Here is a 243,793-nt window from a genome sequence, read left to right on the forward strand (position 1 = left end):
TTTTTCTGGTTCAGGAACCAAATTATGTTGATGCAAACAAGCTGAACAATTCTAAATTATTTCCCCAAACTGGAACCTAAGTGTGTAGTGGCAGTGTGTGGGCTTAAACTATATACACTGAGGGAGGCTTATGTCCAAAAATGCTGAAAACCCCTGTTTTTTCTGATTTGAGGTTAGTTTTACTTGGCACTTGGGCACATAAAAATGTATGCTAACAAGCTAATATTTTCTCCAGCGCAGCTATGACCCCTGAGCTACAATAGACTACATAAAGAATGTTGTCACAAAGGCTAAGGGCAAAATAAGTTTCATGTCTGGATTTCTGTTGAACTCGTGTCAGGATGTGACAAGGTTACTGATCTTTGCCTGTGGCTTAAATAGCGATTAAATTACAGAGAACATACACACACACACACACACACGCGTACACACACACACACACACGCGTACACACACACACACACACACACACACACACGCGTACACACACACACACACACACACACATACACACACACAGTGTGCACACTCCATTTCTTGCAACATCCAGCTTCCCCAGAAGGCCTAACCAGTCAAAATAAGAACAAAAGGAAGTGCTTTTATGTCACAAAGCACATGGCCACATCCGTCCATACCCCGAGGTCACTCTACAACGGACAAGGGATGACAACTTACACTGAGTCAGAGGCTGGGTCATTGATCACTCATTATTTTCTTCATGGCTGCTAGTCACAAATGTTCTGCAAAGTCCATAATGGTACTGTAAGGCCCTGGTATATTCAGTTTAATGTTAATGGGTCATAGCTTTCTTGCTAGTTAGCATATGGCTGTCAAAAAATCACTTAAGAGCTCATTCATCAAAAGCTGTTCTTAACACAAGCCGACCCCTGAGCCCTCAAGGTTTTTCAGCCATACCTCTGTATGCAACATATGTTTTATACCCAGGACAATTATTCTAATACATGAACCCAGACTTATCTAGAAACAGAAGACATGTCCACTCTAAACTCACTTACATTAAAAGTCATTAGGCAGGTAACTGACTGTTTAAAAAAAAGGGATTACAAACTGAGAATATGAAATTGCAGATATTTAAACCCTAAATATCAGAGATTCTGTCACAGTTGTAGGGAAGATGAGAAGGCAGACATACATGCAAGGAATAACTTTTATTACAAAGAACAAAACCAACAGTGAAAACAAACACATGCAGGGAGGTGAAAACCCGGATTAGAATAAACTGAACAGAACTAGGAAGGGAACAAACAGGAAACAGCCGTGAACCAGTGTAGCCATACATAAAACACAGAAACATACATCTACACACAACACCAGACAAGGCAGCACTGAAAACAAAGGGATATGTACATGGAGCACAGAAAAGAAACACCTGGGAAGGATAACGAGAGGGCAGGACCACAAAAGAGGCACAGGTGGAAACACTAAAGAGAGGGCGGAGCTAAGGCAGAGACAAGGGACCAAAACAAACAGAGAGCCATGTGCTAAAAGAGCATATGGTGGAAAAGCAGACATCACAAAACAGAGCGGGAAAGCGCGAGACAGGGCAAGAGCGTGACAGTTTCAGAAAGATGCAGACATGAGGGTATTTACTATCAAAGAAATTCTGATCCAAGCACAGCAGCACAGTTAAAAGAAATTGACTTTGTTAAAGTATCCGTTCAGAAATGCTGAATACCTTAAATAATTTCATTTCAATTTCAGAGAATGTACTTTCAATGATTTGTGTTCTTCTACTTCATACTGATCAGGGTTGCAGTGAGTCCCCACTTACAAGCAGTGCCAGTTTTAGCTTGTGTGATACTTAGGGAACACCATACCTTATTTCCCCACTCTTCAAAAATGTTTTCAGAAGGGTCCCAGAACAGTCTTGGATCATAGAGCGAGCCATTCCAAATTGTAAACATATCCTGTTCTTTTTTTTAATTAATTGTGTTTTTATGCTTTTAAACATTACTGTTGCATTTATTTTTGTATTTTTTTAAACTACCATAATGTCATCAGCTGTGGAATTATCTTGACTATAAGCATATATATACTTATATATAAATATATCATCGCTGTTCACTTAAAAACCTTTATCTCCTAAATCAGAAACTTTACAGGAAAAGGAAAAAAAAATCCTTAATTTTAGTGGAAGTGAATGTAAAAAGATTTTATTTCAGATATTTTATTTTATTTTGGAGCATTTCTGTAGATACATTCATCATGGAATTGTGAAGGACAGCTGCTGTGTTCAACAATGTAGTAAAAAATAATAGACAAAAATAGAGATACATGATTTTAATTGGACAGTGGCAACATATTTATAACTAGTTAAGGACAAGCACTGATATGAACATCACAATTACAGTTTTTTTACACAAATTACTGTATTTTTATTTATAACAATTATTATTACTCAGTGGAATTATATCTAAATATATACCTAAATAATATTTAGAACATGTAAGATTTATTTCTTTATTTATATTTTGGGTGAAGAACTTTGGAAAAAACAAGTGCCCTCTCTGTCTGTGCATACAGAAAATATGTCGCTCCAAAACAAACTTAACTGCCATGAAGTTTTAGGGCCACTTGTTAAAGATTTCTACAATAAAATCATAACAGATTAAAGTAGTATTTAATTAGAGACTAAATTCCAGATTGGATCTTAGAATCTTATTTTTCTAAGTCCCAGACAGCGAGCTTATTTCTGTTCACCTCACGTAAAAAAGTTGGCACACCACTGACTGTAGACCACTGCTGGTCCACCACCGGACTATTCAGATTACTCTCCTGTACAGGATATAACCCATTTTTAATCTCCTCAAACGGATTTTAAATTCACATAAACTTTTATTCTGGAAAACAAACTTATACAAATATTACCAACAACAATGAGAGATATAATAATCAGTATAAGCCTGATATAAAATGTTTAGGCTTAAAATGCTGAAGGGCGACATGGTGGAGCAGCAGGTAGTGTCGCAGTCACACAGCTCCAGGGACCTGGAGGTTGTGGGTTTGAGTCCCGCTCCGGGTGACTGTCTGTGAGGAGTTTGGTATGTTCTCCCCGTGTCCGCGTGGGTTTCCTCCGGGTGCTCCTGTTTCCTCCCACGGTCCAAAAACACACATTGGCAGGTGGATTGGCGACTCAAAAATGGCCATAGGTCTGTGAGAGTGTATGTTGCCCTGACATGGTCCACCCTCTCCTTGCTATCAGTGGTGGCCATAAAATGCTGCCGTAGTAAGTGACTGAGTAGGGAACAAGGGAACAAGACAGTATTTAGGGTTGGTGTATAACGATGAAAGGCAGAGGCTCCTCCACTGCCACATAGTGGATACGACTCTTCCCATATCAGTCGCCACACAAATGACACATACATACACACAAACACCCAACAAACACAATCCCACACTCACATAACACATACCAACAACAAAAAACCATAGTGCAACATTAAAACTGCCTTTATAAAGTCACACACACATAACTTGTGAAGTGTTATGCATGTAGTTATATCAATTTATGACTTATTAGAGTCATTATAAGATATAATGTATGCCATATAATGAATTACAGATACAGGATTCATAGTAAGTGGCTGGACGGCTTAGTTACTCAGTAAAGGCTCAGAACAGTACTGGGGTCTGAGTGGGCCCTCCTCTGTTCTCTGAAGCCTCGTGGTCAGTTTTTGATGCAGAGTGAGGCCCCCTTTGATCAAGTCACACAATTTGAGTGACGGCATAAGAGCCAGGCGCACAAACAAAGTGGCTGCAACATGAAAATGGATTAAAAATTTAATTAAGCCTCGCTCGGCCTTCCGTCTTATTAATTATGCTTCAAAGTGGGGACAGGCAGCGCCGCATCAGGACGGATTCCTAGTGAAAATGTGGGTTATTGAGGCATGACAGAGAGAAAATAGACAGTAAACAAAGAAGACGCACCAAATAGCTTTAAATTAAAGCAGCGCTATGTACGCCGAAAGATGTAGGCCTTTGTGTAGAGTGTCATATCCATTTCAGGCAATTGAACCCATTCAAATTGACTGTGAAATTGTTAGTCAGTAAATAAGCCGTAATTCAGTCCCTCTTTCCGCTGTTTCTTCAGTTCTTCTTTGGCTCATTCTGTTTATTACACACATTTTTCTTTTTTCTTTTTTTTTTTAAAGATCATAATAAATCATTAAATCATACACCAGCTGCTGTTCACACTGGGTCAAATTTTCATGATGGATGGCTCAAAACTTATTACACAATGTGATGTAGCCCATAAGAGCCCATGGTGACATATGTGTCACAAACCCTTTATAAGGTCTGGAATGTGTCCCTGGTTATTTCACCATTAATTTTGTGTAGAGTTAAAGTCAAAAGCTGTGCAGATTAACTGGTCAGAGGGCTTTAACTGTCAGATTGTCCAGTGAAATCAAATGCCTTATAAATTATATTCAAACATACACAGATCAACCAAAGCAGTATGAACACCTCATTGTTTCTACACTCACTGTCCATTCTCTCAGCACCACTGACCACACAGGAGCACTTTGTAGTTCTATAACTAGAGACTGTAATCTCTCTGTTGCTCTGCATACTTTGTTTTCTCCTTAGCACTGGTATGACTGGATCAGGCATAGCAGTGCTGCTGGAGTTTTTAAACACTGTGTCCACACACTGGCCATTGGAGCAATACAGTGGCACAACAGGTTGTCACACAGCTCCAGGGCCCTGGGGTTGTGGGTTTGAGCCCGGCTCTGGCTGACTGTCTGTGACTAGTTTGGTGTGTTCTCCCTGTGTTCGCTCTGTTTCCACCCCCAGTCCAAAAAAAAGACACATTTGATGGTGGATTGGCTACTGACTATCATCAGTCCAGCAGTGATACTGAGGGGTTTAAAAACTCGTGCATCCCTGCTGTGTCTGATCCACTCATACCAGCACAATACACACTAGCACTGCACCTCATCAGTGTTACTGTAGCGCTGTGACCCAAATCATACCTGCTTTGGTCCTGGCCATTAAAGAACAGGGTGAAAGGGAGCAAACAAAGCAGAGCAAGAGTCTGTAACTGGAGAACTACAAATTGCTCCTGTGTGGTCAGTTGAGCTGATCAAATGTACAGTGAGTGCAGAAACACGTGGGTGGTAATAATGTTATTGTTGATCAGTGTATAACATTCAGATTCAGCTCCATACATCAGTCCAAAAACTGCACATGTAGCCCACCATAGAAACACAGTCCAACAAGCATTAAATATCAACAGTAGCTTTGGTGAGGGGTTGGAAATGGACAATTCAAAGGGGGTGTGTCCCAAAGGGCTTGTGGATAGTTTATCAGTTTATCTGGGGAGTGAAGTCTGTATGTGTCGTGCCTAAACCAAACCAGGGAATGTTCTTCTACTAACACTTCAGGAAGTGTGTAAATCTCACACACACTACCACAACATGCCTTAATTCCCGTTGACAGTGATCAAATTCATGTAGACTACAAAACAAGCTTCTACTGCGGGATAATGGGGCAGCACGCATCCGTTACACAGACAGTTACACAGACAAGTGCAAATAAGCGTGAAAATCTGGTCCTAGAGGTTTGACAGACGTCAGACACTCAGCTGCATCATTAAAACGTTATCGTCTCTGCTCTGACAGACAGCTGACTCCCTAGCTTCGCACACAGATTAGCGGCAGCATGCACACAAAATGAACTAAGGCTTGTCTTCGAAACTCCAAGCAACACAGACAGACAAATCTAGAGATATAGACACTTCCCCTTTTAATTTGTTGGCGCTGGGATTGTTTTGAGCATTCCGAGATTGGACTGCCAGACCGGATTTGTGGCCCCGCACAAGCCAAGTCAATTAAATGCTCCGGCATTTGGCACTGACACTGATTCCTAAATTATTAGGTGGCAGCAACAACCTACTTCAGAGCAGCTCGGACAGTCCGGGCATAGGACACTGGAAACGAAAAGTTTCAGCCACATCTATGCCATCTGTCAGTGGACGGGGTGGGCCATAAGACCACTGTTGACCAAGCATTTTGGACATGGTTGAAAGAGATTATTTTAATCAAATAATAAACTATGCTACAAAGGAGTACTTTGGAGTTCTACAATTTCAGCCTGTAGTTTGTCTGTTGCACTGCATACTTTGTTAAACTCTTTTATCCTTCTCTTCAACGGTCAGGACCCCTACAGGAGCACTACAGAGCAGGTATGATTTGGGTTGTATATCATTGTCAGTGCTGCAGTGACACTGACGTGATGGTGGTGTGTCATTGTGTGTTGTGTTGCTAAGGGCTGCTGGCGTTTTTAAAGCCCTCTGTGTCACTGAATAGAGGATGACCAACACTGTGCAGCAACCGATGAGCTACTCTCTTTGACATTCTATGGAAGTTTAGATTTTTGAAATCTTTATTTATGCATCTGATTTATATGTATATAAATTGTATAATTTATATAATTTGCTTTCTGCACCCTTATTGTTCTGTGGCTGCTACCATGAAGACTGCTGTGATCTTCTACAGAAAACATAGATTACATTATAGATTTGTGTTGTACTGTCTGTCTGTGTTGCACCATGGTCCTGGAGGAACATTTATATATATATATATATATATATATATATATATATATGTGTGTGTGTGTGTGTGTGTGTGTGTGTGTGTGTGTGTGTAAAACAGTGTACCACGCTTATATCTGCACAACCCAATTTATGGTCTCAAACGCAGTAAGAAGGCAAGCAGATCTACAAATATTAACTCTTGACGAGGGCACAGCTGTTCACTGAAAACCATTCCAGGTGATGACATCATGAAGCTAATTGAGAGAATGCCAAAAGTGTACAAAGCTGTCATCAAAGCAAAATGTCAAGTATATAACATTATGGTTTGTTTAACACTTTTTTGTTTACTACATAATTCCATAAGTTCCATAATTCCTTCGTTTTAAAGTCTTCCATATTCATTTACAATTTGGAAAAAAAAGTATGTACAGTACATGCACTCATTAATTCATCTGGGGTGTCTCCTCTTTCTCTGGACTATACCCCATAGATTCTCCATATGGTTTAGGTCAGGCGAATTTGCTGGCTAATCAAGCACATTGACACTGTGGTTATTCAACCAGATATTGGTATTTTTGGCAGTGTGGACAGGTGCCAACTCCTGCTGGAAAATGAAATCCACATCTCCATAAAGCTTGTCAGCAGAGGGAAGCTTGAAGTGCTCTAAAATTTCCTGGTAGACGGCTGCGCTGACTTTGGACTTGATATAAGACAGTGGAACAACACCAGCAGATGACTTGACTACTCAAACCATCACTGATTGTGGAAATTCACACTAGACTCAAGCAGCTTGGATTGTGTGACTCTCCACTCTTCCTCCAGACTCTGGGACCTTGATTTCCAAATCAAATGCTAAATTAACTTTCATCTGAACATCTGCACTATTTTCTACCACACTCCTTCCTTCCACTCAACTTTCCATTAATATGCTTGGATACAGCAGGAGGGTGTAAGTGACTGTCTTCAGGTCTGACTTCCCCATGATTGTGTAGCCTACTGAACCAGAGTTCAAGGCTTAGGAAACCTTCACACGTGCTTTGTGTTTATTATTCTAATTCTCTGAGATAATGACTTCATGGGCTATAACACATTATGATCAACTTTAAAAGGAAAATAAAGGCTAGAAATAAATCACTCTGTTTATAATGTATCTATATAATATGAGTTTCACTGTTTGAATTACATTACTGAAATAAATAAACTTTGTGATGATATTCTTATTTTTTGAGGTGCATCTTTATATATTTCAACAGACAAAAAAAGTATTGTTAAACTTTAAATTAATAAATTTTGAAATTAAATATATCAAATGGCATATAAATGCAATTAAAAATATACAAAGTTTAGGGTCAGATACTTATGTCAGTGATTTTACTCCATACTTATGTTACCTTGCTCTTAGCTTTGTCCCTTACATCTACAAGGTGGACCAGTGAGGCAGGTGTGTCTAACAGAGTGAACAGTGTTTAAACATTGCAGCGGCACTGCTGTGTCTGATCCCCTGCGTATCAGCGCAACACACACTAACACACCACCACCACCAGTGTCACTGCAGCATTTAGCATGATCCACAAACAAAATTGCACCTGCAAGGTGGTATATATTAAAAATATCAAATCTATTCCATATTGCACTGCTGGCTTTTACACTAAGACCTAGCTCCCTGCTGCTTGTCTTAAACAACACTTCTTTCTCATTACATCATCATGAGACCAATCCTGTGATTTACAATTAAAATCCTCAACAATAAACAGCTATTGGAGTGTTTCATTTTCCTTTACTCAGGTTGCTTGTATATAAATATATACATCCTACTGAGGTGGCAACAATGTTTTTGCATGAAATAAAATGCAAATTTACAAACAATTGAGGACAGTGTGTGAATTGCGAGAAAAAAATTTAATCAGTAATTAATATATTTTGGTTTTTAATATGAAAAGCAAGATTGCTGATGTTTGAAGTAAAAATCCAATAAATATAAGCACCTACTATTTCTTAAATCCTTGAAATTTAAGTAACCTTTAATCTAAAATGGCATTTTAATTTAAGCTCATTCTTGCTTGATACAAGATTTCAGGAGACAGATCTGGACTGCAGACAGGCCAGTCAAGCATACACACACACACACACACACACACACAGTGTGTCTACAAAAACACACAGCACATATATAATGAGGCCTGACTTTGACTTTCTGCAATAACCATGGTCTTCCTGGCCCTCTTATCTAAAGGCTGTATCATGAGTCATATTTCAAGTAATAGCGTGACTGTGTGTCCATAACATCAACCTTGCATCTTAGTGTTGGCATCGGATCTTTGTTGAAATGAGGTAATATTGAGAAAAAAAAATTTAAATACAGCAAATAGAAAAGCGTTTACATCCAGTAAACACACAATGGTATGCTAAATTTAGATGATGTCACTCAGATTTTGGAATGCTTTTTGGAAATTCTGAGTGAAAATACACATCCACATCCATTGCCTGGGGTCTTTATAAAGCCTCTAGCCAATGCTTAGCACTGAGCATGTTTGTCTTAAACTCATGTGCAGCTGCTTTGTAGCAGGCCATTGCATCCCATGCTTTCCGAAGACTGTACACAATGTGTCTGTGTGCAACTGAACAATTTTGTCCAAGATGGGTGCATTTTAAATTAGCTGAATTTATGCAGTGGGATATCTACATACTCTGACGACATATGTAAACTACAGGACTGACTGTCACGCCCTCATCCTGTCATGTCTGTTTTCCCCGCCATGTGCTCTCTCAGCACATGGCTCTGTTTGTTGTTGTCCATGTCTCCGGCCATGTCCTGCCTTTCTTCCTCCCCCTCGTTATCTGTCTCAGGTGCGTCTCGTCTGTGTTAAGTATTTAAGTCCCCTTGTATCACTTCCTCTTGTTGGTCTTTCGTTCTCGTTCCAAATCAGTCTTGTAGCTTCCTTTATCATGTTGCTCAGTCCAGTCTGTCTGTCCCTCGCTTCAGTTTGTTCTCTGTCTGTTTCCTTCCTTGTGTCTCTCGTTGTCAATACGGTTCAGTCTGTTTAGCTTTCCGTGTTTAGGTTTAGGTCTCTATTTAAGCTCTGTGTCCGGGTTTGTCTATTTAGTTCTATGTCTAGGTTGAGTTTCTCTGTCTGTTTAGCACTCAGTGTTTAGATTTAGTCTGTTTAGTACTCAGTGTTTAGGTTTCGTCTATTTTACTTTATGTCCTACTTTAGTTCGCTTAGCTCCTTTGTCTATGTCTCGGTTATCTCTCTGTTTTGTTATTCTTTCTGTTAAAGTTTCTTTGTTTTTGTCACGCCTTCGTCCTGTCAGTCTGTTGTCCCCGCCATGTGCTTTATTTGCACATGGCTCTGTTTTGTTTATGTTCTAGTCTCCGCCTTTGTCCCGCCTCCTCGTCTGTCATCTGTTAACCCGTCCTTCTCGTTATCTGTCTCAGGTGCGTCTCGTCAGTGTCTTGTATTTAAGTCCCCTTCCTACACTTCCTGTTTGTTGGTCATTGTTCTATTGTTCTCATGTTCTCTGTATCGTGTTTAGTCAGTTGTGTTATCCAGTCTGTCCATATCTCTAGTTTGTCTTCCAGTCTGTCCGTATCTCTAGTTTGTCTTTACTCCTCTTCTGTTCGTTTGGTTCCTTTGTCCATGCCTCTGTTAGCTATCTGTTAGTCATCTTGTTATGTTAAGCTCTCTGTTTGTTGTTCTTTTGTAAATTAATCGTTATCTGTGCTTTAGCGAATGCGTCCGCTCCATCAGTCCGTCCCTCGCTCCTGACAGAATGACCAACCGCCAGGACGCAGCTAGCACAGACAGTTACTCTCGGAGACTAGGAGAAGTCCAAGCGTCCATAATTCGTGCAATGGTAGCCTCTAGGACTTCAGAGGAGCCGAATTATGGACAGAAGGACTGCTACAGCGGGAGTTGCCGGCTCCAGCTCCTGCCTGGCGCTATTCCGATTCCTAAACCTGAGGAGTCGACTCGTGAATCGAGTAGTTGCGCCAGCGGGAGTCGAAGGAGCCGGCGGAAGAAGCGTGCTGGAGTTCCCCCCTCAACGGTGGATTACCCCCTTAGGTCCGGGGAAATTTTTGGGGGGGCGTTAAGGATAGGGGCTGTTAGCCTCCAACGTCGTGACGACGGAGTTGGGGCTAACAGAGGCGCACCTCTGAGGGATTTAATGGGTGCGCCTGTGAAACCCCCTAAACCCTTTACAGCTCCAGCGCGAGCCAGGCGAGCAGCACGAACTCCTGTCCTTGTAAAAGCAGCGCCAACGGCCGCGCCTGTCTTCATTAACGCGGCGCCTCCAGCCGTGCCTGTCCTCGAGAGCGCGGCGCGCGCCTCTCCTGTCTCCTTGGACGACGTCGCAGGTTCCCCTGCCCCCGTGGACGACGTCGCAGGTTCCCCTGCCCCCGTGGACGACGTCGCAGGTTCCCCTGCCCCCATGGACGACGTCGCAGGTTCCCCTGCCCCCGTGGACGTTGCTGCGGGGCTTCCTGTGTCAGTGATGGCGGCACCCGCCGCTCCAGTCCCGGTGATGGCGGCACCCGCCGCTCCAGTCCCGGTGATGGCGGCACCCGCCGCTCCAGTCCCGGTGATGGCGGCACCCGCCGCTCCAGTCCCCGTGATGGCGGCACCCGCCGCTCCAGTCCCCGTGATGGCGGCACCCGCCGCTCCAGTGCCCGTGATGGCGGCACCCGCCGCTCCAGTGCCCGTGATGGCGGCACCCGCCGCTCCAGTGTCCGTGATGGCGGCACCCGCCGCTCCTGTCCCCGTGACTATGGCGGCACCCGCCGCTCCTGTCCCCGTGACTATGGCGGCACCCGCCGCTCCTGTCCCCGTGACTATGGCGGCACCCGCCGCTCCTGTCCCCGTGACTGTGGCGGCACCCGCCGCTCCTGTCCCCGTGACTGTGGCGGCACCCGCCGCTCCTGTCCCCGTGACTGTGGCGGCACCCGCCGCTCCTGTCCCCGTGACTGTGGCTACGGCCTCTCCTGTCCATGTCCGTAGGTCGGCCCGAAGGACTTCAGGGCCGATCCCCAGAACTGTGCCCAGGCTGGTTCCTCAGACTACCCCACAGACATTAGCCAGTCCTGGGCACCCCCCTGTTATTTTGGTTCCCTTGTCTGTCCCTGTCCTGGTTCCCCTCTCTGTCCTTGTCCCTGTACACGTGTCTGCCTTTGTGTCTGTCCCGGTCCCGGTCACTGTGTTGGTGTCAGTCCCTGTAAATGTTCTTGTACCTGTTCCCCTGCCAAGTCCTGTCCAGTCCCCTATCAGCCCTGTCCAGTCTATGTTTCAACCCCCGGTTCAGTCCCCTGTTAGTCATGTCCAGTCTCCGTATCTGTCCAACGTCCAGTCACCCGTCTTGTCTCCAGTCCAGTCTCTGTTTCAAACCCCTGTCCCGTCTCCGGTCCAGTCTCTGTTTCAACCCTCTGTCTTGTCTCCTTTCCAGTCCCCTGTCAGTCCTGTCCAGTCCCTGTTTCAACCCTCTGTCTTGTCTCACGTCCAGTTCCCGTATCCGTCCAATGTCCAGTCACCTGTCTTGTCTCCGGTCCAGTTTCCCTTTCAATCCCCTGTCCAGTCTCCAGTCCCGTCTCCGTTTCAGTCTAGTGTCATGTCACCTGTCCTGCCTTCGGTCCAGTCACATACCCCTGTCCAGTCTAACGTTCCTATCCTGTCCAGTGTCTTGTCACCAGTCTCTGCTCCCGTCCAGTCCCAGCACCAAGTCCTGTCACCTGTCCCGTCTTCTGTCCAGTCCCTGTTTCCATCCAGTGTCATGTCCAATGTCAAAAACCCTGTCAAGTCCCATGTGTCCACTCCTGTCCTGTCCAGTCCGTTCTCGTCTCTTGTGGCTCCCCTTTGTCAGTCTCCTGTCATGTCCCATGTCCCGTCTCGTATATTCGGTCCTGTCGTGTCCCCAGCTCCTGTGTCTGTTCCCGTCCTGTCCTGAGTCCTGTCTCACTTGGTTCCTTGTCTTGTCTTAGTCTGTCTTGTTTTCCGTGCCCTCTCCTGTGCCAGCTCCTGGGGGGTTTAGGAGTACGCGCCCGGGAGTTGCGCGTTCTTGGGGGGGGCATCTGTCACGCCTTCGTCCTGTCAGTCTGTTGTCCCCGCCATGTGCTTTATTTGCACATGGCTCTGTTTTGTTTATGTTCTAGTCTCCGCCTTTGTCCCGCCTCCTCGTCTGTCATCTGTTAACCCGTCCTTCTCGTTATCTGTCTCAGGTGCGTCTCGTCAGTGTCTTGTATTTAAGTCCCCTTCCTACACTTCCTGTTTGTTGGTCATTGTTCTATTGTTCTCATGTTCTCTGTATCGTGTTTAGTCAGTTGTGTTATCCAGTCTGTCCGTATCTCTAGTTTGTCTTCCAGTCTGTCCGTATCTCTAGTTTGTCTTTACTCCTCTTCTGTTCGTTTGGTTCCTTTGTCCATGCCTCTGTTAGCTATCTGTTAGTCATCTTGTTATGTTAAGCTCTCTGTTTGTTGTTCTTTTGTAAATTAATCGTTATCTGTGCTTTAGCGAATGCGTCCGCTCCATCAGTCCACCCTCCGCTAATCGTGACAGAATGACCGACCACAAAAAGGATGTAGCTAGCACAGAAAATCCGTATGACAGGGCTGTGAAGTGGAGTAGCCGGCTCCGGCAGAAACACGCCAGTGTAGCTCAGCACCTACAGGAAGAGGCAACTTATGAATCGAGTGATTGCTCCAGCACGAGTCGAAGGAGCCGGCGAAAGAAGCGGGCTGGAGTCTCCCCCTTGCTGGAGGATTACCCCCTCAGGTCTGGGAAAATTTTTTTTTGGGGGGGGGGTTAAGGGTAGGGGCTGTTAGCCTCCAACCTCAGGACAACGGAGGTGAGGCTAACAGGGGCGCACCTCTGGGGGATCCATGGTTGATGAAATCCCTCATGAGTACGCCCATCAGACCCCCTAAACCCTCTACAGCTCCAGCACATGCCCTGCGAGCAGCACAAGCTCCTGCCTCCATGGACGTTGTCGCAGGTCCCCCTGCCTCTGTGGACGTTGTCGCAGGTCCCCCTGCCTCCGTGGACATTGTCGCAGGTCCCCCTGCCTCCGTGGACATTGTCGCAGGTCCCCCTGCCTCCGTGGACGTTGTCGCAGGTCCCCCTGCCTCCGTGGACATTGTCGCAGGTCCCCCTGCCTCTGTGGACGTTGTCGCAGGTCCCCCTGCCTCTGTGGACATAGTCGCAGGTCCCCCTGCCTCCGTGGACGTCGCCACAGGGTCCCCTGTTTCCTAGGATGTCGCTACAATCCCCCTAACCTTCAGGAGAAGATTGCAAGCCTCTATGCACTTCTGGATGTCTGTCTAGGGTGACACCACACAGCCGCTCCTGTCCCCATGAAAGCGGCTAACCCAGCCGCTCCTATCCCTGTGAAAGCGGTGAACCCAGCCGCACCTGTCCCCGTGATGGCGGCGAACCAAGCCGCACCTGTGGCCGTGAAGGAGGCTTCCACGGCCGCTCCTGTCCCTTTGAAGACGGCCACCCAGGCCACTCCTGCTCCAGAGAAGGCAGCTACCTCAGCCGCTCCTGCTCCAGAGAAGGTGGCATCTGCTGCTTCTGTTCCTGCGAAGGCGGTGTCCCCCGCCGCGTCTGTTCGTGCGAAGGCAGCGTCCCCTGCCACATCTCTTCCTGCGAAGGCGGCGTCTCCTGCTGTTTCTGCACTCGTGACTATGGCCCTGGCCGCGTCTGCACCCATGACTGTGGCTCCAGCCGCTTCAGCACTCATGATTGTGGCTCCGGCCACTTCTGCACCCGTGACTGTGGCCCCGGCCGCTTCTGCACCCGTGAGTGTGGCCCCGGCCGCTTCTGCGCCTGTGACTGTGGCCCCGGCCGCTTCAGGTCGTGTCCGTAGGTTGGCCCCAAGGACTTCGGGACCGATCCCCAGAACTGTGCCCAGGCTGGTTCCTCAGACTTCCCCACAGACTTTTGCCAGTCCTGGGCATCCCCCAGTTGTTTTTGTTTTTCTGTCTGTTCCTGTCTCGATCCAAGTCCCTATATCTGTGTCTGCCTTTGTCTCTGTTCCTGTCCCTGTCACTGTGTTCATTTCTGTCCCCATAAATGTCCTGGTCCATGTTCCCCTGCCAAGTCCTGTCAAGTCCCCTATTAATCCAGTCCAGTCCCCGTTTCAACCCTCTGTCCTGTCTCAAGTTCAGTCACCCGTCCACCCGTCCACCGTGGCATCTGTCATGCCCTCATCCTGTCATGTCTGTTTTCCCCGCCATGTGCTCTCTCAGCACATGGCTCTGTTTGTTGTTGTCCATGTCTCCGCCTATGTCCCGCCCTTCTTCCTCCCCCTCGTTATCTGTCTCAGGTGCATCTCGTCTGTGTTAAGTATTTAAGTCCCCTTGTATCACTTCCCTTTGTGGGGCATTCGTACTCATTCTCGTTCCAATTAAATCTTGTTGCTTTCCTTCCTTGTGTCTCTTGTTGTCAATATGGTTCAGTCTGTTTAGCTTTCCGTGTTCAGGTTTAGGTCTCTGTTTAAGCTCTGTGTCCAGGTTTGTCTATTTAGTTATATGTCTAGGTTGAGTTTCTCTGTCTGTTTAGCACTCAGTGTTTAGATTAAGTCTGTTTAGTACTCCGTGTTTAGGTTTCGTCTATTTTACTTTATGTCCTAGTTTAGTTCACTTAGCTCCTTTGTCTATGCCTCGGTTATTTCTCTGTTTTTTTTATTCTGTCTGTTAAAGTTTCTTTGTTTTGTTAATAAAGTATCGGTGTTTTAGCAAGTGCGTCCGCCTCCGTCAGTCCACCCTCCGCTAATCGTGACACTGACCTGACTTGACTTGGCTTTCAGTATGAAGAGACTGAATCTTGTTTGTTTGTTTAGCACAGGTTTAGTACATTAGTAAGTTATACTATCTATAGTAGATGTTCAGAAGTGGTTTACATAATTTAGTGAGTGTTTTGTAGAGTGTACCTATTTTAAAGAGGATTTGACAGAGCTAAATTGCTAAAACATTGGCTTAATTATTTAATATGGAAATACACACTCTAAACCCTAATGTTCAAATTAATTAACTGGATTGGGTTAATTCTAACCTAAAATAAATTGAAAAATTGGAATCAATAGAGGCCTGTTTGTGGTTTTAAGAAAAAATAGCTGTATATGATAGATTTAACTGAAGCTAAATGCAATGAGTTTATGCGGCATGATGTCTGAAGTCACAGATGTAGAACCTACACACAGCAATTTTCAGCCAAGATGGTGGTTGGTCTGGGGTTTACTGCTTTCAGTGAATTAGGACATGTTCATGTGTTTATTTCCGTGGGAGGAGCAGTGGTGCAACAGGTAGCATTGCTGTCACACAGCTCCAGAGTCCTGGGGTCATGGGTTCTAGACTTGCATTGCATCACTGCCTTGAGTATTATTAATATAATAATGATGAAATTGTGAATCTGGTTTTCTCTGAGTTGTCCTGTATGCCCTGTGAGGCCTGAGAAAGCTTATCAGCGATGCTGAAGAAGTCCAGTGTAATTCAGTAGAATTCTGTTAAACATCACATGTACGCTTTCTATTTGAACAAATGCTCTTACACAAATTTAGTCTTATTATCAAGACACCTGCTGGATTTTTACTTTTAATTATTGCTTTATTAGCAGATGGGGCCGCTGTGTGAGAGGTCCAGTTCAAGGGCAGGTCTTACTGAGGCCTGAAGCCTGTTATTGTTATTTTGTGAAACCTGGCTTGAAAATAGGGTGGCACAGTGATGCAACAGGTAGCATCGCTGTCACAGAGCTCCAGGGTCCTGGGGTTGTGGGTTCGAGGCCCACTCCGGGTGATTGTCTGTGAGGAGTTTGGTGTGTTCTCCCTGTGACCTTGTGGGTCTCCTATGGGTGATCTGGTTCCCTCCCACAATCCAAAAACACATGTTAGTAAGTGGATTGGCAACTCAAAAGTGTGAATGTGTGTCACCCTGTGAAGGACTGGCGCTCCCTCCTGAGTGTGTTCCCGCGTTGTGCCCAATGATTCTGTGTAGGCTCCAGTCCTACTGCAACCCTGAACTGGATAAGGGGTTACAGACAATGAATGAATGGCTTGAAAATAATGGAAATATTATTGATAATGTAACAGATAATTAATATTTAGCAAAATAAAAGGTGTTAATTCTTTAAATAAAACTTGAAGCCTGTTCTCTTTTAAACAGAATGGTTTCCCATGTTTGGAAAATATTTTAAAGAAATGTATTGTTTTGAATTGAGCAGGGTCACTCCGGTTTCCTCCCACAGTCCAAAAACAAACGTTGGTAGGTGGATTGGCGACTCAAAATTGTCCGTAGGTGTAAGTGAATGTGTGTGTGTCTGTGTTGCCCTGTGAAGGACTGGCGCCCCCTCCAGGGTGTATTCCCGCCTTGCGCCCAATGATTCCAGGTAGGCTCTGGACCCACCGCGACCCGGAATTGGATAAGCGGTTACAGATAATGAATGAATGAATGAATGAATGAATTGAGCAGGATAACTAAGTCAGAATTTTAGAGCAAAAGGCCTTTTATGATCTGACAGATTACTCAGTTATGGATGGATTTAGGTTACTTTTGCATGGGTTTAGTAAATGTTTACTTCTACAGAGAGAATTTTGTAGGCATGCACTTACTTTTGTTGAGGTTAGTTACGTTTGTATGTGTTTAGTATTTTTATAGTAGTGGTTTACTTATTTCATTAGGGGTTTAATAGGGTTAGTTATTTTGTATGGTTTCAGTAGTGGTTTGCTTACTTGTTTAGTATGGGGTTACTAAAGGTTTATTTGTGTTAATAGCAGGTAAATAGGGGTTTACTAAGGGTTTAGTTAATTTAGTAGTAGTTTAGCATATTTATTTGTGTTAATAGCAGGTAAATAGGGGTTTACTAAGGGTTTAGTTACTTTAGTAGTAGTTTAGCATAGGGCTAGTAAGAGTTTAGTTACTTTATACTTTATACAGAGGTGTAGTATGACTTTACCTACATCAGTTGGGGTGTAGTTAGCAGAGATTTAGTACAAACTTCAGTTGGGGATTAGTAAGGGTTTAGATACTGTAATAAAGGCTTAGTATGCATTTACTTGAGTTGGGAATTAGTAAAGTTTTAGTTACTTTAGTAGGGGCCTAGTATGCTGTTTACATACAATTAGTAAGGGCTTAGTAAGTAAGGGCTTTGTTATTTTAGCAGTTTAGTACTTATACTTATACTTATATTTGGGGTTTAGCAAGGGTTTAGTTACTTTAGCAGACGTTTGGTACAGGTTTACTTACATAACTTGTAAGGGTTTACTTTAATAGAGGAATAGTGAATTATGTGAATAGTGAAGTATGAATTTACATACATGAGATGGAATTAGTAAAGGTTTAGTTACTGCATGCTGTTTTAGAGGCTCAGCATGAGTTTACTTACATTAGTTGGGGTTTAGTAAGGATTTAATTACTTTAGTAGAGGTGTAGTATGAGTTTATTTACATCATTTAGCATGTATATAGTTACTTTAGTAGAAGTTTAGCAGGAGTTTATTTACATTAGTTGGGGTTTAGTAAGGATTTAGTAAATTTAGAGGTTTAGTATGAGTTTACTTACATTAGTTTGGGATTAGTGGGGATTTAGTGAATTTAGTAGAAGTTTAGCATGAGTTTATTTACGTTAGTTGAGGTTTAGTAAGGATGTTGTTAATTTAGTGGTAGTGTAATAGTGGTTACATTTCAAAAAATTAATTTTTAGAGCTAATAAAAATATATACATTTCTGTGTTAGAGATTAAAAATCAACTTTCAGCACTGGCCAGAAACGACTTTCGAATAATGAGTTCCAGCATGTCTTTAATTCCCTGCCCTTTTAGCACAGCTTGACTAAGCCTAGAACTGATAGCCTAAACCTCAGAGTTACCCATTACGGCTGAACGCTGGTTGAAATCCCACATGGTGGGATTAAATGTGCTCCATTGGAGAGTGTGAATGCCCATTAAGAAGTGGACTAATGAGCGCAGGAGCCCTGTTAGCAACCAGAGCCTTGTGCAAGGCAGAAGCAGTGTGAGGAGAATGAGGTCAACGTCCATCACTGATTTAAGGACAGATACGTCAATACAATCCCATGCCTATTAAGTGCTGTTCAAGTAAAGTGGCCCATGGAAGTAGGCCCGTCTTTAGGGTCATGCTACCGTTCTCACTATGAATGCTCATTTGTGAGGCAGCTGAAGAACCCTAAGAACATGTTCTGTGTGCTCACAACGGTGCAGGATGGCTTCTTGTGTCTGTGGCCACGGCCCATTGATCTCCCTTCCTGCTTTTAAATGAGTTTCAAGGGTGAGTTTTCCGAGGCGCTGTTTATTTATTTATTTATCTTTTTTTTTTTAATCTCATGTCATTTGCCAGGGGGAGCTTTTCGTCTCTCGCGGTTCTCCTACTGTACGCCTCCAGGGCCTCCAAGGAAACAGCTGATCGATAGCTTTCCTTATTGCTTCTTGGCCCCGCGTGAAATTCAGACAGGTTTTAAGAAGATAACGGTGTTGAAAAGTCACTTGAAGGTACTTGGAAACTTATTCTGTCAGGCCCTGGCAACTATTTGACAGTGAAGTTGACGGGGCCATTTTCCTTTAGTCCTCTGGGTTGTTGTTTTTTTTTTCTCCCACCCCAAGTATTTTCCTCTCCTAGAGAAGAATCAGCCCATAACTTCAGGGGTTTCAGCCTCTGGGGTCTAAACATATTTACCATTATTAAAATAGAAAGTGTAACAAAATAATGTCAGAAGGAACAAACTGTCACCTAAACCCCCATGGTGGGGGACACATTCTTTGGGATATTACAGAGTCACCTTGAACACCAAAAATGTAACCACATGGATGATGCCACAGTAGAGAGGAGACTAGAGGGAAAAACAGAGCCAGATTATTTGAAGATGGGCATGATTCAGAGAACAGAAGTGACCACAGTAGTTGATTTAACAAGACATTAGGATAATACTCCTTCACTCTTTAAGGAAATGTTCAGGGACTCCAGATTAACTTTTTACAGAACAGACTCAAAACCATGCCAAAACATTCTGTCAACCATCCCAAACTGGAAATTGCCTGTACCAAAATATTATTTATATATTAACATTACTTTAAAGAAGAAATTGTAATTTTAAAAAAATGAAAGCAGAATGAAGTTAAAATGAAGTTAAAATTTTACTGTTAAATAAATGCAAAACATATTTGAAAAGAATTTTGGATGTGGATGTGTTTTAAAAAGTAACCATTTTAAGCTATTGTTTATGAAACTTAGTTAATGCATAATATCTCTAAAATAGTGAAATCATAATGAAAAATGACTAAATTTAGGCTTTTTAAAATGTAATGGACTATAATATATATATATATATATATATATATATATATATAAATTAAATCTAACCGTAATTGATTGAATAAAAGGAAACTCTAACTAGTACACATTTAGAATAAGATTAAAACTAATTCAAAATCAGCTGCCAACACTAGGATGCACAGATACCACAGGAAAAGCACCCCCTTTTGGTTTCACCAACCCCAAGTCTGGCAGCCATTCCAAGACTTCCTTGGAGGTCTCCCGTCCAAGTATTGGCCATCTCTAAACTTGCTCATGTGCTATGGCTGCTGGCAAATAATGATGTTATTGTCAAATTTTGAGAACACCTGCATGTAAAATTACATTAATTTATTATTTTATTCATCAGGGTCAAGGTAGATCCAGATCCTTCACAGAATCACTGGGCGCAAGCAAGGAGCAGACCATGGACAGGATTTTAGTTCACCACAAGGCATCACATACTCACTCAGTCAGTCAATCACACCTGAGGACAATATCTCACAGCCAATCCGCCTACGTGTGTTTTTGGATTGTGGGAAGGAACCAGAGTGCCTGTAGGAAACCCACATATGCATGGTCAATTACTGACCTTTCTGGATATTTTTGATGTTTATCATGCCTGATGTACCTGATATACGAGAACCACAGACTCTACTGTGAAACTGCCAAATCTATGTCAATACAATTCTTGAGAAGGATCTACCACCCAAGCAATAACTGGTCAACAACAGTCCTGTGGTTTGAAACTGACCACTAATGAAGTGCCAGGTTAAAGCAGCAAAGCCAAAGTCAAGCAGAGCAGACGGAGACAAGTCATTATATGCCCCGCCACCTCCCCCCGCCCACTGCAAAGTAATGATTATTGTTGCCCTGGAGAAGGTTCTTGACCTCCAGCTTAATGCGCCACACTCCTGCGAGTCATCCTCAGATCTGTTTCCCCTTAAACGGATTAGAGATCCCGCGATGTCTCGCAGCAAGACTTCCATCATCCACTGTTGCTTTTATATGTGCCATCGTGTCTTGATCCATACAGCCCTCAGTTCCTGAAACTTTTTCCCCTCCAAAACCTCTGGTGTTGAATTTATCAGCCTAATCACAGTGGGCCATCACCTCCTGGATATGAATTTTCCGAACGGGCCTCGTCCTAAATTAGTCCTGCCTCTCTATCGAAATGACAAGAAGGCTTACATGGACATTTATCTTCTTTCAAGGGGGTGGGGGGCATGCTTTATTAAGGACTCTTCTTCAGAGAGCAATGGAAGGGTGGGGGGATAGGGTAAGAGTAAGGGTTGCTATCAAATTATGGCCGACTGCATGCCAAGAGCTTTGAGCTGGCAATTTCTATAAGATTTACATGCCTGATAAAGGTGGAATGTGTGAGAGAGAGTAAGAGTGCATTTTTAGTTGGGCTGTCTGACCACTTTGAGAGCAGTCAGTAAGGATTTATGCAAGTGTAGTCCAGAGTTAAGCAAGTAGACTTCCACTGGTCAGTGTAAAAAAGCCTAAGCTAACTTTTTTTTCCACTGAATGGTACCGTCACTGCTCAATTCTACACGACTCTACTCACTTTTTGGTCCCTGGTTTGTTTTCCACTACCACAACTTCTTCCCCAAAAAATGTAGCCAGTGAGTCAAAAAACACCTTCTCTAAAATGAACAGTGGGTTTTTTTAACCACCATGGTGGAAATAAACGTAGGTGTTATTTATTCATTCATGTGTTGTTGTTGTTGTTTGGGACTGTACACAACTCTGCATCAGTTCAGACAGATTATTCCTTGTTGCACAGTTGAGCTCTCACTGGATTTTTTCAACTGGCCCAATCCAAGGAACGTTTGAAAGTGTTCACCTTGAGATGCTGAACTGAGTCAGATAACAATAAATGTGATCGCTACAGTAGCTTTGTCTTTAGTTCGTCTTTTGTTTGTCTTAAATGTCTGAATTCTGTCACATAGTTTGATATGGTCAGTCAGCACTCTATAAGGTTTACACATTTAGTTTACACACTACTCTGAATCACGAGGCAATAGTACTAAAAAAAAGAGTAAAACGATTCAAGTACCAAATTTACCTAATGGAAAAGCAAAAAAATCTGAGTAGAGTTGAGTAGTCAAAAAGTGCCATAGACGTTTCACTCTGTATTTTCAGGAGATAAGGGCTTTGATTCAGGGCAGCACACTGGTGCAGCAGATAGTGTCACAGTCACACAGCTCCAGTGACCTGGAGGTTGTGGGTTCAAGTCCTACTCCGGGTGACTGTCTGTGAGGGGTTTGTTGTGTTCTCGCCGTGTCTGCGTGGGTTTCCTCCAGGTGCTCTGGTTTCCTCCCACAGTCCAAAAACACACATTGGTAGCTGGATTGGTGACTCAAAATTGTCTGTGTGTGTGTTGCCTTGTGAAGGACTGGTGCCCCCTCCAGGGTGTGTTCCTGCCTTGCGCCCAATGATTCCAGGTAGGCTCTGGACCTACCGTGACCATGAACTGGATAAGCACTTAAAGATAGTGAGTGAGTGACTTTGATTCACATCCCACATCGAGTCACAGGTGCAGAAGAACTGGTGTTTGCTTGGTTTTCCTCCATTTTAATGGTGGCGAGATGATCCTAAAGTCACCTATGTAAAATCACATTGACTTTATTCCATGTTTACTGACATAGGCAGCCCAGAGAAAAACTGATTGGGTTGTCTAGTTTCACAGTTTGTGGTATGGATATTATCCAGTCTTAAAATTTACTTAGTTCTGTCAGCATATATTATTTGGCTGCTGAGTGTAAAACAAATGTCCAACTTTTCAGACTTGTATACTTTCCGCATTCAGAGTAACAGGTCCGGAAGCCCAACTCTGCTGGAAAATGTCTGTATCCGTGTCCGTGTTCGGACAGCGCTCAGTCACGGTATTGCCATCACCTGCTGCTTTGCCAAGGAGTGCTAATTAAATTCGGAATCCAATTACAGCAATGGTAATGAAATTTCCAAATGGGGAAACTCTTAATCTGTTCATTGAGGTGTTTAATTACTGGCGGGTGTGCAAGTCGTAGATAGGCAGCACCGACGGATTTGAGGAAGGGGTCTGTGTGGTGGGGGGAAAAAAATAACAGAAAAATTTAAAAATGGGAAAACAAAACAAGAAGAGTGTGCCCAGGCCTGGGTTTGGACATGTCACTGCATCCAGACAATGAGCTTTAGTGGACCTTTCTGTCGCCAGGGGATCACTTTCCGACACTCGGCTAATTTGAGAGTGGGGGGGAATGAAGAAACGAATCAGCTGGTTTAGAAGAAGAAAATAAGACAGTAACACTTCCACACAATGTGTTATAAATTCAGTTATAATTGACATAATACCTTATAATACATATCACATTATAATCTAAGATGATATTATAATACCTGCTAAGTTTGCTAAGTCTATTGTTTCTAGAATAGCAAAAAGCACTGAACTAAAAATTAATTAATTGTAATAAAAGTGTCTCAAGTGGTCCACTGGTCTTCTTACACTGTTACAGATACAGCCTCCTGGACTTCAAGGAATTCCAAAACTGGAGGGAATGGGGGGTGGGGGGAGGGGCATGACTCCAACCTGGAAGAAGAGTATGGCCTTGCACCTAAGATAGGGGATAATTTACACCCTTAGGAAACTGAACCTGAAGTCTCATAAGACAACTTTATACTTTTACGTAAGTTTGCTCATAGACATAGAGGTTCAACAAAACTTGGTTCATATGCCCCTCTGACAATTTCCAAAACTCAGAATTCCTCTGAAGTCCCTGTCACACTGGGATTTGCATTTCACTTCGCCTCGCGGAATGGGCATGGCTGGGAACCATCCAGAAAATCAGTGCTGTAAACTGTCCTCCATTTTGTGTCAGCAGTTTCACATCTGCAGAGCACTGGTATTTTAGCTTTTTTGTTGTTGTTGTTTGTTTTTCTTTACTGTACTTCTTTCTTCACTGTTATGCTTATGTTGGTACAGTAGGTAAATTCTTGGTCACTAAAGTTACAAACAGTATAAATGTACCTTTAAAAGAACAGTGTTGTTAAAGTCCAGTTGTGTTCCCTACAGATACATTACATTCTCTTCTCCAGAAGTAGAGGTGAATATTGGTCATCTTTAATTATAGAACTGTGCAAAATAAAATACCATAAGTCCTGGAGATAAAATTGAGCGTATGAAATCAGCTCAATTTTAAAATCTGCAATTACAATCTGGATCTAAAGGTACTGAATATGCACCACTGAGGTACCACCACAGTGACAGTAATCCATATTTGAAACCAAAACAGTCAGGCCTGCCTCTATGTTGGCTGAGACAGGGCAGGAACATTACAGAGCTTATCAGGTCACATAGCCAGAACAGCAGAGCTATTGGTCATTCACAAACTCGATGCAAAACATTGCAGGCAAAATTCTGCACATGAATTTCACCTGTTGCAGCAAATCCTATTGAAACTTAAAATGGAATATTTCGTGAAAATAAACACATTCATTTTTTACAGAATTTCCAAGCTGTGTGGTGTTCAGTTTTAAGACAGAATTTGTCTGTAATTTTATGACAATATTCATATTTATTTTATATGGACAGTAAAATAACAGCAAATTTCCAGGTACTGAAATTGCCAGTGCATTTTCCTTTTTTATATAATTTTTTTTAGATTTCCAGTTTTAAAACCAAAACAGCAAAGCCCTGCCTACATGTTGGCTGAGACAGGGTAAAAAAAGTAAAGAGCTCATCAGGTCACACAGCCAGAGCAGTAGCACTATTGGTCACAGATGCAAATTCCTGCATCCACGTTCCCCAAAGCTGAACTAGACACAAAACATTGCAGGCAAAATGTATTTGTATGACAGTCCTGCACTTGAAATTCACATGTTGCAGAGAATCCTATTGAAATTAACGAAATTTCGGACAGAAAATTTATTTGGAAATGAACACACCTTCCGTCATTTAACAGAATTTCCAACCTGTGTGGTGTTCAGATTTAAGAAATATTAATTTTTATTTCATATGGACAAAGTGTAAAATAACAGAAACTTTAATTTTCCTGTTTTTTATGGATTATTTTTAAGTGTATATCCAGTTTTAAATTTGCCTGGAAGTCCTGCACATGAAATTCACCTCTTGCAGTGAATTCAACAGAAATTATTCAAAATTCGAATGTGAAAATTCGAGTCAGGGGCTTGTTCTGTGGTAGCGCAAGCAGACTGGTTAAAACCCCATATTTATAATTTCATTACACACTGTTTACAATATATTTACTGAAAGATATTATATTGAGTCATTCAGTCTTGCTTTATAAACTGTTATACCATATAAAATAGTATGTATATATCATCTCATTTTTTATATGGGGTTTTATAAGACATCATAAAGTGTGAAGTGAATTAAACTCCGAAAATGATTCATGGTCTGGTGGAACTGTTTTGAAGCTGCATATCTTGTTCTTATTTTCCTCAAACAACTGCAGAGCGAAAACTTGGTTTATGACTCTCAAAGAAATAAAAGCAGACATGAAAGAATTCAGAAAATGAACTGAGTTGAAGCTCAACTATCAGTAAAGTACTGTCAATATACAGTACACTACCACATTTTACAGCAGTCTTAGGTCAGAGTACAGTGACACAATTTGAAGTTTTATTCATTGATTAATTCATTTGGTCATTGAAGGGCATTGCACACTCACCCAGCTACTCACTCAAACACACCTGTGGACAATTTCACATTGTCCGGAGGGGAGGGTGTGGTTTCCTACCTTACTCCAAAAGTTACATAGTGCAGTTTCTGCAGTGCTGAGCCCAGAGTAGCAACAACAAATGTTCTGTTCGGCCTTGTAAGTGTAAGGTAAAAATAACTGTAAGTGTAAAGTGAAAATACTACCTAGATTTCCTTTAAATCGGCGTCATAAGAACCTACATTTTCATGATACTTGAAAAAAAGTGTGTGAAATCTGGTCTTATTCAATTTTTGAACTTCAGGACTTGGTACTGCAATTTGAAGAAAAATGTAACCAAAAAAGTTATGTAACAATAAGCAATATATAAACTTTAAAGCATCTGTCCTAATGTCCACACTTTAAGTTAAATATGAAGATCCCCAGGCTCACATTCTCTTCCAAGCCCATAGGGGTCAGACTGAAGCGTTTGGCAGTCTTTTTATAGTCGCTCATGAGGCTATGCAAGGCTTAGTGGTAAAGGCCTGAGGGACATAAAGGTTTAGCAGATAAAGCCGCCCTCTATCCCCCGAGTGAATCGATAGTTTTCATTGTTGCAGCTTATCCAGTAAGAGGAGAAGCAGGAGTTGGATTTCATGGGCAGAGAGCATGACATTTCTCCAAACACTGTGCCTAGCCAAGCTAAGCAACAAAAAGCACAATATTCTGGCCTTATTCACGTGAGGTGGAGTTTTTAACTGAGACCTCAACATAGAAGGACATACAGGATTCTCACATGTCCAGGAAAACCTGGGATTTTTAAAGACTATAGTTTTCCAGTAAGATAAATACCTGGAAAATGGGTGAATGGAACATGCAAGTTTTTCCTAAGTGGGCACTTATTTCCAGAGGGCAGGGAGAACCACATCAGAATTGGCTGATGGGTGTATAACATAGTTTTATAGAAGCAGATTTCATAGACTTTTAGGCAAATTCATTTTTCAGAATTTTGTAGATACAGACATTTGTTTTGGGCATTCTTAGCAATTTTATATCAATATTGCAATTATACAGTATCAACCAAGATGATGGAAAATATCACTATATAAATTTTGGCCATATCATCTTGTGCTAAACTGGCAATAGGTTGGCAATATTTTTTTGTGACCAGAATTAAAATAATAGCCAAATTAGCTGTACCCTGTGCAAGATTATATATAGAAGCATTGGCCGTAGAACGAAGCATTGGGGTACACCATATCTCCAACACTAAAGTGACTTATTAGGTTGACCGCTACAATATAATGATATATGGTGTCAAATGACTTGTTGAGATCAAGTAGCCACAAGCAAGAAGCAGTTCAGAGGCCTATAATAATTGTTTCTGTTTCACTCTGTAAAGCACTTTAAACTGCCATTGTGTACAAAAGGTGCTCTATGAATAAACTTGCCTTGCTTTGCCTTGCCTTCCCAATAATAGATCATTTACTTTGTGTTAAAGTTCTGTTCCTGAAATTCTGACTGAAATATTTAGGGTATGCACAAACAAATCACACGAAACATTAAAATCACCTTCATGTTTCTACAGCTTACTTTTTCACTGTTCATCATTAATCAGGAGCCCTAAAGTTCACCACAGAGCAGGTATGATTGGGGTGGTCATTGCTCACAGCATCCACTGATAAAGGACTAGAAGACAACCAAGACAAACTGTGCAGCAACAGATCAGAGCTACTGTCTCTGACAGGCAGTGCTGTGCCTGATCCACTTGTACCAGCACAGCACACACTAACTCACCACCATAGCATCACTGCTGACCAGGGCTGTGCAAAATTCAGAATTCAATTCAATGAATGAATTTGAATTGAATCTATCGTACAGGATGTTGAATTGAATTGGAATTGGAATAACAGGAAGTGGAATTTAATTCATTGCAATTCATTCTTATTGCATATCAATAAGAATGCTATACTTTTATCATACATTTTTCTTCCAAATGAAAGTACAGACACTAACATTAAGAATAATTAGAAATATCTTCATTTCAAAGTAATCAAATGAAACAATGTTTTGGTAAATGCAATTATCATTTATTAAAGTACTTTACAGGGTAACGTTGTTTCATCTAATGGTCAATAGTTCCTCAAATATTTTGTCATTGAGGCGGCATCGTTCTGGTCTGAGTATCCTGCAACACCAAATATCCTCTCAACAGGTGCAGAGGAAGCAGGTATGGCCAGATATTTACATGCAAGTACAGCTAGGTTGGGGAAACTGTTCTGAAGACTTGGATAAAGAAAGGTATTCTGGGAAATGAAGTGCTGTCCTATCATTTTCCACAATTTCAAAGTTATTACAATTTTAATGATCTGTTTTATAGAGGCCCCCTCCAGGGTGTATTCCCGCCTTGCGCCCACCGCGACCCTGAATTGGATAAGCGGTTACAGATGATGAATGAATGAATGAATGAATGAATGAATGTTTTATAGAGTATGTTTAATGTTAATTTGTAGTAAAAAAAATATTAGGCCTATTTACTATAAAGTATTGTGTACATAAACTCCATACAATAATATATGTATAAAAGTAGTATTGTAATCATATATAATATATAAACTTTAAAACTTCATTGTGAAATACACCTTAATTATGTATCTTGAAATTCTTTGAATTTCATGGAATTCCAATTCTACCTCCTGCAATTCAGAATTGAATTGCAATTGTCCTTTTGTACATTTGAACTGGAATTTTTGGGTCATTCTCAATTCAATTCTGAATTTTGTTCAACCCTGCTGCTGACATACAGAGTTTCTAGCCTTCTTTACATTTGAAAATTGAAAATTGTAAACAGGTTACATTATTGCTGGACTGCCTACCGAGCCAGCCTAGAAAAAGCATTTTCCCTTACTGACTGAGTGAGTGAGTGAGAGAGTGACTCTTATTGTAGAAACGTGCATGAATGAGTATGATGCTTATTTCACCTTCTGCTGTTAGTTCAGCTATGTTTCACAGAGAGAACTTAAGGTGGCGCTATTACACCCTCTGTTGTTAGTTCAGCCATATTTCACATAGCACTTTTACACCAACAAACTAAATGTTCCAGTTTGTGAACTAAATTTGGAACCCTTCAGCATGATTCCACCAACATAAACTGGGTCACAAACCAGAAAAATGTGTTCCCAACTAGTAATTGTAATTGAAATTATTAAAATAAATAAAATGTTCTTGGTTTTCTTGTTCAGTGGTGGAAGATCATCTAGTATTTATTTTTAAATAAAATGACCAAATCATTGATTGATACCAATGATATATATTATGAATACAACTTTGTGCTCCATTTTCATTTCTGTATTAGTCAGTTCTCACCTCAGTTCGTGATTTTCAGCATTTGGGGTTCTCTCAGTTGTCTAAAAAAAACTCCAGATGCCTTTGCTGAGCAGAGAGAGAGAAAGCCTTGCATATCGGACAGACACACTGTGTTTTTATTAGCCATTTACTGAGAGCTAGTAAATGGTGAGGAAAATTCTCAGAATTGTATTTGATTAAAATGAATGTGAATGTTGCCTTTAAGTTAGACAGTTGTGGATGTTGATTGGTGCCTGCACCAAGTGGCTAGACAGACTCAATGCCATCTGTTAGGGGTGGGTGATGTGGCCCTAAAATAATATCACAATATTTCAGGGTATTTTGGTGATAAATATTATCTTGACTATATGACAAAACACTGAAAAATAATTGTATTAATTTCAAGAACACACTGTTGCAACAATATTATATATTATATTAATATCAATTATACTAAATCTTAAATATATTTATATAACCTTTTTGACAAAGGTTCACTGATTGACAATGTTTTAATTTATACATATAAAATAATTTCTTTTTATTTATTAAAAAAAATACTACAAATGTAACAGTTTCAAACATTCAGACAAATAATTAAAAAAAACTAAACATTTGCTTATTTTGTAAACAACCGTAACTTGTCATGATTCAATCCATCTCCACACTACTAAAGTAGTTGAAAATTCCTTCACCTCAGAGACACTTTCCATCGTACATCTAAATGACTCACGTAATTAACCTACACCATACTACGTGTAATTGTATGACATCATTACACAAGTCAGAAAATCACTATTATCAAGATATCAAGAATGATACGATATAGCACAGCCTTAATATCTACTCCATATTCTGAGCTATGATCAACCCATCTTCATCTGGATTATTCCCCACCCATTATCACACAGACTTCATCATTTAAATCCATTAACGTCAGAAGTGAAAAGAGGCAGCTAACCGCATTAAGGTCATTTACGGCAACTGATATAATGCCCTCTGGAGTTGGAAGACATTTTCACACCTCAGTTCACAACGCATAATGTGAAAGAGACTCCAGTGAATGCTCACTCTTCATAGGACCTGACGAAAAGCTTTCATCCTTTGTTTTCTCCAATATCCAGGGCTAGAAAATGGTGGTCCAAGATCAAGGAAAACAAAACCAGGCAATTACTATATACGCAATACCAGCAGGTTAATATCAGAACGAGTTAAAGGTAATCCAGCCAGCATTTCCGATAGTCATTCACTTTTATCCTCGCTCATTCCATCTTTCTCAGCCTTTCTAACCACTTGCTTTGAAGGTTGAACCACTCGATAGAATTTGTTCCTTTTATTCTACAGCTCTTCGCTCTATTATAACATCCATCACTTGAAAATAACCCAGACAGTGTTGAAAAAAAATAGAAATATAAATGTTAATATCTACTGTATGATTCTCAACCCACATAAATGGCTTCTCTAATCATCACAAACCAGCCTCAGAGGTTTCAGAGCAGGTGAAACTAAATTCTGGACAGGACTTATAAGTTCTAGACTTAGATTTGCCAGTTCTGATATCTGCTATCACTCATTAAAGGAACACTAGGTAGTATTTGTACCTTACAATTACAGCTTTAAAAGCATTGAGATGTTTCACTGATCTGTAATAGGGAGAATAGAGCCTCTGTCATTACTACTCCAGACTCAGCACTGAAGAAACTGCGCTATGCAATGTCTGGAGAAGGGTAGGAAACCAACCCCTACCTATGCTCAGGACTAAGTGAATTACACTCTGCAACTTTATAGGGGTAGCCAAAGTACCAAATCTGACCTAGTGCTCTTTTAACAATGTGTTACTGATTATTTTGTTTAGTTATTCATTCATCTTCTGTAACTTCTTCATCCTGATTAGTGTTGTGTTTGGTCAAGAGCCTCTTTAAAAGGAACACACCCTGGACACGGAGGCAATAGATGACTGGGTATCACACGCACTCACACCCATGGACAATTCTACACATTCACCCAGTCAATTGCAGACTCACACCTGTGGACAATTTCATGTACTCACTCAGTCACTCACACCTGTGGACAATTTCTCACAGCCACTCCACCTACCAGCATATGTTGTAGGAGGAAACCGGAGCCCCTGGAAGAAACCCATGCATATACAGGGAAAATACAGCTCCTGACAGATGATGACTATGAAAAATTATTATCTTCTACATAAAGGTCGTTTTGTTTGAGTGGTGGTCTCAGATTTGCATCAGAATAATAATAGTTTGTTTCCTCACAATGGTTTACCTCATTAGCCTGGCTCCTTCACTCCAGTCTTCTCTCTTCCCGACGGAGTGGGTGCCAGCCAGAGAAGCTGTTATTTTTACTGCCATCCAGTCTACATCCTTGTGTGCTGCCTGTGAGAGGAGCTGAAAGCTGATTTGCTGAGAGAGCGGCAGGCATCTGTGTGAGCAGTGTTGCAGGCCTTAGTGGTGCTGGTGTGACAAACCTAATCTCAGCTCAAGTTGAATTAATGTGATGCTTCTACACCGGTCTGGAGAGAAAGAGAGAGAGAGAGAGAGAGAGAGTGTTGTCGAGATTAAAATTATGGCTGGTGTGAACGATGTAATACTTCCTTCATATAATGTCAAGTAAATTTGTAAAGATAAAGTACAACTAAAATTATACCAGTCCCAAACTTTAGTCATTTAAATTGTCGCATACTCCTCCTCTGATACCCTGGACAGGATGCCAGTTGATTGGAGGGAACTCATCTTTATCAAAATGTATTTATTATCCAATAATTTAGGAGTGCAGCCTTGAGCCATTAACTGTCATTATACCACCCTCTCTACAGCACTTGTAGTTTATTCCTACATGCAGTTACTCTATAAAACCATTTAAAGATACTTTTATTTACTTCCTCTGTCACTTTGGGGTTTTTTATGTTTTGTTTTTGTTGGGTTTTTTTGGACATAAGGTATTCAACATGTAGCTTGACCAAGGGTGACAAAAGTTTACCCTGGAGCATTATATTTATAAAAAAAATACTTATATAACTAAATGAGACACCTGGCCTTCTGGCTTCTCAGATGAAGTATTGTGTCCACGGGACCACCCACAACCTCAATTCATCTGCTGAGTGAGTCACGCTGATAATCAAAGGTGAAATCAGAGACCTGCTTAAATGCAATAAGAGCCCCAGGCCCCTTTTCTGGTTTCACTCACATGCCTCCAATAGTCCAAGGACTTTAGAGTGCTTCGTTCCTTGTTCTTTTAGCAAATAAACAGCTGCAGATGAAAGTGTGGAATGATGGCATGCAGCGGTTAGTTGCCCATCTGGTCGACTGTAAAACTGGAGGGATAAAGAAATTCGGTTGCACTGTGGAGCATGACCTCAAATATCATTGCAAACCAATGCATAAATGAATGAGCACTTGTTAGCGGGATGAATAACTCTTTCAGCCAGCTTTCTTAGTATGTGTGCAAATGTGTTTGAACACCCTCAAATGCACGCACACAAAGTGTACACTGCCTTCACACTCTAATACTCAACACTCATTGTCCATTTTATCGGCTCCACTGGCAGTAAATGCACTTTGTAGACCTACCATTACAAACTGTAGTTCTTCTGTTGCTTTGCATACTTTGTTAGGCCCCTCTCACACTGTATTTCAATATTCAGGACTTTCATAGGACCAACACTTAAAATATATTATTATAGAAGTGCTGTGTTAGTGTGTGTTGCACTGGTACACGTGTGGCTGTAGTTTGTAAACACTGCATCCACTCACTGTCCTCTATTTCTCATACATTCATACCTTAGTGGTCTCCCTTGTGAATGCACATTCACAGAGAGCAGCTGGATGCTACCCACTAATTTCAATCCAGCGATGTCAAAGAGTTGCATAAACACTCGAACAGCACTGCTGTGTCTGATCCACTAGTAACCAAAAAGCATACACTAACATATCACAACCGTGTCAGTGCAGTGCTGAGAATGATCTGCCACCCAAATCATACCTGCTCTGTGGTGGTCCTGATCAAGGAAAACAGGGTGAAATGGGGCTAGCAAAGTATGCAGAACAACCGACAGACTACAGTATATAATCAGGAGCAGCTAACCACGAGCCTTAGGACCATGAGCTAAATCCCGAGAGGGTTCCAGATGGTCTAAAGCCCCCCCAAGGACAAACTATTTTTGGTCATATGAGGCATATACAGTACAGCTCCTGTTAAATTGGTGTGAAAGTAAGTGCGCTACACTAATAAACTACATACTGGGACACAAATTATGGAGTGTCATCTGGTATGTGAAACAAATAAAAACAAAATGCCTGCCATTTATGTCCACTCAACAAAGCATGTCTTTTGCCTGGGGTCTCCAAACGTTCGCACACGACTGCTTCTGACTACTCAGATCCAGTTTGAGTAAATGTGGGTCAATCAATGAACCTTTGTCAACCCTGGTGCAATACTTAGAACCACAGAAACCCGAGCCCAGAAGATGTCCAGCAAGCAAGGCATGTCTGGCTCCAGGGGAACCTTAGGGACAGTCTCCAAATGCCATATCATTAAGGGCTGCTCCCATGTCCCTAAGAACCCAAACACTAGCCCCCTGAGAGGTGACAGTCTCCCTGATCCCCAGGCTAGCCCTCCTTCATTACCCCTGCTAGCAATACACTTACACTAGCAATACTTTCTTCTTATAATGAAACCTCAGGGCTACGGTTGCCATGTCAACCCCCATCCCACCCTCCGGTATTTTCCACGGGGGATTTTGCCAACCCGAGCAGGAGATAGATGTCTGAGATGTGATGAAATGATTCAGAAAACGGTGCCAGGCCATAGTCAGGAGCAAAGAAAAATGAGTATGAATTCACATAGTGACAATGATGGGGACAATAAAAAAGTGCTGCTATGTAGACTTCTGAAATATGAACAACATATATGTAAGCCCTCATTTGCTGAAATAACTTGGGAAGGCTTTCTGTGTGGATTTGGTTGCATTCCTCTACAGTGACTTTGTGAGTTCAGGTACTGATATAGGATGAAGAGCTCTGGATCATAAACACCACTCCAGCTCATCCACAACCTGCAGGATGATGCTTTATCGCTGCTCTACTGTCCAGGGCTAGGGTCTGAGCATTGTACATAATGATTTTAAACTCGTGTTTTTATTTGCAGAGCTTTTCTATGGAGACACAAATGCTGCATGGATAGTTGAATATCTGTTTGAATACTGCAAGTAACTTATAGCTGAATTTAAGAATTACATCAGGTGTGTGTTACCCCAATGTCCACTCTATTAAACACACCCTCCTTGTTGGTCTGCCTTGTAGAAGTCAGACGTCTTGTAGCCACATTAGCTCATCTGTTGCTGCACAGTTTGTGTTGATCTTCCTCTAGTCATTCATCAGTGGACACAGGAAGCTGCCCACAGGATTCTATTGGCTGGATATTTATTTGGTTGGTGGGTTTTAAGTTTTTTCAAAAACTCCTGCTGTGTCTGATCCACTAATTCCAGCACAACACACCACTACAGCGCTGAGGATGACCCACCACCAAATCATTCCTGCTCTGCAGTGGTCCTGACCATTGAAGAACAGGATGAAACTGGTAAAGAAAATATGCAAATAGGTGGACTACAATCTGTAACTGTATAACTACAAAGTGCTCTTGTACGGTCAGTGGAGCTTATTTAAGGAGTAGGTTGTTGAAGACAGAGAGCATAGTTTACATGAGATGCCAAGAACGTAGCTAATGCAAAGTGGGCACCTTTTCCCGCATGGTATCGCTTCTTGTGGAGTTATTTTTTTCCCAGAGACCTCTGTATTTTTCCATTGTTCAACATTTTATTCATCCCTGACGCCCACACCATGTCTGAGGAAATATCTCGCTATGAGTTTTCCGCTGTCTACGTGAGAGTAGGGTTGCGTTGATGCATTGCCTATTGCGTAGATATGACACAGAAGTATAAATTGGGCTTAAGACTACACGTATAAAGGTTTATAAATACAGAATGTTTTATATTCTGTAAAAACAATTTAAAAATAATAATAATCATTTAGAACACATAGAAAGGTTAACGGTAATCTGTTATTTGCCAAATTGAAAATCTACACTGTTAAAACTCAGATCACGCCAAATACTGAGCTTACTTTGTATTCTCCATCAGTGAACAATAAATCTTATGTGTTACGGGGTTTAAACATTTAGCCACAAAATTTAATCACTTAACCACTGATAGAATGTCTTTTTAAACACTGATGATAATGTGAAGTGTTCTCCCATGTCCACGTGGGTTTCCTCTGGGTGCTCTGGTTTCCTCCCACAGTCCAAAAACACACGTTGTTAGGTGGACTGGCAACCCAAAAGTGTCCGTAGGTATGAGTGTGTGAGTGAATGTGTGTGTGTGTGTTGCCCTGTGAAGGACTGACGCCCAATGATTCCAGGTAGGCTCTGGTCCCACCGCGACCCTGAACTGGATAAGCGATTACAGATAATGAATGAATGAATGAATGAGTGAAGTGTACGTTAAAGATGACGTTTATACAAATGAAACAACTTGAGTTACAAATGTGTATATAATTGGAAAATGAATAAAAACTTACAGACAAGTTAAACTTCAGTCACATACAAAAAAAAATTTTTTTGTTGCCATCAAACATACTTTTCCACATTTAAAAAATGTGATGCTTCTGAACACAAACAAAGCAGAAAGAACAATATTTTCCCACAATCACAGAGGTCCCCTCTGGTCTTAGCTTATACTTTACCTTGACATTTTCAGTTAGTCTTCTGACACATTATGTAAACGATGTCACTGTTACCCTTTCTATTTCTCTGTTAAAAATGATTAACCTTAAATTTAAACCTTAATTAAACCTTAATTAAACCTTTATAAGTGTAGTCAAATTTTAAAGTGGTACCTAATAAGCTATAAGTAAATACATATTTAAATATATATTTAGATGGAAGCCTGTGTTCTGTTCATATTAGCAAAACAAGAAAAGAAGCTCTTCTCATCATGTTCTGCTTGTTATTTTTATTTTACTTCCATTACATTTTTTAGCTAGTTAATTATACGCAAAAAAAGCCATGGACAAATTTAATGATTTGATCATATTCTGTTATACATACGCTGTGGTCATTTGAGTATTGACAAGCTTGTTTTAATTGAGGGAGTGGGCCCAAGTTCTCAAAAAGCTGGCAATGGGGGTCTCCAGATGATAAATTCAAATACCTCTGTTTCATGAATTATTAAGTATTTGGATCCCATTTTTTCAAGCTGCCAATGATGTATGATTTCTTAAAACTATTTAAATCAATGCAACCTTTCAACACCCCTCCAAACAGAAAGCTTAATTATGCACTCGATATTGACATGAGAGAATTTAGCATGGAACTTAGAATATGCATCAAAAAGGATGGTTATACCTGTCATAAGAGCAATCAGGAGGTAACCTTCTGCCTCCAGTAGGCCCCCTAAAAGTTGTATACACTGTATGTGTTAATGGCACTAGAGTGGCGAAGGACAGAAATCCGGGGAAGAGCTGTTGAAGAGAAAGCTTTTGGGAATGATACTGAGAGATGAGAAACACAGTGAAGCAGAACACGATTTCAAAAGGTGACGCTCAATAGCGGATATTATGTTACGCAAGGGAAATACTTATACTGGACCACAAGTGGGAACAGGATTTTAATTGAGTTCTGTTCTCTCGCTCCATTCATCTTTATTCTTTGAAGAGTTTCCGAGAAGAACGCACGCTTCAGTGCTCTTATATGTAGCGCATACTTTTATATAAGTCATAGTTTACAGGTTATGGCATTTACATTAATGGTACTGGGCAGACAGTCGTATTCAGGTAATTCATCATGAGACTTGATTTAGAAATTACTTTGGATTAGAACTGCTATGATGAATGGACCAACAGAAATGGGCCAAAATTTATAGGCATGAATTTACATGAAAAATGCTGGTCAAGACCCTGTTTTTGTTAGAGCAATAGGCTTGTCATTTACACTAAACATGTCTATGTATTTTATTACATGGGTTGGTAATAAATGCAGTAAAGGTAGGTAATTTAAAAACCTAAATGTATTTTAGTGATCATTAGTGATAGTGACCCAATAACAGATTTCATTATTTTATCACTGTGTTTTGAAGAAACTACATTACATTTCTCCCTCAACACACCTGTGATGACAATAAAGCTGACTGACTTTTAGAATCAAAGTAATACTTTATACAAAAAAAAAAATCACATTAGATAATTTCATTCATTTATTCATTACCTGTAACCGCTTATCCAGTTCAGGGTTACGGTGGGTCTGGAATCTACCCGGAATCACTGGGCGCAAGGAGGGGACGCCAGTCCTTCACAGGGCAACACACACTCACACATTCATAACTGTGACACTACTTGCTGCGCCACCGTGCTGCCTTAGATAATTTCATATAAGATTAAAAACAACACTAAATTAATTATATGAGCTGTTTGTGAAGACGTGGGGCACAGTGGTGCAGCAGGTAGTAATGCAGTCATACAGCTCCAGGGACCTGGAGGTTGTTGGTTTTTCCAGGTGCCCCTGTTTCCTGCCACGGTCCAAAAATACCTTGGTAGGTGGATTGGCGACTCAAAAGTGTAGACAGGTGTGTGTGTGTGTATGTGTGTCACTCTGTGAAGGGCTGGCGCCCCCTCCAGGGTATGTTCCTGCCTTGTGCCCAGTGATTCCTGGTAGGCTCCAGACCCACCGTGACCCTGAAATGGATAAGCGGTTACAGACAAGGAATGAATGAAAATTTGTGAAGACGCCACATTACTTGTTATAAAAAATTAAGCAGTAGCTTTGATGCAGGCAATTTCTGTCTTAATGCGAGATATTCAGTGTCAAGCAGATACACAGCAAATTCACCAGTGATAAATCAACACTATTAGTGTTAAATTAACACTGTCAGTGTAATACTTTAACACTCTCAGGGTTATGTTAACACTAATAGTGTTGATTTAACCCTGAAGAATTTGCTGTGTATACTTAGCTGAGTTTACTTGAAGTGTGCACAGTGTAACAGTACTATCTAGGATCATCTATGTATCAGATTGGGACTCGGTATCGGCAGATACACATTATTAAAAGGGTTGGATCAGGATTGGGGGCAAAAACTGTTTACTTTGTCTACAATTTTATGGCTGGGATGTTGTTGGTCTCACATGCTGCCAACTAACAATAATAAGACTTACAGTTGGCTAGGGCACACCTAGCAGGACAGATATTTCACAGACTGACAGGAGAATGTGGTAATCCAGGTACTGAGCTGTTTTGTTTGAGCATTTCTCCCTGTGTGTGTTTTTTTTATGCAACCATTACTGATGGATGTAGATGTATAACTGCAACATAATAGTGAGGATGATTGTCCACATATAATATAGCTAATACTGTTACTGGAGTAAAGATATAGGCAAAACTACCCAACGGTACTTTAATAGTAGACTGACAATATTTTGCAAGCCTCCTGACATTGGTACTCAATACTTGTTTGACCATATTTGCACCCCTTATCATAATTCAAATAACGTGATCATATCTAGGGGTCTCTAGGGATTCTCAGCACTATTAGATTGCAAATGAGCATCCGATTCTCACATTTACACAAAATCACACTGTAGGCGTACATGTTTTCCCTTGACAAATGAAGGGGCGAATAAAACAGATCTTTGTACAATGTATGAGAATATTCTCTCTCTCTCTCTCTCTCTCTCTCTCTCTCTCTCTCTCTCTCTCTCTCTCTCACACACACACACACACACACACACACACACACACACACACACAAAAACAGCTCTACTTTGTAAGTGATAATATGCCACTTATGAGGCCACTGCAGCCACCAGGGGGCGCCCTAAAAAGTTGATTGTCTCAATAATGGTATAAGCAGGTGTTATCTACTGACAGGTCAAACTTGCATTACCAAACAATAGAGTAAATAATTAGTTCTGTACTTTAAGAATTTTTAAGATATTTGAGTGGTGTTGAGGATACAACTACATGAACATGTCTCAGAAAATTAGCTTGTTCATGGTTGAAGTTGAACTTGTTTCTAGGTTTTTCTTCAATGTTTGAAATACCACAGAATCTTGTTTGTAACTCGAGCTGTTTAGTTTAGCACTCTCACTGTTCATTTTTTAGCTCCACTGACCACTGTTCTGGTATGAGTGGATCAGAAACAGCATTGCTGCTAGAGTTTTTAAACACTGTGTCCACTATTAGACATACTAGCTTTGTTGGTCCACCGTGTAGATACAAATCAGAGACAGTAGCTAGAATATTTTTGGGCAATGATAATGACAGTGAAGATTTTAAGAACTCTATCAGCACTAATGTGTCTGATCCACACATACCAGTGCAACACACACACTAACACACCACCAGCACCAAGTCAGTGTCACTACAGCACTGAGAATGATCCACCATCCAAATAATTCCTGCTCTGTGGTGGTCCTCTGAAGATCCTGATCACTCAAGCAACAGGTGAACAGGTGGATTTGGTATCCTACAAATTTCCAGTGTCTGAACTGAAAATGAGACTCAGGGTCGAGTAACGGTCATATAGTGTGACATAATCAAAGATTAGTCATGTGGAATCTGGGATGCCCCATGATGAAAAAAGTCTAACATGTTAGAATTTTTTGGATCATTTTGCCTAGTCTGACATATCCTACAGTTCCTTGACAATGACCAATAGGAGGACAGAGCGCTGCCTTGAGCACATATGTAAACACAGAGAAAAGAAAGATAGAGGCTGCTGCTGCAGCTGTCAGGTGGGAAAACGAAACTGAGGAAATGCCCTTGACATCTTAACACATTACCTCAAGTTCTCTTTGCAGGACAGACACTCTGTTCTCTCCTCTTCCAAACCCAAAGGAACAGGCCCACAATAGAGTTTTCTTCTCCTTCTTCTTCTTTTTGGAACTCTAAACCACCAGCAGCACACACAGTGCTTCTGTAGCCATGATTGACAGTTTCTTGACCCGCCTCCCAAGGAATCTCTGAACTCACACAATGACGTGACCAAAGAATGGTCCTTGTCAAACATGCAGTTTTGCCAGTCTCCCGCACAAATTACTTATCATTTGCCATGTGTAATACTGATTAATATGGTTCCAAAAAAGGTTAAAAGGCCCATACGTACAAAAAGACTCTCATGCATTCTATGATTCACTTCATGAAGAGGCCCTAATGCGTCCACAAATAGAATGCAGTTTTGAAAAGCTTGTTTTCCTCCTGTAGATGCAGACACGAAAATAATCCTGAGTGCATACTGTGTATATGTTATAGATGTATGTTAGGTACCATAGAGTTAGAAGAGACCTCCAACAGATCACATTCGCCAGAAGAGAAACATTGCACACAAGGCACTAAAGAGGGCAATTACTGCATCATTAGTTACTGCCCAGTGAAAAATGAGGCAGAATGGGGGTATTTTAAGCCAAAACAAAGCAGGCTTTAAGGATGCTGGCAATTTGTTACTGTGACCTTGTATGAACTGAGATGGCTTCTATAGACTGTAGTCATAGCTTTGTGTGTGTATATATACATGTACAGAGAGAATTCTGTGTGTAAGGCAGAAAGTCACTCTTGTTTATTCAATTTGCAGTCAAAATGCCATTAAACACAATTTATTGTCTTGACATTTCATCTCTGACCACTGAACTGATGACCAAGCCTTTTGTTTTTGTTCTATGATCTAACAAAATGAAATCTGAGATTTTGGACACAGGGATGTGCCTTTCATTGAGTAAAATGAGCAAGAAACGCACCTTCTCAAGAATGCTATTTTTCGAGGAACTGAAGATCAGAGCAATAGCAATTGATCATTCCAATCTCAAGGACCCTGAAATTTTAAACGCTGTATCGACTCACTGTCCAGTCTGTTGGACACGTGTACCACGTTGGTCTAATTTGTTGATGTAAAGTCAGAGACAGTAGCTCATCTGCACTTCATCAGTCATAGTCCTTCATAAGTGACTTTTTGGCAAAATCACTACTCTAAATGGTTCTGGAGCCAGTGCTGCCTAAGAGGCAGAAGAAATGGAAGTGGTTACCACTTAAAAGTGAAAGAACGTGATCAGTTTGCACATGACTTTGGAAGAAGAAATGTGCAATAAACTGTAGACAGCAGATTATGATTATGTAACTGAGCTGTGCAAAAGTGTACAAAGACAAAAAAGAAAGTAAAATTGCACAATATCCCTTTCTGGCAGACAGAGCAGGCAAACACGAGGGTTTTAACCAGTCACATAGATTGCCACCTGTTGCCCGTTAACCACTTCCATTCCTTCTGCCTCGAAGACAGCGCTGCCTGCACAACAATTTTGAGACGTGATTTTGCACACGTGTTCATCAGTGGACAAGGGACGCCACCCACAGGACACTGTTGTCTGGATATTTTTAGTTTGTGGACTGTTCTAAGTACATTGAGGGGTTAAAAACTTGAGCAGCATTGCTGTGTCTGATCCATACCAACACACACTAACACAACACCACCATGTAAATGTCACTGCAGCCCTGAAAATGATCCACTACTCTGTGGGCGTCCTGACCATTGAAAAGTAGAGTGGAATGGGGATAAAGTAGAGAAACAGGTGGACTACAGTACGTAATTGTATAACTAAAATGTGCTCAATACGAGAAATTGTATCGGAATTAAAAAAAACAAAACAACAAAAAAAAAAACCAGGAGTGACCCTGTTTGTTCTCCCATCAATTCAATCAAACTATTCGACAAACTAACCGAGACTAATATAAACCATCCAGAACCTAATTAAAGCAAGGCGTAAACTAGAGACCTGCTGTATCCAGCTGCTTTATTTTCCCACCAGTTTACCGGCTAGTGCCCCGCCCCGCAACAACTGCCGCCACGCCATCGAACCTGTGATTGGCTAGTCTCCTCCCACTTGCTGCCTTGTTATTGGATAATAGTTGGGCGGACTGTTTGTTTAGCTGTGCCTCTTCTCAGGAGGCGTGGTTTTTGGGAAAACGGTTGGTGGAAAAAAACTACCGTCGAAATATCTCGCCCCACCCTAGCAGGATTACTAACGAATCAGCGCCGCGATAGCGGCTCTCACGTCCCGCCTCCTGCGCTCACATGATCCGGAGAGCACTCGAAAACCGGGAGCTCGCGTGCAGCGCGCTATTGTGGGAGTGAACGGGACGGAGACTGTATGTGTGTGTTTATGTGTGTCTGTGTTTATATATGAATGTGTGTGAGAGAGAACGAGAGGGAGAGAAAGAGTCGGGACTGAAGACTGAGGAACGTTCACGTACATAGAAACACACGCGCGCGGCACGGAGCGGACCGGACCGTGGATGTTACGGACAACTTCAGCAGATGGAATAGTCTTTTGGGCTCGCGTGTCTTCTGATTGTTTTTATAATAGTTTTCAGAGGTGTAATTCTTCAGCTTTTTCTTCTTCTCCTTCTTTCACTTCCTTTCCTCCTCTTCGTCATTTTGTCGGTTCGGGAGGAACCGACGCCACTGTCCATGGGCCAAACATGCGCGCGGGTGGGTGTGTGAGCGCGCAGCGTGGCCCGGGGCTCACGGCACTGAGTGCGTGGATCTGAGGAGTGAGGAGTGTGAGGATGAGGATGGTGAGGATGATGCGCTGGAGCCGGGCCGCCGGAGACTGGCTCCGGTTCGCCGTCGTCTCGCTCCTCGCCGCCTTCCCGGTGCTGCAGCCGCGCGCCTTCCCGTCCTCCTCGCTCAGCGACTGCCAGACCCCCACCGGCTGGAACTGCTCCGGTAAGCGGAACGGGGTGCTGATGGTCTTTGGGGTCAGTTCGGTTCTGTACGCGACGTGTTGGTGTGCTTAATTCAGGCTTTTCTTTTGGGCGCTTGTTTTGAATCGATGTGGAATTTATTTTCTGTCTTATGGTCTTTGGCCACATCTGGATTTAGAGAAGTGGGGTTGGTTCTACAGGCAATATGTTTATATTTACTTTATTTTATCATTGATATTGTTTGGTCTGCCTGTATTTTCTTCACATTCCCCATTTGATATGGTGTGTTATCTTTTTTATTTTTGCTTCTACATGAGGATTTTTCCCCTCATCTTCTAATGTCCTCAATTTATTTGATGAACTTTTTGGACACTATGACATTCGGTATGGGTCTTAAAGCACGAATTGGGGGTTTCGTTCTTCTTATTTTTTTTCTTACGTATTATTTATTAGACACTCGGTGAGACTAAACACTATATAGTGTCCATTAATGCACTTAATACTTCACAGTCCCACAGACGACATAACATTATTGATGCTATTTATGGTACACATATAGCATTTATTCGCTTTCATACTTTTATAAAGTCTTATTAACATAATTACATTCGGTTTGACTGAAGATATAGTGTAGGTTTCAATAAACTTCGCACTCAAACGTTCGTTTCACACCAATATTAAGTGTGTGGAATTCCTGAGGAATTTTAGAAAAGGAATCTCTTAAAAGAGTGGAACCCGTCTCGAATAGTTGAGATTAAGCTCCGTGTTTAAGTCTATTTTTCCGGTATGTTCCCATCTCACGTCGACGTTTCCGATGTGGAGACTCTCGCGAAGAACCGTTAATAATGTTAGCTGCTTTCTAAAGGCTTAGAGAAAACCAGAAATTGTTTTTAAAATTCCTTTATGGCGATTATATTAACAACGAGAACAGAGCCTTTCCAAAATATGTGCAGAGCTTACATTTCATTACTGTTTCATGTTTTAACGGACACCTCAAACAGCGCTTTAAAAACGGATGTCTCATTGCCGCTGGGTGTGAGATGACACTGTCTGAGTTTCTCCGAACCGTGAAGCTAATGGAGTCTTCCCCGAATTTTAAGGAGTATTTTATCATCTCTCAGTTTTAATTCCAAAACATCTTCGTAAATAATCACATTTTCTGGCGCCTTTGGGTCACTAGGTCTGTATACCAACAAATGGATATTTGAAGGATATCCAACAGTCCCCAATTGGCAACTATCAAACATATTCACAAAAACAGATCTGGTGCGACACAAAATGTCCATACGGTAATGCTTTTTATCATTAGTGAAGTTTCTGGCAGAAACTTTTTTACTGAATGAATGCTCACCAGCAATTAGCTTAGCCTAGCTTTTGGGGCTTGTTTCACTGTTTCACTGAATTAGGTCGCTGTGGAAAAATCTTTATTGACCTTTAATTAGCCAATGACACTTATACAACAACAACAATCCTCCTTGAAGCGTTTTCTGATTTATAGAGGTATGAAGTCTGTTTTCCTCACACACTCTTTCTCCGAGGTGCTTACTACCACAGCAAATCCCCCGCAGATGAAATAACTCCTACAGTGTTGAATTTACACCATATATCCCAAAGTTTTTATTTTTGTTTTTTTTTACAAGCTGGTATGAAAGTTTTAGGGTTTGTGCACTTTTTCACCACTATATTGCTGCTTGAATTGATAACGTATATGACACTGGATACGTTAAACATTGCTTAAAAATCAGATTTACCTCTGTTTCACCATTATATATATATATAGGGTTTCTTTCATAAATAAACCCAAACATCTCATTTTACACGAAAAACACTCTATGAGTGAATTATTCAGAGATTTTGAAAAATCTCAATCTCAAAATTCTCATTTCAATTCAAATATTTTACTGTACATATTCAACATATGATTTAAGGGTTTTATTATGTTAAAAGATCCCTTTGTGTGTGAAAATAGGCCTTGCAGGGACTCAATTGCACCGTTTTTGTCATGCTGAGAACCATGGTGCCTCTAAGGGGCAGAATTTTAAAATAGTTCTCGTTTGAATATATTTTCAACAGGTTGAGATGTCTGCGACCTGAAATAGCACTTCACAGGTACCAAGCAGGTGTGAGTTGCAGGTTAGTGGGGTGTTTGGGCCTATGTGGATTTAGACTGCTGCTTTAAATGTAAACGTTGCCTTTCAACCCGTGGTGTGTTAGTGGGTGTTGTGCCGGTATGAGTAGATCAGACACTCTGCTGGAGATTTTAAACCTCTCAGTGTCACTGCTGGACTGAGAATGATCCATTACCCAATTAAGACATGCTCTGTGGTGGTCCTGACCATGGAAAAACAGGGTGAAATGGAGTTAACAAGGTATGCACAATCTGTAATTGTAATAATATAGAGTGCACTTATTTGGTCAGCGGCGTTTATTAAATGGACAGTGAGTGTAAAATCAATAGGGTCATTTAAATCTTTTGTTTGATAAATGTATATTGTATTAGTAGTTTAAGCGCTGATTTTAAAAGGATGAATTTAACTTTTTAAAAAAATAATAAAATTCAGATAATGTTTTCTGCACTGTGAAAACAGGTCTGAAGTATTTTACGAAACGTGTATAAAAAAAAAAACAGCTCTGTTCTATATGCTAGGCTTTCTCTCCATCTGCCCACGACAGAAACGGTGGAAAGAGACCTCCAAACATTTTAAAGCATGAAAAACAATGAGGTCAATGCTCTATTCCTGTTCCATAGATGGGTAATATTGACTTATTTTGTTTTTACAGTTAAATTACTTAAGGTGGAACTAACTCTAAATCGAGGACACCGCATCACAAATGAGTTTCTGTTGTAATTCAGACAGTGAATTAAAACTTACAACCAAGTTTTTTTCCTCAAATATACCCTTCCACCTTAAAAGACTTGGAGATGCTGAATGTAATCAAACCAGAGAATAGCAGTACCCCACAATTCTTGGCGTTGCCGTTAAAGGCAGGTAGTTATGCCTCACCCATGTTAAAGGATAGTTGGAAAACCATTAACCAATCTTATCAACCAAATCTTAAAAGTTACTTTTCCCTGTATTATTTAATGTATTGTTCCATCCACCATTTTATTCACGTTTGGTCTTGGGAAACTCTAAAGCTCAAAGTTGGAACCATTAGGTCAAGATTTAATGGTGAGAATAATTTCAAATTTTGAGGTGTTCCATTTACGGCAAATTTTGTAGTTGGGGTTAGTTTGAAGAGACATATCTGTGTTGTTTTATGCCAGCAATGTGAAACGAGACCTGAGCGGCTTATGAAACTGATGAGGAAGTCATGCATGTCTAGACTGTTAATTTTGCGATTCAGATTCTGGATTAGGAGAATTTCTGAGCACATTTTAGTTGGACAGATTTGAGCAAATGTTCTCTGCTTTATTTTTGGAGAAAAAAAGAGCAACGATACTGGTTTACACTAACATGTGAACAGAGATCAGGAAAAAGTCTATTATGCAACCCTTTTGAAATCATGCAAGAAGTGGTTTTGAATGGACATATTTCATGATTATATATGTGTATGTTTCTGTAGTTAAAAATAAGATATCGGGGGCAGGTGCTGTCACTCAGGGTCTTGGACTGTGGGAGGAACACAGAGCAAGCAGAAAGAAACCCACACAGACACAGGGCGAACACACCTAACTCCTCACAGAGAGTGACCTGAGGTAGGGATTGAACCCTAAAAACCCAGGACCTCTCCAGAACTCACAAACTCACCCAGTCATTCACACACTCACACCAGTGGATATTTTCAGCAGCCACAAGTGTGTCAAATTACCTACAGTTGTGAGTATGTAAAAATGTCCATGTGTAAGTGACTGGGTGATTGTATGAAATTGTCCATAGGTGTGAGTGAATGTGTGAAATCTTCCACATATGTGAATGTGTGACTTTGTAAAATTTTTCACATTTGCAAGTGACTGTGTGAGTGACTGGATGACTGTGTGAAATTGCCATTGGTGTGTGTGTGTGTGATGCCCCGAAATGGACTAGCACCTTGTTTAGTACGTGTTCCTGCTTCACCAATGACTCAAGTTGGGCTCTGGACCCACCATGACTCTGATCTGGATGAAGCGATTACAGAAAATGAATGAATGAATGAGGAGTAATGGAACTGGTTTACACTAATATGAGACCAGAGATCAGAAGGAGTGTATTATGCAACCCTTATGAAATCATGCCAGAAGAGGCTTTGAATGGACTTATTTTTGATTAATACTCTAATGTGTGTGATATAATCATACTCACAGTTATTTATAACTTTAGGCCTACTCAAATATCTGGGGCATCTCGGAAATGGCTTCCAAACAAAAACCTTTTTATATTAAATCTGGAATATAACATGATTGTCAGATTATAGGCACTTAAGCTGATTCGTTTCATAGTATGATCGTTTATTGGAAGTTCTGAGAAAACACAATGGCATTAATGATGTTTAAATGGACATGCTGAGAAGATATAGATTACAAGGAGAATAATGACTATAGGTCATGCGATGCTTTGTTATGAGCAATCTATGAGTTGCAGGTGACATCACAGTGTAGAGTAGCCTCCATATTGGGAACCTACTTACAACTCTTAAAAACTGTGATATTTTAATAGTTCTATTGTTTCTGTCAATACGTTAAGTCCTTGTCTTAAAATGAATTAAATATTTGTATGGATCCCTGAGCCATTTATCCACTTCACGTTGATAAACTATGTTAATCTGTGCCAGTCAGAGAGTAGTAGCACCATGTTCCCTATATAGTGCACATCACAGATAATAAAACTAATAATACAGCACCCAGGCAATAATTAGATGCTAATTTGACAGGGAAGTGTGAACCTCATAGCCCTCTAAAATATTTTTTAGATACAAAGCACTATGTGAGTGTAGAAATCATTATTTTATGACCAACACTGTGCCTTATGGATGGTGTAGGAGACATTTGGGATTCGGGCGCGACTTTGCTGCGACTTTGCTGCGTGTGTGTATGGAAACAATAGCCATGATAAAACATTTATCCTCCAAAAATCTGTTCCACTCTCAGAGCACATGGACAACAAGGTCAGATTATTTACCCTCTAAATTTGGGAAATGAATGAAACAAATAATATGTGGCTTGTGTTGTAAATTCTTTTTTTCTTTAGTTGGTTTAAACCACATTTCTTAACATCTAACATGTTTTTGAAGGGTCACACACTCGCTAACCCGAATATACCTCTAAACACTGTCAGACAAATAGGGTCAACTCTAAGACATCTTATGTCTTACAACAGGTAAATCTATTTCAGATTCTGTCTTTGTTTTACAACAGTGTCCATGTAAGGTCGTAAAATGAAGTATTTTAGTAGATGCCTCTTAGTTTTCAATTCAGACCTTTGAGACCTTTGAGATCTTCTAGATCTCCTAGACCCTATCCTGAAACCTAGGGGCTCAATAAAGAAATTCATTGCATCAAGACTGGTCTCCTCTCTTCATTTTGACGCCACAAGAAGGAAAAAACACTTGTCTGTTGTCATTTAAATGCTAAAACCAACATGAGTGAAATAACACCATTACTGAAGCTTGTATATGATATGTGAGTGAATAACTCACTCAGATTCAGTCACAAGAGCAGATAAGTGCATTAGATAGAGACGTGCACTAGTTTTTCCATTAGGTGAGGAAAATGCTAATGTGGCTAACAGATTTTAACAGTCTTTTTCTCCTCATTATGCAGCACTGTGGGATCCTTTATGTCCCTGAGGCAAAGAGGCAGTGGGCTTCTGAGTGCTGTAAGACTCTCTCCAGCTCAGCGAGAAGAGCTGTATATGAGATAAATGCATTCGTCTTTCCCATCTGTTTACATTAGTGCTGCACTCTGAAACCAATATGGTGCCCCCCCAAGAAAATCATGTGACTGCAACCCATGGATAAGGCTGCATGATACGCTTTTGACTTTTGTGTATATCCATAGCAGATGTTTAAGTAATGTTTATCTGATAAGGACAGTATGGTGGTCTACATGGTGTTGCATGTTTGTTAGTTGCCCCATTTTCTTTATACCATTACATAGTACTATTTGGAACTCTATTGCAGGATTATTGTTCATCTAATCTCCTCAGAAATATCTCTGCAAATTTTATTGACCTGTACTTGCAGCTGACATAGTGAACTGTGGCTTCACCATGCTTTGTTGTGAGTGTTCGTACAAGAACTTTAATGTTGACGAGCCTGAATATGGGTGAAGTGGTTGAGGGGGAGTGGGCCAGCCCTTGTTTGTGTTGGTACACAGCAGTGCTGCTCAGGTTTTAAGTCAGAGACAGTAACTCTGTTGTGTTGGTCTTCCTCTACTCCATCAGTGGATGCAGGATGCTGTCGGCTGGATGTTTTTGGTTAGTGGACTATTCTCAGTTCAGCAGTGGCACTGAGGGTTTTAAAAACTCAAGCAGCACTGCTGTGTCTGAGCCACTTTTAGCAGCAAAACAAACACTAACACCACCACCACGTCAGTGTACTGTGATGGTTTTGTGAGGGTCCTGGCCATTGAAGAATATTGTGATAGGGGGGGGCAGACAAAGTATGCAGAGCAACAGATGGAACCATTCTGTTATTGTAGAACTATGAAGTGCTTCTGTGTGGTCTGTGGAGCTGACAGAATGGACAGTAAGTGCAGAAACAAGGAGTTGGTCATAATGTTATGACTGATGGGTGTGTTTTATGTGCCAGCCAATGCCCACAAAGACTCATATAAGCGTGGTAAATATTTTTAAAGCACAATTCTTCTGCTACTGACACCACTTGACCATAGTTCCAGTGTTTATGGGGATGTCAAATGTATTCAATGAAGTCTATAGTCTCGTATTCTGCTACAAGTGACCGAAGGTCAATGTTTAAAAGGCCTTGCTAAAATGGCTCTCAAATGCCTTGTTTACACCAGCTTAAGGGCAAAAGACTAATAACACACAGGGACTGAAAAAGCTTTCATTGTTGTACACTTGACACTCAGTAATTGTTCTAATTGAGGCATTATAATTACTTAACACAGGCGCTGGTGGAAAGAGGTTAGCAGAAATTGGACAAGCATGACAGCCAGGAGGCAAGGAGGAGGGCCAGAGGCAGAGCCTGATTGCGTCAATGCATTAGTCATTATTCAGAATTCCTTGTAGCAAAAGTAGAAGCTACCCCTTTACCCCCCTTTCTGCAGCTGGGGCCTACTTTGTGTTTACTGAATAACAAAGGTTTTAGTAGTTCATATAGACCAGGGGACCAGAGGGGCCGGACTGCAGCTCAAAAAGAAAACATCATACAGAAAATCTATTTACTATGTAGATTAATATAGAATAATATCATAATAATAAACTGTTTTTTTTTTTGGTCAGTGTTTACATTTAAATTCTTTATGTTCAGTGTCACTAAACTGAACTTCTTCACTAAAGTAAAAACAAGTCCAAATAAAAAAACACAGCATTTTTCTGTTGTACAAGTTGCTTGAGTAGCTCTGTTGGTCTCTTGTGATTAGGTTCTCCTCCATGCTGCTTCCGTGTGGCAGATTGGATGGGGCAGAATCATGCAATTACATGTGCAGTAGTCTGGTTTTAAAGGGACGTTACATGAACACATATTGCAATGAGGACCCCTAATGTAGACCAAAGATAGTTTGTGTGTGTGCTCCAGGGACCTAGAGGTTGTGGGTTCTATTCCCACTCCGGGTGACTGACTGTGAGGAGTTGGTGTGTTCTCCCCGTGTCCGTGTGGGTTTCCTCTGGGTGCTCCGGTTTCCTCCCACAGTCCAAAAACACATGTTGGTAGGTGGATTGGTGACTCAAAAGTGTCCGTAGGTGTGTGTGTCTCTGTGTGTGTGTGTGTGTGTGTCTGTGTGTGTGTGTGTGTGTTGCCCTATTGATTGCTTATCCTATTTTTTTTGTTGTTGAATTGTGTGTTGCTTATCCTATCCTGAATTGGATAAGCGGTTACAGATAATGAATGAATGGATGGATAATATAATATTACATATATATGAAATATATAAAAGAAAAAGACAACAATGTGCAGTATACATTAATAAACGAAAGAACATCAGTATTATATGTGATGACAATATGCTTTTTTTTTTTTTTTTTTAGTCCTAGGTACAGTTTATACAGTATACAGAGTGTCTTGGAGAATCTGCCACAGTTCTTTTAAGAAGTTGGATTGTATAAAAGCATAAAGCAACTTCTCTTTTCATGCAAAACTCAGGAGCTTTCATTATTCATTCATTCACTATGTGTAACCGCTTATTCAGTTCAGGGTCGTGGTGAGTTTCATTATGTTTTTTTTTTTTTTTTTTTTTTTTACTGAACGTAACCTCTTTTTTAACATGTTGCTTTCTTTACAGATGTAAAATAATTTTTTTGGTAACATTATTATTGGTAAAGTAAATCTAAAATGTTTTTGTACTGACTCACTGAATCGAATTTGGACAAAAAAAAAGGGTGCAAAAAAAAAACTTTTGTTTATTATTATTATTATTATTATTATTATTATTATTTATTTATTTATTTATTTATTCATTCATTATCTGTAACCGCTTATCCAGTTCAGGGTCATGGTGGGTCCAGAGCCTACCTGGAATCATTGGGCGCAAGGCGGAAATACACCCTGGAGGCGGCGCCAGTCCTTCACAGGGCAACAGAGACAAACACACACATTCACTCACACACTCACAACTACGGACACTTTTGAGTCGCCAAACCACCTACCAACATGTGTTTTTGGACCGTGGGAGGAAACCGGAGCACCCGGAGTAAATCCACGGGAAGAACACACCAAACTCCTCACAGACAGTCACTCTGAGGAAACCCACACAGACACAGGGAGAACACACCGCACTCCTCACAGAAAGTCACCCGGAGCGGGAATCGAACCCACAACCTCCAGGCCCCTGGAGCTGTGTGACTGCGACACTACCTGCTGCATTTATTTATTTATTTATTTATTCATTCATTCGTTTGTTCACATCTTAGTCCCTGGTTCTAACTAAAACTGTGATAATGCATTCAGAATTACTCTACAGTGCCCCATTTTACATAAATATTTAGAATGGCTTATGGATAATTTAATTAGACAAATATTTTCTTTTAAATCAGGTGGGATTCCTTTATTTCAACAGGGGATTTTACTTTTACTGGAAATATAAGACAGTTGAATGGGATTTGCTTAGTGAAAGCATCTCAATGTGTTTTAATGAAGAAGACTGTAGATCTGTTTGACTTTAGGGCTATAATAGCTAACTGATTAAGATCTAATAAAATTATTTCCAGTGTATTTCAAAATAAATGATTTCGTCTATATGTTTATTCCATAAAAACGTGGATTATCATTCAATCTGTTTTTGCTCTGGGCACACAGCTGATTTGACAAAGTAGTCCAAATGCAGGAGGTATAAACAAAAAGAAGTTGGGGCAAGATGGACATCTCCGGTCCCCTCTAAATTTTGGAGTCTTCGCACTTTAAATGTGGATTGTTTAAATGTTTTAATTAACTTTTATCCACTAAAAATGGCCATGATTAGCATTATTGGCATCTCAACACTATCTGAGGACCTCTTCTCTGCAGCAGGCAATATAGCTTCAAAAATGAGAGCCAGCCTTTTTTATTTGTTTGCTTTTTTCCGGTAGAAAGAGGAAGTTTTATTCATTATTTTAAAAGGAAATTGTTCATTATATTTAAATGAAATAACTTTTATCAATTTAAAGTGAATTTTGCAATTTTTTCTTTTTTTTTCTGAAACACACACACACGCACACTGATCAGCCATAATATTATAACCACCTCCTTATTTCTACACTCACTGTCCATTCTCTTTGTAGTTCTTCAATTGTAAAATGTAGCCCATATGTTGCTCTGCATACTTTGTTTGCCCCCTTTCACCCAATTCTTCACTGGTCAGGACCCCCAGATTACCGCCACAGAGCAGGTCTGACTTTTATGGTGGGACTTTGGCTGCAGTAATTGATATGGTGGAGGTGTATTAATGTGTGTTGTGTTGGTGTGGGTGGATCAGACACAGCAGCACGGCTGGAGTTGGATATGAAATATCAATATTCTAAATACTTTTTATACAATGTCAGAATCTTGGTAAGTTGTGGTTGTTTACAAAATAAGCAAATGTTTACACATTTATTTGTTGTTTCCTTTAAATGTTTGATGTAATTAAGTATAATTTAAATAAGAAATTAAATAAATTATTAACTTATTTCCTAACAATAATGTTTTCTTGAAATTAATACAATTATTTTCAGTGTTTTTTCATATTGCCAAGAATATCGTTATTGCCAAAATACCCTGAAATATTGTGATATTATTTTAGGGCCATTTCACCCACGATACTATATTTATTTATAACCTATTAATTCATTTAAAAATTATGGAATTAATCGTTAATTGCAGCCCTGATTGACAACACTCCAATATAGCAGACTGAAGATCTGATTGACACTGGCTTCAAGTAGATTCAGTGTCTTCTTGACAGCCCAGTAAAGTAGACAAAATCAGAATGACCCCACATTGTAGTAGACTAAAGAGCTGATTTACACTTTGATATAGTAGACTGAAGATCTGATTGACACCTCAATCAAGTAGATTTAATATCTGATTGATGGCCCAGTAAAAGTAGACAGAAGATTGGCCACACAGTGTAGTAGACTTAAAATCTGATTGACACCCTAACAAAGTACATTAGATGTCTTATTAACACCCCAATGAAGTTTGATTATTGCTTTCTTATAACAGATCACAACCGGGTGGGAAGCATTGTCTGTAACGTTGATAAAGATGAAGACTTTAATATAACTCCAGAGGCAAATAACTCCAGAGCGCACAGCTGCTGCACAGCTTCAGGCCCTGAGGTCCTGGGTCTCATCCTAGCCTTGGTTTACTCTGTGTGTTGTTTGGGGCATTTGGTGTGTTCTTCCCATACTTGTCATCTGGTGGTTGTGGTGGTCAGTAAACAAGTGAGGGTCACAAATCTGTGTGGAATGGGAGGGTTGTGTCAAGGTCTGCATCTAGGTCCAAAAGCCTGCAAATTTTAGCTGGACAAGCATCATTGCCACACAACTTTATATTCTAGGTTCAATTTCCACTTCATGTCACTGTCTGTGTGTTCTCCCTGTGTCTGCATGGGTTTGCCCTGGGTGCTCTGGTTTCCTCCCACTTCAAATAAAACAAATTAAAATAATTTAAGTAAATATTTTTCTTATACATTTACTAAAAATGATGCCACAGAAAAATATCACAGAAAATGTGCATTATTGGTAGATTTCACTGATATCAATAAATCCACAAGTCACCCGTATCAGTCAGTATTATCAGCCAGCCGATATATCGGTCAAGCTTTAGTGCCATCACAGGTTTTTTTTTTTAATAAAATACATTTTGTGCTGAGATTTGCTGATTTATTTTCTGATTATTGGAGATGACATATGGGTTATTCACAGTAGCACTATAAACTATGCTTCTGGAGACTGGTCCTTAATGTAGCTTTATTTTCTTATAAAACACAAATGAGGAATCAGCAAAAAAGCATCCCATAATGGAGTTATATGATATTAGCTCATTCGTTCCAGGTCCAAAAACTGACTCGTCTGCAGCAGTGATCCCTGACTGAGACATTAAAACAGGTTTATATGCCAAATCTGCAGCTAAAATGGAGCATCAGACATATTTTTTACTACATTTCGCACCCCAAATGCCTTGGGTGACACAGTCTGTTAATCCTGATCTAGGTTTATGGAAGGGGTCTGCCAATATGTAACAGTAGTGGAGTCCTTTAGATAAAATTGATGGTATTTCCAGCAGTAGATAAATTTCTCACTGCTTTAAGCTGAAAATAATTGAAATTGTGTTTTTTTAATCACAAAATTTTCTTCAAACACATTGTTCCACCCTAAATGGTACATTCATTTAAGAAAGAAATATGTAAAAAGCATTTTTTTTTTCTCTCCTATTAATGATGTCTGTATATTGAATTTATTTCTCCTACTTTTCATGAAAACTAAATTATTTTTGGATACATTTTACATGTTAACAGCTTACCAGATTAAACAGGTAGTGTTTCTTATTGGGTGATGTTAAAGGTATTTTTAAGAACTGTTTATCTCATCGTAACATTCAAATTTTGATGACAAAAATGTGCTATTTATTGCCATAATACCAATAGTAATTTCACTTATACTGATAAATTCATGCGTCGTCAATTGTCATCAGACAACTGATATTTTGGTCAGGCCTCATTTTAGGCCTTGTACATAACGGCTGATTTTAAGCTCACACGTTCAGTGGTACATAGTTCAAGTGCTGGACTGTCCACATTGCTTCATATTCATTTATTTTCAGAAGCCATATTTTAAGGTGGAATGATGCCAAAAAATGACTTTGTACATGACTGAAGTTTAACTTGTCTGTGAGTATTTTTCACTCTTTAAATTGTTTAAACAAAAATCATGAATATCATTTTTAAATATGTCAGAATTTTTGAAAGTGTTCCATGTGAAAATTTGGTTTTAAAGTCTTTTTTTTTCTTCTTTTCTATGGACCTACTCATCTTTCTGCATTTCTGGGTAACTGGGTAAAACAAAGTCCTTGAAGGATGATGTGTCCACTGGGCAGCCATCATGATAATACCCCTGGGCAGTTATATTTGTACTCATACAACACTAGGCTCTTTTTATGAAAAATGAAAAGGGACATATGAAACCAATTCTGAAAGCTACAGTAATGTTTCAAAAACATTTCAAATGATTCACTGAGCTTTAGTAATGTAAAAAAATATATTGTTTTGCAGTTTGTTCCTTTACTTGGAAGCTGACTGGCTATTTCCATTGGAAGGCTAGGACTTTCTCTGGTGACAGACTCCATGTTCAGCATTACTGATCTTTCCATTCATTTTTCTTTCAAGCAGTGACTGGTCTCTTTCATAACAATATCTTGAAATAAAACAAATCTTTCTGAAAGCAGTGTCAGTTCATGCACAGCTGAGATGCTTTTATACGTTTTGAGCGACAGAGCACCAAGTATCTTAGATGTCTGATGAGGCGTTGATGATATTGAGGCTGAAATGTTTACTTAATATTACTTTACTTTATCATTACGCTGTCAGTTCACATGTGGGACTACCCTTTGTTTTGTCATTCTTCATTATTTTGTTATTTAGTGTCATAGCTCTGGTGCTGTTGTGTTTGCAACATGCCTTGAAACCCTGAAACAACTTTGTGCTTCTTATGTTGCACAGTACATGCTAGAATGGCTGAACAAGCATGCTAATCATATTTAAAACAAAACGGTCATTTTCAGATTCCCAAAAAAGGGGTCATATAGGGATCACCTGAAAGGATGTCCACTTTTGTTTTATGCTGTCAATGTTAAAAGGGCCATGATTTAGACCTTTGGGACCATCCACAGTTGAAAGGAATTGAAGTCTACTGCCTATTAATATATGCAATTTCACCTTAAAATGGCACAGCACTGAAATAACCAAAAACAGTTCATGAATACATTCTGTAATGTTTACATTACGCAACTGTTGCACCATGTAAGTTGGAATAGCAAATGTGAATAAAAAGCCGACTTAAGATTTGTAGTTTTAGCCCAGGAGTTTTTAAATCACTGTCCTGAAATCAAGGTGGAGGGGGGGAGAGAGGGGCAGGGTGGGTTTCTACCCTCCTGCAAACGTTACATGTAGCCCTTTCCCACCAATGCAACTCTTGTTCTTGACACAATTCCATTCAGAATACTTGAAAAATTTATGCTATCTAGAAAACTGACACGTTTCCACCAATTCTGATGTTTTCTTATTGGCTGTCTGTACATCCGCAAACACGCACTTCTGTGTATCGTTTTGTACTGGCTCTGGTATTGGTCTGGCATGAAAAACTGCCTCCACACTTCATGCCAAAATACCAGACTTGTGATTGGTCTTTTGAATGGTTCCCTTTGATCGTGATTGCTTACTGAAACATCTTTTCCTTCTGCAGTAGGTGGTTCTTGGCGAAATTAAGTTGCAATAGGTACCATACCCTCCCTAGAAAGTAAGGACAGTATAACACACTACAGATTACTCTGCTCCACTGTCCAATAACACTTTATTTGAGGCTCTGTGCTCTTTCTGGAGCTTCTTCAACTCAACATGCCCATGGATGCCGTCACTGTTTGCACTAAATGACCAACCATTCTTTGTTTCCAGCCAGGAACCAACATATTGTGGGGGAAATGCACCAAGATGTTCCAAATTAGATTCATGAACGGGAACCAAACTGGCTCCACATTGGTGGACAAGGACTAGTAGTGCAGTTTCTGTAGTGCTGAGCCCAGAATAGCAATTGCAATGAGTATTACAATCATTTAAATCTGTAATCTTAAAAAATATAGCTATCGTTACATTAGATATTGAAGAAAATTCAGTATTACTCCTATACTCTATAGCCCTAAGACCGTGGAGATCTACTCATCCAGTAATTCTGAAATCAAGGTACAACCCCACCACCCCCACACACACACTGCTACAGTAACAACTTCTACATTTGATGTTGGAATATAACGGTGAGCAATTAAATGCATTCATCCATAAGCACATTAGTAAGGAATCATACTGATGTTGGATAATTACTTCTGGATCACAAACACTACTCCAAATCATCCCAAAGATATTGGATGGAGATTCATCAATCCAGATAATACAGTTCCACTGCTCCACAGCCTGATGCTAGTGGTTTTATAACCTCTCCTCGATGCATTGCATAGGTTATGGTGATCTTATACTCATTTAAAGCTGCTTTAGAGTGTCCTGTTTGGTTCAAGTTGTAATATATGTGTTATACTGTGCAAAGTTAAATTCCAGTGGAAGAAAATATGAAAAAATTATAATTGTTTATTGTTTTATTCATATAGACACGAACATGCCATGGCTCCCAGTTTTCATGTGCTGTGAGTTGTCCTTGGTTTTAAGGTGCATTTCATTTTTAAGTGGCCAAAATAAGTGACCTAATGCTTTATTCAGCAGTGTATAAACATCACCTTTTCAATATTTGATGCTCGCCAGCTTGTTTTATTTAATTATTTACGGAGGCTGTAATCTTCTCCCAATACAGTGGCTTCAGGGACAAAGAACAGTCAGTCCTGCCCTACCCCCACCCCTTCCATACCTGCATGTTCTTTGGCATATGGGCAGACAAGGCACTTGGCTAACCCTTCACAATTTGGCATGATAAAATCGCCATGCTCCCAGTGGGAGAGAGACACAGAACGAGACAGAAGACACAGAGAAAGATGCTGATAGAAAGAGAGATAGAGGGAGAATGAAAGAGATGGAAAGAAGAGAAGAAAGACAGAGGGAGACAGTAAGGACTAGAGCAGGAGCTGTAATGAGCCTTCCTCATTTTCCTCGCTGTGACAGCGCCTTGTTGTATTCTCTATCTGAGCTTCACTTTATGGACTTTGCATCAATTCTGCTGATGTGGAAGTTATTAGCTGTTTTGTTATTGTCCTCCTGTATGTGGCAGTGTTTGTTATTTGTTTATTTATTTCTTATTTTACAGAGCAGGTTATTGCCTGTTATTCAATAACGAAGATTTACGATCATCCCTTTCACTGAATTCCTCCATCTTCATTTGGAGGTGCTATGACAATATGACCCTGATATTGGCTTTTCTTTATGATGCCATAATGACATCAATTCACAACCAAAAAGATTAACTGTAGAAATCCCTGTTGCAGAGTCACATTATAATCCTGTTTACATTCTGTAAAATATGTTATAGATACAGATCTGGTTTTAGAGGCTAGGAACTGAGGAGGCCTTTTGTTATGAGCTGTTATGACAGGAATCAAATATCAAGATTAGGAGTGTTATATTTAACAATAGCTACACTGTCAGGAAAAAAATGTACAGTAGAGGTACATTTATTTTCACTAAAGCAAATAGTGTGCCCTTAAACGGTACAGCAGTGTTTAAAAGATCAATTGTGTTGTCTGAAGGTACATTGCATATTCTACAGAAGGAAATAAGAATATTTCATTATAGAACTATGTAAAATAAAAGAATACCTTAGAAATTAAATGGGCTGTATGAAATCAACACAACCTAAAAATTTAGAATAAATACAGAATAGGGTATAATTATGTTCCCTAAATAAAAGCACTGAATATTAACCTTTGAGGTAGGGCTGGACGATATTGTTTCGATATTGATGTAAATTGTCAAGAACGCTGAGTCGGACTGACGGAGGCGGACGCACACGCTACAACACAGACTTTTATTTACAAGAAAATAACAAAACAAACACAAACGGACTCGAGGGCAAACACGCAGCGAGGAAAGAACAGACTAGGAATTCAAACAAAACAAGATGAGTAGGTATTCAAACAAAACAACATGAGTTGTAACAGGAACGAAACAAAACGAGGAACTGGAACGAGAAACATGACTAGGAACGAGAACATGAAACAACATGACTAGAGCTAGGAATTATAACAAAACAACATTACTTGGAGTAGGACACAAAATGACTGACCGATCCAAGCAAGTGACACCAGGGAACTTAAATACACAGACGAGACACACCTGAAACAGATAACGAGGATGACGGACAAGGAGGCGGAACAAAGGCGGAGACAAAGACAATACCAAACAGAGCCATGTGCTGAGAGAGCACATGGCGGGGAAAATAGACCAGACAGGAGTAGGGCGTGACATAAACAATTAAAAAGCCACAAAAATCAAGAACAAACAAGTAACATCACTGACAAACAATAACCTCTTGGCTTTGTCAATATTAATATGTTTAAACTAGAGTTAAAACTGTGCAATGAAATGGCAGAACAACCCTGTAATGGACGTCAATCAGTGACAGGTGCTGTAGATAATGTATATTGAAATATTGAAAATGTTTGTAAAATCATTGCATTGTAATAGAAATATTGAAATTGTTGTCCAATCCTACCTTTAGGGTACCACCACAGTAACAGCAAAAGATACCTCTACGGTGAGAGCGTTTATGAGAATGTACAGTACTTTAATTCACAGTGTGATTGCATAGATAAAGCAATCAAAAACACTGTGGTGTGGGATTTTTTTTTTTTTTAATCAATAATCTCCCCAATTTCTCCCACTCATTAGGTAAGACTAACCAGATCACAAGTGCTACCAAGCTGGGAGAGTGAGGACTAGAGCCTGCTTTATAGTTTGTGAACAACAATATTGCAAAATGGCTACTTACTAGGATAAATTTCCTTTCAACTCAGTATCTGCCCCTGATCTAGCTTAGCATATTAGCAGTCAAGTCTGGACACATATGTGTAAATTTTTCAGAATGGTCCACTCCTGATCAGCATCTGTCCAAATATATGAGGATTGCTGTGTTTTCTATCTGTTCTGTTGTAATAATTGCATAATTCCTCAGTAGTTTGATAAGCTTACAGCACACTTCAACTGCTTGTGCAGTTCAGGGTCATGGTCTATTTGGAGCCCACCTGGAATCATTGGACGCAAGTTTCTAAGAAAAAGAAATGCCCAAGAACTTTAAACTCAAACTCAAAAGGAACTCCTCTGATGAGTCAAACTCCAGCCTGGAGGAAGAGGGAGGCCTTGCCCTTAAGCTAACTCTGTGGAAGATGAATGCAGAATCTCAAGGGACAGATGTCCACTCGTCAGTGGTATTATGTGGACCGATTCTCTACCAACTGAGCTGAATTTTCCCTTCCAAGCTTCCGGGTTTCAGAGTTCCTTGATCTTGGGGAGGCTAGAGCTGTGGAAGCACAAGCACTAACAAATTCCATAGTGGAAAAATTAACCAGCAATTAGATTTTAAACTATGTTGGGTACATACATTCATAGTCTGTAAGCGCTTATCCAGTTCAGGGTTTCAGTGGTCTGGAGCCTACATGGAATCATTGGGCACAAGGCAGGAACACACCATGGACAGAGAGCCAGTCCATCACAGACAATGCTGAATTACTATTATTATCACTTTTCAAAATAAATGTGCTACAAAGGGTTATTTGAGTGATGCCGTAGAGCAACCTCTTCCATAAAGAACCATGTTTGCTTAAAATATATGTGAGTGTGAAGAATCTTTTAAATTTTAAAAATCCATCACTCGGTTTTCAGCTTTTTTACCCATTTAAACATATTTGCAAAAATGGTTCTTCATGGAACCAAAAGTGGTTCTTCTACAGCATCACACAAATCAAGAGTGATGTTGTTATTTTTACTGTATGCCATAAAATCACTGCTACCTAATTACCACGTGTGCCTTGTACAAAGTTACTTACTGTAGTGCTGTGTTTACTGTCAGCAGAGTGATTGACCCAGTCTGCTCTGTTTAGCTCTGCTAAGAGGTCAGTATTTCTCACTGCAGTATTCCCATTTCTGTTTTCCTGACTTTTGGCTACATTCTGATGCTCACCTATTAGACTGCAGACATTCAGTTGTGCCCACACATCTTGTATAATCTCTCAAGAAAATTGTCAGATGGAAAAGGATGCTCTGAAACAACTGCACACAAGTCTACCGTCACCATACTCAAGGACAAGTGCTTTCCAGAGGGGTGGAAACAAGTGGGCCATGGAAAAGTGGAACTGTTTACTCTGGTGTGATGAAGCATCATCCAAAATGTTGTTTCCAGATTAAGTCACGTCATAGAATGACATGTAGATGGAGGACATACACACTGTAATAATAACGTGTGGTTTTCCTTGTTTACAGTTGCTCAAAATCATTTCAACTGATAATCCTAAGGCTTTTTTTGTTGTTGAGAGAAAGATGCAGGATTTGACTGAAAAAAAAAAGGCTTACGATCCGCTTTCTGGTCATGACAAGCCTAAAGACAGCTTTCTACTCAGAATACTTATTTGAATTTATTTGCGCTTCTCATGGGTGTTGTTTCAAGGCCAGTATTTCCGCAGAGCATACACTGCAGGCTACGCAACAGCCCCATGTTTTTGAACATTTATACTCCGCCATTGGTGTTTGCGTCACTGTGCAATTGCACCGCCACACCATTATGGCTGAATTGCAAAGTATTTTCCTCTACACTACATAGTATACAATGTAGTGGTGTTGAATTAATTTTATAAATCTTTGAAGCGCACTATTTGGGGAGTAGGTTGTTGATTGGAGCAGAGCATAGTTTACATAAGGTGCCAGAAAAGAGACAAATACAAAGCTGGCACGTTTTCCTGTGTTCAACCTTATTATTATATTATTCCTCCCTGGAGTCCACACCATGTTTGAGGAAATCACTTGTCATTACTTTTTGGTGTCTGCAGTCTCTGTAATGTGGAGGAGAATAGTTCATGTTTCTGTACTTCTTTGGTTCCCTCTGTCTGACTGACCAATCACAGTCATTGTGGTCTGCATCAACACGTAATTACATTTCTGGAGAGGTGTGCGCCAGGTTACGCCATTTGTTATGGTGTAGGTTCAATGCAAAAGTATAAAATGGGCTTTGAAGTTAATCACTTGGTGGGAGAGGGGGAGGAGATGATTTTTAGCAGTAGAGGCTACAACAGTTATCACCAGCTTCCAGTGAAAATCAAGTTAGTTTCTTTAAAAATTGTGGTACAGTTTTATACAGCTGCTTACACACTTAAAAATTATGTTTCTTAAAGGGCCCCTTGATAAAGAAAATTATTCCAGAATGTTGTGCTTGTTCCTCTGCTTGATTGCCTTGGATTTTGAGCAGTGTTTAGGGTCATTGTCTTGTTGAAGTATCCAGCTCCTCACAACTTCTATTTTGTCACTGATCTTGAACATTGTTCTCCAGAATCGGCTGATAATGACTGGAGTCCATGCGACCCTCAACTTTTATTTTATATGTCCAAATAATTAAATTTTAGTTTCATCAGTCCACAGCACCTTATTCCAAAATGAAGCTGGCTTGTCCAAATGTGCTTTAGCATACCGTGTGCGCAGAAAAGGTTCTTTTGCAATATTCTCTCATACAGCCTCTCCTTGTGCAAAGTGCCCTGAATAGTTGTACAATGCACAGTGGCACCATCTGCAGCAAGATGATGTTGTAGGTCTTTGGAGCTGGTCTGTGGGTTGACTATGACTGTTCTCACTGTCCTTCGCCTCTGTTTATCTGAGATGTTTCTTGGCCTGCCACTTCGGGCCTTAACTAGAACTATGCCTGTGGTCTTCAATTTCCTCACTATGTTCTTCACAGTGGAAACTGACAGCTGAAATATCTGAGATAGCTTTTTGTATCCTTCCCCTAAACCATGATGTTGAACAATCTTTGTTTTCAGGTCATTTGAGAGTTGTTTTGAGGCTCCCATGTTGCCACTTTTCAAAGAAGATGCAAAGAGGAGAAAAACTTGCAATTGGCCACCTTAACCCTTTCTTGGATAATTGGATTCACCTGTGTATGTTGTAGGTCAAGGGTCAATGAGCTTACAAAACAAATTTGGTGTTCCAATAATTCGTTTCTATAGGTATTCAAATAAATAAAACGACAAGGGTGCCCAAATTTATGCACCTGCCTAATTTTGTTTAAATAATTATTGCACACTTTCTGTAAATCCTATAAACTTCATTTCACTTCTCAAATACCACTGTGTTCATCTGCTATATGATATATTTAACTGAAATTGCTGATCCGAACAACCAATGATTTATAAAGGAAAATCCGGATAATTATCAGGTGCCCAAACCTTTTTATACCACAGTATATAGATGAAAACATCATGTTTTATGTGTGTAGGTTTTGAGGAGAACTGTGAGTTTATATACAATACAAGAGCTTTATTTCAGTAGGAAACTGTGTTTGGGGTCAGGCAGTATATTAAAGAGCTAGCATATCGCTCACTTGTGGAAATTGTTTTGTGTTATAATAAGTTCATTTGGTTTTGGAATTTGAGCTGCAATGGTAAACGAAAGTTTATGAAAACAGCAAAAATATGTAGTCAAGTAGTTGGCAGAAGTCAAAGGTGTGTGAAATATTTGTGTAGGGATCATATACAAAAAAAGGCATTGAAGATCAGCAGACATACCCGATGCCACCAGGAATATTTATAAGTGGGCATTTTTACCAAATGCAATGGAAACTATGAATTCTTAAAGGGAATGTCTACCATTGTGGGGAAATGTAGTTCCAAGCTCTGTGTTTTTTAAGGTGGAATGGTGTGTTTGAGGGGAAAAAAAACTTTAATCTTTAACTATCTGTACATTTTTATTCACCACAGAAACTCATTTGTAACACAAGTTTTTCATTTTGTAGCACTTTCTATAATGCAGTTAGCCATCTCCCTGTGTTTGGAGACATTTGCACCTTAAGTGATCTGAAACAGCAAAAATAAGTATAAGTAATACCCACCCATGGAGCAGGATAAGAGCAATATCCTCATTTCAGTTTATGCTTTTCAACATTTGGAGTTCTCTCTGATGCCTAAAGTACTCCAGATGCTTCTGCCATGAGCAGAGAGAGAGAGAGTAAGCATCCTGGACCAAGACATTGTTTACTCATTTTACAGACACTGAGGCTTCATAAACACACTGGACTTGTTTCGAGTTTGCAAACAGACTGAGGAGCTAGCAAGTGGTGAGGAAATCAGAAAGTTTTAATTGCAGTCGTCAACTATTACTTTAATTAGTTGCCTTTAATTGCTATGTTTTCTGTTGTTTTTTGCTTGTTTGTTTAGTTTCTGTGTTTTTAATGTAGGTGTTCACACTTCGTGTTTTTAATGCCGTGATTCACCAATGATGAATATCCACATTGTGGAAAGAAAAATTATTCTATTCAATACAATACTCACTTCTCACAACTGAATGAGGGTGAAGTATGCTTAAATTTACCTGTTCCACCTTAAATGGTGCAGCAGGTACATACTGGCGCTTGCTGCACCATTTAAGGTGGAATGGAAAGCTGACTTGATTGTTCAGTCTATGAGGAGTGAGTATTGTATTTTGCTCAGTTCTATGGGTGTTGTGTGTGTTCAAGTCCAAGTGGAGCTGGACTTAAAAACTAAGGTTACGTTAAGTGAACAACTTAGGGTGACCAGATCTGAGATGGTGAAAAAGAGGACACGTCCCTATGTGTGCTTTTAGGTCCTTTACACCTTTATTTGCTACACAAAACATGGGAATTTCTTTTTTAATTCATCTGAGAACTTACATCTACATTTCGGCATAGCTGCTCGAGATGAGGGTGGGTACATGAGTTTTGACTGACGTAAACAAGGACTACTGACATGCAGACTGACCAATTAAATGTTTACGGAGAAGGTTATCGACCAATAACAGTAGCTCTACAGTCAGACCGTGCAATCCAAAGATTTTAGGCTCCTTCACCACGCCCCCTTCTCACTCAAGCGAACCAAACGGAGTAGGGGAGGGCAGGACTAGTTTGTGAACGAAACGCTTCTCAAAATTCTATGTAAGCTCTATCCCGGACGTTTGTGAAATTCCGCCCAGACATTTTTTTAAGTCTAAAAAAGAGGACATGTCTGGGTAAAAGAGAACGTCTGGTCACCCTGGAACAACTGTAAAGTTAACATAGAAAGGCGTTGCAGTGCTAAATGTTTGTTGCTCTGTTAATCAACAGGAAAACAAGAAAACCACATGACAGACATTGTGGCGCAATGAACCAAAGGGTGAACCAAATGTTTAGAACAAGTTGTATGCCTTAAAACCATTGTGAGATTTCATTGGTGTTCTTGAGTTAAAGGATATCTGGAGTAGACAGTTTTGTTACTACCTCAGTAGCAGCTAACCTTACATTTCAGTTAAAAGTCGCTCTCCATAACTTAAGCCAAACCTCCAGCATATGTTGTGATGTACCGTTTGTACATTTCTCTCGTAATATCACCAAGCTTCTCCTCAGTCTCCTCCATCCTGTTTTTCACCTCCTGCCCTCCATCTGGATTTATCGGACTGAAAAACAACCTATACCTTTGGGAAGAGTAGGAGTGGTGTTTATGACCCAGAACTAATCACCCCAAATCATTACCGGACCTCACTTACATTCTCATGGCTGAATGTCATCAGAGGCTTATAAAAATGTTCCAGGATTGAGTGTTAATGCTTTTAGAAAAGTAGAGGGGGAGGGGAAACAACTTTATAATACCCTTTATTTCAGAAGACACACTGAATGAGCAGGTCTCCAGAAATCTTAGGCAATGTAACGTATTCTAAAAGCAAAAGAATAAAGGCCTTCAGAAAAGCCTTTGCAGGTGTGTTCAAGTGTTTGAATGGCTCTGTAGCTCAGCTGTGAGTGTTTTTTTTAAAGTATGATAAGGTGATGCTGTCAGCCTCTGCTTGTACTAAGAGGAGTCACTGTGGGACTGCAAAAGGGAAGGAAATCTGAGAAGTTGGTTTGGAGTTGTGCCCAGACTTAGCTTTACACTCTAAAGGCCAAACAGCCTGTTAGGTGAATTACCCAGAGATTGGCATAGAGGTCAGGAGAAACAGGGAGGAGACTGGTGCTCATAGAGGTTTGTCATAATGGGAAAACTGAAAAGCTAAGGATTTGTGTTGGATGGGTGTGTGTTTGGGTTGATTATTCCGTGTATGGAAGGGTGAGATGATTTTCTAGTTATATTACTGTTATTATTCTGATACTAATATTGAATATCTGGAATTCAGCAGTGAAAATGGTCTTTTATTAGTTGTACAAATAAGATTTAAAGTGTGTGTTTTTTTGAGTAACAAAATTGTAATTCAAAATTAAAATAGACTTTTGTTAAAAACAAACAAATAAATAAATGAATAAACATTGCTCCTACAGCACTCCACCCATATTCAACCTTAATCATCAACATAAAAGTTTATTTCGTGTCCTCAGTGGCACAGAGCGTAGGGTGACAGTGGGGGTGGAATATGTATATTCTAAACAACGTGGGCTCTGCTCCTTTCTGAGTTATGTTAGTTTATGCACAGAAAATCAACACTGTGCTAGTACCCGCTTGTGGAGAATCTTAATCCTGATAAATGTGAGTGAGAGCACAAGTGAGTTAATTTATTAATTCATATAAATCAGAGAAAAATGAAGCAGGAAAAAATGTAGACAAAACTTGTGAGGGGACCCTATGTCAGTTTTTATGTTGTTTTAAAGATGAAAAAATGTGTCCTATCCTCAAGTACTGTAGGAGAATCTGCAAACAGTTATCATCATCACACCAACTGCTAAGCAGTCACTGACAAGTTTGAGTAATAGTCCAGCCCTAGACTGGGATTTGAACACCTCAGAACCAGCCCCCCTTCACCCAGTTCAAGGATCAACCATTACTTAACAATTATCGTTCAAGCTATACTTCTCTTAGCAAAGCCCTGCTGGGTTTATGTGCTACATGTAATTAAACAGGATCTCTGATTTGTAGGACGGTCACTACACTGACCCCAATTTCAGAGCAGTTTGGCAAAAGGCTCCATCCCATTATTGAAGGTCAGCAGTAAGTGATAAAATAGCCTGCTAATAACTGGTACTACCTCTATTCTGTCCATATCCCTGCCATGCTGTTTCCCATCAACCCTTACGTTCCTCTTGTCCAACTACGGTGAAATCTGCAATAATCACCTTCTCTTAGATCCTCTCACACAACACTGGCTTTATTATTTCAATTTGTTTCCCCAACCACAGGGAGCTGGCCAGCAATTGCCCGATTGGACATTTTCCCATCCAATTAAGCTATATTTAATGAAGCTCAGTTGGGAAAAATGACCTTGGGCGAGTTCTTTTGTTTTCACCAGGCCGGATTTGAACAGAGAAGGTGCGCTGTTAATTAGCCCGGAACGGGGCTGTGGTGTGCTGAATTGATACAGATCGGAGATTGTTTACAAAATGAGCCAAATGGTTCTGAACTGAGCAACCTGCTTTCTGAAGATACCATGAACAGCATCCTTTTATATAAAAATAAACAAAGAAACAAGTAAAAACTCAATGACTACACTAACTGTCACATGGCGCTTTCATAAACAGCTCAAACACTCCGTTCACTTTACAGAATCACTTTGAAACATCCATCAAATACATATTTTTGTTCATCTTTTGGATGGAAATTTGAAAGTCGGGGCAATGAATTAGGTTCTTTACAGCCCATATGTACTAAGAGTGCCATAATTTGTGGAGGACAGAAAGATGTAAAATAATGGAAATCCAACAAAAATCCAACCATAGGAGACACTCCTTCTAAAGAAACAAGCCCTTTCCAAGCAACAGATGTCCAATTACAGAAAAGTTAAAGCAATAAAATAAATTCGGAAACACTTTATAATAAGGATACATTCATTAACAGTTCTTAGCAATAAGACAGTAATAAGCATTACTAAACTATATATATATTTCTGAAGCACAAACAATGCAAAATGCTGAGTACATTTCTTGTAACAAATATTGAACTTAATTTCCCTGCTATTAAACAAAATTACTAGGAACAATGGTCCTAATGTAACAGCTAGCACACTTTAAAAATCTTAAATTCATTCACTTACTCACTATCTGTTACGGTTTACCCAGTTCAGGGTCGTGGTGGGTCTAGAGCCTACCCGGAATCATTGGCACAAGGCAGGAATACACCCTGGAGAGGGTGCCAGTCTTTCACAGGGCAACACACACATGCATTCAAACACTTTTAAGTAGCCATTCCACCTACCAACGTGTATTTTTCAACTGTGGGAGGAAACCAGAGCACCCGGAGGAAACCCAAAACAACACAGACAGTCACCCGGAGTGGGACTTGAACCCACAACCTCCAGGTCCATGGAGCTGTGTGACTGCGACACTACCTGCTGAGCCACCGTGCCACCAAATCTTAAACACTAAAACATATAAATAAATAAAAACAATAACCGCAACCACAGAACCTCGAATGATCTATCTTTCATAAGTAATATAATACATGTTGAGTCAAGAAATATTTTAGGATCATTGTGAGAGAAATATAAGTAACGAGGCATGATTCAGTCTGTGAATCAGAGCTTTTCAGTTCGGGAAACGGGGAAAAGAATATGTTGTCAAACCTCTGAATTAAATCATTGTCCAATCGTATCAACGCAACACGCACTAAACACACTACCACCACATCAGTGTCACTGCAGCACTGAGAACAATCCGCAACCCACATCATGCCTTGTCTGTGGTGGTCTTGACCATTGAAGAACAGGGAGCAAACAAAGTATGTAGAGCAAGAGATAGACTCCCAGTCTGTAATTGTAGAACTACAAAGTGCTCCTGTCTGGTCAGCAGAGCTGAGAGAATGGGCCGTGAGTGGGAAACAAGGAGGTGACCATAATGCTATTGTTGATTTGTGTTTATTAAATGGCACAATGAACAGTATGTGTTAAACGTAGCTAAAGCTGGAATGAATCTTAGCAACATTAAGCACAAAGGAGGTAGCTTATTCTGAGAATAACTTGTCATTTACACAATATTTAGAGCCAGGCAGTGTGTTAGCAGTATTGTCTTTGAGCTGTGAGTGTGGTCTTCCACGTAGATTAATTCAACCCTTCAAGAAGGTAATAAAAACAGCACCACAGTCCCTATCATAGCATGCATCAGGCTTTTTATATTTGCATGCATCCCTTCACAATTTATACTCCACCTAATAATTCAGATGAGTTTACTGCCACCACTGATCTCATTGCAGGTTTGTTCTAAGCATTTACGAGAGTTTTTCCTTCATTTGACAGGGCAAGCATCATTTAAGCGGTGATTTGGATTGACATGTCAGCAATAGTTTTGCAAGTGTTCAGTTGTTATCAATGTCTAACGTGATAGAAAGTTGCATAGTATGGTTACTACCAACCTTGGGGTAGCTATTGTAGTCTAAGGAAGGAACTAAATATACAATAAACCTTCATTGAATTTATTTTTGAGACTTTTGTGTTGGCTAAACTATCTGTATTATGGTTGCCACACAGCTCCAGGGTCATGGGTTCAGTCCCTGCCTTAGGTATTTGTTAAGAGTTCTCTCAGTGATTATGGGTAGACTCCAGGCCCACCAAACCCTGGATCAGGATGAACTGATCACAGAAAATGAATGTTCTTGTCTCTTTTTGCTTCCTAAATTAAGTCGTGCTTATGTTTTTCCAGCCTCTGTAGTAATGTGACATTTGGTCTATGCTTCAATATGTTTGATCACTGTTCACTAAATGTATCACCATATGTCCAATAACATGTACACACTCTTTATAATTAGTGGAGCCAGCTACTTTAAGTTGCACACACTGTGTGCATTGTTAATCTACAGCTGGAGCAGTAATGGTGCTTTTACACTGCAAGGTACCTATACTACTTGAGTCTAATCATCTCAACATGCTTTTTGGAGCCTGGGACCTGGCTCGATTTCCACTAGCACAGCTTTTTATGATATGTGAATTAGAATCTCTCAATTTGAGAAAATCACAGCATGCAGCTCACAGCTCAGAAAATAAAACATCTCCATATTTCAGCTTCAACAACTTCATAAGAGATAAACAGGTGGATTGAGCCAGGCATGAGAAAGAAAAAAAGAGTGAGAGTTATGAGATTTAATCAATATTTTAGCATAAAAATAATGGTTAACACTTTATATGAAGCCCATATTGATAAGCCTTTAAAAGTGCAGTTATAACTCTTTGTAATTTGGCAATAATGCTGTAAGCATACATATAAAATCCAATAATGCCTCCTAAGACTCTTATAATGAGGTATAATTAATTTTTTTTTAACTTATAAACATATTTTAAATGTTTAAAAGGCCATCACAGAATGCTCTACGTAATTCCTCATTTAATGCAATAAATAATAATGTAATATCAGTCACTTTACTGATGGGTTTTAAATATTTATATTGTTTACAAATGTCAAAACATATTGGCATTTTTTTAATTATGCACAGAACATTATCCATTTAAATAGGTTTATAATGAATAGTGACATGTAAAGTAAAAAAATATTTTATTATAGCTCATTATAAGTGTCTTATGAGGCATTATTAGATTTTACATGCATGCTTACAAATGATTATTACCAAATTACAAAGACATTTATGAATGTTTATATATACAGACTTCATAGGATGTGTTATTGACTAATGTAACCAGCAGTAGGAACACTGTGTTTACATCTCCTAATGAAACGGCAAAGGCTGTGAAAAATGTTAATTATTGGTGGAAGCTGTGGCCAAATTTGATAAAATTGTTAATTTGCATTTTAAAAAATTGCGTTATTGTTTCCAGAAGTATCAACGGTATTAATGTGTTAATGTTGACAGCTCTAGTATTTACATGAATTTTGTGACTGATTTATCCTCGAATCAACTCAGACAGATCAGTAGAGCATTTTCATTCCTTGTTGAACCATCCAGCTCTTGCTGGACTCTTTTGTCGACCAACAATTCAAGGAATGTGTGAACCTCTTCAAGAGGCCATGATGTAATGTTACAGACTCCCATTGAAAGTATCTTAGAAATTGTACAAATATTTAGCTAGTTTGTGCTGGAGATCCGCAATTAATTGTGATTGACAAGTCTCTCTGGCCAATCAGCGCTCTGCAAATTTACACTTCATGGTTTAGTCCCTATACTCAGCTCACTTGGGACAGTGAGCGAGAAGATACTAAGAAGTATACTGCTCCAAGTGGCAGAGATCAAATTTGCCAAATGGGAAAGCAAAAACAGAGTAGTGTAGGTACCATAACTAGCCATAAGTTTACCATGCTCATTGCTGAAGAGCTATATACATTCCATGCATTGGAACGGCATTCTCTGGAGCAATGGAGCTACATTCACTTCTTCTGGCTTGAGTAGAAGTGGTACTCTATCAGTTCCTGACCTCACTATGGTTCCAGCAGATCCTCAAAGAAATGTTCCAGTGTATCTCCTAAAGCCTTCTGACAAGAGTAGAAGCTGTTACTTCAGCAAAGGTGGTAAGATCCCTGTTGATACTCCATATTTCAAGTTTTTACAGCTTATAGAGTATGTCTTAACACTTTCACATGGTGGTGTTTTCTGTTTAGAGTGTTTCATTGTAGCACCTCAAATGAAAGAAGATTTCCCTAACTACATGTGATCATTTCTGCTTAGGCAAACAAACTGTTTCTTAATTGAGGCCAGTGGAGCTTTGTATTTTGAGACAAGAGCATAGACCTGGTGAGAAATCAGCATGTTGTTCAATCAGGGCATGATTTTCGGGATCATTTGCCAGCTCAGTGTGACACAAATACACTTAGTCAGGGCTGTTATTGGGCAGCTGTGTCCTAATGGTTAGAGAAAGGGGCTTGGGACCAAAAGACCCCAGTTCAATTCTCTCAAATGGCAAGAATATGGGGGTGGGGAAGTCTAGAAACAGCATTGTCTTCTACCTCAAAATCCATGGCTGATGTGCCCTTGAGCAAGTCATCAACCCCGACTGCTTCTCCATAAAATGGATTTGTGTGTGTGCGCACTGCCCCTAGTGCACTTTTGTGTGTGTTAACTGCCACGGATGGTTTATATGCGAATACATATTAATCCATATTAATGGTCAAAAAGTCTCTTTCATTTTGGCACCAAAGAAAAAAAATAAATACATTTCAGATAAATAAAAGCTATACCATAAATGCTGCACCATCAAATGTGAACTGGAGCCTGAATGTAACTGTTGCACCAGTTAAGGTGGAATTCATTCATTGTCTGTGCCAGACTGTAACAGCTGAATCATTCACAAAGAAGTATATGTTTCAGAATGTTATTATTATTATTATTTTATTTTATTTTTTTGTGTGTGTGTTGGGGGGACATTTTTTGGTTGAATTGTCTTCTTAATTTTGGTTCATTACATTCATTGCATCATTTCTTGGCATGGGGTCTTAGCCTTAGAACCCAAAGACGTATTTGTATTAATCTACAAACTGTGGGTGTAAATGCAACACTTGTGGGAGACTCAGAAACTTCATAAAGACAAGTTATATAATGTATATATGGTTCAATAAGTGCCTTTTATGTGATATAAGTGAATGATGCCATTGAAAGATTCATAAAGAATATGCTTAGTGCTTTGCTTATTCCATGTCATTGAAAGATGGCACTGCGTTCAAGAGCTTTCTGTTCTAATTCTGTAACATTTCAAAGAATCAATGAAAGATGATTTTTAGATTCGTTTAAAGAAGCCACAGCTGACGAGCCAAGAGCCACGTACTGTCACATCTATTAAGAAATAAAAAAAAGCACTTACACTGCTGTTTAAGGTGTTATTTTGGGATAAAATCTGTAGTTATGTAAATCAATTTCATCTCAAGTCACCTAAAGCTTGAGCATACCGTAATGTTTTGTTAGATAGCTGAATAAAATTTACATTTTATTACATTATTTACAATTTACATCATTATTACAGCTTAAATTGTTTGTTTTATTTTTAAGTCCATCTAATACTTCTGAGTCATTAAATGATTACTGTAGCTGGCTGAGATTGTGTAGATTACTGAGTTCATTAAGACTGTACTTGAATAGATTTAAAGATATATAATGGGGGTGGGCGGCACGGTGGCGCAGCCACACAGCTCCAGGGACCTGGAGGTTGTGGGTTCGATTCCCGCTCCAGGTGACTGTCTGTGAGGAGTTGGTGTGTTCTCCCCGTGTCCATGTGGGTTTCCTCCGGGTGCTCCCGTTTCCTCCCACGGTCCAAAAACACACATTGGTAGGTGGATTGGTGGCTCCAAAGTGTCAGTGAATGTGTGTGTGTGTCTGTGTTGCCCTGTGAAGGACTGGCGCCCCCTCCAGGGTGTATTCCCACCTTGCGCCCAGTGATTCCAGGTAGGCTCTGGACCCACCGTGACCCTGAATTGGATAAGCGGTTACAGATAATGAATGAATGAATGAATATAATGGGGGGGGGGGGGGTCAGTTTTTTAGTTAACTAGCAAGTTTATTTGGATATCTGGAGCAACCCCACAAACTGTGAAATAACACCACCCAGGTTTATTTGGTTTGCCTAAAGACGTTTCACACTGGGTTTTTACATTTCACTTCGCCTCGCAAAGTGTTCATGGCCAGAAATCAGCGCTGTAAACCGTCCTCCATTTTGATTCCGCAGATTCATATCTGAGGAGTGCTGGTGTTCTAGCAGCAGGGGGGAAAATGAAGAGGTTTCAGAGAAGAGTTTTGTTAACTGTACTTTTACTGATACTCTTGCTTGTGTTGTAGTTTGTAAGAAAATGTTGTATAATATCTCCAATTTGAAACCGCTGCCTCTCAGACAGAACAGAAACATTACAGAGCATGTTGTAGGTCACACAGCAGCAGGTCAGGGAAGCGGATTTGTGTGCCATAATTCACTCAATTTGAACTTGATGCAGAACTTAGCACAGAAGAATGCAATTGGCCTGTTATGCCAATTCTCACTGAAACTAATAGATTGCACACAAGCACAATACCGCAGCTTCAGTCTGTAAACATGGGATACATTTAGTGGTTCTGATTTTGCACCACTTCTTATGTAAAGTGCAGAAAGTTTAGAATTGCCCCGCCTCCTCAGGACTAAACGTTTGTTTAAGTGAGAGTGCAAAGATGAAGTTAAATGTAGCAAAACAAACAACTCTCACAGACAAATAAGAGTTTTGATTAAATATGGACAAAATGAGAACAACTTCTCCATTTCCTCTGGCGCTGAACTGAGCTGTGGTTCATTCTCATTTAAAGGAACAGGCGCTCATTCTGAACAGGGTTGATTAGACATATAATTAGAATGCAGCTGTGTTGTTTGACCCTTGTGATATTTTGACCAAAGCATTTCGCAAACATTTGATTAAGACCCCAGAACTGTGTTCACTTGAAGAAGTGCAATATAATATGCCTCCTTTAACAGAATAAACTTTACAATAACATTTAGTGTACTTGATGTTTTGAATCAGCTACCTCTTCACCTCAACTCCAGTTCAAAGAAATGAAGTGGATCGGTTAATAATTAATAATTATTGTTTCAACACCTATAAACTAATTTCTGTTTATCAAAATGATATATTTAGAAATTATTTCCAGGGGGAACACTCCCTAATGTCTTAAAAGTGGTTTAGATGTAACTTTTCAGTTTGGCCTAATCAGTACATGTGAGTCTATGAATAGACATTTAGTTCCCACCTGTATATCCACTTACACCTCAGTTGTTTACTTGCAGCTTGAAAGCCCCACCTCCTTATTTGATAGGATGAGTTCCTAAGATTTATGATGTCAGAAACCCTGGCTGTCTGAATTTGCCATTTTAAGCCAGTTTAATGTCATGGTGTTGACTGCTTTTTTCAGTTACGGTGCATCTTCTTGCAAATAAACAACTTATTTTTAACAGAAGGGAGTTACTTTAACAGAGGTAAAAGCAATCAATGAGCATTTGTCTGGTGGTCTTAATGATTTTACATGGTGTAAATTTAAAGCAGTATGTCACATTTCTATGCTCATTCTGTATGTCCTGGTGTGAAAGTAGTGAATTTTCTTCTTATTTTAATTTTCCGTTCCACCTTAAAATGAAGAGCAGTTACATTCTTAAGCCCTGAAACTGAAGCAGCATTTAAAGTGGAATGGAAAAAACAAATATGAAGACAGCATTTGCCTAACTACGTGGTGTATGCTGTGCCTGGGTACAAAATGGCTTCAGCCAGAGACTGTTGCTATGTCACGCTAGTTCTTTCCAACTCTTTTGTTAATAAATATTTTGTATTTTCTCTTTGAGTTAGATTAGAGTTGAGTTATTTTATCCCTGCTGACTGGAGTCATAAAATCAGCCAATCAGATCTCTGGTTTGGCTCAACTGCTGATCCTCTCATTTCTGCTACTTCTAATAGCATATGCTAGCTATTATGAAGCATTACGCATGGTATATGATGATTTGAAAAGGCATTAATAATGTCTCTCATGTATACAAGATTCATATGAAGTGTTCCCTAAGTCTCTTCCCTGACACTGCAGCATATTCTAATCTTGATTCCAAGTTAAATGTAGCGTTTGCATTGCTTGTGACAGCTACAAGGAATTGCCTCTATAAATGACTAGGGAAAGCATTCATGCATCAAGCGCACATTCCTCCTTTAGCAGAGACATTCTGCATCCAGTACCTTGTTACATAGGCTGTACCCTTTGCTCAAAGTAATTTAGGTCAATTTTAGATAAACTCTGCTATTTTATCTGTCACAAAGCCGTTTTCTTATGCAAGCACATCTGTAATTAGGACTCAGCCATGATAGAAGCGACTTTGTCTTCTCATTGAACACTCAGGAACTCCCACCACAGATGCTACGAAGCATTATCTATGCATGTGTTCTTCTAAAATTGTGTAACCAAGGAAACATGCTAATTCCAGGAAGAGTTATGTTTCACTCCACCGATGTGCCATTCCTGTCATTTGCTATATTTCAAAATGGGCCTCAATGTCATTAGCTCTCAGATACCAGTAGATATGAAACCTAGATGCTAAGCCCTGGCCCATGGAGGTATTAATACATCTTCGTTTAAAGAAGTATGCTTCTGAGAGAAGAGGTAATGGCTAAATTGCAAGCACACCACAACCTGTTTTCCCAAGCACAGTGTATCCAGTGTCTTGATGTTACAACTGGAGGCTAATGGACCTTGTGTGACATTAGTGAACCTGTAGCCAAGAACAAAATTTGCTGTCACAAAGCATGCTAAAAAAATTCCCTTACAAAATTGAACAAAATTAAGTAAGGCCCAAATAGCACTAAGCATACTATGAATACCACACATAAAAACTATAGCATTTATATTTTAACCAAATCTTACTTTGAAGTAGACTATATTACCCACCATAAAGTAAATTATTTACAAACTGGCAAGAGGATTTTTTTCTTGATTATAATATCTCAATGTAGATTTGATGATATTTTAAATTAAAATTTCTTAATTAACTGAGTAAATGTTTTAGGGAGCGCAGCTGTGGTTCAAACAAACATCTCCATGTTCCAGATTCAACATCTTTTTAAGAGCAAAGAGGAAATTAGAGAGGCAGAGTATGAGCTCTGTCTGTGTGTGTGTGAGAGATAGAGCGAGAAAGAGGGGTAAGAGTTATGATATTTTATACATATTTCAGCATAAATAAATAAATCATCAATCGTGACCATGCTAACTTACATAAACCTGCTAAAAAGTCACTAGGCTTTGTAAACGCAGTGAATTATGAGATGATGTCATGGCCAATTTTGCAAAATTAATAGTGTTAAAAAATAAAAATTAACACATTATCTTGTGTGTTAACTTGCGTTCATATAAGTCTATAGAGGGGTTAGATGGGATTCAAGTAACTTCAACTTTGAGTGAGGCCAGGCTCATGTTCCACTGCTAACTAAATGCCTTCAAATGTTACTTCTATCATCTAATCTAATATTTTTTTCTGCTTCCATATCAGAGTCACAGTATTATTTCCATCATGAAAGAAAACTCTTGCATACGAAAATATCTTATTCAGGATTGAAGACTAAGCAAGCTATTTTAATATTTCATACAGGTTTATGATCATTCATGGATAACAGTAATCATTCTTTTATTATTTAATGGAATCCAGGAGAATGCTGCCTACTGGAATGCACTGTGCTATGCACTATGTGGTGCATATGTGCAATGGTCAGGAGCTGTTTGTAAGGGAACCAAGAGACCTGTGAAGTGTAATATTAATGTCACATTTTACAAAGCCACATTTAGACAATGATACATGCTTCCAGCTTTGAGAATGGTCCTTTTCAGTTCTAGCAGCACTGTGCCCCTGTGCACAAAGCAAGGTAAATGAACTCAAGGTTGGAGGACAGTGTTGGAAGAAATTGTGTTGTCTGTACGGAGCTATGACTTCAATCCTGTTAATGACTACTGCGTGTGTTTAGCCTCACAAATACCCTTTATACTTGAAATCACACACCAAACATCTATGGGGATAGTCTTGCTAGATGAGTGAAGTCGTCCATATCAGTGCATGGAGTTGTCCACAAATATGACAATATCACATTGCCTAACCTTCCTCCACCTCACATTTTTCAGACCATCCCCACTAAGAGCCTTAGCCAAGTCAGGTAATCAACCAAACCCTGGAAATGGCCCACTCTGCAGTGATGTCTGGATAATGAGTTGAGGCTCAGAGTCCACAGCCTGAGATAAACCAAGCAGGACAGCTTTTCTGGAGTAATGAAATCCCCCTCGTGTTGATATGGTTTATTATGGAGAGGTGGTGTGTGCTGTAATAGGATGCTGAGTCATCTTTTCAACACAGCCACAGCTGAGCTCCTGCAAGTTAGAGATACTGATTTCCACTCTCCATGGCTAAATCAAAGTCCTAGGGGCAAATTAGGGTTTAATGATGTGATGTAGTTATGGGTTTTTTATTTTTTGGAGTCAATATTACACATTTTTTGCTATTCTAGATATGATATGTGGGATTCTGGATGGTCGCTAATGTAAACAGCCACAAATATTTTTCAGCAGGTTTGTGGCTATTGCATAATCTACAATTCTGTGCCTAGTGACACTCTATCCCCAGAGATTTTAGACACCTGCTTATGCAGGCATTCTGTTATTAACATTAATAATAACAGGGAGCTTGTCCTGACTTTGCTGCAATAATAGCTTTTACTCTTCCAGAAAGGATTTACAAATAGTGAAACCACTCCACCTAATCCCAGAGGTACTGGCTGAAGCCCTTTCTCTCCAGAGATTTCCTCTGCTCCACAGCCCAATTCTGAGAGACATTCTTGGTGTTAAGCACTGAGACTGTATACTGCATGGCCATGCATTGTTTATTTTATCTGGTCAGCTGTCCATATAGGTGCACTTTGTATTTCTACAATTACAGACTGTTGTCCATGCCCTGCATACAACCACAGGACCAACACAGAGCAGGAATTATTATTAGGATTGATCTTTTTCAGTGCTGCAGTGACTGACATGGTGGTGGTGTGTTAGTGTGTGCTGTGCTAGTACGAGTGGGTCAGACACAGCAGTACTGTTCGAGTTTTTGAACACACTGTACCTACTCACCGACAACTGTATAAGGGTATCTTCACACTAGAGCTTTTTTCCAGACCCAGGGCTACTTTAACCATTTGATCAAGTTTGAAAGATTTTTTCGAGCCAGGGTGTGGTTCAGAGCATCGATCACTGGTTCTTTTGAAATCGGGGGTCTGGGATTAATTTATAGTAGACTCTGGTGCAGTCCACTTCAGGTGTGGAATGTCTTTTTCCGAAGCCGTGTGTGGTTTTCACTCAATGCGTTATTCCCTGCCTCTCAAAGGAGGGGTCCTTGCCAGTTGAGTGTTGGTATCCACAGAATATAATGAAAATCAGTAAACAGATGAAGTTTCTTCCTGCCATTTTGTGGAACTACAAATCGAACATAAAGAAGTGCGCAATTGATCTACGGTTCATTAACTTCTTGTGTGTGAAAACAAACCAGAACCTTACCCACAAATGAGCCCAGAATCAGTCCTGTGTGCAAACACAAGTGTTTAGGACAAGTGTGAAAATGCCCTTAGCTTGATGGTCCACCTTGTAGATGTAAAGTCAAGTACTATAGCTCATGTGCTGCTGGACAGTTTGTGTTAATCATCCTCTAGACCTTCATCAGTGGTCACAGCATGCTGCACGATGGACACTATTGATTGTTTATTTCGTGATGGTTAATTGTTTGAATAGGCAGTCCATCAGAGAAATATTTAAAACTCCAGCAGCACTGCTGTGTCTGATCCACTCTGATCCATACTGGGGCAGCACAGGGTAACACAGGGTAGCACACCACCACTATGTCCGTTATGCACTGCAGTGCTGAGAACGATCCACCTCGCATATATCTGCTCTCTGCTGGTCCTGTAGGGGAGAATGCTGAATGGAGGCTAACGAAGTGTGCAGTGCAAGACATGTAAACACAAACCCCATGCATTTTTTGTATTATTTTGAGCATAGGTGTAGGTGGTAGGTGGTGGAGCAGTGGTTTAAAACTGACTATATCTGAGGACATTGTATGTGAAGTTATACTAGCAATGTAGCATTAATGAAGGCTGGAGGAGTGGAGGCAGATATTGAAGTGAGGCAGAGTTTTTACTCAATGTGGTGCCACATCAAGCACATTGAATTTGGAAACATGGTCTATAAATATACTAGCATTAAGTGCTTCATACAAATTGAATGGCTTATTTAAAGCTGAACATTTTAACGCTCTTTTCAGCTGTATTTCACTCAACTCTGCTCACATCATGAGCTTCCACTCTGGTCTTGAAAAACGTATAGTACGGATGGGTGGTATAAACTTTTTTCATATTGTCATCCTGCCTCAAAATATTAGCATGGAATACAGTGAAGCACTTTCGGACGGTTTGCACTGTGTAGCTCAACTCAGTGCAGCCCGAAAGCACCCCCTGACATACGTGCTGGTGATAACAACTGGTGTCTGAGGCAGTGAAGTCCAGCAACGAGTACTGGAGGAACAGAAAAGTTGAAAGTGAAATAAGACAGGTTCTGCACACTTTAGAAGCATAGCTGGCCAGCTAGACTTGGATAAGGGCACTAACATGTTAAACACCACAGCACAGACCCTGTTCCAGCAAACTGAGGCTCAAATCACACATATTTTAGGGGTAAATCTGCAAATCTGTCATATATCATAAATCAACTGAATGGAGTGTTTTGTCTGTTTACCACTTCCATTCCTCACTCTTTTAATCCAAAATTGGCGCTCCTACAGCACCCGCTCTTGTGGCTCTCTTAAATGTACATGGATGTCTTATATTTGCCTTGTACTTAACTTAGTCAGACTCAGAGCAAGAATTTGACACACCAGACACATCATACTTTTGAAATACCATCCTTAATTTAAAATACTCTACACATTTTTTCAAACACTGCAGTATATAGTAATATACTGCCAAAACCTATATTACCCTATATGTCCAATACTTGTAGATACCCTTATATTTCGTGCATGCATCTCCAGGTTACAGCAGAGATTATGTTTGTGTAAATCTGATTCTCAATGGCAGCTTGTAAAATGATGCTGTGGTCTTTTGAAGAGCTTAAAACGTTCCTTTGGTTGGTCTACTAAAAATTTCTAGTGAGAGCCTGATGTGCAACAAGAAGTGAAAAATTCTACTGCTCTGTATGAACCGGGGCACAGAGTCATGTTCAGTGCCCCACCCCCCTAAAAAAAAAACAAAAAACAAAAACACACACACACATTAATACATGATGAGTAAACAACACTTGCCACTGCTGCCGTGGTTTTCAAAGCCTGCCATTCCCAATAGAGATGGGGTTTTGTGAGATCACAGGCTCGCCAGAAGCTGTGCTAGTGGATATGATATAAGGGACCAGGGACTCAAAGGCATGTGGAGTCTAGCCAACTAAGCGCCATACAATGGAAAAGGGCCATATGAGACCTTTAATGACTTTAGTCGCTTAGATAATTAGCACATAGTGCTTTAAATAAAAAGATAATATGGATTAAAACACAATAAAAAAACATTTAATATAATACAGTGCATGAGCAACACCAGTCAATCTCAGCAGCCACTTAAAGGGCTCGGACACCCTGTATGATTGAATACATGTCCCTGTGTATGTTAGGGCAGTACAACCAAAGTCGTCCCTAAAATGAGGTCTTCAAATCCAGAACTTCTTATATAGCCGGATGGTATCACACTATAGCTTCGACTACTTCTGACAAGCCAGGTAAAGTATCTTTCATAAACCTTGGCTGGGTTCAAAATCTGGATTTGAAAACCTCTGCCCTGCACAATTATAACTTTTAATACCATGACTGTTAACACAAATAAACATTGATCAAAAGATGTTAGACAGGGCATGGCTGTATTTATAATTTGAAATGCAAATCTGGGCATGACAACACTCTTACACAGGATATACCTAAATGTTGGGTGTATCATTTAATAAATGCTGAGAACCAAGCCCCCTGAAAAATGTTAGAATTGACAACTTCATCAACATCATGAATCTCCAATTATTCCAGTTGTGTCTCATTTTCATTGCTCAATACACATAAACAACTGAGCTGGCACTTTCGTTTTGTGTCCCTGAGTACATTTTGAGATGTTATCACTGTACTGTACTGGCATTGGTACTGGTATCAGTTCAAATGCGACTGGTATCCAACCTTACCTCTCAGTGATTAAATGCTGCATTTTTTAAAAATCCCTGGAATTTCACATTGTGGACAATCATATTGAGGCAGGGCAAGTAAACAGAATTGAAAACAACTTTGTATACTCAAAACATTCTATCTCATGCCAGAGTCCTTAAAGGAAAGCCGGTCCACTGCCAGCTGGGTCCATTTAGACAAGACAAGGCTCTTTTTCCTTTGAGGGAGAGAGACATTTAAACCAGCAACAAATAAGCCACCATAATATTTCAAAAGCATAGTTTACAATAGGGGTGGGTGATATGGTCCTAAAATATTATCACAATATTTCAGGGGATTTTTGTAATAACGATAGTCTTGGTAATATGACAAGCAGTGAAATATATTTAGTTGCTTTTGCTTGAGGTGGTGAAACAGATGAATTGTGGTTCCCCCTTTTGTTGTTATACGCTTCTTTCATATTCTACATATTACCATGTTTTTGTACATCTTATATTTTATTAACAAAACACCTCCACACAACTAAAGTTGCTCTTCTTTTTGGAACAAACTCTTCCACCACAGGGCCACTTTCCACCATACTACTGCTGTGTTTATATGACTCACTTATGAATGTATTATGCATACCTGCATGATGTCATTACATAAACAAGTCAGAATATCTCTATTAGTTTAAATAGCTGGTAAAATAGGAAAAAATGTCCTAATTTATTTGTAGTGTTGCTTTCAAATTGCTGTGATTATTCTCCTTGCTTTTGACCTCTGTACAGCTTGGTATTCCATTGCAACCTCTGGCCAGGGAGGAATAGTAATGTGTCTCTGTCTCTCTCTCTCTCTGTCTCACATACACACAGCAGCTTCTGGGGTCTGTGGCTAATTGCTTTAATTGGCATGTAAATGAGGCATGCTTGTTACGTAAGGTGCCTTTTAGGGCCCTTAGCAGGAACCCCTTAAGAGGCATCCCCCCGTTGTGCTGAGCAATGTTCCGGCTCTTTCCAGCCTCCAAGGCGTGACTGGATAACACTGGGTAAAAGAAAAAAAAAAATACATATAATCCTCTGCCATAAACTAATGCGCTTTGACATCAAATATCCCAAGGAGGAAAAACAATTCCTCGTCGCAGTATAAACTCGTTAGGATGATGTATAGGACTGGGGATGTGAATTATATGAGAGGCATACGCCACATATCGTGAGAGATTATGCTTCCCACAATAAGTGTGTTGCACGTAAAGAAGATGCAGATAATACAAATACTGTTTTTCACATGCAATTCAAGAGAGTTGTCACAGTGTTCCAGGCTGTGTGGCTGATACTGAAGGTGCTTGAACAGGTTCACATGTTAAAACCACAGGCAGCTGATCACGTCTTTGTATTTATCCACATTCTGTTCAGACTCAGTGGTGACCTGTAATGAGAAGTGATTCCTCAACTTCGTTCCAAAACCCACACTGAGATCTAAAGGCTGTGCAAACTCTTTGTTTTTTGATGATCCCCTCAGACATCTCAGCAAAACCACTTCTCTTGCATGGCACACTCAGTATAAGCACAAAGCTGAACAAGGTATTCCAAAATAAAAGCAAATGGCAAATGTGAGGCATTTTCTATTCTGTAGTAGAGGTGTAATGGTGTATGTCAGGGTTTGACAAGATTCTTGATGCTGAGGTCCTAATTCAGTTTTTTGATTCAGTATGTGTTAAACTTGCCCTAAATGTGATGTTCAGGATTTTAATCCAATACACTTTTTATAACATTGCTCACAATTTGCTAGCTCCTTGATCTGTTTATACACTGGAAAAAGGTCCAGTGATTGTATGCAGCCCTGGCTCTGTAAATGGGAAACAAACTAAGTGTCTTTGTCCAAGATATGGGCACTGATGGAGAGATCTCTGTATGTTGAAAAGCATGTAAAATGTTTAGGGCGTTGCTATGGTAATTCAAACAATAATTATACACTTACAGACTAATTAAACTTCAACTGTTCTTTCAGTTTCTTATTCAAACATGTCATTCCACAATAAAAGAGGCAGAGTTTCTAAATGAACACAAATGTAAGGGGGGGTGGCATGTTTTTTTTCTGTGAGAGCATTAGTTCTCCAGAATTATCCACAAGTCAGCTCATTACAAAGTATTTTCTTTGATTGAATTTGCAGGGAGAAACAGAAATGTGCAAGACAGGGGGTACTCTTTGACCAGGGTTAAAAAAAACTCAGTTCAGGAAAATGCACCACCATCTCTCAGCATGACAGTATGGGTTCATTCCCTGGGAAAAATAAAAATGGCTTAAAGAATATCACAGCTGCATAGCTCCAGAATGACAAGTCATCCACTCAGGTCACTGAATGTATTATACACACAACAAACACTAAGGAAAGGACGATCTATTATTAATGCCCTCTCATGTGTCCTCCATTCTGCCCCCAATGTGAGACTGTCTGGCAGAGGGTGATTTATTTGTCTGAGGACATTAGGTTGAATAACGATTTGTGCAGAGTTAAGATATGTGGATATTGAGCATATTTAATATTTCATTTTTACTTTCATTCATTCATTCATTGTCTGTAACCACTTATCTAGTTCAGGAGCATGGTGGGTCTGGAGCCTACCCGGAATCATAGGGCGCAAGGCAGGAACTCACCGTGGAGGGGACATACATGGTGTAGCAGCACACACAATGGGTTGGATTAGCTGTTTAGGGTTTTGAGTCACAGATTGGATCATTTTTTTATAAAAAATAAAAGATTAGTTTTATTTTTTAGTTTAAAATTCTGTTACTGCTTCATTTGTATTATTGACTTTTTTTTATGTGGCCTGTTTATGAAGTAGCGGTTGAGTGGAGAGATTGCTCTTTTATTAAGTTACACACTAAAATACAAGGGTACACTGCTCTAAGGTTGATTTACTGAAAATATCACTTTTTTGCGGGCGGCACGGTGGTGCAGCAGGTAGTGTCACAGTCACACAGCTCCTGGGGCCTGGAGGTTGTGGGTTCATTTCCCGCTCCGGGTGACTGTCTGAGAGGAGTTGGTGTGTTCTCCTCGTGTCCACGTGGGTTTCCTCCGAGTGCTCCAATTTCCTCCCACAGTCCAAAAACACGTGGATTGGTGTCTCAAAAGTGTCCGTAGGTGTGAGTGCGTGAGTGAATGTTTGTGTGTGTCTGTGTTGCCCTGTGAAGGACTGGCGCCCCCTCCAGGGTGTATTCCTGCCTTGCGCCCGATGATTCCGGTAGGCTCTGGACCCACCGCGACCCTGAACTGGATAAGTGGTTACAGATAATGAATGAATCACTTTTTTGCCCTCAGTGATGTCACTGCTTAATCTGTATATGTTTTCACTGCAGGGAATTATTACTGTAAAATATACCAAACTGTACAGCCGTAAAAATGTATTGTACACTGCTATAGTAAAATGGAGTCCTACATTTATGGTTCACATGTGTCATGAACCAATGCAGGGTAATCTGTAAGAATCACAGATTATCCATGCTCTATTACCACTAGTATATGTATCAGTGTATATCTATGGATTGAAGTCACATGATTTATTATTTTGGCAAGGGTGGATTGTATGTGGATCATATTGTGGATTGATTGTCTGATTTCAAGGAAGTAAAGAATCCTATATAGTTGTATAAAGAGGAGAAAATTACCATTATTATTTGTTAGCCATATTAGCATTTTTGTCATAGGATCAAATGGAAGCATGTTAGACACCAGTGCATTTCTCTGCCCTTGTGATAGAATCTGCTTTTACCATTTTGGATATACATGTTTTTCATTAAACATATACAAACTTTGGTAACCTTGTTATTTTACTCCTGTTTTGTTGTAGTGTGTAAAACATGTTAGAATAGCCATGTATTATTTTGTATCATTCTTTTTAAAGTGTTTAAAGGGTAAATAATTAGATCTTAGTTTCCCTGCCTATATATTCTTGCAAGATATTTTTATCAAAACTGTTTGTTTAAATAATTTCTCTGTTTTGGCTTAAAGTATAATCAATACTGAAAAAGTTTGTGATCAGCGAGAGATGTTTTTACATGGCAGCAAAGGCAGTCCGAGTTCCAAATGTCTCTCTACACCTTCTGTAGAGCCCAGTGTTGTCAGAAAATTATGGGTTCTATATATAGTAGACACATGACTACTAGTCTATACTTGACTACTAAGTGACAACACCTGTAACCCGTGGATAGATAAATAAATAAAGACCATTCAATTCTGTTTCCATTCAGTTCCATTCATAGTGCGTTTACAGCGAAAGTGAAACAGCTCCACATGTTTTAGCAAGGTCATCTCTTAATGGTCGAGCCCCCACTTAATGCTGACTCATCCCTTCAGCATTTGCTAATACACACCATTATGAATGGATAGACAGTACTTAAATAAACATTACTTATTCATGATTGTTTATTACTGGACATTGGAGTGGCTTATTCAAATTAATTTTTTCTCTCTTATTCTCTTTGTCCTGCAGGTGATGATGAACGGGACACGGATCTCTTCCTTTGTGACACCAACACTTGCAAATTTGACGGTGAATGTCTCAGAATAGGGGACATTATAACCTGCATCTGTGACTTCAAGGTGGGTCTGCTCAAATTCCTGATCAATAACTGCTTATGGAACCCAAAAGTTACAGTTACTGTACAGTGCACTGATTGCTGAAATTTGCATTCACAGCTTGTATTATCTCCATAGAAAAGCATTGCCAATAGAATGGGACACTTTGAAATATGTACAAATACGCCTAAATTCAAGTGTAAGGCTGAGGGGTGTAAAGACCACCAGGTTTGGGCTGAGGAATAATGGAACCTAATGCTGTGTAGGGACGGAGCACAATTCAGTATATTTAGGATGAGCTGGCATAGAATCTGTGGTTCAACATCGTTATCTGTCAGATTCATACAACAATGTTCCAGGTTTAGGGTCTTCATCAGCTAGGTGTAAGGTACTTATCCAGGTTTAACAACTGGAAACATAGTAAGAAGTGGTAAAATGGATAGAGTGTCAAAGCAGTGCCAGAAATTCGAAGCAGCGCCGGAACCAAAGAGTGTCCCCTACAAAGAGAAGACTATTGGAGGTCTGCCCTGTGTTCCTTTGGTTCCTGTTGGGTTTACACTGAAATGTACACTTGTTGGGTGTGCACCAGAGTTCGTAAGGGAGTATTCACACTTTCTATAATACAACGCACTAATGGAACAATCGCACCAGGGTTAATTTTAATTGAACTAAAGCTGACAAGTCTGAACACACCTTTAGTGTGAAACCTTTCTAAAAGAGTAGAAGCTGCTTCTGCTGCAAAGTATGGGGGACAAATCCCATGTTAATACTGATAGCTTCACTAAGTTCAAAAACACTGCATGAGTGAATGCCTATAATCCCTAGTTAGTCTAAAAGTTTTTTCACATATGAAGTCACTTCCAGAAATTTTCCAGAGTTTCCCCTTCACACAAGTGGCATACAGCTAGTGACTTTCTATGTCAGATGCATTCACATATCTGGAAACGTTCTGAATGGCTCAGGCATGCAGCAGTACCTGTATATTGCATGAAGAAGCCACGACGGGAGTTTACACAGGGGATCATACAGACATTACACAGACCTTGTACTAGGAGGCTGTCAGAGTGAAATCCACATAATGTTCAGTACAACTGTTAATGACACTGTTCCAACATACAGCTCCTCTGGGTAAATTCTGTAAACGTTCTGGGTTACCTTGCATGTATGGAAAGGTCTTAAGGAACTGGATGGAATCAGGATGTTTGTTGCTGAACTAACAGGGCACGACATTTTATAAAAAATTATCTGTCTATAACCTTCATCACCAAGGAATATTTTGGTGTTTTAACATGGTAGAGCATGGCAATGAAAAAAAGCAGTGCAAAATATTTAAAAACTTCATATAAAGCTCAGTGGAGTGATATAAGCATTGATCTGTTCAAACCAGAGCTGGTTAATGTGGTTAAAAATGTATGTCTTAATATTTTAGGCTTTAGTACTTTGGAAAATCAACAATCTCTGTCTTAATCTTCAAACATTCTTCCTGAAAAGCCTGAAAATTTAGATTTTTATTTTAGATTTTTTTGAGTCTTGCCCATTTACCTGCATTAATGGGGCATTGAACCCATATTCAGAGCTGTGGAATTACACAATTGGCTGTCTAGCCTCAGTATATTTTGAGGTTTCCCTTTTGTTAACCACAACTTAATGAGATCAAACTCAGGGAAAAAGGAGGAGTTGCGTGACTGTGGCTGTTTTCTGGAAACTGAACCATGCATATACGATGAGCATAATGAGGTGCATTAAGATCATCACATTACCACGTCACTACATTAACTTTTTTTGTTTCTCCAAATAATAAATGGTGGTTACATTTTCAAAATAGACTGGTCAGTTTTGGCCTGGATCACATTTTAATTGATAGAGGACCATGAGAGTCAGATCCTGGCGTTTGCAGCTCACGATATAGTTAGATTAAGCCACAGAAATGACCAAATCCAATTGTTAGGGTCAGACTAAAGTTGCAGTTGCATTTGCACGTTGGCTTAGCAACAATGCAGACATGAATATAAAACATGATTTATGTGATTTGTTATTGTACAGCAGTACAAAGAAGTTTGACCTCTGCCTTTAACCCATCCGTGACAGTGAACGGACACAGACATTAGTGATTAGGGCCAGGAGTACACATGTGGAGCAGCAGGCAGCCACCTTAGTGCCTTGCTCAAGGGGAAAAGGGAGGAGAAAACATTGTTCCTTCACATACATGCCCCATTTTTCCTGCCGCAGATCTGAGACCTGTTGTTCACAAGCTAGTGTATAGGCCTATGCCTGACAATCTGATTTGTCACTTGTCAAGAGACCTGAAATGAAATATGAAATATGAAAACACTTGCAAATATCTGATTGAAAAAGCCAAATTTCATGTTGCTTTTTCAGTTCATATTCCAGCCAATCCTGCCCAAAGGAGATTTTGGCTGGCGGTCTAAACCCTGCCTAACAGTAATAGGGTGAATCCCATTTCAACCCTCTTACCTACAAATTAGCCATAACTCTTCTGTTTTGCCAAGGAGTAGGGCATCTAAATTCTTGTTTGTACAGAGAGGTAGGGCGAAGTGTTAGGGCTATACGGCCCTTCAAACTGAGATACTTTTGAAGCACACTAACTAAATTCCACCTACCTACCTATGACAGATAATGGAAGTAGAGACGTGATGGCGCTTGTCTACATTGGCCAACAGAGTCAAATCACAACAACATTTACAAAGTGTGCTTCAATTTAGAAACACCAGTGCTAGAGGTAATATTCACATTAGTCAGATCGGCTTGAGAAGGAGGATGGAGTGTGAGTTTGCCGCCTAGAGGAAACAGGAATCGGACTTAAGATTGAACTCGATAAAGTTGATACACATCAGTAAAATAATGCTGTGATCGTCCCCAAAACTGATATTTGAAATCAGATCAGGACACCCCTAATAACAAGCATAAAACATTGTTAGCAGTATGCTGATGTCTCTACTAGTAGATAGCTAGTATATTTCCAGTTCCACATTAAATATTGAAGCAATTACCTTCTAGTGCCCGATGCTTCTGTAACATCTAAAGTGGAAGTGGAAGGTTTGAACATGAATCTGCCAAATAAGAAACATTTCAGCTTCATATCACTAAAAGGTTAAGTATCAGCGCTGACTGAACACAGAGCCTATGCCGTAGCCTATACGAGTGTTTATACTTGTCTGTTGGTGTCTGCGTTCCTCTGCTGTTACACCGCCAAAACACTAGGGCTGGATCAAAATGACCTTCCTCAACCCTATGAAGTAGTTAGTATTATCTTATACATTTTTAAAGTGCTAATTAGGAGAGAGCATAATTTACATGCAGTGCCAGGAAAAAATAAATAAAAATATACAACTCCAGAACATTTTCCTGCTTGTTCCCGCTCCTAGCATTTTTTTTCTTTTCTTTTTGAAGCATATTTTTACCTTTTTCTACAGTTTCTTTTAATTTGGTCTATGACAAAGAGGAGTTCAAATTTCTGGACTTCTCTCCTCGACTTGATCTGTGTTTTTTTCCGACTGTGAACCAATTATAGTCATTGTGGTCTGCATCAATGCATAGTTACATTTCTGGGGAGGTCAGACTATGGCGTAGAGTTTGCCTCTATGCATTGCTTGTAGGGTAGGTTTGAGCAGTCAAGCAGAAATGTTGCAACACTGACGCAATTCTGATATCACTGCAGCCTGGCAGAGTTACTGAAGAGATCAGGGATGTGAAGGGTTGTCTCATTTCTTAGGGGAAGATTTTAAACACTACATTTTGTAACACAAAAGACACTCGAAGCCAAGAGGTAGGGGTCAAATGAAGAAATGGGATTGGGCCTTAAACTGTTGTTGACTCTGATACTACATCCTTATAATACATTGTATGTCTGGCCTTTTCAGGCTATTCATTGTTTTAAAGCTCGGTCCAGTGTTCCAAATTTAAAACAGTTCCAGATAATATATGTAGGGAGGAGTAATAAGGTAGGAAGGGAAAATGAATGCCAGAATCTATTAATGTTTAAGACAGGATGAGAGGCTATGAGAAAACCCCGACCAGGATATCTGAAGTTGACCCAAGTTTGAACAGTATTTGGGAATTGATGTCTGAGCTCAGGATAAGAGGAGACAGGTCTCGTCTGGTTCGGACAAATAATTCAAGCTCTAAGCCATACGCAAGCTTTCAAAGAAAGCAGTTTTCACCCCAGCATCACCGTCTAACCCGGCATGTTTACAGTATTATAAAACAGGCCATTTTTACTCTGTCGTGGGCTGGTGTATGTTTCTACAGGGATGAACGGAATACTAGAACACCTCACTCATAGCAGTGAACAATGTGATGGACAAAATGAAAAGAGGAAAAAACTCTGTAACTCTGATGGATCAGACGATGTATTCAGATCACTCTGACATACCTTATTGACTGTGTATTTTTTTGTTTGTTTGTTTCCTACGCCTGCGTAATGCTCGGCGGATTTATTTCCTTTTTGCCTCCATGCACAGCTTGATCCTGCTCTACATAAATGGTTTTATTTTGTCCAGTCAATAATATATTGATGTCCCACTGCTGATATTATATAAAAGCTGAACACTGTTTTCATAGGCTGTGGCTTCATTCCACCACTCTGCACGGTACATGTGGTACATTTATATAAATTAAGCATGACCCCTTTCAATTGTAAGCATGCATTTATTTCAAAAATCTCTGTAATTCTTAATTTATGCTAAAAATAAAATATTCAGAACATTGAATTATGAGAACTCCATTTGATGTCACAGAAACTGCAATTGCGTTAATGGAATAAATTCACAAGACACTCCTTTAGTCCGAGCGACTTAACAGCCTCGTTGTTGTCTCGACGAAGGAAGGGAGCTACCACTCCAGTTCAATTTAGCCTTGGCCTAGACTTGGCTGTGGAATGTAGATGGAGGGAGTGTGTGTGAGAGAGAGACAGAGAGGGGGGGGGAGAGAGAGAGAGAGAGAGAGAGAGAGAGAGAGAGAGCGCAAGAGAGACATCCTTAATAATCTATTTGAGTTTAGCCTAAATGAAAATGGATTACAGCACTTTCAAAGCACTGAGCAGACATACACTGGATGAGTCAGTTATTTTTATCCCAGCTCGCAAAGCACCATTAGTCTCCTTCGTGAAATAAATAACGTTACCAGTTCCGTTTTTCTCCACACCCGTCCTCCTTCTTGGGATTTTGTATGTTTTTGGTCTTTTTTTGTCTCATGCAACCGGTTGCCATTTCGGGACAGAGGCCGTGGTGTTTCCGGGCACACTGGATCACATTGTTTTCATTTTCAAGCCCGTTACCTCCGGCAAGGCCCTCGTCAAATGCTGCCTTCCCCCCGATTAGCATTGGGCCGCCGAGCGCCTGACGTCAGAAGGCTTAAACGTAATCACGGCCTATGTCTTTATTCCATTAAGTGGAGTAATTCATCAAAGGAGGATCCTCTTAAGAGCTATGTCAGAGCCGCAGCCCTGGAGGGGTGGGGTAGGAGAGCGAGGGGAGCTGGGAGAGGCTTTCTGAAAGCTCCAGCTAGCTGGGAAGAAGGGAAGTGGGTTTGATCTCTGGGGATGAATAGAGGTCATTCAGCTCTTGGTGTCCGTTCGGCGATGTTTATTCACCTCACACTAGGCCCTTTAGACTCAATGCCTGCTTGGGATTCACTCTTTTATGGCTCGTTGTGTTTTTGGGCTAAGTGAAGGTGATACTAAGACTACTGACACACACATTCTATTTAATCTAAATGGATGGGGAAGAACTGTGTTGTGTTGTTGGATCCTTGTGGTGTTATGACAAAAAACAGGTCATGGACCTTTTTTATTAAGAGCCGAGAACTGTGTGCACTGGTGGAAAAGGGGTTAGAATATGTCCCTTTAAAGTTATGTTCAGTAGTTTGGATAGGAAAAGAACAGCTCTGTATCAGTATGGACTACACATGAAATGTCACCTAGTTTCATGGTAAAATTACAGCGATTAGCATGGTTTGAAAACTTAAAAAGTAACTTGAAAAAGTTAGGAACCAGTCTCCCACTGGCCGCTGCACAATGCCACATCTAACATGGGTTAGTTTTGTGTCTGAGGGAAACATGGCACATAGTGCCCTATCTCACCTCCCTGTCCTGATTTCACTCACCAATAGTCCTCGAAACCAGAGTTGTGAGGTGAAATCAGGACATGAGTGCAGAGCTCCTGAAGACTGCAATACAAGCAAATAGACTAAATGATGATGATTCTCTTGTACACACATGCATGACTGTAGAACTGCTGGTTTAGTTATTCTGATTCATTTTGATTCATGAAAAACAAGAGAATGCATTCTAGCCAGAATTACAAACTCGCCGTCTCTTCCACATACCATGGTGCAATGCTCTTTCCACTTTAAATGGCACTATAATCATATTCAAATGCCCCCCCCCTCCCCCACATTAAATTGTGTAGAAGAGTCTGAGAGTCCTTTTACCTTAAACAGAGCTTGGTATCATTCTGCCACCAACTTTAACATTAGGTTCCACCTTAAATGGTTTAAAGTTATTGTCAAAAATATTATCCTTTGTGCTCTAGAAACTATTTTCCTCTTATGAAACATCTGTTTTTTTTCTGTGCAGCAAATATTTCCATGTAAAATAAAACCTAATACAATCGTTTGCTATCACAGCAGGTAGTGTCAACGTCACACAGCTCCAGGGACCCGGAGGTCATGGGTTCAAGTCCCGCTCCTAGTGACTGTCTGTGAGGAGTTTGGTGTGTTCTCCCTGTGTTTGCATGGGTTTCCTCTGGGTGCTCCGATTTCCTCCCACGGTCATGTAGGCTCTGGACCCACCATGACCCTGAACTGGATAAGCATTTACAGACAATGAATTAATGTCTAGTATGGATAGAATGTTTCCATATCAGCAAAGAAAATGAGCAATATGTCAGCTGTGAAACCTTGTAATTGTGTTAAATATATTTTTGTACTTTTGTATATGTTTTCAGACTGGAAAAAACACTGGAAATGGATATGTAATTTAGCACTGATGTCCCATTGGACAGATGGTTAACATGCCAAATCAAGATCACAGTTTTCCAGGTTGCCTTGACTGCTGGAAGGTGTATAATATTAATTGCTCTCAATTTGCGCGATTCAATTAGAACCTAGCTTTGGCATCATCAAGCAAGAGTGCTTTGCAACCTGCGGGCAAGAGAAGCTTGCCAAATATAGCACGGCAAATACACCCCTTTAATCACTATTAATCGAGCAGTATCGCGCAGTTATGCTTTCAATGCTAAGGCCATATATTTTAGAGTATGTTCTGCTTGCAGCATAATATTTCCTCTAGGGCTTGTAATGTTTGCCTTGTAATTGACTCTCACACAGTGGCACAGTGCAATAGCGAAGTCCATATTTTTATGTGTGCTATATAAAAATATTCAATGATCTTGACCTAAGATGAAAGGGAAGCAGATGACAGGCCAGTTAGGCAGCATAGTGGGGCAACAGGTAGTGTCGCTGTCACATAGCTCCAGGGTCCTGTAGTTGTGGGTTCAGGGGTCACTGTCAGTGAGGGGTGTCGTTTATTCTCCCTGTGTCTGCATGGGTTTACTCCCATAATCCAAAACCGTGTACTAGTAGGTGGATTGGACGCGTGAGGTTTGTCCAGAGTGACTGGGTGAGTGTGAGACCCACTATTCAGGGTATGTTCCTGCCTCGCACCAGATCATTAAAGCTAGGATGAATCAGTTACAGAAAATTAATTACTGACATAATTACAGTTGGCTTATTGTAGATATTGTAGGTTCAGGTGGTGTCTAATTTTACAAACCTGCAGACATCTGACAGTGGCAGAATAGCCACTGGACTCTGGAAATCACCAGCAAGTCTCAATTAATTCAGAAGAAGCCACAGGGTGTTCTGTCTTTTTAATGTCTCTGTGGTCCAGGATTGCGGGAGTTTGCCATTTATCGGTTTGGCTTGTTCTCCATGTGTCTTCGTAAGGCATTTTGTCATGCCTTGTTACAGCCTGCTGGGTTACCACATGTACTGCTGTGCCCTGTGTTTTCTATTGTCGATGAGTCACTTTGTTGTGACTCCTCTCATCTCAGGGCTTTGACGTCCTCCATCAGTCATCTCCCTCGCTTTCATTTCTTCTTGATTCAGTGTATCATATGGACATTGCTCCATCTGCTGTGCATTGTTTGGGGTTTGTACTGCCTCTCTGTGCTTTTATCTAACATTTGCAGTATGTCAAACTCTTGTAACGGGTGGTCCTGGCCCTCTCTCTAGCACGACTGATCAATTTTTGCGCCTGCTCTTACTCTCCGTATCTCACACTCTCTGTCTCTAAGTTCGGCAGGCGCTCACATTCCTTTTTCCCCGCTTGATGCAGCGCTCGGCCTTCCGCCCTTCCTGCTGACTTAGTGTAGGTGCCATTTTCGATGGATGCGTTTACTGCTGTAACAAACACTGTTGGGATTGAGCTTTATCACAATAGCTGAGTCCAGATGACTGCGCTTGTATTCAACTCCCTCATCGCAGTTACAACAGACAGATACCTTCCTATGGCATGCTGCTGCGCAGGAAAGAGGGGCTGAAACATACGGTGGAGGCATTCCCCTTGGACTTCAAAACTGGCCCATCATCACAGCCATGCTCAAGCAGCCCTCATTACATATTTTTGCATGCATATTTGATCCTTTTATCCGGCATCAGTATGGCCTCCTGCTGAACACCAGTAGATTTAATGCCAGGGCTTTTTTTTTCTCTCTGTGTCATGTAGGATAGGGACAACTTAGGTCACTGCCTAGATTGTCGGGGATGCTCTGGTATTAATTGGTTTACAGTGTTGCATTAGCTGCCCTCTTAGAGTCTAACCTTCGGGTCGATTAAAGAAATATATATATATAAAAAAGGAATAACATTAAAGAGTCCTGTAATACTGTAATTATTAAAATCCCCTGCTGTTCTAGCTCACCTTCAACATTTTCCTGTCTGTTTCACATGCTACTAATTTCCCTCCTCAGCTTGTTTTTTAACAACTTTGCTTTTTTGTCCAGACTCTCACTTTCTTTCTGTGGGTGTCTTTCACCCCTCAGCGCCCCTCCTAATAGCTTTAGTCGAAGATGAACAGCCTCAGTTCCTCCGAGAGGTCCCGCAGGATACCACTGCATAGTGCATGAAAGGTTAACTCCCACCGATGCATTACAAATGCAGCAATTAAAATGAGGAAGGCAGTTCTTGCAGAGGGGAAAGAGGACTGGTTTCCTGGTGCAGGTCTCTGTGTGACTTGAATGAGAATCCAGGCATAGCACTGCCACCTGTTGATCTTATCCCACCCCGCTGCGTAAGAACTCTGATGTGTTAGAGGATAATGCTGTCTCGGACCTTACAGAGACCTGCAGTGCGACTGGAAGATCAGCGCCTTGCGAAACGCTGGTTTCTGCGGAGATGCAAAAGGCAGCAGGGGGAGGGGGAGTTTGCTGGAGTGCTAACTCCAGCGAGAGCCTCTCCCTTGGATAGTAGCATCTGTGTCAGTCCTTGTGCAGCTCTCCTCAGCCTGTCAGACACTATTACCAAAGAGACGTCTCTCCTGACAGGGCCCGGGAGCTCCTCGCAGAGTAGAGGAGAGGCTCTAATCAAGAGCAGACTGCCAAGCGGTTAAAGAGGGAGGCAGAAGCCAAACGCACCCCCCGACACACACACATACACACACCAGCCACCCCCACCCCCACCAACCACTGTCAGAGACAGGCAGCACACACTACTCTGGCGAGGGCATTCTGGCAATGGGGAATGTCACTCAGTCAGACAACGGCAGGCACGTCTCTGTCTGAGGGGCGGAAAGAATACATCATCTGGAGAGACACGCAGCAGATTCTTTTTTTCTGTCCCTCTCTCAGGGATATCGTGGCTGATCTGTTTCTTTTTTCTCTCCATGACCCTCTTTCACCCACCCTCCCTCAGAGCTGTCATAGATAATGTGCATCTTTGAGGAGGCTGGGACTGAATTCAAATGTACCAAGACAGAGTCGCACTCTTGCTCTCTCCGATAAGACTGAAGTTGAATTTATCACTCTGGAAGGGTACCTTAATCCCTTTTTTTTTTTTTTTTCCAAAATTGCTCAAGACTGCCTTATGTCTGACCCTTGGGGCAGGTTCTAAGGGATGGCAGCTTAAGCGAAAAGCATTTTGGAAGGAAATCATGTGCGGAAGAATATGTTACCCACGTGTCCTTGCGCAAGACTCTTCCACCTCTGCTCTTCCCACTGGTCTGAGGTAAATCACTCCCTTTGGTACTGAGCTAATTATCTGACAAAAGGCCCGAATTTTCACGCGCTAGCCCCAAGAGGCTTTTAAATTGTCAGGAACACCGCACGAGACATCCATCACTGTAGCTTGCCTGACAGGAGAGTGAAGTTCTCAACTACAGAATCTCAGACAAAGCTGGTCTTTTGTCAGAAGCCCCAGGTGGAGCTGCCTGGTGATGAGTGCATTCAGTCACCTTTGTCCTCACCATCCACACTGGCAAAATGAAGCTGTGTGGAGCTGACCTTCAGCTTCCTGCCAAAAAGGCCACTCGACAGGGGGTGTTGTGAAATCCACAAACGAAGCAGCACAGATACCGAATGGCAACATTCTGGATTCCAAAGAGCCCATGTCCTGGCATGCCCTCCCTCTCCTTGGGGCTCAGTCTCTGACGGATTTGTTCTTCTGATAAGGATCATATGCTGTTAACTGATATGCAAGAGATAGCACAACTGCAAACTTATGGAGAGGTGGTGTTGGTGGAGGAGGGGGGGGCAAGAAAAAAGGTCTAAGGCAGACGGCTTGTCTGCGACTGTGTCTCTGCTCATGTCAGGTTAAATTGAGTGAGTATGTGCGTGCGTGTCCACAACCGCGGCTCACGTCTCTCCCCTGGCTGTTTGCAATCATGGCCTCTCACTCACGGTGCACTTTCCTCATCACCGCGTGCTCTCATGTTTCTCGGCTTGTGCTGCCTCAGCCGTCTTAATTCGCCTGGGGGTCGGTTCTCACAAAGGCATTTTGGGTGAAAGAAGGGGTACATAATGTCTAATGATGCAAATGGATTGGATCATGTTGCGCAATGCATAATTAACTCGGTATACCCATTTCCTATCAAGCTGTTGAATATCCAGGGAGGAGTCGAGTACATGAGTATGCTTTTCTTATTCCCTTTACTCCACTCAAGGGCTGCATTAGTGGGTTGCACGCGGGAGGTGGGGGGAGGACCATATGGAAGCCTGGCATTAGCCCTCCAGACATCTTGCCATTTTAAATGTAACACACTAAGATTTCACACTCACTTGCAGACTTGCTTGTGAAGAGGTGTTTTATACATGGAGTGACTGTACACTGTAAACAAACATGCACACATTATAAATTAATCATTTGCAGTGACCGCATACTGTGCCGGCCCCTTTCGCATACAGCAGGCACATTGGGGCTTAGACACAGGTACGCACATACACATCCTTCTCAGTATCCATCTCACCTTGTTCAGGTTGCCCTCGCCCAGCTGTTCCCGAATAAGGGTCTTCTATCTTAGCAGTTTGGCAACTGTCTCCATGGCTCTCAGGCACCTCAGGCTGACCCGATATCCGTGCAACCAATTGCTGTTCCTGCTGTCTTACAGGGGGCTTACACCGTCTTACACAGCTTTGGGTCTGTTTTATCACTGCACTGATCTCCAGCTTCTCTGCACTATCCCCTGTGTCCGACTCTAATTGCTTGTCTCAGTACAGTCTGTTCCCACTGCCTTCCGAGGCAGGTCTAGTCCTGCAAGCTTTTTTGGACTAGCCATGCTTAGCATGGATGGATTGACTTGTCTTCCAACGAAGGGACTATTCTGTTCCACTGGGCGGATGAAGCGGGCGGCTTAATGGATGGATTGATTAATGCTTAAGCAGGAGGCAGGGTTGCATTAATTGATGGATGGAGTGAAAAATGAAATCGGGGATGGGTAGTTGCATGCTCCTGAGGGAGTTCTCGCACCAAGGCACACTATCACGCCTCTTACATCATCTACCACCTACACGTTTAGTCTCCTACACTTACCCTTATTAAGAAACCATGCCAAATGGCATAGGTGGTGAAAGTCGTGTAAAGGAGTGGCAGTGGCATCAGTGGTGGGTCAGTAATGTGTTTAAAAAGCTGACCTCTCTGCTGGGCAGTGTAGGGCTATATTGGGGCAGGGATAACAAGCCCTAATACATTACAGACTGAGGAAAATGGGAGTCGGCGTAAGGGAATGGCTCATCCCCTGTAAGCAAGAGCCACAGCAGCCCCTGCAGGGCATACGTGGAATTGCTTTATGCCAATCCAGGTGTTATGCAAAATTGTGCTGTTTATTATTCACTTAAATTATTCAAGAGATCTCACTGACATGTACCTTGCAAAGAATATGATAAAATAAGTGTTGTACAGTTCAACAGCTTTTCTCTCTCTCAAGCTGTCAGTCCATTTCTCTACTCTCTGTTTGTGTCTCTCTATCGCTTAATATATCATGTCCCATGTGCCCTGATCAATACAAATATTAATGGGTTTTGTTCGATAAGCTATATTAGTTTAATATATTTTATATTTATGTACATATGTGTTACATAAATTTAAAATACATTATTTTTTGTCAGAATATCTCTCTGTCCATTATTTGCCCCTATATTCACACACATCTGCATTGATATATGCTAAGACCAGATTGGTCATTAAATTTTGTTATTTTCACATTATATATACAATGAGTAAATGTTGTAGGTATGAATTAATGACAGATATAATTTAGATCTAAATTGAGGGTGGAGGTAATCTTAGGTTCTTCATGTAATTGGTTTCTGTTTATTGCCTATTAATTTTCTTACTTTGCATTAGTGGTCTGCATTAATAAATAAAATATTTTTTTTAGTCTGATAGTTGTAATGTAACTTGCACTGTATTTTTCCAGATATGAACACTATTACAACCCCAGATTGTTTGAACTGATTGTGTTCATATGTGGTATTACAATACATAAAACCTATTGTTTACCTTTTCCTATAGGAATGTTTAGAACACAAATATGAACTTTTCTTATGTCATATATAGCAGTAACATTCAACCTAACTTTATGGGGTACAACAATCACCTTACACAATAGCAACAGCAATAACGTGCAATATATTTACAACTACCGGAAATGCCATGGTAACTGTCCTGTCAACCACCTTTTATATGAGGGCAACACCAAGAAACACCTTGGCAACACTATAGCAACATAAGCAACCACCTGGAAACACATTAGTAGCACAATAACACACAACCTGAAATACCAGAACAGCCTCCAGGAAATACCTTAGCAACACCATAACACCTATGTAGCAGAACTTACGTAGCGGTGTAACATGAGACACCGTAGAAATCAATAATAGCATCCCCAGTACACCTCCTGAAATGCTATAGAAAGTGCCATAGCAACCACATGGAACTATTTATCAGTGACCTGAAATACCAAAAGCAACCACCGTAGCACCATCTCTAACTGGAATACCACAGCAGCCACTAAAAACCCCTTAGCATTAACATAACACCAACTTAGCAGCAACAACCAGAAATTCCATAAAAGGTGCCAAAGCAACCACATGGGAACCACAATACAGCAACTATTTCCAACATTTTAGCAACCATTTGAGACACTTTAACGACCACCTAGAAACACCTTAGCAACACCATAGCATCCACTTAGCAACCACTTGTAATATGATAGCTACCAATCTTGACTCTATGGCAGCCACATGAAATACCACTGCAACTGCAAGAGCAACCACCTGGAACACCTTAGCAACCACCTTAAATACCAGCAAACCACTTAGCACTCTATTGACCAAGTAGGTGCAGTCTAGCAGTTGCCCAGAGTGCTGCAGGTACAGAATATAATCAGTATATTTGTAGTGGCATAATTAGGTGTAGTAATAGGTTTTGTCTTTTTATTGTAGTTTTATTTTAAAAAGGAAATAAAAATAGGCATAAATATGCCACATTAAGAATCACCAACTTCGAAATCACCATCTTTACATCATCTATATTAGTACTGGGTGACATGAGTACAAATCAATATCACATTTGTACATGTTACTACAAATACAATTAATGAACCATTATTTTGTTGTTATATTTTTGACCCTCATAGTTCAGTGACAAGGCATGTACTGTAAATATGCTCCAGTATTAAAACTGGGATACTTTTTCTAATGTTGCTGGGAGTTTGTTCCTTTCTTGTTTTCTGAGCATGGCTTATATTTGATGTGTGATTGTGCTTTGGTCACTTAGGTTGTGCTTTTATTCTCAGTGTTTACAGTTGACTTCTTTTTGTTCAGTGTCTTCTTAATAATTGTCAAAACACAGCACATCTAAACCAAAGGTAAAAAGAAAATGTATATAATCCATATAGACAAGATTATGTCGATTAAATGTTCTGAATGTTGATTTAGATGAATTTTTGATTAATTGCCCAGCCCTAATCTATATCAAAACTCACACTTATATTTGGATACAATATTATTCCCAAGAACAGAGCAAACTGATGTTCTTTGATGGAACTCAATAACAAATGAAAAATGCAGCGATGAGTAAATATTTGCCATTTTAAAGACTACTTCATTTTTAGTTTATATTTTCTTAAATTTGCCCCGTAAAGGACTGGCGCCCCCTCCAAGGGCTCCAGACCCACCGCAAACCTGAACTGGATAAGCGGTAGCAGACAATGAATGAATGAATTAATGTTTTGTTAAAAATAATGACGTGTCATTTTTATTACTTCACAACAGTTACCATAAAATGACAAAAGACCAATACAATTTTTAAATTTGAATTACAATTATACATTACAAAAACCGCTTATAAACTAATTCGTACACTAACATGCATTTTACAGTTTTTATTTATTTATTTTTTTACCTCTGCAGCCAAAGAGATAAATGTTGTCATATGGCACAACATTACAGTATTACATAATTTCAGACTTACATCCCTTCCAGCAAACATGGCTAGACACCAAGCCCATGTACTTTCTGTTACCTCCATGTGATTCTAGATGCACTCGGAATAACCCATACAGTCATTTCATACAGACACTATTTATGAAGTGAAAGCCGTTCAGTAACTGCACAGCAACTGCATTGGCTTCGAGGACAAGAATTCCCATCGTTTTCCTCATCAGCAGCTACGCTTCCTAAAGGATGGAGGTTTTAATACCCTCCCTCCCCTCAGGGGGCTGAGCATAAAAAGACCGATTCGCAGGGGCTTGGCAAAACAGGCGCCTCTCAAGACACCCTGGGGTCCTGCAGGGCATTTTTCACACTGTTGCATCATGTCTGGCTAAAAGCGAAGGTTTGATTGAAAACTCTGAGCTGTAGAGATGCAGACAGGGAAGAAGGGTTTGAAAGCTGGGTGTAGGCACGCTCCCAAATTTCTGTCTTCACTTCCACTTCCCCTTCCCCTCTTTCTCTCCCTCCCTTGCATGTTTTGAAACTCACCCACCACTTTTCAATACTCATCCTTCTCTCATGAGATTTCTCCATTTCTGTTTCCCTCAACGTTTGCTGAGTTGCTAGGAGCACTGCTGCCAATTTTTTTTTTTTTTACTTTGGTCCACTCTCTCTTATCATGTAGTACACTTATCCCATGTTTATTTCAAGTATGATTTGGTTGAGAAAGACCCATATCCACAATCTATGAACAAGTCTCTATTTTTAGGCAGTTTCTATGTAATCCCTCAGGTACGTCTACCTGATCAACCTCCATTAGTCCATGCAAAGCAAACCGATTCACTGGCATATCCACCCACTCTTTCTCTATTTCATTATTTGCACCTCTTTCTGCCTCCGTCTTGATCTCCCACTCAACCGGATCTCTTGCACCACTGCCAACCTTGGCTCAGACCTGTCCCCTACTGCGTGATACTGCCTCTTGCCTGATAAAACAGCAGGCACACAGAGTGCTCCAGGATCGATGGGCACAATTCTTTCTCTGACCCCTTACTGACTGGCTATCCGCCATGCTGGCCAGTCAGCCAGCCTGCCCTACACCAGGCCTGCCTCTCTCTGGGGGTTCCAGACTCTGCCATGGACAGGGCACTGGTCATAGACGGCCAGGTGCACTCGCGTGTGGCTTTGCTTCGTCCCTGAAAAATACCTGCATGAAATATGGCCCTTGCAAGATTTGTGGGAGCTGTGTTGTAGCTGAAATGACAGATGCATATCTGGGGGTTTGGATGTTTTGGAACGTCTACCTTTTAAATGACTGGATTTACACAAACAGTAAGTGCCACAGACATCATCCCAGAGATCTCAGCACAACTAGTGCATCAGTGTCGATTTTGCCTTTCGTTTTACAAGGCTTTGCTTGCACTGACACTCATTTGCTCAGTCTGCTGAGCTTTAAAAAACCCATCTTTGCTCTACCTTTTTGAACTCTTCCTCACTTGTAAAGCAGATGCTAATAAGCCAGATGTGTCTACACGTTAGCGTTAACAACTTGCAAGCGCACCTCGCATGTCCCGAAAATCTTGCTTTCCTGATTTTGTCATCTTCAAGTCAAGAGCGCTCTCTCTCTCTTGCCATTTGAGAAGCTGAACTGCAAAGCTGCCAGGGTGCATTTCAGCTTTCCTTACTGTGTCCTCATTTACATTCCACACACACATACACAAACACACACACACACACACACACACACACACACACTCCATATTCTCTTCTGCTAGCTGTTTACCCAAACTCCTTCCCTGTATTAAAAAAAAAAGCCAGAATTGCTAAAATAGCTGAGTTCAGCTTGAGGATATGCAGGCCAGCTTTATGTTCATTTGCTTTAAACATCAAAACTACGTCCTGCCCGAGACTTTGTTTCATCATGAAGCGGATTGCTGAGTAACGCAAAGCTTGTATCAAAGTAAGCCTAAAGGGGGAGAAGACGCCTAGGTTTAAGGAAGGTTTTTCAAGGTTTTCATGGTATGTCTCGGACTAAAGCAGAGATTTCCAGCTGGTATGACTCTTTGATCTGCACTGAGGCCCAGTTTCTAAAGAAGTGGTTCTCAATCACTGTTCTCAGTTCAGAAGTGGGAACCCCTAGGCTTCATGGTACTTTACATTTTAATTTCATACTCCAGTAGTTTTTAAACAGAGCTTTACTGACTGATTAGATTCAGAGAAACCAGTGGTCAATATTTAAAAAAAAAACTAGGTAGTATTTTACCTTAAAATTCATTAATTCATTCATTTTCTGTAACAGCTTATCTAGTTCTGAGTCGTGATGGGTCTGAAGCTTCCCCGGCACCAGGGTGTCCCAGGGCGACACAGGAAGCAGAGAGCATTATTTTCACTAAAGGTACAAACTCTAAATGTGCCTTTAATGATACAGCAGTTGCTGTATAATGTATAAAGTATTAAGCTGTATAATGATAGATCAGTAGTGTTAAAGTCCAGGTGTGCTTCCTAAAGGTACACTGCATTATCGTCTGTGAAAATTTGGTAGACTTAACTACAGAACTGTGTAAAATAAAATAAGTCCTGGAGATGGTGGCGGAGCAGATAGTGTCGCAGTCACACAGCTCCAAGTCTGTGAGGAGTGTGGTGTGTTCTCCCTGTGTCTGCATGGGTTTCCTCTGGGTGCTCCAGTTTCCTCCCATGGTCCAAAAACCCAGTAGGCGACTCAAAAGTGTCCGTATGTGTGTGTGTGCATATCACTCTGTGAAAGACTGGTGCCCACCTCCAGGGTGTGTTCCTGCCATGTGCCAAGAGATTCTGGGTAGGCTCCACACCCACCACGACCCTGAACTGGACATGTGGTTACATACAATGAATGAAGTCCAGGAGATGAAATGGGGCGTAAGAAATCAACACAACTTAAAATATACAATTATAATAAAATAAGGTACAATTATGTTCACTAATTAAATGTACAGAAATGTACCCTTGAAGGTACCACCACAGTTTTTCTGACAGTGAAGAATGCAAAGACACTTGAGACAGCTTTCACCTTGCTGAATAGTGATTCTGTCATTGCTACTTTTAGAGAAGGACAGTTCTCTACCTATTTATTTCAAACATATTATTCCCATTTGGATACATGTTATATGAGGGTTTTCTTTCTATTCAATTCCCCCTCATTTGCACAGTTTTTGCCCCATTATTAGAAGATTATGAGTTTTTACCTTGTAAAGCGACCTCAGAAAAAGTAATAAATAAAACCCAAATATGAGCCAATATTATCAGGCAATAAATATAGTGGTCAAATCCTACTGCCCATGTTTTGGAATCAACCAATTAAATTTTTTATTTTCTTTAGGGCACTGCTTGACCTTGTAGAATGAGTGCCGGCCATATTAATGTACTATTTAAATTTCCTTTCATATGTACAATAAAAAGGTGATTTCATGTGCTGTGACTTACTTTTTTCACACAAGGCACATATATCTAGGTTTGCTGAAAGGGTAGTTAGGTGTGTTTGAGAGAGGTAGCTGGCCAGCTTCTCTGCTCATTTCCTATTAGATACATTCTATTGAGGCCAGTCTGAAGTGAATTTCTATTTCATTCTTGTTACCGAGTCAGTACGGCCTGTTTAATCAGGTGTGTTTCAATAGGCGCAACAGTTAAATGTGTAAAAAATGTTTATGGAACATTTGATCATGTGACTTTGGAGTTTTCAGACTGTGAAAACCCTCAATAACCTCTGGACTGAACAGAACATTCATTGCCGAGGCCTCTTTGACCAACATGTAAACTGTCAGAAAAACTGTTAATGTGGTGGTACCTTTGCTGTGACTGTGGTGTTACCCTTACTGAAGATATTCAGTACCTTTACTTAGAGAATATAACTGTAACATATTCTATTATGATAGTAAATCATAATTTTAAAACAGCATTGGTTTCATAGGCTCTATTTTATCTCCAGGGCTTATTATATTATTTTATTTTACACAGTCATATAATGAAATATTTCTGAAGAAGAGAATGTAACGTACCAATAGGGAGCACCACTTGACTTTAACACCACTATTGTACCTTAAAAAGGTACGTTTAGGTACACTAATATATCTCTACTGTAACCTTTGTAGGAGAGTGTATGTTTTAACAACAAAATTTAATATTTTTGAAAATGTGATTGGGCGGCACGGTGGCGCAGCAGGTAGTGTCGCGGTCACACAGCTCCAGGGACCTGGAGGTTGTGGGTTCGATTCCCGCTCCGGGTGACTGTCTGTGAGGAGTTGGTGTGTTCTCCCCGTGTCCATGTGGGTTTCCTCCGGGTGCTCCGGTTTCCTCCCACGGTCCAAAAACACACATTGGTAGGTGGATTGGTGACTCCAAAGTGTCCGTGTGTGTGAGTGAATGTGTATGTCTGTGTTGCCCTGTGAAGGACTGGCGCCCCCTCCAGGGTGTATTCCCCGCCTTGCGCCCAATGATTCCAGGTAGGCTCTGGACCCACCGCGACCCTGAATTGGATAAGCGGTTACAGATAATGAATGAATGAATTATCTTGTATTCTTTAATAGCCTAACATTACATTTAATGGCATTTCATCCACAAACATTTTTGAGGTCAAGTACAGATGATGTTTGATTAGTTTGTGTAGATCACAAACATCATTCCAGCTCATCTCAAAGGTAATAAATGGATGTCTACCCCTCCATTAGGCTCTACAGCCTAATGTCCCTCTAGCTGATGGTTTACATGTGACATTAGGCTCATGTGCTGCTGCTCTAGAGTGTCCCTTTTTTCCATGCTTTTCTATGGTTATTATACACACTGTGTACTTACTGAACATTTGAATTGCAAGGTAAGTAATGGAGTGGCCTTTACTCAGTAGAAGTGCTCCACAGAGACGTACGGTTGTTGCAGTTGTTGCAGGAGTGTCTGTCTATAATGTCCTGGTGTTCTGACACTGTCATTTCCCTTTGCTCACTCAGTGCAACAACGACTATGCCCCAGTGTGCGGCTCCAATAACGAAAACTATGAGAATGAGTGTCTTCTTCGGAGGGACGCTTGTAAACAGCAGACTGAAATCCTGGTGGTCTCTGAGGGATCGTGTCCTGCTGGTAAGCTTCTTCTCTCTCTTTTTCTGTGTGTGTGTGTGTGTTTTGTAACTTAATTTCCCTAGAGTTGTGTTAGAGCTCAGGGGCAGCAATGATTCAAATAATAAAACACAATAAGAAATATAGAGCTCTGTGCAAAAGTTTGTATACTGCTCTCCCACAAAATATTTACTGAATGTCTCAGTCAAAATAAAGCAACATAATCAAATATAGCACACTTTCTAATAATATGCAGGTTTGCTGCACTGGAAATGCATTAAAGACTACAAGTAACAGGAATTTGCATTAAATATGCATCACAAATAAAAGTTTTGCGCAAATCTAAACCACATATTATGGGGAAAAAAAATTATCCCTATTTTAGAACACATGCATATTACCAACCCATAAACTGCACAACAAGACAGTCCAGTCCATGTTTTATGGACTGCCTATGAAAACACTGGCTAAAATGAGCCATTCCATTTTAATACCGCTTCCTATTTTTAGGGTGGGCACATCAGAATTATACTACCATCCCCAACTAAGTCTCTCTAATCTCAGCGGTAGACACACATTCATGTGAGCAACGGACATGATCAGAACAGAGACATGAGAAAACGGAGCCAAAAAAGTAGTGGAGAAATGAGAGAATAGAACAAATCCAGCAAAATGACAGCAAAATTTTGTGGAGGCATAAGAGAACCATACTAAACTGGTTGAAACAATCGTTGAGAAGGAAGATAAAATGTAGATTCTGTGGAGTTTGTTTAGGGTTAAGGTTATCAAACATGAATAGACATTTTCTCAATCATGTGTGCTGACTTCATATTTCACCTATTGTGTGTACTGGCATGTTGTTGTTTTTTTAACATAAGAATGAACGTAACTGATATTTTCTCTGGTCTCTATCCTGGGGCCGTTATGTTAAATTGTTTGAAAACTGTGTTGTTCTTTCATTTATTTAGGATAGTTAAACATTTTTACATTCCACTTCTAATGTCTGAATAAACTTTATAATCACAATAATATCATTTATCGCAATCATTTTTGGGACAATCAAGATAGGCCTATGACTCTCATTGCTTCATAGTGAGGGTGTGAGCTGTGTGTGGCTCATTCTAATTTAAAGGAAAAGGCATTGAAATGGGCCGCTCTGAACAAGTGTAAATATAAAAAAAATCACCTTTTTAGAAGCACTGGAGCTGTGAACTGTAAAACAAGACAACTCCAATTGTTATTTTAAGGGCAGCCTAAGAAAACATTGGCTAAAATGTGCCATTCAATTTTATACTACTTCCAACTTTTAGTGCAGGCACATTAGAATTATATCACATCCCTGCCCCTCAAATCTGAACCCTTCTAATCAAAGCTCTGGTTATTTTAACCACATGTCACCAACATTTTATATGGTGCCACCTTTACAACTATACATGAACATGCAGTGTCCAAAAAAGTACTACATCCCTATGGACCATTCAGCTATTTTAAGGTTCACCCAGTCATTCCTGTATACACACAGCTCCTCTGGGAACTGGCAGCTGCCACTCCTGGGCCTTATTTTATCCATTCCCAATCCCAGACCTTGACTAGAGAGGTGTAAAGCTCCCAGGTGTGGAGCCCACCAGCTAATTATGGCCCTCATGGCTGATGTCAGAGAATGTCGAAAAAGGAGGTGTCCACATACTTTTAGCCATGGAACCTCACAGGAGTCTCTAATGTAAGGAGCTTTTGCAAAAAATTAAATATTTAAGCCGGAACAGTAGGAAAAGTGTAGCAGCTGGCGAACAGAACTGAATAAATTAAGAAAATGGTATATTGGGCTGACATCCAGTCATCTACAGCTTACTGTGCAGTTCAAGCAGTTACTGTACAGTAGGTGCTGTTGCTTGCAGACTGTTTGTCTTTTTTATGATCCTTGCAGTGTTCTCGAAGTACTGATTGTACTCATGATATACTATGATCTAACTTTTCTGGATACAGAATGCATATTGTCGTATTTACAAATTACAGAAAGAGCTGGAAAACAATGAAGCATGGGGAGAGAAACCTTAAAATGAAACATTGTGCATCATTCTCAGCACTGCTGTGGTAGTAGGATCAGACACAGCAGTGCTGCTGGGGTTTTTCAACAGCCCACGTACGGTCAATCATTTTAGAAAAACAGACTTTGTTGGTCCATCTTGTAGATGTAAACACAGAGACTTCTGCTCATCTTTTGCTGCACAGTTTGTGTTGGTCATCCCCTAGCCCATCATTGGTCATAGGACACTGCCCACAGGACACTATTGGACTATTCTCAGTCCAACTGTGGCACTGAGGGGTTAAAACTTCGAGCCGCACTGCTGTGTCTGATCCAGAGTGCCAGGACAACACACACTAACACACCATAACCACATCAGAGTCACTGTAGAGCTGAATGAATGATCCACTACCCAAATCATACCTGCTTTCTGGTGGTCCTGTGGGCGGCAGGGGGATTCACGACCATTGGAGAACAGGTTGAATGTGAGCTAGCAAAATATACAGAGTAAAAGCTGGAATAAGGTCTGTAATTGAACTACAAAGTGCACCTCTATGTAGGGTGGCCATGCGTCATCTCTTTGGGCCGGCTGGAATTTCTGCATTATCTAAACTATACAGGATTCAACCTTTGATGCCTTCAGTCTTTCCACTTTCCCCTGTGTACACTTTGATGCATTTCAGTGACGTTGTTGAAGACGTTGTTGTCCCATTTTAAACACCATTCTCTGCTGTGTTCAGTCGAGCTGGACTCAACATTGATGCTTTACTGGATGCCCCAACAAAATATCATTGAAGATTATTAAGATAATTTATCATAAGCTCTTATTTTTGTGTGGGGTTTTTTGTATGGAGTATGTATTACTTCTGGATGATAACACGTAAAGGTGCTAGCTTTTAGAAATGTAAAAAACATGACTGATAAAAAGTAATCTCTTTGCTTCCTGTCATGATTATGAGTCATTTCAGTTTTGTTGTTTGGTATGTACAGAAAATAACAGGCTTTCCTTGATCAAAAAATGAAAGCAACTCACAAGCTACAAACTGTTCTTTGTAGTTTATTAGTTAGGGCAAATCTTTGAATGGAATTTGTCTTCCTGGAAAAAAGAGGAGTTTCTAAACTGTGTGAACAATAGAAAATGACTGATGTGTGATTTATTTCCCTTTCAAGAGTGTATATGCCAAAAACATCAACTAAAAACTGTATTTCAGGCTTTGTTATAATTACACAACAGAACCCACTGAGAAATCACATTATTTAGAGGAGGAGAAGAGCAGATGAAATGGCAGAAATAGACACATTTTTGGCATCCACTGTGGTATCCATACAGGCAAAGTACCCTGGCTTAACAGCTAATTATTTAAGGTCAGTAAAAGCCTTAACCCTCTTCATCTTCTTATCTTAATGGAAAACTTTCTGCATTGTATCAGTGCCAAAATTCCAAGAGCTTAATGAAATAAAGTCTTTTTCTGAAGTCTTACCTTTTCTGATCAGAAAGCACTTTGAGCATATGGCACCACAACATCTAAGAAATTTTGCTGCCAGGCATGTAGGTTCCCTGCAATTTGCTTAGCAACCTAATTTGGAGGTAGGAGATGCACTGATGTATGGGCTTCATAACAGTTATGAACTCCTAGAGAGGCAGAAAGGCTTAATTATTTTTTTTTTTTTTTGCCGGTGTGATTGTGATTTTATGTGGTCCAGAAAGTGCTAGCAATGAATGCTAATAAAAGTGGTGGTAGAATATGCATAAAATGAGTCATAAGCAACTGGCTTGAAATATGATATCTGATATTTATGTATGTAATCCAGCACACAGGATTTATGAACCCAGCTAGTATATAACACCACTGGTGCTCATTAACAAAGTTACATGACATATTCAGAAGTTTTCCATAACAACAGATATAATAATAATAATAATAATAATAATACATGGTATTTGTCATAAAGCACAATGCTGATAGCAATAGGAATGAATGTATTAAAAATAATCTGCCAAATCCAACAGAATAGAAGAACATATAAGTTTTCTCAGAACACAATTTTTGGCTTGGATCTGATGTCATAGATAAGGCTGCTTCTCTTGGCAACCAGCATTCTAGTTTTCCTACTGTTACAAGCTTTCTATTTTAAGAGCAATACATTTACACTTCAGTACTTTTTATTGAGAGAATTTGTTATTTTCAATCTTATTAATTTATCTTGTTACGCTTTTTACTTTTATTACGTGAAATATTTTCCATACTATGCGCATGAATATAATGATAATTGTGTCTAATTGTGGACATTGTGTCTTGTTTGATTTTCTTTTAGAAGGTTGTTTTTTAAAAACTAACAGTTAAAAAATGTTAATATGATAAATATTGTGATCAATATTGAAAAATTTTGGCCATAATCGCCCAATACAATAAGTTTCAGGAAAGGTTGTATGCAAGAGAAAAATCATATAAAATTAGCATTTTAATGCTAGATTTGAATAGAAAGAGTTTCTTGGATTTATGGTGGTAGAGCGTTCCAGAGACCAGAGGAGGGCTTGGTCATCAAGACTGTGCAAGTTGGAAAAGGAAATGGCAAATAGTCGAACAGAAGGTGATCTTAGAGAGACACACTTGGGTGTGTAAAACTGAAGGTAGTAGACAGATAGTAAGGCTCTAGATTCTTCAGAGCTTTGTAAGTGAGCAGTGCCTTGGCAGTAATCAAGATGGCTATGGATGAATGCATGGATGAGAGTTTCAGCAGTGGACTGGGAGTCAGATTTTACAATATTGTGAAGGTGAGATCAAGGACAACACCCATACTTTGGACCACAGGAAAGGGAGGAATCAGCTGAAAGTGTGAGGGAACTGGTTTTATTAAGAGTAGAACAATGAGAGTAAGTTCAGCGCTAGTGAATTGGGTGTCATCCAATTTCTTATATTTGAGGGATTCCACTGAGGTTAATTACAGACAGAATTGGTCCAAAGCTAAATCAGTTGGTCATATGTATAACAAAGAAAATCAAGTTTAAAATTTTGAATTATCTGGCCAAGGGAGAGTATGTAAATAATAAATAATAATGATCCAAGTACTGAGCCTTGAGGGACCCTTTGCATGATGATGGAAATGGCAGAACTGTGTTCAGATAGTGAGACAAATTGTTTGCGATCAATTAGGAAGGAAGTGAACGAGTCAAGATACGCCCAAGTGTCAGTCAAAACACTTTCTAGGTTGAAACTGACTGAAGTAGCTGTAAATGATTCCTGACCATTGCTAGAATTAACATTTATGGATGTTTATGTGGGCTTATATCAGTTGTCAAGATTTATGTAGATGTCTTGTAACCATAAGCATTAACACTTACAGTCAGTGGTTATCAAATATTTGGGGATTAGTCCATTAGGTATTATTTATGGAATCTTTAGGCTTGGACAAAATGCAGTTTTGAGGAAAGTCCTAGGCCTTTCTAAGGGAGAATAGCTCAAGGCCCAAAGCTTTGCCAAAAATGCATCAGTGTATAATCCAGCACTTTAATTACAAAGAGTGGTTGCAGGAATTTGAGGTATGTCACTCTCTACAGGACATAATAACAACTGTAGATTGAGGCAGTCTGAAGAGAATTTCTTTGCATTTTTTGAAATGTTTCACAGGCATCAGATCTGGAATTGTGTACACTGCGTCATTGGCAACAAACAGCATAACTCATATGTGGAATGCTCTTTACATGAACAGGCAATTCACAGTTGCCTATAAAAGACAGAAGAGCCCCCATCCCTGCTCCCCCAGACACACAATAACACAAGGAGGACAACAATAAGAGAAAACAGATGATCATAGTGTATCAGCACTCTGATTTTTATTTATGGCAAATATGTGTCCACAAATACATGGACAACCATTCTCTGTATCCAACTGCTGCACACACAGCATGTATAATATTGTAAGTACATTTTCAACCACCAGAAGGGGAGGGCTCTGCACATGAGCCTAAAGCCACCATGCTAAATGCCAGTCATCAAATAGAGAGTTATAAGACCCCCCACATTGGGCCGTTTAGCTGTCCTGTGGTGTGATATAGCATCATGTAAATCTTGGGGTGTTTATGACCCAGAGTGTGTACCTAACCTCATGAATGCAATAATTTTTTTAAGGAATATATTTTTGGAGGTGTTTAAATGTGTAAGCTGATGTTTTACTTACAGAAGAATTGATGTGTGCCTTTTTTATTGTATAAATATTTAACTTATTTTTTAAGAAATGGTTTGCATTGGTGTTTTGAGGAGGACCTTAATTTTTAAGGTTTTAAGGAGTTATTTTTAGGTTGTGTATGAGTATATATATATATATATATATCTTCAGCGATGTTTATTGATTAATAACAGTATAGCATTGCTGTTCTCTTTGCCATTCTCCAATATCAGTCAACTAACCTAATACATCTCTTCAGGGATCAGTAAAACAGAACCTCAGCCATACACATTCAACTATAGCCTTTATCCTGTCAAAAACACTTCTGAGAAGCTGTCAGGCTTCCACTTTAAAGCACAAAACAACAACTGATTTCTATTCAGTTCCTTTGTTTCAATCTGAAAACCTTAGTCTGGCTATTTGCAATGTAGCCTTTATATCTCAGGGTGACTGATTGTGAGGAGTTTGGTGTGTTCTCCCTGTGTCCATGTGGGTTTCCTCCGGGTGCTCCGGTTTCCTTCCACAATCCAGAAGCACATGTTGGTAGGTGGATTGGCGACTCAAAAGTGTCTATAGCTGTGAGTGTGTGTCACCCTGTGAAGTTCTGGCGCCCCCTTCAGGGTGTTTTCCCGCCTTTGTGCCCAATGGTTCCTGGTAGGCACTCAACCCAAGTGGTTACAGGCAGTGAATGAATGTTGTTTTTCGAATATTGATTCTTATAAAATTGCAACTGTTTTTTTATTTGTTTTGCTTTAATCAGTTTTAATAGTAGTAATGTTTTTTGTTTTAATAATATTTTTTAAAGTTTTTCTTTCTATTCTCCTTCAACTGTTATGTTTGTATTTTTTTCATTCGTAAAGCACTTTGAATGACTTCAGTGTATGAAAGCTACTTTATTTATATAGGACCTTGCATAACAGCTGCAGGAGAATTAGTGACCAAATGACCTGATTTGAGAAGAACTGTTGCATGAGATGGAGTCTGTACACCCAAGGCAAATATGATTCAAATTAGCCTAGGGTCTATTGGGTTGGAGATAGTCATAGAGGAGAAAAACATTCAATGTTAAGGTGCTCAACATGCAATGTAAGTGTCATGCTTTCATCCAGCCAACCATTTAAAAGCTAGTTGCTAATTGTGATTTTTCTGGGCCCTTGACATCGCAGTTAGCCACTTCACTCAAGTGTTTGCATTATTTTCCCTCCCACTGAAACGGCAATACTCGACTCTGAGTGGGTCTTGCATTGGGAAAAAGAATATTTCGAGCCTCAGAGAATAGGACTCTTCATCTGGTATCAGATTCCCCTATTTATAGCCATCGTACTCATATAAACGGAACCAGGGTTGGCCTTCGCAACTCCAAGGCACTTCACAGACACCAAGCCTGGGGCTATTCGAGATGGCTTTGAGGCGGAAAGATCTCTGCTTCCCTTTCTTCCGAGCTGTAAATAAAACGTAGGCTCCTGTGGTCTGGAAGCTTGGCTTTCGGAGAGAGGTTGAACGTTAGCCTTTTTTTGATGGAGAAAGGAAGTGTTTATTTCTAAACTGTCCACTAGCCTTGGCCTGAAAGGCCAGCGCCTTGATGTCCTATTGAGTCGAGCAAGTTTCTTAGTCCAGCGCGGATAGGAGACAGATGTTTGGAGCTTGGAGCTTGCTGAGTCAGTCTCCATTAAAGAGCAGCTAAATGCTCCAGACTTGTTCAGATATACTCAAGGGATGGAGGCAGTGAGGGAGGAATGGTGAGAGTGTTTGAAGGAGGGATGATGAGAGAGAGGGAGAGAGATCAATTCCGTTCAATAGAAGCTGCTTTATCAGCCTGCCTCATAATGGTATATCTATCATATATGTATTGCATAGGCCCGAGCTGACAATATTAATACAGAATATATGATCAATAGGAACATGTAAATATGGCTTTGTACACTTCAAAACTATTCATTCCACCTTCATTCTGAAAATCAAGGATACCACTAGGAGTCACAGCCTCTAATCTTCAGAGAATGCTGTACACTAGACATTGCAGTGTTTATTTCATTAACGAAAACTAAAAATATATGTTTTGACCAGTGGCGGCTGCTGGTCTTTCAAAGAGGGGAAGCTCATTGTTGGCTTACAAAATAAAATGTACACAATGGACAATGGAAATGGTCAATTAATTTCACCAAGCAAATACCAAGAAATGGGTTGCAGGTTGTCTTTTGACTTCACTCACAAAATCTGCAAAGGGACTGAAGCTCCCAGTGAATAAGTGATGATGTAGATGTCAGTCAAAAAGGTATTCAGCCTTTCGACTGATCATCTTGCAGAAGCTCCGCATCCAGCTCAGTTCACCACCAGAGATGCTCAGCGTCTGGAGGCTGGACAAAATCATGGCATTTATCCATTAACTGGCGTTTCATGCCATCCTGTTGAAGTGAATACAGGTCCTGTACAGGCAAATGCATTGACCCAAGGGGAATGTATGAGACGTACATTATTCTTGTACATTATTTTGTACATTAGGAAGTGTTTGTGTTTAAGTATATGTTCATCATTAATAAAGAGTTAAATTATAATTTAAATGACTTCTTATTGGAAAAACTAAATATTGTAAGAAATATAAACAAGAAAATGCTCTGTTTATTTTAGTCAGGACAAGGCATGTTTACTTTCTCTTTAACGCTCCTCTCTGCTCAGACAGAGCTGCTGGTCAGACTAATCTGAACCACATTCTGAAACCATTTTGACAAATAAATACACATGATAACATTTGGGAGTCAAATTCCAAAGATGGCTTTGGCCCATGACTCAGAGTTGAATCACTTGGAGTCATGTCACAGTCTGCACACTTTAAACATTAAATGTATGTAAAGAAAAAGGCTGGCTATATTCCTTTCATATTTTGGATGTTAACATATTTTTAAATGTAACATAACTTTAAGCTTTTATTTATAAAAGTATTTATATAATACATCTTCCATGGTCACCGTGACCCTGAAATGGACAAGCGGAAAAGAAGATGAGATGATCTAACATAGTAAAACCTTTAAACTACATGACTATAATTACATTTATTTTATTTAATGGACTGAAAGTAGGCAAAAATATCTTTAGTTTTTGTTAGACTATATCTAACAATAATTAAATGGGAGCAGATCTGATCCATATTGCACCTCTGGCTATGTGGTGGTTGTCTCACAATGTTGTGCAGTCAGGTTATGCAGGGTGTGTGGGACTCCCTAGCTTAAGTGCAAGGCCACCCAGTCCCACCTGAAAGGAGTTTTCCCTTGGAAATCAGTATATCAGCATGTAGAGCATTAATAAGAAACAATGGATAATGTCACTTGGTGTGGCTGTCAAATGCCTTGTGGGGTTTAGGAAATGATAAAAGGTCGCAGAAAATGCTGTGAGTAGTGAGACTGTTTGTATATAATAGCTGCAAAGTGCTTGAATACTTAATTGAAGGAAGGTGCAATCTATGATAATTAATCTTGCAGAGTTGAATATTAAAGATTCTTCCACGTGTTAACGTGTCATTCCATGGGTGTTGTTGAGTCTTGCTCTCAGTATCTGATTGTTTTTCAGTAACAGAAGCAACCTCTGCTTGGGTCACTGTCTGTGAGGAGTTTGGTGTGTTCTCCTTATGTCTGCATGGGTCTCCAGTGTTCTCCCACAGTCCAAAAACTTGGGCGAGTGTGTGTGTTTGTGTTGGCCTGTGATGTTCTGGTGCCCAGGGTATGTTCCTGCCTTGAATTTCATGCAACCTGTAACCTCACACTGCAATCTTGATCAGGATACAGAAGCTACAGAAGATGAATGAATTAATGGATGAATATAGGATCTCAGAATGAAGGAGTCCAAGAAATGGCTTATTTGGTCAGTCTATTCCTTACTTTCTCCCTTTCACAAGATCAGATCAACTTGAGTTGGGTAGTGCATGTACGTACAGTGAAGAAGAGTTTGAGCGCAGGTGTTTTTTTTTGTGAGGGATGGTATAATATGGTATTTATGGTAGACTTTTTTTCTGACTTAAAAATTGTAAGTTATCAGGAGGAATTACCTCCCCAACACAAATAAAAGATCTAAGAAATCTCTTTCTTGCAAGGCTACATTATTGTTGGAGAGAGACAGAAAGAAAGTGTGAGAGAAAGAGAGAGAGGAGAATAGGGGGAGTAAACTAAGATGGGGTCAGCGCATCTCTGTCCTTCTACTGCTCTCATCCACTTTCCTGCTATCAATTCCTTTGGTGAGAAAAAGATTACAACACAAAGGAGTCCTGCTGTTTGTGTCTTTCTGCTGCTGCTGCCCAATACTTCAGTGCTTCTGTGGCTGCTCATAGATGTGGATGATAGGGAGACATGCTATTATCACAATAAATAAATAAATGTCACAGTGTGATTTGCTGTGATATCTTCACTATTTCCAAGACCACTGGCCAATTGCATGCGTAACAGACCACTGTTCTGCTGCCTCTTCCATATTTCTAATAGAGCATCTGTGCTTTATTTCTTTATGAAGTCATTTTCTAAAATCGCAGCTGTCATCCTGTGGTAAACATTTTCAAAAATAGATGTCATAAGTTCATTAAGGAGTCAACACCATCCGAATGAAAATCTCATCAAAATACTCCCTCACAAACCAGCAAGCTTTGACAGCATGGCAGGTAAGTTGCTTTGGAGATAGTAGAGTTCAATCTGAGCAGCTGGTGTTGTTAATATAAAAACCTGTCATTCTTAGGTAATAGTATTAGGTGTACAAATAAGATATGAAGTGTTTTTTGTATTACATAAAATTATAATTCAAAATATCTCGTATTCTGTTGTCATTTACAGTTGCAAAATGTAGTATTAAAAATGACAATTGTCATGTTATTCAACAAAACATAACCTAAAAAATAGTTTGTAAGCAGCAACTGAGAATACTTTATTTGTCACTGCGTTCGTTATGAGTTCCATGAAAGAAAAAGCGTGAGTTTCAATTGAATTTTAAAGATGGTGATTTCAGTGTTAGTGTTTGTGAATGTAGCATATTAATACTCAACGGGAAGATTGAAGATTCTGGGGGACTACACACACACTCTCACAGCCAAACAAACCTGTTTTTTGTTAGGTTTTTTTGTAGAGTAGCTCTGCTTCTTTTAAGGTGGAACAGAAGTATTAGTATAAAACCACATACGAGGCTTAAGTTTAACTTATCTGTAAGGTTTCAGTTACCACAGATACTCATTTGTAATTCAATCTGTTTTTAGTTTTGTAGTACATTCGGTCTCTGTTTACTTTCCTGCTTTTAGCACTCTCCCGAATTTGACTCTTCACTGTCCAAATGCCTCTAGATGTCATTTGTCAGCCTTGGCTCAGCCATCAATGCAGAAAGAGAAAGCCTGAGCCATGTTGGGCCAAGATCTTTAGAATATATTTCCCCACAATTAACAGAGCTAGGCTTGTGTATAGATACATTAGTTTTTTCCAGTGCACAACATAGACTAGGCAGCTATTACATAGTGGGGAGAAAATCTTACAAAAGGTGTTGTTTAAATTTAAAAAAAGAAACATCCCCTTTTATTTTTAGGAGTTTTTTTTTATTATTATTTTAAATGAAATAATAGTTGTCATTCTTATTACTCCATAGCTGTTACCATAGATTGACAAATAAGCAGGAGAATGTTTGAACTTAGATTGACATTTATACATTACACAAAAAATGCTTATAAATGTAATTTGTACATCTAATACATTTACTTTCATCTAGTGCCGATTAAATGCATAAATGGTAGCTTTCTTGTAGAATGTATTATTTATATTTTGATTGATAAAGGAACTTGTAATGCAGTGGGAAAATGTGGGAGTGTGGGAAAGTGTGGTTGCACTTTACACAGTAATAAGAGAGTAATAATATGCATTTACCCATAAATTAAATGTCAGTTTTCTAGTTGTTAGTAAATAATGATTCATTAACTGTAGCTGTAAGTAGCTGTCTAATATCCCAAACAGTGCATTCTACTGAAACGATGTGTTTTGACTACTGTAAAATACTTATTCTATTCACTTGGTTTTTAATGACTGAAATCACAGTGAAACGTTTTAGGGCTGTAAAATTAAATCTCACTTCTTAATTCTAAGTTAGTGCATCGCACCTCAGTCAGTAATAGCTTTGTGATGGACTGGTATAGTGTGTCTTTTGGTGTAGTGGGTAAAGACTTCAGAAGGACACAAAGGGTGGTGGTTTCATAAGATGGCTTCCGGATGGATGGACAAAAACTGCTGAACACCTGTATGCTTATTATTTAAGTAGACTGTGTTTGTGTTCTTTGCGAATTATTCCCACTATTGTTGCGCCTTACTTATGTTGCTTTTCTACCACATGGTTCCGGACACCGGCTCTAATCAACTCGACTCTACACGGCTCGGCACGCTTAAAGCTTGTCGCTTTTCCGCTGGCAGGACTCCCCCACGAAATGGACCTGGTGACGTTGCAAAACCCTGTCTCTAAAAGGAATCGCTGGCTTTTCAAAAACCACAACAATGGCAGCGGGAAAGTTAGGAGCTGTTTACTCATCGTTTACTCATGTTTTTTCATGTTGTTTTTGTTATTTGGACTGAACACAGCTCCGTGCTCCAGTTCTTACAGATTAGTTTTAAATGTTGCACATTCAGCTTTCACTGGAAATTTTTGTCGGCCACCAACCAAAGGAGCGTATTCAAAACACCTTGAGGTAAAGTTACGAGATGCTGTTGTGAGTCCGATAAAAATAAATGTGAAAAAAAACACAACTTCAAGACTACACTTTCGTTTCATATTTATTTTTCATTTAAAGAAAGTCTGAATACAGTTTTACAAACTGAATGGTGAATTAAGTGGGTCTTCAGGCGCCAATTTAAGGGACCATAATCAAAGTGCACGTCCTTAAGTCCTCTGCTGCACTTAAAAATCTCAATAGTTACTGTAGTACGCAAACTTTAAAACCAATTGCAAATCATGTTACTGCTCTTTGCTTTTACAATTTTTTGTCCTATATTAAAAATGTGTTAATATTTTAACTGGTCTACTCCAATATGGCTTACTGTAGGCTGTATTTACTTCTGATAATAAGGCAGGCTTTAATGCAATTGGTTTTAAATTTTTGGTCCTACAGTGATGATATATTTTGAAAGTCAAAACTAAGGATGTGCACTTTGACGACGGTCCCTTCAATTGGTGCCTGAAGACACATAATTATTATTAGGGTGACCCGATCTGAGAAGGGGGTACATTAGCTTTCCCTACATAAACAAGGACTACTGACGTGCAGACTGACCAATAACGGTAGCTCTACAGTCAGACCGTGCAATCCGAATATTTTAGGCTACTTCACCACTCCCCCTTCTCACTCAAGCGAACCAATCGGAGTAGGGGAGGGCGGGACTAGTTTGTGAACGAAAGACTTCTCGAAGTTATACGTAAGCTCTAGAAAAACAAAACCCCGGATGTTTGTGAAGTTCCACCTGGACATTTTTTTTAGTCTAAAAAAAGAGGACATGTCCGGGTAAAAGAGGACGTCTGGTCACCCTATTATTATACCATTCCGTTCGGAAAACTGTTAAGACTTTCTTTAAACAAACAATAAAAATAAAACGAAAGTGTAGTCTTGAACTTGTGTTCTCTGGAGAAGGAATAGAAGTGGAAATCTTGTCATGAGCTCCCTTTTAACAACATTGACATTGGATATGCTAATGTGTTACCAATATTTAATATGTCTGAAGGCATTTAGGCTCAAGGTTTTTTTTTTCTCTGAGGGAGTTTGGTCTGAAGCCTTTTGTTCCAAGGGAGTTTCGTCTGAGGCCGTTTGCTCTGAAACCTGATGTTTATTATGCGAAGTCTGAAACATGACGATGGTTTTCCCGAGACTTGAAGTTGTTTCGTACGAGGAATGATGCTTTTCTGTTCAGTGCCTGAGTACTAATGCTGAGGTCTGAGGATGTCCTAAAGTGTACACCGTACTTTTGCTTTTCTGTTTAATCTCTTATTTTTTTTTACAATCCTGTTTTCTTGTTTACCTTTAGGATTGGTAATTTTGATTTAAACTTGGATTCAGATTCTTAAACTCATACTTGTCTGTGTTTATTGTGCTAAGACTTAATATACTTAAATGGCTGTTTTGTCAAAAAATGTAATTAATTAAGGGTGACTTTTCAGTTCTGTGTTTACGGCATGAGGAACTGTTACACAGAGTAGTTTCATTATCAAGATTATAGTTTATATAGTTGGAAGTCCAAATTGCTTGAGTTAAAAAAAATAAAAATAAAAAAGACAAAGCACTTTGCAGGGTGTTGTCAGTTTATTATTACTTACAGACCTGAAGACAGCAATGTCTCCTTTCAGCCATTTTACACATCCTCCTGCCATAATTTACAGTACTTTGTGAGTTTATGGGAGAGGGTGTGTGCAAGAGTATGTTACCTAGTGACCTTGAGACTTTCCCTCGTTCCACTGCGTATAAGCACATTGACGCTCTTTTATAGCATGGGTTTGGCATACTCATGAGCTTGCTTTGTTTGTATTGACATCTATAAATGTTTAAATTGCTGTATGGAGGGCTTTTGGGTCTTTGTGTGAAACAGCAAGGCAAAGGGACATATGGGGCCTGTCTGTCAATCCTGAATACAAAGAGAATCTGCTGCAGTGAATTCAAACCCACACAGAACTATACAATAGCTCCACACACTTTGTTATTGACTCCGTTTTCAGACAAATTTTGCCTATAGCACCGACAGCCTCGCTTTCTTACTAGAAATTAATATTTGAGTCCTTGTAGTCTCATCTAAGTCGAAGGCAAATGCCATGCAGTGCTGCATGACATTTACCTTTTTCCATGATTTCACCACTCCAGGCTAAAGAAAACATTAGCATCGGATTGAGAAGTTGGTGTACCATAGTGGGTAGCACTGCTGCTAATCATATGCGAGATTGTGGATCTATGCCCACCGGGGGAATCCTCTGTACTCATAGGGTGAATCTCGTTTTTTTTATTTATTTTATTTTACCCCTACACCTTGTTTTCCAGTGTTAACTTTCCCCTTAGAACCAAGCCAGAGTGTTTAAAATCTTCTACAAAAATGGGAGGGCCCTTTAAGAGCCTGATGCATTATCAGAACACTAAATAAACATCGCTTCAGTGACACTTTCCTGCTGGTTTGCAGCGATATCAGAGCTTCTGGAATTTAATGCAGTTAATTTCATGGCATCATGCCTTCAAAAGCATTCCACAATCATATATTATCACCCATTCCTAAATCTCTGTGATATGAAGCTTATTGTACGAGATTTTCAGTTCCACCTTAAATTTATCAGTAGCCACAGGGGCTAAAACATTGCTTCGCCATTTAAGGTGAAACTTAAAAAGCAAGAAATCTTTAAAGTACTAGCGATGTTTTATGCTTGTTATGATGTAAAGGGACATAATGCACTGCAACTACATTAAACTATTATAATACAATAGCTAGCATAGTTTATTAAAGGAGAAAATATTGATGCTACCAGTAGATTAACCAGAGGAGGATAGGTCCCACTTTGTGAGCCTTGGTTCCTCCCAACGTTTCTTCCTCAGCTCGGAGGAAGCTTTTCCTTGCCACTGTCTCCTCTGGCTTGATCTCCTGGGGGATTTTTACATTCTTTACATTTTTACATTTCATGTTAAAACTTTATCTTTACTGGAATTCTGTGAAGCTGTTAATAAATTTGATTTGACTTGATTTGATATTTGTGGCTTTTTTCGGTTGCTTGCACTGCCATCATATTCACAGGCATTCATCTGGAGTGTGCCCCTGAAAAATCTCATTTTCAAGTGGTATATAGCCCTCCCCCTCAGCCTACCCCTAGGCAAAACAGAGGGGTAGGGCTTAGGGGTGAAATGGGATTCACCGTAAAGCCCAATTTATGCTTCTGCATCAAATCTATGCCATGGGCAATGCATCAACGATAACCCTATGCCATAGCCTACAGCATAGCTTGACATACAACTCTCCAGAAATTTAACTACATGTTGCATCAGCACAGACCACAATGACTGTGATTGGTCAGTAGTTGGATGGACATTGTTTTTGAAGCGAAGGAGTACAGAAACATGAACTCCCCATTCATGGTGAGAGATTGTCTCAGACATGGTTTTGATGTCAGAGATGAATAAAAAGGTTGAACAAAGGAATAATACAAAATGTCTCTGAGGAAAAAAAAACAACTCACAACACTAACTCCCTTAATAGTACACTTTAAAGATTTCTAACACTAATACTACTAGACCATTACACAGTGTAGAGGAAGATGTTTGACATTCAGACCTAGTGCTGTGGCGGTATAATTGCAGAGCCGCACAGTCATCAACTCGAACCAATGCAATTACGAATGCTAACATTGGCATAGGGCTCTTGCGTAACCAATGGCGTAGGCTCTGCGTCAATTCTATGCAGAAGCATTAATCAGCTTTACAGCTCCTGACATTAGGTTCACCAACATCTGTAACATTATTACACTATATGGAGTATCTACCAAGTGCCCTAAATGTTGATGTTAATGCAAATGTAAGCATCAGTATGCGCTAGTTCAGAACTAGTAGACGTGAGACTAACACAAGCTTCAACAATTCGCAACAATTTCTGCAACTTGAAAGCATTTTCACACCTGTTAATGAAGTATGTATTTAAGGGTATGTTCACACTTGGCAGGTTTGGTTCAATTAAAAGTATCCCCTTGTGAAATTCATGTTAACGTACTTGTTTTGAACAAGTTTGAATGCCATTCAGACCCTTAAGCACAGAAGCAAGACCCAGGAGGAAAGTCTTCTCAGTCTGCTTTCGAGTAAAGTGGAGTCAAGTGGTCTTTGCTGTCATCCCTCGGTATGTAATGTGCTCATTGGAACAAAACGTCCTATGCTACAACATGCAATAGTAGCACTATATATATAGTAGTTGGTGTCCTGGTGGCACTACAGATCGCTCAGCACAGTTGCAGGGTCCATGGGTTTGGGGTTTAATATTTGTTTCTTTCTTGCAGGCTATGGACGCACTTTGTCCCTTTTTAACATTACCCCAGACCCTCCCACTCCCTGAAATGTAGCCCTTGATGTCACAAAACATTACCTCTAACAGCAACTGCAGCTTTGGTAAGCACAAGAGAAGTGGCAGTAACTTAAAAAAAATTACTCAGAGCTCATCAATGTTTACATGTCACAGTTAAGTCCCTTCTCGGCTAGCTTCCAACCATGAGTGAACAGGTTCTAAAAAACGATATGGTTCCAGGTACCAGGTACAAAATTTGCCTAATGGAAAAGCAAACAAAGCAGAGCAGAGACAAGTAGAGTAGTGCAAGCAGTGGAAAAGTGCCGTTACTGCCATAGATGTGCTTACCTGGGCAGGGAATGGAACTCTTTATAAAGACACAGTGGTATAAAACACTATGCTACACCAACAAACTCATGTTTACAATGATGATCCAGTTGATTCTTAGCCCATTCTTTTTAAGCATTAATTGAAGTATCAACCACAAGCATCTTTGTGGTAATTGAAGAGAAAGTTAGTTTTATATCTACAATATGGTGATGTGATAATCTGCTTTTCTTCCTGTTACTGGGTCCTTTTACTTTGCATTATTATAAATATAATAGCATTACATAATAATAATAATAATAATAATAAGAAGAAGAACGGATATTATTAATTTACATATAATAATAGGAGTAATTAAGCTTTAACACGCTATGTCCATGTCCACTTCGGAATCACCAACTTTCAATCATCTAAACAAAAACTCACATGTATTTTTGGATACATATTATCCCCAAAATGCAAATTCAATTGATGCACATTCTTTTGCAGCAATTATTTCCAAAACGAATAAAGTGATGGATAAATTCATCTCACTTGCCTTTTCAAACTACTTAATTTTTAGTTTATTTGCTGTTGAATGAATAAGACTACGCAATAATTACCGTAAAATGATAAAAATCTGGGAGACTGAATTTTGAATTACAATTATATGTCACACAAAAATGGCGTTAAAACTTTTGTACACCTATAATTATAAATCTTTTACATATATAAGCCATTAGCCTCATTGTTAGCTGCTAAATAACTTTTCATAAACATATAATACATTTCCATGGAGCTGATGAACATTCATCTGGTAAATATAAAAATGTCAGCATGCAATTTATGAAGGGATCTCTTTTGACAGATAAGTAATGGGCCCAAGTAAAATTATTTGTCACAAATTGCCTTTCGAATACACCCCTCATTTGTATTTCAAATACAGTCTGCATTCCCATTTCCGCCTCAGATTTTCACAGCAAACCGTAGCTGGGTTTCCCTTCATATAAGTGCACTTTCAAATAAACCATCGGCACGTCCTCTCAGTAGCGCCAGCTCTAGCTCTTAGAATCAGAGCCGAAAAGCTCTAGCCAGCTGAGTAGCTCATATCCCTCTCTCTATTTTCCCATCTGCCGTTGATATGTAAGCTATTTACTCTGCTAGCGTTAGCGTTAGTGCGCCACCGCAGCCACTCTGCGATCACGATGAATAATGCTCTGATTAAAGAAACGGGCCGACTCTTATTGAGTATTTTTTTTCTCCTGGACGGCACAGGGCAGTTAACCATTAGCTCAGTGGTGCATAGCCACAGAGAAGAGGGGGCAGTTCATTTTCACCATTGGAAATCGAGGTTAAGATAAAAGTGCTGCACTAAACACACTCCACCTCTCGCTAAAGCACTTCTACCCAACATGGGGGCCTGGGAATGACTTTCAAATGCTGTTAAGGGCTTTTTCTTTGGGCAGAGGCCTTCGAATAAGACAATTTGATGTCAGTAAATATGTACCTACCAGCCATAATATTATGATCCCTTCCTTGCCTCTACACTCACTGTCCATTCTCTCAGCTCCACTGACCATATAGGTGCACTCTGTAGTTCTACAAATACAGACAGTAGTCTCATTTGTTGCTCTGCATACTTTGTTTGCCCCCTTTTACCTTGTTCTTCAATGGTCAGGACCTCAGAAGCATCAGAGAGCAGGTATGATGACATGGTGGTGGTATGTTAATGTGTGTTGAGCTGGTATGAGTGGATCAAGCACAGTAGTGCTGCTAGATTTTTCAAATGCCCCAGTGTCACTGCTGGACTGAGAATAGAACACCAACCAAAAATATCCAGTCAACAACGTCCTGTGTCCACTGATGAAGAACTAGAAGATGACAAATACAAAGGTGCTACTGTCTCTGAATTTATATCTACAAGGTGGACCAATGCGTGGACACAGTGTTTAAAAACTCCAGCAGCACTGCTGTGTCTGATCCACGCCATCAGTGTACACATCAGTAGCACTGCAGCACTGAGAATGATCCACCACCCAAAACACCAAAGTGGTCCTGATCATTGAAGAAGAGGGTGAAAAGAGGCAATCAAAGTATGCAGAAAAATAGGTGGACAATGGGGGCAGAAACAAGATGGTGTTCATAATATTACGATACAAGACTGAAAATCAATTTTAAGCAGCTAGCGATAAAAGGAACTTCAATTTCAGTTGGAATTGTAGTTGTTAGAAAATCTGAAATCAACAAAAAACAGTAGTAAACGTGTCCATTCCTTTGGCATTTGTCCTGGTCCTGTATGTTGTCCATTAGTTAATAGGAACTGTAGTAGAATTAGCTGCAGTATATTATTACTGACCAATTACTTTATTCTCAGCAGAATGATGCGATCACAAACCTCAGCATGGTCGAAATATTGTGTGATCAGAACAAACCACACAGTAATCACAAAGCATCACTAAGGCCTTCAAAAGAGGAGATATGTTGCACTGTTTCAGATGCTGGACGTTTAATTACAGCTGGTCCGGCTGTGTGCCGCATGCTGACCGTGGCCAGCTGCTTCGGAGCCTTCAGCTCTCAAGCTTTGATGTCAGGGGAAAGGAAGGGGAAAGTGCAGAGTCACCTCATCCTCTCTTTTATTTTTTGTTCTCAGCGCAAACGGCAGAGATATGGGAGCTGGTGGAGGTCTCGGAAGGCTCTCCGACTTAATCAGCCTCTTGTCATTGTCCTGTTCCAACCGAGCAAAAATCTGCAGAGCTGTCTCTCACTGGCCACGTCCCACAGTGGAGCACTCTTTGATAGCTTCCACTTCATGTTCATTTTAAAAAGTCTCTTTTTTCTGTTAAGCCCAGGGAATAGAAACTCTTTGGCTTCAACTTGCTTACCCCTGACATTGTGTGTCTTTTTTGAGGTATACTTGTTGGTGTTGTTGTTGTCCTTTAGGTAACAAGGTAAAGGCTTTCTAATTCCTAATATACGTATAAAAGCAAGGACTATAGAACCAGGCATGTCACAATAATTATATTATCAGCTTATCATACAATATATGAACATTCCTTTAATATTTTTTGCTGACCTCAATATCGGCCATTGTCTTTACTGCCATGTTTGTTTTCATATATATGAATATCACCGGTTTTTTAGCCGCTCACTCTGTTGTTTTCTCTGGTCTCTGTATTCTGTAGCCGTTATGTCACTTTGTTTAAAAGCAGTGATTTTATAAACAGTTTATTTATGATATTTAGCATTTGTTATATTCCGATTCCAGTGTCTGAATATTCTAACTAACTAAAGGGGTATAAAGGCAATATTTTTCACTTATATCAATTATATCAATGACATAAAACCTAACAGCAACATCCAGGAAGTTAGAAATGCAGTGTTTTCATGTTTGTGTAATGCTAACTCTAATAGAGTATTTTTTCTTTGGGTACATAACAGAAACTTTGAGTGTATGCCGAGAAAGAGCACCACCAATGGATGGGAGCTCCATTAGTGAGAGTTCTTTTTGGCAGCTGATTTTGATTTACTTTTAGTCTTAGAATGGGCATTAGATTTTAGTCTTATTATATCTGACAAAAACTGAAATCATTTTAGTGTAGTTTTTGTCCATTAAATAAAAAAAAGGTCTAGCCTTTAGTCAAGTATTCTTAAAGGTTTTACTAATTTAGAGGTAATATTTATTACAAATTTTCATAAACCGCAGTTTAAATGTATGTTACATTTAAAAACGCATTGTCATCCAAAATTATGAAAGGAATATGACGACATTATTGTTCAATATGTTGTGCATTTATTTAATATTTACAAAGCAAAACCGAAACTGAGTCGACTACAAGAGTTTCATCTTTATGAATCATGGCCAACTGTTGATATGAGTGACTCACAGATGTTCGGGTGGGACAGTATTTGGGAGTTGGCTCCTCTCTTACAATGTAGTGAAGAGGAGTCGACTCCCAAAGAATCATTTCTTCAAGCGTCATTGTCAAATTACAAACAAACTGAGCATTTTCCTGTTTTTATTTCCTTGTGATTTTCTTTTTTTTTTTTTTTAATCCAGAATCTGAATCTGTCATTCATCAGTATTTCACTTCATTGTTTAGGTTACATTCTTTGACAAAAAATGTCACAGTCCTTGCCTTCAAATTAATATTTTTATTCATACTTTACCTAGTTTTCACTGCTTAATTGATTCTGAATAACAATGCTTAGTGAACATACAAAAAGTCACATTTGACAACATTTTTGTAGGTATGATGTTTAGTTGTATATTTACATTTTAGACATGAGGTGAAGGTGTTGCTGAATGATTCATTTTTGATCACGAGCCATTCCAACTCATCCCATAGAAGTTATATTTGGTTCCATCACTCCAGTGCACTGATTGGTGGCTTTATACTTATGTCTGCTTTTGAGCATGTTGCTCACTGTTGAACATCCTATTCCATTTCTTTGCTTTTCTAAAGACATAGCACTACTAGGATGTCTTTTTCCACAATGGGTAGCTGAATTCACTATTTATTGTGTGTATATAGTGATGGTTTTAACAAACAGTGAGGGACCAACTTTGAAAAACAGTGAGAAGAATGTATTCTCTATGATAAGGTGCGTGAATATTGGAGAAAGCGTGGAAAATTCCCACTGCAAGGCTTGTCGTGTTTCTTTCCTTCTGTGAAATAAATAACCAAGCAAGCCTCAGGTGTTTGCTGCAGAGGGAGGTTAATAACTTCCTCCCCTGCCTCTCCTTCTTTTTGCCTCTTTCTTTATCCATTTCTACCCTTCTCTCCCTCACCCTGAGCTATCTTTATACCAGGTCAGAAGGCATCCTTTAGCAGTAGAACCTGAGGAATCCTTTGATTGATTCTCTTGGCACATTCCCACCTGTGAAACAGCAGCAGGTCTCGCCAAACAGATGTTTGAGGAATAGCATGTGTGAAATGGAGGTAGCATGTAAAGCAAGAGATGCCAGAAACTTCATGTCCTTGGGGCCAAAGGGTACAGTTTGTGGTGGGCTGAAAGCCAGCTATGGTAATTTGTTAGGCTTTATCCTACATTGTATATATTTTTTCATGTTTTTATATAGGGAGTACACATAGTACATGTCCAAACATTTATTGACAATGAGTAATTTCAATGTCCAATGTGCACCCAGTGTACCCATGAGTTGCAGTTATTTTTGCATAGGTGCCATAATGGGTTTCAGAGCACAGAAATAATATAAACAGGTAGGAATGATGCTTATGTTTATCTCACATACAGCTCCTCTACTTGCATCGGAGAGACATTCACAGTACTCAGAATCACATAAGCCCAGTGCCTCTTTGCGTCAGGGACTTAAGGGATTGCACTTTGTTGCATAATAAAGAGAATATACCATTATATTCTGTTAGCCACATTAGCATTATTCTTAGGATCTTATGGAAAGCTTTGCAGTCCAATGCATTTCTCCACATACAAGATCCAGTAATACAAGCTGTTGAAAAAATCTTTGGTCATTTGGTATTTTCAGGCTCTTGGGAATAGCTGTGTCCTTTAATGTTCATGAAATGTTACATGAAAGGTATATGTCTCATTTTTGGGAATACAGTATATTAACGAGGGTTCTAAATTACTCTTAAGCGCTGAGAAGGAGGATCTACATCTGCAACTACATAAATGATTGTGTTCCTACTAGTGAAATATCAGTGACATTTTGTGACAAGTGCTTTGCAGCTGTTTGTGTGTTTGGTAAAATCAGTCACACCTGGTCTTGGTTCTTTTTCCAGTGCTAGTTGATCAAAAAAATGCATGTGAGGGGATGGGTTGTGTTTTATCATTCATCTGGGCTGTTTCTTTATATTCAATGCATGGATGTGCTCACATACACATACAGCCTCAATTGCACAGACTCACACATGCACAGACACACACATTATCTGTTGATTAGTGAATTAATGCTTTCAAACCCTAACAAACCATATGCACTGTTAATTTAATGTTTTCATACACATTTATAGTCTCATATTTCACACAGAGATGCACACATAGGTACACCATATGTATGTCAAATTTATAAAATACAGTATATGCTTTCAAACATACATGTGATGAGTGAGTCATGGGACATAACACACGGAATGGCACATCCAGAGACTCTTCCAGTGGTTGAACGCTTTAACCCAAGACGCATTTACATGCTGCAATTGAAAAAGGGTCACCTCATGCCACAAAGCTAAATAGGTGAAAGCTGAACACCACAAGCTTGATAGCATCATGCTCTGTAATGATGATAGCTTTACAGCTTGTGAGTCATAATCTAAAAAAGGTTAGATGGTGGTTAGGTGGTTAGAAAACAAGTGTGGGTTGATTTCCGATGTCTCAGAAAAAACCCTGTGCTCCCTTCTTTTTATTCTAGGTAACACAGTGTGATCAGGGTGTCAGAGCAACTAGATGGAATTAGCATTAAATAAATTGGTGTGAATATTAAAATGAGAAATCCTGTGATTATACATGTATTTAAATTCATATTTACATTGTCTTTTGTTTGAAATTAAATGTAAATGTAATGTAAATGTAAATTGTTGAATTAAATGTAAATATTTACTGAGCGGCACAGTGGCGCAGCAGGTAGTGTCGCAGTCACACAGCTCCAGGGACCTGGAGATTGTGGGTTCGAGTTACGCGCCGGGTGACTGTCAGTGAGGACTTTGGTGTGTTCTCCCCGTGTCCGCATGTGTTTCCTCCGGGTGCTCCGGTTTCCTCCCACAGTCCAAAAACACACTTTGGTAGATGGATTGGCAACCCAAAACTGTCCATAGGTTGGAGTGTGTGAGTGTTTGTCACCCTGCAAAGGACTGGCTCCCCCTCCAGAGTGTGTTCCCACCTTGCGCCCAATGATTCTGTGTAGGCTCTAAACAAATGTCACAAAGCCTTACAATAGTAGCAGCATGCAAAATTATGATAAAATAAAAGAAACTCTAAAATTTTAAACGTATGCGGACCCAATCAAGAGTCATGTCATGGTTATGTTCACAATAAATTCCCTTTCCATTGAAGGAACGATAAAGAATATAAGGAACACTGGAATTTAAATGAACCTATGTGGTGAAACAATACTATTAATACCTGACCTGAGTAAATACAGGTTATTTTAATTTATCTTACTAATAGTGTGTAATTTTGTAATTATATTTTAATTGAAAATCCCAATGAGAGTGAAGGTTCAAGCCCTGATATTGATCTTTTCTTTTAAGGCTCTCCATGATAATGGAGCATTGTAATGAATTCAGCCCTTGGCTGTCCACACTCTGTGTATGTTTATGATATTCCACAGTGTTTGTGTGATTCTTATTCAGAATGTAATGTTCCTGTAAGTCGTCATTTCTGTCCTTTCTCTTCACATCTCCCGCTGTTATTCAGCAGATTATTCAGCAGCCTGAAGTCAGTGTTATATGGAATCACGCCTGTGAAACTCAGCACTCACAACTACAAATTACTGACTGATAACTGGGCAGCACGGTGGCGCAGCAGGTAGTGTCTGGATCCTGGGGTTGTGGGTTCAAGCCCTACTCCAGGTGACTGTCTATGAGGAGTTTGGTTTGTTCTCCCCGCGTCCGTATGGGTTTCTTCCGGGTGCTCCAGGTCCTCCCGCGGTCCAAAAACACATGTTGATGAGTGTATCGGCAACTCTGAATATTGTCCATAGGTGTGAGTGTGTGTACCTAGCTACTGGCATGCATCGCGTTGCAGTGCTGGTCCCAAAGCCTGGATAAAAAGAGAGGATTGCATCAGGAAAGGCATCCGGTGTAAAAACTGTGCCAGATCGATGGTGCGGATCACATTAGCTTTTCATTGGTCATTTTGATATTAGTTGCTATGAACAGGCAGAGATTAATGCTGACATTTAACACGTAAAAAAGTGAAAATATACATGATTTTAATCGGATAGCAATGGAATCTTAAAAGTATGCTTTAAAAAATCCCAAAATTGGAAAGCCTCTACAAATACAGCAAAAAGTTTTTTCTACCTGAACAAGGTGTAAAATTATAATACATCTAAAGATAAAATGCAAGAAAAACAACAATAGAAAAGGGTTTTCCATTCAAACAATGTTGTTTCAAGATGTAAGACCTTGATGTAAGATGTTTCATACCTTCTGCATTTGCAACACACAGTGTGCCACAGCGAAATGCTGAATCTAAAGCTGGTCTGACTATAGCGATTGTGAGTTCTTTCTATCTTGCTTGTATTGATGCCAACCCTGACCATGAGAGCCTACCTTATCTAAAGCATTTTGCATAAATGTAGTTGAGAGAGACAATTTTTTTTCTTTTTTTAGATGACATCCTGGCTCTTTTAGATAGCAACTGTCAGCTATCAACAACCTGGAACTAACATAACTCACAGCCATACGCTAAACCAAAGTAACCACTTTAACTCCCTGGGAGACCATAGCTGCAGCCTAGCATTTCTGCTGTGATGATATCCCAATCACCACACAACCACTACGCAACACCCTAGCAATACTGGGGAACTGCTTACACTTTGCATTCACTCATTGTTTTCAAGGAATACATTTTGCTTCTTATTTTTAGCAAATGATGAGGACTTATTTTTCCGCAGTCACTAATGATCCCTTTTTCTGTTTCAGAGCCTGGCTCGGGATCTGGGGATGAAGGTACAGATGATGAGAGACACACACACACACACACACAAACTATCACCCAGCTATTGTGTGTTAAATATATGCTTTCACCTGCATAGGGTCTTTGTCTTTAATTTTCTGCTTCCCTTTATTTCTCCATCTCACTTTTTCTATTATTGATCACCCCAAAACATATTCAAATCACTCACTCACTCACACACACACACAGTTCTGCTTTATAAGAGCATGTATTGCGTCTCTAAGGAGAGTGGGCACTAATGAGCAGATTTGAATGCACCCTTCCTGAAAAACACAATTTGTAAGAGGCTCAATATAAACAGTATTTAAAGGACATTTAAAAGAATACAATGCTATATTTCCCTTACAATTACAGCTTCAAAGTCATTGTGATGCTTCGCTGAGCTGTAATAAGGAGAACATATGCACTGTAAGACCATTTCAAACCACCTACCCCAATCCTAACCCTTCCCTTTAAACCCTCTCTCACTTTTAACATGTCCACAATGAAATGATTTGTGGGCACCCCAGGAAGAAGAGACATCCCCGAAATGTGAGGGTGTAAACAGGTCTTGGTCCCCACAATGTAATATATTGCTACATACATATGTACACCCCAATGTGCACATATGTATACACACACACACAAGTACAGTGAATCCTATCACTTTCTTTGGAAACCCTCCCACCCCGAATGAATTTCAATTATATCCTGCTCATTCATTGTTGAGAAAAAAGGGATTATCTCAAACACACACACACACATGCACCATGTATGACGAGTTAGTGACAGAATATCTAACATCACTCCACATGGATATGAGGTTCATCTGAAATATGTCACTGTCAGCCTCTCTCTCTCTCTCTCTCTCTCTCTCTCTCTCTCTCTCAAGCTTCAGCAACAAGACGCAAGAAAATATTAACATTCATTTTTTTTCTCTACATGAATAATATTTTGCGTGCTTTATTCTCATTTTCATTCATTTATCAATCAAAAGAGAGTCTTGTCTTCTGTTTATTTCTGAGAATGGCTAAACCCTTTGATATAAAAGAAAAGAGGGAGTTTGTTTGAGGATTTGAAGGTGGTAAACAAACACAAGTGACCTCTCGGTAACATTGGCACTGATCAAATGAATAGATCTGGACTATGGTGGTATAATGATATTCCTAGTTTCTATTTGATATTGTAGCACGTTAAATTGAGCTGTGTCACTTTACTAGCTAAAACTGCAGTGGAGAAGTCGAGCCATTCACTTACAACAGAACTAACTAAGACAGGAGTTAGTTTTCAGTATTTTTACACAAAGAGCTGAAACATGAAGGGATGAGGATAATGAAGGGTGGATGAATATGCAGAGAGGAGGAATACAGACAGACAATGAACAGGAGGAGTGATAAGACTGAAAGAGTTCAACGTCAAAAAAAGTGGAGATTAGAACGAGCAAGCAGTGCAAAGGAATAGAATAAATTAGAAGGAATGAGAAAAAGAGAAATGACAAGAGAGGTAGGAGAAAGAGAGAAAACAAGGAATCGGAGAGAATGAGAGAGAGAGAGAGAGAGCAGGGTGGACTGAGTACAAAAGAAGGAAAGATGGAGGAAGACATAATGAGAAAACAGAGAATGAATGAGTGAGAATGAAATATAAAAGAATAAAAAAGAAATAATAAGAAAGAAAGGAGGAAAAAATGGAAAAGAAAAAGAATGAACAGGGTATTAGAGAGAGAGAGAGAGAAACAAGGAACATTATATAAGAAGAAACTGTAAGAGAAAGGGAAAATAGAGAGATAAAAGAAAGAGAGCAAATAAGAACAATTAAGAGAGAAAAACAATGAAAGAGAAGGGATGAATGAAAGAAAGAGGGAATCTCCTCAAGATGGAGGAAGATAGAATCAGATAAAATAGAGTAAACATGAGTGAGAGATGCCCAGTGAGTGAGAGAAAAAGGATAAACAAAGAAGCAAAAATCACAGACAAAAGAGAAAACAAATGAGAAAGCTGAGAGGTAACTAAAGAGATGGAATTAGGGAAAAAAATAAGTGAAGGAAAGAATGAGAGAGAGAGAGAGAGAGAGAGAGAGAGAGAGAGAGAAAGGAAGAGAGCAAGAGAGAGCAATGAAGACAGAATGAGAAAAAATGAGAGTGAAATAATATATGAGATAAATGAATGAGAAAACTGGAGAAAATTGAGAGAGGTGAAGAAAGAAAGAATGAATGAAGAGATGGTGACAAGGAGGGAGATGGACGAGAGAGATATAGAAAGATAAGAGAAAGAGAATGAGGTGACAAGAGAAGGGACTGGTCAGGCATGTAGAGAGAGAGGCGGGTTAGGTAAAGCACAGCAGCTTCGTGGTGTGATAAAAATCAAATGTATTTTAATGGTGGGAGATAAATCATAAGGGACCATTCACAGCCACAGAAGCCTTAAAACTCTCTGTCTCTCTCTCCCTCTCTCTCTTTTACACACACGCATTTAAGGGCTGTCTCTATGGATAACAAGTTTACAATTATTTTGGCAAAGAAAGGACAAAAATAGATCAAACAAAAAATAGATGATTACAAAGCATGTGTATTCTCTCTAAGAAACGAGAAACAATAGATAAAATAGATAAACAACAAATATTTTCAGACACCTCTTCTTATGCAACATCATCATTCAATCACCATAAAAAGCATTTCCAATAGAAAGAACTAGAAAGCAATTAGACTCAAGTCTGTAGGTCACCATACCCAAAGCCAAGGGTTGCCTAGGTGATTATAAATTAGGGGTGAAAAGATAAAACAATGGGAATCAGTAAATCAGTTCAGTGTTCTAAGATACAACTGCATAATAGGACTCTTAATGAGCCTAGATTAAATTGAAATCAAAAATGAAAATTTAAATTACACATCCAGCCGTGATAAATAGATTCATTCATCAATCTCTTAATATTCACTCATATTCAGACCTGTACATAATAAAACACAGCCAATCCAGCTACCAAAATGTGTTTTTGGATTCTGGGAGGAAACCCATGCAGACACCAGGAGAACACTGCATACTCATCACAGATGTTGACATGAGGTCTTAATTCAATTTAAAATAAATGCACATTCAAAATTACGTCAACAGGAATTGAAGGGTATTCTTTTTTTTTTTTTAATCCTAATGAATTTGTTTACCAAAATTGACCACAACCAATTAATACCTTAATACCTCGATTAGAGCTTAATTAGAGCTTAATACCTCTATGTTTAAGGGAGGAGCTGCTTTGTAGTGTTAATTTTCTATTTTAATTATTTTTTTAATTTTCTATTGTTAATTTTCTATTGTTAATTTTTTTTAACTTTAGTGTCCAATCGAAAACGTGCCTTAAATGTTTACTGGGCAAATTAGGAGTTTGAAATTCAAAAACCACCAAAACTATTCAGGTATAATAATAATAACAATAGGTTTCCTCTCACCAGTTTGAAATGCTGGCATTTTAAGTTTTTTGTTGTGCTTATATTTTTTAAGCCATAGACATTATTAATAAATGTAATTCCATTGAGCTGATCTTTTTGATTACATTGATTTATTTTACATTTAAATATTCATCATTTATAGCTTCAGTCTTAAGAAGGAACAATGCATTTAATCGTGATTAATTTCATAAAATTGTGTGATTAATTAATTAATAATAATAAAATAAATAATAATGTGTCTATCCAAAAAGCCATTGGTTACAACAGTAAAATATTTTATTTCAGAAGAAAAAAAGCAAAGACACCTTGAACATACATGGGTTTCCTTATGGTGAACTTGGAGAATTTTAACATTTTAACATAACATGAGGTAAGATAAGATAACACTTTATTGATCTCAAAGGAAATGGCTGGCCAGTACTGTACATAGTGCACAAGATAATGTAGGCATTATAAAATCAAAGGTTTAATGCCAAATAATCATCTTGATTCTCTGAGAAGGAACAGTTTAATCAAGTAATCAAGAGAAATGGAGCAATGGTCTCTATCCAAACACAATCATGCCCCCACATGCAGTCATTCTGTGGACGTCTGCGCCCTTATGACAAAGCCTGACAATTGCAGTCTTTAGAAACATGCAATTTTAGCGGCTAATCATTGCTCTCAATGTTGTATAAGTGTTAAAGGTGCATTCCGATCACTTTGACATGGAAAAAGCTGTATATTTATACTTTTTCATAGCATTTTAAATAGGAATTATGTCGAAAACAATATAATCAATTGAATCAAAATGGAACATGGTACAATTACAATTAAGGAACTTTGTTCTTCAAAGTAATGGAGCACTATTCACTTCCTTTGTGCTGAGTTGGAATGCTGTTTGTGATCCAGAACTAATCTTCCATCATCGGTAATGTTCTCGTGGCTATATGCCATCAAATCAAAAGTGTTCCAATAATAACTATAAAAAGCCTTCCCAGAAGAGTAGAAGTTTTTTAATTTCAGGAGAATGTGAATATTTGGGATTTTTATGCTCACAAATATTTATGTGAGCTTATTAAGCAAATTTAAAATAAAAATTAATTATAAAAGCGTGGCTGGTATGGTCAACAATGACCTCTAATGAAGGTCTAGAACACAAACTCTGCTTCAACAGATGGGAATGTCCTCATGACTATTTTTCTACACAGGTGAGGATATTTAATATTTCGTTTCACAGTTTGTGGAGAAAAAAATAAAAACTAAAAACATCCAACTCTTGACATTTCTAAAAGTTCAAGATAAGGTCAGAATCCACATTTCTCTGTTGTTTGGAAATAGAAGATTATATTTGCCAAGAACTTTAGCATTCAAATAGCTGTGGGCAAAACAGCAGACATGAAATGCAAAGCTTTAGATATTTATATGTTTATTTATATGCAACCTCTATTCCAGCACTGGTTTTACTGTCCTTTGTTCGAATAGCCTGACCACAGACAGCACGGCAGGAACCTGAGTGTTGTGCTATCTTGCCGCGGTAGATATACGGCACTCTACACAAGCATTAAAGATGTTTAAACACTCACAGTTAGGGGAGAGGTAGATTTATTTTACTGTTGTGACCAATGGCTTGTTGGATAGACCATAAACCAAATGTAATCAACATTAGAATGGCACAATATATTTTAAACCAGTGCCACAAACTGTTCAAAGGAACTGCTTGGACCAATATGACCAGGTTTCCCACTTTATATTTGGTGTCACAAAATCTTTTTTCTTGCATTGGAGCAATGAAAGACACAGGTAGTGAAAGGTGATGGACAACAAAGGGACAATTACCTATATCTGATTTTTCACCAGAACCTGTAAACCTCATCTGCACTTGTGCTGAACCTCATTTAAACAAAGCAGGTCATTCTGAACAGGGCTGAATAGACAGGGCGAACAGTGCTGTTTTTTTATCCTTGTGGTATTTTGGGCAAATATTTTTGTTGTTGTTGTTGTTTTGTTTTTATTTATTACACATATTCCAAACCTAAAGCTAAATTTTGGTCATATATTACACTGCACCTTTAAGGCGACAGTAATTATGCTGTGTCTTCTAGACATACACATTCTCCCTTCTACCTTAAATAGGATCCTTATTATACTGTCCATTCAGAACTATATGGTATTCTTTGGAATGGCAAGTGTATGAGGGTGAAGTATAGGTTCATATTCAAAATGTCTGTTCCACCTTAAACGGTGTAGCATGTGTGCTCATTCATATGGAAGCTTCATTCCATAAACCTTTTAAGCGTAGCGAGAACTCGGACATCCTTGATCAAGAACCGGCCTTGGTGTGGAGGACCGAAACTATGAAAGTGAACAATTTCTAATGAGTTTCTTCATTATACTGAGTGCTATCTCTCTCTCCGTCTCCGTCTGTCTCTCTTTCTCATTAAACCACTGTTTGCTGGGTTTTAATTACCATCCAGAACTTTAAAGATGCCGTACCTGAAGAACCTCAAGAGGTGCGGTAACCTCATTATCTCAGGGTAGAAAGCAGCCGTTTGGATTTCTGCCTTCTGCTTTTTTCACTCCTCATTACTCCTTCCTTTCCCCTCTTTCCTGGCTCTCCTCCTCCATGCGCATGTCCATTAAATAATAGACCAACAAGTATTATTTGTTGCATTATTGTAAACAGTGACATGGTCTAATTGCAGTGATTAATCGTGGTAGCCCCCAGGACTGGCCCACTATAGATTCAATAAAGTCACTTCATTAATCCTAATTACCACACTGCGCACTGCATTTACTGTACAGCCAGGGATCCATATCGCACACCAATTATGTATTTAATGTTGTTAGATTTTCTATAATCGATACAGGGTAGAGGAGCCTACCACTGAGGGAGAGACTCCTGGAAAGCCATTTGTTTTGGGGGGCTTTGCTATATTTAGACAATATTGTGGTCCCTTTTTTTCCCTCTTCCCTTTTTGTTTAGCTGGACTTCAGTTAAAGTAACAGTAGGTAGTATCTTTAAATTAAAAAATCCAGCTACAAAAGCATCGTGATGCTTCACCAACCTGTAATAATTGAAAAAAATTAAAAGAAATGAGGATGTTGCTCTATTTCTGCTCCATAGGTGGGTAATATTGACTTAATTTTGCTCTTTTAGATGTATTACTTAAGATGGAACTGAATCTGAATGCTTACTTTCCATGAAAGTAAACACTGAAAGTGCCACAAAACTAAACTGCTAACAGAGTTTCTCTGTTAATTTAAAAATAATCAGAGCCTCTGTCGTCTCTACTCCAGGCTTTACTATGTATTGTGTAACTTTTGGCGGAGGGTAGGAAAAAAGGAGGTGACTCTGCAGCCACACCCAAATTCATGCCTGTACAGTGAGTTTTTTCTATTATGTAAAAACAGGGCAGAGCTCGTTCAAATGTAAACACACCCTTCAGGTGCCTTGTTAGAGTGGCAGAACTCTCTGTATGGGGACCCTGTTTCTGGCTGCAGACAGTGGAAGGAAATAGTGGTGAAGAGCATGATTTGCCTCACTACAATCTCCACCTGCTGCTCCTTTGGCCTCTACCTGGTGTCTACAGCCAGAGCCAGGGTCCTAGGCTCCCAGTGGTCCATCGGTTTCCCTGCATCCAGCACTGAAGGAGGAGAAACAAGATATGGGCTTACACCACACCAGACATTCTCAAAACAGCTCCCCAGTCCTAGTTGCGTCTCGCTCAGCCTTCAATATTTTCAAGCATGAAGTAATAAGCGTAATGCCAATTATAGGGGCTCTTATGTACTTTCTACTTTTTTTCTCATTAACATGTAAAGGGGCACAAGATGGGGATGAACTCTCATGTCTAACACCACCAGACCTTAAAAGGTACTCTAAAAGTAGACAGATCTGGTGAAGCTTAGCGAGGTGCCTAGTAAAAACAAGAAAAAATGAAAGGTAAAAGGACCTGCAACACTTTTTGTCAATGTTTCTTTGAGCGATACCATAAAAGAACCACTTTTAGTTCCATAAAGAACCATTTTTGCTAATACCTGAGAATGGGTAAAAAAAAAAACCTAATATCTAGTGGTGGGTTTTTAAACCTTCTTCTCATTTTCTTCACACTTACACACGTTGCTTAAACAAGCATGGTTCTTAATGGAACCAAAAGTGGTTCTTCTATTGCATCACTCAATGAACCCTTTGTAGCACCTTTATTTTAAGAGTGTGGGGTAAATTTTTTTTTAAATACTAGTAGTGGTAAAACTAAAATCCACCTTTCAGCTTTTTTTTAAATGTTTTGGAGATTATTTATAGTCATTTTTGCATTTTGATGGGGACTTTTAGTTTGAAGTGGTGAGCCACTCCATTTATGTGTAAACAAAACTTAGTATTATATATCTTAATATTCTCATTAGTTGTTTTCCTGCTCCAGCACCCCAATGAAGGCCTAGATGCTGAAACGCATTGGTGTTTAATAAAATCAACCCTCTTTAGTAAACTGTTGATTGGTTCTTCCTAGTAGGAGTAGACCATTTTTATTCCGTTCTCAGTGTTCATAAACTCAGCAGCACTGCTCCAAACTCATTATTATTTACAGCGGGTTCTGTTACATATCTAATCGTTTATTTATGGCTCTGGTGCTGAATTTAACTACAGTACGCTGGACCCTAGCAAAACTGCAACTCGCCCTGCTGATGATGTATCCTTGGTTCCAGCAAAATTGGTGGAAACACATGTTGGTTCCAAGGTTCTTGAATGGAACCAGTTCTAGAATCAGAGTTCTTTTGGTGGAAAATGGCTAAGAGAGTGCTGAAACGTACTCAATCAAGAGTTTATACACAGTGTAACATGGCCGCATTCCTATCACAGACATTCAGTAGTGCACATGTTATACCATTACCATTGAAAAGCATTATCCAATAGTTTGGAGCAGTTACATATGAGTAAACGGCCATTTTTAGAATTGGCCAGACAGGTAAACAGGCCTGAATATTAGGCTCTGGAGAAATGGCACTATGTTCTCTGGAATAATGGAGCACCATGCAGTTCTTTTGCGATGGCCTCTGTGATCAAATCCTCACAGAAATGTTCCATCTAGTGTAAAACATACCTCAGTGAGCCTGTTACTGCAGAAATGGGGGCAAACACCTACAAAACCATTCAAACATTCTTCCCAGAAAATACTAAAAACAAGAACAATCTAAAATAAGGACCCATGAGGCATTTACAATACAGGGCCCTCAAATCAGATTGACTGTTCATTTGTTTCCGGCCAGTCAGCTGCAGTTGACCGTGCTTGGTCTTTCGCATAAAACTGCCCGTCATGTCTGGCCTCGGACCTTTACAGAAAAACATTCAGGCACCGCTGTTACTGGGGAAAATGAATGACCTCACCTTCCTGAGGCAACGACAGCCAGCTTTGCAAGTCTCTCCCTGGGGGCAGACCTTCCCTCGGTCGCTGCTGTGTCGCCATGGTAACAAGGTTAGGGGGCTTGGAGGGAGTAAGTAATCTAATCTGAACCATTCCAGCCGCTGGTCTAGAGTGGTCAAGCAGGAGCACGGACTCAAGCAAAGCGGCGGGGTCAGACGTCCAACTTAACAGCATGTATGGTGCGATATATAGCTGGTGCTGCTTTTACCTCATTATCTCACAGAGTGTGTCTGGCTGAGAGAGGAGTGTGTGTTTCACTTCTTTATGTTATCAGTAGCAGGAGTCTAGACACCTTAGTCACAGAGGGGTTGTCTTTAGGCCTGTCATATCTGTTGTGTAAGTTTCATACTGCGATTATTCTCAGTAGTTAATAGCTTACACAATCGCATGTGTACATTGTAGCAAGTAATTAAGTCATTAAGGAGGATATAAGCATGCCAAGGCGATGTTTGTGAATGTAGTCATAAAATATTTTTTATGTTTCAGAGAATGCTTTCTCAACATTTGCTAGCTCTCTGGTCTGTTTTCACGCTGGAAAAGCTCTGGTGTTTGTACACAGACTTAGCTCAGTAATTGAGGAAAAAATAAGGGTCTTGTTCTGAAATAGTTCGTTTTCTCTTAGTGTCTCACTGGCTAAGCCATGGCTGAGAAATCTGAAGGCGTTTGGACAGCAGAGGCATCTCAGAACATTGAAAAAAATTAAAAGAAATGAGGATGTTGCTCTATTTCTGCTCCATAGGTGGGTAATATTGACTTAATTTTGCTCTTTTAGATGTATTACTTAAGATGGAACTGAATCTGAATGCTTACTTTCCATGAAAGTAAACACTGAAAGTGCCACAAAACTAAACTGCTAACAGAGTTTCTCTGTTAATTCAAAAAATTACGTGATTTCCATACACCATGAAAATACACAAAAAAAGAATTTGAATGGAAACGGCCTAAAATTCTCAAAAAACACCCAAATAATCGCAAAAAGAGTTTTACGCTTTTTGCATTTTTAAGGTGGAAAAGTTTGACTATTGCTAAAACGCAAAAATGTGGTTCATAACTACTCAATCATAACATTTATTTATAACATTTTCTTTGTGAAGGACTGGCGCCCCCTCCAGGGTGTGTTCCTGCCTTGTGGCCAATTATTCCGGGAAGGCTCCAGTCCCACTACGACCCTGAACTGGATAAGCGGTTACAGACAATGAATGAATGAATTTATAACATATAATTATAACATTTATTTACACTCAAGTATTAACATTAAACTAAAACTAAATATAAATTAAAGAAAAATTAATCAGAACATGTCAGATATTACTGTAAGACAAAATGTGGAAAGAACAATTGCACTGTCTGAGCATCACAGTTATGAAGGAAACTAGGTATTTTTATAATTTCTGAACATTTTCTGAAAAACAACAAAACAACAGTATTTTTTTAAATTGATATTTCAAGAATAAGGCCATAATACTGAGATTAAAGGAGTAATATTTTAAGAATACAGGTCTAATATTTTGAAAATAAAGTCATAATATTAAGAGAATAACGTCATTGTGCTACCAGAATCGAGAACATTTTTTTTAAAGTTTTAGAATCCCATTCTCTTGGAGATTCAATACCTGAGCCTTTCAGCGAGAAGTGCCTCTCACACACACACACTACCGTAAGCCTACCGTAATGTCATTGGGAAATCCACTATACATTCTCAAAATATTACACATAATGTCTCAATTATTATATAATTTTTAAACAAGTGGCCCTAAAACACTGTTGTAGTTAGCAGGTGAGTGGTGCAGTTTTCCCCACTTACTGTTGCCATGGGAATCAAGGACAGCATAGCATTGAGCAAGTTGTCCACTGACTGACATGGAGATCCACCACCACAAAAGCGTCCCAAAAGAACTTTTGTCTTGTCCCGTGTGCTATTATTTAATCAGCCTCAGGACGATGGTACGGTGTTAGTCTTGAGCTCTGGCCCAGGCTTCCACTTTGGACATGGAGAGAGTGAACATGTGTAGAAGTGGCTACTGAGTTTTACTTATAAATCGCCTGTTCATCACTGGTGTATGTTTGAGGCAACATGTTTTTCAACAAGTATGTGACTTACTGGAAATAGCAAGTAAAAAATCACATTCAAAATACAGAAGCGGTGCATTCTGCTCTGAAACGTAAACTTGAAAGAACTCAATCCTGAGTGAACACTACTTTGGAGCTAATTAAATCCTAGTACAAGTGCTTGAGGAATGCATCCAAATGGTTGAGGACAGCTTAAACGACCAAAGCATGGCTGGTGAACACAGAGGCCACCATTAACTCCAGAGCAAAAAATGCTTTGCTAAAAGCAAAGCTGGATTACCTCGTAAATTGGTCACGGAGATTCAACCTAAGAGAGATCTGCATTCCTGAAAATTCAACATACTGACCAAATTGTTCTAAGACCTAAGTTGTTCCCTGGACCATTGCTGCTTTTGCACACCCACCAATTCGGACCCAAGCTAGCTCCTTCCGTGAAAGTCTACCACGTGAGACAGAAAGTGTTACTGTTACTCTTTCACTGCCTTCAATACAGACTTTACATTATGAGCAGAAGCAAGAGCTGTTCTTTCATGAGCACCTGATGTTCATTCATTATGATTTCAGCACGGAGCTAAACATGTTGCATTTAAGGAGTTTAAAACCCTGTTCTATAAGAAAAGAGTCTTGCCTGGCTCTAGGTCACCCATGAAGGTAAAATGCATTATTTTTGATAGCCCAGAAGCGGCCAGAGAGTTTTATTTTCATGCTGAGGTGAAGAAAAGTGAGAGACTCAGTAAAGTTCATGTGGCTGAATGCTATCAAATCACAACAAGGTTCATTGAGTTAAGTTTTCACAGAAGATTAGGGGATGATGCTACAGCCTACCCTCCCTATCTGTATCCTTAACTGTATATGATCATATATATACACATGACATATAATGCAATGTTGTTCAACCATTTGGGACATGCCTCCACCAATGTGCCTTTAAGCCTGTGCCCCCTCGTCAATATGACCATCCCCCACACAACCCATATGTGTTATGTGTTCCATTAATTGGTCTACCTTGTATTTTAAAAAAAAAAATAATAATAATATATATATATATATATATATATATATATATAATTTTCACTTTCTATCTCTTTTGAAGTAAAACGAAACCCATTCAAAGTATTAAAATATAATTTTTTAAGTAAATGTCTTAAAAAAAAAACTGGAAAATCAAGCTGAGTTTCTATTCCATTTACACAATGTGAACCAGAGAAGTTCATTCCAAGCTGGAACCAAAGAAAAGTAGAATCTTCAGTGTGAACCATGGCGTCATGAGCACAGAGAGCCCCAAAAAGCACAGAGCCTGGACAGAGCACACAGTGGGGCTGGATGGGTCATCTACAGCATGTTATATTGTCCATTATGTTGTGCTGGGGAAAAGCGACTGAAGCAACACAAGTGACTGCGACACTACCTGCTGCGCCACCGTGCCGCCCTTAACCTAAAAATCGCTCACCTTTATTGAATCTATGTTGTGGACATTATAAAATTAAGGGGCAGATCAGTTAGCACTGAGATAAAATAACAAAGTGAGTCAGAAAATAGTTATATATTTATTTATGCTATGTTCTAAATGCATATTATTAGTGATTTGATTACGAAATACATGGAATTATGCAATCCAGACAGGGAAGGAAGAACAAAGGTATTTATTTTAACCAAACCAGCTCGATGGAGAGGGCACCTTCACAAAAACACTCAGTCGATCCACGCATGTATAATTCATCAGCGCCTCACAGAATGGAGCTGAAACAAAGAGGGTTTCGCCTTTGGTCTCGATGTTAAAAATAGTAAATGCTTTTAAATAAATGGAAATTATTTCTTATTTCCTTTTCCTAGTTATCACAGATGAGGCATAGGTCTGGCCTTTGCAGCAATTCAAGGGGCCCAGCTCTAATCACAATGGTTTCTTTTCCTGGCTTCATCAAAAGCCTTTGGAGTTATTAATGTAGTCAGGGCTGGAGTTGATGAAATGTAAATCTCTGTCAAACTTGAAGGTATTTGAATGAAATGAAACAGGAGAGAGAGGGAGGGGGGTGGAGAGACTGGGGCTTGCATGAGGCTTCTGTCACTAGGGGGGAAAAAGGGAAAAGGACATGCCATATTAATGCAGGTCACCCATGGGGCAGAAGAGGATTTCTAATAGAATATTTTGGGAAATATAAAATAATGACCCCGGCAGGTGGGCAGGGAAAGGGGGGGTCGAGTATGGACTTCTCTAGAACTGCACTCGGCACATCACCATGAGCCATCCGCCATAATGGCAGGATTATACCTAGATTACCGGAGAAGAGAGCTGGGCGCCTTTTTTCATCAGCGAGGCAGAATGAGGCGAAATGGCCTCAAGGTCGAGAGGGAGAGGGAGAAAGTGGGAGGCAGAGAGGGAGAGGGCATCCAAAGTGATGGAGGATAGTTACAGTCAGAAGGGAACGCTATCAATAGCCTCAGAGCAGTTGTCACTAGCCAATGTATGTTAGCATAGGTGACTTTGTGCTTGGAATTAGGGGGCAGTTAGTATTAGTATTGTATTATCATGGACTCTACACATTCTCTTGAGGCCTACGTTAATAACATCACCAAAAGACCCTTTTTCACCTTTAAAATATCGCTAGACTGCGTCCTTCCCTCTTTGACTCTGTGGCTAAAATTCTAATTCAAACCTTTATTATATCTAGGCTGGATTACTGTGACGCAGTATTGGTTGGGCTCCCTGCTAGTCCTCTTAAAAGCTCCAATATGTTCAGAATTGAGCGGCAAGTGTTCTCACCCACACCAGATCATGAAAACACATAACCCTCAGGTTAAAAGACATTCACTGGCTACCAAGTCCATTATCACATACAATATGAAATCCTACTCTTCGTTTTTAAATCTTTACGTGAGGCTCCTGATTACCTCTCTGCTTTGTCATTCGGACACAATCCTTCATGTTCACTCCGGTCTGCTGATGCTCATTTGCTCTTGGTTCCTCCTGCCAAATTACGCAGGTATGGTGACAGAGCTTTTAGTGTCACAGGCACAAAGTTATGGAACTCTATCCCTCTGCATCTTCATTCCTTCTTGTCAGTATTCACCTTCAAGACGCATTTAAAAACCTCTTTTTCAGACAGCTTTTGCTAATTTTTATTTGTACTGCCTTACTGCTTTGTTGTTTACTGATAGTTGTAGTTGTCCTCTGTTTTCTCATTGTATTCTTACTATGTTTAAATCTGTAGATATATTTATTTTATTTACTCACTGCGTTTCTTATATATATTCCTTAGAAATCAATTTTTTTATCATTATTATGAGTAGTAACATTTATTTGGTGATAGAGATAGAGATATCACAATACTTGATACACAGTGTATATTAGTTGTTCAAAGATCTGAATCTGAAAAATGTTGTATAGCATTATTCTAATGTTTCAAAATTCCAAAATAATTTTGTCTTTTTATGGTAAACATTGTGTTGTATTAAAAATGACAATCATCATTTAATTAGACCAAAAAAAAAACTTTTAACTTGCCAAAAATTGGCAAGCGAGTATTTATTCATCATTGCGTTTGTGGAGCTTTGCGTTATTGCGTTATTCATCATTGAGTTCCATTAAGAAAAAAACACATGCAAAAGTGTGCATTGATTTGTTCTGTTCTTGGTTCATAAAAATTGGGTAGGGATGGTAGGGACATGGCTACCATCTGTTAAGGTTATTTATTTATATATTCCTCCTTAGTCAGTGATTTCCCATTAGACCTTCAGTATATTCCTTCCTTTTTTCTTTTTTTTACTTTTATTTTTGTCATAGAGATGTGTTTTATGTGTCCCTACCAATATGGAAAACAAATTTACGCCCTTGGGCATAGGCGACAGGCAACCGCCCAGGGCGGCACGTCACGTTACATCAATAAGCGAACACAATAGAGTATCTTTTGGAGTAGGGCTCTCTGTCATGTTCTCATGTAGCTTCCCCCGTTGTCTGTTTTCCTGTCAAATACTCCATATACTCCTGTTTACATTATAACCCCACCTTGGTTTGTTTTGAGTATGAATTATGCCTTTCACAAGTGATCAAGATTTGTGTTGTAAGTGTGATGAAACACTTAAGACTCAAGATTAAATAGAGATAAGAATGAAGAATTCGGTCTGTACTCTGCATTTCATTACATCATATTATTTCATTATATATTATGTTTACATTATTAGCGCCTCGTCCAGTGTCGCCATGTTGCTTTTTGTTACCAGAAACTTTTAACGCTGAACTACCCTCTACTGGATGTGCTGATTAAGACAGCCAAAGTACAGGACACATAGAAGTATGTGGGCAGTGACGGTTACTAAGTTTGAAACAGACATTTTCATTTACATAAATAAAGAGAGTATAAATGAGCCGTGATATGTTCACAAGACAAATCTTGTCTCTCTTTTTTTTTTTTTTACACACACTGAGAAATACGAGATAGGGTGAGGGTGGGGATATCTCTACTAAGCCCAGTGTAGGGGGCATAGGAGGATCTGTCACCTAGCACACGTCTAACTGTAAAGTATTAAAACTATTCTTAAAAAAAAAAAAAACAGGCATTGACACTATGAACTGATACCAAATAAAGCACAACTCACTTATAATACACAAATATTGTTACATTATTCCAGTCTATGTGTGAAACTGGGGGTGGGGGCTAAATGTGGGTTTTCCCAGGGCATCACACCAGCAAGAACTGCCACTGGTTTAGACAATTTAAAGATGGTAATTTTGATGTTAGCTATAGTGAACTTGTAATTGAAATTGTCATTTGTAATACTAGGACTGGTGCCCCCTCCAGGATGTGTTCCTACCTTGCATCAAGTGATTCTGGGTGGGCTCTGGACCCACCATGAACTGGATAAGCAGTTACAGACAATGAATGCATGAATTAATGTTTTGTAAAACTACATGGCAGTTACCATGGTTACCATAAAATTACAAAAGGGCAAGAGAATATTTTAGTTTTAATTACAATTATTTTAGACATAAATGCTTTCTTTTTTTTCCTCAATTTCCAGGTTTAATATCAAGTAGAAAGACACAAAATATCAAAGAATAGAACCGCATGGGACTGGGTGATCATTTTTGTATCCCGACATCTGATGTTATTTTAGATAGCATTAATAAGGTATATGAACCTATGCTAAAAGCTCTGTGCTAAAATAAATTGTACAAACCTCACATGGCTTGCTGTGATGAAACTTATATTATTATTCTCTTAAAATTACATCAAATGGAACCTAGTTTTAGTTCAGTGTAAACTTGGCTTTTCACCACATGCCTTGAGCTGTCACTGTGAGTGGACAACAAGAGAAAGCTACTCCATGCTTCACTTTGTGAAATCAACTAAAACAAAACCCTGAGGATCATAAGCATTAGTATGTGGGGGTGTTGTAAAGCATGTGGGTGAACATCTCAGCATGTAGTCGGGTGACTCCAACATAGCGAAGCATCAAACCACATCTATAAAAATCTCTGTATTGGCATAGCCAGCGTACTCAAGCCTCCAGCCTCCAAATTACTGTAACCTAGCTGGGGCTGGCCTCCCTGGAGATGGAGCTGCAGTGTTTTGAAATGTAAACATCTGAGGAGCTTGTTTGTTTATCTACGGAGCTTTCTATCCTGAAAGGCTCATTTATCCTGGGATACGCCTGCGAACTCCGCAGAGGTTGCGGGTTTGTTTGTTAGCTGGAAAAAGTGCATGCACAGGAGCAAAGAGGAGCTCCACTGGGCTGTAGTTGAATGCCTGTCTTTGACGTTTCTCAAGCGAGAAAAAGGCAGCCGACTTCTCACAGGCCACTCTCTCTCCCTCTCCCTCTGTGGTCGGAGAAGCTATGCTACTGAAGCTAGTGACATGCTGAGTTTGTTTGTGAGCAAAAAGGCCTCCACTGTGGAGAGTGATTGGACTTGGGACTTCCAAGCTGGTCGGTTGTTTGGGACTGCCTCAGGCACTTGTTTGCTACTGAGTTGTACATGTCTGGGCAGCTTGATTAAAACTAATTACTAATCATAATCCAATTCCCTTCCAGTTTCCCAACTTGGTTACTCTTCATATTCATGTTCTCCTATAGTGTATACAAATGCTTGATTTGTTAAGACACTAAGTAATATGGTCGTTAGCTGGGGGGAAAGCAAGCTTGGCAGCAAAGTAGAGACCCTCTGGGCTGCAATGGACATTCAGTCAAACATTCCTCACAGGCCATTTGCTCTCTGTAGTTGAAGAAGCTGAACTACAAAGCCCAGTGACATGCTGAGTTTTTTTGGGTGCAGAAGGCTTGCAAGAGCACAAGTGATTGGACTTATGACTGCCTTGGCGGACAGTTGCTTGGAACTGCCTTAGACCCTTACTTCTACTTTCTTTTGTTGCTGACTTGTGCAAGTTTGTTTGACTGGATAACGTAAGCAGTAGCATCACCACAACTTGACCAGTCCACTTCCAGTTTTGAAACATGCCTACGTTTTAGTTGCTTGCTCCCTGTATGCTTATACCAGGGCTCAAGTTATGTTTCCAGCAGCAAGGGAAAGCTCCACTGTATTTCACATTTCTGAGGCGAGATAAAGCGGCTGTTTTTTTTGCCACTCTCTCTCTGCTACTGACACTGGTGACATTCTGAGTTTGTTTGGGAGCAAAAGACTTGAGCAGTTGGAGTGGAGGGGGTGTAATTGGACTTGGGACACCTAAGCTGGTCAATTGTTTGGAAATGCCTCAGGCCCTTAAGGACAAGGTTCAGGATTTTAATCAAAATACACATTTTATAAAATTCAGAGGATGTTTCCTTTCCATTTGCCGAAAGAAGTTTGGATGCAGACATGCACTCCCTGCCAGATGCACTCCCTGCACACTCTGCCTACGTGACATCATGTGCACATGCACTCATTGACAGAAGCAGCACAGTGGAACAGTTCTGATTGGCTGGTTCTGCTTGACGAGTCAAGAAAGATCTGAAAAAGGGTATCATCTGTATAGAGTTCTGGTGCTATATACGATGACCATATCATTAGTGTAGTGATTTCTGTTGCTATATATGATGACAGCTAGAGAAATCTCATTATGTGCGTTTCGTGCAGCAAAGCAGTAGCTTTTCTGTTAGTAAAACAGACCCAGTAACATTATCATCGTGGATGGGTTATAGTTGTCGTTTTATTTTAGAATATCATAATCACTGTTTCACCACAACCCTGAAATAGATCAAGTGGCAAAGAAGATGAATGAATGAATAATCACTATTTCATTCCATTATTATCAGTATGACAAAGCTAAGGTCCATTCTGTGTCAGTCGTAGTCATGATATTCTATATTTCTGTATTATTACTGAATTTCATACATATCCTTGTGTCAAATAGTGGTTACATTCAATTTATTTAATTTTGTACGAATATGGAGTACTTAAACGGGACTAAATCTTGGGCCCATATAGGTATTTATGTAGCCTGCACACTGTTCTCCACATTCCTGTATATATTGCAAACTATTATATAATACATGCACACAACATAGAAGCAGTTCAAATGTTTTTAATATATTAAACCACAATTCTGTAGGCGCCAGTCCTTCACAGGGCAACAGACACACACACTCACATGTTCTCGCAGACCTATTGACACTTTTGAGTCGCCAATCCACCTACCAACATGTGTTTTTGGAAAAATTGAAATTAAAAACACAAATTCATATATACAGTTAAAAGCTAATGCAAATGTAACTTACCTTAAAAATATATAGTGTGCCTAAAACAAAATTTTGAAGATTACAAACATGTTAGACCAATGGCTGGCGGTGCATATTAAAATGGAAGCAAAATAATCGCAGTTGTAAACTGATTTGATTGGCTTTCTCTTTCCAAACCTTTATTTTATGCCCTGATAAATACAACATAAATCATGTTCAATATCATTCAATTCAGTGCAAAAAGAATAAAAACAAAATGAATTATAAAACTTAAAGTAGTATAATGCAATTGCTTGACTGGTTCAACAGTGCTGCTTAAATATGGAGACATTCTGTCATTTTTCACATAAACAGGTCAACCATCACATTAAAATGACTTTATATTTTACATGAATTGTTCATTATATCAGCTCCAATTACAATGTGTAATTTATACTTCTACCATTATAGCCTGTAGTCCATCTGTTGCTCTGCATGAGTGGAAGTTGTTACTGCAGCAAAGAGGGACAAAAGACATAATAAAAACACTTAATTTCAGCATGTATCTACAAAGTGATATCTTTAATTTTACGCAATAACCTGCAAGGACTTCTAATCTTCCCTGTTTGCAATATTGTGTAAGTAGTCTGTATTCTTGGAAAAATTATTTCACATTAATATATTAGATAAAGGGGCATGTATGTATTGCCCTGGATAGGACTGGCGCCCCCTCCAGGGTGTATTCCCACCTTGTGCCCAATGATTCCAGGTAGGCTCTGGACCCATCGCGACCCTGAACTGAATAAGCGGTTACAGATAATGAATGAATGAATGAATGAATGAATGAATATTAGATAAAAACCCAAAGTAAATTGTAGGAAATTAATGGTGCAGGGTAAAAAATAATGGAAAATAACATTCTATTCATTCGCTAACTGTTTCATCCTGATCAGGATCTCACACAGAATCACGGGGCACAAGATAGGAATACACCATAAACAAGATGCCAGTCCATCACATGGCAAAACAGACCAGCAGACTCTCACAGTCCTTCACACAGTCACACCTGTGGACAATTTTCCACACTCACCCAGTCACACACACACAGACACCTGTGGACATTTTCACACACTCACCAAGTCACTCAAGCACAGGGCCAGACTGGGACTGTAGATTTGGCCAGGGATCATGATATTACACAGGCCACAGACATACTCACAGCTTGAATATGACTATTGTGTTATTGTATGTATATATTAAAGCCAAAACAATATATGTTTTATAATAACCCACTATTTAATTACCAGCTCATTCATCAATTAATTGTCATGAATTTAATATTAAATGTATATTTACATACAGGTGGCAACAGGTGGTTTCTAAAGTTCACACTTTAGAAACACACAGCACTGCACAAAATTCAGAGAGCACACAAATAAATATTGAATCAAACTTTTTGATTTAAAGTTAGTTTTTGACTTATCAGTCAAACCTCTCTCAAATCTCATCTCCCAGGTTCGATGCCGCCCCTGTTCACAGAGCTGTCATTTGATGTTTATTCATAAAAGCAAAGTGGATGGAAACACAATTTATTTTGCATATTTTTCTGCTCATATTTCTTTATTGTACATCATATTTGCAAAATATTTGGATGGAAACCCTTGTGCTTTCACAAGTGGTACTGTGCTCTTGACCTCATGATAAGTGTCCAGACCAGGTGACAGGCCAGGCCACTGGGAAATCTCACCATTCTCCCAATGGCCAATCCAGGCCAGCAGACATCTGTGACAAATTTCACACACTCACCCAATCACTCACGCACTCACAACTGTAGACAATTTCACACACTCACATGGTCATTCTCATATTCACATTGGACAATTCAGTCCTTCACAAAACCATTTTAAACAAACTAGTTAGAATGTATTGTGCTGACAAGAAGCCTTTTAGCTAGTGGTGCAGTAACGTTGACTATTTGCGGTCCTTCTAAACTCAGCCCCTCTAATGAGAGACATTAACAATTTTATTTCGTGAGTAGACTATATAAACCTTACACAAAATGACAAGTACTTTAACTACTGCTTATTTTGGACACATTTTGAGGTTTCTGCCACTGTTGTAACATGACACAAATGCCATTGTGGTGAAATGACCAACAATTGAAAACATTTGGATAAATGTATTAACTTTATATCATATGGTTATTTCAATTCATTTAAACCCCATAAAGTAATTAACTAAGTGCACTTTTGGACTCATTGCTTGTAATAACCACAGATGGCTAACTCTGTTCCAAGGTCGTTCAAACCTCCCATTAAAACAAGTTGAAAAGAAAAGGGCATTTTTTTTTTGTATTTGAGAAGATATGGCTTTTATTATTTCTTTGCATAGCTGGCAGCAGCTTTCAGTCCCTGGCATTGCTAGCATCAGCCGAGAGGATTAGCTTTTAGCACCCAGCTCTGGTGTTCCCAGCAGCTAACTCTACACTGCTGACTTGGACCTCTGCTAAAGCTCAGCCAGCAGGGCTGGGGCGGAAGCAGGAGTGTGTGAAGCCAGAAGGATTATCAGAGTTTGGTACCAGAGTGCTGGAACGACTCCCTTCCTCCCCACGCCCAGGACTTTAGCTGGAAAAACCAAGGTGTTTTGATCTTATCACCGCAGGTTACTGCTAAATGAGGCAGTTTAATAAATCTAGTCTAAGGTTACAGTATGCAGCCTAGCATTTTACATTATACAGGTAGTAATGCTAAAGTCTAAGGTCAGTTTTGTGCTGTTTTTGAAGTTCTAAGTAGCCAGTAGATCTCTCCAATGTATGTTTATGAGAATTAGCATTTGCCAACATGTAGAGATTTTACCAAATAAGAATTATCCTTTGAATGCAAAAATGTTTAATTGTTTTACTATTTTAGAGGTATTATTTATTGCTAACATTAATTTTGAACATTTAAAACAATAATTTTGTAATTATTGTTTTAGTTGTGTAGTTGCAGGTGCACATGTTGCATTTATTTTATATTAAAATTTGAAGTTCAAAGTGCACTGCAAAAAGAGCTTGCAAATTGAGATTGAAATATGAATCATGGGAAAACAGTTGAGAGTTTATTTTCAGAGTCTATTCCTCTTCACTATTCCACCCGGCCACTATCATCTCCCTGACAACAGCAAACAGACAGAGCATTTTCCTGATTTTATTTCTGTTTGCAAATCAGAAAAACCACATCACTTATCTCTCATATACACAGATGTGTATAGATTGAATACCCCTTGAGTCTGCGAGAGCAGGGGTGGAAGATGACTCACAGGAGGATTACATGGCTACGGACAATGGATCGGCTTTGACAACGAAAAAGAAGATAAACATAGTGGCAACTGGTGTGGTAGGAGAAGGAAAGAGGTTGCAGGTCTGTGTGCGAATGGGAAAAAGTGGCAACAGTAAGAGGACTGAGGATATTTCAAAGAAATAGTAAGTGCTTGGATGAGGGAGTACAGGGGCCCCGCATTGAATGATACTTGTTACAGGTTGTTCATATCAGTCAGTTGAAGTCCAGCGACAGGTTACTCACCACAGTTCACAGGATATCAACACCTCTGCTACTACTGAAGAGAACACCAGCACAAGTGTACAGGAGGGTGAATCTAATGTTAACCAGAGGGATGGTGGAGAGCATGAGAGGGTGAAACAAGGAGTGAAAGAGAAAGGAATTGGGAAGAGAATAAAAGTAAAATGGCCAGCTTCAGTAGATAGTAAATTATGATTTGAAAGGTATATTGGCTGGAGATAAACTAATACAGGAGTTAAGGGCTCTTAGAAAGCATTGGAAGCGTGTAGGGGAAGAGGAAAGAGAGGGCATTAAGGTACTACAAAAAGAAATTAAGGGTAGATTGGCAGTGTTGAGAAGAGCAGAGAACTTTAGGAAAAGGAGGGAAAAGAAGGAACATGCTAGGGCAGCGTTTTTTAGGAATTATTTTAATTTTGTGAAGACCTTATTTGGTAAGGAGAAATCTGGGCATTTAAAAGCTGAAAAGAGGGAATTAGAGGAGCATTTCAATGACGTGTACACTGATAAAGCAAAGGAGCTAGAGTTGCCACGAGATATTCTAGGTGAAATAGAGTGGCAAATGAAGGTTAGCCCACCAAAATGGAGTGAGGTTCAAGATGTGGTGCATCATGCAAAGGCAGGTTCTGCCCCAGGAGAAATGATTCCTACAGTACTGGCGAGACAAGTGAAGAGTTTAGGTAGGAATAAAGGCTGAATTGGTGAAGGCTATTAATAGCATTGATAGATTGTATTTGCCAGGAAAGTTGAAATTGTGGTGTCTGCAGTTTGGCTTACTGCCTCGTATTAGATGGCTGTTGACAGTTTATGACGTTTCAATCACAGAAGTAGAGAGGGCTGAAACGGTTAGGAACAAGGCAATAAGAAAGTGGCTATGGGTGCCACTGGGTTTAAGTAGTGTGGCATGGTATGTGAGAGGGGTACTGGAGCTACCACTCACAAGCGTAGTTGAGGAATGAGAGTGAGTGGAGATGGGTGTTAGGGGATTTGTAGCCAAGTCTTCCACATCCCTGTTTGTGCATTTAGGCATCAGGGGCTGGAAACTAAGGGCAGTTGTGAAGGAGTTATCAGAAACAGCTGAAAATTCAAGTCAGTGGTTGTGAATAAGGAGAACATAGACTCGTTGAGGAAGTGCATTGTAGAGGTGCTGTTGTAGTGGTTGGTGACATAGCACATAAAGATCACATGGAACTGGTGGCGCTGAGCATGCATTAATGGTGCCAGTGGGGCTAGGTACAGGCCAGTGTGTATTTACAACTGTTGTTGCTTAAGCGTAAGGTAGGACTGTAAAGCTAACTTGGAGGGGGTGGGTCTGGGACGCCATAGATGTTAAGGGTAGCTAGTTGCTGACCAGATTATAAACAGCCACAGCAACCGGCCACAGCAGGAAGAGAGTGGGGCCCTATGTGAAGCTATAATGGATTGGCATAGGATATTTTACATCTTATCTTGTGTATGATTATAATCATATTATCATATTTAGTTTTTGCTATTGTGGACAAGCAGTGCAAAACCTTTTATCATGATTCTCACTTTCAAGTCTAGTGTTCTATGTGGAAAAAAGGTTGTTAATATTTCATAGTTTTCATTAATGAAATTAACACTGATCTACAGATGTTGGAGGAAAAATATATACAGTCAAATATATTATATCTGGTGCAATTGGACAAGAGCACTAACTCATCCCATGGATATTGGATGGTGATGCCTCACAGTTCTCATGCTCTACCGGACCTTATACCTCTTTAGCAGACATTTGGCAATAAACATTGTGACCATAAGCTAATGTGCAGATCTGTATGATTTTTTTTTTTCACGCTTTTTTATGGAGAAATTGCAAGCTGTAGGTCCACAGTTAAACATCTGTGTCCACGGTAACTGGCTGAATTTGCAAATTATAAGGCCTTATTTTTGCTTAAGTAGTAGGTGTGCCTGATAGCAGTATAGCTGATACATAACGCAGTATATTAGCTCAGCTAATATCATGACCTGAATTTACTTATTATAGACTCTATTACAGTAGAGCAGCTCCTGACCATTAACAGGTCCCAACATCTAAAGGGATTTGATAAGTAATTGCAGTTGGCTAAACTGTGGAACTATGAAACCTATTCCAAAAAGGTGACTCTCCAGAGGTTCTCATCATGTATTATTTATTTCGTTATGTTTGTTAAGCTTTTTATTGGCCTTTGTGTTTATGTCCATAAAACCCAGTATAAAGCAAAGATCAGTGATAGTCCAGAGCACTGTTGGCGAATGTGAGAACTGCGGAGAGAGCAGGGCGTCAAGAGGGCGAGACGCCAAGCTCTGCAGCCGCTAATGCACCGTGCTTTCGTGCTTTTGGTACAGCCCACAGGCCTCTCTCCCAGCCTCCATCAAGCCCTGCTCTCCATTCTTAGCCTGCAGAAAGTGACACTTTATTGACCGTCCATCGACCGCTTAGGTGCTGGATATGGTGTTTCTTTGCTTCTATCTCTCTTTCTCTCTCTCAAAGTCTTCCATCTTTCTCGTCACCCCATCCCTAAGGTATTCTTCTTTGGTCAAGTTTTTCAAGTTTATTTCATTTCACTACATATCCCTTTGCCTTACCTTGCTCTCTTTGCCTTGTCCTTTAAATATCCCCCAGTACACTCTCTCATTCCTCATCTCCCAACTATTTTTCTCTCTCCTCCCACAGTCCTCCACTCCTAAGACCTGAATAAGCCTCTCAGTGAGGAGTTGCATTATGAACGCTGGCTCATTATATCCAGGCATCAGCCACTTATCTCAGTTGAAGCTGCAGATAAGTCATGTGTGAAGTGGGTATGAGTACTTTAGGGATATATTTTATGTGACTGCTAGATTCTGTACATTAGCTAACACCTAATTGGAAAGCTACAGTACATTCTTAGACGTATTCCCAGTCAAAATTACAGCCATTAAGCACAAGGTATTCAAGCAGAAAACATCAATTTGAGCATGTATGTTTCAGCAATTAGTGTGCCCATCCTTTCATTTTAGTACAGCTACAACTCAGGCTTAAAAATAAATACATTTGCAGTAACATTTTCCAAACCTCCAAAGTTCAGTTTTAGAAGTTGGTTGTATTTTCTGCTTCTTAAATTCCAAACAATCTCAAATACATACAAATACACTGTGGCTGAGATCAGAAATCTCAGGACAACTGCTCTTATATTTGGAGAATGTCAGCAAGTTATTTGTATGATATCTCTTATATCTCTTTGACTTTCACCATCCTTATGCAAAGGTTTTATCTCTAATCTCTGCATGCATATCACCTGAAAATAGAATAACTTAATGGCCATTCTGAATGGGAATGCTGGTGGCACGGTGTTGCAGCAGGTAGTGTTGCAGTCACACAGTTCCAGGGACCAACAAAAACGCTCACATCTAAGTATCCTAGGTTAATAAGGATCCTCAAAACATTGATACAGGGATTGCATATTTAGGGTGAATCAACAATGGGACAACCTTTTATGAGCCTGATACACCATCCATAAAGGAAAAACACACTTCAGCTGAGCTCTGCTGCTAGTCTGCAGTGATATCAGTAAAGTGCTGCTGGACCTTAATGTAAATCTGGTGCATCAAATGCCTTCAAAAGTGTTTGACAGTCCTATATTATCTCCCACTCCTAACTCTCTGTGATATGAAGCTGAATTCAGCTGTTTATTCAGCAGCTTTTTCTTTTATTCAGTGCCACCTTAAATGCTGCAGCAGCCACAGGCACAATAATGTCATTTCAAATTCAGAGACATCCCTATACTACTATTGATATTTGTGCTTTTTATGAAATAAAGAGGCAAAATTCAACTGTTATGATACTGACATTTGTGGGTTTCTTTGGTCACCATCTTGACAGTGATTCACAAGGATTTCATAGCCCTCCATTTAGAGTGTGCCCCTGAAAAAACCCAGTTTCAAGGTGTATATTGGCCGACCCCTTGGTATCGCAATAAGAATTGAGACACCCCACCCCTAGACAACATGGATGGGTATGGCTAAGTGGTAGGGCTAAGGGGTGAAATTAGACACTTGGATTTCAGAATTGCGAAAGCCAAAAATCCAAGAGAATTGTTCTCATTCTCTCTTTGTGTAGATAGTAATACTGAATGAGATGCTAGGCAGTGCAGGTGTCTGTTAGCTTACATAGCAGAGTTGTTCAGTTCAGTTCAATATTTCTTAGTGCCTCTCAAGGAGAACATTGATTTGCAGCAGTCATTCTTACATCCACAATTCAAAACACAGTAAAAGACATCCATTGACATTACATTCACTTGTCCCACTTATTCAACAGCATAATTGCACTAGGATAAAAGAGTTTTTAAATCTATTATAAATCTTTTGAAGTCTGTGGCTTTGCATACAAAAGGTGAGCTTCAAATCTTCTGACAATTATTTCAGACTTGATGAATGTGGGCTTTTGAAATAGGTATAATAAAGTCATTGCTGGCATCTCATAATCTGACTGCTAGCTTTAAAAATAATGCTGAGAAGATTTACATTCGTAATGCTCAAGTTTCCAACCAAATTATAAATGCAGATGTCAAATCTGACTCAACGCAAGAGTTCTAACATAGAGTCATAAGCTCAGAGCATACCTAGAACTTGCTGGGTTTCCTTAAAAATCAATCTCTACTGATATTTCTTGAAACTCTTGTTTGTATATTTTGACTGAAATACAACAATTAGTAATCACGATACTTGTAGCTATTAACTCTTTCATTGTCATCCCAATAATTTTTGTAGAGTTGATATCAATCACCATCTCTTTAGTTTTTATCAGTATTAAGATTTAAAAATGAATCCTCACACTACAGCATGAGCTCACTCGCTATTCAAAGATGGATGTGCTGATTATCTCAAAGCTGCATAATTTAAAATATAACTATCCTCATACAGGCTCCCAAAGTCATTAGACATGAACTAAACAGAAATGGTGATAAAATGCATCCTTGTGGAGATCAAGTTAGAGACTATACTCTGAGAGAACTAGATCTGGGGAATTAATACTCACTTCCAAGCCTGTCAACCTTTCCACTGGTGTTGCAGTAACGGCATTTCCTGCTAGTTTTCATCCTCCTAGCTCGGGGGCATATTGTGATGAGGAAGTTAAGCTAGGTGGTGAAATTGGCAATGATTAAAAATGATTGAGAGAAATGGATAAAAATTCAGAAAAGAGAAAGAAGAAAAAGGACAATATTTCAATACCTGCTAAACGATGATTTATCATGTAGACATACTAGCCAAGCATGAGAAAGAAACATAATCCGTTTCAAGCTGGACTGAAGAAAGGTTTTAAACCCTAATTTCCCCCTAATCCTCCCTCCTGTAAGTCATTCAAGAAGGGCATCCCACTTTGGACCCTCTCTCTTGGCTCTGCCTCTTCCTGCCTGTTTTCATCCCCCGCTTTGCCATTTTTGGAGCACTCCACAAAAGCCTTCAGCCACAGAGAAAAGGGACCTTGGGAGCACTTCACGAAATGAGGCAACCTCACTCAGCGCCACTCTCGTCAGCCGATTGGCGTAATTACACGTGCAAATGGATCATTGGTGAGGTCCTCCTGCTCCGTCAGGTGTGGATGGGAGATGGAGGAAAAGTGCCATAAAATAAGGTTTTCTAACACACCATTTCCAATGGGATTGGGCCACTTGTGAAGCCCCCTGTCTGAGTAAAGTAAGAGTTTTAATGGTCCTGCTGGGAGCATTAGTCACAAGTGCATGATTGGAGCACACCGTAGATTGGCGTCACCCTTGCAGGAAATGCTTCAGACTTAAATATTGCTTTGAAACAGCCTTGCAGAGGATTATATTTTAAATAATGATACATGTGTACCCTGAAAGGTTGAAGGTAAACATCTTGGATTCCTTTTAGGGCTTGTCTAGGTACTTACCAACCAAGTTATCCTTGCTTAAATTTAGTTGGCTGAATTAAGGGGCTTAAGAATAATCATTTTTAATTATGAATTAGCGTTAAATATTTAATCATTAATGTAATAGATTATATATTTGTATTGTATAGTTGTCATTACTTAAACACAGGCTTACTGCATGTTTCATTACAAGGAGAGCATAATTAGGCTTGGGTAAAGAGATATAATGCAACACAATGTGAAAACATATACTATAACACTATAGCTCATGAGTCATAATTTGTTAATTTGTCAGTACTAAGAATTTCTATGTTATATAATTCATGTTGTGTAAAAATGCTACATAGCTAGTTATTACCTAGATAAAAGTAGTGTGCCTTGACTGTGTCCCACTGGGTTTTATACAGCTTATGGCAGCTGTAAGCACTGAACAGGACATATAGTCTTGTTAGCTTATTGAGTACCGAGTCTGCAAACAGGATGATTAGAACTGGTGTTCAGTTGCTAAACTGTTGACAGCACCAAAGTAGAGAAATGTCCACATATACAGTCTTCCAGTACTTGCTGCAAATCCAGGTCCATAAAGTGAAGTAACTTCCCAGAATATTATCTCAATTGTGAGTGGTGGTTTGAGATTATTAGGGAAGCCACACAGATGAAATTAAATCCTAGTGAGGGTGAGAAATAAGTTTTATTTATGACACCCCTGTGAGCCTAACAGCAAATCAGTTGTTTAACCAATGCCTGATATACAACCATTACAACATGAAAACCATCAAAGAATACAGAACCCATGCCCATACATATTTGTAAGAGAAAGGATCCTTGGTAACTTAACCCCGTGATCAGTTATCTGTGTTAAAATGACCTTTCACATGAAGGGGAGTTCAGGAAGGTCTAGGACCATTATAACAGGGATGCCATCAATGAATGAAGCATAACCTGCAAGCATGCTATCCTCTTACCATTGTCAGCATCATGCTTTCTCCCCTGTCTATTGATCGTCCAAGCTAGCTTACCCCCTCAACCCACTGAGAAGACGTTGACCTGTTTGTCCCCCAAGTGTCCACTGAATGCATACTGGAGGTTAATAGCTGTGGACATATTTCTTGTCCACCCTTATACACTACATCATCTTATGTGTTTAGAAACATGTGATTGTATGTGGGTACTACTTGTGAGAAATTCCAGTCCACAATCAATCAATATCAGCTGTGCCATCTGTACTCGTTTCACCAATGTCTTCTTTTTTCTTGATGTCTCTGTCACTCAAATTTAAGACGTTATATGTGAATAGGATAAGTTGGGACAGCAGTTGCAGCCACAGATCTAGGGTTCAGGACCCAACTATCTTTGGGTAGTTTGTTGCATTCTTCCCATGTCAGCTTGGGTTCCCTCCCACAGACTAAAAATACACTTTGCTAGATCAACTGGCGAGGTAAATGTGTACACAGATGTAAGTGTGTGAGTGACTGGGTAAGTGTGTGCTGCCCTGTGATGGTCTGGCACTCTGTACAAAGTGTTACAGCCTTGGAGCACTGCTATGGAAAATAATATGGCACCCAGTCACTGAAACTGTACTAAGGTCAGGTACTGATGTTGGATGATTAGTTTTGACACTACAGCTCATCGCAAGGGTACTGAACATCGCTGGGGTTCATATGCCTCTATCCCACACTTGGCATTTTGAGGTCATGTGCAGCTGCTCTGGCATGCTTTTCTATGGAGATTGCACAAGACATGAATATTAGGACGTAGCATATTAAACATCTCAGGCTGAGATTTTCCTAGTGTCTCAGACATTTCTGAACACACATGTTGTTTCCACAGACCTTTATTGGAACACTACATGCATTTTTCCAGCCTGTAACGAAGGTCGTCCTCCATATGCTGTGTGTGGGGGACATGGACAACTCCCATTCATCATCTCTGTGACAGGCTTGCCCTATATCTCCACTCCTTTTTACTCTCTCACTCTCCCTCTCTCTCTTCTGACACCATATATACAATATTTAGGTCTGTTCCATCAAAGGACAAATGCAGTACTTCAGCATTTATTACCAGCTGGAGGCTCTGAGTGTGTGGCTTCTACCTGCCTCCTTTTAACCCTATCTTACCTAACATAACATCACAGAATAGTAAAAAGTTGTCATTGTTCCTTTTAAAATAAAATTATATCTTCAGAACCACGTATACCACGTTATATATATTACAATGCTTTAAAATATAAAATTGTAAATATAAGGCTTAAAAAATTGATTGACAATAGGAATAAAAATTTTTAGCAATATAGCACACTGTGGTCAAACAGATTTATTTTAATTCACATTTAATTAATTAATTTACATGTATTCTGAAATGAAGGGTTTAAATAGATATCCCCCTTTGCTGCATAATCTTCTGGGAATATTTCACGCTACACTTTGGAACGTGTCAGTGAGGACCTCATGGATTCCAGCAATGGAAACATTAGTGAAGGCAGGTACTGATGTTAAATTATTACTTCTGAATCACAAACACCACTCCAGTTCATCCCAAAGGTATTAGAGGGAGCTCTCTCAGTCCAGAGAAAGCAGTTCCACTGCTTCGCAGCCCAATGTTGGGGAGCTTTATACTCACTCCTCTAAGCCATGCTTGGCATTGGGCATGGCCAATCTTGGCACATGTGCCGTTGCTCCTGCTTATCTCATTTAATGTCATGGTTCTCTGTGGAGATTATGCAAGCTCTGTGCACTTGAATTCAGTACATCTAAGGGACATAGCACGTACAATTCAAATTCTATCCACTTACAGTTTCCTGCAGATTAAGCAAAGATACTGATGTTTGGCAGCATTTCTTAGAGCAGTAGCAGGTCCAAAGTACATGTTATTCAACGACACGGACTATCCATCCATCCATCCATTATCTGTAACCGCTTATCCAATTTAGGGTCGCGGGGGGTCCAGAGCCTACCTGGAATCATCGGGCGCAAGGCGGGAATACACCCTGGAAGGGACGCCAGTCCTTCACAGGGCAACACAGACACACACACATTCACTCACACCTACGGACACTTTCGAGTCGCCAATCCACCTACAACGTGTGTTTTTGGACTGTGGGAGGAAACCGGAGCACCCGGAGGAAACCCACGCGGACACGGGGAGAACACACCAACTCCTCACAGACAGTCACCCGGAGCGGGAGACACGGACTATAGATTGGCAAAATCTCAGGTGTCACTCTCTAACTGCTTCCTATTTCACTTTTATGTGATCTATTTGGAATAAAGCCTAATGCATATCTTAGTAAGCTTTTAGCCAACATCTTGTCACAACTCAGCTGTCTCAACTCTCATGTTGCACAGCAAGTAGCACTGCCAAAGCAACAGTGGATTAGAACAGAGACAGAATCGCCCAGGTCCTAGTTGCCTAATATTTTATATGGCTGTTAATTCTATAGCATCTCTGATGGTCTTTTTGAAATGGCTTGCCAAGCTAGATGTCTGATCGTATATCCATGATCAACAGAATAAAGAGGCATAGAGTAGAAGGGATAGATCTGAAGCAAGGCTAATGATTATCCATTGGTGAATAGCGATGCCATCGAGTCACAACAGGCCAAACGGCCACCACTACCAAATGGCTTTTAAACACTTAATACTTGAGGGAACAAGGGGGAAAGGATGCAGTGTCATTGGTGAATAGCACTGAACAGCTCTCCCTTGTGGAACATGTGGATACAAGTGTGAGAATATGCATGTGAGTCAGTTACAAGCCAGTTCAATGAGGTGCCTCTCATTTTAAAAACCCACTTTTCCTACATACCCTCATTTCTGCCTAAGTGTGAATACCCTAATGCAGACAGAGTCACTGTGGTTATTTAGAATCAAATGCATTATGAATCATTAAAGCTCAAAGCGAAAAGGCAGAACAGATATTTCATTAAAAACTCCAGTCGTGAACATTTAATGGGCATGTTGGCGGCTAAATATAGACAGTGGAAGCAATTATCTGCGAGAAAGGTTTTAATCTCTAATGAGCTTCAAGGAGCATTGGCCTAAATGCTAAATGCAGCTTAGTGTAGCCTCGAATCATCAAACAGGCTTGCGTCACTGTTCCAACAGGACCCCTCTGCCCACCCCACAGCTCTTAAACGCACCGGTCAGGGATGAAAGCCATGGGGGTGGGGGATCGACCCTGCTTCTGGTTAGCACAGATCAATACCAGGAGAGCGGCCATCTAGTCGAGAGGAAATGAGGATAATTGTTACGGCCTCTCCCCTTCGCTAGCATCACTCTCTCACATTCTCTCTCATATCCACGGGATTAGCCACACCCAGAGGGGGTGGGGGTTACAAAAAAGCAACGTGGTGCTTAAATAAGCTCAGTTTCAGAGGCTGGCAACTAGATTAAATTCTAAGCACTACCAAGCCCATGGCTAATCGGTCCAAGCTGGATAGCATAGTGGGCAAGACTGGGATTTAGCTCTGAAACAAATTTATTTGGCCTAGCCCATCCATTAGGATGTCCAATATCCAATTATCCACATAGGATTCCTATTGATTAGAGACACACTGCCATCAGTGACATGACACACAAAACACAGGGCAGTATACTTATAAGAATTATCAATAATAATAATATCATATCTATCTTTTTTTGTGTTTTTTTTTCTTGCACCCAATGATTCTGGGTAGGCTCTGGACCCACTGCAACCCTGAACTGGATAGGCAGTTACAGACAATGAATGAATCAATATGTACTTTGAATTCACTAATAGTTTTTCGTATAGCGTAGTGTGTAACATCACTGCCCACCACACATCAGACTACGGTTCAACTCCCAGCTTACACAGGAACAGTAAGCCTTTGGGCAGAATTTCTAAAACTACAGTCACCCACTCCTCTAACCCGATTAAAACCAGAATCATGCTAGATCTGAGAATCTGGCACATGCTCAAAATGTGAATGTAATTGCCACTTAATTCTTTCATAAAAGGGTACACAGGTATGCAGTTCTATGTTTAGTTGTGGACAACCATGGTCAAATGCTTTTCATTTTTTTATTTAACAAGATACATCGTGTCTTTGATGTCGAGAAGGTACTAAACATGAGTGAGTACGTATGAGTATGTGAATTATTTGCAAGCCAGTTTCATTGCTTGTCATGTAACTAAATATTTGTTGAATTTAAATATTGGTGAAAATTTTCTATTTTGTGTTTATTTTTTTTTAAATGGTACATAACAATTTTCAAAATTTCTATGTTGTTTACAAATCATGCTTAATTATCAAAAATCAGGTGTCAGTCAAAAGTTAGTCAACTGCCTCACGTGCTTTACATTCAAAATAACATTGCTGTAACAGTAATGGTCAATTTTAAGGGTACAAAAACACACTACCTCTTTTTTTCCACAAGTGTAGACAGGTCCCTAGGGGTCCAGCCCGTAACAGTTGACCCATGTCTGACCCATGCAACACTTGGCATTGCCATAACTGAGCCATAAGTGCCAAATGTGAGACAGATCTGAGCATAGTGTGCCTGCTACCTAACGCCAAATGACCTACATATTAGCTCTGGGTCTAGTTGTTTTTGCTTGGTTTTCTTCTTTCTTCACTGTACTTATTTGCCATTTTTGCTCTGTGTGCTGACTTCATGGTTCTCATTTTAGCTTGGTTCTCTCATTTCTCCACGCATTATATAATTGTTACACAGTTTAACCCTGCTTGTGCACTATCACAAGCAAAGATGTGGTGCAGAGGTTGGAGATAATCAAATGACGGGACCTTAAATGTCTCAACACTTGACGTCAGAAGTGGAAAAGATCAAAAGGGCTCATTTTATTTGATGTTTTATGACTTGGGCAGCCCACAATGAGCTCACTGAGTAGTCTTATTTCACAGTTTTTGGGTTGGTAGGCACTGCAGATCAGTAACATACTCTTCCATGAATTTATGGAAATGTTTGATTTAAAACCATGCTATTAGGAAAAAAAAGGTTTCTAATAGTGATTGTTAAGACTGTAGCACATAAGAATCAAAAGCAGACTCAAGTAGTATATTAATCACGGAACTCTAATATTTAAATGTATATAGGCTGTCATTTTTTTGTATTAAATTACGTATTCTTGTATTACTGTTACTTGCATCTGAGGTTTCACTTTGCAATGGTGGATCCAGCCATGTATTCAGTTTCTGGGGTTTTATTGATCCCAAAAGCGACTGCCATTTTAGCCATGACACTTGACAAGCAGAAGCGTCAGCTGAGAGAGGTACAAATAAGTCTTATCAAATTATATCCAATGGTAATATCAAATTTAGCAGAAATTCAACTACCTGCTGCTTACAAAGAGAAAAAAATACCTCATATAGAATTGAGACAGTGTCCCAGCTCTGTGACCCTTGTAAGAACCTCCCTACTGTCATTCCACTGAGATTTTCAATATAACAACACGTCTGTGGTTATTTGATTTGCCCCAAGAAATTGTCCACTGTTATTTGAAACATGCTTCCCCTTCCTTGAGATGGACGTCTGGATCTTAGAGCAATGATATATCACAGCTATACACTAGTATCAGCTAACAATCAAGAGACTGTATTACTACATGAATCCATTAACCATTGAAAATTGATATTAGTAAATTTTTAGTAAATGCATAACAGAGAATTGTCTTGGAACTGACTTAACTCACTCACACAAACAACTTTCACTCACATTGAACAGGTTGCATTATCTGTTCTACCTACAAACATGAATGTGGCATTAATTATATTGTTTCAATGAGGTATTCAAGTTTAAGGTTAAACACTTCTCTGCATATTACTTGCAAGCTCAGTGCCCATATCCATGGATTTCTTTTTTTTTTTTTTGGGTGGGGGCATTGTTATATTATGATCTTGTTGAGTGATTGGAAAAAAAATGGAAAGGACATCCTGCCCACCAACAGAAAGGCTAATCAAGCTGAAATAACCCACATTCTAGCTTAGCAATAATACTTTAGTTACAATAAATTATATAATAAATACTGTAGCGTTAGACTCAATGGATTGTTCCTACTTAAAATCCATCTAGAGCAACTCATTTAACATGGAAATACACATTCTGTAATCAAGACACTCTTCTGTGATTGGTCACCAGACCCTCCTCTGTGATCGGCTGGTCTGCTCAACAGGTGTCCACACAACAAAGATTGCCTCATTAAAAAGATTTAGTTACGTTTATTTTCAAAGAGATATTAAGAGTTTGAAAAGAGTTATTATGCAGTTAACACAGGGACCTAATCCTGAGAAAGGTTTTGTTAATAGCAGGGGTTTTTTTAGACTTAGTTAAGAGGTTTAAACTGAAATCTGATTTTGATGGGACTGTTTTTGTAGCAGGCATCAAATTTTCCATGCTTTAATTATGAGGGTACAATACTGTCACCTGTAAAACAGGCCGTACAAAGAAATGCATGGCACTGGTACCTGCTGCCTTCGACACTTTTTTGGGTTTCAATTTTGGCAAATCTGATACACGGAAAGGTGGCACGGTGGCGCAGCAGGTAGTGTCACAGTCACACAGCTCCAGGGACCTGGAGGTTGTGGGTTTTAGTCCCGCACCCTGTGACTGTCTGTGAGGAGTTTGGTGTGTTCTCCCAGTGTTCACATGGGTTTCCTCCAGGTGCTCTAGTTCCTCCCAAAAACATACATTGGTAGGTGGATTGGTTACTCAAAAGTGTCCATAGGTGCGAGTGTGTGAGTGAATGTGTGAGTGTGTCATCCTTTGAAGGACAGGCACCCCCTCCAGGGTGTGTTCCCATCTTGGCCCAGTGATTCCGGGTAGCCTCCGGACCCACCGTGACCCTGAACTGGATAAGTGGTTACAGACAATGAGTGAATGATTGATACATGGAACCAGGCACTTTTTTGAGTCAAGTAGTGCAGAGGTGAGTTGGTACCATACAGTGGAAAACTTCAATACACATACACAAACACTCTTCACTACAGCCTTCTGCACAATCCCAATAGATCAATAATGTTACAAATAACAAAAATAGGATGAAAAGGGATTGATCTTGAAACCACTATGTTTAAGAACCACAATTCAAGAAATCTATCATAAAAAAAACAGCTGTAATAGAATCAAAACAAGCTTTACTCCAGACCAAACAACCATCTGCGAGTTACATGCTTGAAAATAAAGGAGCTAAAAGTATTCTTTAGAGAGACGCCAGAGTTCTTTAAAGGAATGCTGCAGTGTATTTCAGTCCAATATTTCTGCTGCATCTGGAGCATATGGCACTTTGTAAAAGAACAGAGAACCTGCATTAGATTTGCATTTATGGCTCTTATTCAGAACAAGTTGAAAATAAAAAGATGTTACGGGGATAGTTAATGTCATATTAGTAATCTTGCCCAAGGACTCTCAATCAACCATGATTCTTCTTGCATATAACCATTATACTACCACTTCTAGCATTTTGTTAATGCTAGGTCTGGGAACCTGTACAAATACAACAAATTTCATTGTATAATATAAAGTATAATTTATCTACTTTTTTTGTTGTTGTACTAATTTGTACGCATAATGTAGAACATTGTCCACCAATCTAATTTCCCAAAATATAGCCCTGGCTTTAATTAATTTACAGAAGCAGCAGTGAGCTGAGGCAACATTATACTTCATTTTTAATGTTAATTTAATGTTTTCTCATCAAGTCTTTTCCTGCCTCAGGATACCTTTAGTCTTTATTAGGATGACCAAAAAAAGTGTTGGCAATTTTAACCACCACTTTTAATTCACAAATCTGTGAAAGAAAAAAAAAATCATCACCAAAGTTTGAGAATCTGCTTCAGAATTAAATCAGAATTTTATGGAGCAAAAAAAAAAAAAACACAAGCAGCTATCAGCTCTGATATGAAGCATGGCTTTTTGTTAACGTGATTGTATTTCTGAACTTGCCTTAGCTTAACATATTAAAATAAATATAAAAATATTGAAAATATAATTTAGCAAACACCCCAGGCATACTTTTGAATGTGATTTGACCTAACAAGTGCCCTGTTCTTTTACTAAGTGCAGGGAGTAGCATTATTTTCATGCCTCTGATGATTAGGTTACTTAATATAAGATTAAGCTGAAAAATCCCTGGCAAATGCATTTATATCATTTGAAGTTTTGAAGAATGTAGCATCTGCAAAGGCACACAGCACTGTCCAAATGTCTGCAAGGAGCTTGGTAAAAATAAACAGGAACATTGGTATTTTTAAAAGAGATAACTTACAGTAATAAGTTTAGTGAGAAAGAACCAAAGGGTTTAAATGAAATGTCTGCTGCAAATAGTGTAGAACTATGGAACGTCCTGCAGATTCCAGATGCTCCTGGAGGCTTCAGGAATTGAATCACAGATGAAGCTAGCATTTGATGATATATCAAGTATTTATTTTTCCTCTTTATTTCAAGTTTGTTTACAGTTGCTTAATGATGTTTGTGTAGACAAAATGGTGACTCTATATAGGGAACCAGAAGTCATTACGTTTAGGGCGTGCTGGTTCTTGGTTACATTTAATGGTAAAATATAAGTGAAACTGGTGACTTCCATACTTTCGGCTTGTACAGTAATTTAGTTCATATTTGTGAGCATGGAGCAAGGAAGAGATGAAAGATGCAGTAGTAGTGGGTGTAGAAATGGAGTTAAAAGTATTTATAACTAAATAAATAAATGGTCTTTCTTCTGTCTATTTGGACGGTATTAGATTTACATAGGTAGCCATGATAATGTAATTATATCAAACCATGTCAGGAATGTTTCAGGAAGTTTTGCACTACATAAACAATCTTAGTAAAGATAACAGAGATGGGAGCAGCTACTAGATTCATGCATTGCTGTCACACAGCAGAGTTACTAGAGTATTTGAATTGTCACTACTGTTCTGTCAACAACCAAAAATATTCATCTCTCAACCAATTTCTAGTCTTCCAAAATAGATAATGGCAACTTAATGTGTAGGAAACACATTCATAACACATATGTAAGCTGCTATTGTGCACAAAATCTACCTAAATCAACCAGAAATCTATCTCCATTGAATGATCCTTTAGCTTGTCTTGTGGATTTGAGTGTGGTGTGTCGTGCAGCAGCTGAGATTTTCCTTTTAGTTGAACCTTTTTGATATTTCATCACGGAACACATCCTCCAGCTCCTCCATTCTCAAGAATTCCCGCAAAAAAACTCCTTTACCCCATAATATAATATTCCCCCCATATGTCAATTTGGCCAGGATTAATATAACCTGGGGTTATTTTTACAGCTCACTTTACAGTAGCGAAATAAATCTGTATTCTTTCCTGGAACAGGAGTGTGCACTCCAGAAACATGCCTAACATTATCTATTCAAACAGGACTAAAAGTACTCAGATAATCTTGTATTAATTATTTTACCCCGTGTCACAAGTAAAACTATTCCCACCTGAACAGGGCTTTTCTCTTACATTAAATTTAAGGGGGGTGGGTGAAAATTAGTCCCTCATAATGCAGGGTGGGGATCTGCAGGGGTGCAGGCTTTGTGGAGACAGAAACATAATTTAAATTCCACAGGACTGCTTCTCTCAGACTGCTGTACCTTAAGCTCCAGTTGCTCCCCGGAGGCCTCAGTCGCCACGGCTCCCGGAGAGGCCAATCAGAGCTCATCAGGACAAAGCGAGGGAAGAGAGGCTGGGAAAAGATCAGTGAGAGATTTGAACTGTTTCTGAGACAACTGGAGAATAAGAATGGTGTCCTTTACCTGGTCTCCCTTCAAACACACATTTTCTATCCATTTCTCACTCATGACCAACATCGGGTACTCACAGATACAATATGTCCTGACGTTTGAGGCTCCATCCAGTATTTCTTCTGCAATCACGGGTGTTTTTAAGTGGTTTATTCATTTGTGCTGCTGTAACACTGTCTACTCTTCTGGGTAGTTTTACATTAGATTGCATTCATTTTTGGATAGATCAACATCTCATCATCTCCTCCAGAGCACAGTTCTGGGCAGCTTTATATGCTACTAACCTATGCATCCCATTGGGGACTGTAATCATTCTATTGGTGGTGATTTTCTGTATAAACTGTGTACAACTGAACATCTGTGTCAGAAATGGGCGTAGCTGGATTCACGCACTAGAAGAGATATCCACACACATTGCACAGAAAGTCTACAGTCATCCAGATACAAAGAATAGAGCAAAAACAGAGCTTTGTTCAAAGGAGTAAGCATGATGCCTGGCTCTTGCCCCATAGCTGTAGACAGAAGAACTAAGCTAAAGCTCACTTTGGTTGAAATCATTGTCGTTTCTCGGGGTTGGTGTCTTAGCTCTTTTTTAGGTATGAATGTATTTGTCTAACTCAGCTGTCCTAGAACAAAATCTAGCTCTGCTTCACAGCTTTGTCAAACTCTAATAAAGTACATGTTTTCCATGGATCCTAACAGAGTTTGAAGAGAATTTGCAACCATATTTAAACTCCACTAAATTAATTTCACGGTCCAGAAAATTGTTGTGGAAAAGATGAAGCAAAGACTTGCCATTTTGTTTTTTCCTAGTGCAATGAAGCCATTCCACCTTAAATGGCCAATCAGAACTTTCTGAATCATTGACATCTTGGTCTTCTCAGTCGTAGAAGCATCTATAATTAATTTTAAAATCAAATGAACCAAGGTTTGTTATTAGGCCATTTCATTTTAAAGCCTAGTAGTCTGAGTAGAAGTATCATCAGATCTGAGGTTTCAGTGTCTGTATCAGAGAAAAAAACAGATATTGTGCCATCTCCGATCATATAAATCTGACCCGTGTCTTATGTGTCATCTCCAGCAGGGAATGAGGGTTCGGCTGAGAACGGTCAGAAGGAGACATCCACGTGTGACATCTGCCAGTTTGGCGCTGAGTGCGATGTGGATGCAGAGGATGTATGGTGAGTGCAAACAAACAAAAGCAACACTTTATTTGGTCAAGTTCATTTTCATCTCACTCCTAATGTACTTTCTATGGGAGTAGTTGTAAATCAGATGGTAGGGTACTTACTACCAGAGTATCACTGTGAAATAAGTCCCATCCAAATATGCCACGTCCATCCCACAGTGGACCATACACTCACACATCTGTAAAGATTCTGGGGCTGGATTCACAAAAGCTTTCCTAAGAATAAACTTCTTATGATAAACACTAGGAAGTTCATATAAATGTTCTGACAATATTTAAGAAATTCTCTTAGGATTTTTCTCATGATTTTGTATTTTTAAATCTGTATGAAACATTTTAGATTATTACTTAAGAATTGATTAAGGAAAAAAAATCACATTAAAGAACAATTTCTTTCTTGGGACACCTACACTTTTTACCTACAAGAATAGTTACTTCAGTTCAAAAACTACTAAGTCACACAAACTTCAATCAAGCCAAATGTGACGCACATAGGCATTATGCTTATTAGTGGATTTCAGTTCCAAATTGTGGAACTGAACCAGCACTGGTGGTTTTGTCCAGGCAAAGTGCATCCTGATGTTGACACAAACACTTGAGATAAAGAGACATTTATTGGACACTTCAGGGGACACTCAGAGCTATTTGTATGACAGTCAAATGACTAGTGCCCTTTTCCAAGTGTTCCCTACAATCTGCTCCCCTCTGCCAGTAGCCCCCTGATTCGGTACGACAGACTAAGACAAACAGTCCACCAACTGGGGGACAAATAAGGTCAGTGCACTTAAGTAGCCAACAGGGCTCAAACGAATGACACAAAAATAGACGGATTCCTTGAACAAAGATGTATTGTCAACAAATGGTAGAAGGAGACACACCAATCCAGCTGGTTCCTGAAAGGTTCATTTGATCAAGGCTTTCTTAAAGGGGCGTACCATAATTTCCACACAAAGACTTGCTTATGCTTCTGTCACAATGAGTCCAGTTGAGGATGGAGTTGCTGGAGGCAGAGTTGAACAGGATGTCTTACAGGCCAGTCTTAAACACAAAACTGGGTCGAATCACATGAAAGTGGAACAGACTGTCGCACATCTGTGCCAAAATCATACGGATATGTCTTACAGATATTTTTTGAATGTCACATTTCTCTAGTGTGGCCCCCTGGGCATTCACACATTTTGCTGTCACAGGGGTTAGTGAAGTGGACTTGGGACTAGAAGGTCACCAGTTCTGTTCCCTCAACTGGTAGGAAATTTGGGGGCAGGGGGGAGTGGCAGAAGAGTGATATCTCCTCCTTCAATCTATAGCTGAGGTGCCCTTGAGCAAATGCTCCCTTGCTTCGGAGGGTGGCTGCCTTCTTCTCCAGTTGTTTTGTGGGTTGTTTTGATTAATCACTGGAGTGTGTGTGTTTTCACTGTATGGGTTAAATGCTGAGGTCAAATTACATTGCAATGTTGTAAAATACAAATTAGCACAGATTTTATGAATTTCATTTAAATTCAACTAGATAACATAAGAAGCAACTTATTTAATGTTGTGACCCTTAAAAATTAAAATGTATTTGTTGGAATGTAACCAGTTATTCAAAAAGGTCTGATGTGAATGGGTGCATTGTAGAGAAACTTACACACTTACATGTCTTTACAGTGGTGTGTTTTCACATATGTACATTTTTTTTGAAAATTTGGAAATGTGTAATGAAAAACATGAAGGAAAAATGCCAAACGTGTACAAAAACACCCAAATATCACAAAAGCATTTTTATGCACGGACAGTTACTAAACATTTCTGCAATGTCCCCGCACACACTTATAAATGAGAATATTGTCAAGCCCCCATCTCCATGCACATCTTTTACTTCCAAACTCCAAAAGTTAATTATAAACATTCATAATTCATACAAAACTAAAATTGATATTGAACAAAAGTAGAATTATTACAAGATAAATGCATTTTGCCTTTTCCCCCCTTGCCACACTCCCACAAGGGCTCAGCACCCCTCCCGCTTTGTTTGTGTTAGTGTGACTGAGTGAAAAAGTGAGTGATAGAGAGACAGACACAGAAAATGAGAGTGCATGCACATTTTGCACTCTGAAGTGTAATTGGAAATTTTACTCGAAGTCTGCTGCACAGTGTAGAGAGAGACAGAGAAAGACACACACACAAAGGAAAAGGTAAAGCGAGAGAGGCTGTAAATGATTCTGCTAAAAGCATAAGCCAACTCAACTTTCTCCATCTTGCTATATCATAGTATCTTCACATAAATGTAATGCTAGGAAATATGACTGACTTTCCTTTTTTTCTACAGAAATGTATTTACTGAGCATAACATCTGTGAAATCATTAAATGGAAATCTGGTCGTTTGTGTTGATAGAAACATGATATTTAAAACAAAAATAGACATTTTATTCACTCTCCATAATGACTGTGAACATGCACATCTACTGAATTTATATATAGTGTTATTAACAGTAAAACTATAAAGTGGATCAGACACAGCAGCAATGTTGGAGTTTTTAAACACCGTGAACAAGCATTGGACTGTTATTAGACACATATTAGATTGTTAGACACACCTACCTTATTGGTCCACAGTAGATGTAAAGTCAGAAAGAGTTTGTGTTTGTCGTTTTCTAGTCCTTTATCAGTTGACAAAGGACACTGCCCACAGGACGCTGTTGGCTGGATATTTTTGGTTGGTGGACTATACTCAATCCTGCAGTGACACTGAGAAAATATAGAAGAAGAAAAAAAGAGAGAAACCAGAATGAAGTAAAACTGGTATTTGATAAGTCATCCAAACCGGTTATAATTGTATCAAGGTTCCAAGTGCAGTGGGCTTTTATATTCTTCTCTGCAGTTTAGCACAGTATCGGTTCTCAATTCTGGGGTAATTTACCTGCAGGTGTGCACCTTTTTATTATTGTTATTTATTTATTTATTTTTATATACTCATTCTATTGGTCCTCAAGTTACGGGTCGATGCTGAAAGACTGACCTGAGACGGATGATTGATTGGGGAACGAATTCCATGGGACACAAGAATGAGGGCAATAATGACAATTTCATCTTCGCTAATGGAGCACGGCTCTCCACCACATCATCAAGAACTCATTGCTATTCAAGGGCTTTCGCTGGGGACCCTCACCTCCCGACAGCAGGCAATCAGTCCAATCAAGCCCCACAGAGGTCATCAGGTGCTTTGCTTTGCTAACAAAACTTGTCAGAGGCATTATTTTGTCTAGTCTTTCTTATGATGGATTATTGTTATGGCTAGACTAGCTGATTTGCATTAAAGACTCCAGCCTTGCAAAAAGCTATACCTTGTAAATACAAGTGCAATAGCAAAACAAAACATGGTGGGAATTTTCTAAACACTGTTAAATCTAAGGCCTAATATCACCATGCCAAATGCAGAGTGTAGGAATCTCCCAGCCTTGGGTGATAGAGCAGTGGAATGGTGTTCTCTGTAGTGATGAAGCTCCAATTCAGTACCTACACACTTACTTTCTTCTTTAGTAAAGAAAATGGTTCTACTGTATATAGAACCCTGAACACACCTTTTGCATGATAAAAGCATTCTTTGCATTGTAATTAGGTTCTTCAGATTGATGGAGAATGTTCTATAAATGGCCCCCTGCAGGGTTTGTTCCTGCTTGCCCCCAGTGATTCCGGGTAGGCTCCAGACCCACCGTGACCCTGAATTGAGTAAACGGTTACAGACAATGAATGAATGAAAAAACCTATGAAGAACATGAAGATCATTTCTAAGAGTGTATGGGATGAGTTGGAGTAGCATGTGTGATCCACAAAATCTAGCCTTGTTAGTACGTCTCATGTAATCACAAAACAAACTGTGGTGAAGTTTAGGCCTGTCATAATAATTACTTTACCGACTTAACGTACCATATATTAACATTCCTGCGATATTTTTTGCTGACCTCAATGTCCCTCATTGTATTTACTGCTATGTTTGTGTACATAAAAATGAACAAAAACAGTATTTTAGCTTCTCACTGTGTTCTGTTCTCTGGCTTTCCCTAGTCTCTTTGTTCTGGAGCCAATATATAACTTTGTTTTATTTTATTGATAGTTTATTTATTTAGGATATTTAAACATTAGTTATATTAAAATTCCAGTGTCTGAATATTCTAAGTAAGCAGTGTCCTGCTAAAAATGCATCTCTATGTTCTTATATTATCATTATATCAGTGGCACAAAATGACAATAATATCAATTGTTGCAAGTATTTCTGGGAAAATATATTGTCCACAAAAAGACAGCTATTGTGACAGGCCTAGTGGAGATATTTTGGAAGCTGACTGACCAGGGTATTTCCTATGACCACTGATTAACCAGAGAAGTGGTAACATAAGTGTGGGATGCACCCACATATTGCAAGAAGGTGCTAGAACAAAGCAAATGAGCAAGGAGTGTGGGGGCCTAGCCTCTGGTGGCCCAAGACCCTCCTAGTTAGCCATAGCTGAGAGAGTTTCACACTCTCCTTTCTGCCTACACCCCTTGTGGGGAAGCTTGAAAATCCCTGTCTACAAAAAAGGGGCCATGGCAGAACCACACTGGAATAGAGGATGACTTACATAAACCGTGCAGCAACAGATGAGCTACTGTATCGGATTTTACAACTTACAAGTTGGACCAACGAGGTAGATGTGTCTAACAGACTTGACAGAGAGTGGACACAGTGTTTAAAAACTGTGCCTGATCCACTAATACCAGCGCAACAACACTACATCACTGAGGTACACAAGGAGGTGGCCATAAACGTATGGCTGACTGGTGTATATTCAATGCATTAAAACAACATTAGGCTATAGAATGGATTGTAAGGGCTGGAACACAGGCCCTGGTTCCCTCGGAGAACATCATTAGTGGAACCTGTTCTCGGTTCTGGCAACTGGTTTTGTGGCGCTGACCTGGAGGTCAGGGAGAACAGTTTTTAGATGTATTAGAGGGGTGATCTTGCAGGCTCCTGCCTGGAATCCTCTGGGGGGAGTTGCATGTTGCCTGGGCAGTGTGTGTGTGTGTGTGTGTGAGAGAGAGAGAGAGAGAGAGAGATATGTTCCTCTCACCTAACTCACTGATCTCCTCCTTATTCACACCATTTACACTGAAGCCCCAGGGAGCATCAACACTGCCCTCTCCTTCTCTCTCTCTACTCCCTTTAACTTTCCTGTGTGTGTCTCTAACCCCCCCCCCAAACTTACTCTTCCTGCTCTCATCTGTATTTGTCTTTGCATCCCCCCTCTTTATCTATCATCATCTCTCTCTCCATTTGGTTTTCTCCCTCATCTTCCAGTCTTCCTCTTCCTTTCTCTACTTTCTGTCTCTTGTCCATCTCCAGCTTTGTCTCCTCCTGTTTTTATGCATCTTTCTTTTTTTCCCATTTTCCTTTCTCCATCTGACCCTTTACATCTATATGTTCTCCTTTTATTCTATCGCTCTCTCTCTCTCTCTCTCTGGCCCCCCCTTTAGAATCTGTCTCACTTGTCTCTTGCTATCTTTCCATTCTCTCTCTCTCCCTCCAGTCCCTCATTTTTCTCTTTTCAGCTTGCTCCATTTTTCCTTCGCTTTCTTTCCCTTTAATAGACTCCATTTTCCTCTCAATCCCTCGTTTATCTTTCTTACTTTACCCTCCTGCTTTCTCTCTCTCTCAATTTCTCTCATCTTCAATTCATTGTTTTTCCATCTCTTCCCATTTTTTCTTTTTCACCCGTTTAGTAATCCCTAATTTTTCTTCTACTCTCTTTCATTTATTCTCTAAACTTGCTCCTATCTTTCACTTTCTTTCTGCCTTGTTCCTCAGTTTCTTGCTTTCTCTCTCTTTTCAATCTGTTTCCATTTCTTTTTTTCTGCCTCCATCTAACAATCTTTCATTCTCATATATTCTCTCTCTCTCTTTCTCTCTCCCTCTCTCTCTCTCATGGAAGGATTACTGGAGGTAAAAATGAGTTGAGGGATTAGGAATTAAATCAGTGATCTGAGCTGCAATAATAAAGTTTTTGTGTTGGGATTGCGCTGAAACATGACACACTTCTCATCCTAGACCATGACACTTCTCAGGTGTGCGTGCGCGTGTGTGTGTGTGTGTCCACAGTGGCTAAAGTGAGACTAAAAGGACAGGTGGACAGACAGGAAGCCTGCAGGCAACACTGGCCAAGTTTAGATAACAGAGAAACCACATGGCTCTCATAAAATCAATAAGACATATCCCCCCTCACTCAGTCCAGCAGATAAACACAGACACGGAGAGAGAGAGAGAGAGAGAGAGAGAGAGAGAGAGAGAGAGAGAGAGATGCCACGCATGTTCTCTAAATTACAAGGGAAATTGCACCCCTGTGGAAAATGACTTCTCAGGTACACCCACACACACACACATATTCGAAAGAATATACACTGATCAGCCATAACATTATAACCACCCTCGGTTCTCTCAGCTTGACCAACTGTACAGGATCACTTTTATAGTCCTATAATTATAGAATGTACTCCATCTGTTGCTCTGCATACATTGTTTACCCATTCATCCTGTTCCTTAGTGCTCAGGACCACCACTGATCAGGCTTGGTTTGGGTGGTGGACCATTCTCAGCACTGCAGTGACACTTTTAAACATTGTGTCCTCTCTGTTAGACGCACCTACCTTGTTGGTCCACCTTATAGATTTAAAGTCAGGGACAGTAGCTCATCGGTTGCTGCACAGTTTGGGTTGGTCGTCCTCTAGTCCTTCAGCAGTGGACCCAGGATGCTGTTGGCTGGATATATGTGAAGTGACACTAAAAATTCCAACAGCACTGCTATGTCTGATCCACTCATGCACAACACACACAAAGTGCACCCACATGGTCAGTGAAGCTGATAATATGGAATCACACACTCACTCATAAACAGACATATACATGCACACAGTCCACACATTCTTCTATCTACATTTCCATTCTTCACAGCTACACACCCTTTCAGACCATAGTGTTCACTTGTCTTCTCAGTGGAAGGACAGACCAAAAAAACAACAACAACAAAAAAAAGCTTTAAAGGCTTACAACTGTGGGGAAATTATGTTCTCTCTGGTTTGTTTGCGTCCAGAAGCTTTGTATCTTTTAAAGAGGAATGGTATGTTTGTAGAAAAACGACTGTTGTTTGTACGTGGCTGAAGTTTAACTTTCGTCATGTAAAGAATCCCATATGTCTTTTCTTTGTAAGCAGAGAGAGGGAGAAAGCCTAGCATACCGGACACTCATAGGTTTTCCCTACATATTTTCCTTCATTTTTTGGTTCCTTGTGCAGATGGATCATCTTATGCCTAAATTTAGCAGAAGTAGCCCCAGAATTAATAAATTGTGCTCAATAATTGCTTGAATTTAGCACAAATAAATGATGGAAGGTCTCTGACATTTGCACAGTACTGCATAAAAGTGAAGCTGATAAAATAACATACTTGAGAGCGAGTCAGTGTATACAAAACACACATGCGGCTTATCAAAACCATTATTGCTCATTATTGTTTGGAATACTATCAGGACCATAGCATGAAGAGCTCACATATTTGTGTGTATGTGTGTGTGTGTGTGTGTGTGTGTGTGTGTGTGTGTTGTTGACGCAGTGCAGTTGCAGTAGCACCAGTGTTTCGAGAAAGTGAGAGGCGGCATTAAATATTAATACTCCAGACACATTATCCTTTATGACCACCACAGACGGTCAATCTGGAGAGCGAGTGTCTCCAAGCTGAGATTGTGTGTGTGTGTGTGGGTGGGTGTGTGTGTGTGTGTGAGAGAGAGATACACAAAGAGGCTGTTTATGAACTTAGATATCTGTGTATCCTTTTTTAAAACTGAGTAATGGGGGAGAGGGAAAAAAATAATAAAGTACTTTACCCACACAGCTGTGTGAATTATATCACAGTGTTTTCACCTACTGCACTAATCCAGCAGTTGTTGGTGTTTTTCATCAGTCAGGGCACTTAGATCAAAATGCTTATGCTTTAATCACTGCCCAAATGTGTTATTTGTTGATTAGAACAACATCCAATATCCAGAGGGGCATTCGTCATCCTTATTATCCAACATATGTATCTGACATTGCTTATTCTCCTATAGTGTAATAAAGGCCTCTTCACACATGCTCAGATATTTTTAAAGTTTATCTGGAGGAACTGTATGTATGAACACAAACACCCACAACATTTGTTCTGGATTTTATTCAGTATTTATCCTGCTGGTGCCCTAGTATATACTCCGGATAAAGTGTGAGTGAGCAGATGTCTAAGTAGAGCATCGCACTTGTTTCTCCTGCACGTGTAACCTGCGTGCTGCCCCATGCTTAAAGCATGCTGAACATTTCCCACTGTGTGCTACACATTTCAGAGTACCTGAATTTCTAGAGTTTCTGCATTGAAGTTCATATGTGAAAACAACACATTATATAATAGCATAATAATGCAATTATATCCCTTTGAATTGCAATTAACTTTTAGCAAAAAAAATATTCAGACATTTGGATTGGACTGTACACCGACAAAATCCCAAGAGCATGCAAATGGAATCAAATCAAATACAGCTTCTTTAAATCAGTGCATTGTGTTATTTGATACATTCCGTGTTTTTACTGTTGTTCCACACTGTAGAGATACAGTGTATTCAAAGTTTGTACACGTTCGCTTCTAGACTTTCATGTACATTTGGCCCCGAGTCTTCCGCTTGTTGTAGTCTCTCAAACTTGCCCTTGATTTGACTCCTCCAACAGCCGGCCGAACCAAATATATATTTATATATTAATCACGTCTTCCTCCCGTTTTCCCCTCCCCCCTCCCCTTTGTGCTATTCCAGTCAATGTGCATTATGCTAATTCCACCACTCCCAAAAAATAGAAAAACAGCCCACCAGTTTGCTCTGATAAGGACTATTGAGGCAAAGAAGGCGTTGGGGAATGAGGATAGTTGAGGGGGACTGAGAGGGAACGTTAAAAAAAATGACAGATTTATAATTACAGTGTCGACAGTTTGGTGCAGCTCAGCGGGAAGTGTCCAGGGACGGAAGTTTTGTAGTCATTTTTGCTGAACATGCTTGCTGTAGCCAACAGGGTCACATACTCTTCCACACACACACATAAACAAGCTCCAAAACCACGACACCTGTATGCTTGAATGAGGACTTTCTGTCATACATTGGAGAAGTGGCTGTGGCAACAAATACAAAAGCGTTCACATTGTGTATTATTTATTAATATTATGAACAAAATGTGTACAAAAACACAAGAGTTTGTCAAATGAGATAACCTAAGGCAGTTTAACTATTTTTGCAATTGGAATAATTCGTGAATTCAGCTACTTTAATGTAGACCCATCGTGAACACACACATTCAGTTGTGCACTACTTTTTGTTAGTGTGTGCTGTGCTGGTATCCCTGGATCTGACACGGCAGTGCTGCTGGAGTTTCTAAATACTCTGTCAACCAGTCAAATCATACCTGATCTGTGGTGGTCCTGACCATCAAAGAACAGAGTGTAAGGGGGCAATCAAAGTATGCAGAACAATAGATGCAGTGCAGTGCAACTACCCAGTGCTCCTGTATGGTCAGTGGCGCTGAGAGAATGCACAGTGACTACAGAAACATGAAGAAATTCATAATACTACAGTTGATCTGTTTATACACTGAGGCATTACCAAAATGTACACACACTTGCAGAAAAGAGAGAGCACCTGGCATTTTCTTCTCATCTTCTTCCTCTCCTCTCTCCCCCTCGAGCTCCCTCTCTGAGTCTGTGTGTTTCACACGCTCAGTCAAATGCTCATTAGGCTACATCCTCACTAATGAAGGCATATGTGATTAAGAACAGCCGCTAGAACAAGTGAAGGGCCATCAGAGGCAGTTGAGCTCGGAAGCAGCCCAGAAACTTCTTCCTCCTGATGCTCTCAGCTAATCACATCCTCTGAAAATGGCGCAAGGTGTTTTTGAGCCATAAACCAAGATTATATACAGCCTGCAAGGCTAACGAGTACCTTAGTGGCTACAAGTATGCAGTGCCAATAGAGCTGTGAAAGCACCTGCCTCTTAGGCTGTGACAAGGGTCTATCATGAGCTCTTAGCTAACCACATCCTCTGATGGCGCAAGGTGACTTTAACTATAAAAAAGATTATGTACATTCCTGGCTAAAAGTAAGTGATGCCAATAGAATTGGTCTTTGAAATCATCAGCTTCTAAGGCAAGGGGATATTAAATTCAAATTCATTGAGTTCCAGGTGTTCAACTGTTTCTTCCCAGCAAAGGTCCCTCAAGATATGTGCTTTGTCTCATAGTGGCACTTCACTTTGCTGCTTTTGATAAATGCCATTTTTTCAGAACATGTAAGACTCTTGCTCTCTCTAACGTACTGGCCCCACAGGGTAAACAATCAATATGATTGGCTCTATTCAGAGAAGCTACTGCTGTATTAACAGTATTAGCTGAGAGAGTCAGGCCTCTCAGGCATTTCTGACGAGCCATAAAATGTTGTAAACCTTTTATTACCTAAAGTATATTGATCCTACAATGCTACATGTGCTTATATTCAGTACAAACCAGCAACAATAACCCTTTTTTATAACACTTTTATCTGAATATCCCAGCACGTTATTGGTGAGGGGGCTTATCTTTTAGGTTATTGGCACTTTTCCACTGCATGGAACCTACATGACTCTACTCGACTCTTTTGCTTTTCCACGGGCCAAATCTGGTACCTGGTCCCTGGAACCAGGTAGGTTTTCAGTCCCATCTCACTTCGGGTTCCAACCGTGCTGAGTAGGTACTTAATGGTGACGTGTAGACCCTGCAGAGCGCTGATTTGCCAGAGCCATGTCAATCACCATGAAATGCAGAGCTCATTCAAATCCAGCACAAACCCTCTGCTTGTAAAATCTCTTAAGTTACAGCAGATTTCACTTCTTTTTTTTTTTTTTATCGGACTCACAACAGCAGCTCGTAACTTTACCTCAATATATTTTGAAGTGGTTTATATATTCCTTGGGCCGATGGCTGATGGAAATTTCCAGTGAAAGTCGAATGTGCATCAAGTAAAACTGAACTGTGGCACGGAGCTGCGTTCAGTCCAAAATTCAAAAACAACATGCGAATGCATAATGGGTAAATAGCTTTAAGCATGCCGAGCCAAGCCGTGTAGAGCTGGACCCATGCAGTGGAAAAGCACCATAAGTCTGGAACTTGGCCGCCATCTTGAAAGCTGCCATATTGGATCAATTTCTAAAGCAGTGGTGTTAAAATCCTATCATGTAACCTGGATCCAAGGTGTGGATTTCAAAATGGCCAGTCAGTATGATTTGGTTTGAGAAGCAGGCTTGGGACGGGAAGTTTATCAGATCGATTCCCATGACAGGAAAGTACTTTTGACAGGAAAACTGGGGCAGTGCAAGTGAAGGATCAGTACTGTTCTCCTCCCTCAATCCATGGCTGAACTGCCCTTGAGCAAGGCACCAAATTCCAAGTGGATTCACTGCTCCTAATGCACTAGTGTTTTTGTGTGTTCCATGTCACGAATGGGCAAAATGCCCACAAGACCAGTATATGCATATTTGCATTTCCACATTTGTAATGTGCTGGGCAGTGGCCCATCAGGACTGAGAACCACTGCTATAGCTGACACTGCTAGTTTACCTGATTGGCTGGGTGTAGTGTCATGCTGGCTGCCCATTTTAAAATTCCAACCTGCAACATAGATCCAATGTCTGGATTTGAAGACCTCTGCTTTAAAAAGTTAGAATCCTTAAGTGACACTCTACTTCAGTGTTAAAGCCACTGGCTCACACATTGAATACTTATGAGACAGATGTAAAGACACAGGTGAGAATTCAGCTGCCTGCTGTCAAAGGTAATGTCAACAGGACAGCAGACGCCAAAGGTTTAACTCTCATTATGAATGTTTTTTTCCCCCTCATTAATTTATTAGTAATTTGTCACAGATCTGGGTAAAACCATCACTTTGTCCAAGTCCTGACCAAGATCCACCATTTTATGATGCCCTCTATAAGGCTATGACATTGATCTACCAGGAAACATTTGAGTAACCAACAGCCTGTAAGACTAAAAAAATATTTCATTATATAAAAGTATAACTAGAGCTGTCTAATTCTGATTTATTTGAGTAATAGCCTCTAAGGCTGTAAGGCTGACCAGTGGGATCCAAGAGGGATAGATATGTAACATCAGATCTGCAAAGCTAAAAAGACCCTTCATAAGTAAAAATGTATCTCACTGCAACAGGGTTGCCTCTGAAGCAGACTGATTGGGGGGAGATGTTTCAACACCCTCTTAGGCAAACAAGGGCCTTCATGATTAAAATGCATCTTGTGCTAATGATGTGGAGTACTATAATTTGAGGCCTATGAAGCTGACACTAGAGTTGCGTAACTAGCTCCTCAGAGGCTAAAACGCTGACCAGTCCAAGCAGAGATGTGTCATCACCAGCCTGCAAGGCAGAGTATACAGGAATTACCTTGGTGGACTGGAGTGAGACTGGAGGTGTGTAATTACCAGCCCGTGAGGCTGATCTATGGGGGCTGTGCTGTAATGACTAGCCTACAAAGCTAACAATTTAGGGTTTGGGAGTATAAACTCTAGTTTAAGACTCTTTTAAGCTGATCCGACTGTCTGTTACTCTGTCCACACAGACTCACACAGATTTTTTTTAAAACAAATGTTTTTATCTGAGTTTTGACCAGCCGTTCACAAGAAAACAGTGTTTTAGGTCACTGGAAATGGGTGTTTCTGGATTAAACCTTAGTGTTTCTCTCATGCATTGTGGTGTTTTAATGTCATTCTTTATGGTCCCCCTACAGGACTGGCATGACAATGCAACCATTTTCATGTTCATCTGGATGAAAATATTTTCAAAAACATCCAGATCTGTGTGGACTGGAGATACAATCCTAAGGCTTGCATACAAAAGAGAGATAAAGCAGTATATTAGCCTGTCAGTAAAAGGACCTCACCATATAAATCTGGGTAAACATCAGCCTTTAAGGCTGAGGAGTGGGGTCGAAATTGTGTAACCACTAGCTTTGAAGCTAACCAAAGTCAGTAAAGCATGAGCCATAATACTGAGGCAATACATGATACAAATAATTAAAACAATTTTAAAAAATGATACAATAAAAGAAAATAACTGAAGTGGTATTACAGAATAAACTGAGTTGTAAGCCTGCTCAAACAGGAATGTTTTATGTCTTGATTTAAAAGTGGCTAAAGTCGGGGCTCTTCTAATATTCTCAGTCAGCTGTTTCCATTTAAGAGCGGAATAGTAACTAAACGCTGCTTCTCCATGTTTAGTTTTCATCTGAGGCAGGACTAACTGACTAGTTTCTAAAGATCTGAGATTGCTGCTCGCTTCATATCTCTGTAGCAGATCTGATAAATATGCTGGTCCTACACCATTAAGACATTTATAAACCAGTAACAACACCTTAAAATCTATTCTGTAACAGACTGGTATCCAGTGTAAAGATGTGAGAATGGGGGTGATGTGATCTCTTCTTTTGCTCCTAGTGAGAACTCTGCATTTTGAATCAGCTGAAGCTGTTTAATGGTCTTTTTTGGAAGTCCAGTTAAGAGAGCATTGCAGTAGTGAGTCCTGATAGAAATAAAAGCATGGATAAGTTTCTCCAGGTCTGGTTTAGTCAGAAAATCTGTAATTTTACTGATATTCTTAAGATGGTAAAATGCTGATTAGTAACCGCTTTAATATGACTACTAAAACTGAGATCTGAGTCCATTAATACACCAAGGTTGTGAGCCAGTTCTTTAGATTTAAGGGCCCTCAAGTCCAGATACGTAGCCAATCTGTCTCTCACTGCTGTTCCCAAATAGAATAATCTCTGTTTTATCTTAATTCAACAGCAGAGAGTTGTGTCCCTTCCAGTTAGTGATGTGTTCAAGGCACCTGCTTAATGAATCAGCTGGACCAGAGTCATTTGGGGACAGGGACATGTAAATCTGAGCACCATATGCATAGCTGTGATAGGACAGCCCATAGTCATGTAGAATCTGGCCAAGAGGAAACATGTATAAATTAAATAAAATTGGACCAAGAATAAAACCCTGGGGAACACCACAGGGCACTGGCATGTTCTCAGAAATATTATTTTCTATTTCTACAAAGTAGTTCCTGCCTTGCAGGTATGAAATGAACCACTTTAAGACTGTTCCTGAGAGTCCAACCCAGTTTAAGTGTCCATCTATAAGAATCTTATGGTCAATGGTATCAAAGGCAGCATTGAGGTCAAGAAGTAATAGAACAGATACCTGTCCAGCCTAAGTAATTTAAGCGAATGTCATTAATTACCTTAATTAGAGCAGTCTCTGTGTTGTGATTAGACCGGAACCCCTCACTGGAATTTGTCTAGGCTGCTGTTTAAGGACAAGAAGCTATTGACTTGCCTGAAAACTATTTTCTCAATGATTTTGCCAGTGAACTGTAAATTAGAAATTGGTCTGTAGTTACTTATGAGATGATTCTAAGTTTTTCTTTTTTAGAATAGGCTTTACAACTGCAGTTTTTAGTGAGCTCGGAAAGACCCCTGACATGAGCGAGGTGTTTACAATGTGGAGTAAGACTCTGCAAGTGCATGGTTTGAGATGACTGTGTCAATTAAAATTTCATTATTAACTGTACTAAACTCTGACATTTTAGCTAAGGTGTCTTTATGAAGTGATGGAGAGGGTAGAGACACTCATTGTTGGATATGGATGTACTAATCACTCGTCTGATATTCTGTATTTTAGTGTTAAAAAGAATGCAAACTCATCAGTTGATACTAATTCAGGGGCCATTGCTGTGGGCGAGTTTGTAAGTCTGTCGACCAAGGTGAAGAGGAGTTTGTTGTTGTTTTTGTTGTTGATGATGCTAGAGAAATAGGATTGTCGTGTTTTGCATATTGCCATGTTGTATTCATGTAGCCTATCTTTGTAGATTTCTTTGTGAATATGAAGACTCTTTTTACGTCTGCATTCTGCCTTGTGACATTCCCTCTTTTGGATTTGAACAACAGAAGCGTTTCTCAATGGTATTTTCTGATTGCAAGACATAGCCTTCACTCTAACATGCACAATCTCATCCATAACTCTTACCATATTTGAACTATTCAGCAGATCATCAACAGAGTCAGATTGTTCACATGGCGTAGTGCACATTTTGCTCATGAAAAGTGTAGCTGTGCAGTCTTTAACAATCCTTTTCTTGACACAAACCCTTCTCTCCGTGATGACTGGTGAGGCCCACATATCAAAGAACATGGTAGTGATCTGACAATGCGACATCCTTCACAGTGGCCGATATGTTGAGACTCTTTGAGATAACGACATCCATTGTGTGACCATGACAATATGTACTCCCTGTAACATGCTGTGAAAGGCCAAAAGACTCCAATATGGCGTGTAGTTCCTTGGCAAGACTGTCCTTGGGATTGTCAGTATGTATGTTAAAGTCACCAGCAATAACAAAATTGTCAAAATCAGTAGAAATAAAAGACAGTTGGGGCTGTCTTTTATGAGGCTGGCCAATGGGGCAGAGTTGTGTAACCACCTTTCTGCAAGGCAACCCAATGTGGCATGGCTGTGCAACCACTCATTTCATGCCTAAAAAGCACATTGTGCCCCAAGTCCTCACACAACTGAAATATGGGGAACAAGATATTAGCCATGTGCTAATTCTGCTTAATTTGTGTCCATTCCTGTTCATTTTCAGCACATTAACTAAGTAAAATATTTTCCACAGTGGTGAACACAGCAAACAAATCTGTGGCTCATCATTCTTCAGAACCCATTTGGTTATCCTCAAGTGTCACGTAGGCTAATCTTTATTACTCTCCTCGCTAATGCAGGCATTTGGCAGAGACGCCGATGTTTTTTATTGTGCGTCTCTTTCAGGGTGTTGGAGAAAAGACTGACCTTAACACAGTTACACTTCATAAATGGAAGCTGAGGCTTCTAAAGGCTTCTGTTTATTCATAGCCATGCTGACAGCCATGCAATGGTGATTTTTGTTCAGACATGAGGAGAAAGCGGCTAGACACCTAATTGATAACATCATAAACAACAGACACAGGCTGAATGCTTGAAATTGTTGTCCACTCACTGTCCATTTATAGTTTGAGGCTCTGTTGATTAATATTTTGTGGTGGTGTTAATTTTCATGCCAGAGTGTTGTTAGTGACTGAATACTTTACGGTGGACCACCCACTCTCAACCAAGCACTGACACAGCCTACTACATGTCGCCTTATAAATCATTAATAATACAAATAACATCTCAATCACAATAGAAAATATTCATGTATATCTGTCAGTTGAAGTTGAGTAAATATACTGAGACAAATTCATTATTTTGACTGATTAAACAAGATTAATAGTACTTTAAATAATCTGTTAAAGGAACACTAAATTGGTATCTTTGCTACTGAGTGTCTTCCTACAGTTGTAGAGTGTAATTAACTTTTACAGCACAGATCTGAAAACAAGAGTGAAGGGATGGAGTGGTTTCCTACACTCCTCCAATAAGTTACATAGTGCAGTTTCTGCATTGATGAGCCCAGAGTAGCAACAACACAGAGGCACTATTCACCCTATTACAGGTCAGTGAAGCATCATAATGATTTTGAAGCTGTAATTTTAGGTAAGAGGGCGGCACGGTGGCGCAGCAGGTAGTGTCGCAGTCACACAGCTCCAGGGGCCTGGAGGTTGTGGGTTCGATTCCCGCTCCGGGTGACTGTCTGTGAGGAGTTGGTGTGTTCTCCCCGTGTCCGCGTGGGTTTCCTCCGGGTGCTCCGGTTTCCTTCCACAGTCCAAAATCACACGTTGCAGGTGGATTGGCGACTCGAAAGTGTCCGTAGGTGTGAATGTGTGTGTGTCTGTGTTGCCCTGTGAAGGACTGGCGCCCCCTCCAGGGTGTATTCCCGCTTTGCGCCCAATGATTCCAGGTAGGCTCTGGACCCCCCGCGACCCTAAAATTGGATAAGCGGTTACAGATAATGGATAATTTTACGTAAGAATACTACTTAAAAGTTCCTTTAAACCAAAGAACAATAGATATGTAAATAGCTATACATAATAACCTTCCCAGAACACCGTGACTGTGTGTGTGTGTTCAGCACATGTACACACAGCCACTGATGTGTTTTAAAACCTCATCTTGACAACCCAAATATTACCATGACAACTAAGATCTTGCGGTCAGAAACTGACCATTGTTGAATGGAGTGGAGTGATAAATGGAAGTAAAAAGTTTCTAATAAAGTGGATGGTGAGCTGACATTTTTTTACACTGTCATATATCTCTTGGCCTAAGAATGGTAATAGACAAAAAAAAAAAAAAAATTAATAAAGTGAAAGTCAGCTTCCTTACCCAGGAGTGTTTTGTCTGTTCTGTCAACTGTATTGACTACATAGGAAAACTCTGTAGTGCTACAATTACACAGTGTAGTGCATCAGTTGCTCTGATTGCATCAGTTGTAATGATCAGAACACTTAGGGGGACCACCAGAGAACAAGAATAATTTCTGTGTTGGATTGTTCTTAGCACAGCAGTGACACTGACATGGTAGCGGTGTTTGTGTATTTTGTGGTTTTATGAGTGGATCTGACGCAGTGCTGATGAAGAACAGGGAGAAAGCACACTAACAAGTATGCAAAGCAACAGGTGTATTGAAGATATGGCCAAAATTTCAGTCGATAATTCCAATATCGATACAAAAGCCACAGAAAAAAACAAGAACCTTGACATCACCATCAAACATAAACAACTTGGCCTTGTCAATATTAATATTTTTAAACTAACGTTAAAACTGAGGGCAGTGAACTGGGATTCGCTCTGTAATGAGCATCAGTCAGTAATAGATGCTGTAAATAACGTATAATACTGAAACATCGAAATATTGAAAATGTGTTTAAAAATCACATTGTTTCAGAAACATTTTATATTGCAATATACAGTATATTGATATTGAATAATTGTCCAGCCCTAGATGGACTACAGCCTGTAATTGTAGAACTGCAAAGGGCTCCTGTATTGTCAGTGGAGCGGAAAGAACAGTGAGTGTAGAAACAAGGCTGATCAATGTATGTATGTGTATGTGTATATATAATTGTTTTTATGACAGAAAAAACAACTGGCCACTGCTTTAATATAAATAGCATCTCTCAAGTAAATAAATAACACCTCCTCCTGCTGCCAACACATGGAAAAGAATAACCATTGTTGTCATTTCTTCCCTCAGGTGTGTGTGTAACATTGACTGTTCCCACATAAGCTTCAACCCAGTGTGTGCCTCAGACGGCCGCTCCTATGATAACCCCTGCCAGGTGAAGGAGGCATCGTGCCAGAGGCAGGAGCGGATCGAAGTCAAATTCCTGGGCCACTGTCAAGGCGAGGACACCACTTTCCTCCTTCATAATATTTCTATATGATTCCTACCTCCATCTCCTATCTCTGCTGTTATGGCAAGGAAAAACTACATTTTTACAAGTTTCCACATTTTGACAGCCACACAAAACCCGCTTTCTTCTTTCTTTTATATGTCCAAATGTCTGCGCATGATGTCAGAGCTATTAATAGGGTGTCTGTCCCCCCTTTGCAGCAGTGACAGACTATTTGTCTGGGAAGGCTTTACTTTAGATGTGAGAATGTGACTCTCTTCAGCTACAAAATCATTAGTGAGGTCAGGCTGTATGATTATTTTTGAATCCCAACTCCTCCCAAAGGTGTGGGATGGAGTGTATACTCTCCAGAGAATACAGTTCCAGTGCTTCACCTCCCAAACACCACTCTGGCCAACAATCTGCACTGAGAATGGTAACTTAAGACTGAAAGGCAAGAGTGTTACTAATTAATCATTTGAGACACACAGATCCAAATTATTCTTTAAAAACTGAGATTTTCCTCCCTCCATTTTTGAAAATATCCTTGACCAGATGGATACATATACAGCTGCATTATCATGCCGGTCCAGCAGGGGGCCATAGTACCTCTTCAAGAAGGATATCAAAACATGACGAAGCATGAAAGAAACAGATTTAGTCTCAAATCATTCAATACTCCCCATGTATGTATTTTACCAATACCAATTGATAATGTTGTTTAACGTTTCACACATTCAAACACCATGGAAACACATTCCTATACAGGAGTGACAGTACTGTGTGTACAACTGATATATTGAGACACAGATAGTAGGTGCTAATAAACTGTAGGATACTACTGCTTTTACACACTGTTGATATGCGAGCAGACATCTTGGATTCTGAACTCGGTTCTAGTGAGGCGCCCCCTACTTTGAGTAGGAAATCTGACATGTGGTGGCCATTTGAAAATCCAATATCCAAATTCAGCTGGACCACAGCATAAGTTACAGAGTTTGGGTGATGCTAATTGGTGGAAATATGTATATATGTATATATTCATTCATTCATTGTCTGTAACCACTAATCCAGTTCATGGTCATGGTGGGTCCGGAGCCTACCCGGAATCACTAGGCACAAGGCAGGGACACACCCTGGAGGGGGTTCCAGTCCTTCACAGGGCGACACACACTCACATAGTCACGCATACGGACACTTTTGAGTCGCCAAACCACCTACTAACGTGTGTTTTTGGACTGTGGGAGGAAACCGGAGCACCTGGAGGCAACCCACGTAGACACGGGGAGACCACACCAAACAACTTACAGTCACCCGGAGTGTGACAGCGACACTACCTGCTGTACCACCATGCCAACCTACTTGTATACATTTAATTTTTAAACCACATTAGCCTGGTAGCTCTTGTGCAAAACTAAAGAAGCAAACAAACATGTCTTCATAAGGGGTGAGGAGAAATCTGTATGTAATTCTTGATGTTTTTATACTGTATAACAGGAAACACACACATGCAATAAAAGATAAAGCATATAGCAGATGCATTAGATCTGAAGTATTTTGGAGTTCTGTTGCTTAGTGGCCACCTGCTGTGGACAGACAGTTGGCTAAATGTACTGTTTAAGCAAAAAGTGCCATTAATGAGGGCACTAACATCACCAGAGTCAGTTGTTCAGCAGCTGTGGCACAGATGCTGACGAAATGACAATTTAAATTACAGTTTAATGGCTAAATGACAATTGCAGTTATAGCTTAATGATTAAATATCCATTCCTATTACAGTGTACTTAAAAAGATCTTTGACCTTGTTTTAACCAACAGGCGACATGATAACAGGAAACAAACCTGGAGACGGACACTACGCCAGAGCCGACTACCCAGGTGAATACCACTCTCAACCTAAAATGTATTTTGCAAATAACATTTACTGCAGAGAGGTGACTACAGGGTATTGTAAGAAAAATGAAATGAAAACAAAACAGAATCCAAATAAAACACTGATGCATTACTATCTGAGGATCTTTTAAAATTACATTACATTGTCAGCTCTGATAGTTACATGATGAAAAATAAAAACGTAATGTAAATCCATTCATAATGGAATTTTTCCAAATGGAAATGGCTCTTTAGTTCCAAATTATATATTTAAAAAAAGTTAGTAAAAGACTGTAATTTTTTCCCTTATAAATAATCAGTTTCAAAATGTTTGATTCTTTGTGGTAGAACTCATACAAGCTCCAGCCTTTTATAGTGATTGTGTGTGTGTGTGTGTGTGTGTGTGTGTGTGCGCGTGTATTGTAGTAGAAAAGCCTGATGCATCAGAAGTGGCACGAGGACTTTACATCCCCTGTCCTGACCACTACAAAAACTACTGCGTCCATGGAGACTGTGAATATCCCAACATGCTCTCCACACCATCGTGCAGGTAAACACACACACACACACACACACACACTCGATATACAGTTCTTGGGCGCCCCCTGCTGTTAATTTTTCTATTGTAAACTGAAGAGAACAAAAGAGATCAGATAGAATCAGCGGAAAGCATGGAAGGTGTAGTTATGGAGAAAAAAAAATGAGGACAGCAAAGTGGAATGAGTAAGGAGAGGAAATGAGATACAGTGAGTGAGAGAGAAAGAGGGCAAGGAGGCAGAACAAAACGGGAGTGGAAGATAGCAAGGAGGGAGACAGTGAAAGATGGGGAGAAAGAAATGCAGAGGGGGAACAGGATATAATGATGGAAGAGAGGGAGATGAGGAGAAAAAGCAGGAGAGAGAGAGAAATTAGTTCAAAGTGATGCATGGAGTGTGAGGGGGTAAGTAGACAAAAGATATACCAAGAGATGGGGGAAAGAAAGAAGGAAGAAAATAGAGAAGTGCAAAGAGGCTGAGGGAGTTGGGGAATAACGAGAGGGGTGGGGAACAACAGAAGAAAGGTGTATGAAGTGATGCACGAGGAAAGAGATGGAGAAGAGTTAGTGGAGGAGAAGGAGAGATGGGGGAAAGATGGAAAGAGGAAAAGATGGAGAGATAATTGAGAAAAAGATTTGAGAGGGGAGAGTTGGGGAAAAGGAGGAGTAAAGGATATAGATGGGTGGGGGGAGTTAGCTGGGGAATAACAGAGAGGGAGAAGGAGTGAGATGTGGGGAAGGATGAGAGAGAGAGAAAGATACAGATACAGGAGAAGGAGAGAGGGAAAAGCAGGAAGAGGACACTGGGAGAGAGGGGATTTTGGTCTGACAGGTGCTCTGAACACTCAGCAGGTGTTTCTTAGCAATGACCTCCCCAATGAATGAGAGAGAGAGAGAGCACGGTGATTTCAGAAACACAGGACAGGAATATTAATTAAAATATATTTGTATTTAAACAACAGTTAGTTCCGGCCGCACACTCTGATTATTTCACGACAACAGCAAAGGTTTTCACAACCACCTTATCAGTCCGCTGAACACCGTTGCTAAAATCTCTCTACGCTGCAGCTCATCCGTCGTCATCGCATTTTTCACCGCTAAATTAGCTTCCATTCATGTTCCGCACCAATAAACTGTTTTCATTTTACATCGAGAATACTAATACCGATAAAAATAACGTAGTTTACTCGGCAAGTTAGTGATACCGTAGCGGTGAGCAAAGCCTGGGCAGTGAGTGCAGTGCAGTAGAGTTCGTTACGGTGACGTAGCAACAAACTACTTGTTGAGGAACTATAATTTGGAGGAAGGATTTGCTAATTTCATCAACATTTTTGTTAACTTTATATTTTAAATGAGTAAATTAGTACCAGAGATATTAGGAAGGAAGATGAGACTGGTCACTAGTTAAAATAAAGTCCACTTTTATTGTGGAGAGAAAACTCAATGTGCAATATACAGCATAAGTTGTTTTCTAAAAAACATTCATGTAAAGTCATGTATTTGCCATTTACATATAAAAGATAAAGCTGTGGAAATACATCAGGCTCATTTTTATAAATAAAATTAACTTCTAGTTTATCAGGGAAGGGAGTTTGCCTTTTATTAAATACATATTTGTTACACTCAGCACACACCTCAAAATACTGCTGCATGTTGCATTCATGTTTTATAGTATTAATATTTCTAATTAGTTTCTATAAATGGCAGCTGTGGCCTGGTGGATAGGGAACTGGGCTTATAACTGGAAGGTTGCCAGTTCGATCCCTAGAGCCAGCAGACCAAGTCTGAAGTGCCCTTGAGGATATCACCTAACCCCCAACTTCTTTCCTGGGCACCATGGCAAGGGCTGTATGCTCACTGCATGTGTGTTTCACTGCACAGATTGGGTTAAATGTGGAGAACAAATTCTTCTGTGTGCAAGCACAGTGGCCAATAAAGTGATTTTGATTCTGATTCTAATTCCATGTTCATCTGCTGGAAATGGCAGTGTAGACAAATTGAAAACTTTTTAGTGCAGTTTTTACCTGTGATTTCAAATCTATCTATTCAAATAGCTGGGGGCCTGCTCTTGTGTGTGTGGAAATAAATGGCAGAGGGTGCTGCCAAGACACTAGCCGTCTGAACAGACTTTCCTTTAAGGAATTTGCATGTACGCACTAATTGGCATTGTCCTAATAGCAAGGAGACGGCAGACCACTGATGGACCCACTGAGGGCAAAGTTAGAGGACCACTAGGGTTTTGCACAGCATTTTCTGGGCGGACTGCTGGTGATTAAACAGAATTTTAGACAAAATGCCACATTTTAGCACTTTTCCATTCACAGTCCAATTTACATTTTTTTCCTTCATTAGGTTTGTTTTGTTATCTTTTATAAATAAGATTAGTAAATAATTTTAATCCAGCACAGTGTCAACATTTTTAACACAATCATTTTATATCAGAATAAATCCATTATTATACTCATTATTACATCTCTCATAGTTGTATTTGTAACATATTTGTATTAGTTTGTTTTCCAGAATAAAAGTCTTTGGGATTAAGAATTAGTTATGTCCTGTACAGGACAGTAATCTGAGTGGTCCAATGGTTGACCGGCAGTAGTCTACAGTCAGTGGTGTGCTAGCCTTTTTATGCCAGTGGACGATATATGCTCACTGTCTGGGTGTGCAAACTGCTTGGGGGGGGGTCTGCATTCGACTCATATAGTTGGATCGCTGGATTTAACTGCTAATAAACACTAAAGTTATACACACCCAAAAAAATCTTAGCTCTTTTTTAAGGTGGCACTGAGCTGTGAGGATTTGACTGCACTGTGTGTTCAGGTTGTTTTGTTGGATAATTAGATTCAGATCACAAACAGCAGTCCATCCCAGATATATTGAATGGTGCTTCATCACTCTAGAGAACCCAGTACTACTGCTCCACAGCATTGGAAGGCTCTATACCCCTCTAGCTGATGCTTGGTGATGAGCATGCTGACCTTGGGGTCATGTGCCGCTGCTCCAGAGTGCATAGTTCTGAGATTATACAATCTGTGCACCTTAAAATGAGTGCACCAATCCAAAGCAAAAATGGCTCATTAGAAAAGATGCTTTTAGACACAGTGTCATGTATTAGCAAAAAGTGGTTCTTCACTTAGCATCACTCTTTGTAGCACCATTATTTTTAAGAGTGTTCTGTTCCTTTAAACCAGTGGTTCTCAAACCTTTTCTATCATTCCCCACCTCAGACAAAAGGGAATTTCCCAAAAAATGGTAATAAAATACAAATGCAATTTTACAATTTTCTAAGCAACATCAACTTCTATCTCTAAATCAGTAGTTTAACATTAGGGGAATCTTTAATAATGAAATGCTCATTTCTTTAGATTCCATGCGCCCCACCTGCAACACCTACATGCCCCACACTTTGAGAAACGCTGCTTTGAACTCAGATTCCAAACATATCTTAGCTGATTGATTACAGTGACAGGTATACTGTGCAAGTTTGATGCTTCACCTTGTTGTTTGTCTCTAAATGGTCTGTGCAGCTGTCATTCAGGCTTCAGTGGACCACAGTGTGACACTAAGGAGTATAATGTGTTGTATGTGGTGCCGGGTTCTGGAAAACTGCGCTACGTTCTCATTGCCTCCATCATCGGAGCACTGCAGGTGGCCATCATCTGTGTGGTGGTGCTGTGTATCACCCGGTAAGTCCACATACAGACACAGACAGACCAACACACACACACACACACACACCTGCCCCCCAAAACACTGATAAGTTTTAAAAAAAATCAGATTTACCATACACTTCCTGGTTGTAGCCTGGAAATATACAGTGCACAACAATGTTGGGGACATTTCTGTCTCAAATTTAGTACAAACCAATGCCATTATCACTTTGAAATAACTTAAAATATTAAATTTAAAACACACTAGTTTAAGACATTTGTGCCTTAAACAATAGTTAGAAAAAAAAACAATGTCAAATAAACAAATAATTTAGAACAAGAAAAAAAAGCTCTTAAATTCTACAGTAATTTTAGAGGTCCCAGTTTCTTATTGCAAGGTCCAATTGATAAAGCACCTCACAGTACAGCATCTCATTCTTGTTTATACAGTTCAATCTAAGGTTTGTGGAGCATCTCAAGAGGGAACTTGAGCAATCTACTTGATTATTGCACTAAAATTAAACAAACATGGCTATAACAATGGCTTTCATTATTTAACCAAAATCTTTAACATATGATGAACTGTGAACATACATTTTTTTTGTTAATCCACTAAAATTGAATAGACCAAGGATACATTTTTAAAAGGGAGGCCATCTTCAAACTTTTGCTGTTTGAGGAGCTTCAAGTCAGGAAATTTTCTTTCAGTTCCCGCCTTGTTGTACTGAAGGACATGCAAGCATACACACACACTCTCTCTCTCTTCCTAGTAGGGCTTCCAGTGGGAGTGTATTTAGTTCCAGTGGGAATCTGCTGAATTAACACTCAGCTAAAGGTCAGGAGATAGGGGGTGTTGCCTGTGCGACAATTAAACTTAAATCCCCACCACTCCGGAATAACCTTCCAAATGAATAAGCATCCAGCTCAAAGACACTTCACTCATACCTCAGAGGACCACCAGGGGGAGCATTAATTCCCAGATCAATTCACTGAAAGGATGGACAATATAACAGACCAGCCTTCTGGAGCCGCCAGACAATTCCTGCCGGGGCCTGTCCCTCTACAGGTGGAGGCCAAGGCGAGGTCAGCACAAATATAGATAAAAGCTGCAAAATTTGTTCATAAGTAGGGGGAGGGGAGCTTTCATATCTTCATAGGGTTGTGGTGTGCTAAGTTCTAAGACAAGTTCACAAACTGCAAATCTGTGCTGCACTCAAATGTGGCCTACATCTACATTAAATTTCGAAAAACAGTATGTTTACAAAAGAAGGGGAAAAAACTTCCTAACTTTCAATGGAAGTCAGTGTAAAATTATTTAATTCCAAATAATTTTGGAGCATTTCTATTGGTCCATTCGTCATGAAACTGAAGAGAGACAAGAGAGAGGCGGAGAGAGGAAGAGAATTCGAAAGATAAAGAGACGAATAACATCTTACATTTCAAAGGAAGTCAGTGTAAAACATTTTATTCCAAGTAATTATGGAGCATTTCTACTGGACCATTCATCATGTATTTTTTACAAAATGTGAAGGACAGCTGCTGTGTTCAAATAGCAATGCATGTTCAATAGAGATACTTGATTTTGCTTTGAGACACAGCAATATATTCATCAGTCAATTTTTAGACTAAATAAAATGGTGCTGTATATAAGAACACCCCTGGTTCATATCACCACCACTTTAAAGTCAAGTGATAAAATTATTTTCAATAAAAGTGGTTTCCATCAAAATATCTTTGTATACATTCTGTCAATGAAGAATGCAGGAGTTTTATAAATGTGTGGGGAACTGCCACTTAAAGAAGACAAAAAGACTGGTCTACAAGTTTTCTTCAAGTGAACACCGTTCTAGTGTTTCTATGAACCATCTGTGACATGATTTCATCAAAATAACACAAGGATCAAACAACACAGCACTCTTCTTCCCCTTGTCTGGCGTGCCCTGTTCAGAACAACCTATTTCAGCATCTGTCTCTTTAAATAAGATTGAGCCGCAGCTCTGTTCATTGTGTGAGCACAGGTGTAAAGATCAAGGAGAAGAAGCACTGTTTTTTTTAGCCATATTCATTCTGTTCTCTTTTTCCTCCATTCTAATTTTCGCCATATTTAATCAGTACACATTCTCAGTGCTACTTATGTTTATAACGCTGTGTTTGGAGAGCCAGGACAATTCTAAATTCGCTGCACTCTACGTAAGCAGCAGGATAAATCAGAACGACTTGTTTTAACCATTGTTTCCAGACTTTGGCAGACCACAAATATCTTACTATATTTCACACTTTGTAAGTTGGTTGGCTCCAGCTCCCCAAATCAATGTTCTATTGTGCTGAAAAAAGTTGTTGTTTTTTCATAATATGTCCCTAATACTGCCCTAGTCTTAAATGTAATGCTCAGCCTACATTCACAAACTTTCATCACAGGAGCGCCACGCACGACTTTAATATCCTTCCCATATCCCCGTTTAATGTGTCACTTTTATTATGAAAAGGTGGATCCCTGACCTTGAGCCAAGTGCATTCAAGCAATACGGAGCAATGACCGCAATTTAATATTTATGGCAGTGTGCATATGTTTTACAGGGAAGCAAACTTAAATAAAGCATTGAATAATGCATAGAAATGGTGCTGGAACTTTTCTATGAGGACATAAAAGTATTTACCAAAGAAATCATTAGTGATGTTAGGTATATTGAATGTCCACTCACTGTTCATTCTCTCGGCTCCACTGATCAAGCAGGATATTTTCATGCTCTGCTTACTTTCTTTGCCCCCTTTCACCGTGTTCTTCCATGGTCAGGTGCACCACAGAACAGGTATGATTTATGTTATGGATCATTTTCAGCGCTGCAGTGATACTGATGTGGTGGTGGTGGTGGTGTTAGAGTGTGTTGTGCTGGTACGAGTGGATCAGAAACAGCAGTGCTGCTGGAGTTTTTAAACACTGTGCACTATGTTAGACACATTGGTCCACCTTGTAGATGTAAAGTCAGAGACAGCAGCTCATCTGTTGCTGCACAGTGTTTGTTGATCTTCCTCTAGACCTTCATCAGTTGACACAGGACCCCACCAACTGGATGCTGTTGGCTGGATGTTTTCAGTTGGTGGACTATTCTCAGTCAAATGGTGACACTAAGGGGTTATAAAATGACAGCAGCACTGGTATGTCTGATCCACTTGTATCAGCACAACACACACACTAGCACACAGTCACTGTAGTCACTGTCATTGCAGCGATGAGAATGATCAACCCCCGAATCATACATGTTCTGGGGGGTCCAGAGTGTTAAGGAACAGGATGACAAGGGGTAAACAATGTATGCAGAGCAACAGACGGACGGACTACTGTTTGTAATTGTAGAACTACAAAGTGTTCCTGTGAGGTCAGTTGAGATGAAAGAATGGGCAGTGGGTATAGAAACAATGTGAAATAGAAAAAAGTGATCTGGACACAGTAGATATGCCTGAAAAGGGAAAGTGTGATCACAGGTGTGGTCACAGAGCAGATGTTTACATAGAGCCCAGTTTGTTTTTTATATATATAGGTCACACAGAATGTTCCAGTAATATACAGAACCCTTGAAATCAATCAATTTCTTATTAGTGTTTCTGCTAATACGCCTATGTTTCTGAACTAGTGTGCAATGTATTGTTTCATGTATCATCTTATATCTGAGCACATTAGCTGCAATTTATGATCATTTTATGACTACAAGTCTGTGGGTTTAATTTTAATATCACTTTTGGTGTCCTGCCGTATGTGCCCCACCCTGAAGCTGTTCCACCGACACTGATAACATCAGAAGAGCAGGTGTCCATAAACATTTGCCCATATAGTTAATACAGCCTCTGGCATTTTTGTGCCACTAGATGGCAGTGTAGCATTAGTGGTTTTCTACTGTGTAAAACAATTATACCTCACCCATATTCTGCTGATATTTATGGGGTTGCCAACTTTTAATATGTAGTTTAACTAACATATTAACAGTCCTCACAGTTCATTATCTGTTTCCATAACCTATTCTACTCTTCTGGGATGCTTTAAATAAGATTATGGTACATTTCTGTAAGAAATGTGATTGCATTCAGCCACATAAATGTTCCTGAGGTGAGGTAATTATATTGGATGATTAGTTCTAGATCACAGACCCCACTCCAACTCAATAATGGATAGACCTCCTTCCCTCCAAGGAACGCAGTTCCAATGCCCGATTTTAAATGGGCTATAAACCCCTCTAGGGCAGGCTTGACATTGGGCACGGAGCATCCCATTTCCTGTCATCTTTTTCTACGGAGATTATACAAGCTCTGTGTGCACAGTTGAATGTGCGTTCAAAATGGGTGCACCTTAAAGAAACTGAATTTAATAAGAGCATCTACAAATATTTAGACATAGAGGCGCAGTCATCCAGACAGAGATCACAGGCATAAATTCACTTTAATCTGTGCTAATACTAAGTTACTGGATAAGTCATTAATAAAAAAAGAGAAAAAAAGTCACAGATTTGGCCTTATCTTGATTTAAAAGATCTAAGCTCCAGGACAAAGATTGAATGAGTCCAGGAGCAAATAAAGCTCAGACAAGGCAGGTTTAACTGGAGATCAAAGCTTCTATCAAGGCATAGAAATGAAATATTTGGACTTCATTAATTTAGACCATTAAGCACCCCAAATTAGACAAATACTCATTCACCTGAGTGACCAATTGTGTGAATAAGATGACATCAATTTTTCAAAACTGCTTGAATGCATAAAGTAAACACAGTACTGGTTGTTTAACTTAGGAGGCCAAACTGTGATCTCCAACTCAAAGAGAGAGACCTAAACTAATGTGTCTGCAAGTGCCTTTAACATTGTTTTTTTGCGCGTGGCAACTTTCCCAACAAACCTGGTGATGTGTGGTAAATTATGCATAGTCTGATTGGCGGTTACATCTGGTTACAGCCCTTACAACCCAGGCTGCCTACAGTGCAAATGTCTGTATTTCATCGCTGTTTAATTAAAATCCGGCGGTTTTCTGCATGATTTGGACACAGCAGCAGTCCGTCACATTGTGTGAAAAATGTAATGAGGAATGGACCAATAGAAATGCTCAAAAATTATTTGGAACAAAATATATAATATATATTAATATATATTTTATATTAATTCCATTGACAGTTAAGGTGGCGTTTTTCCCCCCTTTTCCTCTGAAGTAACTGTTTTACAATATACCTGTTTTTCTCTGGGCAATGATGACATATAGGAATATGGAACCAAATGTATGCATATGCCGTGTTCCCATTAAATACCACTCTTCTCATCATGCCAAGGGGTACAGAAATTATAAAAACTGGTTTCTATTAATATCCAAGGGGTATTTCCTGAATTCATCTCTGAATGAGGAGATCATGCAGGAATACTGGTTCTGCAAATCAGACTCACGGCTACACTAGTGTTATAGTACACTGTCAGGGAATGTCACTGTGGCATAGTCTGAGTTCATATTCAGTATCTTTAGTTAAGCAACGTGTACCAAATTCTACATTACCCACAGATTGTCAAGTTACATATATGCCATATATTTCTCTTCAACTTCTAGGATTCTTCAAGGATTTTCATTGCGTTTCTCTGGAGAAGATTATGTAAAGTATCTTTAGGGAACACAACTGAAATTAAAAAATACTTTAGTGAACGATAATGTAAAATACTTTAGTGAACAATAATGTACCTAAACAGTACCTTTTTTCCTGACAGTGCAAAGTGCATGTTTGATGATTAGAAAAATCGCTTTCAGTACTTTCAGAAAACATTTACCATTTAAAGGACATGTATTATCATTGAACATTATTTACAACTACTTTGAGATGTATTTTATGTTCTTCCATTATATGTGCATTAAGTAAAAATATTTCACTGTAGAATTCTACTAGATGTGTTTTTTCCATTGATTGCACTGAAAAACCTGTCTGGCTTAACTGCAACAGAATTTACATATTTATAGAACTATTCAAAAAGCTCTTTGACTGACGTATGTAACCACTGCATATGAAGTATTGTGTTTCACATGGTAGTTTATGAAAATGAATGCCCAGTCAAAGATAAACCCACTAGTAATTAATAAATGCACCTCCCATTTTCTCGTTTTGTCGTCCGTCCAGGAAGTGCCCGCGGACCAATCGGATCAACAGGCAAAAGCAGAACGTCACGCACTACAACTCGGAGAACACACTGCGCGCCTCCACCCGCCTCATCTAAGCTCCAGGGGTGCAGAAAACATGGCAAACGTAGAGAATAGAGAGGACATATGGACAAAAAATATAAAGGACCTGGCCGGGCCGGGCCGCGCCACGCCGGACTGGGCCACTCTGCCGAAAGGGGGATGGGAGGGAGGGCCGGCGCTGGTGTGGCCATAGGGGTGGATCGGAGGTGGACAACACACGATGCCTTGCACCTGTGGCACAGGACACAAAAAAAAAACCAAGAGGATATTAGGACACTTCGTTAGGACCTGCTATTTGGTTATGTATGGGTAATATTTCCAATAGTTTCTTTGTTTGTCTCGATGGGGTCTTTTTTCTGTAAATGTAAATAAATAATTTATATCACAAATAAATGACTGAATGTTAATGATGGAAGCCAATTTGAGAAGGATAATTTGACAAGGGTTCTGATCTTTATGGTGGATGCCAGTTTGCCAAGAATAGATATCCCTGACCCCTACAGTGGTCATCAGTCTGTTGTGATTTTTGCACATACGTAATTGATCAGTTTGATGAACCTTCTTTGTACACGTTTATAAATATCTGTTCTAGTCACTAGGGTGAGCGTTTGTGCAAAAACAAAATATATCTGATAATCTGCATTGCAGTTGTGTGCCTCAGACTGATCTGAGATCAGTTTTATTATACTCCCATGGGAGAAGCAGTAAGCTTAGCTCTGGAGAGACTGATTCCAATGCAGAACAGCTGTTTGCCCAAAATTCTTCAGGCCTCAACCTGATTTACACACCCATCTTAAGTTCCGTTTGATCAGCCCCTACACAGCTTACTTGAAACCCATCAATTTAAAGCTTATCCAAATTATATGTTGATGAAGTGACAGAAATGAGGGAGAAAGACCTTAATCTTACTCACACAGCTTTGTTTTATTTTACACCAAAAGGATCCCAAAAAGACAGAAAAGACAGGAATAAAAAGTACAATCTTTTACCTCCTCTTCTGATGGATGTTGAATGTACCGTGCTATGAAGTCCTCTGCAGGTTTTTGTTCTTTATTTTTTGGTTTTTCTTTGGAGGGTTCAGGTTATGTCTGTCTCTATCACTCCATGATACAAAACTGAATGGGTGAAAGCTAGCACATGCTTGAGAAATGTACATCCACTTACTCCATCTTTTTGAACTGCCACTAACGCAAAATTATTTGACAGCAATGCACTGGAAGAACACTGCCAATCAGACGCCTGCATTGGGGCATGAAGAAAGGGCCAGCCTGCTCACCCAGAGAGTGCGAGACCAATGGTGCTTACTTGGACTGCCAAGGACAGATGGCTGTGGCATCACTGAGGATCACAATTTCTTGATGATCTCCATAAGCAATTTTATAGGGAACACTTGAGTTTTGAGCCTGATAATTTTTTTTACTCGTTGTTTTTTAGTAGTTAATTATATTTGTTTTATTCAATGTAATACAATTAAATATATATGTGATCTTTATCTGTGTGCTATACACAAGCCGTACATAAATTAGTCCATGACTGTACTCTATTCAGTATAGAGTGCACTATTGTTGGGTTCCACCATTTTGTAGTAGTGTCCAAAAATAGTGGACACTGCACTCCACCATTCCCATAATGCAGTGCAAAAGTAGTATACAACTCATGTACACTAGTGGATAGCAGATATCCATAATCCACTGCATTGTTTGGTAAATACCCACAAGGTTGTGTGAGAAATCTTGCACTACCGTCCTGAATTCAGCTCACTAGTGCGCTGTGTAGTGAGTAATATAGGGAATAGTTACTAGGGAGCCATTTCGGACACAGCGTAGGTGTGTATATTTACATTTATACATTTGGCACATGCTCATATAGCTGTATGTGAAAGTTTGGGCACACCTGGTCTAATCACACTTTTTCACTTTTTTGGTGGCTTTTTTTTAATTGAGAAGTAAACCCAGCCTGAGTAAGTAACCACACCTAATATACAATATTTTCAGCTAATCCTAATGCGCTTTGTCTTTAATAACATACAAAAATAAACCTCAAACCATTCAATGTGGCTTGTGCAGAGGTCTAGACCTGTCAGGCCTGTGGGATGTCACCTAATAGTGTTAAAAACTCTGTTGAATCAATTTATCAAGCTTTGTATATTCTCTGACTCTCTATACCTTGAGTTAATACTCAGCAACAGCAGGCTCCTCTAAGCAAATGTCTAGAGATCTGAAAAATAAATTAATCTATAACCACAAGTGGAACTGAATAACTTAAAAAAAAAAATCTATTTTTCAGACTTCAATTTCAATTACGATACACACACACACACATATATATATATATATATATATATATATATATATATATATATATATATATACACGGCAGCTCTGGGGAAATGTGCAGGTCAATGAGGGATATGAGGTCTGGATTGGTGGCGTTTCTTACACAAGCATAACTTTTTTTGAAGGGTCATTAAAAGGAAACCTCACTAGCCAATTTGTCACAAAACTCAACATCTGAATTATGCTAACGAACATCTAAACAAGCCAGATGAGTTTGGAACAAGTGCTTTAGACTAAGTCAAAATAGGACTCTTTACCCTCAATCAGCAAAGGTATGGCTTGAGATTAAAAGAAAAAAAAAGAAGATTCTTCTCTTTTTCCTTCAAGAAAACAAATCTATGCCAACTGTGAAGCATGCAGGGGAATCCATCATGCTTTTGTATTGTTTTGCTGCCAGTGGCATTGGCAATCTTGTGTGGGTAGAGGGAATGGAATCCACAAAATACCAGCAAATCCCCAAAGCAAATGTCAAACCAGCATTAAAATGTTGAAGCTGAAAATTTCTACAACAGGATAATGATCCAAAACATAACTCTAACCCCCAACATTTACCATGGATGACCTGAAACATAAACTGAAGATTGTGGAATAGTCTTCACAGTCCCCTGACCTAAACATCACTGAAAATCTGTGGATAGACCTTTAAGTGTAAACAATGCAACCTAAGAATATGTCAGAATCACATGCTTTCTGCAAAGAATGGTGGTTGAAAAACATTTAGCTGGCTAAGTGTAAATTATATATAGTAGAGGCTGTGTTTATCATTACTTAATATATAAAAGACAAGAGGGGAAAAAAAAGGTGGTGGGTTTGAGTCCTGCTCCGGGTGACTGTCTGTGAGGAGTTTGGTGTGTTCTCCCAGTGTCCGCATGGGTTTCCTCCCACAGTTCAAAAACACACGTTGATAGGTGGATTGGCGACTCAAAACTGTCCGTAGGTGTGAGTGTGTGTTGCCCTGTGAAGAACTGGTGCCGCCTACAGGGTGTATTCCTGACTTGTGCCCAATGATTCCAGGTAGGCTCTGGACCCACCATGACCAAAAAAAAAAAAAAAAAAAAAAAATTGACCACAGCTGATCAAAATACATATTTTTGGGTTTTATTTTATAAATATTTTAATATGGTATTCTGCAAATTGTAGTGGATTTTTAATCAGCCATAACTTTTGTATATGCTACATTTGTTTTATGGATATGCTAAATCTGTCAGTTGTTTTAGAAGTTAGATAAAACTGTAATATAGTACAGTTATAGCCGACCCCAGTGACAGTTGAGATTATATATTCATCAGATTTGGGACACTGTACTACATACTGCAGCACTTTGTATTCTGAATTTGTGGTAAAACAGAGGTTTATAATGCTATGTTAGCCCAGGAATTATTGCTGCTAAAGGTCAGGAAGAGTGCAGAGCCCCTGAGGACTACAAGATTCCTGACATTCCAAGTCAGCCGAAAAATCTTCCCGGGTGACCCCAACCGCAGTCTGTAGAATCCTACCTCTTCCTGTGCTGGGAGGAAAGGTTGGACAGGAAACCTTTCTGGATTTTTCCTGGGAACTGTGCTCCACTCAGACATGTCCTCCGGTATCAAAACAATGCCCTTTTCTGTTTACTTGACATCAGAGAGGAACAACTCACTGACTCCGTGTAAGAAGGCTCCTTAATTGAATAAAAGCAAGTAAGCCTGTCTTTGTCTGATAAGTTCAAGAAATGTGTGTGCTGCTAAATCTATGTGGCTATACTGAAATGTTTGGGTAGTTCCTGGTCACACTGTTTTGACATCCAAATTCAAAAAAATAACTCTACAGACAACACATTGAAATATGTTTTGTAATTAGTTTTTTCTTTTTTTTTTTCCATATTTTCATTCTATTTTTGTATAACATACATATATTCAAATGTTTACATAAATTTAACTCCACTACTTTAATGTGACGACGCAGATGTTTAAATGCACAAACACTGCTTTCATGATCTCCGTTAAAAAAAATAAATAAATTAAAAAAAACACCCTTATGGCCGCCATGCCCCTGCACAATGCCAAATAGAGAATCATAGAGCTCCCAGCATTGGTCTCTCTAGCAATGTTTCCTGGAGCGATGAAGCATCATCAGATACCAGGCATCAGAAGAGTGGTGTCTGTGGACTACAGCTCATTGTCCATGGTTGGTATACTTGATATCACTAGGCATATGTGACAATGTACACAATACTTCATAAACAGTGTATAGTTTTCCAAAAAAGTAGAAGCTGGTGTTGCAGCAACAAGAGACAAATCTATTTATTGGGACCCTTAATTTCAAAAGAATTATTGAATTACCCAGTGTACACATGGTACAGGACTGTGCAAAAGATGTAGGCACCTGAGGAAATGAGATTTTAAAAGCTATTTATCTGAGTAGAGAAAATCTGAAGAAAACACCCAATATTAGAATGAAAATGTTACAGGTTCGATATTCTGTTTGTGGACGTGTTGGTTTAACACTTTCCAAGTCTCTTCTTGTGGCAGTCCATTATTATTTTCTGAGCTTATCATACAAAACCTAGTTTTGCCAGTTAATAAATGTCATTTGAATCAAAGGTGCTGTTGATTTAACAAATCCTTATGATCCAATAGAACATCTGGAAACAAACACTGTTCTTCACACTCTTTCGCAACACATCTAATTTTTAGGGAATATACTCTATTTTATTGTATGTATTTTTGTATTTACTGTAATTATATAACATTTTATTTGAGGATGTTTAATGAGAAGATACATTATTTCAAAATTATTTTAATAATTATAATAATAATAATAATGCCCTGTGAAGGACTGGCGCCCCCTCCAGGGTGTATTCCTGCCTTGCGCCCAATGATTCCAGGTAGGCTCTGGACCCACCGCGACCCTGAATTGGATAAGCGGTTACAGATAATGAATGAATGAATGAATGAATAATAATAATAATAATCAAAATACTTTTGCACAGTACTGCATATTATGGAAAATGTAGTGTCGCCTTCACACAGCTCCAGGGTGCTGGGGTTGTGGGTTCGGGTGACTGTCTGTGAGGTGCTTGGTGTGTTCTTCCCATGTCAACGTAGGTTTCCTCCAGGTGCTCAGGTTTCTTCCCATGACCCAAAAGCACATGTTGGTAGGTGAATTGGCTACTCAAATGTGTCCATAGGTGTGTGTGTTTGAGTGAATTTGTTGTGAGTGTGTGTCGCCCTGGAGCCCTCACGTTCACTGCAACCCTGAACTGGATGTGCAGTTACAGACAATAAATGAATGACTTAATTAATATGAATATTTTGCACAGGCCACATTCTATGTTTCTATGTATCTCAATTCTGCAAAATTAAAGTAAAATAACACTAGTAATATTTTCCCCTTAAACTCAACTTCAAAGTGTGATGATTTGCTGTAATAGTGTAAATAGAGCCTCTTCCATTGCTACTCCAGGCCCAGAACTGCAGAAACTGCTCTCTTTTGGAGGAGGGAAAGACGCAACCGCTTCTGCCCCGCCCCCACCCCCTTGATTTAAAGGACAATGCTGAAAAGCAAATTACACTTTGCCACTGTTGGTGGAGCCCAAGAGCAAAATCACCAAATTTACCTAGTGTTTCTTTAAGCATGTAACAATATGTGAATTAAAATATGCTAAAATTTGTTCGCAAATAACTCTACACTTTCTATAGTGACAATGACCCTAGTAAGCTGAGTTTGCCTACATGCAAAAATCTGCAGTTGATACAAGTTTCAGTTGCTAAGCCTTTCTTTGATGTGCGGAAATATCTGTTGCTGTCTTTATCTTGAACAGACTTAACGCTGATAGCTTTATATTCCCAGGCAATGACAACGGACAGGCAGTTTCCAATAAAGCTGTCAACAGCTGCATGCCAACCATAACTTTCTTAATAAAAAAAAACATAATATGTTCTTTTAAATTATAGTTTTGACAGTGTGAAGTTGGAAATGGCTGAGGGCTGAGCCAAGTGCAGACTAGAGGGGTATAAAGCCTCTAGGCACTGGAGGTGGAACAATCATTTAGAGTCAATAGGACTTCACACTGTTGTGGCAGAATACAAACAAATCCTCACAGAAATGTCCCCACATCTTGAGCAAACTATTATTGATATCCACACTTTCAGAAGTTAAGTAGGTTCTATTAGGTGTAAAAGTCATTTTTAAAGCATTAATTGTCTCTTCTGTAATTTCACAATGACTTGATTGTATTAAAAATTACAATTATGTTTTTTTTTATTATTGTAAATAGCGGGTACAATATTAATCTAAACAGAATAAATCCATTCATATGCATCATAGCAAACGCAGTGATCAATACATTCTTCTCACTTACTATTTTCAAAGTACTTGACATGAAAAATGTCATTTTTAATATTATGCAACAGTTACCATAAAATTACAAATCATCTTTGCTGCTTAATCCATTTCAGGGACGCTGTAAAATTACAAATAAATAGGAGAATGTTTAAATTCTCTATTACAAGTATGTGTTACATGAAAAAAACTGTACACCTAATATTTGTAAAACACTACAGCACTAGTGTTGCTCAAAACACTACAGAAATGTAACAACCGAGTATGTGATTGTCTTACAAAAACCTGTTCTACATATGCTCGTTGGTTCAAAGTAAACATGGAGATTATTAACGGCACAACACTGGCAACATTTCAGACAGCTCTGTGGCAACATGTCTGTGCTCACTCTGGAATTTTCCCATGGCACAGAAAGGTGCATGTGTCTTTGATACATCTAAACACACCAAAACAGACAACAATAAATGTGTCCACAGTATAGTGTGTCCACATACTGACCCTCATTCATCAAAGCTGTGTGTGCTCAAATCTGATTGTAAGACCAAACATTTTCATATTTTCATTCATTTTTTACAGAGCTGCAAACCAGAAAAAATTGTCAAATAAGTGGTTCCCTCAAGGGTTCATATACGCTACCTTTAGTTGGGGAACATATTTGTAAATTACAGGATTTAAAATTGTGTTGATTTCATAGACTCCATTAATCTCAAGGAATTTTTTTAACTGATTTAATTCTAAAATGAAATCTTACAAATATTCACCTGTCTCTCTGGAGAAGAGAATGTATTGTAAATTAATGAAATGCAACAGGACTTTAAAACCATTGCTGTACCTTAAAAAAGGTGCATTTACACTGTTTGTACCTTTAGTGACAATAATAGACCTCTACTGTATGTATGAGGTACTTTGCTTCAAAGGAAAAAGGTTCTTATTATTCACTTTATATCTGAAAGCGCATTCAACAAAAATGGCATAGTGTGGCTGCTTGAATGGAAGGACAGAGAGATGAACAAACAGACAGAGATGAAACATTGCTTGAAAACAGGTTTTTTTATATTTTTTTTTTATGTAATTTCCCCCTGGTTAGTCACTGCCAAAATCCCTCAACACAATATCTAGGGCTCTCTCAAGCAAATGATGTGACCAAGCCAAGAGGGTGAAGTATTAAACATGCTTCCTCTCCGAGATGAGCAGCCCACAAACAACTACTTTCTTAACTGCTCCATAGGGCAGGGTCATAGGACGGTTCCCTATGCTTTGAGGACAACATTAACTGCTCTTTCTGTTATGTCAGCTTACATCAACAACAGGGAGTGTTTAGAGACCGGGCATAGTGTTAGTAAGTGCCCACAAGAGCAAGAAAAAACTTGAAAATAGTTTGAACTGAATGGGTGGAGCTCAGAGCGGTCGGGAAATGAGACTGGAATTTAATTTTAACATCACAATCTGAGCATAAGCCCAAAGAGGCCTGAAATAAAGTTCTCAGACTGACACGTCCTTCAGAATGGGCAAATAATAGAAGCAGTAAATTATGAAACAGGATAAAGCGTCTGTTGTAATCAGAGTGCAGTTCTATTCTGGTCATTTCCATGCAGCCATTTTCATTTCAGGGGTTTCAAAAGATTCCAACAAGTGCTGTACATTCATAACTACATGACCAAAAGTTTGCAGACACCTGCTTATGCAAATGGTTTTATCCCAAATCAAGGGTGTTATTGGGGAGTTTGTTCATCTGTGTTGTAGCAATAGTTTCTGAGAAGGCTTTACACTAAATTACACTAGATACATTGCTGCGAACGTTTGATGACATTCTACCAAAAACATGCAAGAGTAAGGAATATTAGCGCATACTAAAGGTATGGAATGGTGCTTATTCACACTAGAGAATGCAGTTACACTTCTCCCAGCCCAAAGATAAAAGTGCTTTATACCCCTCTAGCCCACATTTGGCAATGAGCATGGTGATCTTAGGTTCATGTGAGGCTACGTCTGTCAGCAATGGGTGCAGCTTAAAGCTGAATTCAGTTGAAAATAATTTGGACAAAAAAAAAAAAAAAAAAAAAAACACTTAGTAAGGTAAAAGTACTTAGATGCAATAACCAAATTTGGCCAGCAGAGAGCATGCGATCACAGTGTTTAGGATCAGCATTTAAGTCATATAGCTTTTATTTCCTGATAGTACAACGTGAAACAAAGGTGCATGTCGCTTATATACTTGAGTATAATAAATATACAATAAATATCAAATACTGTACAACAGGTTGTGCTTTTTATAAGAGAATGAATGTGTGATCATAGAGGGTTTAATGTGTCTATACAGACAGACGGAGAGAATGAGAAGGTCAGAAATGTGAAGGTCCCTTTTCCTTGTTTCCACGATTTAAGAACAGGATAAGAGAATTCACTGACCACACCATGAGTACAACAAAGGAAATGTTAGCTTTGTGTGTGTGTGTTGCGTACAATGACATAAAAAGGATTTAATGGGCCATAAAAAAAAGACTTCCAATAACTAAAAAAAATACATAATTAGCTGATTCTCTCAAACAATTTGATTCTCTTAAAAACATCCACGTTTAAGACTTGCACTGAAATGACCCTTCAAAACAAGTTATTCATTTTTAAGGTCTTTCTCTTCTTAATTTTGTAGGTGTTTCTTTTCATCTTTCCACAGTGAGTAGAAAATTCAGCCCTAAGAATCTGAATAGACTCAGAGCCAAAAAGAATCACTTACAGAGAAAAAGAAACAACACAAAGTATCACACAAAGGACATGCTGTTGTACTCACAACAACAGACTCGCTGCCCAGGCCTCATCTTCACTGAATATGTTTGGGGTGCTTGGGATTTGAGATGCCTATGATACAGCCTTTTTCAGAGAGTGTACTGAAGTAAAGTTCTGGTGTGCCTTTTCTCAGATGCTAAAAATTTTCATTGTCTGTTTTGACTGGAAGTTAAATAAACGTTGAGTGGCCTGTTTATTAGTGCGTAATGAGATTCCACCCCTAGGCTGCACAAAAAGTTATGCCGATGTGTGAATAAATGGTACCTACACTACTTGACTCTTATACGTTTCCATTAAGCAAATTAGGTAACTGGAACCACACACTTTTAGTACCTGCTCAATCGTGGTTCCACAAGTACAGACTAAACCATGATGTGTAAACTGATTGGCCAGAGAGTTGTCAATCATGACACAACCAAACTAGCCATTTGAAAAATATCCAAGCTACAGCAGAAATCACATTTGTTTTTATCCAACTCACAACAACAGCTCATAAAATTATACCATGGTCTTTTGATGAGGTTCAAACATTCCTTGGATTGGCAGCTGACAAAATAATCTAGTGAGAACTGGAAGATGCAATAAGGAACAGAAATATGTCTAAGCTTTTTTCAGTATCAAAAAACAACTACACGCAACTACACACTGAGTAAACTACACTTAACGTTACCGTCGTTGTGGTTTCCAAAACCCATGGTTCCCATCACTGGTGTAGTAACTGCAGGGGATGGGATGGGATGTGTCCCCCACAAGATTGGATACAGCTGTATATGTCCCCCTCAAAAATTATACCACAGAGACAAAAAAGTTTTTTGTTTTTTTTTTTTTGCAAACTTTCAACACGTTTTGCCAGCAAGTCCCCACAAAATGGGTCTTCTTTCAGCCTTCATTAAGGCGCCTGTTCAAACATAAAACTGCTCCATTCATCAGCGTCACTACCCTCAGATATACCTCATCAGAGAGTTTGGTTTATAAAGTTAGTTTTTACCAGCTCTGTGCTAGAGGTCATGTACGAGAGCACAACAGGTAACAAAGATGGCTACAGTTCTGTATTACACTTATGAAAGCTGCTTGTATATAATGTCTTGTTAGGCAAACACAGGAGGATCTGAGAGTTACCGAAAGTTAATAATAGCTGTGTTCAGGTTGTGAGAAAGCACTCTAAACATGCAGAAAGTTATATGTTAGTCTCTTGCTGTGTCCCAAACTGCACACTGTTGCACTGAATAGTATTTAAAACATAATAAACTATATGCAGCCTATGTAAAAGTTCTATAGTATGTTGTTTGGGATACAGCCTCACTGTCTAACCTTCTGCTAAGCCTAGTTTTACATTATTTTAAATATTATGTTATGTCTTATTAGGAGAATTATGGTGCAGACAGGGAGTGGCAGATGGAGTGACATAGTATTTTAGCTAATATATTTGGTATGAGGTGAGATTGACTCAGCAAATGTGTTGTCCCCCCAACATCAAACTCACTCCTATGCCCTTGTTTCCCCATGAATGACAGGGTTTTGTGACATCACTGGCTACATTTCAGGGGAGGTTGTAGTAGTGGAAACTGAACAAGGTTCTTTCGTATCACTACATACAAGTACATTATGCAACATGGTCTTCCTCCCATGCAAACAATTTTTGTTCACAAGCCACACAATTGAGTAATGTTCATTTCTGGAAATCATTTTGGTATTTTAGATTTAAAGGTGTTCCATTTTAGCACAATGGAATATAAAGGAATTTTATATTGTTAAGCAACACATGCACTTGATAAGGGTATAACATCACATTTGTTAGCTTCTATAGCAGAGAATGTGAAGAAGTGGTTTATTTGGAGTATGTGCAAGTGAGAGTGGGACAAGTGTGTGATAGTGAGTAACTGAGTAAGACAGAGAGAGAGAGATGAGTGCTGATTCTGGCCCAGTGCCAGTGCCAAAGATGAGCTCACTGTTTAAACATTCCGCATGCCCAAATGTCAGTATTGCCCAGTAAGGGCAAAAGCAGAGGAAAAACATTATTAGAGGTGAGAGGTGAGAGGTGTGGCTAATGTGTATTGGACATCAATGGTTATATATCTGGGAGCAAACAACTCCATTATTCCAGGCTGAAAAAGAATACGTGTGTTATCTTAAAGTCATTGTTTTTCTCTCTGGCACACACTGACACTCCATCTTGCATTACAGCAAATGGGCTGGGCTTGCTACCCCAGCAACCAGGCTCCTCCTCTGGGTGTGTGGGTGAGATTTTAAGTGGAGCGTCAGGAGTGTTGTGTTCGACAGAAACGAGAGGCAGGGAAAGCACATGTGACAGGACTAACTGAGAACAAGCACAGGTTTCCTTCTAAGAAGCCAGAATACCTCCATCTGAGAGGAAACCTGAACCCAAAACCAAGCACTCAAGAGCAGCATTTAAACCAGCATCAGAAACTTCTCTGCTGATCCCTCAACTCAACCACCTGAAGAATTTGAGGAGCGTCACTCCTCCTTGCAGAACCTTTGAATAAGTACCTTTCCAGAAGATACTTCCTCAGACCCCATCAAACCTCCAAACAAGATTTTGAGCACATTCTCCAGTATGGGCGAAGATTCGGCTCACGCTGACCGCAGTGCTGCAGCTGCGGCCGCTGCTACCCTACCTGAGACGGCTAACTCTGAACCCTCCCCAGTCCCGGCGGCGGAAGCTCAAGCAGCCCAAGAACCCCAAGAAGGTCAAGACTTCTTTGTCCCTGGCTTCAACCCCAACTCAACACCCTCATCCCCTACTCACACCTTGTCCCGTGTGGGCACCAAGACTCCAACTAGCCCCACCAGCTCTGGGGGCCAGGTGAGTGCCATCACGGTGGTGGCACTTCTGGATAAGCTGGTGACAATGATGGAGGCAGTGCAGGACAACCAGCGACGCATGGAGAAGAAACAGGATGAGCTAGAGGGAGCCGTGCGTGGTGTCCAGGGTGATGTTGCTCGCCTGGCCAAAAGTCATTCAAGCACTTCCAATAGTGTGGCCAAGCTGGTGGAGCGTTCACGCAAGACTGGCGGTTACGTCAAGGAGGTGCGAGAGCGTTTGGAGCGGCAGAGCAACCAGGTGAAGAGGCTGGAGGCTAACCATGCCCACCTGCTCAAGAGGAACCACTTCAAAGTGCTCATCTTCCAGGTAAGAGGTTAAGATAAGAAACAAGGTTCTTTGAAGAATGAAAAGCAGTGGGGTCTAGTTGCAGACACTGTACCAGAGGTGTTCATTTCTAATCCGTGAAACAGTCCAGAACAGATTGATGATTTGCTCTCTGTAACACACCTGATTTAATACTGAAGTTAATTTGAGTAGGTGTGTCTGAGTAGAAAGTCAACAATCTGTGCTGGATGCTCCTAATATAATGTGGTAACTCATAGCCATCTGCAGCTGATAGGAGTAATACACAAGTCCACCAAATCACCTTTGACAGTTGTTGCAGTTAACAGGAATAAGGCAATGGTTGTGGAAAAGACACCCTACGATTAGTGGTCAATAAATGAATTACAATGCCTGTGAACAACAGCGTGTGTTAAGGAAGTTTGTGTTCTCATACAAGAAATGTGGAAAATATGCATCTGTGTGAGGCACACAAAGAGTGATTATAGAGCATCCATAATTATAGTGTCCTTCCATGGTTCTCACATTAATCTTTTCTTTCCGCAAAATAATGAGTAGCTAGCATGTTTACATTACACAAACCTACTTTCTTCCCTCCTTAACTTATGCTGCAGCCATTATTCAAAGCCCTAACTGAAGCTGCCGACATATAAATGTGCGCTGGCTGAACCAGCTCAGCAGCCTCTTACTGTGTTTGAGTTCACTAATCTTTGTGATCCTAAGGAGAGGTGCACTGTATGTTCAGTCCACGCTATTATACACATTCAGGAAATGCGATTATGCTGACTGCAGCTTGCTCTCTGGTTGGCTAATCTGAAGGGCGGGTTTTGTTGACTTAAGCTGCTGTGCTTTTCAGGCCTTCTCTTCTTATCTGATTGCCCTGGAGCTAGCCATTGGCTGATTAGCACACTAGCATAGTGGCTTTTTCACCTGTGGGAGCATGCAGAGACATTCTTGGAGGTTTTAAAGCAAAGACCACTGTTAAAGGGAGAACGACTTGCAAGATGTTGGAATCACTGGGGCTTGTCAGTCTAAATACTGCCTGAAGTGTGCATAAATCCTCCGCTAGTTTCTGCTGGAATTCCAGGATTATCTTACCAAAATTGCTACAGCATGTCTCCGCTATCTCTTAGGTTGCCTATCATTTTTCAAATTTAACTAACGTAAACAACAAAGGATAAAGGGTTACAACAAGCAATTTAGCATGACTGATATAGCAACAAGCATGCTACTTAAATTTACATTTGGCGTTCTATAGTTGCTTGGGCTCTATACACTTTTGATGTACATGTTTTAAGTGGTTCATCTCATGTTTAGAAAGGTCAGTCATATCAGTGTGCACTTATCTGAAATACCTTCCTCCAGGAAAAATCGCACAACTTGAGATACATACTGTTAAAGGTTGACAATGCTAAACACTGTAATTCAGTGTTTTTTAATGAATTCTGCTGGAAGTACTAGAGAAGAGGGTGTGGTCAGTCACAATTTAGCCCCCTGGCACCTAAGAATTCCTTTGCAGATCCATGCAGGCAGGTGCACTTTTAAAACTTCTAGAGTTAACTGCGTCCATCAAGCCACATTAGCGTCTGAGCTTGTACAGACATGCAGGAGTAAGGGCAGTACCCGTGCAGACTGGATTATTTGCATTGCTAGGCAGTTCCAGATAATGCAAAAATAAAGCTTCTCCGAGAGTCTGGAATTGTCAGAGATGAATGAGCCTTGGCGATGTTAACATTGCAATACCTTGTGCAAATGTGCTGTAGCAAGTGAAACGTGGAAAGCCTAAACAATGCTTGGTTGTGTGACTTTTTTTAAAGCTTCCACAAACTTCCCTTCGTCTGATATTCCTGGCAGCGCTCATCTTACAGATAGCTGATTGATAACAATAATAGTCTACACCAACACAACTATACCTGTGAGTGAAAAATGATATTACTGATTCCCTGCACAAGTCTACTGAAAAAACTGTAGATCTTCCTTGGTCTATACCCTTAATCTGCCATTTAATTAACTGTTCAATAATTTAAATTATTTCACTGAATTAGCTGTTCAAAATTAGTTATAAAGATGAACTATTGCATGTTTAGTTGATTTGTATTTTTGCACTTCAACATCTTGAGCTGGTCATGTAGCTGCAACACTGAAATATTAGGAACTTGCATCTTTCAGTCTTGATCAATGCTATCATTTATCGATCCATGTCTCTAAACTTGCAGCTTTTAATAGTTATAAATTATGACTGTTGTACATAAAATTCTCTATAAAGCATATTTTCGTAAAGGCTGCTTTGTATATGTACATGTGAGCTGAGGCTGTTATCAATGGGGTGTGTCACCTGTTAGCACACATCGCTGCTCTACATGTAGCAAAATGGAGGCTTGCAGTCTGCCACGCTTAATGTCACACAGCAGGTGTGGCTCAGAAGCGCAAGTGCTCATTTTCTCTCTTCTGAAGCTATAATTCTAAATGAACACGAGTCCTGTGCTGCAACTTACTTGCTTAAAGTAATTTTACATGTTAGAGAAACTACAGCGCTACAGAATTGTAGGAAATGTAGGTGCTTTTTAATGGTTACCTTCATTCATTTTTGTGGTCAGCTGCTAATAATATGGTCAGAGCTTTACCACAATTCACTGTCCTTATATCACTCCTGTCATAGCTGTTCCACATCACAAGAAAAGTGAAGGCTCTGAAAAATTAAAGCATGGAGTTGACCGATGTTACATACACAGGCTGGGGCATACTGTCCAAATTACCATTCATAGGAATCACTTTCCACATCACACATTGCAGTGTGGAATTATTACAAACTGTTCACGTAACTGTGTTTGATTTATTAATTACATGATTTAGTCTGCAATTCTCTAGATTATTGATGGCCAAATTATATCTCGAAGTTTAATCTACAGATTTCACTTTCATTTATGTTGTTCACTTTGTCTCATGATTATAAATATGCTTCACAAAATCTTCTCCATAGTAAAATGTTTTTCCACCTATCACATATTCATGTACAATAGTGGTCATTCTGTCCAGTGACCAACACTTCAGGAACGCTGTTAGATTGCCAAGGCTTCATGCACAGCTATATTTCGCCATCAAATTAGAATCTAAGAAATGTTTTTCACACCTCACACACAATGCTATCAAGCTGTGAGAGTGAAGGCTAGAGCATGCCTCCTCCATATCAGAGCAGACCCCTAATAGCTAATCCTATTAAATTAGCTAACAGACACTGGCTTGCTTTGAATGGGAGTGATTGGGAAATGAAATAAGGGCTGGCCTTCCCACCGAGAGTGAGGCCTAGATTGCTGTGCCATCACCAGGGTTAGAAATCCTTTACGGCCTTATATTTGAAAGACTGTGGGTTTGATCTCCAGGAAGGGCAAGGTCATGGCATGTTTTTGTGCATGTTTGACATCATACATCCTTCACTTTGTGCCTCAACCCATGGCAAATTCAGAGACCATGTGACTGTGCTTCTTTATTTTGAAGGAAAAAGCAGATCCAGTGTCAGACATGTATCCTTCTTTCCCCAAAATGGTTCTGTACAGTCAGTGCACTGTGCATGCTACCTGAGGTGGAAGGTAAGCTTTGAATAAGCAGGAGGCCCCCAGAAGAAAAACGAACCCCAAAATACGTGTGTGCATGTGCATATGTGTAGAGTGAGGGGCCAAATCGCTTGGCTGCATCGCTCCCCTTAAAAAGCTCTAACGATCCCTAACGACTCTTAATGAGCACCAGTAAAGAGGGCTTTAATTATGGTCCGTTCAGGGCTGTGTTTGTTTGTGTTTGTGTTCCAGTGCTCATCCTGTGCCCTGAACTGACCACTCTGCTTTCAGCTTGGCTCTTCATTTACAATTCCAGTGGGTGTTGCTTTCTGAACAATGTTTTCAGCTACTACTGGTTTAATCCAGTGAGAGACTGCTTGTATTTTTAGAGCCATTTGCAAAGTGCTGTGGCTGTGATCCACTGGCCTATCAAAACAAAATATGGCATGTATACAGTACTGTGAAAAAGTTTTAGGCACATGCAAAAAATGTTGGAAAGTAAAGATGACTTCAAAAAAATTAAATTAATTCTTTATTACTTGAAAAAAAGACCACAATGAGCAGTAAACATTAATAAATGAAAGAATGTAAGTATTATATGTGATGACCATTTGCTTTTTTTTCTAAATATTAGTCCTCGGTACAGTTCATACAGCTTTATAAAAAAATTAGATGATAGTTTTACTCAGTGTCTTGGAGAATTTGCCAGTTTTTTTAAGAATATGGATTGTCACACATTTGTTTTCATGAAAAAAAACTCAGGAGTCTTCATTATGTTTTTTTTTATTTAACCTTTTTAATTGAAAAAAATTAACCTTTTTTTTAATAAGTTGCTTTCTTTACAGACAAAAAATGTTGTAACATTATTATCATTATTGTAAAGTAAATCTAAAATGTTTTTGTACTGATTCATTAATTCATGAATTTAGTAACATTATTGAAACATGGTTCAGTAAGATAAGGTTCAGTCGTGCACAAACAATTTGTATAATCATAGCAGGTATAAACAAGCATAAATTCAAAGTGTTCAATGCCAAGGCTTAGCTAGCATTTGTCCTTGTAAAAGTCAAACTTTGGGGTGGATTCTAGAGATGGGGCACCATCCATTAACTTTAGGATGAGCTGGAGTGGCATTTGTAATCCAGAAGTAATAATCGAACATTAGCTCGATGACCTCAATAATGCTCTCATAGCTGAAAGCCATCAAATGTCCACAAATATCCTCCAACATATTGTAAAACCTTCTCAGAAGAGTAGAGGTTGTTACTCCAGCAAAGGGGAACGGAGTAGAAATTACCTTTCCTTAATTTCATAAGGTATTTAAATAAGCATGTATCTGCATTTTTTGCCATTTAGTATATTTGGTTTCAATGAGCATATGCTCATGAATGCCTAGCATGAAAGATAAAGACGCCCAAAACATAACCAAAACAAATATATGGAGCTAAATAGCTGAATAATCTGATTTTATTTTAATTATATTTGCACTGCATTTACTAAACTAGTTCAGGTATTTGAACATTAACAATGCTTTTTTGTGTGTTTTGGGCTTGTGAGATCGTGAAGTTACAACTTACAATTTTCAGATTTAAAATATTCTCATCTCAAAAATACAAATTTAGGCCAGAGGTCTACTACCTAGGCTTCGCAGGAAAAGTAAACATCCATAATGATCGAACACAGCATTAATCAAATTATAGCACTCTCTTCCCATAGCCGCCAATCACAAAGCTGTTCTCATTCCCATCCCAATCCATGCCATGAGCCCTAAAGCCTTCATTGAAGTATGCACTTTGATGAGGTTGTTTAATTGTTGACATGAGCAAATATTCAAGGGGTCACAGAGCTGAGAGAATAACTGGTGTACACCTTGCATTGCATACCTTCAGCTGTGGACATCACTACGGTTTAAAAACCAATCACCACTGCATTCAGCTGAGCTGGGCTTGACATTACTGTGTATTACTGGGCACGCAAACAGAAATTATTCATGTGACTGGTTTACATAAGAAAACTGATCATGACAGGAATTGACAAAGTTACATTTTTGACATTTTTAAAACTTTACTGCACTCAAGCATCTGGTGCTTAGAACCAGTTATTTATATAGAAATACCTACACTTCTGTATAAACATCTGATTGATAAAAAGTGCATTATGTAATGGAAGTTTCACAGCCTCCCTTAGAATACTGGGTAAACCACACACTCTCTGGTGTTGTGGTTTTAATAATCTACAGATTTCATCTGTTTTGGTGTAAAGTTAAATTTTAAACTGAAAAGCTGTGCAAATAAACTGGCCACAAGGCTTTATCAGTCAGACTGTCCGGTTAAACACTGTAGTCGATTACTCTACGGAATTTTATTTTTTCTGAGAAGCCTGGATGGTTGATCTCTGGCCTAGATTTGTATTTTTAGATTTTGTAAAATTTTAATCTATGGATTAAAATTTTAATTTTTTATCTTATTTTCACAGAGGCGGACAAAGTAGACAAACCATGTAGTTGAGATAGAGTACAGATACTCAAGGTAAAATATAACTCAGTAAAAGACCTAGTTATAGATTTCCACTTGAGTAAAAGTACAAAAGTATTTACCTTCAAATGTACTTAAGTATCAAAAGTAGAAGTACCATGACATATTATGGCTCTAAAGTCCTATTATAATTTTTATAACAAAACTATGCTTAATCAACATATTTTAGCTGAAAAAACTCTAGGGTCACTCCTGGTTCCCCAGTCTTTTAATGGAATATCATTAATTAGTCTGACATGGATGAACACAGCAGAAACGGCCAAAGATTGTATTCAATGAAAGATGTTATATCAACTACTACATACACCCAAAGTGCTGCCCCTCCAAACCAATAGAGGTCGCTGCCTCCTGAGTATTAAGCCCAATTTATGCTTCTGTGGTGAACCTATGTGATAGGCAGCATGGCCTGATGTGCAGCTCTCCAGAAACTTAACCCATCACGTCTACGCAGACCACAATTTAGGGTTTTTCTTTCTGCTCCTGGGTCTCCCCCAAGTTCAATTAACTTTTAGAGCACTGTACTGAAATTGGTAGGGAGGGGGAGGGAAGGGGTGGTTTCCTAACCTCCTCCAAAAGTTACTTAGTGCAGTTTCTGCAGTGCTGAACCAAGAGTAGCAACGGCAGTGGCTTTATTCTCTGTAAGCTGTAAGTTTAAGGTAAAAAAATATAACAATGTTTCTTTAAGCTTTGTTTTTTTTCTGCATAGTTGCAGAGTATAGTTTGAGCTATTTCTGCAATTCTGAGACACCTGTTTCTTTAACAGGTTACGGTTTTGTTTTTCTGACTATTTGCCTGATACTCGTTTTTGTCTTTTGGACTTGTTTATCTCTCTGTACTGCTTTTTGGATTTTAGAATATTTCTGCTGGTTTTGACCTCGCTTCACATAATGTGTTTAATAAATCTCCAACTGTCTCTCACCCTCAGTGAGTGATTTTTGACATCTACAGATCTGTAAACCATGTATATTAATGAACAGTAGTTACTGATGACTCAGATAAAGATAAATACGAAACGGTACAAATCATTTTGTTAATTCATAACAACTCTAAGAACTGAAATCAATTATTAATTAATAATTCACTAATTCAATTAATAATTAAACCTTTTTGTCTTGTTTTAGCGCAGTGACTGTTTGTTCGTCTCCCAGCTAAGGTGCCAGTGAGTCACACCGAGCAGGAAGATGTGTTCAGACACGTTATGATTTTATTAACACATAAATCAAAAGGAATGGTAGGTTTTCATAATGTAGTGGAGTAAAAAGCGACATATTTGACCTTGTAGTGGAGTCAAAGTAAAAAGTCGCCCAAAATTGAAATACTTCACTAAAGTACAGATAGACAAAAAAAAATACTTAGAGTAATGTATTTACTTTTACTTTGTTACTGTCTACAACTGTCTACCAACTCAAGTGCAAAACCCAAACAGCATCATAGTTAAAATTCAAATTCATGAATAACATGAAGTACTTCAGGAATATAATGTAGAATGACATGTAAATATAATGAAAATATACAAAATTACAAAAAACAACAAAAACTTATATAACATAAATGTGAATTGTGGGAACATCCAAGGGCTCTTTGGGAGTTGAGACGCGAGCGGTGTGGGGTGGGTGTTGCTACAAAAGGAAGTTCTCTGATTGCCTCTGTTTATAGGACGTCCTATCATGAGGGTGCGTTTATGATCAGTCTAATCACTGTGCACCACATACTGCCGGACCAACAAAACACATTCTTCTGGCAAACAAAAGAAATGTCTTTACAAGTTACTACAAAAGGCATTCATTAAATGCATTTGAGTTTTGGAAGAATGTATGAATGAAAAAAAAAAAGAGGGCAAAGATTTGCATAATGTACGCTTTGTTCACGTCCACTGAATATTTACATAACATCCATGGACCCCTGTTCTTGTTAACATCAGATTAAATTCTTCAGAAGAAAACATCAACAGAGCATTACAACAACAATACTACCACTTACTGAAACTGGCAAAAGAAAATACTTATTAACTCTAGTCTTAACCCAATAAACACGTTATTACGCCCTGTTCACATGGTATTAACATCCACCCTGACTGGTCTGATTAGGAGTGAACAGTAAGGTTTATTGCATTTAAAATAATAATTATTGATTATGGAAATTAAACCCAGTAACAGAGTTTGTGAACTGTTTGAAGATAAGTTTGATTATTAGGAAGTAAAGAAAACATCATCAGCTGTGACATCACAAACACATCAACTGAAATTACCACTCACAATTAGATATTTCAACCAAATATCATTCATATTAATCTCTTAATTTGACTTGTAGCCTGTGGTTTGTATAAAATAGCTTTACAGGAATCCAGATGCTAGACCCAAGGGCAATACCTCCTCCAAAAGTATTAGGTACAAATAAATAGTTGGTGTTTTGTTTGCTTGGGTTTTTTATAACATATGAATGTAAACCAAAATTCAAAACTTTCATCCCACGTGTCATTTTATGGTAATCGTTGCATAGTACTTTAATGTCCTCCCACCATTATAGGCCACTACAGAGGGCTACAAATACAGACTACCGATTTTCTCTTAAGTTTAATTTCCAGTCTCCATTCATTATTTGGGTGTGGGCCATTCTCAAGACCACAGTGGCACTGCTATACAAGTGTTTCAGGCCCAGGTGGTTTAATCTAGTCTGTGCATACACTTTTAAAAATAAAGGTGCTATAAAAGATTCTTTGAGTGATCCCATAGAAGAACCACTTTTGGTTAATATGTTTAAATGGGTAAAGAACCTTAAGACCTTAAGAGTGATGGGTTTTTAAACATTTAAAAGGTATTTTAAACAAAAGTGGTTGTTATATGGCACAGCTCAAAGAACCTTTTGTAGCACTTCTATTTTTAAGAGTGTAGCTGTTTAAACTGGTCCATCACCAAAGATATCCAGGCAGAAATGGCTACGTTGTAAGAAACTTACCACCTTTTAAAGGCTAGAGGACTTGTAGCACAAACTTTATATTCAAACTTGTAATAAAATAGGAGCAAATGTAGTTATAATCACCACTGACATTTTTCTCCTGAGGCTAACTTGTGAACTGACTGGGAGTTTGACAGCTATTGTGGTGGTTGCCCAAAAATGCGAGTTGGGCAAGAGTTGTTCGTCCAGCATTAGGAGGTGAAAGATGCTCGCCTTAATTCCTCCACACTCCACAATGTGGAGGGGGGGGGGGGGATAAAAAAAAAAGAAAAAGAGAATAAAGATACCAGGGGGGAGAGGGGGAGAGAGAGAGAGAGAGCATGTAAAATATATAGAGAATAAAAGATTCCAGAAACAAAGAGAGGGAGGGGGAGGAGCAATGAAGAGAATGAAAAGAAGTCACAAAGAAAAATCCAGATAGACAAGAAAGAAAGAAAAGGGGGATGAGTAACAAAGGAAAACAATTTAACAGTGAAAAAAGTTATATTTTCAAAATTAAAAATTTGAACAATATGAATTGAAAACAAAAAGTCATGTGAAAAATATAAGGCTCAAATGTGGAGGAGATTGCTGGAGATAAATAGATAGATAGCACATTAGCTTGCCAGAAAGCTGAGGGGAGGAGACAGAACAAAGGAAAAACAAACAGATGGATGAGAAAACAAGCTTCTTATTGCTCACTAGGACTTTACAGATTCAGGTTCACCAGCTATGTTCCAGTTCTTCTCACACTCTTATCTTCATGCAGAGATATTATCTTGGAATATACAAAAAAACCAAGGCCTAAAGCATGTTGTGTTCAGACATTCACTGAGGCCTGTGAGAAATTCCAAATTCTGTTATTTTGTAATGCAATACATTTCTGGATTGCCACATCAAGAGATTTTAGCATTACTCAAAAAGGTGTAATATGTATTTAAACAAACACACAGACATACACACTATTTATGGAGTAGAAAATACAATTTTTACACGTCTAAGAACCCTTTACACTAGATGTTAGAACTAGAATATTAATAAGGTCATCCAGTTGAAGTTGGATTATAACATTAACCCTGGGGCACACACCACACCTAAGGACATTTTTGAGCAGCCAATCCACCTACCAACCTCTGTTTTGTGGACAGCACACCCAGAGGAAACCCACACAGACACAGGGAGAACACGCCAAGCTCCTCACAGCCAATCACCCAGAGCAGGGCTCAAACTCACAACACCAGGACACCACTGTGCTTAAAAGTGCTCCATTATGCCAGGCATTGCAGTTTTACTGCTCCACAGGATAATGCTGTTGGGCTTTATGCTAGTGACGTCAAGCCATTAAAAATAATAATAATAAAAAAAAATAAATAGTAAATGCACAATATGCTGCAATTAATCACACTTTCCTTTCTTAAGACTAAAGACTTTAATCATGGTTATTTAAATAAACAATCAATGTAAGATAAATACAATTAAGTTATATTGGTAGTGGCTATTGATTATAAAATGCAATCACAATAACACATTTAAAATGTTTTTCAATTTTGGCAGGAAGATAAATGTATAGTGTGGTATGCATGGCAAGCTTGCAAGAGGAATACATGCTTTTAACCTTTACAGCAATAATATAATATCACAGCGTAGATTTTAGTTTGCTGTTTAAGAGTATTAGCATACAGACACAGAAACTTCAATAAAGAAAAACACTACAGCACAGCTCCAAAAAATCAGATGAAACAGGAGCTGTGCGGGTGGGTGCGGGGTTAAGAGTGAGAGTTAATCATGACATTTAATACTAAATAATATATAATCTACCTTCAGAGTTCAACAGTATCGACACTGTTACTAAATGAAACCGCTAATATGTCACTGTCTGTAACAAAAGGGGTGAATCATGGGAGGAATTTGTTGACAAATTTGCTTAAAGATTTATTAGCATTTTAAAAAATATATGCATTAAATTCCAAAGTGCATTAATGCATTATTTTTGACAGCACTCTTTTAAACCTCTGTAGCTCTGACATTCAGCAATGAGCACAAATACCGTAAGGTCATATACTGCAGCTCCAGAGTGTCCTTTTTTATTCAGTGAGAGTCTGTACAAGGGCACTTCATGCTTTCTTATGTAACACACCAAAGCTGTTTGCGCGCAAATCTGAACATCTGTGTCCACAGCGGGTGCACCTTAAACTGGCTCATTTCACTAATTATACAGTCAGTATAATTATAATGTATACAGTCATTATGTGAAACCTACAGTCACCAGGTGCTGGGTCACGGCTGGTTTTGTTTAATTATAGACACTTGGGCTTTGGACTGGGGTCAGACAGGTCAGAAAAGAAAGTCTAAAGGACACAACTTTCCTCATAATCCTTCAGGGGAGGTGGATGGTCAGAAGCTTGCAGGTGTTGACTTTATGTGAGGTGGCATAATTATCTTTGGGTGCATGGCTCATCATGTGCTTAAGGCAGGCACCAAGCCAAAATGGGATTTAAATTCAAGCAGGGAGAAAGAAAGTCCCCCACCCACAGACCTCCTTAACCTTGGGCACTCCTAGAACTCCTGAGGCTAGGACTCAAAGGCCCCACATAGATATGCAAAGTGTTAATGAATGGATAGGGTAATAAAAAAAATTAAATAAACAAATAATAAAACACCTTCAGACCCTTAAACTGTAAGAGGCTTAAGATATGTTGAAGTACACTCACTGTAGACACATTCAATTCATAAAAAAGTATAAACCAAATGGGATGTTCTGGCAAAGGTGTACATGAGCTTAGGAGCACCACACACAGAGTGTGAAGCAATAGAACTGTGTTCTCTGAAATGCAGGTTCATAAAGTACTTAATCATACCAAAGATTTTTGGCTAAAAGCAATGAAATCTTCACAGCAATGACAATGACTGGTCCACTGCTAGGCTGAGAATGCACAGACTCTGAAGAGTATCCAGCCAAGATTACCTCTGCAGGAAGAAACTGACACCTGATGAAAAGCTAGAGGATGGCTAATACAGATGATTAGACCCTTGTAAAGTGAAGAAGAGCAGGTACCAAATGTATACACATTAGCAGGTGCCTAATGTGTATACATTTGTACAAAGAAAAAGTGACCAATCAATGCAGTCAAGAGGTAGACTATATGCAAACAAGCAATTTTTTAAAACCCACCAAAAAACAAGCGTACTAAAAGAAAAACCAACTCCATCCAAAAATACGGTATTGGATAGTGCTCCATCACTCCACAGAACATATTTTCACTGCTGCAAAGCCTTATGCCTGGGGGTTTGGTACATGTCAAGGCCACAATTTGCATTGGGCAGGTGAGCTTAAACTGGTGCAGTTTCTACAGACTGTCCATTGTGTATCATGCTTTTCTGGAGATTACCCAAGCTTTATGTGCACAACTGGATAGTGGTGTACACAAATATTATTATACAGTATCTCTGTAAAATAAAAAGGAGTAACTGGTAAAACCATATTAAGTTCTTTCATCCAGCATAGTCACCTCTAAAACCTGCAGTAAAGACGTGCTAAGTGTTCAGAAATGGCCCAGTATCTCCCCGAACTGCGTGTTCTGGCCAACTGGCCATGCTTCTCCGCGTTCTCTCGCCTGGGAAAGGGGCCAGCAATTCTCTGAACTTCTGTCCATCTATCAAGACAGAGATAATGGATGAGCGAGCACATTTTATCTACTGTGCATGTGTGTTTGTTTGTTGGTTAGTGGGGGGCCCTATGGTCTATGATGGTACAAACACGTTGGTTTATATAATGGCCTTTTTCTTTTTTGACCACAACAAAGGACACCACCGCCTTCATTTGTGTCACTGTAAATGCAATGGATGTTAAAAGTTTAACCATGTCATAATATGTCACTGATGTGAAACACAATAGCACCCCCCTTGTATAATAGCGACATAACAACAGTCTGTAAATGTGAGTTAGCATATCGGATATAGCACCTCTTTGCTACAAGTCCTAACTGTGAGTACATCTTTATGCAAGTATGTAAGGTGCTTAACAGATAAATAAATAATTATTTAAATAAATATATAAATAAATAAATAGCTAACCAACTAACCTAAGTTGACTAGAACTGAAGGCCTTGCACATTAGAAAAAAACACTACAATTATGGCAGTGACACTTGAACAACCAGTGGCACTGTGGACTAGGTGTGGGCGATATCATAATATCATGATAGTTCAGGGTATTTTTGGCGATAACAATATTCTTGGCGATATGACAAAACACTGAAAAATATGTTTAATAATTTCAAGAACATACTATTGCAACAAAATATATGATATTTTAAACTTTTTTTTATATTACATGAAGTTTAAGTTTGGCACAAATTTAACATTTAACAGTTTCAGAAGAAACAACAAAAAATATGTAGACCTTTGCTTACTTTCTAAACTATGGTAAATTATCAAGATTCTGATATTGTATAAAACATTGTAGCATATAAATCACACAACAAAGATGCAGAAAATTTAGTGTGTGCATCTAAACAGCAAATGAAAACACAATTATACAAAAAATTAAAAATTACACAATAAATGACAAAAAGAATAGAAAAAAGGAATAGTTTCTATGCTGAGACAATGTAGTCTGTCTGCTTGGGTTAGAGTTCACATTGTCTCCTTGTGGTGTTTTTTATTTATTTATTTTTATTTTCAATGTGCTCAACTGGGTGCTTCTGCTTGAGGAGTTGAAACAGATTAGTTGTGTTTCCTGTTTTGTTGTTACAGGCTTCTTTCATATATCTTACAATTACCATGGTTTACTGTACATCTTTTGTAACCAAACCACCTCCATGATTGAAATCACTCCCATATTGAATTCTTCCACCTCTGAGCCACTTTCCACTGTATCTGTCGCTGTGCCAATACGTCTCACTTAAAGTACATATAGCATATTACACCTAACTGCATGATGTCATTATGTAAACAAGTAAGAATATCACTATAAACAATTTTTATTGTATTTAAAAAATTACAATGATATTATCACTACCGATACAATATGGCAAAGCCCTACTGTAGACCAAGACAAACATCATCCAAATGTCATTCAAGAACTTCTGGAAATCTCTGATGTCTATAGTGGGTTTTCCAGCCACGGTATTTTTTGCAGTATATATGTGCATATAAAAAATGTGCAAAACCAACCAAATATCACAAAAAGATTTTTACATTCAAATGAGTTTGAATATCGCTAATGCCTACATTTCAAAAAGAGCCAAAAAGAGATTTCTGAATAAACAATGACATTTGAGCTGGTTCATACCTAATGCACGTGATCAGTGATTGCCAGAGCTGCAGATTGCACAACCTTACATTACAACTTCTACACGGCACAAATGTCAGAGGCCACACACCATTTTACTTTTTTGATATAAAGTGTGTTTTTGATATTCTTCTTGATAAACTTCTTTATTATGCATACTTTTCATAAAATGTTTGGAGGGAAGCATGACTATAGACTTAGATATATAGCAACAATAATCTAAGAATGTAGATTAGAGAAAGAAACCCCAGCAGTTCTTATGCCAAACTGAAAAAGTCACTGCAAAAGTTCAGCATAAATGATAATATAAATATTTTTTCTTAAAATTTTGAAATAAAACATACAGCAAGTCTGTTACAAGCCAATGTATCTTTAATGCACATTTCACACAGGTTAGCAAGAACATAAGATTACAAGGTGCATAGGGGTGCTAGTGGAAATAAGCATTATTGTAAAGGTGAGTGTTCCCCTCAAGCTTTGGCAATGTTTTCACATTTATGGCCCAAACTGACAGTGTATTCCTTCATTCTGTAGCCTTTCAAAGTGCTTCTGTAGGAGTATATGTATGTAAATGCTGCTGAGTTTCACCTAACATAACCCTAACCATGACCTCAGCAACAAAAAAATCAGCTTAGGCCTCTTAAGTGTTCTATAATAACGACTGCTGATTTTGGTTTTTAAAAAATGCATTTGTCATTTTGAAAAGCAGCCCAAATATCCACACTCTGAAACAAAATACTTCAATGTCACTTTAGCCCCCGTCAAAAGCTCAGCACACACGAGAGATGAGTCTCCTTGGTTAATCAAAGCAGATGCAGATAATGCAGTATTGCTTTCCAAGTCAAATTTCTGTGGGAAGAGACGTTTGCTGCATTATTTTCTCAGGATGAGAGCATGTGACACACAGAGAACGAGAGCAGAAAGGTGGGGAAATCAGACAATAATAAAAAAAATATATAAATATATTTTTTATGAAAAAATAAATAATTCAATAATTTACTTTTTTTCTACTTTAAAATGTTTGTTGCTGGGCTGCCTTAAACTGTTAATTGAAATGGTGATTACATTTTTGAAGTTAAAACATCAGCTTTTTTAAAAATGTTTTTATATCTTTATAGTATTACCAACATTGTTAAATGCAGATATACTGCATATACACTAGACATATTAGATGGTATGTGAATAGTCTGTTCTAGTAATCAAATGTTGGAAGCAAGAGAACTCTAAATGACCAAATGTGTGGTTAGCTCCCTGTTAGCTGTGCTGAGTATCTACAATTTTATATTCTGATAAGGAAAGACCTCCAACAAATCAATGGATATAGGGTGTCCAATTCTAATTAATCTTAATGTTATGGCTCATCTGTGTATATAGTAGAACCAGATGTCATGCATTGCATCAAAAGGATATCCAAACAGTTTTAAGAAAAACAGTTGTCATTTTGACAGCTTAGCTTCCCTAAAATTTAAAACCCTTAGTGTAACCTTTAGTTTTCCTTCTCGTGTTTCAAACCGTTTTTGACCTTTTGTCTCTCAGGAGGTCAAGTAGACACTTGTTCAGTCACGTGTAATCTTAAATGTCAATCACTGCAACCTGCTTCTCACTGGTCATCCTCTGTGGGCCATCAAGCCCCGTCTGCTTATGCAGTACGTGGCAGCATTCTGAATGGTCTCCATACATGACGGCAGTGGTCAAAACCCCATCCTAGAGGTCACCAATAGGCAGAGAACGGTATGGGTTGAACTCAAATGTTGTCTTACTAGTCCTGGAACTATAACTGATAAACTATCGAGAACTATTTAATTTTGAACTAAATTGATTTTACAGCACAAACCAATCATGTGTTGTACATAAAACACGTGATGCTGCTCAGCCAATCAGATTAGAGGTCCATTATGATGCGAGCTGTGACACACACAGGGCAGAGACACTGTTGATCCGGGGCCAATAAATATAGCCCACAGGACAGTGTTGTGCACTAAAACCAGAAACATTAAAAATAAGGAGACAGATCATTGGCTGAAATATGAAAGGGTGTTCTCACACTGAACATGGAGTCTGTTTATGGGTAAAGGGGCCCCATCAGCAAAGAGGCAAATCAGCTTGCTGGCTATGATTAAGGTCCCACCCTTCAGGAAAAAGAGCCAATCAGCTTCAACTGCAACTACAAGACATTAAGCACATTTTTAAAAGCATTTTAAATTCTACAGGAAATGAGGAAAACTACTAAATTGCTCATAATTCATTCAATGTGACTGAAAACGGACAAATAACTGAAATGTATAAAATTGTTACTGTAATTGTAATTCGGTTTAAATGTTGGTAGTACAATCAGGCTACTTGAGTATACAGGATATGGCACTGATAATAATGCAAGTTAGACATTATGATGTTCCCAACACTGCCTTGAGGAAATACTCTGTAAATGGACCTTAATGAATTTTAATTAAATGCCCCCGTCCTATCCAGTCCTCAAGAACTTAGCGTTTGAAATGTAGTTTGGCTTGAACCACCATCCTTAAAGTCTATGGCAGAATAGCATCAAGTCTCTTCTCTATACTGACATGCCAATAATATAAAGACATTCCATTGACTGTCCTAACAGCCTGAAGACTCATCTCTATATTCATTCATTCATTCATTATCTGTAACTGCTTATCCAGTCCCAGCGTCGCGGTGGTCCAGAGCCTACCTGGAATCATTGGACACAAGGCAGGAAAACACCCTGGAGGGGGCATCAGTCCTTCTCAGGGCGATACACACTCACATCTTACATCTTAGTTAGACATTACCTGCTGCGCCACCATGCCGCCCCTCACTATATGTGCCCTATTAAAATGAGAACTAACCATGCTCTTATTGAAGCAGCTATAATGTTCTTGAAAGGTACTGCATTATATTTGCCTTTCGTAAGCATCAGCAAATACTGTCATATGATACTGCACCTATATATATATATCCTGACAGCTTTATCTAACGGTGTATTAGTTTCAATGGTATTTGGATTTAATCTTGTTTGTACTGGCGAGGTTGTATTTGCTGAACATGATGACAAAGAGATTTTGTTAGTGGCTCTGAAAAATGAGTGTCTGTTCAATGCTGTGAATGTAAATATAAAAGACAGTCCCTTGTTTCACAAATACATACAAATAATTTCCAATTGAATCTGGGGACTGAAGTAGATATTATCTTTGTCATGCATGGTGTCCACATACGTAGACAAGACATTCAGTTTTGATCATGTTTTATGTGTCAAAAATTCTTAGCTTTTAATTTTAAATATATATTTAAGGCATGAAAACATTAACATACTGATATACTTTGTTATACAATTCATCTATGCATTTTTACATCATTAAGATTTTTTTTTTGCTTATTATGTTTATGAAAACATTACAACAAATTGATGCCCACACCAATAAAGAAATGTAACCAATTGACTTTTGTTACAGCGCAAGTTGATTTATTACCAAGTTTGCATAAGGCAAATTGTAGGAATGTGTTTTATGCAAAAGAAAAAGACTTATTCAAAGAGCAGATCTTGCCTGATATGTTCTACGCATAGAGATTTAGACCTTAAGCATAAACAGATTATCTTTAATTCTCCATTTTATTCCTCAGACCTACAAACTGGACAGTCCTCCTTCATGGACAAACACAGATGTTCATACTCCCTCAGTGTGTCCTTCCTGTGGGTGGCTTTTGTGTGTGTGTGTATGTGATGACTGTCCCCCAACCCCCATATTGTCTTTCATTGCTTTTAAGTTTGTGTTTCCTATGCTTCTTTCCTGTAATCTCCCCTTTCTCTGCCATTCACCAAATCCGGGACACACACAATATAGTGTGTATTCTTGTCTTTAAATGGGGTGTTTCCATGGACTTCTGGATGAGTGTATGTAAATTCTGCTGAGCTCTGCCTAACCCAGAGCTAACCTTAACTTCAGCAACCAAAAGATCAGCTCTGCCCTCCTTTTAGTTTATAAATGTTACAATACAACAAATGTTGCAATTCTGAGAGAATAAAAGCATTGTTTCGTTACAGGAAGCAACCAAATCGCCAAACAAATGTTCATGTTTTCCATCATCTTAGGCACATCCAGTCCCCTAAAACTACTAAATACATTCACAAACACAAACTGTTATCCTCTCTAGTGATGTTTCCACTCTAAAAAGTCTGAGGTCCACAATGGGCCGCATTAATTATCTGGGCTCTGATTACACAGGGAAGCATGTGACACAATGTTTTCAAAGACACACTCTCACATACTCTCTCTGCCTCATATCCTGTTGTGTACTTAGTTAAAGGTCAATTTCTAAATGGCAGACTTGATTTATTACCATTTTTTGCAAACTTATAACCAGAGCCTGAGGTGTAGTTTAAGTTCTTTAGGTTCTAATGCAGGCTGTCTAAGCCTGGAATTAAATCTAGAATTTCATATTAATACATGCCTCCAAGAATTACAGTTTAATGTATTTGCAATATAGGAAACAAAGTAAAAACTTACTATTGACATTGTTATAAAGGATGGTCCGTTAATAAATGTAATAAAAAAATAGGACAATAATCTTGTCAAATGGTGTTGCTTTGTCAGAAAACATGCGTTTACTTTCAAAAACATTTTAGAAAAGAAAACAAGCATATAAATCACACCAGTGCTGACTCTGAACATATGGGAAAGAGAGAGAGAAGACTATCTCCCATGAATAACTGCAACAGCATCATTTTCAGTCTGCACACTCCCAAGCCTAAATGATGCACTCATGGATCTAGAAACATTTGTAAAAGTGTGAGGCCTCAAAAGAATGCAACTGTTCTTTGTGTAAAAATCTAACTTGTCATTGAGCTACATTCTGCTTGCAATCTGAACTGAGCAACCATACACAAGCAAATGAACTCAATAAATATGTAAGTATATGTATGAACAATATTCCGCAAACAGCGTCTTCAAGTGCACAAATGTGTCCTAAAACAAATTTCCCCCAAGGTTGCTCACCTTATAAAGGTCAGTACGTTGACGTCACAAAAGCTTTCATAAGAACCATTATCCTTGCTCCATTACTCATACTTTCAGGTTTCTACTCTTTGTTTGCATATGCTTGTTTAAGTGGCCTATGCAAGGTTTTAGTTTCTCCTGTTTCAAGTGTGCTCATAAATATACGACCATTTAACGTGCTCTTCTTGCATTAACTGTAGCTGTGTTCAAAATGGTTCCCTAATCACTACACTATACATCTCTTACAATATAGTAGGGTGACCAGATCTGAGATGGTGAAAAAGTTCTCGCCCCTCGCTTCCGTTGTATGCTTAGCTGAACCTATCTGTGCTTTTGGGTCCTTTACACCTTTATTTGCTACACAAAACATGGGAAATTCTTTTTTTAATTCATCCGAGAACTTACATTTACGTTTCGGCATAGCTGCTCGAGATGAGGGTGGGTACATGAGCTTTGCCTGACGTAAACAAGACTACTGACATGCAGACTGACCAATTAAATGTTTACGGAGAAGGTAATCGACCAATAACGGTAGCGCTACAGTCAGACCGTCCAATCAGAAGATTTTAGGCTACTTCACCACTCCCCCTTCTCACTCAAGCGAATCAATCGGAGTAGGGGAGGGCGGGACTAGTTTGTGAACAAAACGCTTCTCGAAATTCTATGTAAGCTCTAGAAAAACAAAATCCCGGACGTTTGTGAAATTCCGCCCGGACAATTTTTTTAGTCTAAAAAAGAGGACATGTCCGGGTAAAAGAGGACGTCTGGTCACACTAAAATATAGTACACGTCAGTAAAGTGATTTCAGACATATACAACACAGTGTATCATGCGTATCTACTGTATTGTAGGGTACATATTATTGCATTGAATTATGAGATTGAGTAAACTGAAAATTGTGTACTACTATAAAATGGAGGAACGTAACTCACACATCAATGTGCAAAAATAATAATAAACATAATTTATAATTTCTTAGTTATTAATATTTACAGCTTACCTCGTGTTTCCCCAGTTGTTGTTTCTATCGATATCCACATGCTCCATGGACGAAAGTTCAAATATTCAGTTAGACTTTAAGTGATAAATTATTGCATTCTGGCGCCTAACATTTATTTAATTTAATGTGGAATGAGAAGTCCCAATATGAACTTGGCGAATTAGAAGATTGAAAGTCAAAATAATCTTCCTTAAAACCTGGCTTAATTAGAATGCAGTTCTTCTCATGACAGTAAATAGTGTGTTTTTGTTGTTTTGTATCTTTCACAGTCTTTCAAACACTAAACTTTTACATTTCTTCAACAATTAAAAACACGTACGTTCACTGATAAGAGTAAATGTGTTCATTAATGTCCCACGTGGGTTTTATCAAATTAGGAACCTAAAACACTGAACAGGTGAAGGGGCGTGGTCATTGAGTGACGCGTCTATATTGTCACGCTCATTCTTATGAATCCTGGGAGATGTAGGAGCTTATGCAGGGATTATTTTGGTCAAAATTAAAAATACATATTTCAATTGTTCAGTAATTAAATATATGAAAAAATATAAATAATAATATTTAAAATAAGTAAATAGCCGAGACATGGAATATATATTTTTAAATAATGTATTTGATTAATAAACATTATGTACATAAATATGTGCATATGTGTATACATTTATGTAATTATTTATTTTAAAATATAAAATTATTCAGCACGTTTTTTTTTTTTTTTTAATTTGGAGAAATAAACCTTCCAAAATTGTCAAGTCTTTTAGGATATGGAATAAAATTATAAAAAAAATTTTATAGAAGTATACTGCAATAAAAATATGATCTTGGTCAAACTGAAAAACTAATAATAGACAAATAATAAAACGAGCGCCCAAGTGGTGCAACAATCAAAGCACAATCCCTATTATCCAAATATCACAGGTTTGAGCTGCCCAGTGACATTGCATTACCAGCAGTTCGATAAGAGGTAGTGGATGGCCTCGTGATTCAGAATAATCATGTGCTTTCACCCTACCATACTTGTGGCATTGTGTGTGACTATGGACTTACTAGCTTTCTCGTTGGATTTGAGGATCAAAAATGATTGGGGGAAAGATTTGAGAAAGAAAAAATTTACATTGAATACTTCTTTAGGTCTTGAATGAATAAAAAACAGATGGTCAAACGGTGAAAAATATTTAAACATGTTTGTCAGAAAAATACACCATGGGCAAAATCTGCACAATTTCAGCATTGAAAAAAACTTAATATAAGTGTTTAAGACTTATTTTGTGTTAATATATATATATATATATATATATATATATATATATATATATATATATATATATATATTCACCCACAGTCACTGTGATAATATCAAAAGATAATGCTCAGTGCATACTTGTAGATATTCATCTTGCCATTAATTAAAATAAATATGAATTAAATTCAATTTAACTGTACTCTTAACTTTAACCACTATAGAAACAAGAGTCTTATTCTTGGATATTTTGATTTGAAAATAATAGCAAAAGTATAGAAAACCACTAAGCTAACCAAGTTAAACACTAAAAGGTGCAAGGTTTTTCTGAAGGTGGACATTTGTGCAGTCAGTGTACTAAATGGAATCATTTAGCCTGCACTGAGTTCTGTTTCTTGACATTACAATGAGTATTGTCATGCTAATAACACGTTAGGTTTGAATTAGCCCTGTGGTGCCACACTTTATTGTTATTAAATGTATTCTTTTCATTATTAAACTTATTATTTTACTATTATTAAACAATCTGAGCATGGCAAGCAAAAATGTGACTGTTTATAATCCTTGAACGCTCACTACCTTATTCGGCTGGAGCTGAACCATTGAATGCTCTGTTTCATACGGGGTCAGCCTACCACTGTGTGAAAAGTTACACTTAATACCTACTCTACCTAGCTGCTCTCTCTCTCTCTCTCTCTTGCCCCACTCTCTCTCTCTCTCTCTCTCTCTCTCTCTCTCTCTCTCTCTCTCTCTCTCTCTCTCTCTCTCTCTCTCTCTCCCTCTCTCTCACACACAAACACACATACTGTCTTTTTCTTCTCTCTCCATCTCCCTCTCCATTTATCTCTATCAATGCCAACCTCAGACTTTCTTTCTTGCTCTCTCTCTATATATATATACATATTTTATACATTCCCACCCTCGCTTTCTTAATAAGCTTGAAATAATAGAGCAGCACTGCCCCTTACAAAACCTAAATGACATTGATAAAATAAAATATTTCACTATATTTGTTTGGTTCAGTGTTTAAAAAATATTCCAGTAAATTCCATCTACATGTCGTGGTATAGGACCCACAGGCCACTGAGTCTTAACGACGAAACCAAGAAAGAATAAGTCTTTTATAAGTCAGAAAAGAGAGAATCTCTGCCAAGCCTCAGATCAGGTTTTGGTTTCATGTTGTCTTTGAGTCAGGGGAGTGTCTCCATGTGGCAAAGCCAGCGGCACTAGACAAAAACTGGTTAATCCAGAATGCTGGTTTGGACTGGAACAGAGCCCCAAGGGAACGCAGCTTCATTTTGCACATAGAGACACTCGTAAAAATTCTAAAGATTTAAAAACCTCCCAAGTTGATTTGCACTTTATTGTTCAAGTCAGTTTCATTAACCCAAACATGTGATTGAATGAAATAAATGCTACTTTGAACTTCTACTCAGTATTGCTTAAGATCTGTTTACCTAATATGTCCACTATACAGAAACACAATTACACACTGTGGCCCATTAGCCACATTTTAACCCAGTGGAACAAATTTGATTAAGTTTCCAGAGTGGTGCAAGTCTTAGAGCTGGCACTTGTAAGTTCAGTCCCTAGTGATGCCACAGACACCTTGCCAGAAAGCATAACTATTACATCTGTTAAGTTGGTGCAGTCCTCCTGCAAGCGTGTTGAACAGTTTAATTTTTTAAAAAAACTGCTCTTTTGGCAGCAGTTTGAAAAGAAGTGAAGTTTGCATATATATGTCTCAGATAAAGGATATACCTGCTATTGCCCTCCCAGCTTGGCAGTATTGTATGACTGGGAAGACCTAGCTAGAGAGTAGAAATGGCAATGAATAAAAAATCAGAGAGAAAATACAGTTTTTTTATTAATAAATAAAACAAAATTGAATTCGCCTGAAAGTCATGAAGTCTGTAATTTTGCAAAAAGATATTGACTGGCCTGAAAGCATTGAGGTCTGGTGTGAGTATTACTTCTGTATCCCAATATTCATGTAACAAGACTACATTTGACCAGATATTCTTAGGGAAGGTGGCCTTTCCTTACAGAGCAATGAAACATGATCGTTTTGCTGATATCAAATAATCACAGTGGTGTTATTGGGGTTTTTTTGCTTGTTTTTCTAAATGCCAGTGTCACAGCTGGGTTGAAAGTGGTCCATTAGCAACTCCAGCTGAAAGAATTTATGAGATCAGAAACTGACCAGTGATGATGGACTTTAAGCTAGCAAACATAAACCAGAGATGGGCTACAGGTAATAACTGTACACCTGTTAAATCGAGCAACATTGATTGTGTTTCCAATAAACAAACACCCATATACCTACGTTCTTCTGCTTCAGGCCTGAAAGAGTATCATTGGCATAAATGACAGAAGACTTTGAGAATGTCAACATTTTGAAAAATGCCAATCAGTCACAACATGACAAATTCTTTGAAGGTTTACACTTATGCAACAGGGTAATGTATGTGTTAGTTTGGAAATTAATATGTTCATACATTCTTGGACAATGACTATATTCTTGTCCTTGGAACAAGAGTATTTCTTTGCATGTATGGCAGTATTTTAATATGAATTGCATTGTCAAAATGCTGTTTAAATACTGGTAACAGATTATTGTTTTAAGTTGGAATAACACCAGCTACATCCTTTCCCTCTTATTTGCACAGGTGTGCATAAGCTGTTATTTTAACAACGGCCTATACATTATGAAATAAAACACACAAAGACATTTGGCTTTGGTGTAGGCAGTTTAATCCTATCTCCATTGTTCTTGAAGGAAGCAAGGCCTTGGCTTTGAAATAGCTTGTGAACTTAAGAGTACTACCTTTGTCAGAGAAGATCAGATTACATGCCTACACTGTAAAGACATAATATGTGAAAAAAAACTTTGCTTTTTAATTTGTGCCCTGGAGTTTTAAAAAGTGGTGCTGCATTTGTAAGTATAAATAAGTATAAATGTCTATCCTATGAGTGTTTTTTTAAGTGCTTTTTAAATTGTGATTGCGCAACATACAACAAAATGGCACACACACACACACACACACACACACAGTGCCAGAAGCCATCCCAGCATGCAGGGAGCAGTTGGAGTTTTGCTGTCGTGCTCAAGGGCACATTGGCCACACATATTGAGGGAGGAGCCAAAGCTATCATTTTGCTCTCCCCCACCCAAAATTGTCCTGAGTTAAGTGGTTTCTGACATGGTATGTCATAATAATATGAATAAAAACCTGTACTAAGTACCTGTACTAATTCTATCTTCTGTCCCTGTTAGCAACCTTAGAATCATATCGTTTCCCATGCAAATATAAAGGCATAATTTAGCTAATTAACATCAAATAGGTAAAACGGAATTTGTCTATACGTATTCAGTTAAACTATCTCTGTAACTTGGAGTTTTGGAGTAATGTTATGAATTTGATTTGACCAGAGTTTCTCCACTGATGGTTACGGGTATCTACATGTTTATCTGGGAGTGTGTGTGTGTGATGGGGGATTTTTGCTTTAAGTGAACAGGTGGGACTGATCTCATTCTAACTCCTCCCCACCCTCAGGACTAATTTTAACCCCTTAAAGATATAATACCTCCCAAACTTCCATGCAATTCTGTGCGTTTCAACCTGGGGCTGAGAAATGACACTTGAGTGTGTGAGAAAGAGATGAGGGATCCAGAAAGATGAAATAGAGGAGGGAAATATATATATATATATATATATATATATATATATATATATATATATATATTTTTTTTTTTTTTTTTGATATTTGATATTTGATATATTCTTGCCATTGATAAACTACATTTTTACATCCAGATGCTCCTTATTCAGTTCAGTAATGCATACATTGCTTTTATAATCTCCAAAGAGTGGGGTGATATTAAATGGTGTGTTATAAAAGCTCCCAGCATTGGCATGTTGAGCAGCAGAACTGTGTAAAGTGGGAGCAGACGGTTGATTTAATTTTTTTTTTCTAAATAAATGCTGAAGAAGCTGATGTGTACAGATATTTGCTCACAAAGTGTAGTATGTTAACTGTTTCAAACCAGTTCAAAGTTGCAAGAAACACAATCCTAGCTTGCAGATATCAGGCTTGGACAAACATAACTTAGAGTTTATTTTCCAGGGAAACGCCCACAGAGATCTTTTGTAACATTTTGAGTTGTCATGACAGGGCACATTTGTGCACAGAAAAATGATACTGATCCAGAACTAATTTGCCCTGTTTCTACTAAATGTATTACCCAGATTTCAAACCTGAAAACTGTCATTTCAAAATGAAAAAGGGATAGTATTCAAACCTAAAAAATATACACTGAGCGATCACTGGATTAGGAACCATTAGATACCTTTATCTACACTCACTTGATCAGCTCCACTTACCACAAAACATTTGTGTCCTGTGTCCACTAATGAAGGACTAGAGGACAACCAACACAAACTGTGCAGCAACAGATGAGCTAGTGTCTCTGACTTTACCTCTTCAAGGAAGACCAGCAAGGTCGGAGTGTCTTATAGAATGAACATAATGTTTAAAAACCCTTGACACACTGCTGTGCCTGTTCCACTCATACCAGCGCAAGACACACTACCAGAATTATAGTGTCACTGCAGCGCTACGAATGATCCACCAACCACTCTGTGAGGGTTCTGAGCAGGGTGAAATGGGGATAAGAAAGCATAGTTTGGTTTCACTTTGACTAAACTCCCTGTACTCCTTTTGCAGTATTTTGACAAGTAATTTCAGACACAAAGTGTTGTGTGCCAATAGAATTCCCTCATGCAGACACTGTCTGTTTTTCTCTCTTTCAGGAGGACAATGAGATTCCCACCACAGTGTTAACTAAGGGTTCTGCAGCAGATCTTGTCTCAGGCTCCATCCATGATGAGATACCTACTTCACCTGCCTCAGTCACTGATGCCAACCGCTCCCATGATGAAGGCCTGCAGACCATCAGCTTGTCCTCTGATGAGGATGAGGGAGCAGCCAGTCCACTGGTGGAGGGCAGTACAGAGCCCCTGGCTGAGGCACAAGAGGAAGACTTCCTGCCAGGCCTTGGTTCAGAGCGTCTGGAGCGCTCGCGTGCCGACAAATTCAAGCGCTCCAGCCTGAAGAAAGTAGACAGCCTGAAGAAGGCCTTCTCAAGGAGTAGCATAGAGAAGAAGATCAACAAGATTGTGCCCCCAGAGAAGCGTGAGAAGATCAAGAAGAGCTTCACGCCCAACCATCCCAAGAGTCCCGCCACAAAGAGCTCATCATTCCGCATCTCGCCTATGACCTTCAACGTCAAGAAAGTGCGGGATGGAGAAGGGGAAACTGCTCAGCTTGAGGCATCACCAAGTTCCTTGAGCCCTGTGGAGGTACCTCCCATGGGAGGGCCAGATGGTCAGCTGCCAGTGGCAGAAGTTCACAATGAAGAGGAAAGGGCAAATGTGAAGGAGCCCGGTACCTCAACCCCAGGTAGTAGTGCAGATGGTGGCCTCTCTGTCACAGAAGACAAAGAGCTTAACAACGGCCCCACGGCTACACTTGCAGAAGAAGAGTTGGTCCAGGAGCAGGATGATGAGGATGAGCATGAAAATGGTGTTGATGAGAATGGTGGAGATGAAGAACAACAGGAAGAGTCCAGCCCTGCACAAGCATCGTCCACACCAGCTGCGGTAGCTGTCCAGCAAACCTCTTAGATTTAGTATCCACTAGTACTCCAACGTCTGTTGAGACCTTGGCACAAGTGTTATCCATGTGTTCTAGGTCATTTTACAGTTTTCTTATGTAAGAGATCATCTGCTAGGAAAAAGAGCAGCTAGTTGCTTATATCTTACAATTCTGTAAAAAGAGGACATTTATTTTTCATATCTGGGTTTCTACGTGGTAATGGGGAATACAATTAGGCAACATAGAATTTAATAATGGTCTACCACACTATAGGTGTGTACTGTTTTCCTAAAACCCAGTCCTTGAGTCGTACCAGATCTAGTCTCATACGTGAGAGCTCGTGCCCTGCTCAAACTGAGCGAATAACACCACTACTTCTGAACTAGATCAGAATAAAACAAATTCATCAGTTGGGTTCTAAGGACTGGAATAAAAAATATTATGTTAATATATAAATGCTGTATTCTCTTGTGTGTTGTATATAGACTTAGATATATGCATGTACACTTTTTATTGATCTGTGCATTACTGTATTAATCAGATCTGTAATATGCTGTCCTAAAAAGGTAATCAAATGTCATTCCATGCATAAAAAAATTGTGGGAGATATTGTAAAACTGCCATTTCAGGAAAGTAATTTGGAGTGAAGCATACAGTTTTCTGCCTTTTTTTTTTTTTTTTTTTTTGCTATCATAATGTTTGTCAGGGTTTGTGTTCAACTTTCAGCAAAGAAACACAAAAACTTTTAGTATTCTCTGCAAGTAATGTTGGTGTTATTTTTTGCGATTTGCAAATTAAAGGATTTAGCAACTGTTGTGAAAGTGTGGAAACTGGGTTTTATTTGGCAGTGGAGGGGGCTGTTTGTGGAGGAAATGGTGGGGTGTTTTATGTGTTATGTGACATGCTGGTTACATAATTTCTGGGTAGCAGCCACCTGCGTTAGGAGCTATCTCCATGGTAGCAGCCCTTGCTGCAAACAACTTAAAAGCTATTGATGTAGATGTAAGCAGTATAATGGTAAAGGGTATGGCTATGCACATGCACACATGTAAGTTTACCAGCATTAGATTAAA

The 243,793-nt window shown here is 39.4% G+C and overlaps 2 protein-coding genes and 1 long non-coding RNA gene across 5 annotated transcripts; 2 read left to right on the forward strand and 1 right to left on the reverse strand.

The window, feature by feature from the left end:
- The first annotated feature begins 41,928 nt into the window (after positions 1–41,928).
- Positions 41,929–204,381, forward strand: tmeff2a (transmembrane protein with EGF-like and two follistatin-like domains 2a). 2 transcript variants are annotated; one of them, XM_066640950.1, is made up of 10 exons: positions 41,929–42,606; positions 86,121–86,230; positions 106,125–106,254; positions 132,363–132,389; positions 172,173–172,272; positions 190,556–190,704; positions 192,513–192,572; positions 192,996–193,116; positions 196,632–196,790; positions 202,889–204,381. In XM_066640950.1, the coding sequence occupies exons 1-10, from the start codon at positions 42,447–42,449 to the stop codon at positions 202,983–202,985; spliced, it is 1,113 nt and encodes a 370-aa protein (XP_066497047.1). In that variant the 5' UTR covers positions 41,929–42,446; the 3' UTR covers positions 202,986–204,381. The 2 variants fall into 2 exon arrangements, with proteins under 2 accessions (XP_066497047.1, XP_066497046.1); XM_066640949.1 differs by having other exon boundaries at positions 41,931–42,606; positions 192,993–193,116.
- On the reverse strand, positions 172,987–236,213 carry LOC136663971 (uncharacterized). Of its 2 annotated transcripts, none has more exons than XR_010795051.1 (3): positions 235,823–236,213; positions 174,862–175,008; positions 172,987–173,694 (listed from the first exon to the last, which is right to left on the reverse strand). It is a non-coding gene; the product is annotated as an uncharacterized lncRNA (long non-coding RNA). The 2 variants fall into 2 exon arrangements; XR_010795050.1 differs by lacking the exons at positions 172,987–173,694; positions 174,862–175,008 and adding exons at positions 230,252–230,677; positions 231,873–231,992.
- On the forward strand, positions 214,647–243,525 carry cavin2a (caveolae associated protein 2a). Its single transcript, XM_066640948.1, has 2 exons — positions 214,647–215,541; positions 241,877–243,525. The coding sequence occupies exons 1-2, from the start codon at positions 214,966–214,968 to the stop codon at positions 242,747–242,749; spliced, it is 1,449 nt and encodes a 482-aa protein (XP_066497045.1). The 5' UTR covers positions 214,647–214,965; the 3' UTR covers positions 242,750–243,525.
- Positions 243,526–243,793: the final 268 nt, after the last annotated feature.

Source organism: Hoplias malabaricus, chromosome 12 (genome assembly GCF_029633855.1).
Source record: "Hoplias malabaricus isolate fHopMal1 chromosome 12, fHopMal1.hap1, whole genome shotgun sequence".
NCBI lineage: Eukaryota > Metazoa > Chordata > Actinopteri > Characiformes > Erythrinidae > Hoplias > Hoplias malabaricus.

Excerpts from the sequence above, each read along its gene's own strand:
- tmeff2a (XM_066640949.1), top strand. The coding sequence starts at position 42,447 with ATGAGGATGGTGAGGATGATGCGCTGGAGCCGGGCCGCCGGAGACTGG. Across the intron at positions 42,607-86,120 it reads CACCGGCTGGAACTGCTCCG|GTGATGATGAACGGGACACG; the intron begins GTAAGCGGAACG and ends TTTGTCCTGCAG. Across the intron at positions 190,705-192,512 it reads ATTCCTGGGCCACTGTCAAG|GCGACATGATAACAGGAAAC; the intron begins GCGAGGACACCA and ends TTTAACCAACAG.
- cavin2a (XM_066640948.1), top strand. The coding sequence starts at position 214,966 with ATGGGCGAAGATTCGGCTCACGCTGACCGCAGTGCTGCAGCTGCGGCC. Across the intron at positions 215,542-241,876 it reads TCAAAGTGCTCATCTTCCAG|GAGGACAATGAGATTCCCAC; the intron begins GTAAGAGGTTAA and ends TCTCTCTTTCAG.